Below are 258808 nucleotides of genomic sequence, written 5' to 3'. Positions count from 1 at the left end.
ATTTATTTAGCTTTAATGCAATGATTCTGAAGACCGGAGAATGATTAATTGTTCCGAAACTCTTGAATGCATTTATTTAAGGTCATTCTAAATACCTTTATTATAAGAAGCCTATCGCCTATTATGTTGTGTAAAATGTAATAATTATAGATACGCATCTGAATAATGATTTTGCATTATATTTTACATTAATTATTTCTATCATATGTTAATAGAAACCTAACATTTGTCCTAACAGTTGTGTCTTAAACATTTTGTTGATGCAGAATTTCTATTTTTTTTATCACTTTAATGTATGGAAATTTAATTAAACAAAGGGAATATATCTAGAAGCATGAATGCGTAATAAGAAAAAAAAAGTTTTATTTTAGGTCTCATATTTATTTTATTAGGTCTCTTACCCATTTATTTAAGTCTTGTATATACATGAAAACTGGTTGAAGCTGTTGCGCGAATGCTTAGCTTCATAGTTTATATAAGCATATAGCATAGTACTTAATTAATTGTTGCACATTGCGTAAAAAAAAACGGACTACCCTGAATAATCTTTTTATCGGATCAACACATTCTAGAACTCAATATTAATGGTTCAAGGGGGTGTTCACAAATATGCTAATTAATAAGTGCAAATAGTAATGTAAGTTACACAAAAACGCACTTTCTCTGAATAAACATGCCTTTTTTGGTGGATTCCGTTTTCTGACCCACAAAATAGCAGCAAACTGGAAATATGATTCCAATAGTTTGATCAGGAAAGTGGTCCAAAGTTGGGACTCCTTCATGCTAATTTTACTTTTCACGTATTAAAATATTTTAAGGAATGTAATTGTACATGGCAAAACACTAAACTTCAGCGAAATTGGGTAGAATAATTCCGGCGAAATCGAATTTTAAAAAAGTCGTAGTTCTGGTGCTACGCAGAAAGTAAAATTAACATTAAAGGATCAGAACTTTGGAGCGCTCACTTGACTAAAGTATTGCAATCATAGTGTCCAGATTGAGGCTACCCCCTGTACTTTGAGGGGTCAGGAAAAAGGTGTGTTTATTCAGACAAAATGCATTTTTATGTCTCATTTCGTGACTTAAAATAACTTCTGCACTAATTAATTAGCGTATTTGAGGTTACCCGCTTGAATAATTAAGATTGAGTACTAGAACGTGAATATCCTCTCATTAGAACGAAAAGAGAGTCCGTATTCAGAGTAGTCCGTTTTTTTTTTTTTTTTTTTTTTCTCGTTCTCTTTTCTTTCTTTTTTTTCTTTTCGTGTGTGTGTGTGTGTGCTCAGCACAAGTGGTATTTTAAAGAGATGTCAGTAATAAATGGAACCGCATAGCAGTAACTGCAAATGAAACTTTATTTACTGAATCAAAACAGATTTTATTTTAATTTGTTTAGAGGAGCGTTTAATTTAATTTTTACCCGAAATTTGCTTGTACTAAAAATATTTTTTGACTTTATTTTAAAAATTAGTTTTTAAAAAGGAGCACTACATTTTACATTCTTAAGACTAAAAACTTTATACAATAATTTTTCATTATATTTCAAAACATCTATAATAACCAACTTCATCTCATCTCCATTGATTGAATTTCTTATTAAACTGTAACTGTAAAAAAATAAATATTTGGTTGCTGTAGTTTCTATTTTCTAATTGGAATGAATTTTTAACAGATGGTGCGTTTCTTGTTCATGAGTGGCCATATATAGCCAAGAATGTGATTTCAGCCCCACACGCGCGTCACAGCCCATTTTACAGGGTGGACCCATCCATACATCCATTCATTTATCCACAGATCGTAACTTTCACCTAAACCCAAGAATGCTCTAATTCAGTACTCTCAAAGGTATTTATTTTTGGGGGGAATTTGAAAGACTTAGTGAGCATGACAGATTTAACGTGCACCAGTCACCCTTTAATTCACATGATCTTTTCGGCAGGCAGGATTCGAACTCCCGTTCGCAAGAAAACGAGTACAACATCCTACCAACAAGACTATCCCGACCCAAAAAGCATTTTACACAACAAAGTAAGCAAATACAGGATACCCTGGTTGGTAGGGCGTTGGACTCTTGTTCGAGAGAACGAGAGCTTGAAAACAACCGACCGAAGATGATGGGTGCACGTTAAATATATCGGGGTTACAAAGTTTTCCCATGACAAATCCCTGGGGTAGTGATCCAGGAGTGCCCTTGTCTTCGGGATTGGGTTCAGAATTACAAGGCTACTAAGTTAAAAATTGGTAGCCGTAAACTCAAACTTGGGTCGGCTGTTCAACTAAGGTTATAAACTAAAATAAAAAAAGGTAAGCGAATAAGTTTTATTAATTTTACAGGGGTTTCAAAAAGTATAAAACTAATTATAGTACAGCAGAATTGGCTGATTATAGCTATATAATTCTACCATATTTCCACTAATTTATAATAGAAAAAAAAATTAACATGAATCATTTCAAACATCAGAATTTTAATAAAAATTGCCTTTAACTCGGAAATTTAATACTTTGTCTGCAATTTTTAGAGCTAATAAATAAAACAAACATAACAAAAAGGAAGAAAAAAAAACAGTACTGAAAATTTCTAATAAAATTTCATTGAAGAATACAAGCTCGAATAAATTCTAATATTGTATGTGAAAAATAGAAAGATATTTTTACATGTATTTTGTTTAATTCATAAAATGTATTTAAAATACACCAATACTTAAAAAGTTTTAAAAGCTATAATTTTTTCTTAGAAATTCCTTTCGAGTTACATTTATTTTTTCAATAATAAACTTTCGTAATTTAAACTGAAAGAAATAATTCAATATTCATTAATAACATAAAACAAACAAATATACGATTTTTCTCATTTCAATTTTTTTCTAAGAAAATATTTCTTTAATTCCATTCCAAACAACTTAGATGCATAATCTTTGATTATATTGCTAATTAAGAATCATTTTTCGAAATATTTAATGCGTAAACTATTAAATAAATGCTGTAAAAAAAGTTTGAAATGAAAAAAAGAAACATTCGTAAGCACGAGTGAATAAAAAACTGTTGAGTAAATTCACTATAATGTTTTAAAAAAAAGATCTCTAACAAGTAATTACGCTAAACAAAATTATTTTTTCTCCTTTCTTCTCATTATTCTAATTGAAAAAGAAAAAAAGAAAAAACCGATAAACAAAACTTGAAATACGTTAGACACGATTTGCTTTTAAAAAATAGTTGATGTCGTAACAACTAATTAAGTTTAATTATTTCCTGAATCAAGCGGGAAAAAAATTTGCTGTGTTCAGTTTGTTGGTAAAATCTTCTATTTTGATTTTACTTTTTAAAAAGTGATTTAATTTTTATTATCATACAGTCAAAAACGTATTTAATCTCATTTAACTTTAAAAAATTCTTAGCTATTGATATAAGTAAATTTTTAAGCCTTTATTGTTTTCACAGTGTATAATTTTGCATCCATGAATTCTCAGAAAAAACGATTAAATGTTTAACGATTATATTGTTATCCTAAACCATAACATTTTGCAATAAACTTCATTTTTCAATTCCTACTATTAGTTCCCACTCTCCCTATATCTTGTTCAAATTTCCAATCGTTAATAAAATACTTTTTAATTATCCACTCAAGTTTAAGTACATTTTTTTAATCTTGAAGTGGATGGCACTTGATATTAATACAGTTTTTTCAGCTATTAATTCCTTAATTAAATAAGAATGAGAGGAAAACAAAACGGAATTTTCTGATTGGTTAAGAATTAGTCATTGTTTAACATTTTACTCTAAGCGATTCAGTTTTTCATGTATTTTAAAGATAACATCAATGATAATTTTCAACTTGTAGCTCTATTGAACAAAAAAAACTAGTTAATTGCGTACATTTAGTTCACACTGCCTCTATCTTGTGTTTATGTATCTTGTTCAAATTTTCAATCCTTAATAAAATACTTTTTATTCATCCACTTAAGCTTAAATACAATTTTTTAAAGTTGTAATGGATGACACTTGATGTTAATACAGTTTTATCAAATAATAATTCATTAATAAAATTTAATTAATTAATTTTAGTTTTATGTGGGAGAAAAATTTAAATTATTTAATAAAAAGTAACTAAAATAAAAATTTTCTTTATTGACTTAAGTAGGGATTGACTTTGAAAAAAAATTATATTACTTGTTTTTAGGAAATGTAAACTAAACAATATTCTCTGCCCAGGGGCTTGATGTGGTGCTTTGCGACAACTGTTTTTTAATTGAATCACAACAAAGAGCAGCACATTAAACTCCCACACGTGATTATTTCAATAAATTTCACCTTCTTTGCTTAAAAGTTCTATCATTTTGAGTATTTTTCTGCTCATTTAGTGTTTGATTTGAATTTCAGCTCTGGAGTTTTCAAATAATAAAATCAAATTATATGAGAAGTCTTAATTAATACTTTCCTATTTCAAATATTATTAATTAATTTATTAATTAAAAATAATCTGACTTATTTCATATTTTAAAAAGTATTCATGAGCTAGAACTGTAAAAAGCTAATTATATATGCAGGGTTATTCATAATTCCCTCCGCTTGTAAACGCCATTTTTCTTTACTACAACTGGCTTCAGTGGTACATGTTACTGTCATCTACCGGCAACCCCTTAAATTAAAACTTAAATACTTTCGGAATAATTTCATATGTTCTTTTTTGCGATATTCGTCTTCGTTTTTTTACTATAACGCTTCGAAACCCCGGAGGGAATAACGAATAATCCTGTATATATAGTTAAGTTCTTAGTAAATAGAGAGAAAGTTTATGTTAGTGCATATTGCTAAAATATATATCAAAAAAATAATCGTTTTTTTTTCTTCTTTTTTCCTCTTAGAATTTCACAACTGTTTTCAGTTTTAAGAATACTTTTGAAGTACTTATTATGTCTTTTACAAATTTTGAATATAAGAAAAATGTAGTTTTGAGAAATCCCATTTAGAGTTTGCTAAAGCTTACTTCATCTGCACGAACGTTAACGCAAGAACCGCGGCAAATTTTCCATTTATTTCAACTTAAACCTTCAATTCAATTTTTAAATCAATGCATGCAAGCGTGCATACGAAATATTTAAAATGTGAAAATAAAATGTAAAAATGAACTGTAAAAATGTTAATTTACTTTGCCTGTATGAATGTTATAACGCGAAAAGCGCGGTACCTCTCTCATTTGCGATAGATGAAAACTTCAATTTGAACGCTTAGGACAATGCATTCAAATGGACTTCACTGTGTATAAAATATTTAAAATATGTATTGTGTAACAAAAACAAAATGTAAAAATGACTTGTTAAAATTTTGACTGGAAACGCAAATGAGATATTAGTTAATTTTGTTTTTAAATTCCTCAAGAGTGTTTTCTCCAAATAAGTTTTAAAATCATCATGCGAATTTTAAAGCCATCAAGAAAAGACGGTACATCAAACACCATTTCAATTCGGTTATTATTAACAAATATTTACTCAACCATTATTTTAAAAAAGCAAGTTTTCAATTATTCTTTCAGCAAAAATATCGCACGAAAATAGTTATTCCAATAAACAAAACAATTACGAATTACAAATTACAAGCTGACATTTATATACAAATATTATTTCTTTCACGTGTGAAACATGCGGCTCATCACCAGAAAAACAATCAAATAAATACATTTCAGAACAACCTGGATAAATTAGAGAAAAAACATCTGCTCAAAAGAGATTGGCACTTATAGATCATATTCCCTGTTTCTTTCTTTTTTCGTGAATATGTTAGCCAAGAAAGTAAACAACATGATAGAAGCGGAATCTCTACGATTTTGTTTTTGTCTGACTTTATTTACCGGATACTGTCATAAATTTCACTATGCATCTAAACTTAGCAAAAATGTGTCTTCGTTTATTGCTTTCAACTCCAATGACCTTCAATTTGTTTTTATACTTCTTTCATTCGAAGTTCTGACAATATACGAAAAAAGCAATTTTTCATCCCGAAATCAGGCTTTATGTTGTTAAGCCCCTGATGCAGCCTTAACCTAAAAAGCACTAAAAAAATTCTATCAGTTATTCGACCTTTGATCAAATGCAGAAGATTTAGATTTACATTTTATACTCAAGGTGCAAAGTTATAAGATGTTAAAAAGATCTATCAATGCTGAATAATTTTTGTTATCTTGAACTTGTCAATGTTATTTTACTTAATGCGTACATTTTGACTGCAATTTCGGTTAATATCATTGCCGGAAAAAAGTTTATATTTTTAAAACCTTCATAAAAAATAACGTATAACAGCTTCTAAGTTTTACACAAATGCTAATACATTAAATGCCTCACAATTTCTTGAAATTTATATTTCTTTTTAAGAACCAATTTTTCATTTGCATTGCTAGAAAATTAATAGCAATCATATCTAGCAATTTGTAAATTTTAAGAAATTATAAGAAATTTACATTAAAATAATTCTAAAAAAAATATTATACTAAAAAAGGAAAAATTACTTTTCTGTTATGAACTCAAATGAAATTTGAAACCTTTATACAACTTTATTATTCTTTAAAAGCAATGTTAACTCAATTCGGATTAGGAAGATTAAAAATTTTAAACAGTTGAAAGAGTTTTGTTAAATTCTTGTGAATATTTATAATTTGATAACTGCCCACTATATTTATTGGTAAAAAAATAAATAAATAAAAGTGAATAAAACAGTTTTATTCAAAGGTAAGTTATTTTGGAAACGATTAAAAATGTTTTACTTACCCAGAAAACACTCAGTGGGGTGCATACTGGTTAAAAAGTATTACAAGTTATTAAACATTAAACAATTTTCGAAGTATATTCAATTTGAAAATAACGATCAAAATTCTCTTATAATAAATAACTAAAAAGGAACTCTTGCTAAATAAGTGAGAGAAAAAAAATGATTTTTCGTCAATATATTGAATTTTAATAATACTTTTACAAACAGTAATAATATTTTATTGAATATTAAATTATGGGTGGGTAAAATATATTTTTGAAAGAATATAAAATACAGTTTATTCAAACAGAATTTTATTTTTAGACGTATACTTTTCATTTTAGTGTAAATAAATTATTTTTTTATCAAAAATATATCCAGACAAAACCTTTTAACTGTAAATACTTTCGAAAAATTGAAATCAAACATATTTTCACAAAAAAGAATTGAATGAAATTCTGCATTGTGATAAAAAGAATTGTCTGGCAAATAATGTCTTTTCGGGGAATAATATTTTATGCTACAGCTCAAACAAAAATATTCCTCTCCTTTTCTATTGATGAATATTCTATAAATGCGTTTTTCATCATCTTCCATTAAATTAATATGCCTCCAAAAAAAACTCGATATATCTCTATGGTAACTTGTTATTGAAAAGATATACAACAATCACAAATGTCTATACAGTTGAATTCATTTCAATGAACTATGTTTAAAACATTAAAAAAAGTGTCTGAATAGAACTTTTCTTCACTGATAGAATGTTTATTCTAAAATTATGGTAAAATAACCGGCGGCAGCCAGTGCATCCAATTAACCATAACGTTTACGGTAAAAAATAATCTTTATCTTTATGGGTTTGAAACCGTCTTCCTCTAGTGTGGTTAAAAAACCATGAATGCTAAATTACACCGAAAAGCCATTACATTATGACCACCCTGCTAATAACATGTAGGACCACCTTTAGCCCTCGAAACTGCTAGCACCCGCCGTGGCGTTCATTCCACAAGGTGCTGGTAGGTAGTCTGAGGTATCTGGTACCAAGCGCTCACCAACTGGTCCTGCAATTCCCTCACATTGCTAGGGGGTAGCATGTCAGCACAAATTTGGTTTTCCAAGTAGGTCCACAAATGCTCTATTGGATTAAGGTCAAGTGAATTTGGGGGCCAAGACATGACTTGAAAGTCACTGAAATGTTCCTCGAACCAATCCATGACGATTCGACTTTTATGACATGGTGCATTATCCTGTTGGTAAACACCATCCCCAGCAGGAAAAACTGTTGCCATGAATGAGTGAACCTGGTCTGCAACTATGTTCAAGTAGCTTACAGACGTCAGGGATTGTTCAATGAGGATTATGGGTCCTAATGTGCCCCATGAAAACATTGTTGAAACCATGAAAACCTGGGCGAGCCCATTGTTATAGATGGAGGGTGGTCATAATGTAATGGCTCTTCGGTGTATATGGCTTTTTAATACTTACAACTGGGTTTTAAAACGAGAAAACCAACCTGATTTCAAAACCAGAAAAAAAAGAAATTTAACTGGGCGTTGGAACTAGGCTTTTCGTACGGCTGTGCATTTTAAATAGGTTGAGTTGTATTTTATCAAATTAATTGTGGAAAGTGGTTGAATTAATTTTTGAATTAAGCAGCTTTATGGTGCTGTCATTTATGCGTGAAAGAGAGCATCATATTCTGTTAGTCCAGGGTCACAGATTGAGGTGTGCGGGACCTTGGAAACTCTTCATACTTTGAAGGGAGTAAAGGAAATATTGAAATGTCAACGCTGTGACTCGAACTCACATTCATGAGATTGACAGATTTTGCCCTCTCGGCTACAATAGATACTCAGTTGCAAGGAGCTAAGTTGATAAAATTCTGGTTGTTTAACCATATTGGGTGAAAGCAGTTAATAAATGGTTTTTCTCACAGTAAACAGTTTGAATACCATCTTATTTATGGTTTTTTTACTGCTTTGCTTAAATATCGTAAAATGACAATATATATAACAATACATTTAACAATATATACAATAAATTATTATTAAACTATTTTTGCGAGAAATTCCTAACTTTGAATTATTTAACTTACGGAACTGGTTAATATTTTAATCATTGTTCTATATTAAGTTTAAAATATTTTTAAATAAACTATTAAAAAATTTTGAGCGTGGCAAACGGTTATATTTTTCCAAATTTACTGCAACCTTAATGTAGTGCTAATTGAACCATAATAATGTACTTTTTAAACTTTTTAACACGATGCTATGGTTAAACTTGACAATATAGTTCAATTTAATATCTAAAGCCGAAGCAAATTTCAACGTTCTGATTTTATGGTTCTTCATTGAATCGATTCTTCTGAGATGACCTATAATTCTTTTCAAATTTCGTATTTAAATTAAATTTAAGAAAAAAAACTCAAGATCTTGTCTTTGTTTTCATACTTGATTTTTTTACAGGAAAAAATTATTAAAAATAACTCAAAATTTTTTTTTAATTTCTATTCCATTGTTTTAACGATCAACATCATCCAATTATTCCAACAATATTTTACAATCAATTTATTTTTTCTTTAAATAATAGAATTCCATTTTTCGTTGCGAAAATTTTTAATTGTTTTATCATAAATAAACTTCGTAAGAATGTAAGCAGAAATAAATATATAATAATTTAAAATATAAATATAATAATTTAAAATAAATATAATAATTTATTATAAATATAATAATTTAAAATAAATATAATAATTTATTATAAATATAATAGTTTAAAATAAATATAATAATTTGAAAAGAATATATAAAATCATTAGCCATCTTCTTACTGCCCATTCCTAAAAATAAAAATAAAATATTTGTTCATCGACAAGAAATTTAAAATTCACAATGAAAAAACTAGAGCTGCCGAAAAAATAGTGTCCCCTCAAAACAAAAGACGCTATTTTTTTGGAAAGGGAGGATGTAGGAAATACACAAAAGAAAGAGGGAATGTAGGAGAATAGACTAACATTTTATTGTTGATTTGCAATTCTAAATGTGAAAGTAAAAAATATTGCATTCGGATATTCTAAACAATTGGATTCAAAAAGGTTACTTTTACCAATGATTTTCAGTCTTTTCATGCCTTAAGGCCACTATCTCTCACCAAATTAATGGCAGACTGCCCATATTTAAATAAATAAGGATCCATCTGGGCCTAGGTCTAATCAAATGAGGAGAATGTTACATGTTGGTTTACTTAAATCTTTATGAAAACATCAAAAAATAATAAGCGAAACTAAATATGGATTATAAAATATTGTTGAATACATAATCGCAAAAATTTTTGTTGCAATTTCTGAAAAGGAATCTATTGAGAGGCAATCTATTGATTATATTATTTATTAAAGAATATTTATATTTAATTAATTACAAAGCATATCTTTGAAATTTATAATGCTCATTGAATTGATCTAGCTTAAATAAAATAAATTCGAATTATTATTTCACTATTATTAGAAACTATTATTATCTGGTCAATATTTCTCAAGCCATGTGAAACCGTCATATCGGCACAGATTGAAACTCACTGATTTACAGCAATCAACGAACAAGACACTAGGCTACATTTAGCTGGTAATTACCTATACGAAATTACTTTCATGGCCCTGATAAATTTCACGGATTTCTTCTCTTCGCAATGTAGTTACGGGTTACTTTCTCTTTCTTGTCTTCTGAGTTATATGAGATTATGAAATTGAAAACTACACTTTTACCATATGCATTACTTTAAACTCAGTGGCGCGACAGCCCATAGAGGGCCAAGGCCTACTATGCCCATCTCAGTTTTCTTGACTTTGGGCTCTGGGGTGCAGGAGCAGATGATCCGGTTAGGTGGTCAGCCGAAAGCGGAACCCCCAGTGTTTAGTTCCCAAGCAAGCTTGGTACTCATTTATCGGCCCACTGAAGGGATGAAAGGCTGAGTCAACCTAACCCGGTCCGAGGATCGAACCAGGGACCTGTGGCACGACAGCGCGAAGAGCTGCCGCTCAGCCACTGGGCGTCACCATATAAATTAGGTGAACAAAATAAATATCTATGTAATAATTCCTACAGTCCTTAAATATTTTCTGGTTTAGGCGATAACATTTAATACAAAACCCTAATTATTGAAATATTTTTTGAAACAGATCAGCTTTTTAAATGTAGAAATGATATTATTTGGCATTAAAAATTTAAGATTTAATAGCCCATTTTAAAATGTTAAAATACTCGTGACCCTCACTGCAAATCATCAGCTTAAACTTTAATCCTTTTCTAAAACCTTTTATAAATCTATCTATACAAAATAAAATATAGTTTACGGAAAATAATGTCAACAATGAGTTAAATCAAATCCGCTTAACGGAACATAAAATCATGGTAAATGAAAAATAACAAAGGGCATTTAAAACGAGTTGTTTAGAATAGTCACGTTGTCACATATTGCAACACGGATTACACATGGTCATAAAATTTTTATTTGTTTCGAATATTGAGACTTTTAATTAGATATCACGAATTTTGCCTTAAGTTTAAATAATAAAATAGAGGAATTGAGCATTTCTTTAAGTGTATTCTATCTTTAGAGGTAAAAACAGTGATACACGTGATTTGTATTCGAATCGTAATTTAACTTATTGTGGGTAATAAAAAGTTAGACGTGATGAATCTTAATGATACAAAGAGATTAAAAAAAATTAAATAAGATTAGTTTCGTTGTCAAAATTTATAGTATTTGTTGACTATTTTTTTAAACAAATAAAAATATGCAATAAGGAAATGTTTTTTATATTTATGTTATCATAGAGCAAAGTATATAATGAACGATAAAATAATTAGCTATGGATGCTCATAAACAATATTAAAAAAATGTTCCATTCTGATCTCGTGGGCGCTATTGCATAGTTTGAATGTGATGCACTTGATACACGTGATTTGATACAATGATACATATGATTTGTATTCGAATCATAATTTTACTTATTGAGGGTAGTAAACTAATAGTTAATTGTTAATGATACAAGGAAATTTTAAAAAAATTAAATAAAATAAGTTTCGTGGTTAAAATTTAGAGTATTTGTTGACTATTTTTTTAAACAAATAAAAGTATGCAATAAGGAAATGCTTTTTATACTTATGTTATCATAGATCAAGGCATATAATGTACGATAAAATAATTAGGATGTTCATAAACAATATAAAAAGAATGTTTCATTCTGATCACATGGGGCTATAACACAGTTTGTAAAAATAATCATGTTCGGTAGACGCAATATAAATTTCTAAATATACATAACTCACATTAAAGTACAGAGCAATGAACGCTTTCAATAAGTTTTGATCCAATGATCGGATTTTCATGTACTGGATTTCACTATTAACGGCTCTAGAGCTTTTATGTAAGCTAATTAATTTGTGCATACGATAGTTTTAGTCACAAAATCAGTCGCAAAAACGTACATAATCGTCTAAGTAAACATCCTCTTTTTACAACAGATTTTGATTTTTAACTCTCAAAGTATGAAGAACTATTCAAGGATATATTGTGACTGCAATGTAGGAAGTATGGTTCCAATAGTCTAGACAAAAAAAATTATTAAATGTTAGGGCCCAAACGTCAATTTAACTTTTAGAGTATTTTCCCATATCTTTGGAACAAATAAAATGAACCAAAAAAATATTTGCACACAATTATAAAACATGTTTATCTAAAGATAATTACATCTTAAAAGTAATTTTTATTATTAAATTTAATAACAGTCAAAATATTTTTGAATTGTCAGGCATATAAATTTTTACACTAATTTATTCTAAGGAATTTGAAATGCTTAAATGCTAAATTTGATGAGAAGTGGTCGAATAGTCTTTGAAAAATGAAAGTTTAGAAATCTTTTAGTCTCTTTGAGATGGCAAAATATGCATTTGAGAAATACGCAAAAATTAAATTTAACAATTAGCTGCCCAAACTTTCAACGGCTCTTCTTCCTAAATTATTGAGATCATATTTTCTAAACTGCAGCACCTGTGTCCCATATTTTAAGTATCCCCAAATGTTTCAACAAAAAAAAACGTATGATCGTTCAGAGGAAGTGCCTGTTTTGCAACATAAAATATCGTCTACAATAATTAATTTACCTATGTCAGGTTGGCCTTCGAACCATTAAGATTGAGTGCTTGTATGTGAAAATCTAATAATTAGATCAAAATTAATTCCGGATATTTTCTTCCTTTTGAGCTCTATACATCAATAAACTCAAAACACGCTCTTTTTGTGTTTTTCCACTCATTCAATATACAGCGACAAGCTGTTCCACAATTCTGCTAACAATGGTCTGATTACCGCAGGAGTAGAAGAGATATACTTAACTTACCCAGAACCCAAAAGTATTAATTTTTAAAAGATTTCCATTTAAGTCTTTAAGATTTTAATTTATTTTACAATTAATTCAAGGTTGTGTCTTGCTGATACATTAAACTTTTCCAATAGTTATAATTTTTACCTGAAATGACCTAATAAATTAAGGTCACGTGAGAGTCAGTGATTGCTATTGCTATTTTAAAAATGCTGCTACGATTTATTTCTATTTAATCAAATACCTAAAACTGCATTTTGATCGGAGTGCAAAATAAGTTTTGATACACGCATCATGGGTCATATCTTCATTAGAGTTAGTTTTATCATTAATTTAAATTTAAACCAATTAATTTTGTTCAGCTTGATTTCGTTTAATTTCCTTTAAAACCTATGTCGAATCGGATTGTCGCAGCATTGAAGCGTAAAGTACAAACCATACTGTGTACACTAATATAGATGGGCGTAACTTTTGGTAAAATAAATGCAATAAAAATTTCCATGTCAGTGAAATTGCTATGGCCCTAAATCGGTATTTTTTCCAAAGATTTCAACTTCCTTTAATCCGGTCCTGCTGCTAACCACTTTAAATACTTTTTTAGCATATTTTTCGGATTTAATAGCTATACATGAAATTCTTTTCATAAACGTGCCGACAGACCACGATTCTAATTTATAAAATTATTTTTTTCTAATTAAAAGGATTAAAGTGAAAACGCATATTTTCAATTATTTCTTACAAACACGAAATGATGCTACCAACGTTTTGAGAAAGAGGCCATTTGATTTGTCAGTTTAGTTTAATATGAATATTCCTATTGGACAATTTATTACTAAAGTAATAGGGGTGATATAAAGGAAGAGTGCGGAGTTTTTTTAAGAACTTTAAAAGTAATGCGCAACTATGAAATTTAAATTATGCGTATCAAGGTTACTGTGATACATATTTTGCAAATTAAAATAAAATCTAAGCTGTATCTATTTTTTATTAGAACAAACTTCAATGGTAAATTTCTTCTCCATATAGTCTATCATTTTGCATCCTTTTATCATTCCAATTATTTCATTTTTCTTTGAAGAAAAACAATCATATCTTAATAGTTAACAATCTGTTGCTATTAAAATACATTCTTAGTTTCAAAAAATTTAAAAAACTTTAACCATAGTTTAAGTAATCAACAGGTTTTGACATATTTTTTTCAAAAACTTCACATTTTGTGTTTCGTACTCAAGATTCCTTAAAATATAAATTTAAAGTAAAGTTTAAAAATTTATAAGATATATTTCAAAATAAGGGGAAGTTTCAGTTTAAAAATTACAAATTTTTCATATCGCGCTAACAGCTCTACAACAAATTGTAATGCATAAATTTCAAAATATTTTTTTCCAGATCAATAATGTGATTAATTGTGTTTTGAACTTAAATCCTAAAAATATTTTAAAAGAAAACAATGAAATAAATCTAAATACATAGTTTAATACTGAAAATTTTTTTTAAAAAAAAGTCTAAGTATTTTTACTTAAAGTCTGAAAAAAATGACGAATTAACACTTAAATCTTAGCTTTCAGTTCAAAACATCGCCAACATTACACAAACTCTAAACGCAAAATTTCAAAGAATTCTATAATAAACTTTTTTTCTAATGTGTGTTAGTAAATAATTTTGTTAGTATATAATTCTAATATGAGTAAGAAAAATTCTCAAAATCAAATCAACGAAAATGCATTTAAAATGCGAGAAAATTCTGAAATATAAGAAAATTCTGACAACAAAAAATTAATGATTCAAAAATTAATTTCTGAAAATGAATTTTATTCGTCTTACAAATATAGTTTATTCAAATAAATAAGAATCAAAATACTCAAAGCTAACCAAAGAACATTTAGTTTTGTTTTCGGGAGTTTAATTTTGATTTCCTCTGTCAGCATACGAAAAAACAACTGTAACTTCATTTACAAAAATTGGTGATCAACTTTTACCGAGTTTTGGAAAGAAAATGAACTACAGTTCAAAGGATAATAAAAAAAATCCAGTTTGCCAATTTTCACCTATCAGATACCTTAAACGTGCGTCTTTTATCCGTCAATTTAATGAATAATAGCATTGTCAAGTCTTGATCACGTCTTCATTCTAAAAATACAAAAATTGGCGACTATTCCAAATCATTTCCCTCAGTGAATATCTGAATTTTCAAGTATATGTATATGAAGTCTAATTAGAAACTATAACCGTGTCGCAGTAAAGCAATTTTCGTATCTTGTCAAAGATGTATAATTAAGTAATATATCTAAAATTCTCAAATGAGTTACTGAGTTCTAATTAGCTTTAAACTGCTTGTCAAACACTATAAGAAACTCCATAATTACGAACGCTTCACGCGTTCAACTATTTCCCCAAAAAAAGCTAAATGTTTTGAAAACAAACTACAAATTAAAAGGATTACCAGACCATTCAAGTTTCAAAATCTCCCACAAAAAGTATTATCGTAAGCAGCCAACTCTGAAGGGCAGTTTTAGAACTAGAAAAGTTTCACAGAGCGGTTTGTTAACAATTCACACGACATCTAATTTCAAGGATAAAATAATGGTTCGTAGTTCAGTGCTCCAATGAATAATATGGAATAAGTGATGCGTGAATAAGTAATCAGCCTATAAGTCAGAAAAAGTCCGAGCTTTTTTTCTCAGCACACAACAAGCGAACTACCTATAATTAGTTTGGGACACAACACACAAGTTGGTATTTGAAGGATAAAAAACATTACACTCGCCTTTGAATTGGAAAATTGAAGAATAAGTGGTTTCATTGATAAATATTCAATTATTTGGATAAAAATGATACATTTTTAGTTATAAATGAAAGAATAACCATGCTTTTCCTGAAAGACGCTTATAATAAAATTTGATTGGACTCTTACATATCTGCTTTATAAGTGGTTATAATGATAAAGTGGATGAAAGCGCTGCAATTTGTATTTATAAATATAATAATATCTGTACATAAACGTAACGATACTTATAAAAAGATTCAAGAGGGCTTTTGCTTATCTATCAAATCTTAATTACTGTTTACTTAAATACCAGCATTTAAGCAATTATTTTCCTGAATGCGACTGTCTAAAATAGCTACTTGACTCAGCACGCAATCAATTATTTGGCAGAATAAAAATTAAATAATGTAATGAACTTGCATTTGAATTTTATTATTAAAAAAAAACATTTTATTTATAAATAAAACAAGCCACCAATAATTTAGGAATTTTGAAAATATTCTAGTACTTGTTATTAGTTGTTCAGGGCACTGATTTTGCCCAGAATAATTTCTGTCTTACTGATCGAAATTTTACTTACTAGGATTTCATTTTCATGATAAGGAACTCCATCTACGATGCGCTAACCGATGTATAGAACCAATAAGTTAGAAAATTACACACAAAAAATTACTTTTTCTGGATAAACGTACCTTGTTCGACGGATTTGAATAATTGCATGGTCTTCGAGATAGGAAAGTCAGTTGCTGCAATCTGGAAAATATCTGAGAGCTACAGTAATAAGTAGTAATGACTGGAATGAAAATTTAATTTAATTTAATTTAATTTAATTTAATTTAATTTAATTTAATTTAATTTAATTTAATTTAATTTAATTTAATTTAATTTAATTTAATTTAATTTAATTTAATTTAATTTAATTTAATTTAATTTAGTTATGCTGTTATTTCAAGAAGAAAAGAAAAAAGGTGTTTTTATGCTACCAATGTTAATATTATGCATCGTCATTAAATAAAACTTATTAGGGACTTCTGACCTTGTTTTTAAAAAATCGTGTCAATCGCAGCAGATAAAATTTCAGCCATCTTAAAAAATGGGTTACATCAGAAACAAAAAAAATGAAAGGCAAATAACTAGAAATTGTTATTTAAAAGCGCACTTTAAAAATCCGACATTATTCTTTCTTACATTTTTTGAATCAATGAAAAAATAAGGGTGATATTCATAGAAATAAATGTATAATGCTTTTGTCAGATCGTAATTAATTATTTTAACAAAAAATAGCTTTTACATATTTGAACTGCGATTTTTAAATTTTGAAGTGTTATAGCTTGCATTTTATACAGTTCTCATGAGTTCTATGAGTAGATAATAGACTCGTATTTTTATTTTTATATTAAATAATTATGTAAGAAAGAAAATTTCTGATATAATAATTCCGCATAATCTGGAAATAAAAATGGCAAATACTATGTTATTGCAAGGTATGATAAGGATCTGCTACATTGAGAGAAAAAAATCTGGTAAAATTACCGAAGTGTATGATTACGACAATTCGGGTAAAAAAAAAAAATTTAAGAATAAATAAAAAAAAAATTAATTCCTGTTAGTAAATCCGAAACATACGATATTTAAATCATTCATTTGCTAATTTTTCCATTCATATGGTAACGATTTTCCTGAAATTTTGATTTCAGTCCATGTTACCATATATTTAGCGAAAAATACAAAACTGAAAAGTAAATTTAACCGAACAAATGGTTTTCATGCGATGTTCTAAGGTAGCATGATTAAATTCTCAAATTTTATCATCTATTATTAAACTATATTTCATTGCTAATTTTACCAAAATCATTACCAATGCGCTTCGATAAAAATTACCGAGCATTTTGATATTCCCATACATGGTAAATTTTACCATATTCTGATAGTTTTAACCATACTTTTCTTCTCAGTGTAGGAGCACTTTTACAAATTTATAGACTTACACAAATAGTTTAAAAGTAGTAAAAACTTTTTAATACTTTTTTATAAATAATTCAATGAAAGGTAACAGAGTGCCGGGGAATGGAGAAGCAACAAAAGGTCATGTATTCTAACCCTACTAAGTCATGTATTCTAATCGATTAATGCTATCTTAATTAAATTTCGATATTAAAAACTCAAACGTGCATTCTCGGAATAAGCGTACCTATTTTTCATGTATAAATGAATAATTAACTAAGAAACTTGTAGAAGATTTAAGCCTTGAATGTTATTTTTACTAAAATATAAAAATGGCTGGTTGCCAGAAAAGAATTTGTTTTAATACAATGTGTAGTTTTGTGTCAAAAGCTAACAAGTCCCTTGAGTGACCATTTTTGCTGTTGACTCTTAACATTTAAGCAAGTTTACATAGTTTTAATAAAATGATTTAAAATAGTGCTTCAAAATGCATTTAATTTTTTCTTCGTATACATAAAAAATGTGCTAGAAATGTTGCACTTTTTTAAATTTATTATTTATTAAAATATTTAAAAAAATTTATGATTATTATATTTGAAATAATATACAAGCTGTCTAAACCTTGCTATACCTGCGTAACAAAGTTTTTCCTTATCTGCTTTTGGTTATACATAAACCAAAAGAAATAAGATAAACGAAAATAAAAAGAACAATAATTCTGAATTTTTAATAAAAATATTAAAAAATTTTACAATATTTTTGCAATGCAATGAAAATAAAAAAAATACTGTTAAATTTTAGAAATACTGCCAAAAAAAGAGGACAGAAAAGACTAAGCTTCAGATAATAAAATATGGATGAACAACCAAAACAAAATTCATTTTAACATTCTAATTTACCCTTTAACCATTTAATAATTTTTAACATTTTAATAATTAACATGTTAATTTGCATCTTAAATTGACATGTTAAATTAATTGAATGAAGATTTTTTTTACCTTCATCTAATTTTTAAAAATTTAATTTAGTTTTGCATGAAAACTGTATAGCCTGAAATGATTAGAAAATAATAACTCAAGTCGCGTTTGGCTGCCAGCTTAATTTGCCCTATGAACTCATCACTACGTGGCTCCTCCCTGCGTTCTAATTAATTTATTATCATGACCTTACTGTAATTGATTAAAACAAATTATACCTTATTTTTACCTCGAACTAATGTTATTAAGTAATCCTTCAGGAATAGTGAAAAGTTCAAAATTCAAAATTCTCTGACGAAAGCCATTTTTTAATGTACATTTGGCAGAGAAAAATCTTTCAGAATTCCAAACACTCCCAAAATCTAAGTTAAATTAATAAAAAAAATCTCTTTTTGTAATTTAAAAAAAATCAAGTTAAAAAACCTTTTATTTGAAAAGACTTTCAAAATAAATGTCAACTCAAACTAACAAAATTAACTTTGTTATTAAATTTTGACTAGAATTGCACAAAAAATAGCTATCGATGTTTATGCAAATCTATTTAATACTTTGCAACAGAGGCCTATTTAATAATTTTCAAATCTATATAAATTTATCATCGCAAGTCCGAAGTCGTTGTAGTGTTGTTCACATCCAAAATCTGGTGCTGACGTCTTAATTTTTATTTTAACCATTTCACTTTAAAAATACCTTTTGACAAAAATAATTCTTAACTATAAATATAATTCCAAGTGATAGATAAATTGAAGAAAAACTTAATTTATAGGTGTATGTAAGATTGTAATTAAAAATCAGTAGTTTTTTTTTAATATGTAATAAAAAAATATAAAAATAATGAGCTAATTATGAGAACGGTCAAAATATTCAAAATTTACCATTAATTTTACTTTTTGCGTATTTCGCTATAAGTCAAGAACATTTTAAGCTAATAAAAAGATTTTTACATATTTGGAAACATTTTTTAGAAAGGATAATTACATTCAAAAAATAATTTTGACAAGTATTTGTTATTTTTTAGTACTTTAATTAAAAATAGTCGAAACAAATTTGTATGCAGATTTTCGCATCTATTTAAAAAATGTAATTTAATACTACGAAATATCAAATTGAAACGAAATTAGTCAAATAAATCTGGAGAAATCGAATTTTAAATATACTTCTTTTTTTTCATAATTCTGTTTCTCAGGAAGTATTCAACCGATTTCATTCAAATTTTATAAAATTACATTAATATCGACAGAATTATTATTTAGCTTATTTGATGCCCCATCCTTTTAAAACATTAAAATTGAGTCTTAATACTGCAAAATTCTATCATTAAATAAAAATTATTCAGTGTTCCGTTTTTTCCACACTGTATCTTAGAAACACCATATAAAGGACGAATTTATTGTCAGTGAAAAAAAGGGTAGGAAATTTTATTTTAAATCTCGACTCGAAAGCAATTATTTTGGACATAGAGGTCACTATGTCCAGAAGAGGAGTAATAAGTCTATTTAGTAATTTCTGTTCAAAAAATATTTTAGTAAATAAAATTCTGCACGCATCTTTTTTTCTTAAAGCCTCACAGATTGTGATGGGGGGAGGGGAATATTTCTGCTGATGCTTCATTTCCGTCATTTGCAATTAGCAATTCATCCTCATTTTATTTGTTACTAGCCGCCTAAGGCGGCCATCTGTCCGCCACGCTAAAGGTTTCCACAAATAAAGTTTTTTAAAACATAGCAGGAAATCTGAAGATTAGTGGACAATTAAAGTGTTTCTGTCCTGCAATTTTGTCTTCATATCCAGTTCTGCTGCAGATGTGTTATAGCTCTTGAGGATGTTTGAAGATGTAACTTTGCTATGGTAACCTAACCTATAATATAACTATCAGGTGGAGACTTGTTTTTTTTTTTTTTTAAAAAGGCCTCAGAAATTGTAAAAGCATACAAAAGTTGCTTTAAATACATGAAAAGAACACGAAAACAAAATAATTTTTTATGGTATCAATTTCTATTTCTATATCGCTACAAAAATTAACGTCGGGTAGACTATATTTGAGGGTGCCCCTTGATTCTCGCCAAGTTGTGATCGCAGTTGATCGCCAAGCTGGGCGATGTTGAGACCCAATCGTGATTCTCAACGGTTTAGATTTTAGCGTTATTAATGTTCAACGGTATGCGTAATTTCAGAGGTCCATTAGTTCTTCGTTAGATACCGGCTGGTAAGGTTACTTTTACTTCTGGTCAATAAGATCGAAGGTATGTGGGCAGTCATAAAAAGGGACTTTATAAAAAAATGTCATCACCAGATCGGTACCACAAACGCCATTTTCGATTCATATTTCGCCGAATTTATGTGACGATGGAGGTACACAGATTCTATTCACGATAAATTTAGACAGTATCTAACTGTTATTAGATAATTCTGTGCACCTAAATCTGAGTATATTCAAGCTTAATGAAGAAGTGAGTTGTTTTTTTTTTTCCTTTTCTTTCTGCACCTACTCCATTAATCTTTGCTTCGATTCAAAATCCTTTTTATTGGATTTATTAATTTTGCTTATATTGGGTTCATTGCAAGCTTTATCCGATGTTTTGTTGAAATTTCCAATGTTTTTTGAAATATCATTATGTTTTGGCCGTTATTTCTGTTACCACGGTGTTCCGCGCATGCAGGAATAGCGCCAAACATAAGTCACCAATTTCGCCAAGGGGCATCCTCAAGTATAATTTTACCTTATCGTCTTCGCTTAAGAAAAAAAAAAGAGCATGGAAAGAAGAAGAAAAACTTATTATAACAATTATGAACAGCGATAAATATATCAAAGCGTAGCGTTCTATTTACGTATCTAATATGTTGCCACATTTTTAATACAAAAGTTAAACTTTTCTCCACTTTGATAAATGTAAACTAATGCGAATCTTACAATTAAATTACTAATTCCTTCGTATATCATTGGTTTAAGTTGTCGAAAATTAATATTTCAATTGTAAGGTTCGCATTAGCATACATTTATAAGAGTGGAGAAAAGTATATGCATTTTTTAATAGTTTCTTGAATATGGCTCTTTGAAGACGAAAAAGCATAGATTTTCTTACAAAATGACTGATAACTAAGAAACTAATCCAAATTTTTGAAAAAGAAAAAAAATACTTCTTCATTATGTCAAAACACAATTATGTGCCGAGTTTCGTGCCTGGGCGAGGCTTCTGGGGCGATATATTGTGATTACAGACACACACACACACACACACAGCCGCGTTTATTAGTATGTATAGATTAAGATATTAACTTTCAAGAATTAAAATCAGCTTGTTTTAGTTTTAAAAAAATATGGATTGCTGTTATTATTTAGTTATTTATTCATTTGTTTATGCTGTAAAATTTTAAACCCGTTGCTCTTAAATTTATTTTAAATCAGCCAAATAATAATTAGTTATAAATGTAAAACCTGTACTGAATAAAAAAAATCATTTAGTTTTATAATAAAATGTTATCCCATCAGAATGTTTTCTACTACTTTTTATTGGTGTGGTACAAAAATTTTTAGAAATTAGTATCATCATCATATCTGGCTAGACAGCCCAGGGTGGGCCAGTGCCTTCCTTTGAATTCGAATCCACTTCTCTCTACTTTTGACATTTGTTCGCCAGTTTTTCTCCTTTAGAGTAAGGAAATCAGTCTCAACTAAATCCAGCCATCTCAGCCTGGGTCTACATCTTTTCCTGTTCGTTAGGGGTTTGTGTAACAGGATTTTTTTTTAATTTGAGTCATCATTCCTTCTGAAAATGTGAGCTGCCCAGTTCATTCGATGTATTTTAATGAATTTCACAATATCTGGCTCTCTATAGATTTTATACAGTTCAGTATTATATCGTCTTCTCCAAGAATTATTTATTTTTATCCCACCAAGGAGGGCCCTCAAAAATGGCAATTTTATTTTCACCAGCTTGAGTTAGGTTCCAGGTTTCAGAGCCATAGGTAAGTATTGGCCTAATTAATGTTTTATAGAGTAAAAGTTTTGTATTTTTGATAAAAGAGAGGATTTGAAAAAACGTTTTAAACCATAAAAAGCTTTATTTGAACAAATTAGACGACTCCGAATCTCATTGTATATGTTATTGTCAGCAGTAACTATTGAACCAAGGTAAATAAAATTCTGAACAGTCTGAAACCTGTGGGAACCAATCTCCAGATAGGATTCAGTGAAATTTAATTTAGCAAGTACAGGCATGTATTTGGTCTAATCGGTATTGATGATTAGTCCCATATCCCTAGCAGCAAGCTCCAAAGAAAGGAAAGCTTCATTTAATGCAGGAACAGTTCTTGCAATGATGTCTAAATCATCCGCATACGCCAATATTTGAATAGATTTTGAAAATATGTTGCCCCTGATATTGATTTCAGCATCTCTTATAACTTTCTCTAGAGCAACATTAAAAAGAAGACAGGATAAGGAGTCTCCCTGTCTGACTCCATTATTTACTTTAATTTCGTCAGATAAAGATCCCAAAAGTTTGACTCTGCATACGGTGTTTGACATGCTTGCTTCTAAGTCTAATTAGTTTTGGTGGTACTTGAAACTCAACCAGGGCTTCATACAAGCGATTTCTATTAATACTGTCAAAGGCTTCTTTGAAATCAATAAAGAGATGATGTGTGGTAATACCAAATTCCATGGTCTTCTCTAAAATTTGTCTAAGTGCAAATATTTGATCTTTAGTAGATTTTCCCTTGCGAAAACCACATTGGTAGTTTCCAATTTGAGGGATCAGAATGTTTTCTACTACTTTTTATTGGTGTGGTACAAAAAGTTTTAGAAATTAGTATCATTTAACATAAATATGACTTGGATTGCCTAGATATAATATATAAAACTTTTTGAATTATCTGTCATTTTTTTGTTGAATTGTTAAAATCCTCTCCTTAGAACAGTTGTTGCCAAAATAGAAAGCGGAATACCCACTATTTTCAAAGACATGCTTTTATAGATTAAAGCAATAACAAGACTTGAATTCGTTACATTCAAAAAATGTCACTAATTGATGAAATAAACAAACATTAATCTTTTAAGAATTTAATATTTCATCACAAGCATGAATGTAACAAACATCATTTTTGTAGTACTTTTATTTGAAAAGCATTATATGCGACAAACAATAATTAAACACCGAATTTTGAAAAATCTTAATCTAGTAAATGCAATTATAGAAACTTGTAGAAAACTTTTCTTGACTTGATTTAGTAGTTTTGAAGTACGTACCTATAAAACTATTATTTATGTTTAACGACGTCACATATATTTATTTTGAAACCAACTTGAAATTAATTAATGTCAATAATAAAAGGTATAATTATGCGTTACGCGTAGAAAGAGAAAAGCTAAATATAGCCATGAAATTTTTATGGGCTGTGCTAAATTAACTTCCTACGAGATTACTTCTTCTAAGATGGCATTAATTCTACAAAAACCAATCTGGCATATCATTTACTTAATATTTTAAAATATTCATATTTGTGTTCAGTCATTAATCTGCCGGTAGGTTATTTTTACGATTTTCTTCTGAACTAATGAAAGTAATCTTTAATAATTGTAAGTGAGCTATCTGTCAGCTTTAAGATTTGCAATTAAAATAATATTTTTCACACCGGTAATTTCTAAAAGAATATCAAGTTATTATTATACTCTTAAATTGTATTCAGTATGAGAATATTTTTATTCGAATTTCATCTTCACTGTAAAAACCTCAGTATTAAATTATGGTAAAAAACACCTGCACCTGAGTGCCTGAGTGCTTTCATTTTTGCACTTTTTGCAATGTACTTTCATTTTTGCCAGAACATGTTACGGAACAAAAAAACAGATTTACCGTAATTTTTACTGCGACATATATTTAATGACAGTGATTCAATGAATCTATGGTAATGATTACTGTAAAACTTACAGCTTAATATTTTACGGTAAAAATGGATTTTACAGTCAATTGGATTTTACGGATAAGGCATCTAAAATTCCAATGCTTTTATCATATTTTAATTCGGAATTTTTTACAGTATAGTAATGCTGCACCTATAAAATAAATCTATTTAAATTTAAAAAAATAATCCTATGTATGAAAAGCATCTTACATTTTAAAGCAAGATATTCGAATCATTTAAAAGTTTAAATCACGTAAAATACCTTTTTTACATTTAAACCAAATTAAGTGGAAAAGGATGGTTGTTTTAACAATTATTTAAATGTAGAAATTTCGCCATTTTTGGAGGATTTCGAAAAATATTTTTTTTGCCCCTAATGATTGTTTTATTTGATTGATTTATTGAAATTTAGCTAAAATTAATTTGCTTATTTTATGAAATTCTCCATAAAATAGGATGCAACCTTCATTAAATACACCTTCACCCCAATTTTACTCTAAGTAATAATGTATAGTGAGTAGGTTGTTGGAAATTTTAGCGAGTGTTCAACCACTGTATTATTCAAATATAATGCAACCTTAATATGGTGCTAAACTGAGCCATATTATCATAATTCTTAAATGTGATTACACGATATTATGATTCAAATTAAACGGAAATATGGTACAAATTAACACCTTGTCGTAGTTACTGCAAATTTGCACCGTATCATGCCATAAAGTTGAACCGATTTTTACAGATAGTGTTTTAATTAACCTTTGGAAAAAAGCATGTCAACTCAGTTTTGAAAATGTTTTAACACTCTCAATTTTTTAATAAAATATCTTTCAAAAGTAATTTAATAAATTTTTCCGTTGTTCCTTTTTAATAATAATAGATATTATTATTTTGGTGATAAGTGCTATTTTTATAAAGACAGAAAAAGTCACTATATCCCGGTGTTTTTAAAAAAAACATGAATCAACTTAAAAGTACAAATTCAGACATTGACTTACAGTTGTTACGACTTACAGATTGTATCTCAACTATTTTTATTTGTGCTTAACACAGGGATTTCAATTTTTGTTTATTTTCTTAAAGGTTACTTTGTAAAAAAATCTATTGTTTGTTAATTTAGTGACTGTATGTAGCATGTTTAACATATTTTCTGAGAGTTTAAAAATCTGAAATTTATTTCAAGACATCATCTGAATTCGAATAATGTCACGGATAAGATAAATTATACATATTCAACAAATATTTCCCATTGTTTGCTATTTTCGAAAACTATTTACTCAACCTTCATCTGAAAAAGGCCGTATTAACTAAGATAGATGCATCACTGTTTGAATCAAAGCAACGCATTTTTTTTTAACCTTTCAAGGTTCTAATCAGTTTCTCTCTTCTGAAATGACAATATCGCATAACTTTTTTTTTCTTATGCCTCTCGCGTTAAAATAACAAGAAATCCTCGAGAAAAGGTATAAAAGAAACAAAGGAAAAGAATATATCGCCGCGAACCATAAGAGGAAAAGGAAAGTGAATTCCGAAAGGTATTCCGAAAAAAGTGAAAGGAAAATGGAACTTTTTTGTACGTCCTGAAGAGCTAAGAGAGTGAATTTTAAATCCAGAAGCGACGGATTATGTCGTACAACAAATATTGTAAATTAGCGTTTGTTTCGCTTGAATCTGTGCGACCATTTAACACGTCATTTGGCCTGTCGTTACGCTAGAGGTGAATAATCACCCGCATGGAACAACAGAAACACACTCTTATGTTGTTCCATTTGGAAGACTTTTTCCTGCCTTTTCAACCATTCGAATGTGGGTGTTACAACAGAAAAGAACTGATAGTGTTTGGGTAAAAACTTTTACCTTTTGGAAGATAGTTTTTCACCGTTATGGCTACTTTTTGGTTATATCTTGGCCATTATTATGTGACGACAGCTTCCAAACGATAATTGGTTGAGTTTATGCCGACAAAATAGTCATTAATTTCATAAACTGCTAAACAAATGGAAGTTAAGCTATAATAGCTTGGTTCTAAAACCTTATTTTGTTCCCTATCTTATTTTCATTATAAAATCAATACCATCTATTGATTTTACCAACTTTGTTTTGACAGTTTTCTGTTGTTATCTCAGCAAATAAAAGATGCTTTTTAAATATTTTCTATGCAATGGGATAAGGTATTAATACTCCTGGAAATCAATTGGAATACTTTTATTTAATTTATGGATCATTTTTGTCTACTTATAGAAATTTTTGGATAATTAAATAATATTTTCTATATTTAAAGTCATAAATATTCTAGTATGAATCATAGAAAAAATCTGCTGGATCCTTTACAGTTCCTTGCTAAATCCTTTGAAGCTGAAATAAAAACTCACAGAAATATGGGATGAATTTTGAACTCAATTCTTACATTTTAGCATATCATACTGCATGAGAGTTACACAGCTGAAACCTTGAAATTTAGCTTTTACATTTGATTTATGCATCGCTATTAAAATCTGTGACTCAAGTTTGCGAAAACATGTTTTTCAAAAACTAAAACTTTATTATTATACAAATGGATACAACAGCACTAAGAATGACAAGTTTTGCAAAAGCAATTGTTATTTGTGCAATCCTTCATATGCTGTTAACAATGAGAATTACTGATTCGAAAAGTAAGTAAACTTTCTATTTTAATTTGTCACATTATGTTTTTCGTAACATTTTTGTCTTTTTACTTTTCTTTTTTCAAGGGAGGGGATAATACAAACTCCACTGCATTAATTTTCCATCGTGAATCGTACAGTAATTAATAAAATGTTCATTTTCCTGAAATTATTATAGATTTGAAACGAAACTTTAAAGATGTTCAAATCTTGCTACATAAAGCTCATACGCTATCATTTTCTCTTTACGAAGCAAATTCTTCTTTATCCATTTTAAACGTCTTAAATATTTTAAACGAATAAGTCATTTTAAACGAAATAAACTGTGGGTGTTCAAGTTTAAAATATTGCAGTTTTTGCTTCATATTACTACTTCAAATCAACTCCTATTACTCATTTGAAAACTGAATAGTTTTTTTAGTGTTAATGTGAAAAAATGAAAAGGAACCCGAAAAGTGATTTCAATCCGAGTTATGATTCATCCGAAAAGTTTGTATTTTCCCTAGATATCAGCTTACTATTCAAAACATCGTATTTACTATATAAAAATCATGGTGTTTTTTTTCCAAAAACACTCTTAAAAGAAATTTTTAAGTATTTCTGATAATTTTATTGCTCCAAGTCTTTAAATTTCAAAAATAATTATTTTAAATTCTCTAAATAATCGCTTAAACTGTTTTAAAAATAAGCTTAAAGATGCAAATTACATTCACCATGACTAATTTTCTTTGCTAAATGTGTGAAGGAATAATTGTATTTAGTTATATTAAACTAAGTGTTTCAAAAGGGTTAATCAAATTCATTAACTAACCGTAAAATGATTTTAAACTCGATTCACCTTTGATAAGGCTTAAGTTGTGTTTTACTTATTTCGTTTGAGTTTGCGATCAATAATTGGTCTATTTTGTCTCAAATTGGTGTTGCTAATGTTGTTGTAGTGCGCAATGTAAAAAACGTAACACTTTAATAACTGTTGATGTAATGATCGGATTTTCAGGTACTAACATGCAATCTTAATAGTTTGACTGGTTGACTTTAAATATGCTAATTAATTTACGCAGATGATATTTTAAGTTAAGAATCCAGGAACAAAACATACTTCCCCTCGACAAACTTACCTATTTTTCAATAGATGTCACGTGTTTCTATAAAATGGATATCATTCAAAAACCACTTTAATTAAATTGAAAATTAAAATAATGCCATCATACCAAGTGATACTGAATATAATTAATATTTATTTTGATGCGCTAAAAGGGAAAACAATGGAAGAAAAGGTACTTATTCATTTCGGGAAACCATAAAAAATCACCGTGCTATTATTGGTATCAATAAAGCTTGATTAATTTTGATAATAGGTATTGCTCATATTGTGGTAATAGATGCTCTTTGAATCGGCAAGAAATATTTCAATAAAAATTTTTAATATAGGTACTAAGGTACCTAACATATGTACTGTAGCAATTAGTTTTTTTAAAGATCCCCTGAAGGAGATAAATGCCGGAAAAATTTCTTGATTGTGTTTAATTTCGACTGTTACGAATTGGCTTCGAGCAATAGCATTATACCAAATAATACTCGGTATAGTTAATATTTATTTTGATAGAACGAACCTTTTAAAACGTGATTTTCTTAATCTCACAACATAAAACCACTGGGAAATGCAACAAAGAAAGTTTGGCAATCAAGAAAATTCGAACATGATTTATGATTTTTTTTTAATTACCAATCATTAATAATATTAATCTACACTCTCTGGAACATTATAAAACATACTTCAGCGTGAACCTAACATACATTCTATGAAGTAATTAATCAATGGGTTAATTTGGGCAGAGAAAAATATCCCTGTTGCCTTCCTGTGGTATTTTATTATTATTATATTTGACGGATAAACTCCTTCAAAATAAATTTTATTTGATAAATTTATCCTCCATTAGTCAGTTTAATAATAGTTATACTAAAGAATAATAATGACAACTAGAATATGAGATTAAAATTCTTATGATAAATTGAGCATATATATTACGGCTAATGGAAAATTGATTATATTTTCAGAGTAACTTTAGTATATAGTTATAAAAATATTCAGAATTACTCGTATACATTTTCTGTGCTTTTTGTTTATGTTTAAAACTTACTTTGAATGCTCCCCAGTAAAGTTTAGGGACATAGAACAGAATAGACATTTCTTCATTGAGCTGTAAGTTCAATAATAATATTTACAAAATGAAATTATTGCTTTTAAAATGTGTAATTGTAAGGCTTTAATAGTTTTTTCAAAGGAAAATAAGTATAAAAGAAATAAATTGATTAAAAGCACATAATGTCACACTTTTTAGAAAATGACACAAGTACGGTTTTTTATTTTTTCACTCCATTATTTTCTTATTACGAGGAAAGCAAATATTATTCTTTTTAATCAAAACACAAAAAACTGAGTGGATTCTTGCGTAAAAACCTTTTTTTTCCCTTTTTTGCGAAAAGTAACTGTTGACCACTAAACTATGACACTTGTTTTTTTTCCTAAAAAATACCAATTATCTTGTTTTTGTAAGTTTGCAAAGCTTAATTAGTTTTGCATTAAAACAGATTAAATCTGACAACTTTTCTATAGAAAAAAATGAAAAAAAGACAAAGCTTGCGCATTTAGAAAAACATTGATTATGGCACAATTTAGGTTATTTTTCATTTAAATAAAAATTTAGACGTTCTAGAAGTATTTCAAGTTATCTTCCTACCAAATAAAATAATAATCTATAATAATTATGCATTTAAATTAATTGTGAATATAACAACAAAGATAAAAATTATGAATTATGAGAGGTAAAAGTTGTTAAATATTTTTTGCATCGAGCATTTGACCCAATACATAAAAGTGTCATACCGCTTATGTAGCGGCATTGGTTCATTTAAGTTTCAAAAAAAAATAATTATATAATACAAATGCAATATACATCTTCCAGCTTTTGTAGTTTTCTTCAATAAAATGAGTGTTTTTGTTCGAAGAATGTGCGCATATATTTAAAATTCATGAAATTCGTTTCTTAATATTTTCAAAACACTATATATTTTTATAACTACTTGAGAAATGATTTACCTCTCCAAAAAAATTTTATAATCTTTCTTCAAGCAAGTATAGAGATTAAATTAATTGGAAAAATACACTTTATACATTCCTTAAGACTTTCAGTTGTTTATTTTTAAACTTTTATTTCCATAAGTTTAAAATAAAGGTAAAAATTAGTCAAAATGCTATATCATAAAAATTAATTGTCAACTTACCCTTTCATACGTTCTCATTCGACACTTATTTAATTATATTTCCCTGAAAGTTATCAATTTTTCTCTCTCATTTTACCACATTTACGTTAATAGTTATTTATGAACCGTTCTTAATATTATCATCTGTTATTATTATGGTTTGAAATTTTGTAATATTCCAACTTTTAGGCTTAAAGCTAAAGGTAAAGTTCCTTCAATGTATTATGAAGTAAAAATATGCAGTTATCTCATTACGCTACATTTTGTTATAAACAAACTAATCAAAATCAAAAGTTATTTTGTTTTTTATTAACATATTTAATAATTCACTTATGTTTTACAATTTTTAAACGGTAAGAAAGTTATATAGGATTTTGTAATAAATGCTGTGTAAAACTGTAACCAGTCAACGCATGCAAATAAAATGATGAATGCAAATTATCAACTTAAAATTGAAAAGTAATATAAGAAATTAACTTTTCGTCCTATTGCTAAATAGTTGCTTTGGTGGAAAAAAATTTATGAGTTTTTATAGTAACCGAAAACTAATTACGAATTCAAAAAAAACAAATTTGTGAATTAAAAAGCATTGCAGTGGTAAGCGAGCAAATTGATTAGGCTTAAATTTTATTCCAATAAAATCGAACTTTTAATCAGTGAAACATAATTTAAGTCATTGCAATAAACTATTTGGTACCTTTTTATTGAATAATTTTTAATTTTGATGTAGCAATCTTTACATCGGCAGTAAATAAAAATTATTGCGTTGAAATCGAGTTGGGAGTCACTATAAGTATAAGAACGAAAACTGAAAACTGTTGTTTTCACCACAGTATTTCTAAACTTCGAAAATGCTAGAAAGCTACGCATTAAATTCGTGATAAAATTCTCAGCCTTGTTTTCAAAAATATTTTCCATAATATTTGCTAGAAACGCTCGAGACTGTTAAAAATAAAATTATTCAGCTTCAACTGCTTTTTAAACAAGTGAAATCTTCCAGTTTATTTATCTTCCTTGGCAGCAAATTTTGGCTATTTCTGAATTAAAATTCTATCGTAATACTGGTAACGATTTACATCACTGCCCAAAATGCTTATTTGGCGCTTATTCAAAACATTTGGCAACTGTAAAGCTGTCACCTTTACGATTTATGCTTCCAGTCGCAGCTTTTTGAGTGGTACGGATTGAACTCAAACATTGCGGAGCTTTATTTAGCCAAAATAATAAAAAAAATAGTCACGTGATTTTACCACAAAGATTGGTCAGGTGAAATAGATTTAAGAGGAAAACTACTTTTTCCTGGGAATACGCTTTTCTTTTTAAAATATGCTATTGCATTGCTTGAAAATTGTCCTTCAAATAAAATTTAGGTTGCAAAGAGAAAAAATTGAATAAAAAAACACACTTAGTTAGAGAATGCGCGTTTTTGTTTATTCCTTAAATATGTTTCCGTTAATTAATTAAATTTAGCGACTAAATTATTTTTAAAAATACATTATTTAGAAAAAAAATGGCATTTTTTGTCCTTCCTCAGAACAAATTCACTGATTGAATCATTACAGAATTGGGGAGCTTTAGCTTCTACAATGATAAGTCACATTTTGAAATTGTTGGAGAGAACTATTTTTTTCCAAGATTTTTTGAAAGACAATAAGATATTCATGAGCATTGTGAAGTTATCTAGTGAAAATTCTGGTACCTTTTAAATTACCAATGTGGAAACAATGCCAAAGAATAGTTTGAGGTAAAAATATATTCTTTGGAAAAGTGTGAGTTACACTATATTACCTCAAACTTTGAAATTCTTAAAAGCTGTACTTTGTACGAAATTATTTTTGAGCAAACAAGCTTTATTGTTCCGAGTAAAATGTTTATATTTCTCAGATATGGAAAATAAGCAAAAAAGTGAGAATTACACTAAATTTTTAACCCATCACTTCGCAAAACTATTAAAATCATATTTTCGAGAATGAGGCTAACCACCCTGCCTTGAAGATTAATAATCTGAGTCAAACGAAAAGAGTATATTTATTCGATGAAAGGTCGTTTCATGTGTTATTAATAGTTAATAATTAATCCTAGAAATATCAAGATTCAAATTAACACTGTGTACAAATTTAGGTGGATATTGTCATATTATACACTTTTCAGGAGATTTCCTCCTTTTCTACACTGTAATTCCTGATCAAATTACGGTATAAAGTGCTGACATTTTGGGTACATCATCCGTAAATCCATTTTAATGAAAAATTTGTTTTTAACCGTTAAATAATATTCCGTAATTTTTGAAATAATATTTCTTTAATGAGAGTGATTTAGTGATTTTGTGTTAATTATTGCTGCAAAAAATTACGGTTTAGCAGATTTTTTTGTTCCCTGAATGCCTGTACTTTTTGTTGTAATTTGCTCCGGAATTTTTTACAGTGTAGCCAAATGGTAAGAATTGATAAATGGTATTTGATAATTATTCGGAATGCAGGGTTCGCGTACACCTTAACTGATTTAAAAAGTGGAGCAAAATTAATAAAATATATTTTAAGAAGTTTGTATTTCCCAGTATACTTAATATTTTCAAATTAATATGCCTATTCGTTAAAGCTGTAAAATAGAATTTATAATTTTTAAGTAAAAACTAATAACAATAAATTTGTAACTTTTTTATTAGATAATTAAGAGCACTTTTTAAATTTTCTAAGGACCATACGAATCTTGAAAGGATTTCGATATCCATAAACCTTGTTCCTTTAGCAATTTCCTTTTGATTGGGGGGCTGGTTTTGGAGATGAAGCATTTCACCAGAACTTACTTTCCTAACCTTAAAAACTTAATAAAGAAACATGGTTTAAGGAACTTAATGAAATTAAGTTCGACAAAACTGAAGAGCACTCCGAAAAATTCACTTTAAAAATTGTTTTTGAAACTTTTTAAGCAGAATTCAGAAATGCATTATATCAGCTCTCCGTATAACGCAAATGCGGGTTAATTCCATCAAAAAGTCCTCCACGAAGGTTGGTTTGTTCTAATGCTTGATCCTGGAGCTCCCTTATGCTTGATCCTGGAGTTGTCGTCTGGGTTGAATTCAAAATTACAAGGCTATGGAGTTGAAGATTGATAGTCGTAAACGCGGAATGGGGTGGCTGCTTAACTCCGGTAATGAAATAAAGTTATATAAAATTGGTTTGTAAATCACATGCTATATTCTGGAATCATTAGATCAAGTCTGGAAATGAATGGCCGCTCCTAGCATTATTACCGCTACTACATATCATTTTCAATTCCGACTGTGCTGGTATATTTACCTATCAGAAATTTTATATTGATCAAATAGTTCTTGATCTTGCCGGATTAAAAATGATCTCATGAAAATCAGTCGAGCCATTCTGTTCATCATTAATCTCACCAAAAAAAGTTATTTAAAAGACATTAAAAGGAAATAAAAACAAATTAACACTTAAGTTTATCAAGTTTATACTCTCACGCTAAATGTTGTGAAAGTGTTTTCTCACAGTAGTGCGTGAAATGAAATCAAGAGGCATGACTACTTGAGCTTTTCCTTGGATGTTGTCCAAGCGTGTGTGACCGTTGATTCCTAACCGCACCAATGACCACGAATAAACTTGAAATTTGATGTTTGACTTAGTTGTAATTTAGAAAAAGTGGGAAATTGAAAACACCATAAGCTGTGGCACGCGCTGCTAGTTTCTAGATTGTTCGTGATTATACTAAACGGTGATTTGTCTTAATTGATTTCTCTCAAAGAAAAACCCAAGTAAACGTTTAAAAATTTTCAATTGCTTAAGAACGAGGTTTGTTTAAAAGCGTTTAAGTCATGCACCAAAGATTGCTTTCTTCTTTGCTTTGGTTTTTAAGAACTTTTTGGCACTTAGAGAATATTACAGAATGTACGAAACATGCCCTTTGCCAAGATGGGTTTTCCTTCAAAATGTTTTCAAATATAGTTTACTTTGACCACGTTTTATCGTACATGCTCAAATCTTCTATAAGCTCTGTATCAGGGAATCAATAAATCAAAAAACTACAAGTTCTATAAATTAATAAATCAATGAGTGAACAATTATGTATTAATTATATGGTGAATGATTGCATCTTTAAAACCATAATTCACTCATTAATTGAATAACATATTCTTTTATTGGCTCTTACTCTGAGAAAAAAAGTATGGTCTAACTACCAGAATATGGTAAAATGAATCATGCTTCTGGCTCAATAGGAACACCGAAAAGCTCTGTAATTTTTAGGAAGTGCCTTTGGTTACGACGATTGTAAAATAAACATTAAAATATGATTTAACAGCATATGATAAAATTTGGCAAATATGGTAAAATTTAGTAATTTTTTCGTGATTTGGTGATTTTTTTTCATTAGCATGGTATAAAAACCATTTATTCTGTTAAATTTATTTTTCAGTTTCTGTATTTTTTACTAAATGTGTGGTAGTAAAACCTATTATTGTGAAAAACAGAATGGACGGTAAACCATTACCATTTAAAGGGAAAATTTATCAAATTGATTGTTAAATAACCTTATATTATTTCTATAACCGTCGTTGAATAGTCGACCCAATTTCGAGTACCAATGTTCAACTCCGTAGCTTTGTAGTTTTGATCCTGATGCAGAAGACAAGGGAACTCCTGGATCAAGTATTGGGAGAAATTTCCCTTCGTGGAGGACTTTTTGATGGAACTAACCCGAATTTGCGTTTTATGGTTAAGAAAATCGCGGCAACTTCCCTCTGTTAGCCTGACGGCAAAGAGACTGTACCCGATGGACCGTCTACCACTGTGGATATTTGACGTCAGAACTGTGGTCAGGGCGGGCCGTGTGAGAGATTCTTATCGAACAACCATTGCTGGGATTCTAACCAGGGTCAACTCATTAAGAGGCAAGCATTCTATCCCCTGAGTCACCGCTATTCAACCGAATATTTTTATTTTATTAACCAAAATAATGGGTTTTTGTTTTAACTAAAATATCATTTTCATAAGTTACAGTAATTTTTCCACCGTGTAATCGCTAATCTTTATTTTTTTTTGTCTCAACTATTTATCTGCTGATTCACTGCTTTGCTCATTTGTTAACTTGCACATTTGCAAACGAACTTATTGAACCTTATATAATACCACTCATTCAATGATTTGATTACTTGTAATCGTTAGATCATATTGATCTCTAACAAGATTTCCTTCATATTTATGTTTATAGTTTTGTTTTCACATACTAGTGTAATCTTTTTTAATTTAAAGCTTTATGTTAATATAATATTCCACTGTTTCTAAATAATTTATACAAGCTAAATTTTTTCAATCTGTTGTTCTATTAGTCATATAATGTATCACTCCTCTTGTAAAATGTTTAAAAATACTTGGTGTAAATTGCTATATAGTATTAAATTTGCATATAATGTAAATATAAAACAATGATATATATGTATATAAATACATCCAATAATGTTCATATCTAATACCTTTCTCTATTACTACATTCCAACAATAATTGGAAAATAGTCATAAGAAATTATACACATTTTCACGAGTAATTTTAGTAGAAGCTACCCTTTAAATTGTTTCATATTGCAATAAGAGAATTGCCCATCCCCTAGCTCTGTAGAAGTATTTTAAACTTATTACTTGGCTGTTACTTTTACTCGATTATACTCTAATGTTCAGGCGATTTTTCACTTAGCAATAAAGTTTAAAGCTTTCAGAAGTTTAAGAGATCGACAAAAAATTACGAAAGAAAATATGTATTTTTGAACACCCTACACCAGAAAATCAAGCAAAAAAGCTTGCAACTTGAATTGATTACTTTGGTTGCTATTTGCAATGACTGCATAAAATTTCGATAATCTAGCTTAAATATTTATGCAAATATGAACATTTTTATTAAAAACTAATTTTTTTTGTCTAATGTTTTTTTTGCTATAATTTTAAAAATATTCTGTAAAATTAGACAAAATTTTTGAAAAATGTAAAGTAAATTACAAAATTATCGTTTTAAAATTTAAAAAAAGATTGTGAAAAGAATGCGCAAGATATGAGTATTTACAGAAGTATTTTTGTACTGCGCATGTGCGGAAAAAAATTTGAAATAATTTTTTTCATATTTTTATAGTAAATCGTATTTGGCAACTAATAGAAAGAAAAATCTGATTTTCTTAAGAAATTTAAAAGTTTCAAGCAATTTTCTAAGTAGTTTCTGTACTTTTTAAAGGAAAGCTCAAAATAATCAGCGTTTTTTCACAAATTTTATCAAATGCAAATTGCAAATTACACTACCCTATAATGACTGGACAGCAAGAACAAGACTAAATATACTAAAAACCTCTTATTGTTTTAAACTTTCTCTTAAAAAGTATAAAAACTACTTAGAAAATTGCGTAAAACTCTTTAAGTTTTTAAATCAAATTTTTTCCATTCGTTGCCAACTACGATTCACTACAAAATTATGAAAAAATAATTTTAAATTTTTTCCGCGCATGCACAGTACAAAAGAACTACTTTAAATACTGATATCTTGCGCATTTTTTAACATTCAAATTTTAAAACAACAATTTTGTAATGAATTTTAAATTGCCCCAAAAATTATTCTGAATATTTTTAATTTACTGAATATTTTTAAAGTTATAGCAAAAAATGAGACAAAAAGAATAGTTTTTTTTATAAAAATGTTCGTACCTCTACAAATATTTAAGCTAGATTTACAAAATTTTGTGCAGTCATTGCAAATAACAACCACAGTAATCGATACAAGTTACAAGCTTATTCCTTGATTTTTTGCCATAGGGTGTTCAAAAATACCTGTTTTCTTTTGTAATTTATTGTCGGTCCCTAAAACCCTGAAAGTTTTAAACTTTATCGCAAAGTATGAAAAATGGCATGAACCAAACACTTCTAAGATAACAAAATAGTCCTCTAAGTATTTTTGAGAAATTCAAGAAAATATCAAAAACTGAAAGTGTCTCTTCTATTATTGTAATGAAACAAAATAGTCCTCTAAGTATTTCTTGAGAAATTCAAAAGAAATATCAAAAACCGAAAGTGTCTCTTATATTATTGTAATAAAACAAAATAGTCCACTAAGTATTTCTTGAGAAATTCAAAAAGAAAATCAAAACCCGAAAGTGTCTCTTCTATTATGGTAATAAAACAAAATAGTCCACTAAGTATTTCTTGAGAAATTAAAAAAAAAAATATCAAAAACCGAAAGTGCCTCTTCTATTATTGTAATAAAACAAAATAGTCTACTATTATTACTTGAGAAATTCAAAAAAAAAAAATCAAAACCCGAAAGTGCCTCTTCTATTATTGTAGGGTAGTAATATCATATACGGTGGGCGAACTGTAGAGAACAATAGACGAAAACTTTTGATTTTCTTCCTGAAAAGAGATTTGTAACTTTTTAAATATTAAATTGAAGAATTACACTCATGGACAAAAAAATTTGCGCACCAAGGAGTCGTCAAAATTAAACGAAATTTTACATACGTAATGACTACTTTGATGTAAGTAAATGATTAGAAAATCAAAGAAAAACGATAATCTTTGATGATAATGTCCATGAGTGTATTTTTAATATATTATTTTGAAACTGAGATTCTTTATTCCAAAATGAAGCACTGTCACTTATATTTGATTAGAGAGTTTATTACTTATTACTGAATCTAACTGTCCAAGTTGCACCGTCATGAAATCCTTTATTTCGTTCGGCAACAAAGCAAATATGTTATCGCATACCTTACATCAGCATGACACATTACTTTCAAAAGATAACATCTTAACAAACGCCTAAAAAGCTATTACGGGCGTTGACTCGCAGTGTTGGCTCAGAAAACTTATTTGATGTCAATCTAAAAGGTAGCGGTTATGATTAATTTGCATGATGTTTTAAATATTTCTTAATAGATATTGCCATTTAAGAGTACCTTATCTATTTCTCAGGAACTCGCCATTTTATGGCTCCACATTGATCTATCTGTCAAACCGTGGATTGAAGACGGAAATAAAAACGAGATTATGCGTTTCATTTAGGGCAGTTTTTAGAAGGCTCAGTTGTAATATAAAATGATGCTTTTTTACGAATAATATGCTATTTTTTTAACTGTTGTGCGTTTACAACTGTTACTCATAACTGTTAGGTCAAGTTTAGCCAATCTAGAGCCAGCGCTGTTTACGCATATTTGGAAAATGACGCAAAACGTCAATATAGTAAAAAGTAACAGTTTTGTGAGAGTAAAAAGCGTTTGTGGTCTAATTTTTTAATATTTAAAAACTTTCTCCGATGCTGCATTACCTGGGCTCATAAAAATTTGCAAAAACTGAGAATACGGCAGTGATTTTGATAATTTCCATCTAGGTGGTAAAAGGTCACCAAATTAGAGATGTTTTTAAAAAGTTAAATAACTTAAAATATTTAAGTAATTTGTCTGTTCTAAAATCCAGATAATTCTTCACGGCAAGATGGCATATATAGTCATCATCAGTAATAAAATCATCACATTGTTTTAAGTGTAAGGCACTTAAACTATGGCATTTTTTTTCCTTAGTGACAGAACTTTGAAAAATCAAGTTAAAATAATCATAAAAAGAATAGAATAAAAAAGCAACAAAAAATAGTACAAATAAAAGAAAAAAAGAGTACAATGGATAAAATGTGAAGCAATATTTTAGCAATTTTTTTAAAATCAATTCTAGAATGCATAATAAGATCAGGAAGATTTTTATTATTTATTATTATTTTATTATTATTTTAAGTATTATTATTTCATGTATTATTATTTTTAATAGCCTATAAATAATCGCCTTATTTAAGGACTTGACGGAATAAATTAATGTTCTTACAACTGATAGAGATACGTTCCTAAACTCGAAAATGAGCCTTTGCAAATTGTTAAATAATCTATTTTTCCTTACACAATAAACTCTTACGTTGTAAATCGAAAAATCTTTGTTTTCTTTAAGTTCATTTCTATATATAAATAAAGCAGAACATAGAATGTCACGGACGAATCAATTAATAAGCTTAATGTAGCATACACTTTCCGAAGAAATGTTATAAAATAATTACATATCTGAATTTAAACTCAAACATGCACATTAGTCCACGAGGAAAAGTTCATTCAATATCATAGCTATCAGATTCATTCTAGTGGATATCATTATTTTTTCTTTTAATTCTTTGCCCAAATTTAATGAGACGTATCTTAAATTCGCTACATTTTAATTCATGGATCACTAGAAACAACTATCATTACTTAATATGATTGATGATGAAATCATCTATTCTTTCTGCATGGCACTCAAAGGTAATCTTGAAATTAAATTTTGATTTATGAGTTTATGCGTTGTTAATTTTAAATGGTCCGTTCTAGATATAAACTTATAAAATTATACATAGTTTATATCTATATATAATCTTATAATATTGAATATAGTTTATATCTATATATAAACTTATAATATTGTATATAGTTTATACCCATATCCATATCCATTATATCCAGATTTATAATATTGTTTAGCTCCATCCAGTAAAAGGAAAATACTTTTTTTATAAAAATGCATTTAGGTTTTATTTTATATCGCTAGGTTTGTCAAAAAGTATTTTGTTTTCGCTACCTTTAGTCAGATTTTTAAATTATTCTACATTTAAACTGCAGCCTGAATTCAGTAAGAATTTCGGTACATAAAAAAAATTGAAAGAAAAGAAACTATAATTAATCATTTAGTTCTAAACAAAACGAAATTTTATTTTAAAAAATGATTTGTTTAAAATGCGTGTTAAAGGTTTTTAAAATATGCGATTTTACATCTTTATTTTTGTTTCTCTGTTAAATTATTATTAGTTGATGCAACTATATAAATTTTCGTGTAGGAGGGCTTCTTACTCAAATGAAATTTGCAGGGGATCATTAGAATCAAACAGATATAATTGTCCTAAAACTGAAACATCCGTCTCACAATATTAAGATAAAAATTCTGCTTTTAATTCCATTACAGATTCTAGTAAACTCTTTTTAAGTAATTTATATTCTAAAAAAATCATTTTTTTAACCGAAATTATTTTTTACCAACTCCTTAGTAAATATTAATAGGGTTTGCCATTTATCTTTAAAAAAACATTCGTCAGTTCTGATTATTTAATTGAAAAAATGTATTTTTTTCGTTGAAATAATCCGATGTTTTTATAAAATGAGAAAATATAAACTAAAATAAAAAATAAATGTAGACTACTAATAAACATCATTCAGTGGAATTGAATTCAATTGAAAACTAAGTCGTAAATAAATGTGCATTACGTGTCAAATGACACCCTTTAAAATCAAACTACTTTTTGAAATATTTCATTCATTCAGTAAAATATTTCGCATTTGGATTTAAAAAAATCATTTCGCATCCGCTTCCAGCTAAAACTTGCTTTATAATTGAATATGCATTGTACCGTAGATAACGATTATCTGCATCAATTTCTCTTTAGAAACAGCAGATAGTCAATTAAATACGTTAATTTGATTAATGAAATTAAAAAGGTATCCCAATTGTGGTAGAGAAATTCGAAAACAAATTTAATTATTTTTTGTTCTTATCCTAGTGTTTTTGTTCCAATCAGTTTTACAAAATTCTTTTTTGAATTTTTTTAACACAAATTACACTGTTTAAAAATTTAAAAAAATTTCGGCATCTCAAGAACTATCAATTTCGATTATCTCAAGAACTATTTGACAGATGCTAATAAAAATTAGTATAAACATCGATTGATATAATACAAATAAAATAACCTTTCAACATTTGTAATACACACTCATGATCTCGCGTAACACTCATAAGAATCAGATGGTTGCAGAATTGAACAAAAAAGAAAAATTAATTGGTGACCCCTTACACAAGGAAATGTTGAATACGGAAAATTATTCAGATTGATCCTGGTGGTTTTCGGTAAGGGCGTGAGGGTATCTCAGACATGCTCATGTGATTGACGTCTACCAACCGGACCAACCATCAAAATTCGCCACTCAAAAAATGAGCTCTATGTTAGCCACGCATTGTCGTCAAAATGCAATCAGGCACAACTGCACCCTTGACATAGGTCTTCAAAACTTTTTCTCTATATCTCAAACCAGGTAACGTATCTTTCTCAAAAAGTTAGACGAGTGTGCAGCAATTCAAAAGAAACCTGCACAGACAATCCACTACTTCACTGTCGGAAGGGTCAATTTCTTGGACATTGGAAAGAAGAGGGTTCCTTAGTTCTCTCTTTATATGAAAATACGGACTATTTAAACGAAGGACCCACTATATGCTCTGAAACATCCAAGAAATCAACCAGTATGACAGAGTAATTTGCTGGTGCTAGCTGCTTTCTTGTTGAACAATTGCACATTCATCCGTGTTTATGAGAGTGGCAAGTTGTCTGGTTTGAGGTAAAGTTGTAAGCCTTGTGTTTTGTGCTCGGGCGTGCAGTTACCTCATTTAAATGGGGGACAACGTGTGGCCTTTCCGACAATTTCCTGGAAAGTATAAGGCAGGCGCTCAAGATACACTCGTATAAAGCATGTCTAAGATGCTTTGGAAAGGTCAATTTGAATTCGCAATGTCTGTCTGAGAATTACCAAAAAAAAAAAAAAAAAAAAAAAAACATTGCAACCTTTCAATCAGAAGTTCGAATTTTTTGAGAATTCACAAAGATTAAAACAGAAATGCATAGCATGCAATCAGTACGGATCATCAAGCTTCAGTCACGCTTTTTAAATATATTTTCAATCTTGTTCCTTCGAAACCTCAGAAATTAATAATTTGATTTATATAGTCTTACAATATTATGGAACATCAAATTTTCTGCAACGTAGCATATATTTTCACAATTTTTGCTTTGAGCTTAGTCCGTGTACTCCTAAACAACTCCCTTCTCCGTGTTTAATGTCTGAAAAAAATCCTTCAAATGTTCAACACTCGGAAATTGTTTTAATAAAATATTTTACAGAATATAAGCTTACGTAAAATGTTAAAGAAAAAAATATTATTATTTTATTTGGTAAAATTCAGAGTGGTAAATCATTAACAAAGCTTGAGAGCTTTTCTAACCTATCAATGAGCATGAGGAAATTTTAAAAAGTGGAATATTATTAGAAAATTGCAATAAGTAACTAGTTAAATTTTGATAATTGTTGAAAAAAATTATAAATTTTATCGAAAACTAAACTTTTATCTGTAACAAATATTTTTAATCAGATATGGCTGAAAGCCAAATAACTATAGTTCTGGTTAAAAATTACATAATCCGCTAGCAATGAAAAGTAAATGTGATCGTAAGCAAAACGTTAAAGGAAAGCAAAAGTCTCAAAAGATGAATAAAGGTTTTACTGATGATTAATTTTTAAAACGTTTCTTTGAAATTGCAAATATATTTTTGCTGACACATTTCTCTAATTGATTCAAAAAGACTAAAATAACATTAAGATATAGCAAAGCAAAGAATGATTAACAAAGCAAAAGGAATCTTCAAGATAACCAAAATACACAAGGCTTTGAACTATCACAAAATGACTCGAGGCTTTAAGTCTTTTTGCAGTAATAACCATGACTCCTAACAGAATATAATGCAATAATAAAACAAGGCGTATAAAGCTACCTGAAATCTGCACTTCATAAATACGTTCTTAGTAGTATAAGCAATTGAGGTAAGGACTAGAAATGGAAAACGACCTAAGTCCAAAAGAGAAAATTTTTCAGGAAAGTTGAAAAATTAAAAACACTCGCATTTAGAATTTGGGGCGTTCTCCATTGCAATCCTTTGTGTTCGTAATTAACTACACCTTGCATTGACTTGCTTACGCTTAGTTTTTAAAAACCTTCTAAAAATTAATTATTATTATCGTGAATTATTTTATTTTATAACCGTCATTGAACAATCGACCTAATTTTTTGGGTTTACGACAACCAATGTTCAACTGCGTAGACTTGTAATTTTGAAATAAATCCAGAAAACAATGAAACTTCTGGATTAAGCATTAGGAGAAAATTGCCTTCGTAGAGGAATTTTTGACGGAACTTACCCGCATTTGCACTACATGGAGCGGAAACCCACAAAAATCACCCACGGTTATCCAGAAGGGAAGGGGACTCTAACCCATGATCCTTCTACCAATGAGGCTATTTTACGTCAGCACTGTGGTCAGTGCTAGCCGGATGCGGAATTCGTATTGATCTGCCATTGCTGGGATTCGAACCTGGTTCACCTCATTGGAAAGCAAACGCTCAACCCGCTGAGCCTCATCGTGAATTATTTGTTATTTTTATCTTTATTTTTGTTCGTTTTATCGTATTATTTTTATCAAACGTGAAATGCCAGGTGACTTATCACAGAGCTCTGATGACATTTAGGACATTTTCTACTTACTGCGCATGCCACAATCAACCAGCGTGATCTTTTTAAATTATTACTACTGGAGTTCTCCTTTTTGCGTTCTTAACTTTGTTTAACTTGGTCTTAAACACATTTCTCTGCAACAAAAAAAATTATATTTACGCTGTTTTTTATTTCTAGCCTTTAATATCCTCTGTATTTCAACTTTCTTATATAACTTTCACACTTGCAACCTTTAATGTTTGATATTTTCTCTTTATTTGCAGGGACATTTTCGTCAGAATCAAAACTTAAGTCTCAAAAGGGTGAATCCAAAGAAACACTTACAACTAACATTTACTATGAAGAGCTTCAACCGGCAGCGGAGCAAAAATACGGTACGAGAACTTTGCCACCGTCTAAACCATATTGCAGTACCAACTGCGATTCCAATAAAACTAATAAAGATACGGAAAACCAAACATCGCCGTCGAGAACGAAATACGACGCCACTAATTACAGCAAAGAACAAAGAGCTACAACTACCGATAAACTCAAAATCACAAATCCAACAAAAATAAATGAGAAGATCAAATTTTCAAAACAGTTTAATCCAACTACAGGAGCAAACGAATCTGGATTTGTACCCATACCCTCACCATTCAAAGCCCAGTCCACCAAGGCAACGACAGCACGCAGACGAGCTAAACTCAGAAGTGTGGACGAACTAGCGGTAAAAGAAAGCAGACAGAATCCGAACTTACTGGGCAATGGTCATTTTGAGATTTTAAGAGGAGGAATATTTTCTGATCATGAAACAAATGAAATTCCTGGGGGTGGTCGTAGAGTGGGCAACACTTATGATCCTTTTGCTTTGCCGCAATTTAGACAGGTGCCTTTCGATGTTGTTCAGTTCCCATCAATTTATCAAAGATCGCAACTACAATTACCAACACATCCTATGTTTTTCCCGAGAGGTGCATTTTCACACAAATCAGAGTTAAAAATCAGACAGTGAACCACCTCCTGTATCATTCTTCTCTGCATATAATGGGGAGGGTATTAGTGCTTCTTTCATACACTGGGAACCATTTCAAACCAAATAAAAAAAAACAACCACGGATTCTTAATCTTCATTTGTGATTTGAAGTTTGAAAAAACTCAAAGAGAAAGTGATGAGAGATCTACAAAAGTTTACCATTTCTTGGAGCCAGGTCAAATTTTAGGGAGCGAGCATGTTTGGAATGGAAAGTAGAGTAACAGCTTTTTGCTTTTATGTAACTGCATTAAGACAATTACTACTTTTATTTTAATATAACTGGATAATTAAGATAAAAAAATTACCAGAGCGAAGAATTAAAACTTATATATTTAAAGACGAAACTTAAGATAAGTGGATGAGGCCATCATAAATGTGATAGTTGAATAATACGTTTAAAGATTTTTTTTTCTTCTTTTTTAATCGGAAAAGAATCACGATTTTCAAGTTTTTAAATTTAACGAAAAGATTGAGTGTCAACTGTAATTTTTCAGACACAGTTGCGAATCCAACGTTTTCAGCACCTGCACGATGTAGTAGAAATAGACGCATATTTTTCTAGAAAGCAGTCGATATAAATAAAGTGTTTACATTTGTATCATAAACATGTTCCCATCTGATGAAGATGAAATTTTATACATATCAGACTCAGAGTTAAAACTGACACGGTAAAACACTTAACATATCATTCTCTATTAGCGCTTTAATTAAGCACACAGAGGGAACCAATTTAAATCAAGCAAAAGTAATAATGGGTTGTAAGGTTCTATTTTTAGTAACCATGGGTTCTATTTCTGAACTATTATTTTAAATATTTGATTTAAAAAAATTATATCATATGATACAAAATTAAATGCATTATAAAATTGATGTGAAATTATACAAAACTAAATCAGTATTTAGATTTTTAGCAAACACAAAAAAAAAAAATATTTTATTAACATTAAAAAAATTTCACATACTTTTTACAATTAAACAACTTGACTTAGTATTATAACCTAACTAAATATATTATGATAACATAAAACCTAATTAAATGTTTTTTCTCCTGACAGACCAGTAAAAATAGTTTTATTATCATCAGATGCAGGTGTTACAAAGAGTTCTGAAAAAAGAAGTATTTTTGAATTTATCTTTGAATTTTTTTAAAAACAATCAATTAATTTTAAAAAAATTTACTAACTTAATTGAAAAAGTGATTAAAAAAATTCATTTATAGGTGCCAATAGAATGATGACACACAGACATAAAATCCTTTTTGTGACATAATCAATGACTGAAATTTATATATTTGTAACATTTACGATTCAACTATAGTAGCAAATAAAATGCAATAATTTCAAATTGCAAAACAAATTGAATTCAATGATGGTTTTATTAGTGATGGTCATCATAAGATAATCTGCAAAATAGGTAAGCATAGCTTAAGAACTGTGCTAACTCACCACTTTTATTCCAGAAAAAATAAAATACGAAGTTTTGAGAATTATTTAAATAAAGTACTAAATGTATAATTTTATAAATAATTGTTAATTGATTTTTTTTTTACTAATTTGTTCATTATAATTGTATTTACCCCTCTAGTTTAAAAATTTAATAGTATCTGTTTATTCTCAAGTTTTTGGCTTAAAATTCTGTAACAATCTTGTGTTGTTTATAATACCTGCTTGTTGCCAGAAAATAGCATCTGATCTGATTTTGTAGTACATTTGACTCTGAGTCAAATGTTCTACAATAAAGAAACAATTTTTAATAATATCCTAAGAATCAAATACAATAAAGTAAAATTTTTAATAGTTATCTATTTATTTTCAACTTGACTCATGGGGCAAAAAAACAGAATTATTTCAGCTTAGCATGGTTTCTAAATTTATATTCCAATGTTAGCGAGATAATTATTTTAAAATGCACTAGAATCTTTACTTCTTTATTTGAGAAACGGTTAAAGATAAGTTATGTGTGTAATCAAACGTAAGCTTAAAAATGAAAAGCATATTAAATTTTAAAAAATTTAAAATGTGTTCAGAACATAATTAAAAAAATTATTTTGTGGCATTAAATCTATTACTAACAACATTTTTATTTAAACGCTGCTTCATCTAATGTAAAGTTTCAATTTTAATTATAAATTTTAAAAAAAATCACAGTAAAAAAAATATTCACAGTAAGTTTTAAAACTTTTAAACAAAGGATTGACTTATTACTAACAGACAAACTGGTTAAACAGATTTTAAAAGTAATTAAGACGGCTAATTTGCAATAAATATATTGATAGTAATATTTTGCTTTATACCACGCTAAATTTTAATACTGCTATTTAATTGCAATTCACAGCAAGTTTTTCAAATTTTTAACAAAAGCATTGATTTGTTTCTAATAGACAAACTGGATAGAAAATATAATCTAAAACTGCTTGGAATTAGGAAATGATAGTAATATAAAGTTTTATTTAAATAAGATTAAATTAATAAGAGATTAAGGTATAAGACTAAAACTATTATATAAATGAGAAAATGCCAAAACTAATATAAATTTTCAAAAATTGGTGAATGATCACTTAAAAAATCACAATGAAAAGTCGAATTCTATCTTGACCAATCTATGAAATTTAAGTTGATTTAGATTAAGTTTATTTAGTTTTAATAGATTTTGTAAAGAGCATGATAGAATATTTTTGGCAATTTGGTTATTTTTTCAACGTCATCAAAAAAATCAAAAATTGGAAATTAATTAAAAAGGAAATTGCTTAAAAAATCACAAGTACAAGGAAGAATCTCATGGTCGAATAATTTGACAATTTAATTGGAAATTCAGTATCTGAATTTAGCTGTTGCATTTGAGACTTAGGATTCACAACGGAAAAACAAGTGAAATAATAAACCAGGATACAACTTATCAAAATATTATTGCTCAGTTTTATTCATAAAAAATTTTGAAATACATTTTGAAATAGTTATTGATCATTGCAATAAGATCAATGACTCAATTTTCTTGTAAAAACATGAAATTTGCATATTTTGTAAACAATTTACAGAAATATTTGCATCCAAAATGTTCTCTCTTATTGAAGGCAGTCATGATTTTATTAAACTGTTTGATATAAAAATATATCTACTTCTTATATATGATTAAAAACATATGAAAGAAATTCCTCATAAATAAAAATAAATCAGGAATAATTAGTTCATAAAGACTAGGTAAAATTAGAAAGAATATTGAAACATCAATATACTTTTTAGTTTAAAGGATGTATTGAAATTTGAATAAGTTAATTACGTTAAATATTTTTTTAAACCATAAGCTTTCTTATTCACAAATATACAACAAAAAAAATACTGTCATGTTCACAACTCCTGAGAAAAGCAAAAGTTTGGAATGTATTTAAAGTTTCAAATAAAACATTCATTTTTAACATTCATAAAAATTAAAATAATACAACTTTTTGTCAAATATATAAAATCATTGAATAAAGCTCTAGCACAAACAAAAACCAGAAAATATTGATAAAATTGCAACATCTGCAAAAATCATCTTCATCAATGCATTTTGTTTAAAGAACTAAAATCATTATAAGTAAATTTAAGTCATTTTTTAATTGAAAAAAGTATAAATAAAATCTATATCATGCATTTCATTTATGTATACAAAGTGATTAGCTATGCATAAATTACAAAGTGATCAGCTATGCATAAACTGTTATTTTGATGAAAACAGAGGCCTTGATCTCAATTTAGCTGACCTCCACATTTTATTAGAAGTTAAATAATAAACTAATATTTTTAATAACTTAGTAGAAAGCAAATAATTTTCAAGTCATATGTACTATGACTAACAATCTCATAGGTGATTTTTTATTAAAATATTTAGCATACAAGATGAAATAAATATTAAAATATATAACAAATAAGAATGAATATTGAAAACATAGATGGAATATGGGTCTTAAAAGCAATTTAAATTATCTTTTCTTTTCTTTATAAATATAGATGAAATTTCTGAACATTGTGCATAATTACAAAAACCATGTTTAAGCTCATAAAAAGAATTTACGAATACCTAAGTTTTAATTCATTCTGCAATTACTAAGTAGGTAAGAAATTTTCTCATTGTACATAACAACATACTTAAATTAGCGTCAAATAAAACAGTTCATTAGATGAGTGAAAATCAAATGAAGGAGAAAAACTTAAATGTAAATTTTTTACAACACCATTTAACTTATAAATAGATCTCTAAATCTAACAATGTATATAGAATTTTCAATTGTAACAACTCGTATAAAGTTTCCAAAATTCTAAAAATATGAAATATTTTAATATGCAGATAAAAGTGTTCAGTGCCTTCTTAGTAAAAATATATTTCACTTTAATTAACTTGTACATGAATAATAATCGCAATGAAATCCAATAAATTTATATAGGTTTTGTAAAAAATAGGAATTTTTCTCACTTTATTAAAATTCTTACCGTAACATAGTGAGGCAACATTCAACATTTAGAGACTAATTCTGGAATTCACAAAAAATATAAATAAATGCATTCAATAATAAAATAAACATCAACAGCTTATGTTTTCTCTGGATATTTACATAATTTGGTTTTTCCTGCTGGTTCGCCACGATTCTTAAGTAAAATTGGTTCATTTTGATGGTAAACAATTAATTCTGCTACTGTAGAAAAAGTCTGAAAGAGAAATACAAACTTTATAGTTATAAAAATATTAAGTTTTCAAAGCTTTAAATAATATTTTAAGAGAAACAGCTATATAAAAGCTATATCTATAAAAGAGAAACAGCTATATAAAAGCTATATCTATAAAAGAGAAACAGCTATATAAAAGCTATATCTATATAAAAGAACAGCTAAATATTTTATCTATCATTATCACTATCACTAGATGGATGCACTGATATATATAGTTAGAAATTTCTAGAAAACATGAAAAATAATTTAATAAAGATTAATGAAAAAAGAAAATATTATAAAAATAAAAATGAAATAAAAAATATTTAAAAGACTTTTTATTTAAAAAAAATTATTAAAGAGCCGGAAAACAAAATAATTAAAAGATATAATCTCATCATCAGCTAACGCAAAAAAGAGTGCATTCTAATATTGTATTAACCTAGCTAAAGCAAAATACATCAATACAATAGTGTGAGGAGCACTCAAAAAAATTTTAACGAAAACAGAACAAATTAAGAAAAAAAATATGCAAAATAAAACAAAAAACAAAATGTAAGAAAAATACAGTACAGAACACAAACCGTTATCTATAAAGCTAGTAGCGAATTTAAATGAACTTACACATACCGTAATCTTTCAAGAATGATTTAAAATATTTCCGTAATAAGTCTGCCAGATCACAAAATATGAAAACAGAAGCGCAATTAGAGGGATCTTACTGCAGTATTGAAGTGTGCTTGAATATATGCACATATATAAATATTAAATTATATTATATAACATTATATTATTATACTAACAAAAAGTTCTCAAATAAATAACATAAAAGAAACAAGTCAATTTTTTATCAATCATTATCAAAAATCTAGATCAATACACAAATAAATACTTGAAGATAACAAGATTAGAACAACATGATATAAACTACAAGAATATGAAACAAGATTATCTTTGAATATTAAGCTATATTGTCACTAAAAAATTAAAAATATATTTAAAAATATAATATTGAAATTTAACACCAATTATAGAATTACAATTATACAAAAAAACTATTGTCTTACATAATTACACTTAATTTTGAAGACTTCAATAAATTATCAAATAGATAGTATAAAAGAAACAGCTAAGTATGTTATTAATCTCCAGCCTGATGCTCCAAAAAAAACTACTTGAAGATAACAAGGTGGGAATAAATGATATAAAATACAAGGGAATAAGCGATATGAAACAAGATTATCTTTGAATTTGAAACTGTATTGGTACGAAGATATGTTTATTAATATATTGGAATTTAACACCAATCATAGATTTAAACTATACAAAAAAAATATTGCCTTATATTATACATACTTTTAGATTCATAAATATCTAGTTAAATTAATATTTAGAAAAAAAGACACAATTTTATCAATTGAAGATAAGGAAATAATATATAACATTTTTTTTTAATTTTTCAAAACATTTTTTAACAGCTTTATAAAAAAACTTATGTATTCTAGAAATGAGATTAAAAAAAATAGTACCTTCTCTTTTTCTTTCTCTTTACCTAGTGCATAAGTATTGTCAGATCTTTGCCGAACATTGAGGTGGAAAAGTTTACCTTCATGTAAGACTGTTAGACTGTATGGGTTCTCCTTTCCAGCTCGTTTACTGGGTCTTACGACAAAAGAACCAGGCTCATTTAGTTTTTTGACAGCTGTTTCTGCATATTCACGTTCAATTTCATGAAACCATGGATATTTTTGAATATCTTGCTAAAAGGTGTAAATAGAAGAGACTTAAAAAACATTGTTAATTGATAATTTCAGTATATATTTTTTAAAAATAAAACTATAAGACCCTATGGAATTAGTCCATAACATGAGTTGTGCGTTTTTTATGTAATATGGTATAAAGCCATTTTAGAGCATTAAAATATCAATGACAGGAAAAAATGGCATAAAAACATTCTTCAACCTTGATTTTAATATTTGAAACTGGCACAAAATTTAAAAACTGAACAAGTCAAAAGTTTAAATTCTCTCCCATAATGTGTTTTGCATAAAATTACTTTACCAAGTTTTTAAACATAGTTTGATCAACAATTTTAATTCAGGAATTTTTTTTAAAGAATAAAGAGTAATTGCCATACTCAAACTTGCTAAAATTCATCATGGAACATTTAAATGACACTCAAAAACAAATCATAAACACTAATTAATTTCTAATTAATTTCAAAATATGGAATTATTTTGTCAATTTTCCCCAGAAACATACAGATTAAATAACCGAATAAACATAATCTCTCATTCCAGCAAAGACACGTTATTTCCTGACATAATTTAGCATACATAACTAAATTTTGGCTTAAAACTTCCCTTAATTGAAATAGTTCCCTTTAAAATTGATCACGGTTCAACAAACTTGGGGCCAAAATTTTTAATCCAATGTAACTAGAATTGCATTAAATCACCTTCTTCAAATGATTTTTACATATAATATTTTTATCTTCGACATGCTTGTCTCTATTATTCCCTTGACATGTTTATATATAAATAAATGTATATATTGAAAAAGGGTTAATAAAGATATTTTTATCATTTTTTACAACCAATATTTGATACAGAAATGAACAGAAACAGTTTTACAAACAACAGCTACATAAATATTTCTTTGAAGTAGCAAGTTTTGCATTTATTTGATGAAATTTTTTTAAAAAATGGTGCATTTATATGAATAAATGTTAGTGTATGTCTCATATTGAACTTGTGATTTTTTTTATCATAATAACCTGATCTGACAGACGCATTTATTTGATAGTATATGAAAAAACTATAAAACTATATTATGCTAAACTATATTACTTGCATAAAACAAGATATATTATGCTAAATAGCTTTAAAAAAGAAAAAGAATTTGAAGAATTCAATTGCCTATATTGATAATCTTAATAAAATTCAACCTGATATTTTTAGTTCAAATAATTTAGAATTTAAAAAATAATTTTTTTTAATGATAATCAAATAATTAGGTAAAAATATGCTTTAATATGAAATGAAATAGTAATAGCAAATATTGTGATCCTTCAATTTAAGTATCAATTTTTTTAAAAATTTCGTATAACACAAAATTATTTACCTCTAAAATTTCATTAAGTTTATCATCTGATTTAGATGTAGGCACAGGAGGTAATGGTCTTGTTGCCATATTTTGAGCTACAATAAAGAAATACAAAGTATAAATGTTTTATGAATAAAAATTGCCAAAATGAAAAATTTTAATAGCTTAGCTTTCTTATAAAATTTTGCAAAACAAACTTATTTTCCAAACATAAATAGGCAAGGCATCTTGAGAATAAATATAGAATAGTATCACTCCAATTTCTCACAAAATCAAATCAGTATTGCCAAGTGTTAGCATATAGAATTATATTTTATTATGCAACTGGAATGAGCAACCTGATTTCTAATAAACTATAGTCATGAAAGAAAAAATGCATTTTCCGTAGATGCATAAGAGTCTATTTAGTTATCAAATTTTGTAAAAAACTCATAGTTTATATCAGAGCAATAAGTGTATTTTTAGTTTAATGATTATAAATAATGGAAACAATGAAAAATTATAACGTTTCATAATTTAAATGCTAAAAAAAATATCTAAAATAAGCAAAAATAGATTTATTAACCATTAAGACAAATGAAATTATTTCATATCATAGAGTAGAGAAAATTTCAAAATAACAAACAAAATTAATAATCTATAATGCCATTCATTTATTGTTTAATTTTTTAAAAAAAAATTATGATTTAACACATGATGGTATTTAAATACTGTAGCAACAATTCCAAAAAAAAAATTATTCTTTATCTTATAATATTAAGAGTAATATGCAATTCAGAATAAAAACGGAGTAATAATTCGATTCAAATAAGCACCTAATGAGAAAAAAATATTAAGTACTATTTATTGCTATATGAAACATAACCAAAATATTAAGACTTGTTAAAATAATTTTTTAGTAAAATCAAAATAAATTGTGAAATATCTTTAATTTAAAAAAAAAATAAAGGATAGTAAGTACATTTCAAAACTTAAGTTAATTAAATTAATAAACAAGTATATGTAATAATTAAGAATTCAAACATTAAAAAAATTATACATTCATATCAGCATTATATACAAATTTAAAAAAATTCTATAATTTTTTCTCATATTAATGACTAAAACTGATGTTACTTTATTAATGCACAAAAAAATATTAATTTAATAAAATATTTTAGTTTGATTAACAGTAAATTTTGAGGAAAGCAAAGTAAATAAGTTGCAATAAAACTTCTGCTTTCATTTATTCTTGCTCCTCTAAGATAAATTATGCAATAGCTACAAAGCAAATTTGTAGTTATTTATTTATAACGCTTCCAAAAAAAATTTATTATTAAACATAAGAAAATAATTTGGCTTTAATTCATGATTTCAATAACGATAAAAGTAACTTGGCTAAAATCATTAAGCAAGTACGTAGTACACAATAATTAAATTAGTACACTAGTATTTCAAACCTCTACAATGCAAATGACAACAAAATAAATCATCATTTCAAAATGTCAACAAAGAGTTATAACCTGTCTCTTCTAAGGCATTCAAAACAGACCGTGGTGGTAGAGGTGGTAAAGGCATAGTCTTCTTTACATCTCCTAAACACAAAAACAATTTATAATTTACATATTTTATGCTTTGTCTGATACAAAAGTTACCAACAATTTACAGAGTTAAAAGAACACATACTTCAATAATACTAACTCAAATCCCAATGTACTGTCGCAAGAATAAATCAAGAGTTTTGGGGAGGAAATTCCTTATTAGAAAAAAAATAATGTAATTTGAAATTAAATGTAAAATATTCGTTAGAAACTCCAAATGAACTTAAGGTTCAATTAAAGAATTCATAGTTCAAAGTAAAAGAATTTAGTTTTGAACGTTCTATAAAACTGTGTGATAATAGAGTTGAATTTTCAAAAATGAATGGTAACCGAATAAAGTAAAGAACACAGACTATAGAGAACAAGAGAACAAGACAATATGAAATCAGGAATAGAAAATGGCAAAGCAAATTGCGGGAAATGATGGGATTTAATTTTTTATCAAGTAACCAACTGATAGTGTGTCCTATTGTATATGTGATCGAATCAGGGCTAATAACTCATTTTTATTTGTTATCTTTAATATGCGACTGAAGAAATATGTTGCCAATTCTATTTTTACTAATGTGTGTATTCAAATGCCTGTCTTTTTGTTATTGTTTGCAACGTTTACAAAATTCCCCATTAATTCCAAGTAAGTAGGAAAACACAAGATTAATCCCTTTTTTCGTTCAAAGGTGTGTACATGTATCAATTCAATAAATATATTTTTATTAAGACTGTGACGAATGTTTTCCACTTATTTTATTTTTCTGTTATTTTCAAGGGTTCTAAAGACATCTATAAAATATTAGTGATTCAATTAGAGTAAACACTTTCTGATAGGAAATTTTTAAACTAATTTTTAAAGTTCTTAACTTGAAATGGATATTGACAAATATGACTTTTTAAAAATTTATAATTATCCCATTTGAGATCAATCATGTTTTTATAATGATTTAAAGTTGCAAGTTCTGTAAAAAAAATTCATAAAAAAACAGTGTTCAACTTAATGGTTAGTCTATTAATTTGACCAATGACACATATACACATTATTTTATTTCCTAAATAAAATATTATTTTTCATACATGAAACATTTTTTGTGTCTTAATGAATGTAATTTGAGAATATTTCACTGAAAATAATGCATTATAAAATTTCTATGCTTGGCCTAAAATAGGTTAATGAGAACTTTGTGACCTACTTTAACACCCAATAACACCTTAAAGTAATCAGATAAGTGAAACTGCTCATTCATGTAACAGAAAAATATAAAATTTCATTCAACCACAGTTTCTTTTTCTTAATTTTTATTCATTACTTAGTTTACTTTTGCAGGTTTTTATGTAATACTATATTTTTTGTGGCTAATGTGAATATGATTATATATTTTTTTATTAGATTTCATCTTGATATGACAAAAATTCAAATGTTACTGTAACAAGTACAAACAACTTAACTATTTTACTTATTTAGCCCACCAAGCATTAAGCTCACAAGCTGAACTGTACTAAAAATATGCTTTCTTCTCGTTGGATAAAATTGGAACAATCAGGGTTTTAATATGCAGGAAAACTTACAGTTAAAAATTGGAGAAAATCAGAATAATGCTCTGAGGGTTAAAAAGTCAAAAAAGTTTAAATATAGTCACATCCCATTTACTCTATGTTAAACTTTAGGCATGATAATTAAGCACAAGACTAACACAAAGACAAGACAAAATTAAATTTAAAAATTTAATTTTAAATGAATTCAAATTTAAATTAAAAAATTATTAAATAAAGATATTAGAATTTACATGAAGATAAAGACTAAAAATTATAAGTTTTCTAAATCTACTAACCATCTTTATCAGACGATGAAGACAATGAAGAATGACTTCCACTCAAAAATTTCATATTAGATGGACTAGTGGAAAAATTATCAACATTTCCTTTGTGTTGAGTCTTAGGAGAAGATGTAGGAGTGCTTGACCTTCTTCCCATCAAAGAGCTTATAAAGCCTATATTAGGGGACGTTGTGGGAGGACTTGATTCAGCAGGATAATCATTATTTGGTTTGATTGGAAGTTTAGGACGGCAAAATGTTTTTACACCATCTATTCTTTCATTACCAAGTAAGTTCTCTTTCAGTTTTAAGGGTTTTTGGGGCAGTGGAGGAGGTGAAACACTACCAGGACATTTTATATGCCTTGGTGGTAAAAGTGGTTTCTCTGACATAATTGATGAATTCATAGGAGCTGAAAAATAGTATTCATTAAAAAATATTTACATAAATAGCAAATACAAAACAATCGAACAATTTAAACTTTAATAAAAAAAAATAATGGGATATAAATATAAACAATTATTAGAAATGTATAAATATCAAACTAAAGACTTATAGAACATTTCAATTATGCCTGAATTATGATAAATAACAATGATGATGCCATTGAAAATAGAAATGGCAATTAGTATTTGTGGAAAACTAGTCTAATTTTTATCACTTAGTTTCTAATCTGCTTTTGAAATAGTCAAGTTCTTTATTTCATTTATTTTTTAGCTTTATTAGTTGCAGTAGTCATAAATGTGTTGATGTTCTCTACAACTAGCCCTTTCATGGATAATTAAGGCATTACTTAGAATGGCTATTTAATATTTTTAAAATGGTAGTTAAAATTTTTATGCATGCAAGCTGTAGGTTGTAAGCAGTCGCATAATTTTGCAGTCCAAAAATAACAGTCCAAACAGTCCAAAAATAAATAAATAAAATTTCACTCACAGAACTGTAAAATAAATTTAAATTAATAAATTTATGATATTGACTTTTCAGCTTAATAACATGTATTTCAAAGTTATAAGTCAAATTAAAAACTAGAGACTGTTTTTACTTTAAAAAATTTCAATTAATAATTAACATTAAAAGTTATAATGATCATAAATAGCTTAATCAAATTAATTAAATATGAAAAAAAGCAACTTACGATCAACAATTTCATAGTTTTCTTCAGGCTAAATATAAAAAATATGCTCTTTTAGTTTAAAACAGTCAAAATAAATAATTACTGTAACACTATGTTTCATATAAAATAATGAAATACATAAAGATAATTATAACCAAAATAAGTGACATGAAATATACTTACCGCTTCAACAATTTCATAAGTTTCTGAAATGTAAAAAAAAAAATTGCCTTTTAAAATGCTTATGAAAAATAAAAATTTATTCACAATAAATTATAATTAAGCTAAGTATAAGTAATTAAAACAAATTAGTTCAATGATATCTAGTTCTAACGACAAGTTTTGTTTTTAGTTAGTAACTAGATAAAACATAAATAATAAACTGTTTCATACTGTGAAATAGTAGCGCTCAAGAGCAGATTTTGATGTCATTATCATTTAAAATAAATTAACTTACCAATCACAGTCGTTTGATTTACAGTATTTTGCTGAAGAGATAAACTAGAAACGTTGACAGAAGCTGAAGATGAAACAATTGGAATTTCATAATCTTCTTGAGGTTCTTCTTGACTAAGTACCTATAATAACACAAAATCATTATACAATGAGTAAACACTAAACATATCAGCATTCATAAAAAATATATATATAGAAAAAATTAATAAATTAAACCGTCTATGTTATCTTCAAATGGTATGCAAAATTCCATGAAAAGCACTACTATTAATTTAGCGGATATCATGTTAGAGATTTTATTTTTGTTTCTAGTGTAACCATTACTAAAATCCGAAATATGTATTTCATTTTAAAATAAATAATAAATCTTAATACTAAAGAATGCTATTAATGTTAAACAAATGCAAATATTACCTGAAAAGAGATCAGAAAAAAATTTTATGAATAAAAACTGGAATTTATAATAATTTATATTACCCCAATTGAATTCACCGATTTATCTCATTATGAAATTAATGCTGAATATAAACTTTAATAGGTATACAAGCAACAAAATATGTGCAAGCAAATAGCCAAAACATATTATTAGATTAATTTTTCAACTAAAGAAAATACAAACAAGAAAGCAGAATGAGATTCTCAAAGATAGATGATTATCAAGTCTTGATATTGTTATTAAATATCATTGTTTTGCACATCCATTAGCTAAATGGTAAATTCATATTAATTTTAAAATTTATTCCTCTCATATCAAGACCTCAAACAAATATAACTGGCTACAATAGTAAGTAAAGTTCAAAAAGAGCTTTAGAAGAAATAAATGGAAAATATCTTATTGAAAAAAAAAATTCAAAAAACAATTCTTTCTATCAAAGAAAACATCAAAAAATTTTATTTCTTATGAGAAGAATAAATTGGATTTTATGAGCAGAAAACTTTCTTTCTGAATAAGAAAAAAATTTAACTTAACTTTTTTTTAAATGACAAAGAATAGTTTTAAAAGCAGGGAAATAATTTTCAACCCTTCAACCCTCTGTGGAAAATGATTCAGAATTTTCTTCGATTTGCTTGACTTTCTCAAAGAATTACATTGGAGAAACCAGTTTTTAATAATAAGAAACAATTAATTAAAATTTCCAAAAAGCTAAGACGAATGATCAAATGGTTAAATATATAATATATATGAAATCAAAACACAACAATTATAGAAAAACCTATCAGTAAAATTAGAATTTGTACTTATTGTGATACAACTGGAATTATAACATCAACTATAAAAGTTTTCATTGGAATTAACAGATTTTAGCAGCAACTGTTTTTTCTCTTCTTTCAAAATCAAAACAATTTTATAATTAGAGAATATAAAATTCATAAATCAAACTACAAGGAAAAGTTACTTTGTTATTAAATTTAAATTTGAAACAGACAATGATAAAATTACTGATGTTTATACAACTATATTTGATGTTTAAAAACTAATATCTATACTACATCAATCTCTACTTAAATCTAAAATAATTGTGGTGTTCTTAATGTTAACCAAACTAGTGCTGCCACCACGTTTTTTATTTTATTTATTCGACTTCAAAATGACGAAAAAAAGTTATTAATAAATATATAACTATGCTGGGAAAAATATAAGAAAACTTATTTTCCAGGTTTCTGTAACTTGCTAATTAATTGTTTCAGTGTATGACACATTTCCTTTTTGTAAGTAGCTAAGTATTTATGTCGAACTCAGGTTTTGCCAACTTAAAGGTATACATATTTTATTATGAATAAGAGTTTGGTGCCATGTTGAACAAATATTTATAAAAATTAATGACAATAATTTAACTCTAAGATAACATTAATTTAAATAATTAAATAAAGACATTATATTTTTTCTTTATTTATCAAACCAATAAAAATTTCACTAATTTTCAAAATTTTACTTTTTTATTTTAAATATACTATTTAGTTGAGGAGAAGAACAAAACTGAAAGCACCATATTAGAAAATATAAGAGTGTTGCTTAAGAAGGGTATAAATAATGGATGACATAGAAAAAAGTAAAATGCAGCCAAAAAGTATGAAAATTTATTAGATAAACATTAAATACTATACTAAATTATGGATAAATTAAATCCTGGAATGAAGTGACTTAACAGAAATGTGAAGAAAAAAACTATGAAAATGCACATAATTTATTACATGATCATGATACAAAAATTAAAAGTTATGAATTATTTAGCATAAAATTAAAAGAATTATAAAGTAAAACAGACTTCAAATAAGGAAAACAGATAAAAATAAGAAAAGCAAATAAAAATAAATAAAGATTTTAACTTAATAAATCATTTGTATTGATTACATACTTCATCAGATAAAGATTAACAAAAAATTTTAAAAATAAATGGTAACTAAAAAAAGAATTTTAAGATGAGGAGTTTAAAATATAAATTGGTATGATCTCAAAATATTCTTTAAAAAAAATTTAGTGTAAAAAATTCATGACAGGCAAAAAATATTGAGGCAAAAAATTCCATATGGGAACAGAAAAAATATTAACAAGAAACAAATTAATAATTAAAATTAATAATTTATATAAATACTGGGAATATATTCATTCATTGTTTATTCTCCACAGTGAATTGTAACCCTAGAATTTCATCATATAATTAGAATGTAAGCATATAAGGTATGAAAAGAGCAAAGCTTAAATATTTACATATTCATGATATTTCATAATGGTATTTCACTCTTAATACACATATATTTTTACAAACTTTGTGAAAGGTAAAAAATGTATGCACTTCAGAGCACTCAAATTAATATTCATGGGAGAGAAAAAAACGTCCCCAAATTCTGACTACTCATTTTAGACGTCAATAAGCACAGGGAGGAATAACAACTTGAACTAAGTTTATTTGTCTCAAAGGAAATTAATGGATCGGTTTCCTGAAAATGTAGAATCATCTTTAAACTTGCTCTTCAAAAAAACTGTTTTTAGAAGATTTGATCCCCAATTTGTTTTTATTGACCCGATAGAGAATTTCCAGAGTTTAGAATTTTAATGATTGGTCACTTTCTCCTTTTTCACATTAGTATTAATGAGTGGCTTTTAATACACATTTTTTTTACTTAAATTGTTTTGCAAAGATTTTACAAATATAAACTATGGCAGCACATTACAGAACATCTTACATATTAACTTTTTAACAAACAAACCTGAGAGACTGGTGGTGGTGGAGGTTGGCTGGGTGGTCTTTTAAGAGGTGGTCTAGAAACACAAGTTGTTTGATTTGAATTCCTTGTGCTGTAGTAAAATGAAAAGCAATTAATAAATCAGACAAATTAATAAAAAAAGAAAACTTCTGAAATTTTATTTATAAATAATGTCTCAAAGATAGAAAAACTGTAATATGATGCAGACAAAACATAACTATAATTTTAAAAAATATTTTTTTTTTGTATTATACATAATAAACATGTAAAATAACACATAATACATATTATCTTTAGAATATAATATTATTACATTACAATACTATATAATAATACAATATTATAATAATGCAACAATTATTATATGCATTATAATTAAGAAACTGTTTTTGAATTTAGTGTTATTTTCATGATTTAAAAAAATTCGAACTAATTTCATAGTAAGATGGGGGGAAAAGTATAATAAATAAAAAGAAAACTTTGAAAAAATTTAATTTAAACTGACATAAATAAAATCTATGTATGTAGTTACTAACAGTAGCAGATTCAGATGGAGGCTAACGTGGCAATCACCATCTCTGTGCAACTTTCAGTTGATCATGATCACCATTGCAGTGTCACAACTAACAGAAAATACGACATGAGTTCAGAAAATTTATTTCAGAACTTTATACACAAATACTAAAGCGAAAAAAAACATCACTTCAGAAGATAGAAAAAAATCAGAAGACAGAAAGGAAAAAAAATTATCACTTTAAAAAAAATCAGAAGATAGGGAGAGAAAAAACTATCACTATAAAAAAATCAGAAGAGAGAATAAAACTATTACTTTAAAAACATCAGTAGAGAGTTAAAAACAATCTAACTGTCCCTTTAAAAAAAATCAGGAGAGGGAAAAAAACTAACTATCACTTTTAAAAAATCAGAAGAGAAGAAAAAAATAATCATAGATCATGATTAACTCGATCAAGTTATCTCACCACAGCTCAAGACAATTTTTAATAAATTCTGCTCTAAGCTCTGTTTTGTTAAAATACGCTTGTTACATTACACCACCATTAGAATTAGTGAACACTAGATCTAATAGTGAAATATTTTCAAAAAGTTATAAAATATAGCATTAGTAAATAAATATAAAAATAATAAATTATACAAAAAAGTGACATCGATCATATAAAAATAAAAATCAATAATTATTAAATCACCTCTGTTGCAATTATATTTGAAACTATTTAAGGCTTTACAAGTAATACATAACACATAAAATACATAAATATTTAAAAAGTTGACCACGTTTTCTTATTTATTAGTTTGAATAGTAGTAATAATTTAAACTAAAATATAAACTAGTAATAATAGCCACTTTTCTCACATTATTGATTCAGCAACAGATTTAGGAACAATTGAAATATCTGGAGGTTTTGGAATGGTTTTTTCTCTCGGAATTTCATGAATAGGAGAGCTTCCACTAGATTTGCTTTCACACTCTGAAAGACAGAATTAGAGGTAATATATGAAAAATTACTAGTAGTGAAAAATAAATTAATAAAATAGACTTAAAAAATATCGAAAAGAACATTTCAAACTGAGTCAAGATCACCTTGAGGGTTACTTTCATTAAGAAGAATTAATCAATAAATCTAACTATTATTAAAAAAATATTGCTTAGTACATTATATTTAAAAAAAAAATTATCTTCTTCTTGAGTTAATATTCTTAATCTTCTTATTGGAGGATACAATGAATCTAGTTGTTGTTGTCATTCTATGCCATTAAAGCAAAAGGAGTGCGCTTCTTGCTTCCCAGTGGCTCCATCTATGGCTAAGAATTCGACTACTGCCACACAGATACGTCACAAACCGTTTATGGATTGGACCCATTCATTCATCCACAGATCGTAATTTTGACCTGAACTAGAGAACGATACCTATAGAAGTATGATTTGATATGGGAACATGGTGGACTTTGTGACCTTACAGATTTAACGTGCACCAGTCACCACAACATGGGAAGTTTTCCTGTGGCGGAAATTGAAAGCACGACCTCAGACACGAGTCCAACGCCCTACCAACCAAGCTATCCCGGCCCTGAATTAATTTAGTTTTTGTATGAATTGATAATAACTTATATCTCCAATAAATAAACAATATATGAATTTGTCTTAAAAATTTAAAACTCCCAACTTAATACTTAAAAAACATCATTATTTAATATACAATAAATACTAAGTTCTTCGCCTAATAACTATTAATAAGTAATTATTTGTCATTGAAAAAATTTGATTATTTTTTTTAAAAAAAAGAAAAGTTTAAAATATGTATTATAGAAAACCAAATAAGAATTAGAGAAAACGTATTTCATCAAAACCAATGAACCAATATAAAACATTAAAAGTAAAATAATATTAAAAGTAAGATAAAAGATAAGTTAAAAACTTTCAAGAAAAAGAATGAGGAAATGTTTGTATAGAGTTTTTGATTCGGTTTGATTATATATCTTATAAGACAATATAGAGTTAGCTATTAAAGATGTTAGTGAAGATACTAATATTAAAAAAATTAACAAAAACACTACAATTAATATATTTTGAGCTATTTCAGCAAAGAGCATTTGGAATCATTTTTTAACATTTCAGATGTTAATAATCGTTTAGTCCAGTTTTACGGAAAAAAATGTACACCTAATTACTCAAAACAATTACCTGGTGATGGTGGAATAATACTATTATTGTTAACTTCAAGAGATTCTTCACTAACTACCTAAAAGAGAAAGTATAAATTTTAAATTAAAAGTTACAGTGTATTGATACAATTGCTTAGCCTACTTTTTCTTTCTTATTTTCACTAAATCAGGAACAACTAATTGCTTTTAATAATATTTAGTCTCTGCCTAATTAACAACGCTTTGCTTAAACAAAGTGAATAATTTTTACACGTATATGTACCCCAAAATAATTAATAGTTAAACTAATGAAATAAATGTCTCGGACATTAAATATTTTATTACTTATAACAAATTTGAATTTTTCAGAAATTTCTAAACATAAAACAAAATCTTCACATAAAAATAATTATTTTTTCCATTTTAAATAAATAAATTACACTTGACTGTCATATTGCTATAAAAATAATAGATTTAAAAATGACTAAGAAATAACAGATGAAGACTTTAGAGAAATATTGTGATAAACAGCATTTCTTTAAAAGTGACATTGTTAACCCTTTAATGCAGAATTTTTATGAAACATATTTTTCATACTTTTTTCTATAATACATTTAGAATTTTAATAATTTATAGTTACGAAATACAACATGAAATGCCTGTGTCCATTTCTGCTTTAAAGGAAAAATCTTCCAAACACTGCTGACTTCCAAACAAAATTTTTCAAATTTGCAGTTATTTAAATCTAAAAGAACAGTTATTCATCAATGAAATTTCTTTAATTAGCAAAGTCAATTATTGAAAAAATTTTGAATATGATTGAAAAAAAATTTTCTAACTACTTTTTTTGGATTATATATTTTAATACATATATAATTCTCATAATCTGACAGTTTTTTTTAACTATTAGTTTTTTTTTATAATTAAAAAATTATCAAAATATATTTTTGCTTTAATTTGAGTGTCAGAAAAAATATACATAAAAGGGACACCGGTATGCCATCTGCGTGAAAGGGTTAAACCAAACTGTTCCATAGTATTTTTCACAGACAAGTACTTTTTAAGTTTCAAGAACTTCCACTAAATAACAGCACAAAACACACAAAATTCTTTCAGAAACGTGGAAATCTTGATGTTCTATAAATTTTGTCAAAAAATCTTTCTGTGATCATATTGCTCCAAGTCCCTAATTTTTCAGATATGAATAAATGTTTAATCATTTTATTGCTTAAACCTTATGAAAGCATAAAATTTCACTAGAATACAAAGCATTTTTATAAAAACCGAAAACATTTATCATATAAAGAAGTAGGAAACTCTATTCTGATCTTAATAAATTGAAGGTACCCATGGGGGTACTCTGGAAGTACTTTGGGGGAATAAAAAACTATTACCACAGTACCTAGATTAATGCATGAGGTACCTATCGCCACGATTAATTAATTTTCTCTGGCGACATTAATATTTCAATTCATTAATAATTATATTAAAAATTATAATATAATAATTAATAATTATAATAAATTAATTAATAATTATAATATAATAATTAATAATTATAATATAATAATTAATAATTATAATATAATAATTAATAATTATAATATAATAATTAATTATAATATTAGTAATTTAAAAAATTTTTACTACCCTTAGAAATAGAGTGGGGCTAAATAGAGCACTTATTAACAACATGCAATTTTTAGTATAGTATCATGAAATTTTTTTAACTAAATAATGAAATTGTGGAATAAAAATGTCAAATATATAATAAATGATATAAAGAGGATTAACACAGTATTATTGATAAGAAATTTTTCAAAATTTTAGCACAAAATGTTGCTTTGAAATAATCGTTATAAATTTTTTACTTCATCATCACTGTCTTCAAAATCACTACCCCAATCATCAAAGTCATCTTCGCTGTCATAATTCCCTGTAAAACAAATAAAATAATAATGATTACTAAATAAAATCGAAAAAAAGTTAATGTATTAAAAAAATTATATAAAATCACAAAATCAGTGTGATTTTGAATGCCAATCTGCACGGAAGGAGTCGCATACACATATAAATTTCACGTATTTAAAATACAGCCGTAGTCGACTATACGTCAAACATAAACGGTATAACATAATCTAGATATATTGATCCAAATGTGCTATGAGCTAAATCTATAAAAATGGAAAGATTATTAGGACACCTTAGTATCATGTGACCCGATTTTATGTGAGGAAGGCAAAAAACACAAAAATAATATGATAAAATCAAACGCAAGCAGATTTTTTCGATGTTCTACGAAGAATATAGTTGTTCTTTAGTATTGCAATGTATTTATTATGTTTACATGTCAAACAAAGAATCAAAGAAAGAATAAAAATAATCAACAAAGAATAAAAATATACTTTAAGAATCCATTAAAAAAAATGGTGAAAAAATATACGTACCGTTTGTTTCAGATGAATGGGAATGAGAGCTTCCTTGTCCATGCTTTAAATTTTTTGCAATTCTGTTTTAAAACCAAAAAAAAAAAATTCATAAGCAAATTAAATACTGAAAAAAAACAATAAAGTATAAAGAATAACCCTAAATATATTTACTTCAAATATAAAAAAGATATTCTTTATTTATTGGTATGTTATTGTTATGCCATCAACTAAACATACATAAAAAAAAAATTATAAATAGTTAAGAAATTACGAAAAAAAAAGAAGGAAATGTAATTCATCAAAATAAAATTTACTTAAGAATTATTTGAAATTCAAAAATTTTATTTATCTGAAAATTAAATTGATTTAATCAGAAAAAAAAACTGAATACGATGAAAGACAAAAATTGAAGTTTCTAAGGGGAAGAATAGTTTATATCCATTTTTGACAATAATTACGACTGAATCGCCATCTATGAAGATTGCTAAGTTTTGACTAATCATTAAGGTGAAAATAGGTTCTCCCTGCGAGTTATTACACAGTTAAATTGGGCTGTTCTGTAGAAAAACGTTTTCTGTCCGTTTTTGAGATTCGTTTTTTCTCAAAATTAACTTTCATGGACATAAACCATTCTTTCTCCTTGATCTTTAGCTACTTTAATAGCCCACAACTTCCAATAACTTTTAAGCTAAAAGAATTAACGAAAAAACGACCAATAAAAAGTTTAACTGATATAAAATCAAATAGTATAAAAATAGGAAATAATCAGGCTACAACAAAATATTACCTTTTTGCATTTGAAGCTTGTGATTTACATTCTTGAACACATTTCGCTATTTGTCTGTAACAAAGAAAGTATAATTTAGTTCCTTATCAAAATATAAACAACTATTTATCATTCATTATCTTAACTTAGGATACATGGACACAATTATCTTAATGTTATTTACAACTTCACAGTTCACAGAATCTTTTAAATAAATAAATTTAAAAAGAGATGAACTCTGCCCACTATATTTATATTTAACATAAGATAAAGCAACCGTAAATGTTTGAAATTATCACGATAGTTTTCGAATTAAATTTTTAATATCTGTACTTTTATAAATTTATAATATCATAACAGTTAAAATTATTAAAATTATAACATTGGTCACAGAGTAGTTGAAATATTTGTAAATTATAATGTGTGTCACACACGCCGACACAAAGAGATCGAGACTTTTTACACAAATAAATTTATGTAATGCTATAAAATCAAAATTTATAATTCCACATCAGTTACGGCACAACGTTCGGTATATTTATAAACTGGACTTCGTTGTGAATTTCTATGCCCAAAATTTTAAAGGATACTGATTTGATAGTGTCATAAAGTTAGGTATAGTCTGTCAACGGTAAGAACTCCCCCCGCCACAAAGTATGAGGCCGTCTGCTGCTATGGAAACAAGAATAGTGCATTTCAGGGAGGGTAGCATCTCTTCACTCTAGGGCTAGCCCAGTAGACCGAAGGAAAATATTCTGTTTCTCTCGCCGACCCGAGACAAAACCTGTCCTAAACAATGACCCCACATCCCTACTTGAAATAGTTATACCTAGTTACCATAGTCACCGCCACGGGTACAGACGAATGTCTAGAGGAGTTCTTACATTAGACAAACTATAAAGCTTCATTTTTTACATTAAAGTCTTATCAATAAAGCACATTGGAAACAATAAAGACTCAGATAATGCATGGGGTCACTTAGTTAAAGCTGCAACTGTTATTTACGACTAGAAAAAAAGCTGAAAAAATATGATACAGGATGTTTAAAAAAAAAATATATAAAACAAAATTAGTTGCACTTAAGTTTTTACATTTTTTTAATTAAAAAGAATCCAAACTAATTTGCAACACTTGGTAATGCTACGTATTTAAATAATATCAATCGAAAAAAAATTTTTTTTGTTCTATTCTATTTGAAAAATATTATATGCGTTTATCAAAATATCAATAAAAATTTTCTGAAATTGTTGATTTCTGACCTTAATGTCGCATGACACACTATGAAAACGAATAAGCAATAACATTACTCTCTTTTAATTATATAGATAGTTATTTCAAAAATTATAAATTTTTTCAAGTCTTTTAATATATTTTTTTCTCAACTTTTTTTTGTTCTTTGCTTCAATTAGTCTGTAACATATCTTTGTTTTCAAAAGTAGATTCATTCTAGAAGTTCCTAAAAAAGGAGGGGAAAGTTAGCAATTAGCCCCAGGGCTTTCAAATCGGGGGAGGGCTAGGTATCTCGCTTGCAAACTGTTTTATCCTTACGTAAGCCAGTTTATACATTTGTGCTCCCTTTCACCACCTGCTTGTCTTGCATAAAATAATAGACTTTTAAACGTGACAGCTGTTTCTAAAACATCTGCAAAAATTTCGCAGGTGTCTTTTTTATCGAATGCATTGCTATGATTACCTTCAATGTATTGAAAATACAGGTAATGAGCTTTTTTTTAATAATAATAATAATTGGATCATAGACAATGTGGTTTTTTATTTTAAAAAAACTGTAGCCAGAACATTTTATTTGGAAAATTTAACATGTTTTGAAAACTAAAATTTTGCATAGGTGCTTTTAGGAACTGGGGTTTTATTTTTTAAAAATTAGCACAGTATTTCTGAAATTCTATCCAGATCATACACACTTTGAAACGGAGGTCTAGATTTTTAAAGTACTACTAAACGATCTTTAGCAAATCGAATATTTGGGGTTGGCGAGTAAGTTTTGTCTTACAAAAGGTTTTGTTTCAAATCAAAAATCGCGAGTTTTTAGTTGACAAATATTAAAAACGGGATGCAATAGTTTCAGAATTTAAGAGGCAGAATAACTAAACATGCAAATATGTACATCACAGAAAGACTTTAATTTATGTCATCAGATGTGTTAAAATCCCTGCATGTTTTTTGATGCCTTGGATGGGCCTTCCAAAGAAAAATAATTCTTGATGAATTCGGAATAGAGGAGATAAAGAATCTCTTCCCGTATTTAAACCCAAATCTTTTTAATGAACAATTGGATATTTTTTTTAGCAGAGTGGGCAAAATATGTCTATGTTCGCTTCAAAAACAGATACAACTCGAATGCTGGGTAAATTTAACAGTGAAGAAACTTTAGCGAAATTCCGGAAGAAGGCAAATGTTATGCAGATCATAACATTTGTGTGCTGTTCTATCAGTAGTCACAGTTTCCTGTAAGAGAGGCTCCAGTTGTCACGATAGACTGAAGACAGATTGAAATAGAAACTCTTTGATGAAATAGGACACTTGATGATTTGCTCAGAATTTCTATAAGCTTACACTCCCTCCCACAATAGAATTTGATGCTAGGTCTGAATTTGACAAATGGAATTTTAGTAGCAAAAGGCAGTGGTATACAAATATGAAGTGTTAAAAGTATGTCCTAACTCTTAATGGACCAATGCTGCCATATAAGCTGCATTTATTGGGTCAAATACTGAGCATATGATGGCTAAAATCATTTATTATTGTTATCACCCTTATTGTTATCATATTTGCAATGAAGGGCGCCGGCAGCGGGGTGTAAGAGGGTGCACTTGCACCCCTTGGCTTTTTTTTAAAAACAATTAAAGAGATACAGAAAAACAAATTTGTTATAAAATTTTTTCATTAAAAATATTTTTATTCAAAAAGAAATAATTAAGTAATTATTGATACATAACAATTAAAAAAATTTTTAATCAAACAAGAATTGTAATCGTCTGATTTGCTGTCCAAATCTGTTTATAACTTTTTCAATGAATTCTGAGTCATCTTTGATTCTTTTCTTATGCACACTGAGAATGCACAAACTTGGCAGATATCTAAGCTATATTTTTAAATTTTATTTAATAAAATATAAATAATATTATATATTCTATTAGTTATTTAGTTTAAAAAAGGTGTGTAACACAAACTGACTTCTCACAACTGTAAAACTTCATCAACACAATAAATACCAATGTTAAGCGTGCACAAACATGTTAGTATACGAAACTACTGTTTGTAGTTATTTGTGTTTCAAAGTTACTAGCTATGCCATCGCCATCAATACAGTTTCCCGAGGCAAAATTTGCTAGTACAAGAAATTCGTACTTTTTTTAAAATATCTTGTTAACAATGAAGAAATGTATCTTGAAAAAAATTAACAGATGAAAGTATATGTAATAACAAAACAAAATGTAATAACAGAATATTTTAATTTTTTTTAGGGGGGGGGGGGTTGTTTGTTAGAGGGCTGCACTCCCTTTTATATTATTCTGCCGGAGCCCTTGTTTGCAATCAATTTAATTATAATCAATATTATAATTAATCAGGGAAGTAAGCTTGAAATACATCGCTAAGGGATAATGAGATAATATTTCTTTTTATATTTTAATGATATATATGGATAACACTGGAACTATTGAAACTTTTTAAAACTAATATCAATATTTTTTAGCAATAAACATGTTCCAATTTTTCATTTCTAACCTTTATGGTCAAGGTCACCAAACCGTTCTTTATACTACATCTGTTAACATTTTGAAACTTAATTATATTTTTCATTGGCGAGCAAAAATTCAGTTTGGCTAAAACCTTAGAACTAAAATTTCATGGCCTGGTTTACTGTGAAGTTGCTTCATTAACATATTTTCCGTTATTTTGAACTGCATACATAATCAACATCATTATGCAATAAAGATATAGTAAAAAATATTTAGTTTTAAACAAATGTGATAAAATATTTATTTATTTGTTTTTGCTTATTACGTTTCTTGTTTTATTTATTTATTATTAATATTTCAAATTGTAATGTGTATCAGCTCTTGTTTGCAACTTTTGGTATGCTTAAAAAAATTTTTACAAATTCAAAAATTTTGAAGTTATGCAAAGTGATATATGCACCGAATGTGATTTTATTTAACTAGTTACAGTTTAATTTCTTGTTATATTTTACGTTAGATAGAAAGTTTGTGCAAAAAATAATAAATTTTTATTTATATATCATTAAAAAAATTACTTCACTTGATTTTCTAAACATACCGTTATTATGATGATTTTACAAGATTTTTTTTTTCATGTAAAACTTTTTTTAATAGTACCAAAAGCTATAAAATTATTTAATAAAAGTCAAAAAATATTACATTTTAAAATATTTATAAACAAATGAGTATCTAAATATTTAAAGAAACAATATTTTTATTGAAAAACATCAGCATGTACTTTTTACAAATACAATATTGTAAACAGCGAAATATATTTACTAAAAAAATATAACAGCTCATAATGAAAAAAAATATTCTTTTTACTTTCATAGACGTCTTACTTTCCTTAAGAAAAGAAAAAAAAGTCCTTAAGTAGCAAAATTAAACATAATATTAATAACAAAATTAAACATTAACAATAAAGGTATAATTTAAATATATAATATAGCTTAGAATTAATATGTTTTAATTTTTTAATAGTAAATAAACTTCAGAAAGTTTTTAAAATTAAGTACAAGGACCTTAAAAAGTTATACCTACTTTGAACACGCAAAAAAATAATTAATTACAACAGTGAAACACGATTTTAATCTTCAAAATATTCACACTTTACACAAAATAATCAATTGTGGAAGAACATATTTATGTTGGACACTTAAATACCATGACGCTAATGATGCCGAAAGTAAACAAAAATTAAAAATGACTCTTTAAAATTTAATGCTCAATGACAAATTTTGTGAGTATGGCTTAAAAAGCCATTCGGTTATCGAATCAAGCTTTTTAGTACTCAAAATGTGGACTTCATTAGCACCGAAATGTAATGAGCAAGATTTTATAATATATCACAGTATAAAGCAACTAAACAAAGAAAAATGAAATTCCCAGCCAAATAAACAGAAACAACGTGTTTGAACAGCTGCCAAAAGCGAGGCCTTCTCACTTTAAATAATAGTGCAATAAACAAAACCCACCCCTGCAGGTTGTTTTGTATGCCATGAAGGACAAACGATAAGCGATGATTTTGATAAGCATACGGATTCAGCATAATACTATTCGGAAATAAACAAAAAAAAATGGTATGAATGAAAAGCTTTCGAAATGTGAAAAAATAATCCGCGTTGTTCTGCAAACTAATGAATAAACTATAGAATTCTACTGCGCTGTAACTTTTTAATTGCTACTAGGTTATAAATAAGGGCATAATAAGTTAGAAAAATCTTTTTTTCGCGATGCTTTTATAAATAAAAACTTCTTTTCCTTTATAAAAAAATTTTTTTTTCTTTTTTATTTTGTATACTTACAGTTAGTAAATGGACATTTTTTATTTGCATTAAAAGTGACATTTTTGAATTTGAAAAAATAAACTTTAGAAACATCAGAAAAAAATGAAAAGTGTCCAAAAGAAGCTGGTTATCTTGGTGATATAGTACAATAGAGTATGAACGAAAATTATGTATGGTATAAAACGTATTACTGGATATAAAAATTGTCCGAAAATCTAAAAGATTAATTGAAGAAAAACGGAAGAAGATCGAAATGCTAAGGCTTGCTGCAATCGTGTTAAGAACCATTTATATCAACAAACGGTGAAATTAAAAACACAGTTCATAAAAAGATAGCGCTTCTGACTACAAAAACTATAAAACAAAATTTTTTCTGCATGTCAGACACTTCTTTGTATGGGTGATTATTAATTAATTCGGCCTCGCCTTGCACCACATCGTTGTTGTGAATAGAGATTTTTTGGAAAACACTGCTTTATAATTTTCAAAGTTTGCAACGTCAATTGTAGACGAAACTAATTTTCCAACTTATGAAACACAGTGAACCGCATATTTTTCAGACAACCTTCAAGGAATTTTAGTATTGGCTCTGATGGCGATTGTACTTATTTAATAGTTTGTTTGAATTTTAACTGTACCGAAATCGCTACTTTCTTCCTTTATTTATTTCAATTATGTTTAACACGTTGTTCCCTACTTTAAGAAAATGTTTAATAAAACGTGTCCGATTCAAAGTTACTTAATTTAAAACATTGCAGAAGAAATTAATATTCAATAATTGCAGGAGACCATAGCGCAATGTTTACACGCCACTTAAAATGTTTTACATCCAAATTCTCCAATTATAAAATAGTAATTGTTCTTATTCTAATCTACACCCATAGCTGAAAAGTATTATCTCTTACGCCAGACAGAGCATATTATTAGCGAAACGCAAGTTTAAAACACAATCAAGTGCATTTATTTATAAGAGAAATAACAGACAAGCTGTATTATTATTACATTAGCTTATCTATCAAATTTATCATTAGCACGAGATGATTAGTGTGCCATGGAATGGTACCAATTTCACAATAACGAATTCTTCTAGTTCAATTTAAGTACGTTGAGCTTGATTTAGATTAGTAGTCTTATTTTGTTTTTCTTATGATAGCGCTGTTTATTTTGTCATCCCCTTAAATTCGATGAGAATACACGATTATATTTTCGAAAAAGATATAAATGTTCGATCACCTTCTCACTTATTCTATTCCATTTATAATAGTTATAAAACAGGAAATAGAACTTAGAAAGCTTTATATATTTCTAAATATTTGTCTTAAGTGAAAGTGCAACTTAAAAATTGCTTTTTGCAGGCAAGAGAAAAAGCATCCACTCACATTTTTAAACTTTTGTTTGTTTTACATTTTGCTATGTTTGTTTTATTATATAACAATATCTGTTATTTTTGCCTGGTTTATTCATAAAAAATAAAAACTTTAAGAAAAAAAACATCAGTATGTAAACATCAACAATCTGGTAGGAAAGGAAACAAATCACAGATCTCCCCTTTCCTAAATCTCTAAAGTTACTTACGGCCACGTCTCGTTTTTTTCATTCTCTCAAATTATGGTTATTATTTTATCATAAGATATATTTAAATATTTTAACGAAATAAAAACATTTTTAAAACATTCATCATTTGTATATTTATCGCCATAAAACATTATTTTAATGGAATGAATTCTAGTTATTTTCGTCGAAAGTAACTACTTATTTTCATTTTTTCTAGTTATTTTCATTTATTTTCGCTGAAGTTAAAAAAATTAAAGTGAGTAAATGAAAGCGATGAAGGAGATATCAAAACCCTATCTCTCTCATCCATATCGCTACCGTAATAAAGTGTAATATGATAATAATACAAGTGAGGAGTTCAGAAGTGAGGATAGGTAAGAAATATATTATACAGGGTTATTCATAATTCCCTCCGGGGTTTCGAAGCGTTATAGTAAAAAAACGAAGACGAATATGGCAAAAAAGAACATATGAAAGAAATTATTCCGAAAGTATTCAAGTTTTAATTTAAGCAGTTGCCGGTAGATGGCAGTAACATGTAGCACTGAAGTCAGTTGTAGTAAACATAAGGTTGTAGTAAGCAGAGGGAATTATGAATAACCCTGTATGTATATATATATATATATATATATATATATATATATATATATATATATATATATATATATATATATATATATATATATATATATATATATATATATATATATATATATATATATATATTCTATATATATATATATATATATATATATAAATATATATATATATATAAATTAGTACCAAAACATTACCACGACATAAAACTGTTAACTGTCATTCATCAATCACAGAAAAATATAGAAATGCAATTATTATTATTAAAATATTTTTTAAAGCACCTTAACAAATTATAATAAATTTTTAATTTGGTTTAAATCGCAAGACTGCTGCATTGCCATGGTTCTTGAACGGAAATTACAGATTTCTCAGAATGAAAAAAAAAAAAAAAGCTTCGAAACAGATCATTAAATAGAAAACAATTCCATATAAAATACCAGTTAACTTATTTGGCGTAAGCTTTTATTTATTAAAATTATGAACAAGGTATTAAGTAACTTAAAGTTATAACGAAATGAAGAAAAAAAATTAACCTAAAAAAATTAGTTGCAACACGATCATAAATACAACTCACGTTTTGCGATGTGGAGCGAAAGCACTGAATGGACTGGTTCACTTTCCTTTTCTCGCAAGTTATAAAGCCATGAAAAGATATCGTTAAAAAAGCCAATTAGCAAGCCTACGGTTTAAGTTTGAGCTCATTAAGAAAACCAATAAAGATATCTCTGAAGTTCAAACGCAAAGATAAAGGAGACTCTCACCCCGGGATATTTTAAGGTTCGCCAAGAATGCTTGACTTTGTCGGCGGAAAACACTTTAACACAGAAAAACTAGAGGAAACCGTCGGACACAAGTTTTTTATTTAACATTTTTAAAAACAAAACAAAAAATTTGTCTGGTTTCAAAATAATTTAATGTAACATTTCTTCGTGTGTGAATTACAGAATAAAAAAAAATCGAATAATTATTAGTTTAAAAATACTATACTTTATAAAATTTATACAATAAGTATTACGGGAAAAACAAGATTTTCAAAATTATTGTTCTTATTACGACATAGTTAATGAAAAATACAAAATTAAAAAATAAATTTAACCGAATAAATGGTTTTTATGCCATGCTCTAAGGTAACATGATAAAATTAACCAAATTTTACCACATTTACCAAATTTTTTAGCATATTATGAAATCAAATTTTATTTTCAATTTTACCAAAATCATTACTAAATCGCTTGAATAAATATTACCGAGTTTTTTTTTCTTTTTTTGGTGTTCCCATAGAACCATAAATACGGTAAACTTTACCATATTCTGGTAGTTTTGATTATACATTTTTTTATCAGTGTAGTGCAATCAGAAAATTCTATTCAATGTTAAATCATGAATAAGCGAAAATTATAATTTTTTCTTTTAAAATTATTGCAAAAAATCAATTTTAAATCTCCTTTAAAATATAACTTGAATAGAAACGAAAGTCTAAATAGAAAAAAATATCAAGCAAGTGATATTCTAAATGTCATGTTTAAAAACATAATATGATCACCTATGTGCATAGACGGTTTTTCACCAATCAAGCAAGTGATATTCTGAATGTCATGTTTAAAAACATAATATGATCACCTATGCGTAGACGGTTTTTTCCAGCCAAGACAATTTATAAGACGGTTTTTAAAGATAAACAGTTTTCTTCAGCATTTTCTTTATATTTCATTTCCAGCATTGAACAGCCGACCCAAATCTGAACTACAACTGTCAATGATCAACTCCGTATCCTTGAACTTTTGAACTCAACCCAGAAGACAAGGAACTCCTGGAACAAGCACTGGGACAAACTAGCCTTTGTGGGGGAGTTTTTGATTGAACTAAACCCGTATTTGCATTTACATGGTAAGGAAAACCATGGAAACATCGAACGGTCGTCCGACGTCAAGGAGATTTGTATCTGGGCCACCTTATCACCGCAACTCACCTGTCGTCAATTTTATTTAATTTTATACCCGTCGCTAAACAGTGGATCCAATTTACGGTTTACGAAAATCATTGTTCAACTCCGCAGCCTTGCAATTTTTAAAAAAAAATCCAGAAGACAAGGGAACTCCTGGATCAAGTATTGGAAGAAATTTGATTTGATGGAACTAACCTGCATTTGCCTTGCATGGAGAAAAAAACTGCGAAAACCTCTAACGATTAGCCTGACTGCGATGTGACTCTAACCCATGATCCGTCTACCACTGAGGATATTTTACGTCAGCATTGTGGTCGGTCCGAGCAGGGTGCGAAATTCGTATCGACCAGTCATCGCTGGTATTCGAACCCAGTTCACCTCAATGGTAGGCAACCGCACTATCCCCTAAGCCACCACGCTTCCCTGTTCTTAATTAAAGGGGAAAAAATTCTCAATTTAATGTTCCTAAATTGGTGAAACTTAAAGATATCTTTGATTAAGTTCTTCAAATAAAATTGCTAATTCTTAAGGGGTAAAAATGAATGGCATTAGTCGAATAAAACGAATAAAGAAATTTAGTTAAAAAAAGTCTTCAATTTAATGTTCCTAAATTCACAAGCATGACACTTAAATACATCTTCGATTAAGTTCATCAAATAAAATTGCTAATTCTTAAGGGGGGGGGGATAAATGGCATTAGTTGAGCAAAACGAATAAAGAAATTTGGTTAAAAAAAAGTTTTCAATTTAATGTTCCTAAATTCACTAGCATGACACTTACATACATCTTTGATTAAGTTCTTCAAATAAAATTGCTAATTCTTAAGGGGAAAAAATAATTGGCATAAGATGAGTAAAACAGATAAAGAAATTAGGCTTATCAATTATATTATTACAGATAACGCTTATTATTGTTCTAATGATTATATTTGATTGACAACTCCTCCGTTAGTCACTAGTTTATCTTATTTCGATAACGCAAACTTTTGTAGCAATTCAAAGTAATAACGAATACTAAATAATCAATTATCCTTTCGAAAAGAATTTTTTCGTTAATGAAGTCATTCTTGTCTTCTGATATTATGCAGCGACTAAGTAAATGTTAGGAATCTTAACTCCAGACTCAAGTTAAAGAAACATTAATAGTGTGATTTTGCACCTCATGAAGATTGTAGCAAATTTGTACTATTTTGTGGTTCAATATGCTATAAATACTTCTTACAATTATTTTACAGTATGAAGTAGTGAAACTAGTTGGAAGGAAGATATTATTACGTTGACAATTATTATTCAAGAATATTTTTGATCGCTTAGTTAAAAATAAAAAAATACCAAACTAAGACATAGTTACTAAATGCATTGATGAATACAATTTTTTTAAAAATCGGGGAACGATAAGGGTTCACTTAAAACAACAGGCTGGCTTGTTTAAAGAAACACAGTTTAAAGACGCAGTTTTTAAAAACACAGTTTAAAGAAACATAAATCATTTAAAAGAAGTAATCCTTTAATAGCATTTTAAGAAAAAATTTCGAACATTTTGAAAAACTCATACTGTAAAAAAAGTACTGTTCTTGCTTTTTTTTAGTTAATGAAGCGAAAAATATAATTTCTTTAAGTTTATGTAATGCTAATTAAGTTTATGTTATTATTTTTACTTTACTTTATAACTGGCGTTGAACAGCCGACCCAATTCTGAATTTACAACTATCAATGTTCGACTGCGTAGCCTTGTAATTTTGAACTCAACCCAGAAGACAAGGGAACTGCTAAATCAAGCATTTAACCAAACTAGCCTTCGTGGAGAACTTTTTGATTTTAACTTACCCGCATTCGCGTTACATGGAGAGGAAACTCACGAAAACCTTCCACAGTTTTCCCGGTCGACAAGGGACTTCTAACCCACGACTACCACTGTATTTTAAGCCAACAATGTGGTCGATATAAGAAATCGATTACAAAAAACCAGTAATAAGCACTTTCCAAATATTCACACAACCCATATGAAAATTAGGGGATTTGGGCCCTTTGTCTGCTACGCTCGCCAACACACGGAACTGCTTACGCTGTTTCAATCGGATTGCTTTGCAATTCGAACTGGCTTTGATCGCACATAAATCTATTTGTGTCAAACTTTATATAAATGTAAGTGCTTTTTAATAAAACTCTAAAAATATGCAACGTACAATTCCCTATTTTAAGAAAACGCATCAGTTTTAAGTCCTCAATTCTTACATAAACTCTAAAAATTTATAATAACCAAAGAAACTAATAAAAAAAATATTAAAAAAAAGTATAATAGTCCTAAAGTACGTAAAAATGAAGGTAGTATATTGGGATAAAAACAAAATTTTGATTTGAATCGATGAGCAATGTCATTCAATATAAGTAAAATAAAAGTAGGTTAACCTGAAAATTATATACACCATTGTAAATTTGGGGGTTTGGAGACAAGAGTGACAAAATTTAAGGTTCACATCCTAAATATATTTACACACATCCTGAATTTTTCCTGTTCTTTGCAGTTTCTTTAAATTGCTTCTTTCTCTTCCGTAATTTATTAAATGCCATTTAAAAAAATGCTCAAAATTGTGTTACCCGCGAAAATTACAAAGCATTACTAGAACACAAGCATAACACGACAGTTCATTTGTTTGGATAAACAGTCAGTTTTTTTTTCTGTTTATAATTTATTTATTTTTGACAACATTATGCTCAATTTTTTCAGCTCTTTATTACCAACGTGAGAAAGAAATTTCATCAATTTTATGACCATGGGCGTTTTATAAAGAAATTAAAACAGGAAAACTTATTTTTTCAAATGCATAGGGATAAAACTATCACATGATTAAAAGCTTTCAATTTTATTGTTTGATTATAACGTAAAGTAACTCATTTAAAAACCAAGCTTTTTCATTAAGATTTTTCTGAATACCAACCGTATTAGTTTTCTCCCAAATAGTTCAATGAGGTTTTATTCAGATATAGGTCATTTTTAAAGAAAATCTTAAATTCTAAGAGAAATCATTTAAATATTTTTTTTCTACAAACACATTCTTGAAATATGATTTAACTTAACCTTCTGACCCTTTTCAACGGCAAAAAAAAGATCGCATATGAATACATACAGTTTAGCAGCTCTTTTCTAGCAAATGGTGCAACCCTTTGCGATTACAAATAATAACGAAACTTGTGAATGTTCAGGTAAAAAGGAACTTACTATATACTTCAATTCAGTAGGGAATTTTCATAAAAAGTGGGAAAGTATTAGTTCATGGTATAAATTAACATTCACTTTAACTTGTATTTATCCTGTTACGTCAACACGTTTTAAGGCCAAATAAACCGTTAAGTCCTGTCTTGCTAAAGACAAACTTAAAGTGAGGCGAAAAAGTAGTAATTCTATTAAATAGAAACTATAGACACAAAAATATATATTATTATTAATTTTATAATACTATAATTCATTTAAACAGAAGCGCGTTTAAAAATCAAAATTAGCTTTCTTACAATTAACTTTATTTTTAAACATCAAATTTAATTTTAATGATTTCAGTTTTCATAAGTCGACAACAAAACTAAAAATATTTATGAAATAATAAATAAAGTTAAATAAAAAATAAGAGAGAATAGAAATTAAAAAAAACTGCATTAAGAAGTAAACACCAATCGATAGATTTTGTAACAAAACAAATTAATAATGTCATTTATTTAATGTCATACATATTGTTCGATAATATAACAATGTCACACGTAACGTCATATAACATATTTAATAATGTCTAATGTAGTTAAAACATTTTGATTAATATTTCCTACAAATTTTTATTTTAATTTTTTGTAAAACACTTAGACATGTAGCAACTAATTAAACAATTAAGTTTTAAAAAATACTAAAGTTCAATGTGTACTACATAACTGTGTTTAAAAGCGAAATAAAATAAAAATCAAACAATGGTTAAATTTACTGAAAAGTTATTTTATTTCACCTAACGTAAATCATATTTTTAAATTGAAACAGTAATAAAATATTGAAAGAGAAAGTACAATTGTTGAACAACTTAAATCGTGAATAAATACAAAATTATGCCTAAACACTGTAAAATTATAGGGAAAAAATAGAGATTAAAAAACGATATAGTACTCAATATTTACAAAAATTCATAACAATTAATATTACCCTAAATTTAAGTTAGAAATAAACATTCAAAAAAAAATTATTGAAGTGATAAAAAGACTACTTCCTTAATAAAAAGTCGACATTCTACTTCTTACAGGATCTTAAAACAAATAACACTACAAAAAGATGAATGCAAAGTTATCAATAAATCAAAACGAAAATTTATGAATATATAATAGTTAAATAAGCTCAGAGGAAAATGATTAACAAATTCAGATAAGGATCTAAATAAGTTACCCACTTTTAAGCAATATATTCACCTTACATTTATTTTATTCAACTAAAAAACGTCTTAAAAATAGATATCACTCAGTTATATCTAATAACAACAATGAGTAACTGTTAATACTCAAAATACAGCGAACAACATTTGTATTATAACTGCAAGCGTTGATGTATAATTAACTTATTACAAATCCAATCACAGATCTGCTTCATTAACTACTATTGTAGTTCTTAGAAAACAAGTGTATTCTTCTCAAGTAGAAAGAGAATGATACTTTGAAAAACAAGCATTGATAAAATGACTATAGAAAGGTGAAGTGGTTTATGTGTACTAATTATCAATGTTATCTACAATCTTTGAATCAGGTACTGAATCAAGGCATTAAACTGTGATGTCATCAATCGAATATGCCATGATTTTCAAGAGAGAAGTGCATTTTTACGAAGGACACTAGGTTATCGGTTCATTGACGTTGCGAAAAAAAGACGCCAACGAAAAGAAAAAATTCTCAGCAATTTTCATAATAGGTGTGGTCACTTGAAATGACAGTGTTGATGGAATATATACAGAGGTGTAGTACAGTTGCGTGAAGAGAGGGGGCGACGAAGCTACCTGAGTTCTATCCAAAAGGAGTATTGAATGGACCAAGGACACTGAAAATTTCACTACATCAATTCGAATTATGAAATGAATTTTTTAACAATAAATATTGGACTCAAGCTAAATAATTTATGAGGAATAAAATAAGAGTAACAAGGAATTTTACAGTAAGGTTAATTATACTTGCTATTTAAGAAAAGAAAAATAAATATAGATTATAATTTTCTTTTCAACCTTTTTTTTTCAGTTAAATTTTATGTCTTTTTTCTGCCTGAAGTAATTACAATCTGCTTTTCCAGGATATTTAATCAAGAGTTTGACCCAGGATTCCGGCCATTCTGATACCCTTACACGCTGTTAGTATAGTAGAGAGGAAACAAAAGAGTAGGGGAGAGTGGGGTCAATTGTAACATTTTTTACTTAACTATTTTTAACTAACAAAAAATCCAATATATTATTAGTATTAATTGACAGACGAGTAAAGTAGACTATCCTCTACTAGAAAAAAAAATAAATACCTAATTTTAAATGTTATTATATTAGTTATTAACAATTTTTGACAGTCGAGAACTTGTTACAATTGTCCCCACTTACGGGGTCAATTGTAACAGTTCATAAATTCAACTAAAACATAGTTAATTATACATAGTATCATAGTTGTGATATATTTCTTTATTGATCAAAATAGTAGTGATATTTTTGGAGTAAAAATAATAATGAGCAGAGACCTAAAGGGTTAAGCTTTTAACTTTAAGGGGTTAAAAATTTTAATTTATGCTGTGAAAGGTGACAAATAAAATAATGCACATGCAACATAATATAAATGATATAGGAAACTATTGGTGGTTCTTAAAGACTTAAGTAATGGTTTGTAAACATAAGATTATTTATTTTCAGCTGTTACAATCGTCCCTTTACTTATTGTTACAATTGTCCCCAAGACGCCATTTCAGCTTCATTTGTTAAGAACAATGCTAGTTAATTAGCAAAACTAATATTTTTTTTATTGAAATGTTAATTAAGGTGTCCACTTACATATTCGGTTACTAATTTTTATTTGTTTAAACAAAATTACTTTGTTACAATATAATATTCTAATACCAAAAAAAGTACTTGCGTGGCGTGAAAATATCTTTTGTGATCTAACTCTTTCAAAAGTACATAAAATTGATTGCCATCAGGGGTGTACATGTAGATTTATTAAATACACCTTGTGCGCCACCTAGGAACCAAATCTAGAACCCGACACTCGAAATTTTTGCTCTGTTACAATCGCACCCTGTTACAATTGACCCCACTCTCCCCTACTGCCTTCACCCCCAATTACTATTTTTTTTAAAATTTAATGAAACTACAATTATTTTTTTCAAACAATTCATTGTAAAACCTTTTTCGATTTATTAATTGACACTTTCTAGTTAATAACAGGATTCACATTATATCGTGTACTAATTACAGAATATGATATTATATCTATAAATTTGTAATACTAGATGTAATAATAGCAGTTTTTTTATCGCAAATTAGAAAAAATTATACATTCTAAAAAAATATCATGTAACAATCTAAAAGAGAACTAGATATCATACCATAATTTTAAATTACCTAATAAAAATAATTTTAGATTTAAAATTTTACAAAATTTCCTAAAAAACACAAACAATTGAACAAAATAAAAATTTTAAAAAAACTAAGCTTTATTAAAGTAGCTAATGTCAAAAATTTTACTACTATTTTGCAAGTTTACAGATTGAAGAAAACCTAATCAGTGAAAACTTTCTTCATAGAAAAACAGATATTTCAAAATACCATCTATATTAAAAGCTGGTAAAGAAATTTTTTCTGTTCCTTTGCGTTTTATTGTTACAGCGCAAATTATTTGCATTATTTAAATAATAACATTAAAGTTCTGATAAAAGTTGACATACACATTTGTTCTTGAAGAGGTTTAAAAAATAATAAAAAAAAATTTCAAAGATCGATGGAAAAAATGATTTGTTTTAAATCTAATTTATATATTTAAATGAAATAAATCTATACTAGTCGCCTTTGGCGACCAGCTTGATAACCTTTCAAAATTATCTTGTACAGCTTATGAACTTTAATGGTAACCAAGCCGAATGCACAACACAACTGTGTTTAAATATTCTAATTCTTTATTCCCTCTTCAAATCCTAACACCTCAATTAGTTTTAAACAATATGCTAACCTATTTTTTTTTCACCGTCTAGCTTTTGTCCGTGAGAAAGTACAAATATGATTTTAATTTTAACCATTTTCAGGAGATTTAATTTAATTTAAAATCTGTCTGACATTTTTAAATACCACAAACCACCATAAGTATGAGTTTGGGTCATTTAAGCATAGTAAGCAGCAGGAACTTTGAAATTGTTTCCATGTCTAGAAAATATCACAATGCTCCATTACGTGTTATACTACTTCCTCACGCACCTCTCGAGCCATAACTTGAGTATTGTATAATATATATGCTATTGCTCAAATAATAATTGGTATGATAATATGTATAAAATTTCTATGGCCATTTTAGAAAAGACTAAAAACAAATCTAAACAATTACATCATAACTAAGTTTTTATTTCTGAAAAAATACAAAAAATATTCTAAATAAATACTTAACGTATAACTCATTTTTTAAAACTATTTAAACTATTACTTAGACATTTTGACAAAATGAAAAATAATTTTAGTGTTGTCAATAGATAGATAAAAACCTGAGTTCATGATGCCACATAAGAGCAATATATATGTAAATTATGTAATTAAATATTTTAAAATCTTTCAACTGAATTTTTAATTTAAATGTAACAATTTGTTAAAAATCACTAACAAAAATTGGCAACAATCGTTGGGGTAGGTGAGCAAAGTAAGCAAGGTTCAGAACCACCTGGACTTATTATATTCGCTGCAGTTATACTTCATATTTTCCACGTGAATACTGTGTTTGTAAGCCAAAGTGACATTAAATAACTTAACGTTGACTGTAAGGATACGGAGTATGAAATGTGATTTTTCACTTGTAACAATTTAGGACTTCATCTTTATCATAAAAAAAAAAATCGAATGCTGAAAAAAAAAAGTGTTTAGAAAAAGTAAAGACATTGAATTATAGATAAGTGGAGCAAATTAAAAAAGAAAGTCAGAAATAGGAATCATGTTATAGATTGAAGACATTTACGAAATACAAGGAGGAAAAAATTATCAATTGGCCTTAGAAAACTTGAAAGATGAGTCCGAACTTTCTGTTTTAAGCAAGATAGCAATGGGTTAAACACGAGGCTCTCATAAGTTAACGACCCTAAGATGCATTTAAAGGGGAAAAAAGCAGGTTAACCCAATGAACTTCAAAAATTTTTTGCTTGTTTCGGAGTCACGTAATGGTGAATGATGTTTAAATAATTATACAGTATACAGTTCTAATATTAAAAATTGATGGACATTACCTGAAACTAAATCCATAGTTTTAACAAAGATTTCACAAGTAAGATACAGTTCGAAAAGTTTTTAGCTTCATCTTCAATGTCGTTTAGAGGGGATCGACCTTTTTTATGTATAACTTAAGTTCAAAAGTTTATATTTGTGACGTTATTAAAAACAATAATATTGTTAGGAAAAGACACAAAAATAGTTTCATCGAAGTCATTCGTCATGGAAACATTAAAGAAAAATTGATATAAATAATGGATTAAGGAAGAAAATCACAATAAATATAAAATTAGTGGGGTTAAAAATATACTTATCGGTAAGAGCGAAAAATCATTTCTATTATTTTATAAATTTTTATTTCCAAATTATTTATTTTAATATTTTGATATTGCATACATAAAATTATTAACTCTAATAGATTTCTAGCAATTCAATTTTTCAATTTAATACTGACCGCAAGTTGCACCAACCACAACGCGGATATAGAAATATCTTAACCCTGAAAATACCCGAGTATTATAGATGTTGAGTCATTATCACCGAGCAATTTTGAGATGCTTTAAGAAATTCTTTTTCTTTGTTTCATAAATGCAGATCAGACATGTGGATATTTATCTCAATTTTTAAGTCAACTTATTTTCTGAGTTGGAATGTAAACTAAAATAATTGACTAGTTTGTTGAATACATTTTAAAACGAAGATCGTTTTATCAAAAGAATAAAGAATTCAAATTTAATATATTTAAGCCTAAACAGATGCATTTGGTTAATTCTTATGGTGATATGCCATTTGACATCGAATCAATTGTAATCAAATACTCTGCTGGTTTCTTATTATCCGAACGATGTTCAAATTTTTGAGCAAATATTCTTTTAGGAGAATTAACAATCAAACTTTTAAATAACTATAAAAACTTCAAATTTAAATTTTTATGCCAGTTGAAATGCAACTGAAGAATCTTTTAAATAATCTTAAGTAATCAAGAAGAATCTTTTTAAGTAACCAAACAATGCTACATCGAATTTTTTTTTTTTGCTTCAAAAATATCGATAAGTATGTTTCATACCAATTGAAAACGCTTAAGCACTATCAATAAACCAGGAAGCTGTAATAAGTTCTGGACTTGATCCAAATAGCACCAGACAGCAAAAGATCGTTGCCTTATTATCACATAAGTAAGTCTTCGTCACAAAGTTATGCCAACAATGTTCGATAGAAAAAAAACTGAAATATCAATAGTCTCACAACAATGTTGCTATTTTTATAGCAACAACTTTTTCATCATGATAAATTAAAATAAACAACAGGGTCCAGAATGCAAACAGTTTATAGGAAACGAAGATATCGCGTTTTTAAAGATGGCTAATTTATCAAACAATATATTTACTCATTCATTTATTTAATTTTTGAGTTGTATGTTTGTCTTAATATATATTAAATGAAATTAGTATACATTTATGAATAATAATCACTAAATAAAGGAAATAAAAAATATGAAAAGTACTCTAATTAAAAGATTTTATAAGAAACATTATATCAATATTTTAAGGGGGAAAAATTTTTATTTTAAAAAAATTTTTACGAATGATTTGAAAAAATATTTAAAATTATATTATAATATCAGAAGTAAATGCTATTCTAGAAAAACATCGATAAAAAATTTTTAAAAAATTTATAGAATAAGCAATTATTAATAGAATAAATAAGGAGATAGAATGTCTATTCATATGACAAGGTCTTCAAGTGTTAAAAGATTAATACAACGTAAAAAAAAAATGTAATTCGAAATCAATGCATTTTTAACTTACTTCAACGAAAGAAAAACATAAGCTTCATTTCATGCCGAATGAGAAAATGAATCGTAAAATATTGTTTTTATATCGTATAATAAGATTATGATGACCTATTTTTATCCTTTTTGATAAATATACCGAAACACAAATCAATCCTTTCATACATTCCTTTAACTTAACACAAAAAAAAAAGAAATCTCGACTTTTTTTCTTTTTTTGGATCAGCTTAATCCGAATATAATGACACAAAAGAATTATATTAAAATATTTCTGGTTGTGGTACGTTACTACTTCAAGCATGAATAAAGATAAAAGCTAACAATTTTTCAAAAGCAATAAAAAAATGATAAAACTATTTTTTTAAATGCTAAAGTAATCTGTAACAAAATGTGAGCAGTTAACAGTTTTTGAGATACTGTATCTACTTAATTAAATATTATATTAAAGTAAACATTTAAGAAAATCGAAAGCAGTAAAGGTGGATGTATAAAAATTCATATTTTTAGGTGCTGTATCAGACCAAAGTGATTACTATTGGCATTTGTCAAAGAAAATGGACGGCCTAGGGCGTTTCAGTGCATATTAAAATGCAACGCTTCACAAGCTAAAAAAAGCAATGACCGCTTGAATACAACCATAAAACCATACACTATCTGTCCATTATATTAGGTAATTTTAAAAGATAAGTAAAATTACTTACCTGCAGCTATAATAATAAAAACTTTGTTTTACACAGTTTTATCTTAAAAATAACATTTTTCCTCAATAAATATTTCTTTAAAAAATTTTAATTAAAAAAAGATGTTTGATTTATTAAAAAAATTTCACTCTACAAATTTAACTAAACAAAGCAAGATGCACTATAATAAATGGTTTCAGAGCATATAAGTATCTGCTATGATAATATGGTTATTAACATTTCATAATTACCTCAAAATTAAAAACACAACATGTAAATTATTCTACTCACTTTTAAAATTAAAAACAATGACTGCTAGCAACGAATCAACTAACTCCTAACTCTGCAACTTAACTCCAGAGCTTATAAAGGTAACAAATTAATATTTTTTTAAATCGAAAAAAATTACATTGTCTCGCTTTCCTTTTTATAAAAATTTCCTTTTTAATCAAAAACACATAAATGCGCTAAAATATAAAATATTTTTAATAAAATAAAGATTATTAAATACTAAAAAGTATTAAATATAAAAAAATTAAATAATAAAAATTAGTAAATAATAAAATCCTTCTTTGAAAAAAAATAAACATCGCAAAAAAAATTAATTTATGATGGGTAAAAAAAAAAGTTTGACAAAAATTATAACAATTTTCGGGTTCTAAAATGTGACCAATTATTATTAATTCTACATAAATTTTTTTCCATAAAATATTGATAGTTTTCACATTACTCATTATCCTATGTTAGCATTTTATTGAAAATATAAAAAAATTCTGCAACAAATTATACTTTAATCTCTACTCATTAAACTAATTGAAACTTCTTTTTTCAATTCCTACGAGGGTTGCTATTTATATTTCTGGCCTTGGCAACAGTAAGTGTTGCTAGGCGACCGCAGACGATTTTAATCGAAAGTTTGATATTTTTAAACATAAATTCAGCAGAAAATTTTCCATTATAGCTTCATTTGTGTTGTTGACAGTAAATTGAAAAGTTCTTCTCTTTCAAAAAATGGAATTGAATCGTGAACATTTTCGTGCCATTATTTTTCATAACTTTCGACGTGGATTGCCAAGACAAGAGTGCTTCGATGAACTTAATTCTTTATTCAGCGATAAAGCGCCATCCTACAGCACTGTAAAAAATCGGTATAACGAATTTAATCGTGGTCGATGCTCGATCCAGGACAAATCCCGTGCAGGTCGTCCAAAATCCGCTGTTGTGCGTGAACTGATAAAGCAAGATCGTCATGTGACATACCATGAGATAGAGGCGTCTTTGGACATTAGTATGACTAGCATCAATAAAATATTGCATGAGCATTTGAGCGTAAAAAAAAATTGTTCGCGTTGGATCCCGCATAATCTGACAAACACTCAAAAAAGGCTCGTGTCGATTGGTGCAAGGAAATGTTGGAAAAATACGTTCAAGGTACATCAAAGGCTGTGGATAACATCTACACAGGTGACGAATCATGGATCTATGCATATGAGCCGGAAACAAAACAGCAATCAACTGTATGGGTCTTCCAAGACGAAGCAAAACCAACAAAAGTTGTTCGAGGAAGAAGCACATCGAAACAAATGATTGCCTATTTCTTCGGCATTAACGGTCATGTGGCAACAGTGGCGTTAGAGCAACGCAGGACGGTCAATTCTGAATGGTACACGACCATTTGTTTGCCAGAAGTCATCGGAGAAATTCGAAAAAAGCAGAAGAACAGGCGAGTCATTCTTCATCATGACAATGCGAGCTCTCACACATCGACTCAAACAAAGGCATTTCTGACGGAGCGAAAGATCTAACTGATGGGTCATCCGCCGTACAGCCCTGATTTGGCTCAAAATGACTTCTTATTCCCACACATCAAAAATAAATTACGTGGACAACGATTTTCGACCCCCGAAGATGCATTCAAAACGCATGTTTTGGAGTTACCTCAATCGGACTGGAAAAAGTGCTTTGAAAATTGGTTCAAACGCATGCAAAAGTGTATTGATCATCATGGAGAATATTTTGAAAAACAATAAAACCAATTTCGATCCTACATATTTGTTTTTTCATTATTAGGCCAGAAATATAAATAGCAACCCTCGTACTATTAGTTCACACTCTCCCTATATATATTTATATATCTTGATCAAATTTGCAATCGTTAATGAAATACTTTTTATTCATCCACTCAAGTTCAAATACAATTTTTTTAAACTTGTAGTGGATGACACATGATGTTAATACAAATTTTTCAAATATTAATTCATTAATTAAATATAATTAATTAATTTTCTAATTCCTACTATTAGTTCACACTCGTTATATTTTGCATTTTATTTATATTATAACAAATGAAGCAAAATTTTTCTTTGTTGACCTAAGCAGAATTGACTTTAAAAAAAAAAAATTATATTACTTGTTTATGTGTTACACATGTAAAGTATAGAAATTACGGTAATAGGATAAACGTTTATAACGAAAGTTTATAACGAACGTTTATAACGAATAAACGCTAATAACGAACATTTTTCTATACCTAATGAAAAACTCAAAAGCTTTCACGGAAAGTTTTCACATACATACCTTGCAATGTAGCACACGCAAACAAAGCTTAATATATGGCGCGATTTGTTTTAATTTATGAGCTTTTCGAGTACGTTATGTCGAAATGCACAAAAACAAAAACAAAACAAAAAGCGATGAAACCTATTTTTACCCAAGTGGATACTTTTTTTTTTTTTTTTTTTTTGGATTTTTACCCAAGTGGATACTTGTTTTTTTTTTTTTTTTTTTTTTTTTGGAAGTTTCTTAGTTGGACGCTAAAAAGGAAAATATTAAGCGTAAGCAAGGCATTTGATTTTCTCTAAATAGCTATTATTCTTAAGAAAGAGGTCAACTAAACCCTGTCTGTTATTTACAAGCTTTTAATTAGAGCATTTAGTCATTATCGCTTAACTAGTTTTTGTTTAAAAAATAGTTGCAAGAAAATTATTAGACTACTTAACTACAGATTTGACACAAAAAATATCTAAAGCTTAAAGTATAACATTTTAGAGGTAGAAAAATTGATATAAAATTATAAGAAAAATATTTATTTAGAAATTAAAGCAAATAATTTTTTTTAATCTATCTATCCAAATACAAAATATTTTATAGATTTAAGAAGAAGCTTATTGCTATCAATGGGTCGCTTAACCCTTTGACGAGGATGGGACAACGGTGTTCCTTTAAAATATATTTTAATACTATATCTAATTACAAGCAAAAATATATTTTGGTATTTCTTTAATTATAAAAAACAGTCTAATAGTTGCTGAAAAAATTTATCAGATTACCAGAATTATATTTGTACTAAAATATGAAATGCTAAAAAAGTAGTTTTTTGAAGTAAAAATAATTCATTGATATATTCTAAAAATTCATCCATAATTGATTTTGCAAATGAAAGAAATTTCAATGATGATATCTTTTTCTCTTAGATCTAAATAAGTGCAAATTTAAAAAAACTATTGTTTGAAAGTGTGCCGCGTTTGGAAGATTTTACCTTTAACGCAGAAAGAGACACAGGTGTTTCATGCTGTATTTCATAACCATAAATTATTAAAATGCTAAATAAAATATTTTTCACTCATTTTGATCTAAATTAAAACAAAATAATGAAAAATTGTGAAAAATATAAAATAAAAATTTTGCGTCATATAGTTAAACTAAATGACCATTGAAAGAACTAAATTGAGATTTTTAAAGTGACGTACTAGTAGTAATTAATGATCACTTTCCATACTACGCATAACTGAACGTAGTCAATATTCAAAAAAGAAAAATCAAAAATAAAGGCCAGTGGCTTAATGAAAGAAACCGGTCGCCTTCATTGAGTCAGAAAGTTTTTTATGAATAGGCAGTCTGGAAGCTATTTTATTTATCAATCGAGTATCGCAATTATACGAGTAAAACGTTTTTAACTATAACAAGCCTAATTCGTAAGCAACACAGCTCGCAGTAAATACATTAAAACATACTATGATATACAATGGAAGACAGTACCTATAAGGAATAAATTAAATCATTACCTAATCATAGACTTAATTATCTCATGATTTGCATATGATTTATCTTATTATTATTCTACACTTATTAATCCAATCTTATTTTATCTCATGATTTGCTATGTTCAACTCCGTAGCCTTGTAATTTTGTAACCAATCCAGAAAACAAAAGAACTTCTCGATCAAGGAGAAATTTGTCTCCGTGGGGGACTTTTTGATGGAACTAACCCACATTTCTGTTACATGGAGGGGAAAACCACGAAAATCTCCCACGGTTTGCCTAACGACAAGAGGACTCTAACCCATGACCCGTCTACCACTGAGGATATTTCACGCCAGCACTGTGGTCAATGCGTGCCGGGTGCGGAATTCGTATCGACCAGCTATTGCCGGGAATCGAACCCAGTTCACCTCATTGAAACGCTCTATCCCCTGACACACCACTCCTTATGATTTGCTTAATAAATAAGATATAACGACATTTTATTCCAGTTTGAAAAAGTAGCAAAATATTATTCCAGATATAAATTCCATATTAAGTTCACAGCCAAATCAGGTTGGCTTATTGAAAACAAATAGAAGTAGGCAAATTATGAAGCCATTGTTAATATAGCGAAATAATAATGATTGAACACACTTTTAAATGTTATCTGTAACAACTAATACAGTATTAACATCTCTCAGATACCTAAATTAGCACCTTGCAAATAAGCTTTCTTTGTATGCAAATTAATGCACAGTCATGGTGATTTTCAACCTACATTAAATAGACTAAGCAATCAATAGGCATCTCCTGTAGTCGATAACTATAAAATAATGGATATGGACAGATAAAGAAACCGGCCCATAGATAACAACTTTCCTCTATACATTTTTAAATACATTTTCAAAGATTTCCATTTTGAAAACCGGCAGGCGTATCATCAGGAAAAGCATCATAATTCCAAATTGAAAATTTCAAATTCAACTTATTGTGTGAAATAAATTCTGCATATTGTAACAGTTCAATTAAATATATTAAAATAAACAGGATGTACATGGAGCAGACTGTTTTCGAAAATTTTTAAATAAAACTAGTAAAATGTGCAACCATCCTTTTCACGGTAATAGTTACAAACGGGAAGAAAAAACCATAACTACTGCTCTTTTCTTTTTTCTTATAATTGAACTGACTTTAAAATAAAAATGAATGGTACTTTGACATCAAACAGATAATTTCTATTCAGATCAGTTCCTTAAATAAAATAGTTTGCGATTTTTGTGATTAAAATATGACGTAAAACGTACATCACGTAAGTTTTAGGAAATGCCCATTTCAGATTTAAAATTGAAATGATTGTTTGGATATTTGGAACTCGATGGGAGAGGGGGCTACGTGAAGTGACGTAAGTCTAAACGCTTTTGTTTTACAGACAAAAAGCTTGAAATCTGCCATACTTTAAAACGATTAAAACAAAAGGAGAAAATTTTCAAACTTTTTTTTAATTCTAAAATGAAATACATAGACTAGACAGTTTGATTTATTTTTCTCATTGTTCTTAATTCAAATAAGCAAATTATTATTATTGATATAAAAATAAGTTCACCTCAAAAACCTGATTTTTTTTTCTGCTGTCATTTTTCGAAAAAGGTTGTGCACCCTTATAAGAAGTTAACTACATGAATAACAAGTACCGTGGTGGCTCAAGCGATAGAGCGTTCGTCTTCCAATGAGGTGAGCCGGGTTCGAATCCCAGCGATGGCTGGTCGATACGAATTTCGCACCCGGCTCGCACCGACCACAGTGCTGACACAAAATATTCTCATTGGTAGACAGATCATGGGTTAGCGTCCCCTTGCCGTACGTGGGAGGGTTTCGTGGTGTTCCTCTCCATGCAAAGCAAATGAGAGTTAGTTCCATCAAAAAAAGTCCTCCACGAAGACAAATTTCTCTCAATGCTTGATCCAGGAGTTCCCTTGTCTTCTGCATTGGGTTCAAAATAACAAGGCTACGGAGTTGAACATTAGTAGTCGTAAACCCAAAATTGGATCGGTTAACGACGGTTATTAAAAAAAAAGTACTAATTTTTTTTTTAAATATTTCGCAATTGTTTAACAGAAATAATTATACATAAGCTTTAACTATCAAAATTATCAGAATTTGACCGACATTTCTACCGCACAAGTCACTTATTAAAAAACTAATTTGGAGTAAAATAACTTCAAAAAGTGAAAAATTGACACAAATAACTAAAATTAAACCAACCGTATGAACAATAATAATCACTTTCTCTTAACATACTCCGTTGATCAAGCGTTTGTGGTCTAAGAAATTATCCGACTAATACATGTTAGCAGCTACTTCACTCTTTATTGTGATACAGTTTATTACCCTTTCTTTTATTGCATCCTCGGGTTCATCTGCATTTCCGTCTTTACTTATGCCATACGAAGAAGATTATAATGTTATTTCAGCTGGAAATGGACGCATGGTGGAAATGAATTTTAAACTCTCATCAATTTAAGACAGCAGTTAAAAACTGTAACTAGCCGAATGAACAGTAATAATGTGAAAAAACAGAAGCAGTCTTAAATCCTTAAGTTTTAAATTTAATTTTCATAAAATTTATGTTTATTAAAAAAAGGTATGTCCTGCCTTATAAGTTTTGAAATAGTATAAATTTATCTCTTAAATTGCAGGTTTTCGTGACTTTTTTAAAAACTATATAAAATTAAGTCATACGAGGATTAGTTATCGAAAGCATATCCTTTATTTTAAATCAAAGCCTTCATTTCAGATCCTTATGCAGTATTACCCTTTTACTCCCCATGTCTTAGGCCTTGTAAATGTATAAATTAATGTATCGATTATGTATCAATTACAACAATTATGTTATTGTTATACACAACATAATATAATACATATTATCAGAGCCCGCTCTCAGCATTCGCTACCTCTCCAAATGCGATAAAATCGTAAATTTAGATAATAAAATTGTTTTAGCGAAAGTATTGACGAATGATTTTTTCCACTGGAAAGAAACTAAAATTACGTCAAAATGAATTTTTCTAAACAAATCAGTATTTTTTATTCGATTACAGAAATTTTCGGTAGATGCGCCGCTTAACCAATTAGAATTGGGTCTTAATAATATAAGCCTGAAACAAACTACCGTAAAATAGTTTTCGATGGGAAAAACATAAATCATAAAAAAAATTTAAGATTTGCATTTGGCAAAGACTTTCGAAAATTAGAGAATACTTTTGATATTTGGCTAATTTACTGGCTAATAATTTGAAAACCTTAGAGAGGGCCATGATGATGTTATGTATAACAATACATTTTGTTAAACAGTTATGTATCAATTGATGTGTATCAATTAACGTGGTCTTGTAATTGTACACAATACAATAATCACATATAGCTAGTTTTTTGTGTCCGCAACTCTAGAAGTTTCGGACACAGCAAATAAAATAAAACACATCTCCATTTCTTATTAGATATTTTCGTATAATTTGTAATGGTTAATTTTTTAAATCTATCTCTATAAGTTTCTCGTTAGAAAAAAAAGCTTGCATGGTTTAAATTCTTACGCTATGAGCATTTTTTTACACCTTACTTTTTTTTTTAAATAAAAAAGCTCTTCCGTATCTATGATCATCGACTTCAACAGTAGCGGCCGACTATAGCACAAATGACATAACAAAAGAAAAAAAAATACCCAGTAAACTTACATAGTGATTAAATATATTTGTTTAATAATTGATTCTGTGTCAATATGCAATAAAAAACTGCTTGGAAAAATATTTATTTTTAACTAACTAAAGTTAAACTTTAAATGCAGCTGTAATTGTTCACAATAAACTACGTTTGATATAATCCTGAAATCTGGGAACTGCGAGGTTATTAAACAGAAGTTAAGCAAATTTATAAAAAGAAATAGCACATCTGAATTATAAGTACAAATGAGATGCGTAACCCGCTTGTAATTGTAAAATTTAAATAAAAACAAGGGTGTTTCTTTCACTTACTACATATAGCATCGGTTTTATGCTAACAAATAACCATTACAAAATAAACTACATTTTACCTATTTATCAAAACAGTTTACCTTCAACGAAATTTAATTGAATATTTTTTCTATCTAAACAAGAACAATTTATTCCAGAAAAGATAATTTCTATAATGTTAGGAAAACGCGTTTTTACAAGGACGTTCTCTTACCATCATTAAGTGATCATTGCACTGTTCAAATTACAATAAATAAATAAAAATAGACGAAAAGAATGATTGTAGGAGGTAAAAGTATTTATGCAGCATATTGTGGGTCACCTAAATTTGCATTTCTTAGATACACCTTACGGATCTTACTTACTGATTTATTGAAACCCACTATAATAAAGCCTTGAACTGGATGGAATACTTTTAAAAGTCACTAACCGCAAATTTAATTTCAAAAGAAATTTAGATGAATATCCATTCTTCCTAAGAGTTTTTTTAAAAAAATGGAAATAATCAATGCATCAGTCTTACTTAACATGCACTAAACTCAAAAAAATATACCACATTATTAAAAAAAATAGTTCCTTCAATTACGTTTTCATATTTCAATAGTAATTTCGTCATGCATACCTGTTCTCAAGTAGTTTAAATCCCGTTACTGTCTTTTACCTTAAGATTCATGTAAATTAAGGTTAATAAAAATTATGAAATATTCAAAACATTATTATTTATAATTCAAGAACTTAAATCATGATTGTACGCTAATTTTTAACTGAATTTTTTCTTGATTTATTATTCTAAATAACTAAGTTATTTTAATTTTTTACTCTTATAATCTTGAATTTAATAGTTACGTAGCTAAGCATAGATGTAATGTTTCAATTAGAAAATTTAAGGGAAATTGCGCAATACAGATGACTTTTTAATTCATTTTTGTTTACTATCATCCAAAATTATGCAATATAATTTATGTGTAGGGATTTTAAATTATTTAAAAATATCAAACAAGTAATAAAAACAATATATATTATTTATTTCAAGAGAATAAAAACTGTTATTAATAAAACTGTAACAAATAAACAAAAAAAAAGAAGAAACAAAATTAAATTAATTTCGTAAAGATAAAAGAATTTAGACTAGACTACAATTTTATTACATAAAAATTTTTAAAAATATGTAATTTCTTTGTTTTTTATATAACGAATTAATTTTTGTTCATTCTTATAAAAGCTGTTCCACCAGAACACCTGAAAAGGTCAGTTAATACAATTCCACATAATGAAACTGAGAAAATAATTACATTACAGAAAGTGGACAATAAACACAATGCGCCAACGAGGTACACAATCCTATCTTGCGAAATAATCGAGGTCTTCATAATTATTATGAAATTATGTCGCCCTTATAGCAAGGACAATGTATCATATTCACGCAATAAAAAACAGCTTAATATATTTTCACGGTTTTATTAAAGGAAGAAGCTAATTACTTAAACGAGAATCGCAATCCTATTTCTTACTCCATGCACTTTTCTACTAAATTGACCTATCCTGAATTATAATTACGATAAACCAAGTCCCACGCAAGTGGATTTTCATTAACTTAGCTCATAATTTTTTGTTATTATTCTACACCTTTAAAACAAATTTCAATAATAAAGAAGTGTATTTCAGAGGTGATCGAATGGGCGTTTCGTACACATTGTTTTGACATTGAAATATTACAAGGTGGTTCTAAAAATATATCACAAAAAACTCACAATATTTTATTTATTGCTTTTTTACATACATTATTTAAAAACTATATATTTCTTAATTTATTTGTTTATTTTTTCCGAATAAAATAATATTCGATAAGATTTTTGTTTTATGTAATTTTCCAGATAATTTCATATTTAACACTAACATACAAAATATTATTGAAAAATGAAGTAAAAATGATGTAATGAAGTGGGGAAGAAATAGAGAAAATTGACCGGACCTGCAGGCTATTTAAGGCCCAATTGAAATTCTTTCCATAAAGTGTAGTCTCATTAATTAAAACAAAAAGAAGACAATTCCTTTAAATAATATAAAATAAATAATAATAGAAAGCGTTTAGTTTAAAGAAGACATAAGCACTAATAATAAAAAAAGAAGTTAATATTTTAGTATGTCTTCATAAATATACGAAATATTAACATTATAGAATCAGGATAAACAAAGTTTTTAAAAAAAACTTTTTCAAAAATCTTACAATATATGAAAATAAAATTTCCATGTTTAAAAGAAACCCAAAACTTTGACCTTAGTGTTTGTAAAATCAAACTTTTAATATTAACATTTAGACCTTTCGAAAAATATTTTCCTTTTTTAATATTATTAACTAAAAACTCTTCTAGTAAGGTATTATAAATAAATTATAATAAGATTTTTTTTTAATTACACAATTATAGGGAAAAAATTATTTAAATCACTAAACTTAAGATTTCGCAATAGAACATTTTCCTAAAAATATAAAATCCATCATATCAAACAATTTTTAAAACAAATGACTTTCTAACTCATATATTTTTTTATAAAAAGTTGGTTTTCAAAACTATTATTTTAACAATAAACAGAATAACAAGCATTATACTTGAAAAATTATTTTTTTAAAACCTTACAATTGCAATCGACCGTGCTTTAAAACAAATATGCTTGTAAAGTATTGCCCCATTCCTAGCGTGTGAAGGATTTTTAAAAATGCATGTGATGAATTTCAGGAATATATTGTGAATTGCATTTTTTAAAAATATAATTTATTATTATTTATTGATATTATTTTTTTTCTTATTAATTTTAGGGAAATTTAAAAGTAAGATAAGCAGGTTTAACAATTCTTTTTCTTTTGCAAAATCACTATTGAGATTTCAAGGAGAAATAAAATGCTACAAATTCGCCAAATAAGTTAAGTTATCCAGTAAAAAATAGAATATAGTATCCAGTAAAAATATGAAAATAGTTATGTCTTAACAAAGTAATGGTGGAAAAAAATAAGAGATAATTAAAACAGGAGATAAGAGAACAATAGGAAAATTCTGAAGGCTTTTTTTCCCCCGCTAAACTACGTTAACAAAGCATTTGATTCAGCAGTAGGATATGCATTGTAAACGTACAGAAATTGCTCAAAAAATGAAATTAACTATTTCATTGATTTGTTTCTATTTCCTTATTACACATCTGCTATTCTTATTTATGTCCTATATTGTAGAAACAAGAATTCTTTTAACAACGTCATGTTTGCAAATGCAAAAAACTCAGAACGGAAATTATTTTTTGTTGTTGTTGTTGTTGTCAATTTACGTCGCACTAGAGCTGCACAATGGGCTAAGAACGGAAATTATAATGAGCAGTTAGAAAAAAGTGCCAATTTATGGTGATGCACACAAGAAAAAGTTTTTTTCAACAAGAATTTACTTTTTAAAAGAAAAACTCTTTCAAGCAAATTGCTTTCAAAACTCGTACTTAGCAAGACTCTGAATAAAAAGATAAAACATTTATATAAACATCATTTTTTTTTAAAACACAGATTTTCAACTTCGAATTGAGACAATTTTCAATTCAACGATAATGGAAAAAAATTAAAATTAGGGGTTTAGGTCCAACTTGAATTTTAATTGCCCTACGTCTACATAAAAAACACTGCATACTGCAATTTCTTTAAACAACTGTATAGTTCTTTTCATTAAAATATTTAATATTTAGCAGTCTACTCAAGCGTGGCGCCACTTCAATAAGCTTTTTGGGCAAAAAATTAAAAAAAAATTTGGTAATATTAGTAATTTTTAAATAAATATATCACATCTTTTATTTAAGAGATAATACTATAATTAATGTTGATACTATATTAAATCATCTTAAAATTCATATTTTTAAAGTAAATAAACGATTTGAATTGTTTAAACTTACCGCCTTAAGTACCATTTGACAGATGTCCAATCCACATCTAAGTACTCCTGTACAGCTAATTGCAATTCTTCTGTTTTACGTTGCATAGTCAAACCAAGTATTCAAATTGAATAATAAAAATGAAGATTTGTTTATGCACTGAGTAAAAGGATTAAATGATCGCAGAGGACAACAACACGAGAACGATTTTAAGTCGTAGATATTTTCCATTCATCTTAAAACCGTCCTTGGATGAAAACAATGGGAAGTGTCAGACAACGAAACCGCGTTATTCTCCGATATCCTGCTATAAAATTCTTATAGTTCCCTGAATGGACTTAAGACTCTTAGAATATCAGTGAAAATTAATTTGTTTATAGAGAAATATATTACTCTCGTTAATTAAATAATTAATTACTAAGCGAAAAGTTACAGATGAAATCATCAATTAAAAAAAAAAACAATTTAAGACTTACGATTTACGTCTCTCATTCAACAATGAAAATTATTTCAACTTATGATCTTGAACTAATATTTTGATATCAGTTATTTTAATTAAACTTATAATCCAAAAGATTTTCATCATTTCTAATTTTTTAAATGAATAAGGGGAAATTTTTGTAATGAAGCGTTTTCAAAATATCGTTTGCAAAATATTTTAAGGTTAATTTTTAAAAATCGTTTGAATTTTCTTTTTTTTTTTATTTAATTGGTAAAAAAATCGTCAACGAGATAAAAACTTATTGTCTTCTAATTTAGAATAAAAAAATTATGTAAAGAAAAAAAAACTATTCACAATGCGTAAGGACAGTAGGTAGAGTAATTAGCGAATAATTAACTTAAAAATGAATTGTTAAGATCATTAGAAAATAACTAAGAAAAAAATCGGAATGAAAACAAAAAAGAAAAATTGTCGAAAAACCTTCACAACTGCGAGCAAGAAGTTCGGTGTCTCGACCGCGAATGAGTCAAGAACTGCTCGCTACCTTGGGGTGTGTTTCACCGATCAGAGGTACCGGAACGATAAATCGAGGCGAAGGTGACTTCTCTTGAGGAGGCGGTAGAAAAAAAAATCGTAAGAAAAGGAAACAGGTTTCTCTGCTTCCCGATTTTTTTACGGATGTGTTTTCTCGGTCAAAGACTAATTAAAATGGAAATTTCTCTTGTGAAATGTAATCGAGAGTAAGCGAAAAAGTGAATTTGTTATCTTGACCGGAGGTATGCGTGTATGCGTCATATGTGCTTATTATAACTATAACTTCTTCAAAAACCTTGCAAAAATAAATAAACTTGACGAAGGAAAATTAAAAATATTTTAAATTATCTACACGCTTTGGTCTATGCTTCTGTAACTTGGTTTAAAAATAATTAAAAGCTTGACTCGGAAATAGCAATTTTAATTAGTGCCCCCACTTAGAAATCAGTGTTATTAAAAACAAAAAATGGAATTTAATTGTTAAATCTTTCTATATTTATTAATACAATAAAAATGAAGAATGTATAAAGATTAAACTTTTGGAAATATTTAGCACTGATATAGACAAGACAACACATAAAGATAAAAAAAATACTGAAATGTACGATAATGTAAAAGCAACACGGTTGCCACGATCTGAGTAAAATTGTGAAAAATATAGATATTTTAAATCATTCACATCTACCAAATTAATTTTTTCAATTTAAAAGAATTAAATAAGGGTATCTTATTAATTATCTCTCTTATTATCTTCGGCTTAGGGTTTAGGTCATTCAAGTCTTAGGAAGAATTTTGTAACTGTGAAGAGGAAGTTAAATTTAAACCTTTTTGCAGTGGCTTTGAGAAAACGAAGCTGTAACTTCTTTGATTTCGCTCAATTCGTGGCAAACGAGTATATTATTTTAACTTTTCATCACCGATCTTGTCTAATAACGTTTAAAAAATTTGAACTGTAAGATGTGCACATTTTTACGTCATTTAATACTAAGTATTTTTAATTGATGAATTACGAAATATGAACGAAATCAAAATTTTCATTTCTCAAAAATTATTCAACCGATTTTCAACTTCAACCGATGACAATTGGGCTTTTCATAAAATTTTGGCTTTTTTAATGCTCCCTCCCCAAACAACAGCAACATAATTGAATAGTCTTTATACTGAAAACAGCACTTATGTTGACTGATGGAAGTTTTTATGATATTTATAATATAAAATAAAATTACGATTATTAATCATTTTAAAAAAAAGACATATTTTATAGTTTCATTTTTCTATTCAATGCAATAAATATAATATAAAAATAACAGACGATTCTCATTAATTACATAACACAATGTTTTTGAACCTATGCCACACTAACTTTGAAACTAGGGTTAGATTTCAGTATTTAAAATAGGTATACAACGATTATTACATTATATTTTATACATATCTCAAGGAAATGTACGCATTTTTCTAGTTTGCAATGCAAAGTTATCGAATCAAAGTTATCAAAGTTAATGAATACAGAGGCATTTATAAATTAGTGATTCAATTAAAATTGCACTTACATTGTTGCACTTACATTTTTTAATTTGTTTTTTATTTCGATTATTACTATTAAAATAAAATGGATTTCCCCGGCTCACCATAGCCACCGACCTCTCACCCGGTAAGATTACAAAAAACATTTGAAAATAATACTCTAATATAGAATATGTTTAATTTAGCTGCAAATTTACTTAAAATAAATATTCAGATATTTTGATTATTCTATATTAGAATTAACATTTTCATATGTTTTTTTATGAGCGAACGAAAAACTTTATCGTGAAAAAAATAATAGATGTCTTTAAAATGGAAAGGAAAGTACAATGAATGAATCGTTTTTTCTCCAATTAAAAAACGGATTTCCTTTCAGGAATATATTGCCTTGTTCTAAATCAGATTGTCATTTGTTTCAAAACTTACGCAACTCACTTTTCAACATAAAAAATGCGTTCGTAATATTTAAGGCGTATTATTTGATACAGTTTAACATCTTTTCAATAAAATTATTTTGGAATTTTTAATCTACTAACCCAATTTGAAAATCCTGTTAAACTTATTAAACGGTCCGAAGGGCTTGGGTCCTTCGGACCTCCGGAAGTGCAGGGGATGATGTTTTAAGCAGTGGCCATGAAAAGTGGCTAGCCACCTGCTGTGACCAAACTTCTTATTAAATTAATGTTTGCAATCTCATTAAATCTGTTTTTTTTTTTTAAACAACATGTGTAAAAATAAGGTAAAACAATATTAATATAGCAATGCATTCAGCCAGTGTTAAACAATTAAAACATAGGGGAAAATTAAGTAATACCTACTTTCTATGCTTGATTTTCATATCCTGATATGTAAATAACTTTTGTTCAGTTAATTCCTGGAAGACGAAATAAACTTATTTAATTCTTAACAAATAAATAAAAAGATACAGATCATAGAAACATTTAAATACTTTTTTTTTAAAAATTGAATTGTAACTAATTAAAATAATTTTCTGGAAGACAGAAATGATAATAATGCTTTTTCTTCAGAGATATTTGCTTTTTATTGCGTTTAGAAATATATTCGTGAAAGCTTTTTCCTCCAACATATATCAATAATGAAACTTTATTTTAATTTTACAAATTAGTTTCAATTTTAATTCTTCAATTCACAATTGTCTAATGAAAACGCTTTAATTGGATGTCTGCAAGTGACATCATTGAAGATAAATCATAGCATTCGTCGATTCAGAAGCCAATCAGGTTCGACCCACACGCGTGACGTCACTTGCAGATACCCAATTAAATCTGATTTAAATCACATGGTTAGACATAATCACTTCATTTCTTCGCGAGTTCCCAATTATGTAATACGTTATTTGATTTAAATTTTAGCTAATAAGGATATATTTTTTTTCTCCCCAATGCCTGTCTGTGTTAACATCCGTCAATTCAGGCATCTACAGGGCGATTTTGCTGACCTCTCTTCAGGGGCACCATATTAGGTGGGCCAATGTCGCTCCCACAGAAAGGACAGATAGTACAGAGAAGGAAAGAACATTTCAAATTCCGGGATTCAAACCCAGAACCTTTCTGATGCAAGGACAGTTCCCTGTCCCCTACACAGGCCGGTCGGCACTTATAAGGATATAACTCTCAAATAAAAAGAATAATTAAATTCACAAAAATGTAGACATTAATAAAAAAATTTCAGTGATGAAAAAAAAAATTAATAAATTATGTTAATATTTCTATCTTCAATTTATCCAACTTCTTTAAATGCGTGTAAACGTGCAAAACAGCGTAAAGGTAAAATAACTTCTTATAATGAGATTTCCATTTAAAAAAATGCTGTATCAATAAATAATCATGTAATTTCATAATTATCAAACATTTCAGATACTAACAAATTGACACAAGAAAAACATATCCTGAATGAATAGTAAAAAAAGAGCAACTTAGTATTACACTTTTTTTTTACATCGCTGAACTCAGAAAATAACATGCATTTGAATGAGAAAAATAAAACCTGATACTTAAAGGTACAATAAAAAGTTTTAAAAAAAATCGTGAAGTTAGTTTACAGATCCTTTCCTTTAATTTTCACAAAACGCGGAATTAAAAGGAAACGCCATAGGTACTTTCTCAGAATAGAAAAAAATTTAAGAAAAGCATAGAATATAACACATCTTCCTCGAAAACGTAAGTTGTATCTAAACAGCTTTTCCTTTCATAGCTATTAACAGAACTTGGAACACTTTTCCGTAATAAGGATATGATACATATCTCATACAAAACAAAATAATTTAAAAATAAATACTGTTAGCGATGTGCTAATTCAAAAATTAAGAAGAAAAAATAATAGCTCTCAGTGAAGACTTCGTCTGAATGCTGATGAAACAAAAGAAAACAAAAACTTAAAAATGAAAATAAAAAGCTTAATTTTAATGTTGTACAAATGAAATTAATATAATGATCTCAAAATAAGTGCTTAAAAGTGCTTTCTGTAGAAAAACAAAAAAAAATTTGCAAGTTTGTAACTCCAACTTCATCTTAAAATCAATTTCAAAAAATAAATTGTTGCACAATTTCATTTTCGTAAATATATAATCGATTTAAGACTTTGTTATTAATAAAGTAAATAATTCAATAACTGATTAGATAGTTTGTACAGTTTTGATTAACTCTTTCAGAATTAAACAAAGTTATTTAATTAACTGACATTTTTCATTTGTCCAAAAAATATGCTTCATAGAATTGCGTAATATCTTATTTTAGATGTATGTTAAGATAGAAAAATTAGATGGATATGCTAATGAAGGAAGCCTGATAAAGTATTTTAAACCAAATTTCGTCCCTGGTTGGTATAGAGCCCCTGTATCTAAAGTTATGACAAAAGTTACAAAATTGTCTGAAATGAAGGTTGCGAAAGAGAAAGAGGAGAGGTTAGTACATTCGACAAAATCTCTTTGACTTCGTGACGATCTTAGTGAAATGCCTAAGCTTTATCTCTTCAATTGATTGATTTTCTATTGTTATTTTACTTCTGTATTTAATTTTATTTTATTTAAACAATGACAAATTGGTACAATTAATTTAAATTAGAAAGTGACATTCTCTGATGAAGTTTTTTTTTTTTTTTTTTTTTTGCTAAGGTAGCAGTATATAGTAGTTAGTTCCCTCTCTCCCCCCCCCCCCTCATGTTTAGCTATGAAACACGAAAATTATTACAAAGACTAAATTATTAATAAGCTGATTTGGTTTCGTTTCCGTTTGAAATATTATTTTCTTTTCAGTCCGTTTGTAAAAATTTCGGCTATAGCTAATTTTTTAAAGGAAAAAAATATATTTTGTCAAAAAATTTACTGTTTATTTGGCATATAATAACTTACATAACTTCATAAAAGTACCGAATAGAGCTATCGTAATTTTTTAAATCTAATTATAATGTTAAACAATTATTTAGTGCGTAATAGATAATTTGAACAGATGAGATAAATTTTAAAAGCAAGAAAAATGAATATCTGCTTATAATTTTTTAGATCCTGCTGGATAAAAATACCTTGTCGATGACTCCATGTTAAATCTATGGAGAAAGGGTTTTGCTTCATTTCACAACTTTTCGACATTCCACCAATCAGCGAATATTACCCATATGTCTTAGCTCTCTAACTATTGTAGGAACTCCAGTCTAGGAAATGTGACATCGGTAAAATTGTCGTACGTCATTTATTTATTTATTTTTTTTTTTTGCTTATATTATAATTATTTCATTAAATTCATAATTATCGACTTTATCATTATTACCATCGATTTAAACTCCGATAACTAAAATGGTAAAATCAAGAAATAAATTAATCGGTTCGCAAATGTTTAGCAAGTCAAAGAAATATTCTTTTGTTTTGTCTGAAATATTTTACAAATAGTTTTAAAATAAATAAAAATTACTTATGCATAGATTACTAATGCAAAAATTTATTTATTGAAGCATAGAACAAAAAATATATACACTTAGTAGTTTGCAGCTATTATAGTTCTTTAATTAGCTTCTTAACTGCAAAAAATTCAATTTAGACTTACTAAAAGTTTAGCTCCATCAATATGTCGAATTTCAAAAGACGGAATGCATTCATCCAAGTTTACCTAAAACAAAAAACTTAACAATGAATCTATAAAAATTAATAAATAAATGAAACAAAATTTAGAAAATCATTTGAGAGAAGTATCAAGCGAACACACAAAGATGCCTAATTGTTATTTCTACCATTGACTCTTTTTTAGTCTTCTTTGATTGTACTAACACTGAAGCTAAAGGGAGTATTTTTATTTTAAATTATATTATTATACATAGAGATTACGCTGAAAAGTTGCATTTAAAAATAATACATTTTGTAAATATTGGTTATAATTCACTAGATTTCTTTTATTTAACTAGGAGGATAATTGGTTCTCATTCATCATTGTTTATTTCTTCTAAAACGTCAATAATTTCCACAAAAACACAAAACATTTTGGTTTCGAAATATACGATTATTTTAGTTTATGTAAAAACATTTTGTTAGTCATAACGAACTAAGACAATTACCTATATTTGAAGAGTAATCATCAGTATTTAGAAGGGGGGGGGAATAACCAAGGGAATATGGGTTGTGAGATTCAATAAGAAGAAATAAATGAAAAGTAATTTCCCTCGTGAAGAGACTTATAACAATTCAAATTGAGGACGGTTTTTATCGCTATTTATTAAGTTTGTTTTATTTTCAAAAATACTTTGAATATTAAAATGCATAGTTGAAAACATGTTTTTTTTTCTCTCTCTCCCTCTCTCTTTCTCTCTAACAACATTTGATTGACATCTACTTGAGAGAGAGTATTTAAAATAAAGATCTCGAGAGAGAAAAACAAATTTTCCTCAACAAAGGATAAATAGTCAATATTTAAAGCAAAAAAGCTCTTAGAACAAATAGGAATTTTGAAAGAAAAAAAAACTCTCATTAAAATTAAAATACAAAATAGTCAACACGCAAAAGCAATTTCAAGTTTCTAACTCTTATATCTTTTGCACAGAAAAACAAAATATAGCATAACTTGAACACCCAAAACAACGATGGTGCTTACGATTTTGTCAATATAGAGAGGGAATTCATAATTTTATATGCTAAGAAAATTTGTTCAACAATAATCAATAATAAACTGTTTGGAAAGCATCATACTGTTACAATATTGCCGCATGTTGATATGTACTAATATATATATATTAATTATTTTTGAACTTGATGTCACGATTGTATATTAATACAATGGTTCAAATTATAAATACTGATTAGGATAATAGGAAACTTGAATGATCTTGTTCATCTAAGTACCAATGTAGCATCCACAATAAAATAATAAATTTTTTGAGAGCTCTCAAGAAATTAATATGGTGTTAATTGAAACAATTAATAAGTAAATTATTATTTAAAAACATATTTGGTATTAAATAATTTAAAAAAGTATTATAATAAAAAATTATTATAAATGAATCATTAGTATTAACTAGTGCTCCTGCTACGGAACTCTAGTATTGACTATTCTACTATCTAAAACTATTTTGGCAAAATCATAATCTGTCTATACTACAGCTAACTCTTCTTAATTTGAACTCAATATAAAAAAAAATTTAAATAAATAAAATCATGATTTTATTCTTTGTGTTTACAGCTAGGTGAAAAAGTATTAAGCAATATCCCATATTCTTTATCTACATCACTTTTCTCTTGCACATCACTAGTCCCAGTTACTTTTCTAAGGTGAAATCCTATTCTCTATTTTAAATTTCGCATTTTGAAATAAATTGTAATGCAGGTTTAAAAATTTATTTTATAATTATTAAATTTATGATTATTCAGAGCATATTACTTTTTCGAAAAAGTTTCAATCTAGCCGTAATAGAAATCCAAGGCTAAGAACAGAAAGGTTTGAAAAAACATTTTCTAACTATAACTAAAGTATCAAGTTTACTATAGTTTTATACATGCTGGTACAGCTAACACGTTTCGGAGTTAGAAGCAGAGCTAGCATCTGAAAGCACTTTTCTATTACTTTACAGAAAATAACAAGACAATGTCCCATAAAAGAAGAAAAAACAATTATTGCAACTATACTGGTTGACTTGTCTAGATAGTAAAGGCAGTTGGTGCACAATGCTGATCACATTACTATCCTCAGATAAATACTCTTTACAAAATTGGCTCCCAATGGGCTGTTGTGGGAATGTTTTACTTTTTCTGCTGTTTGGAGGAATGCTGTATGGTATAATAACTATGTTTAGATTGATCACTAATAATAAGTCTGAATTAAATACAGAAAATTAAAGACTCTAAATAAAGCAAAAAAAATTTTAGGCTATTAAGCCATTAAGAGTAAATACCATCCATACTAATTAAAATTTGCTTCATCTTTTTATTTATTGTCTTCCTTTAAACTACTTTTCTTTCATATGTTTCTTTAAAAAAAATTTTACTTTAGATATCAAGAAAATTTTCTGATTGTCACAACACTAGATTCTGAATCAACTAAAAAAGTATGAAAAAAAATTTCACATTATTAAAGAAACTTTAACAGTGTGGGTGATAAGAAAAATCGAAAGAAAGGGAATTATCATTAGTTAAAATAATCAATTATGAATTATTAAAAAGAAACTATTATATTAAAAAGAATCCCCTACTTAGTTAATTGTTGCTAGTTATTTATTTTAGTTTGATATATTCCAGGCATGCACTCGGTTAGTTCCAGACATACATAAGTATAATTAGGTAAACGCCAAAATGAGTCTGGTTCTCTCTAAAATTTTGTTTGATATTCCTAGAGATTTTCATTTACAATTATTTCAGATATAAATAACAAACAGGAAGAAAAAATGATGGGTATGTAAATAATACATTTGTGACTGACTGAGATGGCATTGCCCACCATATAAAAAAAATTTCAGTTATGCTAATGCCAAGCAATTGTGCATAAAATCCTATTACAGGATTCCCACTTCTTTTATCAAATCAAAAATAATTAAGAACTTTTAAGGATTTAATTTGAAAAAATTAAGGATCTTATAAGTAGTATAACAATTGCTTATTATATCTCCTAGAAATTATCATTTACAATTATTTCAGAAATAAATAACTAACAGAAAAAAAAAATGATGGATGTGTAAATAATATATTTGTGACCGACTGAGATGCCATTGACCACCCTATAAAATTTTATAGTTATGCTAATGTCATGTTATGTAATATTATGCAATTGTGCATAAAATCCTATAACAGGATTCCCACTTTTTTTATCAAATCAAATATTAAGAACTTCTAAGGATTTAATTTGAAAAAATTAAGGACTTTAAAAGTAGTATAACAATTATTTATCATACTATTCCATTTGTTTGACCTTCCTAGAAGTTATCATTTACAATTATTTCAGAAATAAATAACTAACAGAAAAAAAAATGATGGATGTGTAAATAATATATTTGTGACCGACTGAGATGCCATTGACCACCCTATAAAATTTTATAGTTATGCTAATGTCATGTTATGTAATATTATGCAATTGTGCATAAAATCCTATTACAGGATTCCCACTTTTTTTATCAAATCAAATATTAAGAACTTCTAAGGATTTAATTTGAAAAAATTAAGGACTTTAAAAGTAGTATAACAATTATTTATCATACTATTCCATTTGTTTGACCTTCCTAGAAGTTATCATTTACAATTATTTCAGATATAACAGAAAAAAAATTATGGATATGTAAGTAGTATATTTGTGACTGACAAAGACGCCATTGCCTAGCCTATAAAATTTTTATAGCTACGCTAATGTCAAGCAATTGTGCATAAAATTCTGTAACAATATTCTGACTTTTTTATCAAATCAAAAATTAATAACTTTTAAGGATTGAAAAAAAATTATAACTTTTAAGGATTGAAAAAAAATTATAACTTTTAAGGATTGAAAAAATTAAGGATCTTAAAAGTAGTATAGCAATTGTTTATATACTATTTCATATGTTTTCATACATGTACCATAGTGATAGCACCAATTATTATTTACCTTTAAAAAGAAAATCACTATGTTGCAAGTATTGACATAATTGTATTTATTACAGAATTGTTTACTTTTTAGTAGATTTAGGAATTTTAAAAAATGTTATGGCTTTTAAAAATTTACAATTATTTATTATACATAATATGATACACATTTATTTAATTCTTCATGTTATGGACCAGAGTTTTAAAAAAAATTTCTGTTTTGACTTCAAAATGTGAAAAAGATGAAAAAATGTTCATATTGCTTAAAATGTTCTATCCTCAATGCAGGGTCTCATTCTAGGCAAAAGATAAGATACACAGACTTTTTATTTTAAATGTTTTTATAAGAATAAAAAATGTTCCAATCAACTAGTGACTCTGGTAATTAAAGACTTTCAAAAACCTTAAACTAAAATTAAGTATTTTTAAGGGCCCTTAATTTTCAAAATAAAAATTAAGTAGTTTTTAAGGACAGTGAGAACCCTATGTAAACTATACACTCTTCTATAAAATTAATGCAGACACATTTGCTCAGAAATTTCCTTTACTCATAAAAAAAAGTTATATTTTTTGGTCTCTTGATTGAGATTGGGCTCCTTAAAGTATGATGCGCTATAATGTTGTAGGCTTTTTTATTGTCTAAGTACTAAAACAGTTTTAAGTGCGCCGAGTCTGTATATTCAATATTAATCATGATGTGTAACTTATATTTGCGCAAAATCAAAAACATAATGTTATAATTAACAATTACATGTAAAATGTTGAATTTCATGAGTTTCTTTAAATTTTGAAACAAGCTAAGTGTTAAAAGAATGCAGTGTCCCCCCGAAGTTACTGAGTATTGCCTTAAAATGTCTTCAACCATTCATTTTTTAACAAACAAACAAAAAACACTTAAAAATTCATTATTTATCTTCTAACAGATTTAATAAAATTTAAAATACATTAGCTCTTAATGAATCCTATGCTACAACTCATAAGCAACAGTTAACATAACAATGTAATTATAGAAAAACCATGTACACAAATTATGCTATGTTTGTACTTCGAAAGCCAATGGAAAGTTTCAGAACTTATTTTATATATCTATTAGAAAAAAATAATATAAGCATATTTCAACAGCTTCTAATATCTCTATGTTGGATGATAATTAGCAGAAAATTATTTAAAAAAATACTGAAAGTAGTAACCCCATAACTTGATACATACTTCCAAATTTTATATATAGGTATAGTTATTCAGTTGGTTAAAATCTGCTTTTCAATAGATTAAAAAACTTGAAATTTTCATAAGAACAATTAAAAATAATGATACATAATCAATTAAATTATAAATACATAATTAATTGGTATTTTTTATAGATGTCAGTCAATATTAATATGGCAATCAACACATTTAATAAATTATATAGCACGCATTTGAGATGCTTTTAAATCTTACTTTTTTAAGCCATTTTATAACTTTTTCTTCCTTCCAAGAAGCCACAAATGAATGGTGAGGGAGGCTTATTTTCGAAGACATTGTAATATAACAAATCACTTACGTGACATTAAAAATACTGTCACCAAATTCATTAAAGGTGATATCAGGAAACAAGAAAATAAAACAATATCACAAGGAAAGAGAAAATATCGTCATGAAAGATGTTTGAAAATTCAATAAGGATGAAAAGATTAAAAAGCTAAAAATTAATGCTGTCAAAACCATAAGTTAAAAAAGTCATGCTTTTCTGTTGATCCTTTGATCAGTTTTGACGGGGAAAATTAAAAACAAATGGGAGTGTCCGATTACGCACACTTCCGCCACATGTACCGATACTTCCGGAAAAACAGACCTGGCAAAACTGGTCGATAAATTGAAATTTTTAACAAATTTAGTAAATATTCAAAAACATATCAAAATATTGTTTTATAACGTTTTTAAAAATTAACATCTTATGTTAAGTAAATATAAGCAAGTGATTTTCAACTGTATAAATATTAATAGCATAATAATAATTTAAAACAGCAATTCGAATGTCCTATTTTATTTTTAAAGATTTAAGAGTAAATTAATAAAGAACATTAAGGCAATAAATTAATTTATTAGAAGTGAAAAAAAATTCGAATCATGGAGATTTTTAAATTTGAATGATCCATTAGTTTCTCCAGGTAACCAAACAACATGGAGTCGCTGAAGAACGAAAATTTATCAACATTAGATGTTCCATGTGTTTCAGAAAGTAAACAGACAGTAATGACTGACGATGAAAGATTAGCCCGTGTAGCTGAAGCTTTAGCAGACTCAACAAATTTAGAACCAAAATCTAATAAAATCCAGATGTCAATAAGTGATGAAGTATTCGTCTCGTCCAGCAAAATAGAACCAGAAATTCCTAAACGTTTGTAATATTTCATCAAACCTATATACTATATTAATCTCTGTATATCGGTGTACCATTATTCTGTTTTTAGTGAGAAATATTAGTTTGCTGTTGAACAATATTTAACGAAATAAATGAGTAACGAAGGATTTTAAGTTTTCCTTATCGTTGTCTATTTCTTAGATATCTTCATAGCGTGTTAAACTCTTGTTGTGATAGTGATATGATCCGAATTTTAATACTCATACAATTTCATCAAAATGGTATGAATAAAATCGGGAATGTGCAACCTGTGACTGTCGAGTTGAAAATGGCCCCTGAAGACCTAAACAAGGCATTGGAACTGTCCTAATTATTAATAAAAATTTGAATGATAGAAAAGTAACAGAATTTCTTTAACACCAACCAATTCCAATCATAACCATCACAATTGCTAGATACGTAACAAATGATGTTTTTGGAATAATGATAAAAGTTAACTTTTCCATGAATGAAAATTTTAAATTTCCCCCTTTCCTTCTATATGCTTAAAAATTCATTGTAATTTTGGAGGCTACTATTACTTATCTTATAATTAGATACAAATAAAAAACGTTTATTTACGTTTTTTACTCTATTTATTATAATTTCAATAATGTCCCACAATGGACTGATCATACGACACGGTTCCTCGTAAATCACCAAAGTCGAGCAACACTGTCTGGGGAGATTTCCGTATCGTGATCTGTGGCAGCACAAGACTTGGCAAATTCCGGGCAGCAGCCGAGAAACTAAAGAAAACATCACAAAATGGGATCAACTGAAATGGAATAATTCATAGCCATCTATAACTCGTAAACATCTATATGTTTTTGTTTTTTTTAAAAATTTGCAAGTTTAATATCTATTAGGCAGTTGTAGTTGGCGCAACAGATCACAATACGGAAATATCCCCAACGGTTAGTAAGCGTATGAGCAACCACTTTGATCAGCCTGTGAAGGGACCAAGGGTATGCATTATCAGTTCGTTTTTAGAAAATTATAGTTAAATGCTAAACTTCGCAGATCACTCAGTGGCCTACATAGACTTAAATGTTCTCTCCTGTAAATTTTAAAAATCCATCCTATGATAGACTCTCCCCAAGGAAAAATTTATTAAAAACGCTATGATGTTAGAGACATTGGGATCACCATAATCATTACTTTTATTTTAATTTCAGATAATGAAAATGATAACCGTTATGAAAAGGTACTTAATTGTATCCACTAACTATATTGAAATTAAAATAACTAATTATCTTACATTAATTATATTCAAAGTTTAGTTAAGGGTTAATACTATGTATAAAATGAATTGTGTTGTTGTTCATTTACCTCGCACTAGAGCTACACAATGGGCTATTGTCGACGGTCTGGGAAACATCCCTGAGGATGATCCGAAGACATGCCATCACAATTTTGATTCTCTGCAGAGGATGAATTGGAAGTAAATAAAGTATATTTTATGAGTTATAAAAAAAAAACATTTTAACTGTAGCTGTTAGTGTTGTTTTTCTAAACTTTGCACCTTCAAAGGTTATATGTCCCCTTCACAACGGAGATTGCAGAGGTGTTGTTTACGCCACTGCAGTCAGGTCGTCAGGCAATTGTTATGGCTTAACTTTGGATCATCCTTAAGGATGTTTCCCAGCCCATCGCCAATTGTGCAGCTCTAGTGTAACGCAAATAAACTGCTACTGTTAATAATAATTCTTATAAAATGTAAATCCATAACTGATAGAATTTTAACCATTTTGAATAAGCTTCTACAATATATTACTATAAAAAGATTCTAATATCTTTTAACTTTTTTTTTTGTTTGTGTTTTAACTGGTAATATAATTGCAATTTGATATTCTGCAAAACATACTGATTGTAAATGTTATCAAACTTAGATGTCAAAATATCAGAGGAAAAGAAGTTTATTGAAAAAAGCTCTCTAACAAATTTGGTTACAAAATCATCTGGTGTAGAAGAAATTAATTCTGGTCCTGAAAAGAAGAAAGAAAAGGAAAAAGCAAGTAAGTTAAGTTTTAAAATAGGAAGTTAATATTTTATTTTTAAAAAATTTTATTGTTGTGTTTTAATTTTTAATGTTAATTTTTCTCTTTTGAACTCGAAATAAACTTAAGGAGTAGTGTTGATGAAAGTGCTTAAAAATGATAATGGCAGTTCCTAATTGATGCTCATTTCAAGATAAACTTAAGTTGAGAAACATGGTTATCCTTGCCTCTGAGGATGGTGTGCATTTGTTGTCCTCTTCAATAATTGGAAATTTCAAATCTTTTCCCTAAAATATTTCAGATAAATAAAGAAAAGAAAGAAAGAATCATCATCAATTTAAATTTTTTTACTTTAATAACAAGTTTGAAAAATTAAAAGAAATTAATCTTTTTTAAGAAACTTAAAAGCTGTGAAGAAAAAGAAAAAAACATTATTTTTTTTTAGGAGGGAGTTGAAATGTGAAAATTTAAGAATAATTATAACTATATTTTAAATTTACCCAATTGAAAATTGAACATCTGACATTAATTCATTATGGAATTATACATAAATTTTAAAAATGGAAAATAGAAGAATTTTGATGAATAATGCCTACATTTCCTAACTAATAATTGGTTTTGCTATTTTTGAATGCATTCTTGGATAATAAATTAATAAAATTAGTTTTAGGAAAGTAATAAAAGTTTTTTGAAAATTGTTCTTTGCTTTCAATCAGTTGAATTAGTTTTTCTAACTCTTTTAAATAAATGATGAGAACACGATTTCAAGTTGTTGGATCTTAAAATTATATGAATACAAATCTTGGTGTTTGATTTTTAAATTGCATGAATGGAAATGGCTATATGTTATTTAAAAAATGTGTGAATATGAATTCTAATATTTGATTTCTAAACATGTGATTAGAAATCCCATTGTTTTATTTTTAATCTATGAATTTGAATCACAGTGTATAACTTTCAAATTGTGATATTTGATATTTTAAATCTTGTGCACACCCTGATTAATTTTTAAAAAAGTATCTGCAAAATGTAAGAATTTCTGTATGTGCATTTATATTATTTAATTCTGCAAAATAGAAATAAAATATTCAGTACATTCCTAATTTGTGTTTATAAATTTTTTCAGTAACTTTTTTATTCCTTTTTTTTCTTTTTCAGATTCATCAGTTTTTGATTATGTGTTTGGAGAATTGCGAAGAGGTTATCAATTAGAAAACGATGAGCAGCGGTTTACAGAAAGACGGGAAAAATTTTATGTATTTTTAAAAATACCAAAAGAAATTGAAAAGGTATCTTTTTTTTTAAATAACTTATGCTAATTATCTTTTATTTTTAAAAAATTTTATGTGTCTTAACTATGATTAATATTTCAGTTTATATTGTATGGATTCTTCCAATGTATAGATGCTTTTTTGTTCATATTTACTTTTCTGCCTCTTCGATCGCTGTTATCAGTTTGGTTTATTTTCTCTAGAACTTTGAAGTCCATAATAAGGTATTAAGATTATCTACTATATCAAATTTTGAAATAATCTTTAAAAAGTTTCTTTTTTTTTTATCTGTAAGCAAGTATTGTATACTTGTTTAAGGATAAATAGTTATGCGATCTTGATCATAAAATTTTATGTGTTTTGTTCATATTAACTGACAATTAAACTTTAAATTAATAATACTTTTAAATGTTTGGTTTTATTCTCTTGAATTTCAAAGTGATATTGTGACCCAAATATGAGAGGTCTGGAATACATGAAGTATTAACTAAAGAAAAAGAGAAACATTTTAAACAGTTAAACTAATAAAGATAATTGTCAAACAGCTCTGTTAATAGTTCTGTTATAGATTTGATAAATTTCATTTTATTGTTACAATGGACCTTTCTCATTGCATATTATATTAAATTGTAATTATTAGTTCATACCCCAAAATCATAGGTTTGATGCATGTGCTTCACCTGAGTCTTAATATGAAACTTCTGTGTGGGTGTAGCATTTTAACTAGATAATAGTTTTATAGAATAAAAAATGGAAAAAATTATGTCATAATTTGTGCTAATTTTTGTTTTAAATACACAATCCATTGTATTTAAAATATTTTATTATTCCCAAGCTTTAGTGTTAAGTAATATAAATGTCTATCTCTATTTTTTCTCTTTCAGCTTCCTTTTTGGGACTCATTACAGATATCAAAGTTTGCAACCAGCTGAAATTTGTGATCTGTTGAAGGTGATCATCTTAGGTTGTGTGAGCTTTGCCATGATGTATGTTGATACATCAATGTTGTATCATATTGTGAAAAGTCAATCTGTGATCAAATTATACATTATGTTTAATATGTTGGAGGTAAGCTTTATTATGAAAATTTTTCATTCTTAACTTTGTTTTTAAATTATAATTATACAATATAGCACCTAGTTTTAAATATGCTTGTTGGAGTAGACAAAAATTTCGTAAATAATGTGATGTGGCTATATCAGGAACATGAAAATTTCCACTAAAATTTAAATGCTTATTAATTTAATTATATTTTGTTAAATGCCTAAATATAATCTGAAACTTAAATTTAATTTATTTAGTAAAGAAAAGAAAACTTACATGGGCACATGATTTTTCCGCTAATTTCTAGGTGGTTAATTCATGGACTTCTACGAATAAAAAAATCAGGTTCCTACAAAAGTTAATTGTAATCAATAAAAGATAGTATAGCACCAGTTATGAGTGTGGATTTTGTTACACTTTCATTCCGATTTATAACAGAAGAATTATTGTATAAGTGTACTTTTATTTACCTCTTTTTTTATTTGACTATGATAAATTCGAATGAATCAAATAAAATTCCGATAATTTTATTATGATATTACAACTTTTGAATTTTGAGTTGCGCCTTTGATTATTTACTTTTTGACATGATTTCAATGTTTTTGATAGTTCTTGCTGATGGTATCCACATAGTTTTTGAAATTCTGATGTTTTTACAATAATGTTAATAGCTGCAACACACAAACTCAAATTGCACATTTCAGTAATCACTTTTTTCTTAATGGAATTATAAACCACAGAATGCAAAAAAAGAGAGAAGGAAAAAATATTTATTGGAGAATATTGCTCATAATGTTAATATATATTTATATATGATAAGGAAAAAATATTTTTATGTATGAAACATTGTGTCTTTCTCCTTTTAAATTAGATGTTTCTTTTTTGTGTATAAAATAGTCAGTTATTTAATATTTAGTTGAACAAAAATAATCTTTTATGTATAAATTGAGAAAAATTGTTTTATTTCAAAACAAAACTATGTAACCATAAAGGTTCTAAAAATTGTCAGAATTTCTTGTTCCGGCAATCACATGTCTGCTTACATTATTTAAATGGGAGGGGGGAATCTGACGCGATTTTATGTGTGCCACTGCTTCAAATTACATAGAAATTATCGACTAACATTAGGTGAAAAATGACTCCAATCGTCAGTATTTCAGGGAAATAGAATTGGAGAATACTCAAAATACCAAGATTTTCACACATGATTGATTTAGAAAAGGAGAAGTATCCAAGATGAAAATACACTTAAAGCAGGAAATCGTTATCAATCAGTGGGTGAAGTTAAATTTAAGTTCTACTGTATTTTTAATTTGAATAAACGTAATTATTTGTTTTAATTTGTGGTAGAAATCAATTTTTGCATTTGTATGAAGGTTAGTATTGAGGTTAGGAATTAATTTATTTAAAAAAGGTTTTAAAAAATTAAATCTTTTTTTGAAAAAGAAATCTTGGGTTTTTCTTTCAACAATTTTCTTTGTATGCTAAAATATAAATTTGCTTGCTAAAATATAAATTGCATCATTTATGTATTGTAATATAAGTGTTTTATTTTATAACCGGCGTTGAACAGCCAACCCATTTCTGAGCTTACAACTATCAATGTTCAATTCCATAGCCTTCTAATTTTGAACCTAACCCAGAAGACATGAATTCCTGGATCAAGCATTGGGAATAACTAGTCTTTGTGGAAGGCATTTTAATGGAATTCACCCACATTTGCATTGCAGGGAGAGAAAAATCATGCAAACCTCCCATGGTAAGCCCGACAGCAAGGGAATTCTGACCCATGGTCCGTGTACCACTGGGGACATTTTAGATGAGCATTGTGGTCGGTGCAAGCCAGGTGCAGAATTCATACCAACCAGCCATCGCTGGGATTTGAACCTGGATCACCTCATTGGAAGGGGAGAGCTCTATCCCCTGAGACACCAGGGCTCATGATTTGTTTTAAATAAACTAGATAAAACAGCATTTTATTCCAGTTTGAAAAAGTAGCAAAATATTATTGTTGATATAAATTCCATATTAGGTTCACAGCCCATTCAACACATTTGTTGTTAAAATTTATTTTTACCCTTTTTTTCTGAAAAAAAATGGGTTTCAAATTCAGATATTTTTCTAAAGTGCTATTCTTTAAACTTGTTATTAGGTAGCAGATAAGTTATTTTCTTCCTTTGGTCAAGATATTTTGGATGCTTTATACTGGACTGCAACAGAACCAAGAGGAAGAAAAAGAGAGCATATAGGTCTTTTACCACATTTATGTTTGAGTCTTATTTATGTCTGTATCCTTTTTGTTTATGCTTTTTCTTTTATTATTATTATTTAAAATGAAATGCTTAGCTTTTTCAAAAGAAAATTTGAAATTTTGTCCTTTTATTGTCAATTAATGTTTAATTATAATTCAAAGGAATTATAAAACTATATTGCATTATAAAAGGAATGATACTGAGTCCATTATCAAGAGAGAATTTTTCTTGCAATACATTTAAATTTGAAAGTGGCATATATGGGTTGTGTTCATAAATACAGTTCCATTTTTAAGTTGTCGGTCTAAAAAGTATTTTTTCTTCCCCATAAAGTGTTAGCTATTTCACATGATTTTTCCTTTTTAGTAAACACTTTCTTCAACAAAAAATAAAATTACTAGCCCTTTTTTAGAAAAAATAATATTTTAAAGTCTGTAAAATATATTAATAAAATATTAAAATTATTATTTTAATAATTTTCTAATTAAAGATCTTTTATGTATTTAAATTATTATTTTAAAAACAAGTATGTAGAAAGAAATGCTTCGGAAAAAATTCCTTATAAAAATCTCAAATATTTATTAAGTTCTTGATTTATTAAGAATTAAGGTACATGAGTCAAAGAAAATAGATATTTTTCAAATATGTTTACAAACTTATCATTTTTTAAAAGAACTCATTATATTTTATAAATTTTTACTTCCTGTTGCACTAAATTATTAATTTTTTATTACTTATTGTAAAAAACTTGATTAACAAAGTTTTATCAAATTAATTTCAAGACTGCTTGCTCAGTGTTACAATGTATTCAATAAGGAATTTTCTTAACTTGTGAATAGTTATTCATTCAATTATTGTCCTAATACAAGCTACAACTTTAAACGTTGCCATCAACTCACAAAACAAAGCTCTTTTAACTATCATGTTATCAAATAATGTAAGTATTTTATTAGATGCCTGTTTCTTTACTCAAGTGTTGATTATTTACTTTATTTGAAAAACAAAAAGCAGTTGAATTTATTTATTGTTATTTATATTTCAGTTTGTTGAGCTGAAAAGCATGGTTTTCAAAAAGTTTGAGAAAAACAATCTTTTCCAAATGTCTTGTAGTGATGTTAGAGAGAGATTTCATTATTTAGTTTTGTTATTTATTGTCATTATACAAACTATGAAAGAGTATAATTGGAATTATGGTAAGTTTCGGTCTATTCTTTGGTGAGAAACGATATGTTTTGTATTAATAATTAAGTCTTGCATCTTATGTTATGTAAATATGAATTGATATTGAGAACATTAAGTGAAGGAGCAAAATTGTATACTTTAATAGTATTCATATTGAATAAACCACTCTCAAATGCTTTATATTAGATAAATATACTTGCCTTGTGACTTCTCTCTTTTTTTTTTCTTGTGGAATATTTAATTGTTACTTTAAGTGCAAAATTAAATTATACTTCTAATGCAATATAGCTGATTTTATGATTAGTGTTTCTATTTAGCTACATTTCATTCAATTAAGCAGTAGAGGTGTTAAAGTAGCAAGTTAAGTAGTAGAGTAGACAAATTTAATTTTTACACCCCTTCGTAATATTATGTCTAACTAAAGAGCCCCTTTTTTTCTTTCTTTTTTTTAATAATTTTTAATTATTGACTAAGTAGAAACTGAATTCTCAAGTAAGTTTTTAGGTTTAGATAAAATAAGATGCTTTTTAATAAAACAAGTAATTAAGGTAATGATACTTAGGTATATTTTATAAGGGGGGGGAAAACATGTTTAAGAAATTAGAATGCATATTAAAATGATTTTGTAAGAAATGTGAATTATAATTCTAAAAATATATTATTAGTGATTCAAAATTCAAAGAAAGTGCTCTATGATACCTTGTAGACCAAAAAACCAATTTATATAGATTTTCTAGACTATTGATTAAAGAGTATTCTTCCCCTCTTATTAATGAAATATATTAAAATAATAGTTAGTATGTTTCCATTAAAAAAATGGAGTTTTAAATTAATGTAAAGTATGAGATGAAAAAAATACATTATATTCTGAAATTCATTAATAGTTAAGTAAAATGAATTTGGTGCAAATTTGCACTCAGGAATAAATGTTCCCTCTTGCCCAGGTCTAGTTAAGTCACACTATCTTGAATTCTTCTTAAATAACCTGTTTTTTACTGCGCAAGACAGTTTGTTTAATATTTGAAAATGTTTAAAATGTCATATTTATTAAGTACTAATTAGTTAATACATACCTTTTAAAATAATCCTAGTGAAAATATTTTTATTAGGCTGTGGTACTATTAATAACTATGAAGCAAATTTTTACATTCATTTAATGATATTTAAAGGGCTAAACTACAAATATTTTTAAAATCTTAAACATTACTTTGAAATCTGTAAAATAAATTTATAAATATAATCTAAAAATCCTTGTGCTATCTCTATTCGGCATGATTAAAGAAGTGTTCAAACATTACATGTGCTTTTTATGCTAAGCATTAGATTAATGATGAGGCTAGAAAAAATTTATTGTAAATTCGTGAAATAGATATTTAGTTTTTATGTTTAATTGATAAAATAATAGTTTTTAATTGAACAATAAGAGCTTAGAAACAATACAAAAAATATAATAGTCAGGGATGAAATTAATTGTGTTCCTTTGAAATAGGACCACTAAAATTTAACTCAGATCAACATAAAATAATTATTGTTAGTCTCCTAAACAAGCAACTGTTATAAAGGAATGATAGGCTGTTTTTGATCTGTGTTTTTATCCAAAATTGCATGCTTCAACTAAATTTTCTACCACTGCTTAAAGTAATAAAGCAGATAATTTTTTAAATCTTTACAGCAGAAAACAGTATTAGACTACATTAATTAAATACAGATTTTGTTTATTTAAGTAATTAAAGAATCTGATTGTACCACTTAATATTAAAAAATTTTATTTCAGTTTTTTTTCAATTATTATACCTAAAAATTCAAAGTTGTTTGATTAGTTAATCTGCTAATTGGGCATAATAAAAAATTTTCTTACATGAACATGATTTCAAAATAAACGCTTTTCTTTTACAGACCAATTTATGGTTCTTTTACCTTATTGTTTTGGTGTTGTTATTGCTGAAATGTTTGTTGATTGGACAAAGCATGCCTTTATCACCAGGTTTAATGAAATTACATTTGAAGTTAGTTATTTTTTTAATCTTATATATTCTCCTCTGAATAAATATTTTATGTTTGAACTATTTCCTCTCTCTTTTTCTGATGTAACTTTTTTTTTGAAGGTTTATCGTGATTATACTGTTAGCCTGGCTTATGATTTAGCTAGCTGCAAGTTAAAAAATGTAAGTTTTAATCTTTAATCTGTAATCTTTTAATCCGTAAGTTTTTTAATCTTTTAAGTTTATAAAAATATTTAACATTTGTTTAGTACATTTGGTGTGCTTTTTTTATAGTTTATTTTTATTGTTGTTGTTATTATTATTATATAAATAAAAATACCTTTAACTTTCTTCAAAAATATCTTTAACTTAAAACTCAAAGAATTTGAAAAGATATGAATTTAAGAAGAAGAAGATATATATACAGTCAAACCCCGCTATAGTGAACACAGTTTATAGTGAATTCCCGGATATAGTGAACGAAATGTTCGGTCCCGTGCCTTGCTATACACATAGAATGTTATTTTTTGGGGATATAGTGAACCAAAAAAGTGAGGAAGTTGGATGTAATGAACTTTTTTCTGTCTTCAACTGATTTTTTTCTTCATTTTTTTTGGAATAATTATGAAATTTCTACTTCAAAATAAATACATATACCAATGTTTAAAACCATCTATAGAGTGGAATGTAGCGATAAGCATTTTTTTCTTGTTTGCTTCTTTTATTTCACTTTCCAATCCCTAAACAAACCCTGGCAGATGATGCACCTGTAAGGTGTCAGTGGGATCAATATGCATTTTCTGTCAGAGGGAATGAGTAATTACTCATTATTGGTCAAAGGGTTGGACACTAATATGTGTTGATAAGGACCTCATTTCAACTCCTTTTTGCTATCAGTTCAGTTAAAAAAAAGCCTGCAAACAAGTGTCTCAAATTTGACTATGGCAACCAGTAAACGTAAAACGTTCTCCATTGATGATAAAATGGGCATAATCTGAAAAATTGAAAATGGATGCAATCAAGTTGATATTTGCAGGGAATATAAACTATCCAAATCTGCAGTTTGTAACATATGGAAAAATAGGTAATTAATAATTTCTGCCCATGAAAAAAATTTCGATAGCAGAAAAAAGTTGAGAAAAGCAGATCACAAGGACGTTAAAGAAGCATTACTGAAGTGGTTCACCATTCGAAGAAGCTGCAATATTCCAATATCTGGACAAATGTCGATGAACTTGCTAAGCGATTTTATGAAACTACTTTTATGTTCTCGAATGGCTGTTTAGACTGGCTTAAAAAGCGGAATAACATAAATTCAGGAAAAATTATCTGAGACTCGGGAAGTGTTTCCATATCTGATGTTGAGGATTGCTCATCAGCTAAATATTACTAATTTTTTTTGCACGCAAGACGAAGAGTAATGAAAAATAACATATTTTTTGCTACTACATAATATTTTTTCAGTCATTTATTTGAATAATGTGCAATAATAGGGAGGAGTTAGGGAACCATTGATTAAATTGCCTGCTTAATGGATATAGTGAACTCCCGGTTATAGTGAACCAAAATTTCAGTTCGTTGAAGGTTCACTATAGCGGGGGGGTTTGACTGTATATATTTCTTTTTTTTTTTTTTTTAATATTTCCGATGGCAAATTTATTGAACAGTAGTTAGAGCACAATAAGAAAAGTGAAATACAATAAAAGATGGTAAACATAATGCAGTAACTCGAGTCCATTAATTCAAGCGGTCTCGGGCTTCCCAATATCGCTCGGCTAAGGAAGGCTTTCGCAAAGCAGGACAATGCCTAAAATGGGTGGCATACATTTCCTCCCCAAGGTTACAAAGTGTGCAGATGGGAGAAGGAGCAATGTTAATTCTGCTGGGGTGTTTAAGAAGACAGTCGTGTCCAGCGGCCGTACGGAATTCAGCCACAGTGTACCCCTTGGTCCAATGTAGGATTAAGAAAAAATATTATTCATTAAAAACGTTTCCAACTATAAAACTTTAAAAATTTAATATAGTAAACCTAAATCAAAAGTGTCTTAATATTTCTTAAAATTTTGTATTAAATAATATTTTTGCCCTGCTTTATTATAAAAAATTAATCTTAAAGCAAAGCTTTTCTTAATCAAAATTATTGAATTAATCTAAATCCAAATTATTGAAAAATAAATATTTTATTATAAAGTAGTATCAAAAATAATACAACATATTGATTTGCATTCAATTGATATCTAATTCACGGTTGTTTAATAAATTGTTTTAATTCTCTAATATCAAGATAGAGTAAAAGTGAATTTTGGATGGCATAACTAAAACCCTTCCTTGTATTTTAGTATTTCAGAATATAACACAATAGTAAATGATGTCTGTAATTGATTTCTAATTCACAGTTGTTTAATAAATTGTTTTAATTCTCTAATATCAAGATAGAGTAAAAGTGAATTTTGGATGGGATAACTGAAACCCTTCCTTGTATTTTAGTATTTCAGAATATAACACAATAGTAGGGGAAACAAGGGAGGTTTGACCCACCCTACCTTTTTTCATATTTAAACATGTATTTGACTGATGAGCACTAGATGGCAACACAACATCAAGTAGAATAACCTGTTATTTCTGTCTGTTAGCCATTTGCAACTAGAATCTAGGAGTAATCACCAGTGATATTTTTTTCAGCCCAAAATTTTTTTCTGTTGTTGCAAGTTCATCTCTCCTGTGCCATTTGTCAGTAACATGTATAGAAAAAAGTTGAATTGTTTGTATACTTAAATTAACATGCTAAAAGACAGTGTAGTTACTTTTTACTTTAACTTGTGACTGTAATGTGTTTTTTAATCTTTTTTTTTTTTCAAAATGGTTGTTAAGGGATGTTTGACCCACATCAATTCTGGGAGGTTTGGCCCAGGTCAAACCCCCCTATTTAGTTTCATGTGATAGTGTTTTATTTTTTAAATGTACAATATTTAATTAGTTTTAAATATAAATGTTGCTTTCAATTCAGATTAAAGATTTTTTTAACTTGCAATCAAAGTCACTTAAAGCAATGAAAATAATATTCATTTGGAACACTGTGTTTCTGCTAATACTAAACACAACTAAAATTTGATTTTCTGTTTTGTTGGCAAACTAACAAATTTTAACCCATTTTTCAAATTCATCACTTACTGTTGATTTCAATATAACTTAAGTATTTAATATTTTATGATATGAAAATTAACAAATTAAGTTAGAAATAATGATTTTCCCCCAAAATTAGTTTATAAAATTAATATAGTCTAATCCATTATTACTTTTAATCAATCCTTGAATTATATCAAATGTTTTACTTTTACACACTACACATAAATATTTTATTACACATTGTGAGTGAGATTAATTTATGGAATTATAGAATAAGAGAGAGTCTACTCCGGTATATTAATAGAATTAACAAAGTTGGAAATACTCTATTTCTAACTATAATACTTTTTTTATGGTTGTTAAAATATTAGTTAACTTTTTAAGATGCCTTTTTTGTGGAAGTCAAATAATAAAAGATGCAAGGTATCTTCAACCAAAATGAAATCTGCTGTTTTGTTAGTAACTGAAAAGAGTAAAAGTATAAGAGCTGTAGCTACTGAGTATGGAATCGACAGAAAAACTTTAGGCAGATATGTAGATAAATATAAAAAATCAGAGGATGGCAAAATAGAATTTAAGGCAAACCATGTTTCTTGCCAGGTGTTTTCCAATGAAGAAGAGCATGTGCTTAAAGCCTATTTACTGCATGCTTCAAAGTTAAATTATGGTTTAACTTCAAAAGCAACGCGAAACTTAGCCTACCAATATGCTGTTGCAAATAATAAAGTAATTCCTGAAAATTGGACTTTAAACAAAACTGCAAGTTATGATTGGTTGAAGGGTTTTTTTCACAGGCATGCAAATTTATCATTACGTCAGCCTGAATCAACTAGTTTGTCCAGAGCCACTGCTTTCAATAAAACAACAGTCAGAGAGTTTTTCAATAATTTGCACTGCATCTTAGAAAAAAAGAAATTTGGCCCGGATTGATGAGTCTGGAATCACGACAGTACACAAATCAAGAAAAATTATTGCAATGAAAGGGGAGAAGCAAGTGTCTCAAGTCACCTCTGCAGAATGTGGAACTTTAGTCACAATGTGCTGTGGTATCTCTTCAATTGGAACATCGATTCCACCATTTTTAGTATTTCCACGAGTTCATGTAAAAGAAATAATGACAAGGGGTGGGCCTCTAGGAATGCAAGCTGCAGCTCATCCGAGTGGATGGATGACAGCAGAGAACTTTCAATTATACCTTCATCATTTCATGAAATTTAGTAAATGCAGCAAAGATAACGAGGTATTGATTATACTTGGCAATCATGAATCACATATATCTGTTGAGGGTTTGCAACTGTGTAAAGATCACGGGATAACTCTGTTAACTCTCCACCACACACGAGTCACAAATTACAACCACTTGATAAAACTGTTTTCAGTCCCTTTAAGATGTTTTACAATTCTGCTGCCAGTGATATTATGATCATGCATCCAGGTAAACCTATAACAATATATGATATTCCACATTTGGTTGGCAGATCATTTTCAAAAGCTTTTACACCAAAAAATATACAAAGTGGATTTGCTTGTACAGGAATATGGCCATTAAACTCCAATATTTTTTCTGAATCTGATTTTCTTCCATCTAATGTCACAGATAGATCAGATCCAGATGTTATGAATTCAGCTGCATCTTCAAAACCATAGACTATCATAAACAATCTGCCACCAGCATCTCCATATCCCTCAACATCTGCGAGTTTTACCAATTTACCTGATTCATCAGAATCTACTCCAATTCTAGTAGCACTGGAGCAGCTACGTCGGTTTCCCAAAGCAGGACCTAGAAAAGGCAGGGGTGGAAAAAAACTTATCAAGTCAAGAATTTTAACAGACACCCCGGTCAAAACTGAAATTGAAGAGCGGCACAATAGTAAAAATATTAAGTTAACTACACAAAATATTAAGATAAGTGCCAAGAAACAAGAAGAAAAAAACGAAAGATTGCTCTGTCTTCAGATAGTGAAAATGTATCCCAAAATTTTCACGTCTCAAGTAATGAAGATGGAGATGATTTCAAAGACTCCACAACTAGTATTGAAGCTGGAGATTTTGTTCTAGCAAAATTCACAACCAAATCCAGTTTTGTGCATTATATTGGTCGTGTCACAAAAGAAAATGGAGATGATCTCGCATTAAATTTTCTTAGAAGATCTAATCCATGCAGCTTTAGTTTTATTTATCCCCAGATAGAAGATGTTGCAACAGTGTCCCAAGGAGATATTATTAAGCTCCCTCTTCCAAATATCAGTGGAGGCACCGAAAGAGTTGCATTAAAAATAAAATTTGACTGTGAAATTTCTAAGTATCAGAATCTATACTGATTGAAATTCAATTCATTGAACATTTTGGTCCTGATTATTTGTTATTTTAAATAAAAAGTTATTGTATTCTTTTAGTTATTATTGTCTATAGCTTGTAATAACTTTTTTAAAGACATTTCATTATTGCATCGTGACTTTAAATATCCTTTATTTATGTGGGTTAAACCTCCCTTGGGTATGGTCAAACCTCTCTCAAGTGGGGAGGTTTGATCCAGTTTGGATGCTCTTGAAAAATCAAAAATTAAAAAAAATTTAAATAATTTTAGAGAAAAAAAATGATGGGAAAAGATGGCAAACATTATAAGCTAACAAATAAAATCAACTTTGCAATTTTATTGCGTACCAAAAAAATAATAAAAGTACCTTTATAAAAAGCGGGTCAAATGATGTCTGTAATTGATTTCTAATTCACCAGGGTGCGTAGCGTTTGTAAAAAGTACTTAAAGGTGCTTTTTTGGGGATTTCGTTTTTAAAAGCTTTTAAAGGTGCTTTTTTCAGCTGGCGTTTTTAAAAAGTGCTTTTTTTTTCGAAATTTTTTTTCTCCCTTCAGTGATATCTGGTGGATCCCATGCATTTCACGAAAAATGGGGAGTTTGCTACGTAATAATTCATGCGTACACACGTTATGACTTGCGCATGCGCGCACACTTTAAACCGAAACCCGAGTGCTCCAATTCGGGTAGAGAATATCAGATCCTTATGAAATGTTTTTCTTTTTAATTTATTTTAATTTTGTTCTTGTTTATTTTATTTTACTTCTAACACTTTTTTTGACGTAGGGGGTAAGGGTACTTTTGTTCTGAGTTCAGGGTCAAGTTGAATTCACTCGGTGATGTGGGAAAGTACTGATTGTTTCGATTTATGCCCGTTTCTTTTTGCTTGTTTTTTAAAGCTAAAACTGTTTATAAAAAGTTTTAGTTTTTCAATAATATTATTGATTGAATATGAATTTTTTGAGTGCTTGAAAATTTTTGTAAAGTGCTTGAAAAGTTTTTAAAAAGTGCTTATTTTTGATTCAAAGATTTGGCTACGCACCCTGTTCACGGTTGTTTAATAAATTGTTTTAATTCTCTAAAATCAAGGTAGAGTAAAAGTGAATTTTGGATAGCATAACTAAAACCCTTCCTTATATTTTAGTATTTCAGAATATAACACAATAGTGAATGATGTCTGTAGTTGTGATCATTGAAGGTTTTATCATTTTCATATTTGGTAGAAAAAAATTGTTCTAATTTGTTTAGTATATTGTGTATTAATAATTGTACCCACTTATGTTGTATATTGCTATGCAACAATGTGCTCACTGTATCATAAAGAGTCATGTTTAAGGTTTTACAAGACTTTTTTTCCTTGCCGTATAAAATTTGAAACTGTTTTCCTTTTATAGGCATTTGCTGATCACTCTGATTTAATTTCTCGAAGAATGGGATTTATACCACTACCTCTTGGTGCATTAGTCTTACGGGTTGTAATTGGATCAATACCAATTGTTAGCATTTGGGGATTTTTCAATTCCTGCCTTGTATTTTTATGGTCAGTATTTTTTTGACATTATTCGAATTATCAATATAGGAAAACTTATGTTGCAGAAATGTGTTTAGCAAATTTAGAAAAATGTTTTTTTTTTTTTTTTTTTTTTTAATTTCAAAATATTTGATATCTTTTGTTAGCTTAATTAATTATTCTTTTTTTTTTTGGTGCATAGTGTAGTTAATTTAAATTTTTTTAACCTATAAAAATATTAAACACCCCATTTATATATGTATATATTTATCAACTTTTATAAGTTATGAGTGTTAATCATCAGGCATGAGATTCTACCAACTTTTGGCAGACTTTCTGACTTCCTAAACTTTAGAAGAAAATAAAGGAGGAAAAGGCTATGTTAAAAGTCTATTTTTTCTCAATATTTATACATTATTTTGTTGTTTTACTTTATTATTATTTCATTCTCTTTATTCAGCATTTATTTATAAAGCTTAACAGTTTTTAGAAACTGTGAATGTTAGTAAAAAGAAAGCTTTAAATAAGTATTTAAATAATTTAATGTTTTCTATTTTGGGCAAAATAGCCAAGTTTGAATTTTTATTGTTTGTAAAGTATTGGATATTTTTTCTTTATTTGAAGAAACACCTAGAAAATGCAGGGGTTTCAAAATTAATGTAAAAAGAAAAAAAAAACTCTAGAAATACTCATGAAAAATTAAAAGCTCTGCTAAAAACCTTGAAAAATTGACATTTTGGGACTTTTTTTTTTTGGAAGAAATTTTCTTTAATTAAGTAATTATTGTTTAGTTAAACCTCTTTAAAAAAAATTTTTTTTCATCTGAAGTTATTTTCGTTGATACAGCAATTATAAGTCTATACAGGGATGAGATTTTTCCGCTTTTTTCACTTTTATCTCTTGAATTTCAGCTTTTTTATCAAAAATTCAGATTTTCTAAAAATTTTAATTTTTTTTAATAAGTATTCCGCTTTTTCAGAAAATTCACCGATTTTCAAAGAGAAACAGAAAATTCAAACTACATAGCTACCAATCCTTTTTCATTTTTACTTATTTTACCTATTTTCTCCCCTTTTACACGCAGCAGATAAGATTTTCCGAATTTTTTACCCGCCCTCCAGATATATCCGATTTTCATAGTTCAAACAACGCTACTTCTGACAAGCCTTTTAGAGGTCCCAAGCCTAGAATCTGTCAATATCTCGATTCTTATTCACACGATTCTAATATTAAGCATAGATTTTCATATTTGCGTGTTGCGATTCTTATTCACGCGATTTGAATATTGTACGTTGCGATTCTTATTTGCGAGATTTAAAATCCCGATATTGTGATTTGTATTTACGCCTTTTTAAAAACCTATGTAGCGATTGGTATTCACGCAAGTTTAAAATTCAATGTCTTGATTTGCTCATTCGGTTTATAATATCAAACATTGATTTTCGTATTTATGTGTGATTTTAAAATAAGGCATTGGGATTCACATTCACGCATTCTAAAAATTATGCATCATAATTCTTATTTATGCAATCTAAAAATTACGCATCATGATTCGTATTTACGCGATCTGAAAATTATGAATTGTGATTTGTATTTACGTGCTTTAAAAATTCTATATCCCAGTTTGTATTTTCTCATTTTCAAAATCGTATATCTATTTTCATATTCATGTGATTTCAAAATCATAATTGTTATTCATATTCACGCAATTTTAAGATCAACTATCGCGATTCTTGTAAGAAGTAAATTTTTTTAAAATTAGTTACTATAAAGGTGACTGTTTTTCTAACGACGATTACTAGTATATGTAAGTGTTACAGCATCAGAGAAACTGGAAGAAAATATATTCAAAACTTACATTCTGTGCTTGCAAAGAAGAAAAAATGGGATTTGTCACAAGATGTTTGAAGATAGACTAACGACTAAATATAGCTAACATAAAAGATATAGCAAACAAAAGCAATCACATCAATTTTGGAAAAAGAATTAATTGACTCATCATCAAAATTTTATTTATAATTGCTGTTATGCTATAAAATGCAAAATTCTTATCAAATAAAAAACAGTTATCTAAACAGTTGCTGATTGTCATGTAATTTTTCAAACTAAAATAGCAATTTTTGTATGTTAAGGAGTTACTATATATTTCTACTTCACTGTTATTGATATGTTTCAGAGGGCTCTAGTTAGATTAGACTATAATATGAACATAATGATTCAGTTTTTTTCTCCAATATAATTTAAAAAGTAATATTACTGATATATTTGCTATAAATCACATAACAGTATTTATTAAAATAAATGAAATATTAATGTATATTCTCAGTAGTTTTAATTTGCTAAACCAGGTAGTTTTTCAAGTAATAATTGTCTCTTATGTGAACTGAGGAAAAATATAATTTCCAGCTTTATTTTTTCAATTGGTAATTTTTATTTTCTCTAAATGTTAAGTATCAATGTAATCATTTATATAATAATAGATTAGTACACAATTGTATGTCAACACATTATTTATTACCTTAAACTGTCTGAAATTTATTATTAAAGGGTTGCGCTTGCGTAAAATTTACTATCGTGGAAATTCATCTTTTTTGCCTTTTGTTTAATCTCATCCCTGTCTACAAAAAAAAGCTTGTATTGATACTTAGTAAAAATTTATTTACCTCAATGTTTGGGTAATATTTTGAGTTGCAATTATTATTTTCATGAAGATTTTTATATATACTTTGAATAAATGTAAAGGATTTTATTTTTTTCACAGTTTTTAAAGATAAATAGAATTTTATTTCAATTTTTTTTAACGTTTTAAATTATTTAAACTCTAGAGTTTTATTTATAGGTATATTAATTTATGGATAAATTTGTGTTTAAAATAAAAAATATTTAATTTTAACTTATTTCTTACAGCTTAATAAGTGTGAAAATAGCCATTAGTATTACTTTATTAGGAAAAGCATGTGATGAAATTGAAATGCATCGAAATGCGCAAAAAGAAAAACTTCCTCAGCCTCGACAATGTAACAGTTTGCCATCTAGTCGCCACCACAGGTACTAACTGCACCAATTTATTAGAAATTTAATCTTTTACTGTTCAACATAAACTTTATCTGCATCTTTTTTTATTAACCATGTCATTTTTATAAGATTAATTTTGATATTGATTCAAAATTTTATCTGATTTTAGATTTCATTCTGTGTAACCCAGTATGTTTATTATTTCTAAAATTAACTTGTGTTTCTTGGAGTAGATTATTTTCTATTTTTCACTCAATTAAGTTCATTAATGTTATGAAATTTAAGTTTATTATCACTTTACTTTTTTTGTGTGCGCATATACAAATGTTTCCTAATTTTTTTAGTTTCTATAAATAGTTTTTTTTATTAAGAAAATATATTTTTTTTCTAACAGAAAAATTATTTATGTAGCATTCATGCGTTTAGTTTTTCTTGCTACTTGAAGTTTTATCCACAATTGGAATGGCACAATGATTTAGCACATTTTATATGCTAACACTTGTTAATAAATATTAATTAAACTTATGAACAGAACTGAATTTTCAAAAGATATATAAGACCTTACTTTATTTGCATACACAATTTTGTGCTTGCTGCTCCACAATGAGCACTTTAATTTTTTTTATCAATATTACAGTCATGCTCAATTATAAATGTAAAATACAGACTATTTATTTCATAAAGTTTGTATTTTGATCCCTAAAATTGCCTATATGTAAAATATTTAGTATATTCTACAACAGCTATCATGAAATTAATATCATCTTATATAGTCTATTGGATTTTTTCCTATTGATGTTTTGCAGCTGTGATATTTATTCTTTGAGAGCTTTATATGCTATACCTAGGACTTTAATTGCAACTTGGTCTGCACATATACCCTATTTATCAAAAATATTCCAAATTTAATCTTAGCATATATCTATCCTATATTATTTTCACAGTCATTGACCAAATGACTGTCAATGACAGTGTACCAAATGACTGTTAATGACAATGACTGTCCTATATTATTTGCACTGACCATTGACCATTTTTTGATAATTGATTGCTACAATATTATCAAATGTCAAGTTTTCGTCATTTGGCTAATGATGATTGACTGTGAAATGATAAATTTTTGCCGTATAGATGAATATGTATTAATGTTTACAGCTACATACTTGGGTGTATATTGCTATCTAATTTATTGTCTTTCATTTCTATGATAATATGGAGTTTACTCTGCAAGAGGCTACTGTATTTAACTTAGTGTTATCAATATTACTGAAAGTCCTTACCACCTTTGATTACCAAGTCTAAGTATAGCTGTGTTCTGTTATCCTGTTATCTAAGAATTACTCAAAAATGCCAAAGGAGAATTAAAAACGCCACAGTAAATTACACTTTATAATTTGTTTCATAACTGTCAATTAATATGTGTCCACTTTCTTACAGCACTGAAGACTTGACAAAGATCTTGTCCCAAACAAAAAGTATGCCACAAAGTCAATGTGCTAGTGCCTCATCTAGTATTGCTGACATTACAGCTAGAGCTGAAATATTGCAAGAAAATCTGGAACCAAATATGTTATTTTCTAATAGTACTGTAAGTTTAAATAGTTTAGGAATGAATGATAGTATGTTTGATGCTGAGCAGTTTTCCGAAAATAAAACGGGAACCAGCACACCAAAATGGAAGGCAACTGCGACATTTGGAGATGTTTTAAGGACTAATAATGAAGTGGAACCTTTAAAAAGAAGAATATCTTTGCAAGAGAAAGTGGAATTTTCTGAGGAATCCAAGTCTTGACAGAAAGTTCTTAAATGTTTCTGTAAATGTATGTGAATGAATTATAATTCTTATTTCCAAAATTTAGTTTGTTTTCAAATATATTGGTGATAATGCAAAGTAAAATGAAATATCACCTAAAGATAATTAGCTTTTATTGAATTTTTTTTAATCATTAAATATTCATTAAAATTTTTGTTTGAGCATTCTTTATAAAATGCTCAATATGTGGATTGTTAACTGAATATAATAGTGATTAGTAATTTTGTTATCATATAACTATATTATATGTTCTAACATTTGTTATTTGATTTTTTCTGTGATATGTAATATTTGTATTTATTTTATATCATATTTGTCTGTATATTCAAATACTCGTAAGTATTTTTAAAAAAAATTAATTTCACTTCTTATTCAAACAGATTTTTATTGTTATAAAACTATTTTGCAATGATGTGAAAAGTTCTTTCCAATGGCTGCCAACTTGAAAAACAAAATTCAAAGACAAACCTTCTGGTTATTATTATTTAGTTTATATTCTTGACGAAAATGTAAGTGCAGTTTTAAAAGTTCTGAAATACCATTCAGATTTAATGACTTATTAAAATTATGTATTTTTACAAAAAACAAATATCAGATTAATTTGTGTCATGCATTTTATTCACTAAAATAAATGTTTTCTGTATTTAATGTATGCGATTGAAATATTAAATTTTACTTCAAATCTTTACCTTTAGGGATTTTAATTATTAATTTCAGTATTAGTCATTATTGACTTAAGATTGTGAAATAAAAATTCTCCATAATACATTATAGCTAAATGACTGCAATTTATAAACATTAATAATTTCTACCTATGCATCAAACTGAATTACTTATACTGATTTCTTAAGGTTTATCAAGCTTCCTAATTTCATTAAATTTTGGTTTCCCATTTACTGTCAACTTATGCCTACAGTATACTTCATTAAAAGAGTAAGTCCTTTGTTATTGACTTTGGAGTTTACATAAATAATTTAAATCGTTATTTATTGAGTGAAAAAGTTTTAATAACTGCAGTGATAAAAATAAATTGTACATCTATAAATAAAAATTATTGATTGATTTTTAAATTAAATAACTCTTAATTTTAATTGCTTTTTTGTATGCTTGTTTAAATTTCACATTTCTGTTAACTTATAAGTTTATTTTACTTTTTTTCCCAAGCAACACATTACAATTTTACAAAAAGTGTCTATTGGATTTAGTTAATATATTATTTCTGAAAGCAGAGCGTTCAGTTAGGATACCAAAGATCCTATGGTAATATATTAGAAACTTCATTATAAAAGCCTGATTATCTGATGCCCACTCATACATTATTTCAATTATCTGACATATTCAACTTTTGTAAGTTCACCTATACATGTTTCATTATTATTGCAGTACTTTTGTCTAGGGCTCTTAATTGAAAGTGTTTAAAGGTTACAGTGAATAGCTTTTATTTGGAACTTGTTATCATTAAAAACAAATCAAGTGTTGTAAAATTTTGGAAGAGTCACATGATAAAAGATGCAATTTTCAATGTAGCTAATGATTGGAGTATGTAATAAAAAAAGTTTTGCCAAAAACTTTTATCAAAGTGAAAAAAAGGGGACTGTTGTTGAGGAAACTAGATATGATATGTCAGATTTATTTCATTCATTTCTCACTACTTGTTTTTAGTAATTTTACTCACTCAAAGTTTAATATTTCTTACATTTAAAAAATCAACTCAACTTGAAAAAATCATCAAATTATCCAATAACTTCAATTTTCCAACAAACTCCTGGTTATAAAGTTTTTGGATAATTGGGATTCTACTGTTGTATTACTATGATTCTACTGTTACAAATTACAATTGAACCTTGTTTTTAAATAGATCTGTAGAAACTGATGTCTAAATAAATTTTCCTTTTTGTGTATATTTTTCTAAGTAAAAATGTATGTAGAAATAGCAGATTTAACATTGCCATAAAACTAAAGCACAATTAAATTTTGCATTTTTAAAGTATTGAAGCAGCATGCATTAAGGAATTAATTGTAATTATTTATTTTACAAATTAGTAAAAAGTGTTTTCAACATAAAATTCAAAAATATCAGTTGTTATGAATATTTTGTCTAGTTTTTGCATTTCTAAAAAAATAGTTTATTATAAGGCACTTTTTTGCAAAATAATAATAATCTTATAGGTATGTTTTAAATTTTGTATCTGTATTTAGCTTATTAATACAGTGGTTTGCTTGATTTCATCTGGTTGTGTAACATTTTGTACTCACATTTTGTTATGAAAGTTTAACAACTGATTCTAATTTATTTTCCTAGTCATGTATTTTAACTTAGGTTAAAAACAATCTAATTACAAATGTATAATCAAGATTTTTCTTATAGAAGTTAAATTCTTAATTACTGTGGAAATCAAATTAATTATTTAAAGTTGTTATAACAAAAAAAATTGCAAAACAAATATATAAATTTGTTGTATCTTACTTATTGGTACATTACATAGACAACTCAAATTCTTTAAATAGAATAGACTTGTTAAAATCATTCAGTACCTGGGCCTCCTAAATTTTAAAGGCTCCTATCATATATATTTTTTTTTCCAGTTATGTTTAACTCATAATCGAGTTAACTCTATTGAAAGATATAAAATATTTAGATTATAGTACCTGTTTTAGTTTTATCAAACAATTTGAAGTTTAAGATTTTCATTGAGATTATTTTATGCTTTACTTTTATTAAAAAAGTTTATTATATTTCTATTTACAAACTGTTATTCACTTTAATTATATTTAAAATCTACATCTTATTTATAATCAATATTATTTTTTTAAATTTATATTTTTTTTTTATAAATGAGTTATGACAGTACATAATTTGTAATTATGATTACCATAATTGTATATAAAAATGTATATAGCTAAAAAATATGCTTGAAATATTTTTTATGTCTAAAGCCTAAATAAAACATTATTTTTCCCTTGAACTATTGAAAATTTTCATTGCTTAACAAAGGAAATTTTAGTGTTGAAACACAGTTTCATAACAAAAGCTTATTCTTTATTGAAAAATGTTTCTATTTAAATTTTATCTTGTAAATTTAGCATATTAAGTTAAACTTACATACTTGAGTTTCATTTGTAGAATTTCGAGATCAAGTCATTGCATTGATATATTTGCTCCAGAAAATCATTATTTTATTCGCTTTTAATTGAACAAAAAAATCTTGATTTTAAAATTTAAAGCAGCTCTCCCCTATTTTTCTTTCTTTAAAGATCTTGTTTAAACTTTAAAACTCTTATTAATCTTACTTTAAAAATCTTATTAAGCTTTGAAAAAAAAATTATAAAAACCTGTAACATTTTGCATTATTGCTCTAAAAATTTGAGTTCAAAAGCTTGTATAGTTTTTATACTGGATTTGTCATATCCTTTTTTTACAATATGTTGTAACTCCAATGTTGAGCTCTTAAAATACTATGTCTTATAAATATTTCTAAGGATGAGTAAAATGCGCTTCGTAAGTTTTTTCTATTTAATAGTTTAATGACAAATAGATGTTCAAAAGGAAATATTTATTTTATTCTTAGTTATTCTGTAATAATTGATTTTGAAATACACTGCTTATTTTATGACCTGCATCTGAATATGTGCACAGCCACAAGCTGACCTATTTTACCCTATAGGATGGGGCAAAATGGTACACAAACACAGTTAACACACACAAATTATAGCCACCTTTCATTCACAGCTCTTAATCTACCATTCTCTTCCAAATATATATTGCTACAATTCAAGCCTTTATTATTAACATAAAATATTGTTGTAAGTCAGTGTGACCACTACAAATGTGGTTGCCATGTTATGCTGCTTCATTTAATTCCATGCCCTCAATAGCTAATTATCATCAAATGCATAATTTTTAGCTATTTTATTTCATAATTTTTACATTTCTGTCACATATAAATTAGAATATGATCACCAAAATAAAGACAAAATTTGATACAACTCCATTTTTTCTTACCTCAAGACCTACTGTTCTGCCTAAATAATAAATCATGCAATTATTGATAAAATATCCTTTTTATAGTTATTTGTGACTTTACTATTTCCACTTAACACAAAACAAATAAATTATACAAACATTACACTTAATCAGGGTAATAAAAAAAAAGTAATAAATCTTAGGAACAAACGTGTCTGTGACTCATCCATCTGGAAATGAGCACCAGACACAATCTGCGCAACTTAGAACAGTAACCTACACATAATAGCGCTCTATGACCAGAATTATTAAAACTCCAAATGATACAGGTGATCCTCTGGATTTAAAATTTCAATTGTAACAATACTGATTCCTGGACAAAACTGTGTCACAAAGAACAAGCCCAACTGTTTTTCTCGATGTATTCACTTCAATGTCTGCTCCCTTAATAGTCTATTAAGTTGCAATTCTTAATACAGGGTGCGTAGCGTTTTTAAAAAGTGCTTAAAGGTGCTTATTTTCGTTTTTTGAAAGCCCTTAAAGGTGCTTTTTTCAATGGATGTTTTTAAAAAGAGCTTAATTTTCCCTTTTCCAAAATGAGATTTTTTCTTTGCCATGTTTATTTTCGCCCCGAATTATGCAAAAATACATTGTCCTATTCAACGTTTTCACAATTAATTCAACCCCAGTCTACTTCAGCGTACCGTTGGTTCTTAGTGTATGAAAACACCATTCGTTTTACATGTTTCATAAAATACTTGCGGGTCCGCATTTTGAGTATACTGAGCTGGATTCAGTGGAAAGGATTTTTGTCTCTCATGTGCAACTCTGCTGCATTTTGCAAGAGATTCTGAATTTCAGTTTCCAACTTCTGGAATCGAACCGAAAAATCTCTTGAATTTTTGCTGATAACGGGTACCAACTAAATATTGTCATAAAAAATTTTTCTCTTATAGCAATAGAAAATTTTAGTTCTCTTGTTATTTCATTGTTGGTTGAAGCGTCATCGCCTTCATCACTGGCGAGCGAATAAAACCAGATAAGAACATCAATTGTCAAAAGCTTGCCAACCCTGTTTAATTATGATATTTTTTTAAAGTGCTTGAAAAATTTGACTACGCACCCGTAATACTTCCAGTGAAAATTTTAAATTAAAACGATTTTATATACCAGTATTGCTTTTTATTTCACATGACATGATCCTGCAAAAATTAATTTAAAAAAAAATTCTTTTTATGAGTAATTTTTCAGCTTTAGAGATTCTAGAGTCTTTAAGGAGACTAAAGATGATGGAAGGTTATAATTTTAAAATCTTCACTGTTTAATCACTTTAATACAATTCAAACTTTTATAAATTTATTTCTAGGACAGTGGGATTGTTGATATCTGTTACTAATTTAATGTGATGAATCTCTGAGTCACTGTACTAGTGTAATGTCATAAGATATATGACATCCATACAAAATCGAAAGTTTTACTATAGATTTTTTAATATAATTGTTATCTGATATGAATAATTGATATCTGAAGGAAAAAAAAGACTCAATATGAATTTTTGTTTGTGTTAAATGGAGAAGTGATAAGTTTTAAAGATATAGTCTCTTGCAACAAAATTTTTAATACGTTTAATTCAAACATTATTTTAATCATCAAAACTTTATAAAATATTTTATTAATGAACATGTAATCATATATATATACATATCTTAGCATATATCTAAATTATTATGAAAGAGCTCTATAAATAATGCTCTTAGAGTTTCAAAATTCTCAAATATGTTTTTTATGATATTGAAATTATAATGTGATATTTCAAATAAAAATGGATTTGTTTTATGTGTTTCATTTATTAAAAAATTATAAAGGAGATGTATTGTTTTATTTATTTTAATGTGTAGCATAAAAGCACTTTAAAATCATTGTTTTTCATTTGAAAATTGTCATTTTATTGTTTTTGGTCTTTGTATATAAACCATACTGCTTTATACAAGTTATGAAAAAGTACATCCTCTTACTTATTTACTTATTCTCTTCTTGCCGAACTGGCACAAAAATATTTTTTTAAGAAACCTTTGCTCAGTTACAGTGGCGTTTCTAGGGTATGGCGAACGGCATGGGCGCATTATTTCAAAAAGGCGCAAAATTGATCAACATCAACGATTTTTTTTACTTAAGAATTTTATTAAATATTATATATGTATATATAATATATGGGCTCGAAAAGAAGACATCAAGGTCTTTTGGGGGGATTCTTTTTGTAACTGGGGGAGTGAAGTATAAAAGGGAACTGCTAATCATAAAAGCAAAGCAGGTAACGTGCGTTAAACATTTTTATTTGTTTTTCCCACTGTTTTTCATAACTTCGTTTGCAAACTCTTAGACAACCGTAGTTAGGGATAATAGAAGGACCAAAGTTTCCCGCGTTTTTGCATAACTTGAAAAGCGCCGAGAAACTCCTAAGGTTTAAGGTAACATTAGATGCAGCATTTAAAAAAAAAGGGGGGGGGGATAAGGGAAAAAACATTCCACATACAAACCCTTTTTAGTCTTTTTAAACGACCTGCCTGTTCTGGGTGATAAAAATTTATACACGTTTCTGCATCATTCACGAGATACTTTTTCTTTCTTGGTGTTTTCTATTTAAGCAACACAGAATCAATAAATAAAACAAACGAGTCATATAAAATAGCCTTTCCTTTTCTGGCTGTTATTTTACGACGATTTCGGCAAAAACCAAATTTTAATTATAAAATCATAATTCAAAGAATAATGCATAGCTTTTAATAAATATAATTATTGCTCTCTTTACTGACTTTTTGATACATTTCAGTAAAAATATTTTTTATTCTGAAAAATTTCCTATACAATTCACATTTAATTTTCATCAAAATCCTTTTACAAAAAATCTTTTAACGACATATTTAATTTTAAAGGAATTTAAAATTTTCTAAAATGTAGCTTGTCATTGCTTCCCAATAAGTCAAACCTGTAATAGAAAGAATTTAAATTATCGCTGATACAAGAAACGAAATGTAAGTCTTTACGTGATATTTGTTTTTACCAAAACATGATATTTTCACTGTCCTTATTAAAGAGGCAACACAGCGGACAATTTTTGTTTTTTTGGAAAAGAGTGAATCTCTTAGAACTTGCTTCATGTTAAAATATGTGCGTCAAATTTTTGGAAAATGACCATATCTGTCCAAAATTGCTCAAATAATGTCCTTACGTGAGATTCGTTTTATCAAAGCATATTTTTACTGTCCATATAAAAGAAACAATAGAGAGGACACTTTGAAAATTTTTTGAGAACAGCGATTCTCTTAAAACTGGTTTCATGTTAAAATATGTGCGTAAAATTTTCTGAACACATGCCCACATTTGTCCAAAAGGGCTCAAAGAATGTCTTTACGTGCGATTTGTTCTTACCAAAACATGATATTTTCACTGTCCTTATTAAAGAAGCAACAGAGCAGACACTTTGTGAATTTTTTGAAAAGAGTGAATCTCTTAAAACTGGTTTCATGTTGAAATAGGCGCGTCAAATTTTCTGAACATGCCCACATTTGTCCAAAAGGGCTCAAAGAATGTCTTTACGTGCAATTTGTTTTTACCAAAACATGATATTTTCACTGTCCTTATTAAAGAAGCAACAGAGCAGACACTTTGTGAATTTTTTGAAAAGAGTGAATCTCTTAAAACTGGTTTCATGTTGAAATAGGTGCGTCAAATTTTCTGAACATGCCCACATTTGTCCAAAAGTGCTCAAAGAATGTCATTACGTGAGATTTTTTTTTACTAAACATGATATTTTAACTGTCCTTATTAAAGAAGCAATAGAGCATACACTTTGTGAATTCTTTTATATTTTTCAAAAGAGCGATTCTCTTAAAACTTGCTTCGTGTTAAAATATGTCCGTCAAATTTTCTTTTAAATTGTCCTATTAACATAAATATTCTATTCTGAATAGCTCTATTATTAAAAATTACAAAATGCCCTAACCGTTTTAATCATACAAAATTTTATAAAACTTCTCCTTTGAAAAAAAATTTTCTATAATGGACAGGATCGTAAAATATGAAAATATTCCTAATTTCAATGTTCATTGTATTTTACGTCTCAAGAATATAATGGAAAAGGTGTATGTTGGTAATTACAGTTTTGAGTTTAAAGAATTGTTTACACTAATTGACCAATGTAATGGGATCAACCCTACATCTATACCCCACGAAAGGCTTATATCGGAAATATAGTTAAAAAATGTTTCCTGCGTGTTATGTTCCTAAAAAAATGCTGTTTCTAAAAAAATGCTTGTGCCGAGAAAAATGTTTTTCGTTTTCTCGTGAAAGATGAGTGGGGAAAAGAATGTTACCGGGCACGACCATATTTCCACTCATCCCAGCCATTAACTCTAACACTAACTAGACCTTGGATGTACAGTGCGCCAAAAAAAAAAAAAGGACCATCCTGGATAACTTTTGATCGGAATTGTCCTCACATTTGATAATTGATTAGTGCAGACGATATTTGTAGTAGTTCATTTATGTCGCACTAGGGCTGCATAATCGGCTATTGGCGACGGTCTGGGAAACATCCCGGATGATGATCCGAAGACATGCCATCACTATTTTGATCCTCAGCAAAGGGGATGGCACCCCTGCTTCGGTAGCCCAACGACCTGCACGCGAAGTCGAGCACTTTACGGTAGCACAGTTTAACGAGGACCAATACCGCACATCCTCGGTCCCTACGCTAACTGATCCAAGTGGTCACCCACCCGCACACTGACAGCAACCAGTGATGCTTGACTTCGGTGATCTGCTGGGAACCGTATCTAAAGATCCGTTCACTGCGGGACCAGAGAATATTTTAAGTTACGAAATCAGATACGAAAAAGTACTCTCTCTCTGAATAAACGACCCTTTTTTTCCCAACACATTCGGATTTTTGACCCATGAAATGTAAGAAGTAGCCGCAATATGGTCCTCTAGTTTAATCAAAGAAGAAGGAAAAAAAAAAAAAAAAAAACGAGAGAGAGAGACGACGCCCTTTGAAGAAAAATAATTTTTAAGAAATATAGTGCTTCATTTCTATCTGTCTTCGTTTCCTCAAAACTTTTTTTCTTTCTTTTTTTTTTTTTTGTAATTCATAATATTTGATATCCCCCTCTTTCTTTTTTAATTTTTTTTTCTATTAAATTGTATTACGAAGAACTTATTTACGAAATTTTTGTAATGACGAGAAAAATCCTTCATGATAAAATTGAAATTGATTAAAAACACCGTTTAAAAACCATAAAAAGTAAAATAACAGTAACATTTATGTCACTGTAATCTACAAAAAAAAAACTTATTCCAACTTGGAATCTACATAAATAACTGGATTACAAATAGGAAATTTCCGCATTCGTTTTCGGGATAAGGATTCTACGGGACAAAACTAAGCAACACATTTTATTATAATTTTTTTTTTCTATTACTTTAAATTCTTTACTTTACATTTTTGACCAAAAAATTTTTAATGTCAGGTTTCAAAAATATCTAAATATTTTTAAATTTGTCAGAAAAAAAAATTTTGTTTGTTTGTTTTGTATTAAATCTGTTACTGTAATGACAACTTTTCATCGATATTTCAAAAAAAAAAAAATATATATATATATATTATTCTTAATTAATTTAAAAATTAAAAAAAAAATTCATTATGCCCCTTGTTTGTATATAATTCTTGAATATAATCATTTGTCTTGAATATAAATCACGAATATGGGTTAGAAAGAGTTTGAATATAAACGGTGGGAGAGGGATTAATAAAAAAAATGAATTCTTGCATAAGCACGATTTATTCTGTTTGAGTATATTTAAAGATTCATTGATAAATATTAATCTCAAAAATAAGTTTTCGCCGTATTTAAATGCCCTTTAAAAACGACGCATGCGTTGCATGCGTCCTAAATTTTATAAATGACTAATCTACATAAAAGCTTGTATTTCAATTAGTTGGCGTTATGAAATTCCTGACAAAGCTTGTTCTCTTAAATTTATGCGTGACGATTGCAAATTTTACTGTAAAATTATACGATCATCATATTCCCAAGTTTCCAGTGACGAAGAATTTTGTAAGTGAATCATTTTCTCAAATGATGTAGTCATTTTAATATATTTAGTCATTTTTATAGTCGAATAGTCATTTTTGATCAGCAAAACTGTATAAAATGTCTCTACCCTATGTTATTTTATTTTCTTAATTGTGGTCGCAACTTGACACGGAATTAAAATACCATTCGGTTAGAGATCACCAAAAATGTTGGTTTATATTATTAAATGTATATAAGAAGGGCGAAATATATAATATTATTTTCAATGATTTGATATTTTTTTTTTCAATTAAAAACATTAGAAAAATTAAGCTCTTGAACAAAATGGTAGTCATAACGTAAATATTAAAATTAGCTTTAAAATGCATTTTAAAATTTTCCAGTCATTTCTGTAATTAGCTGCCATTTGAGTTGTTCTCAATTACGTTACTGTCCTATAGTAGATTAGTTAGACTTTAAAATATTGTTTTCAAAATTGTTATTGAAAAAAAAAACTTTAACAATATATGTATGCCTAATTTCTAGTTTTAACAGCGATAAATACCAACAAAATACCCACTGTATAGTATATCACTATATAGTTTTCTATGTTAAAACTAGTTTGTTTAAGGGGTCTTTTTTCGCCAAGTTTTGGGAACGTGGCCCTGAAAATATTAATCGTAAATTCTCATTTCCTGGATTGCTTACTGTTGCATTTTATAGAAAATTTTAACAGTTTTGATGTTTTTGAATTATCGTAAAAATGAAAATAGCGGTTGGAAACAAACTTCAACACAATACTTTAAAACAGCCAATCCGAAGTGATAAAGTCAATAGCAGATTAAATCAATTAGCAGATACTATGGCACCTTAGTCTCCAGACAGTGAAAATACGATTTAGTCTCAAAGCGTCGTCAGTGGTCGTCAGCCTTACCAGTAAAAAAAAAAAAAAAAAGAAAGAAAAAAAACGCTTTTACTAACGAATTTTTTTCTGAAAGGGAGACAGGTTCTTTTCAACAATTTCATTATACTATGCAGAGAAGGTAATATATTCGTTCAACCGTTCATCAAACCGACATGACAGTAACTCTGATAATCGCATAGTTTACAGTAAAGGTCAAGAACACTGTCTCGTACTTTTAAGAATAGATTATTGTATACTTTGACTCTTTCCAGCCATTTGTCATACATTAACCTTTAGAAAAGTTTTATCTCCTATCGGGATCAACTAAAAAGGATACATTATATTTTATTGTGTTGTTTCGTTTTATGGCGTTTGTGGGATTATAAAAGTCAATAAGTCTGGCAAAATGTACGGTTTTTAATTTTTTCAAGTTAGTACTGTTATTTTCATTAATTTTTTTTATTTCTCTGTGTTTTTAATTGTAATTATAAACACTCATAAATTACTAATTTACACAGAAATAAAACAGGTGATGCTAATTAAGATGACATCGTAATAGTTGAAAAGACAGCCGTCAAAACTGTGAACTCTGGGTATTTTTATAAATGTTTGTATATTTCGCCATATTAATTTAAGAAATTTTAAAAAATATTTTACCTCGCAATTAAAAATTCAATTTAAGCAAATATATTTCCATTCAAAAAGAATTTTTTTTATTATTATTATTTAATTTAATGATGATAGAAAAATTGTTGAATTGTAAGTAGAAATTTCTACATTATTTTAAAACTATGAACTCTTAATTTACAAAATTAGAAATTTGCTCGAAATTGTTTGAATAGCTCTCGAGCAAATAAACTTTAAAAAATATGACTAATTTAAAGTCAAAATTTAAATTTTGTTTTGATACTATTCCTCAACTTTTTGAATTTCAACGTTATAAATTTTAAAAAAATGTGCTGCAATCCCAATGCATGACAGCATATTTTATCCATTCCATTTAAGAAAATATATTCTAAAAATCAGTATTTTATTTATTTTTTATTGAAGTTATACTTCTTATGCGACATCCAACAAGGTTGCGTTAAACGTTTAACGCTACATTTTTATTGGCCGGGAAATCACGTGGTAGGATCCAGTTTTCCCTCATTCATTTCCATATTGTTTTGGTTCTCACTAGCATAAAAGTCATAAAAGTATTGTTTTCCTATAAATATTTTTTTGGTTTGCTTTGATACACATATAATTTAATAGGGTAGTATTTTTTATTTTCAAATTTAGTGGATAACAATTGTAAAAAATGAGTGAAAACAATCCCACGGACAATGCGACAGATTTAAGGTTATGTCAAGGTACGTATCTTGTGAATATCAATTGATTGTTAGGTTTTCTCTTCTGAAATTATATTATGACGCATTCACATACATTATTAATACAAATACATTTTCCAGGGCGAGACGATGAGGCAACCGCAAGCACTTCCACTGGTTCAAGAGGTCCACGAGGGAAAAATGCACAATATTACCGTGATTACAGAGCACGGAAGCGAGCGGAGCAGGAAAAAGAGTCGTTGAATAGAACTAGTGATTCTTCTACGACTGCTGATTCTTCTACAATTAACGTCGCAGGTTGCGAAGTTTAACTTCTTCCGCGCGGAGGGACTCCACGCACTATTTTTTTAATTTATTTTTTCTTTTTGCAGTAGGTTGTTGAATAATTTCCGATTTTAGGATTTTGTCTACTTGATTGCTATATTCATAGTCTGAGTATCATCTTAATATGGAGGAGGAACCTTTGTCGAAAATGAAATTTTAAAAAAAAGTATAGACCTTAGGGACAGCATAATAACATTTAAGTAAGGAAAAGCGATGATTAGGTACAAAGTAATCAAATTGGTTTTCGTATTTTTCAATTCTGCCTTCTGCGCTAATGATTCTATAGATTCGAATCGATTATTAGATTTCAATAACTTTTTTTTCTCTTAAGGCTTTATTTCCTATCCGTAATTGATAGTGGAATCTATATTTCTTTTCCAAAGCTGGGCTATACTTTTTTTTAATTAAATTTTGGAGAAGAATTTTAAAAATATCTGTGAATGATTTAATTAATGGGCGGCCATTAATAAATACTGACTGTTAGATAAATTACGAAATCGGATGCAAAAAATACTTTATCAAATTACGCATAACTATTTTTCCACGGATTCCGATAGTTGACACTCACTTTGAAGAGAGGGGAAATGAAAAATGTTGTACCAATCGCTAATATTTTGGTCAAAATACTGGCTTTTTGATATACTATATATATATACAATTTGAAGTTATAAATTTAGTATGCTTATGAAAATTGATCCAACATGGAGAGAATTACTCTGAGCTCCGTAGGAGGTCGAAGTTTCTTGTTAATTTATGTTTTTTTTTCTTTTTTTTCTTTTTTTTTAACCATTAAATGCCTTAATTTTTGATCACAAAGGTTGTTCACTTTTGATTCTACATAACCAAAAAAAGTCCCCTACACCCGAAAAAAAAAGAAAATTATAAATTTACAAAAGCAGTATGGTTGAAATGCACGCTAATAATAAATAAAAATGTGAAACACCCTTTTAACGCTACATTATCCAATTTGAACAAAACAGGTTCTAAACTCACGATCCTACATAATTTACTCATTGACTTTGTTAAGCATCCCAAAAGGAAGTTCTTTTTATAGGAATGTCGTAATACATTCTGTTACTCTTCAATATTGGATGAAAGATGCTCAGCAAGCAGTTCTGAAACTTTCTTAAGCTCAGTTAATCGTCTTTCTAGTATACAAAGCCCTGTTCGTGGCTAAAAATATTTTTAGTGTTTTCATGATCACGTTGTAGAATTTAGAAAAATGAATAATAATGCATTTTCAGAATATTAGTTTTTCTATTGTTTGAGACTTTTGTCATAGCTGTGCAGGAATGCTAATGATGCCATGTCAAAGGGGACGGTAGAGAGGGTATTTAAATTTCTAATTTATTGATTCACTAATTGATGACTTTAAATTTTGTAATGATCCCTGCTTTTTTCGTTATATTTATACCTGCATGCGTTATACTCATTTATTATGTGTAGTAATAAGAAATACTTGATGCTAATCAATGCTACATAAAGTGACTTATTTGCTCTGATTAGTAAATAAATAAAAGTAATAAATTATTGTGGGGGAAAAATTAGTTTCGGTTAAAATTAATTAGCTCGTAGTTTAAAGTTTTAGTACATTTTATTTTAATTTGTCGTATTTCTTATAAAATGGTTTTTGTATGCTTGTAAAAAGCTTTCTTCGTCCCATATGTATCATATGACAGTAAAAAAAAAAAAGAGATTTTAAATTTTTTTGAACATTACAAACACCAAACTTCTTTTGTGCTTGTATTTAAAAAATTGTTCATTTTTAAAAAAATAAGTTTCTTTAAAAAGTCGTTTTAATTTTTTTTCTTTTTCCAATGTGAAAAAATTATACTTGATTAAGTTAAAAAGCTTAAGAGTTTTACCCTTTTTTGTTGCTGGTATTTATGTATTTTTAAATAAATCATGCTTTTCATTGACGTTTCGCATGAATCGACTATATATTGGAAATGATTATGTGGCGATGGTTATATTGTAATTCTCCAATTAGTACTAATGTGAAATACGTAATACGGGGCTATATGCTTGCATTTTATTACTTTCTAAAACTGTAAGTAAAAAAAAGAAAAGAAAAAAAAAAGAAGAAAGATATCAAGCGAAAATAAAAATACCCTATTTTATTAAAACTTTTTTAAATAAATAGTTTTACATTTATATTCCACTTTTACTATTATAGTTATTTTATTTATATTCTACTATTTACAACGTCATTTATACATTTATTTTTATTTGGCGCAAATACATAAATGTTTCAAATCATGCACAAAACTCTGAAAGACACACTAACAAATTAATAAAACTTAAATCATTCTATTTTTCCTCGTTTTTCGTGCGTTCTTCCTTGTGTCTTTATGCTATTAGCTTGAGAAAAACACATTTATTAGTAATTCCTCCCATCGAAATAAAGATTAGATAACTCTATTCAGTATCATTTGGCAACAAGCTATTGGTCGAGGCCAACTTAATTACCACAGTCAAGAGATTTTCTCCGAAATTTATCACTCTCGAAGGGCCGTAAGAAATCTATTTCCACAGTATCTATCCTAAAACTACACAGAGACAGTATTCATGTAACTTTAATCTGTTCTAAATATACTAACATGGGTATCTTTGCACCTATATTAGCATATTTGCTGTCTTTTAAAACTACACCTATTACCATAACATCTGCAGTACCTATTACTAAATTTTTATGTTTCTCTCAAACGAAGTACTACCATTTCTCAGTTAATTTTGCTTTTTAGTACACAACTTTTAAAAAAAAAAATTCGTTTAGTACCTAGTACCAAAATTAATTAAGCATCATTGGCGTTAATTATAGTATGGCGATCTCTTACGTTTCTCTTAAGCAAATTAATGCCATCACCACGTTGATTTTCATTTCTTTTCAGTTATTTAATTTCGAATACTGTTTCTTTTAAATTATTTAGTTTTATAGAAACGCATTTTAATTTAAAATCATATCTAAATGAAATTTTTAAAAAAAAACTTGGCTACAGATAACTTCAGGAATACTAACTTGGTGACGTAGTCCACGAATGCTACCTCGTTAATTATTCATTGAATTTATCTGACATAGCAAATAAAAGATTAATAGAGATTAAAGTACGTCCAATAATTTTTTTTATCAAATGGAGCTATAATTAAGCTAGCAAATATCACTGATGTTATCATTAAAACATTTGAAAAATTGAATCTTCTGTAGTTAAATTTAGAACAATGACTAACGCTTAACCAATCAGAAAATTCTATTTCGTTTTTCCCTCATCCCGCTCGAGCTGTTCGTTGTCGAATGTTCTAACGTCAACAGTTATCTAGTTACCTTCCTCGTGTTTCGAACTATGAAAAATTTCATTGCTTTCGGTCAGTCTATAAAGGACACACAGAAAGACAGACAGGCATTCATTTATATGTATATATATAGAAGATAGACAAGTTTTCAACTCCTATTTAACCCCCCTTAGAGTTGGAATATCGAAAAAAATAAAAAGGTAAATAATCAATAACTCACTACTGAACAACACAACAGAATGATGCCCTTAACTGAAAGAAATGTACCACAACATTAAATAAAGCTAAGATATTTTGCGTTCATTTATAAATACTTTTTACCCTTCTCGGTGGCTTTACGTTATTAGATGAAATAAAACGCGTTTTTAATAATTTATCCCATTAAAATAAAGATTAACTGTATTTAATATCATTTGGCATGATGCTCATGCTTGAGGCCAACTCACGATAGTGAAAATTTACCAAAATGCCGCTATTTTCTTCTGTTTTTATCCATTTCAAAGGGGCCGTATGATGCAGTTGTAATAGGTACCAAATAAACTAAACTAATATCTTGTGCCTATATTAGTATATTTAGTACCTATTAAAACTGGATCAATTACTATAATACCAGTGGTGCCTGTAACCAAAATTAGTTAAGCATAATTGGCGTCAAAAATATTATAGCGATTTTTTACGTTTGTCTTAAATGGATCAGTAAAATTTTTCCATGAATTTTTATTTTATACTTCATAGCTAAACTTTTTTTTCAATTAATACCAATTATCAAAATTAATTCAGCATCATTTGTGAGAAAAAATAGTATGTTTTTTTTATTTTCTTATTTTTCTCCTAAACAAATCAGTACAAGTGATGGTGATTAACGAGAGCAGCTGCAGAGCTTCCTTAGTTGTATTAGTTGAAAAAATGTTCCATGAAAATAAGAATTAACTAATTTTTTTGGCGGTCTTAAAAACATAAAAGGAATTTTGAAGTGACATGTGATAAGATCAATGATGAAAGGATAGCGAAATGTACAGTGTGCGAAACTTTTTGATGAAATGATTCGATTTTACTTACAAAAATACATTCTTAATTATTCATGGGCATAATCTCAAATATTTGTGCAGACGATATTTAAAATTAAGAACTCAGACACAAAAACGTACTTTTTCTGAATTAACACTCCTTTTTTTCTACAAATATCTATTTTTGATCCTCAAAATATGGGGGAGGGACTAGCTGCAATCAGAAAAATCTAGTCTCAAATGTTTATGTAGGAGAAGGCTTGTACCCGTTATTGATGTTAATTTCACTTATTGGGTATTTCATCTTATTTCTGGAATTAATGATGTGAATCAACAATTTTTGCACATAATTTTATAACTCCTTTAGCTAATGATAATTCTATGAAAACAGAAGTTTTCTTATTTTTAATTAATTATTTTTACAAGTGGCAAAAAAGTTTTTGAATTATTAAGGTTTGTAAAATTTTACATTATTCTTAACTATTTAATTTTAATTGACAAAATACAATTTTAAATGACAATCCAATTCTAAATTTAATTTTAAACGAAAAGTTATAACTGAGTCATTAAATAGTTCCTAAAAAAATAAAATTAAAAAAAAAAAGACTTTTTTTAATCCCCAAATTTAAAGTTCAAAGTTATGACAAAATCTAAAGTAATATCTGAATCAATTGAAATTAAAAAGGAAAAAAGAAAAAAACACTATTTAGCGTAAAAAAAAGAAATTGACTTTATCGGGATCAAACTTTTAATTGCTCTCTTGCCTAAACAACTTGGACCATGTAATCCAGATTGCAGCATTCCCGAGAGTCCCATATCCGTCCAAAACAAAAAGAGGGGAAAAACGGTATGTTTATTCAGAGAAAGCGTGTTTTTGCGTCTGATTTCAAAGTCTATCCGTCTGCGTATAATAATTAGTAAATTTAAGTTAGCACCTGAAACCTTTAAAATTGACAATCCGACAACTAGATCAAAATTAATTAACTTCCGTTTTTCATTTTGTGCACTGTATATTTCCATTTGGTATAATTTTTTGTATAAGGAAAACGTTCAAGGCCTAGTAAGCCTGTAGATAATTAGGTCCTGTTATAGCGCAAAATTAACGATTGCTACTTACCACAGGACTATTAAATGCAACAAAAATGTTTAAAAAAGTATCTCATCTGACGAATGGATCATTCCTTGACATTTAAGATCTTCACTTACAAACCAATGTGAGCTAGAGTTATAGAGGTAGGCCTAAGATCAGATAGCATGACTGTGTTGAAGAAAATTTTAAAATCCTGAGAATTACTAACTGAAGAACAATCGCAAAGAAAACAATAGAATGGAGGAAAGTTCTAGGGAAGGCTTTGGCCTACAAAGAGCTGTGTCACGCCAACAGAAGAAGATTGAAAAAATTGCTTGCATATCGCCCCTTTTTTCGTTGAAATCACCCCATGTACATTTTATTATAATTTTTTTTAATAAATATGAAATTAATATGAATATTTTACAATATTAGAAAACTATTTCACACTTATTTCTTAAAATGATTCTTCATTTTATAAATAAATTTTGTAATGTTAACCAAATTTTGAGAAATGCCTCAAAATAAAAATAAATATTAGTAGTTTCTTCAATCGCTTAAAATGTTCACTTTTTTTTGCAAAAGTAGACAAAATTTTAAAAAATTAGCCATTGTCAAAGCACTGTCCAGAAGCAAAATTGTATAATTTTGCTCTATAAGTCCAGATTGTACCAGCCTATGACTGACTAGAGATCACTTATGGACCTATTGATACTCAAACATTTATCTTTGTCTTTCATTGAAATACTTGCACCCTCATGTTATTTATTTATTTATTTTTTCCCTTCACCTTTTCTCATTCGGGTCATTTCTCAAGATATCACCTGTGACTAACTATCAGATAAATTGGCCGAGAAGTTACTGGACTAGATAGATGATACTGTTATCTCCCCGCTCATAGTCGATAACAGAAAATATTTTGTGGAGAAATCCTGGCTATTGTTAATGTTAGTTGACCTCAACCTCTCGAAAAGAAACATTCCACACAGGTTTGTAAATGTTTGAATAAGTATTATTTTAGATTGCAGTTACTTACTATTATTCTATTGACTCAAATATGAAGCTGAAAAAACTTTTTCAATCAAATAACAGTTCGTGAAAAGCAATTGTGATATATATTTTATCAATGTAGTCTTTCGGCCTAAAATTTTGTAATTAATACGGCCCGTTTGATGGTGCGTAAAGAGTTAAAACGCATATATTTATAAATTATTTTAAAAAATGGCAATCTAAATACAAATTAAAAATACTTACTTATGTTTTTATTCAAAATGTGTTCTACCAATTTGGAAGTTGACTAAAATATCTATTAAATTGGTGGAGTAGTTTTTAATTAATTGCTTTAATTAATTTAATTAATTTTCGAACACTTTTTAATTTGCACTCGCCCTTAAAATAGTTTACAAGCATTTGCTGTTTTGTTTAAAAGAGTTTGACTAAAAATGAGATTATTTAAGAGCAATAGAAAGTTTAATTTTAAACTGTTATTTATCAGACAAGTAAAATGGCAAAATATTAAAGAGAAAAATTTTAAATTCAAGGAGCGATATAATTTTTTAATACATTTTTCAAAGTAAAGTCTTAAACAACACATTAAAAGTCATAATTTTAAGCACGTATACATAAAGTAAATAAAAGAGAAAGATTTTTAAAACTGAGAACAATATGTAGATTTTTATTTGATTCCATTAATTGGAATAAAATTTAAAACAATGGAAATGCTTAAAATTTTGTATTTTACAAAAAATCCTCAAATATTACCAATGATTTTTTATCGATGTTAGTGATGTTACCATATAAATATTTTGTACAAAAAAAGTAATGCTACTGTGCACTAATTAATTCTACCCTTCATAAATTTCCATACAACACGATATGCTCATATTTATTCGACTAAGTTGTAAATATCTAGCCTTTTTTGAATAATTCATAATCTAATCTTGCAATATGGTAATAATTAAATTACTTTAACCAGCGTATAAATAATTATTCTATTCATAATTTTTCCCCATCATGTTATGGTGTTTACAATTAGTTTTTTTTTTAAAAAAAAAAACTATTTAAGATATTTTTCAATGAAAACTTCTATGTCTTTTTTTTTTGATTTTTTGCGATTGCAAATTGTGTGATAAAAGATTTTTTACTATGAAAATAATCACTTGTTTGAAGGGGAGTGAAAACGATTTAAATTTTGCAAATTTTGAGGTTAGTGTTCTATAGCTATTTTAATTGAGGAGGAAAAAAGTTATTTAGACTATCCAGACGTCAAAAAAAAAAAAAAAAAAGCTTTATATAATGAATTAAAGGGAAAATGGTTAAGATAAAAACTTGTCATCATAATAATAGTTTCCCAAATAAAATATTTAAGCGTTTAACATTCAAATCAGGCAACAAGGAATTGAAAAACATTATTAATTAAAAGTTAAAAAAGTGAATTATCATTTAAGGACTTTTTCTCAAAAAAAAAAAAGTAATTAAACTTTCATAATAAACTAAGTAAGGAGTGGTGAATTAATGTTAACGGTGATCGTACACTGTGAAAAAAAAATATACATACGAATTTTTTAAAAATCACTTTCTCAGTAAATGTTCGACCGATGCCCTCAAACTTTGAATTTTACCCTGTAAAATTGCATTATTTAAAATTATGTAAGAAATTTTTTACCTAACAATTAAAAATTTTTTCAACTGTAATTAAATAAAATAATAAAAAATGATAAATATTTACTAAAAGTTTTTTTTTTGCTTTGTTTTTCTTTTTTGCATGGAATTATCTTTAATAAACGAATTTTGAAATCGTGAGCAAAATTTTATTAAATTCACTTAAAAAATAATCGAGACATAGCCAAATACGCTAAAAATAAAATTAACATTAAGGGGTTCAAACGTTGAATGGACCGCTCTCCTGACCAAACTATTAGGACTATAATGAAGCTACCCATTATATTTCGGAGGTCAGAAATCCGAAATCATCAAAGAAAAGGTATGTTTATTCAGAGGAAGTACGTTTTTGTGTTTGATTTCGTATCTTAAAATATCGTCTTAATTAGCATATTTGAGGTAACCCCCTCAAACCATTACGATTGAGTCCCAGTATTTGAAAATCTGACCATTATATCAAAATTATTTAGGGTGTTTCGCTTATTTTTTTGGGCACTGTACAGTTGAAACAAAATCGTTTTTTTTCCATCTTTTTCCTTTAAAAAAACAATGCATCGTTACAATCCTGATGAAATAATAAGCAATATATTGAATAGTTTCTGCCAGTTAAAATGAATTACTTTGTTTTTTGTTACAATTTTTGAACCTGCTAATTATTTCGTTCTTTTATGTCTCCATTGATGACGTGATTGGGGATGCCCACTCTGAAAGATCGTGGTAGTAAAATAAATAAACAAATAACCGGTTTCTTATTATGTTAAGTAGATCTGGCATCGCCTCGTTAAGCTGCGCATAGAAGTTGCCCATCGTCGCAGAGCAAATGAACAGCGGCACATGTGTTTTAAAAATCTCAAGACGTGACAGCTAAAACCCTACGCCGTGCGTATTATAAATTATTTTGTTTATAAATGTGTGTGGAATATTTTAAATTTTTTAAACTTTAATAGTTTTTTCATCAAAGTTATTGATTATAACTAAAGCATTTTATTTTGACTCACCTGTTTCTGTGTCTGAAAGATTTTCAACCACATAATTTTCTATTAAATTTTAATTAAATACGTAGAAAGTACCGAAAAATTAAAAAAAATATTAAATAAGTTAATATCTAACTCTAATGGATTTCGGTATGCATTTATATGCATTCTGAATCACTTGTAAATATTTTTTATATTTATATTAATTAGACTAAAAATTTCCCAGTCTGAATTTCCTCCAAACCTCATTTGTGTGATCGAACATATTTTGAACCCCTGATAAAAAGTATATTTCGATTTATTTTCAAATTTTACTCAACTTAGGAATTGCTTTAATCTGCATTCCATAATAAAAATTTAATAAGTTTTGTTTCTTTAAAACTTCACATCAATTTTGTTGTTGTTGTTGTTGAAAGTTTGACTTTATTTTTTATTATTTTACTAAAAATATACTTTAAATAAAATTATTTTTTTAACAAAAATATAGATATTTCTTGAAAGTATAAACATTGAGATAAGATTAGCAGATTGGTAACTACTTGTATGTTAAAATGCCAGACTGAGAGAAGTGATGTAAGGTTTAATGTAAGTTTATTTTAATTTATAATATTTTTAAAAGATATATATTTTAAGGATCATCTTTTTATTTTAGCTTTAGAATACCTCAGACATGCAAGGCTCTTTAGTTTTAGATGATGGAACTGTTTATAAAGGGACCATATTTGGTGCTGAAAAGCCTGTTTCTGGAGAAATTGGTAAATGCAAAAAATTATATACCTATATCATGTTGAGTTTGTTTTTATGAAATTAGCTTGTTAATTATTTGTTATACCAAATTATAGAAATGCTTACGATAGTAAATTATGTTAGGCTTTGCTCTAAAATAATTAATGCTATGTACGTAACTGTGATAACATAGTAAAATATGTAGCAGTGTTCTCCCTAAGGGCTGTTTTTGCCCTTTCATCCCAATAAACGCACCCTCTTTGTCCTTTTTGTAAAAGTAAGCCACTATCCCTTAAAAACACTGCCTTTTTTTATTCATATTCCATTTTGAAAAAATTTCTTCATTGTTTTTAAATAATAATTGCACATTGGTAAAATTATCTGTGTTTATAGGTTGGATTCTGATTACTATTACAAGTATTTACTTAGATAGGATTATTCTCAACTGGTTAAACTTTTATAAGTATCTTTTTTTGGGGAGGGAGGGGAGATATTAATAATTTTTTAAGTGATTTTAAAACTAATTTATTTAAATACCTTTTTTTTTTTAAATGCATCTTTAAATGTTTAATTTTCTGTTTAAACTATAGAAAAAATCTTAAGTTGTTTATAATTTTTTTTTTGCTAGTTTACTTTTTTGAAGGAAAAAAAAATATGTATGCTGAGAGATTGTCCTTTCGCATGCATTTAATTATTTTCATAAATTAAAAATGTTTATCTTATTTTGACAATGAAAGAGAATTACCATTTGAAATATAGTCATTAACTAGTATGAGAGGATGATTTAAAAATTGTTGAGCATAAAATTCGGTTGGTACATAATATTCAGTTATTACACATTTTGATAAATATTTGCAATGTTAAGTGAGTACCCTTTTGAAACTCAAAGTGCCCTTTTCAGAGAGTTAAGCGCCCTGCCCTTTTTTTATTCCTACTCTGTGTATAGTTGATAACGTCACATGTTCATTCGTAATTAAAGACTAATGACAGGAAAATAAGGAATATAATATTTTTCTAAATGAAAATTTTGGAGCTTTATGAATGCAGTAAATAATGTATGTTTTATGAATTTAATAAATTATGTCTTCAATAAAATTAAACTATTGCTAGTTTTAAACTCATTTCTTTGCGATAATTGTACTTTTTTTTATTGTAAACTAGTTATCTTGCATTTTAAATTCTTACATAAATCTTTGAACTACATATGTTTAAACATGTTTTGTCTAAAATTAAAAAAAAGGATTTCTTTCCAAAAAAATATCCAAAAGGCAAAAGATTTGAACTTTTATAATTTTATTTTTATAATTACTAAATTTTGCAATTTTATTACTTTAATTTCTATATTTTTTTCTTTTGCTCAAATAATTGAATAAGATAATCAAATGAAGAAAAGTGGATAAATAAGTTAACAAGTATGGTGAGAGTTAAGTGATAACTTCAGTTGTGCAAGATGTTGGGGGGTGGGAGGAAATAGATTTCCTAACATTTGGTAGGAATGATAAGAGAAAGGTCATTAGTTATAAATTTTTAGATGTTGGAATTAAATGATGAACTGATTTCTTTTTTCAAACTATAAATTGATTCATAGAAATTAAGATTAGTGGCTGAAGTTAAAATGGCAATTTTGAACAAATTTGTTTATGAATTTTTGTATTTCTAAGAAATTACTTCACCAACTTACAATTTTCTGCATTTTTTGTGGAAAAACGAAATTTGATTATTATTAAAGGTCTAAAATATTTAAATTTAAGTTATTTCTTTTTAATAACTTGTAATTAAAAAGATATATATAAATATTGAGTATTTCACTTCTCTTAAAGTATATTTTTTTGGTTTATTTAATGCTTAATTATAATTGTAGTTTTGTTAAAGTTAGCAACAGTAAATTATTTTGGAGATGATTAAAAAAAATTTTTTTTTTGGTTACCTTCAATTTTGTGAAGTTTATTAAGAAAGTTTTTTTTTTTTTTAAATCCTAATAAGCCTGAACTTAAATGAATAAATAAAATTCTTTTGAGTAAATGTTCTTTTTTTTTTGATAAAGAATTAGTAAAGATCTAGAATGGAAATGGGAGATTTATAATATCAAAAAAACATGATGTATAGAAATCAAGCTTTTATTTATGTATGTACATGTATATATCGCAATAAATAAATACAGAACGGAATAAAAGTAAAAAGAGAAAAATGCAGAAAATTGAGAAAATTAATCCTTTTTGCCAGGGTTCGTTGATTTAAATCACGATTTAAATCATGATTTAAATCAAATGATTTTTTTAAAAAAATCATTGATTTAAATCAACTAATTTTTTTTATTTATGTATATTGATTTTAAAAGTTCAAAAACAGTGTTTTAAATTTTTGATACTTTTATTATTTTCTTTTCTTAGTATTAAAATTTAATTTAAATAAATTGCTGCATTAATTAATTTTAATTAACGAAATTACTTTCTTGGTGAGTGTTAAATTCCAACACATTTGAAATTACATTTTTAAAAATCTTTTGATTCTTGAGATTGAAAGTACAGATTAAAGTAAACATTTAATGCTGTCTTAATATAGACTTGCATAGCTGTCAAAAGTAATTAATAAGCATGAATTTTTTTCAAAAAATAATACAAATAATGTTAATTAAAATTCTACCTTTTGAATGAAAAAGCGTGAATTAAAATCTACATCATATTTTATTGGTGGAAAATGTATATTTCTGAAGCTTGAGGTTATATTAAAAAGAAATTACCCTAATATGCCAAAAACAGAAAAAGAAAAAAAAAGGGCTGATGAATTCAGATGTTTTTTTCTTCTTAATATAGTGTCATTCTTCCCTTTCAAACTCTTTCGAAGTCTATTTGATGCAGTAGGGTTATTAACTGGTACTTTTTTCTCATAATATGTTTACAGTATCTTTGACTTTATCTGATTTTCTATAAAGAAATTTCGTGAAAAAAAAATTCCAATGAATACATAGATTTTCTAATTTTTTTTTTAGCTTAACTTATCTATTTTGATATAGAATTAAAAAGGAATATTTTAGTATAAAAATATATAGATTAAATATTTATTTATTTTTTGATGAATGACGACATTTATAAACACAGTCTGCTACATTTATTTTGTCATTTTAAAAATCAAGAGAAAAAAAAAGAAATCAGAATTTTAAATTAAAGTTATGGTTTGCTAACTGAAACTTTGTTTTAGTAGTTAAAGCACAGGGGTCTGTCCAAGCCGGTACCTTTACAAATTCAACTTTAGGAAAAATGATAGAATAATCACACAAAATAATTTTTCTTGAAATTTTATTTTTGTGTCTCGTAAGAAACAATAAATCCATATTTTTACTATATTTGTGTTGATTTTTTTAATATAATTTTTAATTTTCACAAAATAGGTACCTCTCAGAAAAACTCAAACAGACCCCTGAAGTATTCTTTAAATTCTCTATTTCATCTAGTCTTTAAATTTTAATCATGCATTTGTTTCAAAATGGTTGCTATGCATTCAAAGCCATGTATTATAATGAAAAATTATTTTAGTTAGAGCTTCTAAAATATTGTTACAATATAGTTTTAATATTAAGTTAATTTGATTAAACATTTATAATTTTTTTTAATCATAAATTAAAGTTCATACAGTGTATTTGAATAAAAATCAAAAAAATCTGATTTAAATCAAAAAAATCTGATTCTTATGATTTTTTTAAAAAAATCAAAAAAATCACGAACCCTGCTTTTTGCCGATATAAACGTGTGAACTGATGAAAAGATTATATCCCCCCCCCCAAATTTTTTTTAAATTTATATATTTTTTTAATGTTTTATTTTATTTTCGTAATTTTTCTTCTTATCTTTTCATTTTTCTGTAATTTTTTCCATGATTTCTTTATATATGAACTTTTATATTTTGAACTATATTTCAGTATTCCAGACTGGAATGGTTGGATACCCAGAATCTTTGACAGATCCTTCCTATCATGCACAAATTTTAGTCTTGACTTATCCTTTGATTGGAAATTATGGTATTGGACCAGAAGAAAGAGATGAACATGGTATATTGAAATGGTTTGAATCAGAGAAAGTTTGGGCTGCTGGATTAGTTGTTGGAGAATTGAGTGAAAAACACAGTCACTGGAGTGCTTCAGAATCTTTAAATGATTGGTTGAAAAGAAATGGTGTACCAGGAATTCAAGGTATTAGTTTATTACATTGATGATTTAAACTATTATTTTTCATTTTGAAATCATAAAAGTCTATATTTTCACTAATGATGTTGCCAAAACATAAAATTTTCTGTTTATGACATCTGCACTGCAATGCAAGATTGTTAATCTGTTGATAGTTTTTGAAGATTAAAGAATGCATATCTCTAAACAACTAAACTGATAAAGAAAAAAAAAATTTTTTGTTGATTCATACTGATGCAATCTATTATATTGGTTTTTAATTGTGTAGGGTCTAACCTACCATAACAAAGTATCCATAGGACAAGTAAAGGAAATAGTTCATAAAAATAACAAGTTTTTTGTTTAAACGAAAAATAATAACGAAATACAATAAGCACGAGAGCTTATGGAAAATTAATACGAAGTGAGCTGGGGGAACGGAGCTGCCGCTACTGGCGAAACTCAAACTCGCCAACAAATTGCAATATGAAAGAGAAATAAATTTTTAGTTTTAATTTTCATTACACATGAATACCTACTGTGAATCTTCTTATTTTGTCTATTTAGTTTATAACTTAATATCAATTTTTGAAAATGAATAATTTTTGAAAATGAATAATTTTGAAGGCTATTCTAATATTTTTTTTTTTTATATATTTCATTAAAAAGTATATCCCCACAAAATGAAACATAATAAGTTTTCAAAGAATTTCAACTAGTAAGGAATTACTATTTTTAAAAGAATAGATCAATAATTTATTATTCTTAGAATATATTCTTAAAGGAATGTAGAATATATTCTTAATATATATTCTTAGACTATATTCTTAAAGGAATGTAGAATATATTCTTAATATATATTCTTAGACTATATTCTTAAAAGTATTATTAAAGATCAACTTGAAAATAATTTAACTATAATAAAATAGCATCCAATATTATAAATCGTTACAAAAGCAGGGCTGCTTCCATACCATAAACAATGTTCTTCATGTATCAGCCTGTTAATAATTCTGGTTCTATCTAGTTTGTGATACATCACATTAAAAAATAAGAAAAGGGCACTCTAAAACAGAAAACAGCAGTTAATATTTTTTTAAAAAAAAAAGAAAGAAAACAATGCTTGGAAAGCACAGTGTTATAAACTAGTGGTGAAACATGGCTGAGATAATTTAAATACAATACTTAGTTTAGTTATTATGCTCAGGAGGTAGGTCTGGCAACTTTAGCATCAGAATTTTTTCTGTCAATTCCACATCTTGACTAGAAATTTAGGTGGTCAGGGACTTATCTGTCTATTTTCAGAAATTCTGAATAAAAATTTCTTATATTTTTAAATTACATTTTGTTCATTATTTTTACAAATTTTTATTTTATTATATTTAGTATTTATATTTTTTAATATTTATATTGTAAGTTGTGCCATCTTGTCAGCTGCGTTCTAAAATAATGATTGAAAAATTTTAGGTATTGATACACGTGACTTAACTAAGAGAATACGCAGTAAGAAAAATGGATGCTTAGGGAAGGTATTTGTTATTTGGTTATTTAAAATTACTCTTGTTAATTCTATTTAAATAAAATTTTTATTGTTATTGGTTTTTACTTTTGCACGAAAAAAGTATGGATTTTCTTTTAATAACTAAGCAATAAAATGGCGAAGAAATTTATACTTTGTTAAGAAATGACTAATTTAATGTGATTTAAAATATGATTTCTGAGTCATAAATAATATTAATTAGTAATATTTTATTTCATTCATTATTTGAGTAATGAATTAAAGCAACATTGACAAGATCTTATTTTGTATTAAAAAAAAACTTTATATTTTTTAACAGTCAAATTTTGGTTATTGCATTTAAATAACTAGTTTAGTGTAGGCATTTTAATAGGAATTAGAATTAAAATAGTATTCTCTATAAAATAGCAAACCGCGCTTTATGTATTGGTTATTATAATAAGGAGTCACATTCCCCCTAAAATTCCTAAAACTTTTCAGAATCTTTAAAATTTTTAAAAATGCTCTAAAATTTTGCTGGTGTTCTTAAAAAACAGAAATTTTACATAAAATAACTTAAATCTCCCTATCTTTTAATGAACTTTATTATTGTTTTTTAAAATACACTGAGAATAAATACCTAACATAAATACCTGCATTCTGTTTCCAAGAAACGGAATTGAGTATTTTTTTCTTTCTTTCTTTTTTCGTTTTACTTTAATTGATTTTTCAAATCGTTGATAGTTTTTAGGATGCTTGATAATTGTAAGTAAAGTTACAATTTTACTAACAGAAATATAATTTTTATGGATGTGTAAAAAAATTTTATAGTTTGACTAAATTTAATTTAGATAACATTTTTTAAAATTTTTTTATTTCAGATTATTTTAGATGATAAGCCATTTGATTTCGTTGATCCAAATACCAGAAATCTGGTTGCAGAAGTATCAATTAAGGTTAGTTTAAAAGTTTTTTTTTTAATTATATGTTTTTCAAAGATAACAATTTTTTTAACAACATATTAAAATATTGAAATATTTCAGCAACCAAAAATATATAACCCTGGTGGATCACCAAAAGTACTCTTTGTTGACTGTGGGATGAAAAATAATCAGTTGCGATGTTTATTACAAAGGGGTGCTGCTGTTCAAGTTGTACCATGGGATCATCCTCTGCAACTTGACAGTGAGTATTTTAACATAATACTAATTATAATTGGACAATATCATAATTTTAATTAAATAATTGTGCCAATTTAATGGAACTTAATTTTATGAAGAGCTTATAAATATTTTTTCTTTTATTAAAATACTATTTTGCTAGTTTTTATCGCTAACAATTAAATGTTATTTTTATTAGCTATTAAGAAAATATTTTCATTGAAAAATTTTTAAAAAAATTTGTTCTTTTTTACAAGCAATATTGACTGTATATATATTATTCTTAACTTATTTTAGATTATTATTAATGTATATATTATTGCAATATTTTTAATATAACTGTTCTAGTTTTTATTGCATTTGTTATTCTTTAGATTGTAGTTAGAATTTTTTTCTTACTCTGCTAAATATATTTAAAATTCTAATTTAATGCCATGTTAGTGCTAACTATACCAATGTTATGTTTTTTCTTTATGTTTAAAGTAGTTTTTTTTTCCTTCGTTAAAGAAAATTACTGTAAGTTGTTTTTGTTTTTCCAGAGAATTAGTTTTATTTGAGGATTTTTTTAATTATCACTAACTTAGAATTTTTTTTACTTGTGGCTTGTAGAATTACTTATATAACTGACTTAAGCATACTAAACGTAAACCAAGTGTTAGTATTTTTATTAATAAAGTTAATTAAAAAAGATGCGCAAATATCTTATTTGAAATAGCTGCCTTAGCTATTCAATATATAGAGAATTTAGTCTTACATATTTCCTAGTTTCAAAATATTCCCTGTAGAATCTTTTTGTTATAAGATATTTATCTTTTAACAAATTCATTGTTATTGCAAATTAATTTCAATGAATAATTTTTTGTTCATGGAAGATATATTTTAAGTATATTTTATCATTTAAGATTTTGATGGTTTGTTTCTGAGCAACGGTCCTGGAGATCCTAGTATGTGCAACTCAACTGTCCAGAACATCAAGAAATTGCTTATTCCTGGGAGTAAACCAATATTTGGCATTTGCTTAGGACATCAACTTTTATCCATTGCAGCTGGTGCCAAAACTTATAAGCTGGAGTATGTTATTATTATTATTTTTAATCTATAGTAGTAGTGGTTCCTAAAAGGTGTTCCACAGAATCCCAGGGTTCTGTGGAAGGATGACAAGGGTTCCGAAAATTTTTATTTTTCATTTCATGTCTTGGTTATTTTTTTAATGAAGATTTTTAATTAAGTAACAGTAAAAAAAAATTAAAATTTAAAAAAAAAAAACATTTTTCTAATAACGAAAAAATTATGAGACATACCTTTATAAGAAATTATATTAGTGTTTTCCATTGAATTTTTTAATTTAAAACAAATTGACAAAATATAATAATATAATAAAAATTATTTTACCCAGGCAATTATATTCTCAATGTTTATTACAGTTCAATTTCATTTTAACAAAAACCATGAGTCAGCTTTATTCGTTTTTAGCTTATGCATAGACTAGATGCCGCTCCTGGCCTGCAACATCAACTGTCTGATATAAAACTCACTTTCAAGTCAGATATTAATTTCTCTCTTCACATTAAATGTTTCTTAAAATATGTAATATGTATTGTTCAGATGCTGACAGCAAGGAATTTTATTTATTTAGTTACAGTTGTTACTGAAGAAGGTTAGTCCTTTAGGGTTTCATGGTAAAAAAAATGGGAACTAATGATCTATAGTGTCAAAATACAGAATGGAAAATGGAAATTCTTTTGATTCTGAGTTTCTGCACTTTACAAGGTGTTTTATGGTACCAAAAATGTGTGTCTGTTTATTTAAAATTATTTATGTTTGTTTTTTCAAATTTGTTTAGTTTTATTCACAGTTAAATTTGTCTACCATTTAAAATTTTGTTATGTGATTTAATATTAATCTGTTTATTACTTGCAGGTATGGTAATAGAGGCCATAATCAACCTTGTATTTTGCTGGACACTAAACGTTGTTGCATAACTTCTCAAAATCATGGATTTGCAGTTGATGCTAGTTCATTGACACAAGATTGGCTTCCTTTATTTACAAATGCAAATGATAAAACAAATGAAGGAGTTTATCATAAAAAATTACCATTTTTTAGGTTTGTATTTACAGGTGCAAATTTTAGTTATTGAATTATGATTACTGATATTGACTTCATTTTATTTTATTCACCATTTAGTTTTACTAGTATGAATTTTATTTATTTAATGTCAGCATATCTTTCAAATTGTTTCTTTGTTATTAATGTTATTTGTTATTATAAAGTCATTTAAATTGACTATTGAATTATTTGACTTGCTCTAAATCAGAAATGACTTTTTTTTATTAGAAGCAGATTTTTACATCCAAATATTAGAATTTATTAATCAAAATATCTGCTCTCAACATTAAGCAAATTTTCTCTTAATTTGCAATTTAGTTTGGGTTCTCTCACAGCCAATCATCACACTTACTTACATCTTAAGAAAAGGTCAGTCTCACCTATGACATGAAGTTCTATAGTTCAGGGACACTAACTTTCTGCCCTGCATCCTGGAAAATGATTTAATGGTGTGCCTAAAATTGTACTTGTCCCTGAATCTGCCTTTGACCGTTTCTGGTGTTAAAAAATGTCTTCAGTGAATGTAATTGAATGAAAGTAATTTAAATTGAACTCTTGCATGCTGCCTAGTGGCATGCATGCTATAGGTTCACAATCTCTACTTTAAATAATTCAGCAGTACACATTTGTTTTGCCATAACATTTGTCAACCAGCCATGATGAAATAAAGTACATATTAATGGAGCAATTCAGCAAGCCAAGCTTTGAGGAATCGAATACATTTGAACACAACTTTGAAACAATTGTTCAATGTTTAATAATTGTTTTTAAAATTTCTATTATTATTTGTATGTATGCATGCTGTGAAAAAAGCAATCAAATTATGGTTATTAAGTATGCTAGTGCCTATAAATACTATTATTTAATGACTATGTTTGTTACTTTATTACTTTCCAACCATATTTATTAACCCATTCAGCTTTGCATCCTCTTTTAGAAATCCAACTATACGTTTTATTTTTCTAAAAGCCATACTTACGTTTTGGAATAACCTTCCAAACTAAAAGTGGCTGATACTTGTTTAAAAGAGCTGCGGAAATGTTCATTGCTATTACTAAGGGTTAAAAATCAGTGATCAAACTATGCCTATTCATAATACATTTTGGTCTAGTTTACAGGAAAGGAGATTTCCAATCAAGGTGCTATTACACTGATTTAGGCAACTAGTCATGCTCTGTAACTCCGAACCAGTTAAAAAAATGATATCTTTTATTTCTTAGAAAGGCACACATTTGGGTTTAAAAATTTTCTCTTGTTTTATAATTTTTCTAGTTGACATTAATTATTAAAATTTTTTTTGTAGTGTGCAATTTCATCCGGAGCATTGTGCTGGTCCTCAAGATTTAGAGTTTTTATTTGACCTCTTTGTTGATCTTATGCTAGATCATAAAAGAAATGTGAAAGGGTTGGTATTTTTTGTGTTTTCCATTTATATATATGTAAGATTGCATGATCATAATTTGTATAATTGTTATAGTTTATGCTGTTAATTTTTTAGTTCAAATAAAAAAATTGTAAAATTGTAAATTCATTGTTTTTTTGTTGTTGTGGAATTTATCTCATTGATTAAATTTAATTCCAGACTAAGAATAGACGACAGAATTAAAATGTTCTATCAGAATCAGACCATGCTGATGGAAGAATATGATCCCTTTATATGTGAAGCAAAGCAGGGTGATTTTAAAAGTCCTGGTAAAAGGAAGAAAGTGATTATTCTTGGATCAGGTGGTCTCTCAATTGGGCAAGCTGGAGAATTCGATTATTCAGGCTCACAGGTTTGTTTTTCTTCTTTTGTTAAATTCACTATTCATATTAAAGAACCATATCTGTTTCTTTAATATGAAGTTCTGTGATTGTTTTGAATTGATTGGTTATACTAAACCACATTTGTGCTATTGTCTCTTGTTCAATTTAACATAAGAAAGCTAAGTATCTCCTGAGTAAAATAATGATAGAAATTAGTTGACTTAGACTTTTTTTTTTTTTTTAAACATTTATAAATAATTGTTACTCTGAAAATCTGCAGAATAGAACATTCTATTATAATGAGCTAGAAGTTAAAGAAAAATATTTAAATTAATTAAAAAGTGAAATAAGTTTGTTTTCCGCCTTATGGATATGGTTAACAAATTTATAATAATATTTGTAATAAATTATATGTTTAAATTGATGATTTCTCGGATGTATTCATCTATTCATTCAGAGTAATTGAAGTTGTAAAATTATATTTTCAACAAAGGTTAGTTAAATGTTTTCAAAAATAATGAATGCATTTTAGAAGTAAATTAATTAAAATTATTAAGCTTAAAACATTGTATAAGATTATAACAGTTTTGAAATACTATTTAATTTAAAATTTTGAATAATTGATAAAACTTTAAAGAAAAATTATAGTTATTTATTATAACGTTTGGTTTAACATAACTTAATTTTTAATGGAATGGAACTTTAAATTATTTGTATTAAAATTTTTTATTAACTTTCATTATCAATTAAATCAGAATCGAAAATAAATTGCGATCTTTAGAATATGTATTAAATGTAATATCTATGTATTATCATATATCACCCTTTTTTAAATACATATACTGTTTAAAAATAATTCCAACTAAACTCAATTTTTTTTTTCCTTATGGAATGAATCATGTGATTTAAATGATGCCTGTTAGTATGGAATCAGTATAATTTTGGAGATAAAATATGACTTAATACTTTATCTATGTTATAGAGATTTTCAGAATATAGTAATGCTTTCTAATTTTCTTTAAAAAATTTACAATTAGGCTTAAAAATACTCGTATGCTAAGGACAAGCAAGAAAAAATTCCTAGTAACACAAGCCAAATAACTTGAGGAGCCAATAAAAAAATCTCTTGAATAAATTCAACAAAGCTGCTTTGTACATTCAATCTTTTGATGAATGACCTGTGGGTTATCTTGATGATCCTTAAGTCACTTTCCCGTCCTCTTAACTTAATTATATTAAAAATAAAGGGCTTATATAAAAAGAAGGGTTGAAAATAAAGGGCTAATATTGCCTCACAAACCAGATATATGTCGCTCAAGACAACTAATAAGAGCTAGGAAAAAGGTGCCTGTTCAAATTATTCAATTGATTAATTATTATTCATAAATAATACTGCATATAATGTATGCTGAATTATGTTACCAATTTAATTTATATCTTACAGTTTAAATAAATATATCGTTAAATTGTTTTATTATAAAAGGTTTCAAAGTGATAATTATAGTTTTTTGTTATATTGTGTGATTGAAATAATGTGGTTTAAAACATTCTTTTTACTGAATTATTTTTCAGGCTATAAAAGCTTTAAAAGAAGAAAATATCTTAAGTGTCCTTATTAATCCAAATATTGCTACTGTTCAAACTTCTCCTGGGTTAGCGGATAAAGTCTATTTCCTACCAATTACTAGTCATTATGTTACTGAAGTAAGTGATAGATTATTATTTATTTTTAAAGATTAAATTTTTAATTGAAAAAAATCTAATTTTATTTGCAAAAAAAAAAAAAAAAATAATGCTGTTTAGAATGTAGCCAGAGATGCCAACTGCTCCGGACACGCCAAAATACTTTAAAAAACGGTTAATAACTACAACTAAATTTTGCAAATATTTGACTAATTTTGCTTGCTTTTTAGAGTTTAGCGTGACATAACTATAATAAAGTGGTGATTTATATAAACCTACGAATTATTTAGAAATAGTGGTAGATAAAAATCTAATAAATTGAATTTATTCAACCAAGAATCACAATTAATAAACTACCACTTGAAAATATTTATTCGCTGTTCGGGGCAAGTTGGCATCTCTGTATAGCTAAATATTATAATTTAAAAGCTAAATTGCTTGCTTTTACATGCATACATATTTCTTTTCACTCCGAATTGGAGCATAGGGCTTCCGTCATAGCTTTCCATCTCACTTTATTTGTGGCCAGATATTTTGCCTATCACCATGTCTTTCCTATTTTTTTCAATTCGTTTACAATCGTCTTGCTCCAAGTATTTTTAGATCTTCCTCTTTTTCTATTGCCCTGAGGGTTCCAATCAGAAACTTAAATTACTTTAAATTTTTCAGATTTGCATGGAACATGACTAATCCATTTACATTTATGTTTTTTAATTTCCTGATCAATCAGTTCTGTTTTGCTTTTTTAAAGATTTCTGCGATACAAATTTTAAGGAACCACTTCATAGGCAGGATTCTTCTTAAACAGTTGTTCATAAAGACATGGAGTTTTTTCTTGTTATTTTCATCGCAGTGCCATGTCTCGAATCCATATAGGACAGATTTAGAAATTTACTTCGTCTGACCACTCCCAACATAGATAACAGAAGGCTTGATTATTGCAGGGAAAACTAAAACTTGGAAAACTACTGCTTGAAAAGAAGTCATTTTTAAGCAAAGCGTTTTACACTTTACACATGGCATTATACCACAAAATTAGATGAAAATTTTTTAATGGAATTAGGAAATAAAATCTGCAAACTTGATAAGCATGTATTGACATCAATTTAAATAAGGGAAAATACATTAATGTTCAGAGGAAATTTACTTTGTAATATTTTTGCTGATATGTTGAAAATTTTTTTTCTTGTTAATTCTCTTGTACTAGAACTTTAAGTTGCAATGCAAGCAATGAAAAAGCACAAATATTATGAATGTGGGAAGATAGAAACTGGAATTTTATAAAAAGAAGTACACGTTGTTTTATGGCTAAATTGGCTGAATTAAAAAAAAAATATTTCTCAAATTTTCATCTCTAAACTTTCATTTTTAAGAGAAAACAGTTTTGACTCATGTCAGTCTTTTAAATGGTATTATATACTTTGTGTTGAGCTGTATATTCTAATCTAAAATGGCAGACCAAAAATGGCTTTTATTTTGCTGAAAAAAAAATTATCTTAATTGCGTTGACAGGATTGGAAGCTTTATTTATTTCTGAAATTTGCCTTACAGAACCCTCTTTTCTTATTTTCAAGACAGTTAATTTCTATTTAAGAATCTTTAAAATGAAAACAGAAACTTTAGTTGCACATTTTTCTAGTATTCTCAGTCTAGTATTATTGAAATAGTTTAATATTATTGAGGTGAAAAAATATCTGTATTTGAAATGATCCAATGAAAGTTTTAAGAATTTATTTTACTATTTTGCATCACCGAAGCTTGGGTTTTATTCATATTTTTATTTGTCTATATTTTGTTATTACAATATTTCTAATTCTAAAGAGTATGTATAGTTTTGAAGAAAAGACCTGTTTCTTTCCTATATAATTTCATAGTTTTTATTTATGGAATTCAACGGAGGAAAGATCTATGTTCAGGATGAACATTTTTGACACTCATATATCTAAAAAGTTTAACAATTTCAAGTTTATAATACAGTTATGTTTTTACTTTGTTAACATTTCTTAATGTCTGAATTTTGAATATTTTTGATTTATTTACTATTTTTTTTATTTATCTAAAACAGTGTGGAATTAAGTACTTGTTTAAAACCAATTTCATCTTTTTAATACTTTTAAACTATTTTAGGTTATAAAATCAGAACGACCAGATGGAATTTTGTTGACATTTGGTGGTCAAACGGCTTTAAACTGTGGCATAGAGCTTCAAAGGCTTGGCATTCTAAAAAAGTATAATGTCAAAGTTTTAGGCACTCCTATTTCATCAATTGTCAACACAGAAGATCGAAAATTGTTTAATGAACAGCTTGTTTCTATTGGAGAGAAAGTTATACCTAATGCAGCTTGTACTAATGTTGAAGAGGTATGCTGTCAAAAAAGTTTAATTTTGTATTTTTGTTAAAAAAAAACAAAACATTTTATTGATTTTTATTTACTTTTGATAACGTTCAATATAAATTGCCAGCTATTGTCACTTGACGAAACCTTTTTTTGTATAGGCTGTTAAGTCTGCCAAAGAGATCGGCTATCCAGTTCTAATACGGACAGCTTATGCACTTGGAGGTCTTGGCTCTGGCTTTGCACACACAGAAGATAAATTAAGGCAATTAGTGACTCAAGCTCTTGCACGATCTCCTCAAGTTTTGATTGATAAATCTCTTAAAGGTTGGAAAGAAGTAGAGTATGAAGTAGTAAGAGATATGTATGATAACTGTATAACAGTAAGTATCTTTCTTTGCTGTAAAGACAAATCTAAGTAAATAAATAAATATTTATAAATAAAAATATGAAATGTGTAATCGGTTTTGAAAAGAATAGTTCATTCATTTTCCAATGACTATTTATGATTAATGATTTTTTTCTTCATCCTACGCATTACTGCATACTTATACCACACAGTATATGATGTGCATTTTACAAACACAAAAAAGGTCTGAATTATTTTTTTATGGATTTTATAACTGTCGTTGAACAGCCGACACAATTTCTGGGCTTACGACTACTAATGTTACGCTCTGTAGCCTTGTAACTTTTAATACAATTCTGAAGACAAGGAAACTCCAGGATTAAGTATTGGGAGAAATTTGCCTTTGTGGAGGACTTTTTGATAGAACTAACCCTCATTTGCGTTACATTGAGAGGAAAACCTCCCATGGTGAGCCTGACAGTAAGGGGACCCTAACCAATGATCCGTCTACCACTGAGGATATTTTACGTCAGCACTGTGGTCAGTGCAAGCCGGGTGCAGAATTCCAATCGACCAGCTATCTCTGGGATGGAATCCGGTTCACCTCAGTGGAAGTCGAATGCTCTATCCCCTGAGCCATGGATTTAGATGCCAGGAAAAAAACAAGTATTTTAATGGTGTCTGCAGATGCCCTAACATTACATAAGTTGAATTTAGAAATCTGCTGCGCCAAATTTGTGCGGGCATTTTTGAGGTAGTCATGTTCAATTTTAATTCTAAGGTAGAGAGGGATAATATTTTCCAATACCAACTCTGAATCATTCTCTTTCCTGAGTTCCTATTCTATTTTTTTCGAAGATAAAGTCTTAATCTAGCACTAATGATTCTCTCGGCAGTGATTCATTTAGAGATTTACTATATTTTACTTTTACAGTATTTTAGATATTCAGTAATAAAGAAAAGAATAATTCCACAAATCTAAATATATGAAATTTTTCTTTAAATATTAAGTATTACAAAAGGGTAATTTGCACAGCTTTTCCATGTTACTCTGCCATCAGATTCTTAAAAACTCCAATTTTTTTTAAAATTCATAATGTTTTAAGGCTCTTAGAAAGTTTTTTAAAAAGTTTTTTTTTCATTTTTGGTTTTAATTTTCTTCTTAAAATATTCTGTTTTGTTTTTTAAATGTTAAAAAAGTTTAAGATTTTTATACAGTTTTTAATTTTGGTAACCTGAATTTTTTTTTTATCTTTTCTTGATCTAATGGTCAATATCAAATTAAAATATACATGTACACGTTGCATTTTTTTTTTCATTAATGGGTAAAACTGATACACAATGAAAGAAAATATAAATGGTATAATGAAACTAACGAATTAATTTATAATGTTCAATAAATGAAGTTATACAAATAACATGTTGGGTTCTGAATAAAATATTTTAAAATCTAAAAATTTGTCTGTTCTTAAATTACGTAACTACATGCTTATAGACAAGGTAAATAATGAAATAAAAGAATTAATTTTCGTACACGTGAAATATTGGATTACATCCTGTCACAAGTTAAAGATGATTTGTTTACTGATGATTTGCTAGATGATTTGATAGATGATTTGCTTTTGTGCTTAAAGTAGATATGTAGTAACTTGTTTCAATTTTTCCTCTCTGTTATTTTTAGGTTTGTAACATGGAGAATGTTGATCCTCTTGGTATTCACACTGGTGAATCTATTGTTGTTGCTCCTAGCCAAACATTGACCAATGATGAATACAACAAATTGAGAACTACTGCCATCAAAGTAGTTAGACATTTTGGTATTGTTGGTGAATGCAACATTCAGTACGCTCTCAATCCACACCTTCAGCAGGTAATGTAATTCATTTGGTTTTTTATTTATTATTATTGTTTTTTTTTGTTGCTGATAGCTGAAACTAGTAGTGAACTAGTTCACTACTCTACATCATAAATGTGCTAGTTTTTAAGAAACAATTTTAGGAATGCAAGATTTATACTTATAGAAATAGTCTCTCTTTCTACTGTATATTGCTGAATTTTTTAGTTAACTGCAGGGATAAAGTAATTACTGCTCTTTTTTGAACAGAAATAATAAAAATAAATTAAATTGGAAAATTTTTAAAATTGAAAAGAACTTTTACTTAAAAATTAAATTAACTATTTTATTTGTGAGATTTTTATTAATTATTAAATTGATATAGTGCAATTGTAAAGTTAAAAAAACCTCCATGCTTTTTTTAAAATTTTTTATTTGTGTTTTTTTTATGTTATGTGTAAATATGATATCTAAATTTACAGATGCCTTCAATAAAAGAATAATTGCAAGTCTTAAATTTTTTTCTTCTGTTTAGTATTACATTGTTGAAGTTAATGCTCGTTTGTCACGAAGTTCTGCCTTAGCAAGTAAAGCTACTGGATATCCATTAGCCTTCTTTGCAGCCAAGCTGGCACTTGGAAAATCTTTGCTTGATCTGAAGAATTCTGTAACTTTGACGACTGCTTGCTTTGAGCCAAGTTTGGATTACTGTGTTGTTAAAATTCCTCGCTGGGATTTAGGAAAATTTCCTCATGTTAGCACTAAAGTAAGTATAACGTATTCAAAGTTCACTTTTATAGCTTTTATTGAAATTGTAACTTAGTATTATTCATAATTTTAATATAAATCGAAATTTACTAGTATTCTTATCCTGGTACATTTACTGTCTAGGCTTTACTTATTCCAATATTTTTTTTAGAATTGATAAAACTATCTCAAATTAAATTTACATATAATTAATTTATAAAAATTATACATTTTGTTTAACATTAAACAAATCTATATGCTATCTGTGTGAGGTTTATATTATGCTTTTTTTATTCATACTTAGGAAATATGTTCTCTTTCATCTGAATATTGCTCCTTGTTTTGAAAATGTCAGTAATGAAATTCTTTCAGAAAGGCTAATGATAAACATTTTATACAATATAAAACTTTTATGTGTAGTGTAAATTGTATTATCTGCATCCAAAAATGGTATGGTTTTATATAAATAACTATTTGTATCTATGTTTAAGCAAGAATTTGTTTATTTAAACTTAACAAGATAATTGTATTTATTCTTACAGTTACAATAAAACTTCAGTATTTTGGAAAATAATTTTTTGTTACTTCAGTCAATAGAAAGAAGTATCCTCTAGATATCAGCTTAATCTTGTTTATTTAAGCATGCCTTACCTTGTTGTAAAATTAATAATTTATTTTCCATTGCATGTTGAGCACATAAATTATATTCTCAGCATTAAGTTGGAACTAATAATCTTAGTAGTGTGCTTGTCTGGTCTTTATTGTTATAAATAAATTGTCTTTAACATCTTTTTAATTATTATTTTATAGATTGGTAGTTCAATGAAAAGTGTTGGAGAAGTTATGGCTATTGGTCGTAAATTTGAAGAAGCTTTCCAAAAAGCGTTAAGAATGGTTGATGAGAACTTTATTGGCTTTGATCCATACTTTAGAAAAGTCAACGAAGAGGTGAGTTGTTGTAAGATGTCAGAAACATTACAAATTCTGCCATTAATAGTTTAATCATATGATATAATTGCTTTTAATAATAAAAGGAATGTAAAACTTTTTTTAACTTGTAAGGATACCTATAAAATCACTTTCTAAATGATTCTGTAAATTTTTTTTTTATATTTTTGAAGTTAAATTGATAGTGATAGCTTAATTTCTTTACCTTTCTTTTTTAGGAATTAGAATATCCTACTGACAAACGTATATTCGTTGTTGCTGCCGCTCTAAAGAATAATTATTCTGTGGAGAGACTTCATGAATTAACTAATATAGATTCTTGGTTTTTATATAAAATGAAAAACATTATTGAATACCAAGTTTATTTGGAAACTCTTGGTGAACAAGTAAGTTTCTTGGATTAAGATTTTTTTCTAGCAATTTTTCATTTATATTTAACACAAATTTCTTCTGAGTAAAGTCATTAGCCTTAATTGAATTATTTCAAACTCTTTCAAAATATTAAAACCCTTTTATTGTTATTATTTATTTGGTATAACTCATTGTTATTAGTGTTTATTTCTTAATACATTTTTATTATCATTTATATATAAAAAATACTTAATTTAATGTTAATTTATTATTATTATAAATTTTTTTTTTTTAGGTTCAAGCAAAAGGTGTGACAGTTGTCACTAGTGATGTGATGTTGAAAGCTAAACAACTAGGCTTTTCTGATAAACATATTGCCATGTGTGTAAAAAGGTATGTGAGGGAAATAATATTTATGTTGCTGCTCATACAACTAATAATTTTAATGCTATATCATATTTAGAAATAGAGAAATAATTCATATTCTAACAACCATTTATTTTAAAAAATTTGTTTTGAGATTTATAGTTTAATTAAACATTTGTATTCTTATTTTTCAAAGAGCTACTAGCAATATAATCAATTCAGTAAATCTTAATTTGTTTTAGAATAATGTGAACTTAAGAAATTTTTTTTCATATTAAAAAAAAAATTAAGAATGTGTAGATAAATATTTTAAATTTGTAGATTTTATTTTTCAACAATATATTGTAAGAATCGTTTTCATGTGAAACCCATCAATGTCAAACAATTTTATTTATCATTAAAAAAAAATTCTGATTTTTTTTTTTTTGTTGACAAACCGTAACCAAAAAGCATTTTGTTGGCTATATTTCGAAAAAGTAAATTTTAGAAATGTGTGGTAAATCTAGATTATGTAAAATCTAAAAAGAAAAGATATTATTCAATTAAGTTGACATTACTGGAGTGCAGGTTATTTACATGAATGACAACTGCAGTTTGAAACAGTTTTTTATGCCAAAACAATTTGTGACTCAAAATAGAAGACCTTGATGTTGAAAATTACTTCCTTAATTAACTTAATTAGAAAAAGGAGCACCATCTGGAGTTACCCAGATTGTTCTCATAAAAAAGACATCGGCTCACAATGGGCTGTTGAGCCGTAAATGATGATGAAAAAAAAATTTTTTTCTTTATTTTTTTTTATATGGTTGAAACTACTTATATAATTTTTTCTATATACATAAACAGTTACATTAGATTTAGAGTTTATGTTTAACTGACTAAGCATTGCAAAAAAAAAAGGGAGAGGAATTTTTTTTTTTGCTATTCAAAAAAGAATGTTGTGCATGGAGTTGAAATTTCTGTACAAACTTGCCTAATGCTAAGCACTCAATCAGTTGAACTTAAATTCTATTTCTTTTAGTATTATGATAATAAACGTTTTAGTCTATAGTTTTTATTATTTGTATACTTATCTGCATTTGTTTTATTTTTTTTAGTTCAGAATATAATATCAGAAAGCACAGAGAGAATGCTTTGAGCATCAAACCTTTTGTGAAACAGATTGATACAGTAGCTGCTGAATGGCCTGCCACTATGAACTATTTATATTTAACGTATAATGGTGAATCTCATGATATTGATTTTCCTGGTGAAAGTATTATGGTTTTGGGATCTGGTGTTTATAGAATCGGTAGTTCTGTAGAGTTTGATTGGTGTGCAGTCAATTGTGTTGAAGAACTGAGAAAGGTAACTCAAAGCATTGTAAAAAATATGTATATATTAAAGTTATACACATAGCATTAGTTTCCATGCATACAGATGTATATGTACACATAGTAATGGTATATTCATCATTAGTGTTTACACCAGCGATTAAAATTTATCGATCCAATAGGGCCATCTAGGTATTCATTTAGTGATCCAAAAAAACATAATATGGTAGACAAATTTGGAGGGAGAAAAATTTAACTTTACATTTACATAATTATTGTTACGGTTTATATCAAAAATTATTAATTGCCATTTATAACACCTAAAAACTAATTAGGTTCATTACCCTATAATGATTGAAAATTTATATTTATTAAAATTAAGTGAAAAAATTAGCTGAAATAATATTAGTAAATAGATTCAACACAGATATTGACATGCTGAGTTATTTGCAATTATATTTTCAGTATAGTTCAGTTTTTTTAATATAGTTATAATGCCATATCAAAATATTAATTTTACATCAGCAAGCAGAATATTATTTTAAAAAAATGAAATTCGATATTCCATAATAAAAGAACAAAAGCTTACATGTATTCTGAAGTGCAACTGAAAAAGCGATAGATTTCGAGAAAAGAATCTTGGCAACTATTTTATTTCTCTTGCTAATACAAACAGCACTAAAATAAAATCTCAGAATACTGATTTAAAAAAAAAATTGATTTTTGAAAATTTGTTTATGCAATGTGTAGCTTATCATACAAAATGCTATATATATATATATCGATTTCAAATTTTTTGTCTCTTACATTGAGTTTTCTATCGCAAGACAGTATTAGAGTAAACCATTTTAATCAAACATGTTTTTTTCCCCCTCTAATCTGTATTTTTTTTATCAAATAGATGAATAAGAAAACAATTATGGTAAACTACAATCCTGAAACTGTGAGTACAGATTATGACAAATGTGATAGACTGTATTTTGATGAAATTTCATTTGAGGTTTGTAAAATTTCTTTGTCTCTAAATAGATTTTTCTTAATAACTATATGTTCATAAAAATTCCAACTATACTCATATGTCTTTATTATATAACTATAATTTCTCTATATTTAAAAAAAATTAGTCCAGTTATTGTGAACTGTTTCATAAAATTTTTGCAGAGTGTGCTTTTCACTTTCATAATCTAAAAACTTTTATTTGTAACAGTATAAGAGTGTGCACATTTTTAAGGATAATTTAATGATTTATATTTTCTGTTTCTAAGAATTTTCAAAATTAATAAAAGAAAACCTCACCAGAGTAAAATTATAATTTTTTGTAGCTAAATATACTTATGATTTAAGATTAAAAAAAAGTACCCCAGTTTCATTAAAAAACAATATTTCAAGACATCTTCAATTATTATTTGTAGAAAAAAAGGAAGCATAATTATCTAAGAAACTAATGTATAAATATAATTAAGAAGTCAGCGTGCCATTGAATCAGATATTTTCATTAATCAAATCAACTAAACTGCCATAGAATTTTGATGAGTGAGTCTCTAATATATTTTTTATTAAATTAATTATGATTGTATTTTAAGAATGTCTAATTGATCTATACACAAACAATCTGGGAAGGGCCAGACCAACCCCTTCAGACTTTCTAGGTATATAGCAATGTTTAGTCTTTCAGCATTAATGCTCATTTTTTTAAAACAACCAGTATCTCGCATCAAACCTTTCTTTAAAATTAAATTAACATTATTTAATTTTTTAAAACTATTTTTCACATTCATAATATTTGAATACATTTATTTCAATTTTATTAGGTTGTCATGGATATATATAACTTAGAAAATCCAGAAGGTATAATATTAAGCATGGGTGGACAGTCTCCAAACAACATATCTATGGACTTATCACGTCATAATGTAAGTTGTTACACATATTTTTTTATATAGCTAGCCAAATGTCTTATTACATTTGTATAGGTTGTAATATCTGTCTGTGAATAATTTTTACAGGCTAAAATATTGGGTACGTCTCCAGAGTCCATTGATAATGCTGAAAATCGCTTCAAATTTTCAAGAATGTTAGATCAAATTGGTATATCACAGCCCCAGTGGAGAGAATTGACTACCTTGGAGGTAAAATAAAGCATGAGGAATTATTAAATTTTCATATGTTATTTACAGTGTCTTATATTGGGCATCTTATATATATTTCAGGCTTCCAAGGAATTTTGTGATCAAGTTGGATATCCTTGTCTAGTACGGCCTTCATACGTTTTGAGTGGTGCTGCGATGAATGTTGCTTATAGTCATGAAGATTTAGAAACATATCTACATGAGGCTTCTGCTATTGGAACAGCTGTTGTAATATCAAAGTTTGTTACTGATGCCAAAGTAAGATATTTGATGATATTTTTAGGCTTAAATTACATTCATTAAGAGACAAAGAAAATTCTGTGCATGAAAAGTAACACTTTTTATAAGAAATAAAATCGTGCATATATGCACCAATAACCAAATCAATGGACAAACCATTTAGTTGAACACTAGTTTCTTATGACATTTATTTTATTTACAGAACTTGCACCTTTAATCCATCATAAAAATATATGATTAATCTCAAGTGTAATATTTGTGAATTTTTAAAAAGTTTAATTTATTAATTAATAACCCTTTCAACTTAATAACCAAGCAAAGTTTAAACATTTTTTTAACCGAATTCTGAACATTTATTTTAATTGAATTACTAATATTTTATAGATTTCTTCAAAACCTTTAAGAACAGCAGAAAAATAAAATTCGTGAAAAATATACATCACAGTGCTAATAAAAAAGTATTTACTGAAATTGTACATTTACACACCTTTGACCAAAAAAGGGTTAAAATATACACATATCAAACAGAAATTCTCCATTATCTTATTTAAAAAATTGTCCACCAGTGCTTCTTTTCTTTGATGATATTTTCCTTGGGATTGTCCTGGTATTATCTTATTTTTGTTTCAAGTGTAGGAATGATAAATCACCAACCGTAATATTTAAAAAATCATGAAATAAAAAAATAGAAAACTGATTAAAATAAGATTTTTCAAATTTTATATATTTTTTAAAGAATGTTTTTTTAAGTTCTATTAATGAATAGCGACTAATACTGAACTTTTTAAGGCCACTAAATTTTTATGATACTTTCCTAAAGCTCTGGTTACTTAAGCTTTTTGGCTTTCCTGTTATGGAAATTTATAGATTACTTAAGGAAGCTTATTGATTATTATTAATTGTAGCAAAAAGCATAAAATTTATTCACTGTTTTTATACCTTTTCACCTCAATTCATGTATGTTATATAAATTACAAATATGTAATTATATAATATTAATAAATAACATCCTATTAATATCTGCATTTGGTGTGACTGAGTAAAAAACTGTATTAAAGACCTTTTTGAAGCTCTAAAATATGACATTTTTAGATATAATCAATTCATTAACTATTTAAAATAAATCAAATTGCAAAAAAACTTTTACTTATGTATGTCCAATCTGGAGATGCCTGGGTAGGTACTGTTTTTAGTTATTTGATTTCCTGACAACTTGACAAAAACTAGTAGAAAATGGGTCTCAAAAACCTTTTCCTTTTAAGATTATGAGCTTTATAAAATAAACACAACTAATAAATGCCTTAAACCAGAATAATATTTGTTTATATTGATAAAAAAGTTGTTAAATATTATAATAAAAACAATCACATAATCATTAGCAAGGCTTTTAAACATGCAATTGAGAATATTAGGGCAAGTTTAAAAGGTTAAAACTCGACGAGAAATGATCAAATCAGCAAATGTATAGCGTGCAAGAGAAAATAACTATCAGGAGTTGGCCTCTTTTCTTCACCTTTACTGTTAACCTCATTTACTTTAACTCAATCCTTTACTGTTAACCACATTTATGTAAACAAAGCTGCTTTGTTTTTTTCCAGTAGTTTATAATAGTAGATACATTGTAAGTGGGAAAGTAGCTTTCGATCGACATTTAAAAATTAATATAGCTGATGGTGAGTCTACTTCTCATGGCCTTATAAAGGGTTATTAGGGCTTATAAATCATGTGAATTTAATCTCTTAAATTGAAAAAATAATAATTTTGAAGTTTTAGCTCTAAATATATTTAATTTTGTGGTTTAAAAAATGATTTGTTTTAATGATGAGGTATTAATTTTTAAAGACTAAGGTCTAATCATGCATTTAATAAAACTATGTTTGAAAACAGGAAATTGATGTTGATGCTGTTGCTGACAATGGGCAGTTAATTTGCATGGCTGTTTCTGAACATGTAGAAAATGCTGGTGTCCATTCTGGAGATGCGACTTTAGTTTGTCCACCTCAGGATCTTAATGAAGAGACATTAGAAAAGATTAGGGACATCTGTTTTTCTATTGGAAGGGCATTAGAAGCTAATGGCCCATACAATATACAATTAATTGCTAAGGTAATACAACCAATTTGATTTCTATATCTATGATAAATTTGTAAAACTATTTGAAATCTATTCTATAACTTTTTATATGAGTAATTTTTCTTTCAAGTCGGCATTTAACCATCTTTTAAATTTCATTAGCTTACTGGATGTATCATTTGCTTACTAGAATTAAATTTAACATTATTTTATATTATGTGAATTCAACATTCATTATTTTAACCATACCTTTTCTTTTAATTTTCATCAATTGATCAAAAACTTCAGCTATTGTAACTTTTTTATTTTCAAGTCTGACTTGAAATTAGTTTTTACAGATTTCCTTGGAATCCACTTATTGATATAATTTTTAATTATTTTCCAAAAGTTTTCAATTCTTTCAAATAAAACAAAAACATTTTGAGTAAGATTGTTTTTGTAATTTTTCAGTTTTTCCCAACATTCAATATTTAATGCAAAATATTATTAAATTATTGCAACTTTGATAATAATGGGTTAAAAAAAGAAAACTTCTTTGAAATGAAATTGCTGTAAATTAATATAAGCTGAAAATAGTTTATAGCTGAAAAAATTTTTATTAAAATAATTTGTTCAGAATTGCCTGATACGACTTCTCTGATAAGTATTCATTTAAATCTTAAATAATCTACGATATACTGTAATAACATTTTTCTGGTAAATCTACACATAAAACAACGTTGTATCTCCCATTTTTACTATCAATAAATTTAATATTTTCATTGTCTAATCTCAACTTTTTAATAGTAAGTACTTCATGTAACTGTTAAAATAATTTTCTTGTCCTAACAATCTAATTAAAAATTATTGGTCTGATTACAATGTTTCATTTAAAAATATTTCATTTTCTTTTGTTCTAAGGCATTGAAATGGTTGAAGTGTGAAATGGTTTTTAGTACTATTTTGTTTCAGAGGGGCATTAAAAATTGTCAAACAATTATTGATAACTATGCTTAAATAATTATGGCATGGTAATTGAAGTCTCTACTGTTTTTCTGCTTAATGCGTTTTTAAGTCCCCTGAAACAGAATTATCTGTCTTTTTTTGTCTGACCTGCACTTCATATTTTTTTAAAAACTTTTGTTTAAATTCCAAATTAAGTTATATTTTTATTTTAGGATAATCAACTAAAAGTTATTGAATGTAACCTTCGAGTGTCACGGTCATTTCCATTTGTATCAAAGACTTTGAATTGTGATTTCATTGCAAAAGCCACTCAAGTAATTATGGGATTAAAACCAGAACCTTTTATTGGTCTTGGTTGTGATCGTGTGGGTGTTAAAGTAAGTTAGTATTATCAGGCAAATTTCAGCTTTGCATGGTGTAAAAATTTTTGATAATTTAGCAGTATATGTATACAAAAAATAAATATTAATAATTCTTTGCGACAGGTGCCACAGTTTTCATTTTCACGTCTGGATGGAGCTGATGTAACTTTAGGTGTTGAGATGGCTAGTACTGGAGAAGTAGCATGTTTTGGAAACAATGTCTATGAAGCTTATTTGAAATCTCTTATTAGTACTGGTTTCCACATTCCACGACGATCTGTTTTACTTTCTATTGGCAGTTACAGTGTAATTATAAATTATCCTTTTCATATCTATGACTTAATTAGATTACCTTTATGCTATCAGTTTGATTCAAGTTATTTTATTTTAAAAATTGTTCATTCTAATACCGCTGTATAAATCTATTTTTCAAACCCCAAAATTTTACGAAAATTTAGGGGGTTTGGCCGGTTGACTTATACACTAGTTATAAAGTCGACATTCGTAGGTCCTGCAATACTGACACATTATAAACATTGATGCAGGAATAACTCTGTATCAATTAAACCCTTTCAAAAACTATTTTTAATGTGTTATATTTTATTACTTTTGCATTTTTTCTCATCATATTTTCTTAAGTTATAAATTTTTTTTTATTTGTTTATTTTTTTTTTAAGCAATACTTTAAATTATATTAAAAAAAGATTTAAGTATAAGAAAATTTAAGATAATTTATTTAAGAGTTGAGTTTAACAGAATTTTTTTCTTGAAAAAATTTTAAATTCTTAGGCTTCAAAATCAAAATTATGGTCTTAATATTCTCATCAGTAGAGTGGTCGTGGTCAAATATTTAGTCCCTTAATATGATTTTACTTCATTCATATTCTGTTATAGCTCCAGATCTATGTATACAAATTAAATTTTGTACCTAATTTCAAATTTTGACATCTCTATACAGAATATAACTTTTTAAAATGATTTATTTTTTAAAAAATTTAATAATGGCAATAAGTTTTTAAATTTCAAGATACACAATTTTTTTTAAAATAATTTTAAACGAAAACTCAAAAATTTATTCAGAATCTTTAAAATAATTTTCGAGAGATAAAAATTAGAAAATAAGACTTGTTTTAAATTTCATTACTCAAACTCTATAGAAGATTTCAAGTTTTGGATTTAGTCATTTTAAAGTTTATTAAAAAATTTGTGTACCTTATATTTAAGAAAATTTATTTTACCATTATATTAAATAATAAAATTGAACAAAAATTATATTTTACATGAAATTACTTGCAAAGAAAAAAGTTTTACTATTGAGGGCAAAATTGTTTTGATTTGCATTTTTAGTTCAGGAGATATAGAAATATATGCAAAAACTTGAATTAAAATTAGTTGGTCCAGATTTTAAACCACTCTTCTGACTTAAATATTGAGACCAATAAACAAGGTGATTCTAATAAACCATTAAGAATACTTATCTACGTCTATTCTATCTGTTGTATTATTATATTGCTGATATTAAAACTATGTAAATTCTGTTAAATAAATATACTTTACCTTTATATTTTTCTTTAAATAAAACCTTTGATTTATACTAAAACATTAGTAATCATTTTATTAACTAAAATTTCAGTTTATCTGTCAATTTTATTAAACCTTTTGTATGTTCTAGCATAAAGAAGAATTACTACCATATGTAAAAATACTTCAGAGTATGTCTCTAAAACTTTATGCTAGCACTGGAACTGCAGACTATTATTCAACTAAAGGAATTTCTGTAAGTTTAACTATTTTTTAATGCTATTATTAATTATGATATATTACAATTTTATAAACAATCGAAGGATATTTTCATGTCAGTTTATTTATTATAGATGCATTGCTATTTTGTTTTATCAATTTTAATCATGGACCTACAAAGTTCTGGTATTTACTGAAAAAATTTTTTTTTTCTCATTTCATTTTTGCTTAGACTTATCTTAAAAACATAAATTTTATTAATCAGTCTTTAAGAATTTTTTTTTAAGTGTTAAAAAAAATATATTAGAAACATTTATTAAGGGCTGGGCTGTAAAAGTTTTTTTTATTTTGTAGAATAATTTTAAAAGTACTTGCCCAACAGGTGGAGTAATTTATAATTTTGAGTCAAATTCCAAAAAGTGTGCTTAAGGTTGCTTAACATATATTACTTGATATTTAATATTGATATTTTAAATTAAAACAAATAAATACCTAACTGTTTTAAATAACATATACTGTTTTAACGGTTATTTATGTACAAAGGAGTATTTTTTAATTTTTGAACAAATACAAGACTTAGAATTATTTTTTTCATGACTAATAATTTACTAAAACTGATGAGTCCATATAAATGTTTCTAAATTTTCTTTCTTGTCAAAGATTGATATATTTATTAAAAAACTGTTTAATGATACAGTTTAGCTTTGAGCTAACTTTATTTTTAAAAAATTTTTCATTTCTCCTAGAAATAAGTTAAAAAACTTCTGATTTTAAGTATATATTTTTTTCTTTTATAGATTGAAGCAGTTGATTGGCCATATGATAACAAAAGAGATTGCAGGAGCAACTCTAAGTGTATCATCGATTATCTTGCTCAAAAGGAATTTGATTTTGTTATCAATCTTCCCATGCACAGTGGTGGATATACTCGTGCATCTCATGGATATCAGACCAGAAGGATGGCCGTGAATTATGCTATTCCGTTAATTACAGATATAAAGTGTGCCAAACTCCTTATTACAGTAAGCAATATTGTATTTAAAGATCTGTATATGTATGATAATTGCTATTTTTTTAACAAAAGAAATAGAATACAATGAGTGATTAATTGCTTTTTAAACCTTGTTTACATATATTTATGCTAGCCGATTACAATTTATTAGAAATACTTATTTTAACATAGTTTTTTTTCCTAGTAAATCCTAATACTTACCATTTTTTCGAAATTGTTTGTCATTTTAAATCCAACTCATATAGTTAAAGAAAAACAAGGTAACATTTTAAAATCCCCCCCCCCAAAAAAAAAGCATTTTCTCATGTTTTAACACCATGACTGACTTTGTTTGTAGACGTATCAATTTAAAACGTTAAAATCGAGCAAAAATTAGTTTCTTCTTTCTTAATCCATAAATTGATAAAATTGCTTAATAGATCTGTGTAATTTGTAACATACTGATTCAGTGGTTCCCAATTTTTTTCAGCCGTGGAATCCTAAATAATCAATCTTTTGGCAGAACCTTAGCTTCTTAAAAAAAGATAATTGTGAATGGTTAATTAACCAATAAAAACATTGTGAAATATTTCATCTGAGAAACGCAATTTTTTTAATCATTAAATTAGGTTAAATTATCTGTCGTTTAAATCCACAATCTTGGATCTGTATCTGGACTAGTTATGTTTTTTTTTTTTTTCTTGTATAAGATGAAAATTGATAGAACAAGCCGAATTGCGGTTTTCTTTCAAATGAAAACTAAAAGTAACTGCCATAAATGTTGAAAATGGTTATTAGGGAAACATATTTCTTAATCAACAAATTGAGTTCCTTTTTATTTGAAAAGTGCAAGAGAAATACTAATGCAATTTCTTACAACTGCATGTCCATTTTATAGTTAATTCAATAAAATATTATTTAAAAAATTCATTTTTTAAAATAATTGCCTTTTCTCTTTTGTCAGTATTTTAATTTCATAAAGGTAACTGAAATATCAAATAAATGAATTAATATCCAAAAAAATGAAAGGTTTCAAAAATCATTACTGGTTTAAAAAAAAGTCCCTTTTGGAACTTACTTTTGTATTCCAAAAGTACTCGTGGAACCCTTTTAGCTCTTCCATGGAACTCTAGATTTCGGAGGAACACCATTTGGGAACCACTGGACTAATTTAACATGTCACTAAAGGTCTTCAATGATTCAACTTTATTTTTCAATAACAAATAATTTTTTTTTGCTTTCCTTCAGTCTTTACATAGGATTAAAGGGCAACCTCCTGTGAAACCATACATAGATTGTCTAACAGCTAGTCGAATGATTACATTACCTGGACTTATTGATGTTCATGTTCATCTGAGAGATCCTGGTGCTACTCATAAAGAGGACTTTGCAACTGGAACAGCAGCTGCTCTTGCTGGAGGTGTTACTTTAGTGTGTGTGATGCCTAATACTAATCCTCCTGTTACTGATAAAGAAAGTTTAAGCCTAGCTCTTCAGGTGAGAATTTATTCATGAAAGAATTCATTTAAGACTTTGTTGACTGTATGGTTGTGACTAATACATTATTAAAAAAACAATTGTAATTATTTTGTTTAAATTATTTGCTAGTCACCATTCTTTTCTCCCTGTGCTTCTACCATATTTTTTGGTTTGTATATTTTACTTTGGGTTACCAAGGGTTCACTTTTAATCAGAAATCTTTTTTTTAAATATTTAATCCTTTAAAATGAAAGTAATAAGAACAACAATTTTTAGTTAAAAATAATTGTCAAATTAATTACTTTATCTAATTTTATTTTATTTTTTTGTTTTTGAGATTTTTTTGTACTGGAGATTAAAAGAGTAAAATGGCATATAAATCTCTATTTTCATATTATAGGCTTTATTCTCCACACTTGGTATTGTATGCTAAAAAGGATATTGTATACTTAGTTGTACTATGTAGAATAAAGCAAAACAGCGTGAATAAAGCACACAAATAAAAGTACAGAAATAGATATGCTATAGTTTTGGTTAAAAAGGAACCTTCCTCAGTGTCTAAACACCAAAAAGGTTTTCTGGTGTTTAGAGAAAACGTTTTGTTTAAGGAGCCAAATGTTTGTTTAAGGAGTATGTCTATTTCTGTACTTCTATTTGTGCTTTATTAATGTTTTAATGATGTTAAATTAACCCACATGCACTTCATATTTAAGTGTGTATTTTTTAATTGTCTTTGTTTTGAAATTTTTGGTATATTTATTTATGTCTTCAGAATATTTGTCAGAAATATATATATATATCATGCAGTTTTTGCATAGCAGTATAGTAATCATTATTAATAATTTAATTTCTTTTATTATGATAGAGAGCTAAAGCTGGTGCAAAGTGTGATTATGCATTATTTGCTGGTGCTACATCTGACAATGCCGATATGTTACAAAGTATGTCATCTACAGTTGTTGGTCTTAAAATGTATTTAAATTCTACTTATGGGCCTTTGAGACTACCTTCTGTTATAGACATTAGAAAGGTAAAATGCTGTATTAATTTTTCTTATTGATTTTTAATTAATCTTTTTTTTCTTTAACATACTCTAAACTAGAACTTTAACTGAGAGGAAATTGTAATACATTAACAGCAATAAATATTTTGTCGAATTATAAGTTAAAGTTGAAATTTAGCATGAATCATATGTTTTATAAAAAATATCTAATTTTTCTGAAGAACTTTTTTAAAGTATGTTTAATAAGAAATCTCAGTTTCTGCCATAATTTATTTAATTAATTTTAAATTATTTTGAGACATCAAATGAAAAGTCATGATTTTTTTTTTTTTAGCACTTTGAACGTTGTCCTCGAGAATTGCCAATCTGTGCACATGCTGAAGGTGCTACAGTTTCTACAGCAATATTCTATGCTTCAGTCACTGGCAGGCATATTCATATTTGTCATGTATCCACAAAAGAAGAGGTAAGAATATAAAATATTTTTGATTAATATGATGCATGATGAAATAACTTTAATTAAAACAAGTTTTTATTTATGTGTGTTGCAAAATTATGTTTAATTTTTTCCAAAAATTTAAAACTTATTACTTTTATGCTATCAATATGATACCAAAAAATATAATTTTCCTTTCATAAATATTTTTCTGTAGATCCTCATTATTAAAGATGCAAAAGAAAGTGGCATAAATGTTACTTGTGAAGTTTGTCCTCATCATTTGTTCTTAAGCATAGACGATTATAATACTATCGGTGAATTACAGTGCCGTGTTAGACCTCCATTGGCAACAGTTGAAGATCAAGCTGCATTATGGGAAAATCTGAACATTATTGATTGTTTTGCAACAGATCATGGTAAATGTTTTAAAACTATGTATTAATTCTAAACTTTATTACTTTAAATAAATATTAATTAATTTCAAATAACTTAACTTAAATTAATGTTACTCTAGCTAAACATTTGACTTATAGAATATGAATTAAGAAACATGCTTGTCTGTGTGCTTCCTTTATTTATGTAAAAAGAAAAAAAAGTCAGTTTAAGGAAAGTACTATTAAATTTTTATTGAAATATGCGAATAATGTAAAGTGTAAAAATGTAAGGTTAGGAATTTTGAAGAGATTAAAGTGTTTGATGTTAGTGGTAAAATTCAGGAGTCGATAGAATGAAGGTTTAGTTTAATACAGTGGTAAAAAAGTTCAAACCATGTCTAATTATTTAAAAAATAATGAAGATTGTGTTCATTAAAAAATAAAGTGGTATTTAAGACAGATTTGAAAAAATATGCCCTTTTTATAATAATTTCATTTTAACAATATTAAGTTTGAGATTCTCTTAATGCCTTAATGATTTTTAATTTTTTCTTGTTTTTTGTCGCTAGTTTTTGCATTAAACATAGATGGATTTTTCTACATTCATTAAACATCAAGTTACTTTAAGTTTGGTACAACTTAACCACAAATGAACCATGCTCCCAATCATGGAATTATACATTCAATCTAATTTATGAATCATGCTTGCAATGATTGAATCATACATTCAATCTAATTTATGATTGTAACTCTAAACCAATCTGAAAATGTTTAAAGATTAGTTAAGACTTTAAACTTGTGCTTAAATATTTTTTGAACTAAATAAGTTTTTTTTTATTTATTATTATTAAAATATTGTGCTAAGCTGAGGATTTTTCTGTTTTACAAAATTTGTTCTAGCTATTAATTCAAGAATTTTATTTTACACTAATAGAATTAGGATTAATTCATGAATTAAATATTTTATAATTACTTTTCATACCTGATAAATATAAACACTGATTATATTACCATTACACCATTATCATAACTCTAACAAGTTAGTGTTCTTGTATGTTATAAGATGTGGTCTCACTAATTTGTGTAGTGTGAAATATTTTTTATTTATTTTTTCGTGCATTTTAGCCCCTCATACACCTGAAGAAAAATCAAAACCTGATGCGTCTCCAGGTTTCCCAGGCCTTGAAACAATGTTGCCATTGCTATTGACTGCTGTTAATGATGGAAAACTGACATTACAGGTGTTTATTTTATCTAAAATATATAATTTTTTATTTAATTTTTGGGTCAAATATTCCAGTGAAAATTAATAACTTTTTTATACTTTTTCATAATTAAATACTGTTTTATAGAAATTATTGATTAAAATTATTTATAAAAATTGTTGTAATTTTAGCTATGCATTCATTCACAGTAGGAGTCCTTTTCTGTGTTTATTACCACTACACAATAAAAAATAAATATAATCTCTAATCTTTCAAATTAATAATAAAATGTAATACTGTGAGTATATCAGTATCATATTAACTTTCAAATATTGAGTAATGATAAAAGGATTTTATAATAAACATGATTTGCTCTAGTAATTTCCATTAACCTTTTATAGCGACTTAAATTAATTAAACCAAAGTACAATATCAATAAAACCTCTCTTAATTGTTGGTAAGATTTTTACTTATGCTTACAGAGATGGTTGTTATTCTGCTGAACTTCAACTCAATATTTTATTTCTAGAAGTTTATAAGCACAGAAACAATTTTCTATAGTATTGTTAAATTCCTTAAATTAAATTGTAGAGAATTTAAATAAATGTTGCCCACAATACATTGAATATTAACATCTGATTTGATTCAACCAATAGACTAACATATGGTTAAATTTTTTTCTAGTGCAGTTAGCTGAACAACCTTTTCTTCATTTAACTGGTTTCATGTTTCTTTAAAACATTCTAATGAATATATATTTTGAGAGTGAAAAGGAAATTTTTAAATGCTTGCATAGCACAAATATCTAGCGCCTAGGTAGCCAATTAATTTTTTTATATGTATATACTTCTAAAATATTCCATTACTTTAAAATTTTCAAGATTAGTTTCTTATTTTTGTTTCATTTTTCTTGCAATAGTTTTTGTACTTTCTGTGATACATTCCATTTTTAATTTGTTCAGCATAGTTTAATTTTCTAATTTTACCTTATTACATCATTCCAACCTTGTTTATCATTACAGTTGCTCAATAAGTGTCGTTTCAGCCTTAATTTAAATAAAAAATGGGAATAAAATAAGAAATGAAAATAAGAAATATATTTTTTAATGTTTGTTAGAACTTGAACATTAGTCTTTAATGATTATTGCTTTCTTACAGGATTTGGAAAATAAATTGTACCATAATCCACGAAGAATATTTAACCTTCCTGAGCAAAAGGATACATACATCGAAATAAATCTTGATGAAGAATGGATAATTCCTAATGAAACTACATTCTGTAAATCTCGTTGGACACCTTTTGCCGGTCGTAAAGTAAAAGGTCAAGTACGACGAGTGGTATTAAGAGGAGATGTTGCTTTTGTTGATGGACAAGTACAAAAATTTTTTTTTTTTGTCTTTTTCTATTATTTATATATTTAAAAAGATTTCATTTTGTTAATTGTTGTACTTTTTAGGTATTAGTCGAACCTGGTTTTGGTCAAAACATTATAAATTTTAGATCTGATTCCGATGCCAAATTTAAGTCACCAGCTCAGTTCAGAAGTGTGTCACCTGCAGTTCCCCATACTCCCCCATTGGTAAGTGTAACTACATTTTCTATAAAAGTTTCCAGAATTATTTCTAGTTGAATAAGATTTGTTAACTAAGTTTTACATCATGATTAATTAATAACTTATTATGTAATTAGACCAATTTTAAATAAATATAATGAAGTACAGGTAATTTAAAATATTATAATTGTAGCTATTTTAATTTTTTTTTTGTACTTTTAATTATTAGATTACATACCTGCAAACTTTTACTCATTTGGTGTAAAATTTTATTTCTATATTTAAAGTGGTAGTAAAATCTATGCTCTCTATATATTCCTTGCATTTATAAACTTAATTCATAATCTTTTTGACCACCACTATTTTCAAAACAATTAAGCAGATATATTAATATGTAATACTGATGTGGTAGTCTGCATAAACTTCTTCAAAATAAAGCGTATGTTCTGTCAAAAACTGTAATTATTCCATTTTATTACCACTGGGGAAAATCATCCTCGAAGGGATTAAAAGTTGGCAGGTATGAGATTAATCAAATGACTTCATATTTTTTTATAATCTGTGGTTAGTTTCTATGCATGAATTCATATTTTAAACTCATTATTATACATTATTGTTATATATTGAATTGTTTGAACAGTAAATGATTTTAAAGGCATCCATATTTATTTACAATTCAGGTATGAGATTTTTCCGCTTTTTAGCGGATTTCCGCTTTTTCACTTTTATTTCTTAAATTTCAGCTTTTTTATCAAAAATTCAGATTTTCTAAAAATTTCATTTTTTTTTTATAAGTATTCCGCTTTTTCAGAAAATTCACCGATTTTCAAAGAGAAACAGAAAATTCAAATTACATAGCTACCAATCCTTTCTCATTTTTACTTATTTGACCTATTTTCTCCCCTTTTACACGCAGCACATAAGATTTTCCGAATTTTTTACCCGCCCTCCAGATAGATCCGATTTTCGTAGTTCAAACAAGGCTGCTTCTGACAAGCCTTTTAGAGGTCCCAAGCCTGGAATCTGCTAATATCTCGATTCTTATTCACGTGATTTTAATATCAAACATAGCTTTACGAGATTTAAAAATCCGATATTGTGATTCGTATTTACGTCTTTTTAAAAACCTATGTAGTGATTCTTATTTACGTCTTTTTAAAAACCTATGTAGTGATTCTTATTCACGCAAGTTTAAAATTCAATGTGTTGATTTGCTCATGCGGTTTGTAATATCAAACATTGATTTTCGTATTTACACAAGATTTTAAAATAAGACATTGGAATTCGCATTCACGCATTCTTAAAGTTATGCATCATAATTCTTATTTATGAAATCTAAAAATTACGCATCATGATTCGTATTTAAGCTATCTAAAAATTATGAATCGTGATTTGTATTTACGCGTTTTAAAAATTCTATATCCCAGTTTGTATTTTCTCATTTTTAAAATCGTATATCTAGTTTCATATTCATGTGATTTCAAAATCCATAATTGTTATTCATATTCACGCAATTTTAAGATCAACTATCGCGATTCTTGTAAGAAGTAAATTTTTTTTTAATTAGTTACTATAAAGGTGACTGTTTTTCTAACGACGATTATTAGTATATGTAAGTGTTACAACATCAGAGAAACTGGAAGGGAATATATTCAAAACTTACATTCTGTGCTTGCAAAGAAGAAAAAATAGGATTTGTCACAAGATGTTTGAAGATGGACTAACGACTAAATATAGCAAACATAAAAGATGTAGCAAACAAAAGCAATCACATAAAAAGGGATTTAATTTTAAAAAAATTGGGGGAAAAAGAGTTAATTCATCATCAAAATTTTATTTATAATTGCTGTTATTTATGCTATAAAATGCAAAATTCTTATCAAATAAGAAACAATTATCTAAACAGTTGCTGATTGTCATGTAATTTTTCAAACTAAAATAGCAATTTTTGTATGTTAAGGAGTTACTATATATTTCTACTTCACTGTTATTGATATGTTTCAGAGGGCTGTAGTTAGATTAGACTATAATATGAACATAATGATTCGGTCTATTGTTAAAGTTTTTTTTTTCCAATATAATTTAAAAAGTAATATTACTGATATATTTGCTATAAATCACATAACAGTATTTATTAAAAGAAATGAAATATTAATATATATTCTCAGTAGTTTTCATTTGCTAAACCCGGTAGTTTTTCAAGTAGTAATTGTCTCATATGTGAACTGAGGAAAAATATAATTTCCAGCTTTATTTTTTCAATTGGTAATTATTTTTCACTAAATGTTAAGTATCAATGTAATCGTTTTTATAATAATAGATTAGTACACAATTGTATGTCAACACATTATTTTTTACCTTAAACTGTCTGGAATTTATTGTTAAAGGGTTGCGCTTGCGTAAAATTTACTATCGTGGAAATTCAGCTTTTTTGCGTTTTGGCTAATCTCATCCCTGACAATTCTATGTTTCGAAGTAGTATATAAAATAAATTTTGATAAGTATTAGCTATAAATAAATCTGTTGAAAAGCAAGGTATATGTTTTTATTTTATTTTCTACTACTAATTCTTTTCTCTATTTAATGTTCAAAGATTTTAATTTGTGCTGGTAGCAATTATCTATTGCTAAAGTTTTAGTAATTTTGTATTCTTGTTTTATATGAGTAATAAACTAAAACGAGCTTTTAAACTTACTGTTGTAAAAAAAGTTTCTTAACATGTCATTATTTCATCCAATTTTTTTTTTTAAAAAAATTCTGAAAATTACTATTTACTGAATAATTTTATCAAAAGATAGAACCTTTTTTCCTCACTGGAAAAGAATTTTTAATGGTTAATACTTTTAATTATTAATGATTCTATGGCAATGAATTCTTCTTTAATACAATTCCATTTCGCCATATCCAGTTTTGTAAGTTTTAAATCCAATTATTACACAATGTTTGAAATACTCTAAAAAGTTAGTAAAATTAACTATGTAATTTCTTATCATTATATGTAATTCCTTATAATTATTAGGCTTCACCTGCTGGTGGAAGAATTACTCCTGCCCTTCTTGTTTCCGATCAGCATCAAATTCCACCTTCAAACTTTGATGCTGTGTCACCAATAGCTCCCACAGGTAAACTTGTTTTTTGTTTTAATGAATTTTTTCCATTCTAATTTTTAATTTTTCGTGAAGTAAAAACTGAATTTTTAACTTTTAAATAAAAATTTAAACTTTCATAGTAAAAAAGTTATCAAAAAATTAAACATTTTAATTATTTAATTTTTTTTTAATATTATTCAAATTAATATTTTGTTTCCTTTTATTATTTGTACATGCTTAGATATTTTACAGGTAATAAATGCGTCTGAACTAACTTTATATGGTATCATTTACAGTCCAAGAAATCTATCTATGAAAGTTAAGCAGGAATTAAATTTTACTCTGAAAAATAGTTTTCACAACTCAAGCTGATAAAGATCTTGCGATTCAAATATTTTATCTCTTCACTGTTTCAGCTTTATGATGGTTTTCAGAAACTGAACTTTAAGTGTTCCAAAGAAGCAACTTTGATTAAGTTCACAGGTAGCAAAAATCTCTGGCCACGGTGCTTTTGCTCTAAATTATCTGACTAAACATACTCTGTAACACTGTATCAGTTTTTGAACTGTTTTGGCTTTAGCCAGTGGAAGAAATTTTATTACTTACATAAATTGATTGATTTGTTTATATATCAATGTATATATCGAACACCGACCCAATTCTGAGTTTACGGTTATTAATATTCAACTCGGTTGCCTTGTAATTTTAAACCCACTCCAAAATGCAAAAGAACTTCTGAATCAAGCATTGGGCCAAACTAATGAGCGGGGAGAAGTTTTTGATGGAACTAATTTTGTCCGAGAGTCGTGGGTTCGAACCCACCGACCGAAGACTCCCCATGTAGTAAAGTGACTGATGCACGTTAAATCTGTCGAGTCGCAAAAGTCCTCCATGTTCCCATAACAAATCAATACCTCTGGGGTACTAGATTGGAGATCGATCGTTCTCTGATTCAGGTCAAAATTACGATCTTTGGATGAATGAATGGATGTATGAATGGGTCCGCCCTATAAAACGGGTGTGACGTTTGGTATGGCAGAAGTCGTATTCTTGGCCATAGATGGTGCCACTGAAAAACAAGAAACGCACACTCTGCCTTAAATTTGCTCGGTTTCACCCAGCAGGCTTGCCCGTTGGCAAGTGGCATTAGAACCAACCAACCAACAACAGGCAAGCACTATCCTCTGAGCCACTGCAGCTTAGAATTATTAAAGAAATTATTGTAAATCATTGTCATTATTAAATTTATGTGTTTTTTCTTCTAGAGTAACTTTTTTCAAAACTATTTTAACTTTGCTATTTTACAACCTAAAATAATCTTAGGCAAAAGATGATATCTCCTGAAATTGTCAATTTATGGATATTGCAGGAATAAAAAAAAATATTTAGCAAACTAAAAAAAAGCATCGATTGCATGAAGATGCAAGTCAATTACTTAATGAACATTTTCTGCTTTTTCTCCCCATATGCATCTTTAATTTAATCCTAATTCCCATTTTTTTTTTTAAATAATTGTTTTATAATTTTACAAAATTTTATCAAAATTATGTTTTAATGTGTAATATTTCTTAGTGTATTATTCGTATTGAATAAAATCTTTAAAAACCTAGATAGAAAGTTTTATGTTTTTTAAGTATAAATAGTAAGTCTATTTACTAGTTTGATCTATTTTACCTATAAAGATCATTTTGAAAATGTGTATACATTACATAACTCATTTTAATACAGTCAAACCCCACTATAGTGAACCTTCAAGGTACCGAAATTTTGGTTCACTATAACCGGGAGTTCACTATATCCGTTCCGCAGGCAATTTAACGAATGGTTCCCAAACTCCTCCCTTTTATTACACATTATTTAAATAAATGACTGAAAAATATTATTTAGTAGCGAAAAATGTGTTATTTTTCATTACTCTTCGTCTTGCTTACAAAAAAAAACAAAAACAAAAAAAAAAAATTTTGTAATCTTTAGCTGATGAGCAATCCTGACAGAAAATTCATATTGATCCCACTGACACCTTACAGGTGCACTATCTGCTTGGTTTGTTTAGGGATGGGAAAGTGAGATAAAAGAAGCTTATCGCTAAATTCCCCTCTATAGATGGTTTTAAAAATCGGTATATGTATTTATTTTAAAGTAAAAATTTCAAAATTATTACAAAAAAATGAAGAAAAAATCAGTTGAAGACAGAAAAAAGTTCATTATATCCAACTTCCTCACTTTTTTGGTTCACTATATCCACAAAAAATAACATTATGCGTGCATAGCAAGGCACGGGACCTAACATTTCGTTCACTATATCCGGGAGTTCACTATAAACCGTGTTCACTATAGCGGGGTTTGACTGTACAATATTCTACTGATTATAAAATATCATAAAGTTTAAAAGTTCTTTTAGAGCTTAAATATATTAATTATAGTTTGATTTAATCTTTGTTTCTTCTTGTTAAGTGATAAATAAAATTATGTGAACCTTTAATAGTCAGTTCTCAGATTTGGTTTAAAAGAAGTAAGTAATATAGAAGGAAGTTAATACATATACTAATATCTTATTTTAATAACTCTTTTATCTCTATCACTTTTCTCTTGTCTTTTAATTTATCACCTTTTACTCTATAAGCTGGACTTTTTTGGTCTCCAAAAAAAGTAGTTCATAGTTCTAATAAAGTAACTGGATTAGCTAAATCTTATCAAGGAAGCATGGATTCTTCTAAAGTGCCTAACCAAGTCTTGTATGGTGGTGGTTTTCAAAATGTTGGAAACAGTAAGTTTCTTCCCTCGATTTTGTTTTATTACCAGTGGTTTCCAATAAATTTTTCTGTTGAACAAATGATTGAAACCTAATTACTAGAAGGTTATTGCTAGGTCTATTTACATGAAATATTGCAGAGCAAGACTCTGTCATTAAATATACTAAATATTTTAAAAATATTTTTTATAAAAATAATCAAGTAATATTTAACTTAAAGCAAATAAATGTTGATTAGTTTAGAAAAACTTGTTAATATTTTTTTAATATATCAGTACATGTTTGATCTATCTGATGATTATCCATCTGAACTTTATTTATAAGAATTGTTTAAGTTTAGAATTCATATTCACTGTATTTTCTTACATTTTTTTCAGTTATTATTTTTTTTTTGCCATTTAAAACCTAAAATTCATCGCAAAATTTCAATTATTTTAAAATAATTATAAAAATCAGTAAAAACATAGTGAAATTCAATAGTGCCATTAAGATGTTGCTGCACATGAAGCAATTTAAAATTGGTTTATGCTATATGGACATTTTTTTTTCATGCAACTCTTTTTAATAATATTATTTATCAATCATCTTAATGATCTATTTAATTGCATAGTTCTCCTAAATTATGCAATGATTAAAATAATAATTATCTTTATTTGCATTATTTATATAAAGATTTGAACTTTAAAAAAATATAAATTTGAAAAGTAGTTAAAAGACTGCAGATCGTTTCAGTTTTCTAAAAAAAATTAGATCAATTTTTAATTTTCTTAAGTTTTGGGAACCACTGTTCTTGTCTATTACATGCCTTATAATATATGCACCATATATTTTAAAATATTTTTAATACAGTAGTCTCCTTTAAATTAGCTTTAATTAAAAACTAAATTGTTATTTTATATAAATTGAAGGTACAAAGAACAAATGGTTAAAGTCATTTTTTTACTTCCATATAGAACTGAATAATTTAATAGTATTCACAAACAATTTTTATAGTTTGTAATAACATATTCAGTGTCTTGCATGCTGTTTCTTTCTTCTTTTTTTTTTTTTTTTTTGCTGCTATCTCTTCTACTATCCCTCTTATCTTTGTTCCTTGTTATAACAAAATTGCATGCTTAAAAATGTATTTTCACTAACAGGTAACATGTTGCTTAATTGTGGTAATTGTGAAATGCATCTGTATTTTGTGGCTAAAAGTATAGTTTAATGTAGATGTTGCAGAGTAGAAAATGAATTTAAACTGTTTTTAAATCATCTGAGCAAAATGTATTTTCTGTTGGTAAGATTTTTTCCAAACTACTAATTGAGTGTAAAATATCTGCAGATATTACGTCTTAAAAATTTAAGGTGCATTGAAAAGGCTAATGCAATACAATTTGATGATTCTTTCCAGATAAATGAATTATTTTTTCTTTTTATTAACTTCAATATATCTATATAACATAATTGAATGACAAATACATTTTCTAATTTTCTTTGTTATGAGAGGCATGTGATCTATTTTAATGATAATCTACTTGTTATGAAATATTGAAGCATGTAAATTTTATGAAATTCTTTTAGAAATTGTGTTTTTAATGTACAAGTTTCTATAAAGGCTTTACTTTAGTGTTGTGTTTTTTGTTTTTATTCATGTAAGTGATTTCTGAATGTTTTCAAATTTGTTTATTATTTACAAATTTCTGAAAATTGAAAAAAATTAATTTTAATAATGGTGATATTTTAAAAAAGATATGGTTAGTTTCTTTTTTGTTGTTTGTGCTTTATTGCAATACCAGAAAATTTCAGAATTCAAAAGTTTAGTAAAAGTATCAAGTTATTTTCTATCTATTTTAAGTAATTTTTCTTTGTATTAAGCTTTTTTTAATTGATTGTGCATAAGGTGTATTATTTTCATAAAATTTGAATGCAAGATGTTGAGTTATTAAAAAGAAATATATGAATCAATAATCAATTCTTTTTCAAATTGTAATTCTATTTTATTATTTCATGTGCAGTAATTTTAATCTCTGTATTTAACTGCAAAATCTGTAATAGAAATAATAGTTGTGTTTTAATGATAAAGATAATTGAATAATTAAAAAAATCTCTATAATAAAGGTATAATTTTAAAAAAAATTTAAGATACACATGTACTAATTTTTCATTTTTGCTGGTCACTAAAGGGCAAACTCTGAACTGTTTTCAAATGACCACCTTTTTATGCGAATTTTCAAATTCCTTGTTCGGAATGAAGTTGAGAAAGTTGAAACATTTGGAGATTTCAAAAGTATATTTGAGCTTGAAGAAAACAAAAACGCTTTTCAATTATGATAAATTACTTTTGCATGATTGAAAATATTAAAGCCTGTTTATTTGCAGGCGTCACTGATGGGTGTTGATAGACGATTATTAAAAAAATTACCAAGTTTCAGATGGTGATTGAACTTTTAATAATTTCAGTTATGCCTTCCTCAGTATTGATTCTTCAGATTTTAATGTCATAAGGATTCCTAAAATATATATTAAGGATAATATTTTCAGAACTACCTTTATATGAAAATATTATGTTTTAGAGTTAAATGTTACCAATGCAATGAATTTAATAAGATATTTTTTAGTTTTACTTTAAAGATGAATCTACAACATATTTCTTCGTGCAAAATTTATATAATCTTAAATTTATTTCTGAAAAGGCATAAAATGGTGATTTCCATTTTTAAAATAGTAGCTTCTTGAATACATAATTATTTAAAATTTAGACTTTAATCAGTATAAATTATGTTCTTTAGAATAATCTGATGCAGATTCGAAACTTCCACTGATATTTTTGTTTAATAATTCGAGTTTTAAAAAAATTATGGTCTGATTATAAAAAAAATTATGATTTATTTATTACTTATAATTTTTTTACCTTGTCCTAGCCTTTTTGTCTTTTATTTGTATTTGTTAAGTTGATTGTTTTTCTTAGAATTCCCGATTCTATTCTTAATCATTTTGTTGTATTAACGTTCTTAACATCTAAATTTTCTGTTGTTATTAATATTATTGTAATTTTAATAAGCTGATTCTTTTCCTTAAACTAGCTTAATATTTTATTTGAGCATTTTCTTTTTCTTTTTATTATTTTATGTTTTTGCTATTGCTATACATATATGGTAAAAAATTTGAGTAATAGTGCACAAATTTAATATTTATGAAATTGTTTTATTAATTTACAAATGTAGGCAGCATTTTGTAAAAGCTAATTGATTTTTTGTTCGCATTTATACATGATTAAACTATTTAGGCACAGTTTTGAACTAGCTTCGATTTTTAAAAAAAGGAATTTGGCGTTCACCTTTTTTCTTTATAAACATGGAAAAAGATGTTACTCTTAACTACTGTTACCAATGTCTTCAAAAATCTTTTTAATCATATTTAATGAAAAATGCATATTTAATTCAAATGGAAAAGAGCTTATGACTGTTTCTTTTAACTGCAGTTATGTTTTTTTCTATATAGGGTAGTTACTTACTAGTTTAAAATTTAATTGTTTAAAACAAAATAGAAATTAAAGTTGATTTAGTAATTTATAAGTTTTAAATCTATGTAATTACCAGCTGAATTTTAGTAAAAGAATGTTCCTATTTTTATTTTTCAATAATTTGATAAACTTGCACAGAAAAACATTTTCTGCATTTTATGAAATTGACTACAATATCACGTCTTTCACAATTAATACTTGACAAAGTTTTAAACATGGGTAAGAATTTCTAATTGGAATTTTTTTCTTTTTATATATCTTTTCATATAATATGATTTATAAAGAAAACTGCATTACATTTCATTTGCAGACAAATACATTTGAATCTATGTAACATTTTATTAAAAAATAATAACTTTTTATTTAATAGAATTGCAATCCCAATCTATGCAAGATATGTTATCAGACATATCAAAGCAACTAGTGAAAGATATTGATGAACCAATTATTATTCCAAAACAAAAACTTGTTGATCCTCATATTGATTCAAAGGGACCATTGATATATACACCAGGTGGAGCAATGGATCAAAATAAACCCTTTGTCTATGAATTGCGAGGGAAAAGCATTCTAAAAGTAGATAAATTTTCACGCTACCAGGTGAGAAATGTTCCATTATAGCTGCAATTTTTATCATGATATCATAATATTAATTTTTTGTTAAATATTTTTGAGTTACATTCAGATCTGAAACAATTCACAAACCCAGCAATAAGCTAACTCTAATCTATATCCAAAATCTTTGAAAAAATATTCAATAGTTATTGTTGGAAATAATGATAGAAATTATTAACTGATTTAATAGGTTCAATAGTCTCTCTGCAACATATTCCTATACTAAAATGGCTGTAACCTATAACAAGTTTTCTAGATGTTTATCTTTTCAATTAATTTTTGTCGTTTTTGGAATTATTTAGATGTTTATTGTTTTAATTTTTATTATTTTCTATGCAAGTTTGAATTTCTGTGGAGCAAAATAGCTAGTTTTTCGAACCACCTGTATAATTCGTTCCAGTAAAGTGACTCATTTTAAACGCACCTTTATAATGTGTATTACTTTGTTTTTAATTGAAAGTCTAGTCATAATTTATCACAGCCTAAAAATTTTACATCATTATTTAAATAATTTCAAAAATTTGAACCATTATAAATGAACCATCAATTTCTCAGCTGTACTTTATAAGCATATCAAACAACAATTTGAATGAGACTACTAAAGAAATTTACTACAACTGCATGATCATAACATTCTGTATTTGATTTAGCTGGGTTGAACTATATTTTTAATAATAGTTATAAAAATTTCTGTAATTTAAAGGTTAAAACAATGCATATAGGTTTTTTCTACGTTTGTTTCTGTACTTGATAATTTTTGTTTTTATTGCAGCTCCATAAATTGTTTGAAGTTGCAAAACAATATAAAAATCTTTTGAAAAAAGGTCCACTAGATATCTTAAAAGTAAGTTGCAATAACATTTCATTCATATTTATTCTTATCTATATTAACTTATTTCATAAACAAGATCTAAAACAGGTTATGTTGAACTCGAAAAAGAATTCTTTTGATAAAAATGTTTTTAATTTCATTTATTTTTTAAGGGTAAAGTGATGGTAAATGTGTTTTATGAAGTGAGCACTCGTACTAGAGTTTCATTTGCTGCTGCAATGCAAAGGCTTGGAGGCACCGTTATTGATGTAAATGAGAGCTTTTCTTCTGTTAAAAAGGGAGAAAGTTTAGAAGGTAAATTCTTTTTTTTTCTTCTTATAAATTTATTCTGAGTCACCTTTCTTTTCTTTTTTTTTTTTTTTTTTTGCTCTGTAAGAGGAGAAATTCCTTTCTATCATGATACTTTTAATAATATCACTTATATTATACAGAATATCATTTGAATTAATTATTATAAGCAGGAGTCTATAAAAATTCATAAGTTCTAGGAATTAGTTATTTATGTAAAGAAGAAAAGCATAGCATAATTGCTTTTGTAACTCCTTTGCTTAAAGACAATTATTATCATTAATATTAGCTAATATTATGTAAAGTGGTCCGATTAGAAGTATGATACACAATTTTATACATAGACAAATAAACAAGTTAAAATAGCATCCCATACCATATCGCATAATTTTCCTTTATGCCTTTTACTGCCAAAACTAAACAGATTTTCTCTTTCAAAGTTAGGTATTGAAAAGAAGGCAGATTTTAAAAAAAAATAATACGCATGGGTGAATTGTCCTACAACTATGTATTTTATGGTAACCAAGATTTATTGACCCATGATTATAAGTACTAATTCTATAGCTTAATAATTTTATAATTAATTGTGCTAGTTTGACTTTTTTTTAAGTTTATTGTTGATAATAATGCTGAAATATGCAGGAATCCAAATATTTTAATTAAATCCCTGATACATAGAAATTTCCCCTGAAATTATAAAATCTTAAAACATTAATTTTAAACTGGACACATTAAAACAGAAAGATTTTAAACTGAACACATTAAAACAGTGTTGAAGGAGATGTCATAGATCTTTACACTGAAAAGTGTTTAAGTTCTTTTAATTAGTTAATTTTTTTATTAGCTGTTGAGATTACAAACAGAATTATTTATGTTGAAATTATATAGGTAATTTTTGCCAATTTGTTAATTCTTTATTTTTTATTTTCAACTTTTCCTCTTGATTCTGTTGTCCTCCCCCTATGCACATGAGCATCATGGCACTAGATTGTTTCTTTGTGTTCACAATAAAAATGTTTTTAGTGAAACTTTAAATTCCAACCATAAATTCACCTTTAAAGAGAATGATCCAATACATTTATAAGAAATAATTTATCTATGAGGCAATAGTTCAAAAAATATAAATATTTCAATTATGTACCAACTCTTTAAAATATCCAAATATAACAAAAAAATCATCTCACTTTTTTTTACTACGTCATTTCAGTTTTTAACTAAATTTAAAAATTATTTTTCATTGAGCAGATTTTGATATGTATAAATTTCATAAAATAAAGAATTCTTGATTCATTTTAAAGTTAGCTCTTTGACATTATTAAAACAATTATTTTATTACTTAAGCATAAAAAAAAAATCTAAATCTACATAAAAAAATTCTGAAGTTCAGTCATTTCATATAATCAAACATAATTTTTTTATTTTTTTATTATTTACAAATTGAATTTAGTTTAAAAAAGTTTTATAAACTGTAGATAAAAGCTTTAAGTACATAGAATCTTTAATGTTAGATAATCACATATAGAAAAACAATATGTGTTTAATTCAGTATTCTAATAATTTGTTACAATATGTAAAAATAAAAAATTACTAAAAATGTTTTTCCCTTTTTTTTATAGATACTATTGCAGTGTTATCCAGCTACAGTGATGTTGTAGTTTTAAGACATCCAGAAGTAGGAGCAGCCCAAGTATGCTATTTTTTTTTCTTTCAAATGTATCAAGATTTTTTAAGTACAAACTTAATATTTAAACAACATTTTCATTATAAAAAAAAGTTAAAAGTTATGTAGTTAATAGTTATGTAGTTAAGTTATGTAGTTAAATTAATTTTAATGGCAATAAAATGTTATAATATTAAATTAATTATATATTTTTTGTTTTGATTAGCTTTTTAAGCTGACCTTGATTTAAAATTTTTAATTCTCGTTTCGTTTGCTTTTAGCGAGCTGCAACTGCATCTTCTCGTCCTATTATTAACGGTGGGGATGGAACTGGTGAACATCCAACTCAAGCACTTTTAGATGTCTTCACCATCAGGGAAGAACTTGGATCTGTCAACAGATTGACAGTAAGTAGTAGTTTATTTTTTAAAACTACTTGTCTATAACGGATTCTAGCACTTCTGATTATTTTTATTTTCCCGTCTTGATACATTTTTAAGTTTGTGAGCTTACATAAAAGTAGTCAATGTGACTCCATAAGCTGGTAACAATGCTGATTATCTGATTGAGAAATTACTATTTTGCTGTAGGAATTTGTATGTAATGTTGATTTTACTGTACTTCATGCAATTTTAAGCCAACAGTTTTATACTTGCGACTTAACAGCGGTCTGGGTCATGCATTGACATCAGAAGTCTTATTTGTAAAGTAGTTTTAAAATTCAATTGTAGGAATTTATATGTAATGATATTTATTTTTTATTCTGCAAAATCCTTACATGAAGACAAGAAAATTACAGATGTCTATGCCAAATTTAAAATTCTCAAATGTAACATATTTTATTCTGCCAAGACCTGTATTGAAGCCTGGTAATTGGCAAATACAGCAAATTTCACCATTATAATCAAGTAGGAGTAAAAATGAGCTAGCAAAGTTTTTTTTTAGCAAGTATTCTGCAGTAAACATAGTTCATGTCTCTCTGGATTATGTAAAAGCTAATCAACTTGTATGTTTTAGCTTTTAAACCTTGCCACTTAATCCATGGGCTTACAATATTCTTGCATTATTAAAATATCATTAAATGTTACATGTTTTTATGCAGAAATTGTGGAATATTTTCATCATTTGTATAACAAAAATATTGTGTTCATAATATCTTAATTTTCTTTAGATTACATTTGTTGGAGATCTCAAACATGGTCGAACTGCTCACTCTCTGGCTTGCTTGTTGACAAACTATGATGTACGCTTGCGTTATGTATCACCTCCTGATTTGGGAATGCCAAAGTCTGTCTTAGAGTTTATTCAATCTAAAAATATTAACCAGGTTTGCTTTCAAAATGTATTCTTCTCCTCTATTTTCTGCTAACTGTTGAGACTTTTATTTAGATATTTATTTATATTTTTAAAGAAAAGTTTCTTAATTTTTTAATACTGATATAAAAAAAGACTGGTATTGGTTTCGGGGCTTTAAAAAAACTATTACTACAGTACCTATGTTGCCTATTAATTAATAACTGTAATTAATTATGTATCACTGGAAATTAATACTAATCCCCCCCCCCCTAAAATAGATATGTATCATTTTATTTTTTGGTTATGATCTTCCTCTTACCTTCATTTCAATTCAAGAATTCGAACCTTTGCATTTGAAATTAGATCATATTTACTATGCATACGATTTTTTTCGAAAATTTAATTGTCTTGTAATTTGTTTTACTTTTATGTTTGTCTTTATATCATAAAAGTGGGTATTTTATAGCTTTAATAATATTTAGCATCAAATTGAAAATTTAATGACAAATATTTGTACTTTGCAATATTGGTAATGAATCAAAAATAATTATTTTTAAACCATTAGATAAAATACTGCTTAAAAATTCTTGTTTTCACCAAATAAAATTATTTTTATTTATTCCTTTGCATAATATAGGAAGAATACACTAGCTTAGAAGACATTTTACCTCAAACTGATGTTTTATATGTGACAAGAATCCAGAAAGAGCGATTTGCATCAGAGGATGAATATAAAAAGGTATATTAAAATTCTTTTTAGTCATTCAATGCTATAAATTTTGGTATTATACTAAAAGTAACAATTTGCTTTGAATGTTAAATGATGTTAGTTTAGCATTTTGGATTAACTTTTAACTTAAATTTTGATGATATGCAAGAAACATTCTGAAATTTTAAAAAATGTTTCTGGACTCTTATCATAAACTAAATAGAGCCTCTACCGTGAATTTCTCCCCTTGCAATTTCTATTAGGAATGCTAGTTAAATAATATTCAAAATATTCTCCACTTAACAAAGTTGTTGTCTCCCTATAATAAGTTTTTAGGAAATTTACCTTTTTTGTCATTTTTGAAGAAAGTTGTAACTAAATGTTGAAACTTCAGTAGTTGAAATATAAGTAGGGAACAGGCATGTGATTCTTCTGCTAATTCACTGTATTCTGTGACTCTCAAGACTGTTGATTTGCAGACTTCTGTGATGATTAATTTAGGTTACGACAAAATTTTCTCGGAGTTCCGCTAATCTAAAATTTAAATTTAATTACTTAGCCAAAGTTTCACTACAGAGACATTTATTCTGCTTTTAAATGCACTCTTTTTCTTTTCTTCCTAGATTCTCATTCACAAGCCATTATTTTTTTTTACTCAGATTTATTAGAGAAAAACGTAATTTGGAATAAACTTGGAGAACACAAAATTGAATAAAATAATCCGTAGAAACTTTGTCTAAAATTAATGAACTACTGAGGCAAAAACAAAAATATACAAGTGATAATGTAAAAAGTAACTCCGAAATGACAAACATTTAAAAGACCATTCGATAGAAAAATTACTGAAAAAAAAATTGCATATTAGGAGAAAAAAAAATAACGATAATTTCTTCCAGCAATCACATGTCTAATACGGAATGTTAGAGTAACATATACTGTAACTCTACTTGAATATTCAGCAGTAGACAAATAAATGTTAACTGCTTTTTGTTCAACAGATAAACACATTTAAAACACTGTAATCATCAATGATAAAGGCCAGGAAAGTGAGAGTGATACCAAAAATTAGGATGTGATACAGAAAAAACTTTGGACTAATGCTAATGTTTTGAACTATTATGAGATTTTTAAATGGAAAATAAATGTGTTAAATGTAAAATTACATAATTTTTGAAGTGAAGTACCCTTAAGTACATTTTTTTTTAATTCTTTAAATTAATGAAAAGTGTTGACTTTTGTGCATTTTTTATACATTAAATAATTTTCATGGTGCGTAGCTTTTTTATAAAGTGCTTATTTTTAATTTTCATTTTTAAAAGCCCTTAAAATTAAAGTTTAGGCCCTAAAAGCCCTATGTTTTGTTGATTTCATTACATCAGACTTTCTCTAACAGTTCACAGACTGTAGGGGCATGACTACTGTATCGGGCACCTTATTGCAAACTATTGGATACAATCAATCTAAATGATTTTTATGAAGAAAATTAACAGTCCCAAATATCTTAATTATATTTACCTATATATTGTTTACCTATACTAGCTACCGTTGGCAACTAGCTGACCGGATTTGAAAAACAGTAGAAACCCAAAAATAGGAATTAAAAAATTTTTTGTTAGTCATGCTACATTAAACCGGTATTAAGCAAGCAATTTTTTACTGTTTTAAAAAATTGTTTGCTTAATACCGGCTTTAGAGAACTAAAGGACAGCATACCTAAAATAAGTATTTGTATTGAAATGAAATTATGATCTGAAATTAATATTTAATTGTTATAAAGAATATAAATGCAATGTGTGTAAATTATTGGTTTTGTTATTAATATTTGTAAATTATTTCAGGCTTGTGGACATTTTGTAATTACTCCTGTTTTAATGACAAAAGCTAAAAAGCGAATGATAGTTATGCACCCTCTACCTCGCGTGGATGAGATAAGGTGAGATTATGTTCTTGTACTGTTTAAATAGATAATGGGTGCATTATGTAATATCTTATTTTATTATATTCAATGTAAATTTGCTTATTTTAAATGATAAATTTCAATTTTTAAGTTAAATATTTGTTATTTTTAAAAATATTAGGAAATTGACACTTAAATTGATGTATGTGTTTAACAAGAGCTTATACAGAAAAGACCCACAAATGCGAAAGTTGAGAAACTGATTGTTTTTGCTAATTATATATTTCCTACTTAGACATTCTTTTGTAGATCCCTAATCTATGATGAAAGGTTTGCAATCCAATTTTAAATTGTTTTAATACATTATACATGTGAAATTTAATTTTTATATTTGTTTTGAAATAAAATGCATAAATTTTAAAACATTTTGAAATAAATTGACATAGTGATAAAACTCAAAAACTTAAACTAGTCAAATATTTATTCTATCAGTACAGTTCTGTCACATTTGTCTTTTCTGCAATTTTTTACTCTGAAGGAGTATAAAATAGTCATTTAACGTAAAAGTCTTTGTTTTTTATTTCTATTTTTCTTTCATAAATTTGTTTTGTGTATATGTTACTGTAAAAAAATTTTTAAAAATCATAAGCAAGCGTTGTTTAATATCTGTCAACATTAAAATAACCACTAAGACAAGCCTCTGTTAAGTATCATTGTTTTTCACGCATGTAAATATAGATATTCTGTCGAATAAAAATTTTTTTGTTAAATATTTATCACTTATTATAAAAGTCAATATTAAGTTTATATTGTTTGTAGGCTTGTAAATAAAATTTATTCATGAAATATAGTTTTAATTTAACATTAACCATTAGTGCAGGCTAAATGGTAACATTAGCCAATGATACTATCCAGCATTATAGGTATAAAATGGTATTTGACCAGTTTTTCATACATTTGCCGAAACGAATATGAGGATGTTAACATGCGTTTCTTTTAGGACTTTCATGGCCACACATATAATTTTTCCTGGACCTCTAAATTTGTCAATATTGTATGATCTGTAGTGTATATTTTATGTAATAATCCTGAGGAGTATTAAAGTTCTTACAGATGACAAAAAATTTTCTCTTGTCTTCTAAATTCAAGGCTAAGAAATAAAAAAAGTTGCTTATCCACTGAGAGGATTGATTGTTCAATGCAGAAAATTTGTAAAGTGGTAACCTAAATTATGAAAAACGAGAATTTTTTGATTATGAGTGTGTTGTTTATCACAGTAGAAAAAATATCAGTTTTATAAATATTTTTATAAAAATCTCATGTTAGCTTAAAACTGCCAATTTTTGCAGAAAAATATGAGTTTCAATAGCTATAGTTATTTATTGTATTGAACCTTGTAAAAATACTTTTATTCAGTCTTAAATATACCTTTAGATGTGATGAAATGACCATACTTTAACACAATTAGTGCTATTTAAAAGAATTCTTTTCAATAATTACCAAAATCTTACCCAATTTTTAGTTTTTCAAACAAAATTTATATTCATTGAAAAACATCAACAGTACTCCATGAAAACAAGCGGATGCTATGCTCAAAAATCATTTAAAATCCTCTAAAAATTAGTTTGAGTTTATTTATCAAATGAAGGTACTCCCAAAAGTTTTATGGGTAATGTCTTCTCAAATATACCATTGAGCAAAGTAACAGAAACGAGATGTAAAATTTATTCACTAAAGTGTCACTTACCTTGTTCTTTCTCTAAGCTCTTCATTTGTGAGTAAGTCAAATTAGATGTGTGTATAAATGTAAAGAGAATCAAATCCATAATCTTTTGCTTACATTGAACTTGCAAAACAAAACCTACTTACTAAACGAAACACTAAAAAATAAGATATTTGTTTATGACTTGCAAATCACCTTGATTCTAGTTTTAAAAGTTAATAAATTTTCTACTTTTACTAATATTAAAAATATATTGAAATTTAGATGTATGTTTCTTTTTCAGAAGCAATTACATAATGTTTTTTTAATTATTATATAAAACATCACAGCACATTATTAAAGAATGGACTAAATTTCTATCCTTAATGTCTGTTTTTAAAATATACTATATCATAGTTCTATTTATTATTTTTATACTTTTCACAATAATTGTAATAAACTTAAGATATATATGTTTATAGATGACTTGTAATAACTTGTTTGTTTATTTATAGCTCTGATTTCGACTCTGACCCTCGGGCCGTATATTTCCGACAAGCTCAATATGGCATGTATGTTCGCATGGCTCTTCTTGCATCTGTGATTGGCCAGTAAAATGCTTTATTAATCATTCAAAATGTTCATGTGCCTTCGTAATGGATTTATGATTACTCTTATATTAGTTTTCATTTAAGGTGAAGGGATATATATTTGAAGTTTTTGGATTTTAATTAAACAAATATATTCTCTAAGCTTCAAATTATGAATCAAAATGTAAATCTATGAACACTTGTTCTTGATGAATCTCATCATAATATAGGAATCGAATTCAATAGAAATATGAATAGTCTTCCATCACAAAATTTTATCATTTAAAATTTTGAGTCAAGCTGATATTTTAAATGAGTCTAAACTAATTTAAAAACTGTATTTAATACTGACATTTATGTGCATATTTTTTTTGGTATTGTTTTATTCATTAAATATTTTAATAAATCGACAGCTGTTCAACACATTTTTTAAATTGTATTAAACTAAATCATTATTTTACTCAATCATAAAATATTTATGCTGAAGTATGCTTTGTGCAATTTTTTATTAATTTTTTTTAAAAGTTGTGCCAATATTATTTGCAATATATGTTATTTTTATTGCATTGAATATTTTTTATTATTAATTTTAAAATCCATTTGCTTCTTGTGATATAAAATAAATGAAATTATTTGTTATAATTTTCAATTGTTTGTTATTAATTATGGTGCTTATTATTATGCCGACTTTTGCTAAGTTGTTAAATAGTATCAACTGAGCTTGTCCTTTTTTAATTTTTCTTATTTTGATAGATGTGTGTTTGCATAAATGCAATTTAATGAATGTGAAAGATTTTAATGTTACAAGTCTGTGATATTAGATTGATATGGTTAGTATATTTTCTGCAACAAATGTTACTAACAGTAATTAAAATCTTTTATATTTAGTATTCAATCATGAGCATTAATTTGAGATCAATTGCAAAAGAATATTTATGTTTTTAGAGTTTAATATTCGTTTCTAAATGTCATGACAGTCAGATTCAAGCTGTAAATCTGCAACCATTTTATGTTCCTTCTTTAATCACCAGTTTTTAATAATATTACTTTGTATATTTGTTGATTGAAAAATGCTCTATTTTGTCACAGCTGGTAAAATAAAATTCTGAATTTTTCAATTGTTCAGTTTATTTTTTCCATGTTCTCTATTTCTTTTTTTTTTTCTTTTCTCCCATCACTTTTCATCTTCCTACAAATTAAAAAAAAAAGTATCGAATATATTTTCAACTTTTTTTAAAAATATTTTCAAAGTAATTCTTGATTTTGTTGGTCTTAGGTATCAAATTCATCTTTCTTATTATTCAAAGAAAGCCTTCTAATACTTAGTGATTATTTACTTACTAAATATTTTAGAAAATCTAATATTTCTATAATTTCATCTAAATATTATTACTTTTATAACTTTCTGGAAATATTCACAAATAAAACTCTGATTAAAAGTATTCACTAATCACTTCATTCCATTAACTTATTGCAACAAAATTAAACATCAAATATTCAGTTTTTTTTATTTTATTATTATTATAAGAAAAAAATTACCTGCCATTACTATTATCAATCATCTGATTAATGAATACATTATCATTAAAGTATGTCTCAAACGCAGAAGTTCTCAGACTATGCTCTGCTGCATAATTACTTGCTAAAAAGTGATATGTGTTTAAAATGAAAACAATTTCGACATACTTTATCGTTTAATATTAAAAAACTAAATTATTTTTCATTACTCAGACAATACTTTGACCGTATAAATTGAAAGTCTGAATTTAATGTGTTAGCTTTTTGTATAAAAAAAAAGAAATCAAAGAACTGGACAAGGGCAGGAGTCACTGTCTCATCACTTGCAGTAACAATCAAAAGTGTTGACATCTTTTTCAGGATTACCAGAATATTTTTATTGCATATGAGACTGATTATTTACTGATTTTTCAAATCAGTTGCATTTCAGACAACATTTAGAGTACCAACAAATTATAACGCTCATTAAAATCATTTTTCTGTAGCTTCTTAAAATTTTTACACTATAACAAGATTTCTTTTGCACATTTTTATTACGCTATCGGTACCCTTGCCAAACTAAATTTTAGCAACAATTGATGAGTAATACGTGATAAACTTTTGGGGGGGGGGGAGCAGAAAAAGAAACATTGTTGAATGGGGCAATCTAGGAAGGTACCATGCTAGGGTATAGAAGATGGTTAGGGACAATTTAGGAAAATGGGCCTGTATAGTATATGAATTTATATATATAAAAAGAGCTACATTTAATTAAGGGCTTTTGAAAAATATCTAAAAATAATCACTGCACAAGCAAATGGCTCATCTCTGAGCTAAAGCTTATCAATTATTATTTCAAAATTCATAGTGTTTAGTATATATTTTTCGCTTTGCATAATGATTAAGCCTTCGAGATATTCCCTTGTTAATTTCGACCTGGGTCGAGTTTTAATCAATCGTAAATTCGTGACTACTCTTTCAGAACTTGTGTTAAGGATATTGTCAGCAGTATAGATTTCTATGTTCTGGCTAGAATACAATGTTAAAATCAAAATTTTAAATGCACATTTCACACAAGATCTGCACTGTTTCAAGTTTAAATAATTAGAATATTCAGATTTGTATGCATCGGAATCTAGATAATTTCCTGACCTTTATAATGAATTTTTCTTATCCTTATTTTGACGGAAATTCTAAATATTTATCAGCGATTGATTGATGTTTGGAAATTACAGGTCAAGCATTTATAAAGGATATGAGATCTTCTCATATTCATCCTAAACAAGTTCATTAGTTATATTAAAAATTTCGTCCAGTGCAGAAGATGGTATAGTTTCTTTAACGCGAAACTCATTTCCAGAAAGAGTGAAACCACACTTATTTCTTATTTAGAAACTTGCTTCTATTGATTATAAATAGCGAATCTCATTTAACTAATTCTTTTCCCCATGTTAAAAGTGGTAAGAGTTTAAAAAGAAAAGAAAAGGATTTTTAACTCATTTTTTTAAATTAAATTTCATTATTTAAATGTAATTAATACTATTGGTCGAGGTCGTCATTTGCGATGGGCGTGCTGAGAGTCGTCTCGTGGGGCCGTGGTGGCTCAAGAGATACTCTCTACCCTCGTCCAATGACCCGGGTTTGAATCCTAGCGATGGCTGGTTAACACGAATTCTGCACCCGGCTCTCGCCGACTACAGTAATGACGTAAAATATCTTCAGATGTAGACGGATCATGAATTAGAGTCCTCTTGCACCGTCAGACTGATCCTATTAGTTCCGTCAAAAAAGTCATACACGAAGTCAAATTTCGTTTAAAAATTGATCCAGTACTTTCACCCAATACTTGAATTGGGTTAGCTGTTCAACGACGATTATAAATAAACAAAGAAAATGTGACCCCCGAGGAAACTGGCTGGTTGCTATACTAGGAATAAATTTCAAAAAAGTGTTTATAGGGGATGACTGTGAGTACAAACATATGTACAAGTTGAATTCGTCGTGTTGGTCTCCCTCTATGATGTTTTATTCCCTTCTAAACCTCTCTCATGCCACTCCCCAGTTATCGCAGAAATTTGGTGACTCTTTTGGTGTAGGTAACGATACAAAAACCGTCTACCTCCCTCTTTTTTCTGTTTCCTATGTGCCACTGATCCATAAATTTAGCAATTATTCGATAAAGGTACTGATATGAAAATCTTTATGTTACCAATTTCAGACAAGCCTCTATAGGAACATTTTTACTTCATGTAAAAAATTCCCAAATGTAAATGAGTAGCAGTAGTTCATTTGCGTCGCACTAGAGCTGCACAAAGGGCTATTGGCGACGGTTTGGGAAACATCCCTGAAGATGATCCGAAGACATGCCATCACAATTTTGATCCTCTGTGGAGGGGATGGCACCCCTGCTTCGGTAGCCCGATGACCTGCATGCGAAGTCGAGCACTTTACGGTAGAACAGTTTAACGAGGACCAATACCGCACACCTTCGGTCCCTACGCAAACTGATCCAAGTGGTCACCCACCCGCATGCTGACCGCAGCCAGTGATGCTTGACTTTGGTGATCTGCCGGGAGCCGTGTCTTAACGATCAGTCCACTGCGGGACGAATGTAAATGAGAACTTAATGGGAGAATTAGACCTTCGAAAATTTAGCTAATCGGGTTCTCGCTGGAATCCCCAACTTATTTGTGTGCAGTGAAAATGGTCCTTACATAATATAAGTTGAAATTTTTTCTTCTTTTGATGGTAAATATACTAAACAAAAATAAGCTGTTATAAGCGCTTGAAGCGTGAACTACTAACATCTAAACTTCACAAGTTACCATGGCAACCCACCACCGTAATGTTTTCGAATCTAATGTTTTGAGTTTTGAATGCTTGCTACATTTGTAAGTAGGTCTTGGGTCTTTAGTTTTGTATTTTGACATATAAAAGTATTTCGCACTATCAAAGATTTCTTTGTTTTTTTCGAATTTTTTTTATACAGGAAAAGGATGAGTTCAGATAATTCGGAATTACCTTTTTATATTCGCACAATGGATCATAAACGATGTTCTCAAATAATCAAAGAAACAAAAGCCGAAATTAAAAAGATGGAATCATTACGACCTTCTACTCCATTCGGTAAAAGGCTGTAAGTGCTATTTTTTGTATCCGTTTTTTTATTGTACTTTCAAACATACATTTTATATGAAAGTATTATATTTTTGTTATTAGTATTAATTTTTATTAGTTTTTTTATTTGCCAAAATTTTATTTTTATAAACATTTGAAAAAAAAAAATTCTGTTTATTATTATTTTTTGTATTCTTTTTGGTAAAAGCTTACAATAAGGAGACACCTCTTATTTAGGGAGATTTTTTAATAATACGAAATCACAATAATATAATAGGATAATGGAAGATTTCATGTGTAGTAAAAGAAGTAAGTTACAGTGCCTAATCAAAGGGACATCAAATTTTACACTCCAACCATATTTTATCTGACTTAAATTTTTTATAAATTTTATTTCATTAGATTCTCTTTAGTTTCACAATTTATTTAATTATTTTTTCTGTAAAATTTAAAAATGAAGTATATGAATTAACAGATTATTATTTGTACGTTATTATACATACGTTTTTAATTTTTTTATCAATAATGCCTTACTAAATATTTGATATGATTTATCATTATTATTGTTATTATTATTATTTTTTTTCAGTTTTCAAAATCATGAACAATTTGGTCTGCAAAGTACTTCAAGACCTTCCAGCTCTACAAGGTAAGAAACTTTGTTTTATATGCAAGAAATGTGTGAGTTTTCTATTGAATAAAATAAATTTTTTTTATTAATTTTAAATTTGATAATTATCTTAATAAATGTTTATGTATCTATTAGGTATCAGATTCACAACATTTTAAAAATATTTATATAATTCTTGTGAAAATTGAAGGCGAAAAGCTCATATATTAAGTGTTACGAATTAGTATTTAAGTGCGAAAAATGTTATTATCTCATAAAGGATTTTTGTAGGCAAAGAGAGTTTATCTGGATTAAAGAAAACCAAAAGCGATTTTATTTGTAGATAAAATTTAAAGGCATTTTTGATAATTGCCTTTAACTTTATTTTGTTATCATTCAATAAAAATCCTTTTTTCAATCAAACTAATTTTGATGTTTATCCCGATTTCTCAGTGTTAAACTTTATCATCAATTTGTTAGATTTTTATAACATTATCTTCTTCCATTTAAATATAAATTTTCCATCCCTAATGTGTTAGTTTTTTTTTTCTTTCAAATCTTCGCTACAGAACACCCTGTTTGTTACAGCATTAATCAGTTTTTAATAATATAATTTTATAAATATGACACCTAAAATCCCTTATGCTGACATGAAGTTTATTTAGCATTAGATCAATGGGTTTCAGGTTGTTGTAGCAGTGTGTTTTACTTTTTAGAATCTAAAACGATATAAATTTATTTTTGAATTATTCCATTTGGCGAGTCCTATGAAATAGAGCCAGTAAAATCTAAAACACTGTTTGATTGCTGACTTTCCAAAGAATTCTATTTCATAGTTTCCATTTAACATGATAATTTTTTATTTTATAATAATTATTTTACTAATATTTCAAATGATTCAGAACAAATTATTAAATATTAAAATCTCATCCCATAATAATATTCTATGAAACAATTTCGGGAATTTAAGGAAAATTCTTATGCGATCTGTTTGAAGTCACCAATCAGATTCTCAGTTTCCCAATGCATAGTTTATATAAATACAAGGTAAAAAAGTTCAGACTTCTCAACTCTAGGAAAAATTTTCTATCAGAAATTAAAATTTGTTATTAAAATACTTTATTTAATGCATCATATGTTAATAAGAATAAAAGAGAAAATCGGAATATCTCAATTCTCATTTTATAATGTTTAAATCAATTGATCTTTTTATACTCTTTATTTATGTCAGTAATTTAACTGGATGACACCTGCTTCAACCAAACAGATTTTTATCCACTTGTTCCGTATTATACATCTTGCCCATTTATTCCTTAATTTTTTTCGTAGATAATAATATTGGAAAAAAATATAATTTTGCTTTTATATTTTTAAATAATTTTGAAACTCAAAATATTAAAAATAAATTTAAGTTCAAGTTTTCTATTTTTTGTTAAATTGTTATTTTTATTATTTTTGTTTTATGATTTTTTATTGAAATGATTTTATGATACTTAAAAATCTTTTATCTTCACGTATTATTTACATTAAAATATTTTTAGCATTAAATCTTTGAGATATGAGCAAGAAGAGAAACATAAAATACCAAATCCAATTTCATCATTTGAAAAATCCAAAAAGGTAAATTTTTATTGTTTAACCTCTTTTAACATTTTTATGCTTTTAATCTAGTTGCTTTCTTGTATAACAAATACATTTCTTACCATGTTTTTCATTAGAAACATAATGTATAAAAGAAAATATTTTACATAATGTTTTCAATTGTTTACTGTTTTGAGAGTTAATATTTAATTTAGCAAAGTTTATGATCAATATTGGCATTTTTAAATTTTTTGTATGATTTCTTTTCAAGTATTTTTTGCATCAGCAAATTAGTGTGTTTTAAATAATTACAAAAAGTTAATCTTCATTATGATCCATTTTGCACAGAAAATTAGTTAATAAAACACAGTTTATCTCCAAATTTTTATATGAATAAGAAAATCATATGGCTTGAATTCTTTGTGTATCATTAGTTAATTATAATTCATTTAAAATTTTATGCAATAGATTATTCATTTTTTATTGAGTTACATATAAAATGTGTAAATAAAATAAATTAGATGCTTAATTAATTAATTTTTTTATGCGATTAAAAAATTATTAGTTAGTCAAGAATTGTCAGAAATTTTTTTAAGAGAATTATTTTTTATAAAGACATTACTAAGATATAGTATTCTTTGAATTAGTAAATGATTATGCACTTCTTTATAAATTTCAACCATACATTTAAGGCGTAGAAATGTTTGCAATTTCAGAAAGAAAAACCCCCAGTGAAGTAAGATTAAAAACTGCAATAAAATGTTCTATGATTAAATAATCAATCACAGGAAAAGGTCATGAAAAGTTACTTTTTTGAAATATGTTAATATAACCAAACTTTATAAAGGCTCTTTAACAAAGTAAAAAACTATTAATATGATTGATAAATATTTTAAGGCCAATCAAATTCTTAATAGTTTAAAAATTACATTTTTAGTATTTTTAAGCATTTAAATTTTTTTTAAACATTTAAATAAAAAGTACTCATGGAAGATTTTAAGTATTTCTTTTTATGAATATAGAGTCTCACAAAACAGGATGTAAAACTTGAACCTATCATTACGAAACCTGTTCTTTGTTTTCGGAGGTCTTCAAGCTCTTCTTTGAAGAACAAAAATGACATAGAGTTTTCCAGATTTCCCCCTTTAAGTAGTGAGTATAGTTTGTATTTCTTAAATTGTATAATATGTATCAATTGTATAATATGTACTTTTTTGCATTTGAAATAAGTTATTTTAATGTAAAATTTAATTTAAATTTATGTTGAAACTAAATGTACCAAGCTTATTTATATTTATTGATGTTTTGGATTGTCCTTTAGGATTTTAAAATATATTATATTTTTTGATTAATTATTATTAACTTGTTTGTTGTTTACAAATTAAATTAAAAATGCTTAATAAATGAGTGTTTTTTTGTAGCTCATAAGTGATTTATTGTAAAATTATTAAATGTATAAGATTTTTATGTGCTGTTTTTAATGTGGTAAAAAAAATTTATTTTACATCTGCTGTTAAAAATCTTGAGTAATATTTAACTGCAAAAGGCAACTAATTTTTGCAGTTATAAACTATAACTAATTGTACGTAAGTAGCTAAAAAGGAGCGCTAAAGTTCTTTTATTGAACTGAAACTTCTTAAGTGTGAAAACTTTCCATTGCTGATTTGAATTTTTTAAATATTTTTCCTAAATTTGAACATTGAAATACATTACAAATGATTATATACTTTGGTTATTCAATAGCCATTAATTTTGTATTAAGGGTCGGTTGAATGCTTGGAAAGATGATATCAAAAAGTTTTTATCTCTAAACTGTTATTGTAAGAAAATAAATCAATATAAGTTTATGGTACACTAAATAATTGAATTGAAAAGATCTTCTGATTATTTGATGATTTAAAGTTTCTAACATGAGGCTAGTGTCGAGGGTGTCGGATAATCAGGGTTCTACTCTACTGTCAAAAATAATAAAACGTCATAAAAATTGGAAAATTTGTGAAACAGTATTATACTTCATAAATATATGACTATGTGAAGTTTAGATATTTACAATAAATGAAATATTGTAGAAATTTTTTTTCCATCAATAATAGTCTGTGTAAGATTTAGTGGACCATTTCAAAAAAAGCATAGATAAGAAATGTTAAGAAATAGTTGATCATGATTTACTTCCCTCTACTATTGTACATTATATTTAAAAATTTTTATTAATAAAAATTATGTTTTTTCTTTCAAAATTTAAAAGTATCTATAGTTTTTTTTAGCTTAATGTTAGTAATTTATTTAATAAATGTTGTTACCTAACTTTGTATTGATTGTTTTTTTGTAAAACTAAAACTGGTAAAATTGTCTTGACCTTTTGTCAATTTATCTATGAATATCTATTACAATTATATAAAGTTTTTTTTTTAGCTTAATGTTAGTAATATATTTAATAAATATTGTTACCTAACTTTGTATTTATTGTTTTTGTTAAACCAAAATTGGTTCAATTCTCATGACCATTTGTCAATTTATTTTTAGGTATTCTATTGATCTTGATAAGTATATTTTTTAGAATATTCAATATATTATTTTCATTGTCAATATCATAAATTTTTTGCTACTAATTGGGTTTCTTTTCAACTCAACTTTTCAATTTGATTTTTTGACTCAACTTGTTTTTTCTAGAAAGAAATATTTTTATTAGTGAATGTTTTTCAACAATCTTAGTCATTAGAATTTTCTACAAATTGTTCAAAGTAATTGAAAATTTTGATACATATATTATTTTTTTACTCTTTATAAGCAGCAATGATTTTAAGAATTTTGAACGCCTTTCACTGTATCCAGTTTTTGGATACCACCCAAGAATTAAATTGAAAACATACGACTTTTATAAAAATGTCAATTATTTATGATCCATTCAAAATTTGTATCTAATTTCTATTTCTATTTTCATACTGCACTTTGGATGATTATTAAAGTACTTAAAATCCTTTTGCTTCTATAATACCTTTTACAAACAAAAATTATGTATGCATTTTTATTTCATTTTATACAGCTTTAATATCCCCTAGATTTAATATTCCCTCGTACATGTCTTTGTTTTGTTTAAATTAGGTAGATATGATGAAAATTTATATGGTCTTAAATTACTACGCAAAATTAAATTTTACCCTACAGGTATTTTTTTTTAAATACATTTAAGAAACTTTTCAATATTTAAATATAATGTTTAGGGTAATTGAGATATGTTGTACTCTGTGCAAATAAAATAATTGCTTAAAAAGAAAAAAAAAAAACTTTTTATTTTGTACCAGGATGCCAAGTATTAGTTTTTTTTGTGGTTTTACCTGGCTCATATAAAATTTGCCGTGTTTTATATCAATGTGATTATAATTTAACTCAAAGTTTTGAATAAATGTTTTGTCTGAATTTTAGCCCAAGAACAGAATAATAAAGTTTCTTCCAAAGATTCTACTGAAGAATCTAGAAGGCATTCAAAAGATTCTCCTTCTAGTGAAGAGAAGTTAATTCCAGTCAACCAAAATCTAAACTATTCCAGCGAGAGCTTAGATCATTCTTCTTTAAATGAGCCATATTTTTCAGAGCTTGTGAGGTTAGTCAAACTGAAATTTTGTTTCAAAAGTTTCATTGTTGGGAAACTTAAGTTTTATTTTAAACTTGAAGCAGTTGTATAAACTACTGAAAATGAATATAAATTTTGTTTATATTTGTGATACTTTTATTATTTATTCAACTTTGATTATGAAATAACTATTTTTGATATGTTTGAAGCTATTTCTTTAAATTAATAAAATCAGTAAACTGAAATAAAGTTCACAGATGGTTTCACCTGCCTCTGATAAGATTTTTCAACTCTTATTTCCATATGAAATATGATTTATTCATTTTCCAAGTTTTTATTTATGATTTTTTTGAGAAACAAGGAATAAAATTTTGTCTAACTTGAATGCGAAATTTAAAATGCATCCAAAAGATTCTGAATCAGGTTAAATGAAATTTAATCTAGTGTTAATATTAAGTTGAGAATCAGCTCAGAAGTTAATTCTGTGTTTTGATATTAGAAGTAGGTGCTTTATTATAGTATCTAAGTAATTACACACTTGTTTAAGTAATTTTGTAATTTTTTCATTTTTTTAAAACTTTATTTATAAAAAGTGTCTTAGTTACGTAGTCACTACAAAATTTGTATTTAAATTTTATGATTTTTTATCATTTAAGTGTTTTCTTTTAACTATTTGATTTAGCCATCATTTTAGGGGGAATTTATTGTAGACAACTGGAGTGTTGCAAGTAAACGATGGCGAAAGAAGTTTTATAACTTGGAATCTTTGGGGTTAATGTAATGTGAGGGTCTAAAATTCCCTTCATTATCATCAATGACTTAAATTTAGAGGTGGGTATTTAATATGGTTACCTAAAGAATTAACGAATATGAGGGTGACCAAGATTTCTTGAAGACACTGAAGTGAAATTGAGAAATGGTTTTTAAAGATTTAAGTTGTTGCGATAACACTTAAAAAAGTGAAATATATTTTTTGTGAACTATTTATAATGTTCTGAAATATGTGGAATGTTGATATATGTGTGATATTTAAAAGAAGACCCTTAACAACAAATGACAATACTTTTGATGTATGTACTGAAGAGAATCTGTACCTCAAATACCTCTCCTAAAACTCAAAATTCTTCAGTTGAAGTTCATAAGCCTTCATCTGAAAATTCAAGGAGGAAACAGAGAAAATAGCTATTACTAAAGATCTGAACTTTGCCAATCAAAATCAGCAAGACTTCTTGAATAATAAAAAATTATTACTTCTGCAAATAATAGATCTGTAGCATTTAGTGAAAAAAAGTAAGCTTATACCAATATACATCGTAAAAGAATTGTACAATCTAAAAATTTTGCTGGTGTCATTGTCAATAACCATTTTGTTCTTTTTAATAGTATCCCTACAGTTTAATATTTTGGTTTGTCCTCTGTACCTAAATTACTATAAGAAATTTTTCATAAGTGTTTTTTAACTTATGAAAATATGTCAAATTGTGTGAAATATATGAAATATGTCAAGAATTATCTACTTCAACAAGAATATAATTCTCAAGATGTAATTTTTCTAAACTTGAATAACACTTTTTATTTATTTATTTTTTTTTTTAAATTGCATTTTTTATTGAACCTTATTTACATCACTTAAATACATCATCGAAAACAACCTGGGTTATCATTTATAATGTGGTAAATGCTTAGCATTTTAATTTAATGTTGCTAACAGCGTGTTTGAGATTTGTAATAGCCAAGGCACTATACCTGAAAATTTAAATTTTCAGTACATAGCCAGTGGCTGGTAGACTCTAATTACTTAGTTACCACTTTTTTCTCAAACCTAATGACTGATATTGATAGGCCCTTTTTATTTAATAGCCACTTTTTGCATTTTTTTCCTTTATTAAATTATATATTTAAAAAAAAAATCATATTACAAATAATTTAAGGGTATGAAAAGTTAATTCAACAATAAAAATAATATAAATAATTGAGAAATTATTCATTTATTTTATCCTAGAAATATAATATTAAATGAGAAATGTAATGTTATTTTACATAATTAATGATTGTATCCTTAATTTTGATCGCTAAATTTTACATTTAGCTCTTCTGGGGAATTGTCTAAAGATAATGAAAATGAAGAATTCGAAGAACTTTCGCAGAATCTTTCCCTTCTTTTCCCATCATTGGAAAAGTGCATTAAACAAGGTAAAATTTATTTTATAAAATGTATTAAATCAATTAAATATTCTTTGACTGAAATTTTGGTATCTTGGGCTTCTATACTTTCTATTTCTATGTTATTTCATGCAAAATTGTAATGTTTACACCATTTGTATCTATCATATTCTTAACATTATTTGTTTTTGTAAATAATAATAAATTTTTAGCTATTGTGGATGTTATTTTAAATCATTTTCATTCTATCATTAAAATTTATAAAAATACAAATTTTTTAAAAGACTTTTTATACTTAAATCTAAGAGAAAGTGTAACACAGTTATTCTATTTAAATGGAAAATTTACCATCAAAAATGTGCAATTTTATTTTGTTTCGTATTTTGTTCTTTGTTAGTATTGTAGTAATTGTTGTTTCCAGCCTAAAAATTTTGTATACTTATGCAGAAGGAGAACATTTTGGAGAATTTGATTGTTTTCTGATATATAACATATTAAATTCAAAACTATTTTATTAATGTTACTCTTCCATTGCCTTATAAATTTGGATCGCCTAATCAAATGCCCTTGAAATCTAAAACAATAAATTAAAAAATTTTTTGAATCGATTATCCTTTACAGAAATTAACTGTTAACTGTTATTTTTGGCCAAGAAGGTAATTTGTTTCTCTAAAGAATTATTAAGATTTAAGTCTTAAAAAGTTCTAAAGTGAACTGAAATATTTTATGTATATGCTAAATAGCAAACCACTGTATCCCACCCTACCTTACTTTATTATTACAATAAATTTAGCTGTTAAGTTACATTTTTTAGTAATTGCTTTTCCTTTTTTATCCAATTAACCTGTTTAATTTTCTGGAAGACTATTTTAAGTTTTTTTTATGATTGAAACTAAACTAATAACTCTGTAACACCAGCCTAATTGTTTAATTACTAACTATAATTACTATAATAATAACTATAATTACTCAACAATTAATTTATTTTATGTTATATAATAACAACATTAAACAATTAAACATACTATAAAACCTAATTCTAATTGCATCCTAAATAATAAAACAGTAAATGGAAATTTATTCGAACAGTGGCTCCTAATTCTCAGCTTGGCTTCTTTTTCATCGCCTGACTTTCTCCTCCCGTCTTCCAAATGAGCAAGGTTGTCGCCAGCACTCCATGTTGCAGCCAATCTTATTGCATGACGGTTCTAGAGCTGAGAAGTAGAGCTATGAGTTACTCTTGGGGATACATTGATTGCATTGGAACAGTTCATGTGAAACTAAAGTTGACAAATATTTTTGGAATATCTATTGGTTTTTCACTTTAATTAAAAAACCACTTTTTAATCTGTATTATTTTCTGTATAGACACTTTAAATCAGTTTCTACCATTTTTATAAGTTGATATATGGTGCAAAGGGACAAAAACATTCAAACAAAAGGAACTTTCTTGAAACTTTTATCAGTTAAATGTTGGAAAGAAATTGTTTACTTGTAGGAATAACGATACGTTTCTCGATATTGATTGCAATAAAAGATTCCTACATACTGTGTGCTTGGCTTTCCAAGCATTGACTCAGGTAAAAAAAAATATCTTGTGCATATTTTATTTGTGAGAAAAATTTTCTTGCATATTGAAATAATCTGTTCACATTTTATATTATGTATTTTTTTTAATTATATGAAAATGGTGCGTTATATTTTGTAATTTATATTTAATGTATTTTTTGTTGAATTGTACTAATAATACAAAAGTAAAAAAGTCAAAGTGAATGAAAAAAATTTTGACCAAAGGCAATATTTAAACTTTAGGTGCTGGGATTTAGAGAGTAAAAGTATTGCTGATCCACACTTTGTCATAAATGAAATAATTTTTTTTCAATATAAAAGAAGAAAGCGCGCAAAAAGAGCGCGAGAGGAAAGTTTAACAAATATAGATTTTCTTATTATTATGCCTGTTTTTTATTTAACTAAAAATTAGTTTTGTTTAAATCTTCTTAAAAAATATTGAATTTCATATATTTTTTTTCATAGTTTCATATTTTTTATTCTTAGGCAATACGAAGCAAATAGAAGAAAAGATAATGGTTATCAAAGAAATATACATGCACTTGAAAAGAAATAATGCTTTCATAAAAGAATTTAGCAGCAGAACACATTTATTAAAACTGTTATTTAAACTCTTAAATTCTAATGTCCCTGATTTAAGTATAAAAATTATTGGCATTTTATTAAAGGTGAGTTCTTATATTTGCTATTTTGATGATGTTTTTGTCTTAATTATTTCAGTGTAAAATTATAATTACTGTAAAATTTTTATAGATGTTATTTGTTTTTGAAATTACTTTACCTGTAGTTCAAATAGTTTGTGAACATAAGTTTAAAGCAATGATTTATTTCAAAAAGCAATTCATTTGTTTGCAAAAGCATTATTTATAAGTGCTAAATACATTTATGTTTTATGTCAAGTCACACTCTTGAATCACACTATAAAATGTCAAGTCACAATAGAAAATGTTTTATGTTATTTTGAAAAAATTACTTTTGATGTTTTTAAAATTTATTTATTTTTGCTTAAGATAATTTAGAATTTGAATTCTTAATGCTATTCTTAGCTTAAAAATCTACAAATTTTATAATTTATAAGATGTTTAAACGTTTGAGAACAAAAGTCTTTTTTAAAAAGTACTTGGGTTCTTGGGAAAAAAACTATTGTTATCACAAGTTCTGCTATGTCAATTTATATAGCTTTTAGCAGCTTTAGTTTATTTTTGACTCTAAACTTTTTTTGTTATTGTCATTACAATTTTAGTTAAATAAAACTCTTATAATTAACTCTATATGGTAGCTAAACTTACAAGACAGCAAAATCACAAAATTTCGAGTTCATCTTTATTCAATGTGTAAGTTCTTGAAGCAAACTTTTTCTATTGACTGAGTATACTTATTTTATTTTCGGATTCAAGATAGGTTTTTATTGTTTAATTTATTGTTTATATCTTATGGCGTAATAAAGTGTCAAAAACTAGTAGTTAGAATTGTGTGTACGATTTCTATGGCGAAATATTAATTTTTAGGTTAAAGCTGTTATGCAATTGCTCCATTATGCAAGCAAATAGATAATAGTATTTTTGAGTTATTTTATCTAGATTAACTTTTCTGTTTTCATACGCTTTTTTAATTTATAATAAAATTTTAGATACTTAATTTCATTATTTCCAAAAACCACAAAATTATTTTCTGAAATTTTTTTTCTTCACAGTTATTATTAATTGCAAAAATATATTCAGAGAATGCTTGAATATTATTTAAGCATCTAAAGGAAGAAGGGTTATATGATTTGCTTAATTTTTCTGACAAGGAAAGAGAGGCATGATCAATGTTCCTTTAAGACACCAAAATCTTCTTGTTTTCAGATTTTTTTTTAAAATATTAAAAAATGAAATGATAATGTTTGAAAAAAATTAAGCTGGGTAAAATCTAAAATAAATTAGGGAAAAAAAAAGTTGTCGAAAAATTTTGCCAAAATTTTATGAAACAAAATGCGCATTTTTTAATGCAAAGTTTCATCTTTTATTTGAGTATAATTCTGAAACTCTTAAAATTAGATTTCTACACTAAAAGTCAAAGTTGAAGCAAAAAAGGGGGTGTTGCAGCAACTTTTTCACACATGCATGTACTTTTTATTTTTGCTTTGAGTTCAAAACTGCCAAAAACATGCATACCTAATCTTTTAAAAAATCTTTATGATTTCTTAAGTAATCAATATCTATTCTTTCCCTTTGAAAACCTTATAATTTTAATAAGGGTACCTCTTTTCTTATTTACTAACATCAAAGTTTTCACTGCAAACGTTTTTCCTTCTTTTAAAAATAAATAAATTTTCTTAAAAAGTGTATCATTTTATATTGTATGCTTTTAAAATTTTTTTTCTTAAATTATGAAAATTTAATTACTTTACTTTTATCGATCTATCTAAGATATGCATATATATATTTATTCCACTCTTTTTTCATGATTTCAGAAGTGTAATATTATTAACAATCCGTATAATAGTACTATTTGCCTCTATGTATTTGGATACTTCTTTTTATGTTCAACTTTTGTTTTGTAAATTTGCTTTAACACTTTTTTTGATGATATTTTAGTTATTTAAAGTATTATTTAAAGTAGTTTTTTAAAGTATTTTAAGTGTGTTCTTAATAATAAATCGCTGCTTTTTAATTAAGAAAAAACTAGTAAAATCCAAAACTAAGTTATATATTTACTTTCAAATTATTTTTTTTTATAAAACACTCATAAATGTGCATATTTAAACAAAACAATAAGTTTTTGCTATAAACAGTCTCAATAAATATATAATTAATAAGTTGAAAATTAAATACTCCGATAAAAATTTAAATTTGTGTGCACAATTTTCTTTCATAGTTGTTTCCTTGTTATTATTAAATATCAAGAAAAAAACAAATTTTCTCACCTTTTAGAAAAGATGTTAATAAGTATTTTTTGTTGAGAGATTTTTAGAAATTTGCTATATATCTAAATGCATAATACAAAGAGATATTACTATATCCTCTTTTATAAAGCAAAAGTGTCTATATACTACTGTTATATAATAATATATATGTGTTTTTTTCCTTTTCGTTATAGATGAAAGTGAAAGATAACAATTTGACAAATATCTTTAGATTAGCTTTTAAACTAATGAAAGAAGATTGTTGGTCAAAATATGATGATGACCAAGTAATTGGTAAGAATTTTAATCTAAGAAAAATTTTTATATTTTGATAAAGATACCCATCTAATTATAAAGATATATATAATATATGTATTTAAATTCATTTGGCTCAATTCAAATATTTTAAATGGCGATTAAGGAAAAGTTTAGCTTATTTGAGGTTAAATGTTAATGAAAATCTGCATTTGTTGTAATGTTTTGAAAATATTTTTAGTTTATTTTTAAATTTTTCCTCTAAGTTTTTAGTATTGTATGAGTTTTTTAGTACTTTATTTTGAACATGTTTGTATTATAATTGCAAGTTTAATGTAAGCAAATATGTATATTATATTCATTTTTTAGACATAATCCTTGAAAGTATGAATGATATATCCATCGCAACTAACAAAGGAGCAACTATATATTGTTTAAAAATTTTGAAACAAATAATATGTTCAGAGGACTTGAACTGTGGACTGGTTGAAAAGTGCATAATTGTTATATGCCATCATTTAAAAGAAATAAATCATTATGTGAGTATTTTTATAAATTTATAATTTATTTGCTTATACTTTCTGTACTGTTTGAATTATCCCTCTATATATAAAAATCTGTCTGTATGGATGTTTGATAATAACTCTGGAGCAGAAGCGCCAATTTGGATCGTGTTTTATTTTTCTGTAGTTTGCAAATTTTTATGGGGTGGTTTGTAAACAATTCTCACTTTCTGGAGAAGTGAAATTCATGCAAAATATGACATTTTATTGTTTAAATCCACCACCACACCAGTTTTCTAATATCTTTCTAATGGCTTTGCTAATTGGCTCAGCGTTTTTTTTTTTACAGATTGCGATTTTTTCGATAATTTTAAGATATTTTCTATCTTACTACATTTTGGTTTTGATGAAAATAGTTGATAAGATTTTACACCAGTACCTAAATGTCTCAAAAAATCAATCGCCTACATATTTTTCCTTTATTTTCCGGTAAGTACCAAAATATTTGTATTCTGAAAGGCAAGAGGTTAAACACCTGAATGCATGAAATGTACATAAATTATATATTCGAGTACTCACATTTAAGACTTTGATTAGTTGAACATAACTCTTGGGTCTCAATGTTAAGAAAAAGAAACCTTTTATCAGTAAAAAATCTTTCGTTTAAGCTTTAAAAGAATTAAAAAAAATAGTTAGCAAACAAAAGTGTCATTTTGACTATCAATTAAACGTGTAACTTAAACCTTAAAAAAGTAGAGTCTAACCAATTATAAAAAAAGGATTTATCAAAAAATGTATACAGTTTTGATAATTTAGGTAAGAAGATGCATGCTATACTGTCTCAAATTTTCAATGTACGCTTTTAACAATTCACATAGTGAAAGAATATAGACACATATAGAATTTGTGGCTTAAAACTTATATTGACAAGATTTGTTATATTTTAGATGTATCAATTTTTTTTCTTAACTTCTTGTCTTATCTTTTTCAGTTTTGTATGGCAAATGAATGGGATTATAACAGTAATCAAATCATCATCCAGGTATAACAGATTTTTTCATATGTTTAAATTCGAGTTTTATAACAGATTTTGTGATATATTTTTGGTATAAACAATGATAGATACAAACAGTTATATTTTTCATAGTTCTTGATGCTTCTACATTGTTCAGCTGGAAATGAGAAAACTAGAGGAATCTTAATTAAGTGTGACTCTCTGCATCAGGTATTGAAAACACTTCACAGTTTTTATGAACATGCTGACATAGTTCAAATAGCTGTAAGATTTATCAGGTATGTTAACGGCTTTTCATGTGAAAATTTTTTCACTCATGTTTTTATTAATATTTTTAAGAGGATTACGTTCTAACCTTGCTATTTCAATAACCTTTTTTTAGAATTTTTCAACGATGCATTATCTAGATCACTGATTCTTACCCTTTTCATACCTAAGGACTTTTAGATGCCTCTTTGAATATTTCGAAATGAAATTGTTAAAATAATCATAAAATTATTTGAAACTGATCACAAAAAAATTAAATCATAATTGTTTTTATTCAAGGTCAGCACTTTCACTAATTTGTTAAGACAAAGACCCTATTTGTCAGTTAGATATAAGTGAAGATTAAATAAATGTAGATCATAATGCGTACAAAAAAATCAATAATTTAAAATGTTTTTTTGTCATAATGATTTTCATTTATTATTTATATGCACAACTACTTGTTTAATATGTGTTAAAAGCATTTGAATTTACGTGAACATAAAACTGTAAAACTAAATATAAACTTAACATAAACTAGACATCTTATTGAAATGTTTTAAATTACTAGCAAATATTTTTTATACATAGTGGAAAGTTATAATTTAAAAGTTTCATGTAATTTTTATCTTATATATGGTCTTCATTTACGTCAATTTTGAATATTAAGTAATACATTATTTGCTCATTATTTTTTCAATTAAAACCTTCAATTTCAATGAATCAGTCAATTAGACTTAAATATATTCTTCAGATAATAATTTTTTTTAAGTCAAGGCAGACTTAAAAAGTATAATTACTCATCGTTCCTAATTAACAAAAAATTTAATTTAATTTTGATTTGTTTCTTTGATATCTTATTTTTGAAATAGTTTTCTAGCAGTTAAATTTTTCCTTGGTTAGCATTCTGAAATATCATCTATATATATGAAATTTTTTAACTACTTATTTTAAATATTCATCACGCCACGTAATGCTAAATAGAGTTAATCTCAATTCTGATTGAATGAACTACAAGAAACGTGTTTGCTTAAAATAATTACGTAAAGTCACCCGGAAGGAAAGCAAATAATAATAATAAAAAATAAATTATTTTAGCTTTGTTAATTGAAAAGCTTTGTGGAAAAACCAGGTAAGTGACATTTTCAAAGGAGCTATAATCGTTGTAAGAAGAAAGTGGTCACCCAGCAGTTTTATTATCGATTTATTGGAGACGGTAGACAAATAATTCCTCAATTTATTTTATTTACCAATGCCTAATTTAAAAAAAATAATAATATTGATGGAACCTGCCATTTTTACTGATTCATATAAATAAACCTAAGAATGTCACTTACCTGGTTTTTTACTAAACTTTTTGACTGTTTTGGCATATGCCTTTTAGTTTTCTGCTTGATTTATGAGTGTTGTTTAGTACAGGTTAATTGATTTTTTTTATTCACCACTTAAGAAAAACAGGTATTCAGCTAGTTCTCAAACAAAAATGGACAATGTTTTTCATATTTAATTTAATAAAATAATTCAATAAATTTTCTAGAAATAAACTGTTATAGTAATTTCTCATGTTCTTTTAATTAAGTAAAAAACAATGATATGATATTAAAACTATGATGAAATGATATTAAAACTAGCTTATTATCGTAGCAAATTTCTAGATACTGAAGGTAGCAAAGTTTTAAAACTAATTATTATATTATTTTTTGCAGCAAATTTCTAGATACTGAAGGTTGCAAAGTTTTAACAGATTTAAGTGATGCAGATTTATTACTCAATTTTTTATATGTTCTTGAACTTCACAAGTATTACATTGTGAGTAAAAATTTACAAATAATTTTTATTACTTCATTACAATATTTAACTTGTAAATTTTAGAGAAATTTAAAATTTGGGGCACTTATTGTACCTTCAGAAATTTAATTATTAAAAATAAATTTAATTTATAATTCAGAATATACTACTAATTATTGTGAAAAATATGTTGAAATTTGGTAAAAAAGAGGCATGTTTCATGTATTATTTTATATTAAATTTCTCTTCTATCTTTTAATTACAGTTAGAGATAAAATTGATGCTATGAGCATTTATTTTTGTTCATTTTATGGAATTAAATTTTAAAAGAGAGTAATTATTCTATGTCGAACCTTTTGATTGACATTATATAATGTTTATTTTCTATATAAAAAGTAAAGAATAAATAATTGGATGTTTTATGAATGTTAAACTTCATAGAAATTTTTTTTTGCAGGCTCTTCAGTTTTTTTTTCTTCAAAGAAGCTTATTTACTGAAAATATTCAATAATTTTTTTAATGCGTTATTTGAATAAAAAGTTTTTCCAAATGATTGTTTTTTGAATTAAAAAATTAAGGTGCTAAATCTAGTTATTTTGAAAACATTATTTTTTGAAGTATGAATCTTTTAGCATTTTATTTTAAATTATTTTTTCTTTAAGTACTATTAACTTATAAAGTCTATGGAAAGCAACTATGATATTGTTTGTTTGCTTAAAAGTGCTCTCTCTCTCTCCTGTATTTTCAATAAATAGTATTTATGTGTAGAAAATATTAAAAAAAAGAATATTTTGGAAAAGTTAATTCTATTACACAAAGGTGATTTCTATTATACAATCAATTAAAGAGATACATACTTTTTAGAATGCTAAGTTTCTCATTTATAAAAAAAGATATTTAAGTATTCATTTTATTTCTAAAATGGTTTTAATAAATTCCTGCAGGACATTGCATTGCAAGTGACTTTTATTATTGGGAATTTGGTATCTGCAAATGATAAAACAGCATTTATCTTCCTAAAGTCACCTAATTTTATAAACATCATGGTTGAAGTTTTAGATGTCTATGTTAATGAGCATATTCAAGTATGATTATATTTATTTTTACTTTTAATACTGTTTTTTATATTTGTGGTACTTATTTTATTTTTGAATGTTTCATTCACTGGTATTAAATTTATTTATAATAGTATGAAATGTTCAGCAAAAATTGTTTGGTTTTTGAATTAAAATTTTCAATTTATTTTTACATCACTTTGCTTGAGTTCAGAAAATAACTAAAGCATTTAAAACTAAACAAAGCTATATATTGTTGTTTATATGTATTTAATCTTAAACCATGCTACTAAAAAACTTGATTGCTGAGACTGAAAAAATGTGCTTGATAATTCAAACTCATTAATAAATTACTTTATAAAAGTTTAACATTGTGATGCTGAAAATTTCAACAAATTTTATTTCTTTAATTTTATACTTTCTTTTTTTTTGCAGTTCAAAGAAAATGTATCTGAATGTTTTAGAAATTCTAATTCTACTGGCGACAGTAACTGGACAAATGAAATATTTGAAGTTATTTTAAAGGTATGCTTTTTAATTATTCTATTGTAACTTCAGTAACTGAATGGCATTTTTATTTTGTCTCAATGACCATAAATTAATGAGTAAATAGTGTTTTTTTTGTATTTTATTTAGGTGTTATGTGTTTGGGCTAATATTTGCCTGAGTCTAGAAGTTGGTACTTACTTGGCTTCTGAAGAACTTTTAATTTCACATTTACTGTCAGTTATTGGTAATGTATATTTCAATGTGTATGTAATAGTATGCAATTTTATTTTTTAATCAATATTTGAATATTAACCCCTGAACAATTGGTCAATTTTCAAGAAAACGGTCATAAAAGTGCCCATTTTTTTGGCTTTTGTATTTGTAATACGTATTTGATTAGTGCTGCAACTAGTTTAAAATAAACTAACTATATACAATTACCTTAAAAATATCCTGGTACTATCATCAGGTGTGTAAAATGAGAAATAAAATGTTTTCCGGGCAAAAGAAATGAATTAGTTTTATTCTTATTGGCGCATTACTACTGAACACTGCAGCCCGGCAATATCACGGGAGCGAGAAGAAAGGGGTTAACCAGTTACAAAGTAGTCGATTTGCGAATTAATTAGGGGAAAGCTAGAAATTGATTTAAAAGTCCTGCTTTGTGATTAATATGGATACTTGAATTTTGCCCTCTCTCCCTAAAAAAGATTTTTAATCTTAAATTTTTTAAGAAAATAAACAAGGTATTGTTTCCTACTTATTTTTAATGCTAAAATTAAGTTGATAGGACTAATAGTTCAGATATTGTAAGGGATATAGTAAATATAAAGTGTAAAGAAACCCAGTTTTTTATTATGCCTATTTTGTGATATAAAATACCAATCTAAGTAGATGAGACATTATTTTTAGTGTATTTTATTAATGCTGAATTTAATCAAACCAAAAGTTGATAAGACTAATAGTTCAAATGTTATTTAAGTTTTTATGTATAAAAAGTACAGTTTTGTACTTATACTTATTGATACTTCTGGCTGTCATAGAGACAAGCAAAGTATCGAATCCTATGTATAGTTTAAGTATAAGTGCAAAGATTGTTCTTCTTAAACATAAAGTTTTAATAACTTTTGATTTGATTTTTTAATATTCCCCCATTTTGCCTATCCTTAGTGTAAATTCAATTAAATTTCAGGTAACCGTTTTTCTGTTAGGAATTATTGTAGTCAAGTGAACATATAAATGAACAGTATATGTGTTAGTATTAAGATAAACCATTTTTTTGGAATCTAGTAAAAATTTAAATTCTTCTGTGTGCATTAAGTTTAAAGGAAGAAACACGTAAAAAAATGAATCTTGTAATTTTTTAGTTTATAGTTTAAAAATTGCGCTTTTTATATATATTTTTTTATCTCACCCACAATGCCAGATTAGGAATAATAAATCTAGAATTCATTGTCCCTGTGGACTTGTCAGATAGTTTTGTCGCTTACTTGGCAACATCCATATGTTTAGGTCCTGAAAAAAACATTTACTTAAGAAAAAATATGTTATATCATTAAATGAAAATATTACAAGTTTTTATTTAACAAATTCCTTATTTTTATAAACTGTGTTATTGTAATTAGTTTTAGGTTCGATGTAAAATTTGTAACATTAATTATTCAAGAAATTTTTGTTTCACATTTTCATTAATTTCTCTGTGTTAGCCTATGAACATACTTTTCTCATTTGTTAATTGACTAATTAATGTTTTGATTATTTTTTTTGTTTTATTTTATGTATTGAAATGTTTCTTGTTTAACAAAGTTTTTAAATTTTACTGTAATCTTTTTAAAAAAATTTATGAAATTATTATAATTTCTTTTTTGTCTGTAAAGGATCCTAGAAGTATAATTTCATTATTAAGTAGGAACATTTTTATTTACATAAAATAATTTTTTACTTTAACTGTAACTTAGTTTATAATATTTCAGGAGCCTACGCAGAAAAAGCCTCTGTATATGACACAAATTTTGCTTTATATTCATTCCTTGTTGTAATTGGCAACATTGCTTATTACTTACCTAGTTCATCAGATATCTGCACTTCAATTGCTGAGTGTAAGTTTTTTCTTGAATTCTTAACAAATTGATACATTAAATAGAATATCATAACCAAAAATTGGTCATGTGTTATTTTGATAAAAGTTTATTTGATTTGTTTTCAAAAGCTTTGAACTATTGCTTTCATACATTAGCAATATTATGAAAAAATATAGAAATCAATTTAATCTAACCTTGGTAATTCAGATAATTAATAATATTGAGTTGAACTTTCGCTTATTTTTTTTCTTTTCAACTAGCTTTTGTTCTTGTTTCATGTTATATGAATGATGAGTTTTTCTAAACATAGTCCTGTCTTTACACATCGGTATACTCATGCAGGGGGCCCTTTAAAATTTTATATTCTGCAAATTGTGAACTATCTCATATGTTAATTTTAAATAAAAATCTTATAATTTTATTTAAATAAATATATTCCACAAGTAAAGGCTATTAAATTTTTCCTTTCCATAAACAGTTGAATTTAAACTGCACCACATTGGAGTAATCTCCTACAGAATTTAAAAGATGCTTAAAGTCATAGAACTAAAAATATTTTTTTAAGTTGTTTTTGGTACAAGGAGAAGGGGGCTGATACAGGGGTGTTTTTTCTTGCATTCTATTTGCACAAAATAATACAGAAAGAAAAAAAAATTCTAAAATATATTGGATTTTGTTGATGTTTTATTTGAAAACAAGCAAGATGGCATAGATATTCTTACACACGTGAACACTAGGGTCACAATTGTGGTCATTGTGAGTTATTAGTAGAGTTCTCCAGGATCAAACTTGTATTACTTCAAGAGGAAGGAAGCTCTCTGAAATTCTTTAGGATTTAATGGGAAACATTGCAAAGTACATAACTATAAATTTGCAAGATTTCTATCTTTACATTTGATGACTGACTGTCCCTTACAAATCACTTGTCATACTTAGATTCTAGTAATATGTTGTACTTTAAATATGAAGAATCTACTGCAGTTTAAAATTTTAAACTAATATTTTTATTTGGATAATATAATAATATTTTGTAAAACTCCTTTTGTACTACATTTTATAATTTTTTGTTTTTATATTTTTAATTTTTATATTTTTAATTTTATTCTTAACTTTTATTTTAAAATAATTAATAAAAACTTATGTTACTGATTTGGTTTTCTACTTAAATTTTTTATGTGTTAATTTTTTTATAGGTGTGATAACACTTCTCGATTCTTCTTTCTCCCATGAAGTTCAATTAGAATCTGCCAACATCATTCGAAATTTAACAAGACACCAAGAAGTACGCAAGTTTATTCAAGACAATTCACGTGAGCATTAGTTATAGTTTTTTACTAGTATTAAAATTGTTTTTGCTCATTATTTACTGATTATTTAAATAAATGTATCTTAAAAATAGGTCACATTCATCAAAAACCTATTTTTAACGATCTGTATTTATCAATTCATTTATATGTATATTTATTTAAAAGGTATTGTTTTGTTACTATGAAAGTATTTATTGCATCTGTACTTCAAGTATTACTTTAATTTATTTGTTTTTATAAGAATAGAAGAAAAGAGTTTCATCAAAATATTTTATATAATTTATTTTTAACACAATTGATAAACAGATTTCTTTCTAAAGAGTAATTCTTAAGTGACAAAATGAATTTTGAGAAAAGGAAAGTGAAATTGCCTATTGTTATTTCAAGCTCTACAATTTTAAATTATTGTAATCTTTTCATTAAAAGTAGTTAAATTTCATTAAATAATATTGTTTGTTTAAAAATATTTGAATTAGATTTTATGCCTAAGGAACTAATTTTGAGAATTGAATTTTGATTTTACAATGAAACTAAAAATCAGAATGTTTAAATTTTTGAAGATTTTTGTAACAAAGTGTTCCAAAATAATTTAATATAAAAAACTAAGTTTTATGAAAAGCATTTGTTTGAGTAACAAATGTTCTATGTTAGAAAGTAATAAAAATATAGATAATTCATCTACTTCTGAATTATTTAATTATTTTAGTCTTTTAAAATACTGTTTTTAAATATACTATGGCTTGAACATATTATACCTGAGAAAATGATAGTTTGAAGAATAGTTAAACTAAAAATTGTTAATATATTTTTAAAAATTGTTAACTTTTGACCCTTAAAAGTATTAAAAGTACTTAAAATTATGCTGCTATATTTAGCAGCCATTTTGGTTTTTTGGAACAAAAAACTAAATTGTTTTTTTTCTCCATAATAGATGTATACAATATTTGATTGTATACATCCTTTTTGAAAAATTTATTCATTCTCAGCCTGAAACATATAATAATTTTACTATTGTAAAATGTTTAAATTTTATTATTGAAATACATTTTAGTAAAATATATTTAATTAAGTATATTTAATTTAAAGTATTAATAATTTAAAGTATACTAAAATGAGATACATTTTAATTGTATTAATAACATTTTTACTTATTATATATGCTAATTTTTTAATGACCTTCAGTAAATAAAGTATGTATAAAAACAGGTTTTTATGTCTATACGTTTTATGATATTTTAATATATAAATGCCTAGTTTTAATATCAACACTCTTTTTCATGTAAAGTACTGAAATATAATATTTCTTCTAGTATTTCCTGAATTCATGAAACTACTCAATGCAAGTGATAAAGAATTTAAAACAGCTGCATATGGAATTATTATGAACCTTTTAATTGATCAAAGTACACATCAAATGTTTTATCAAGAACAAGGTATAACCAGGTACAGCATTTTTTTCATTGATTCTTGAATTAAGATAAAAAGTATTATGTATTCCATTCAAGCTTTGGTTCAATGTTTCCTAAAATGCAGGCTCTATCGTAAAGGTCCATTTTTCCGTTTTTGTATTAAGAATTGTCACAATTATATTTCTGTTGAAATATTTTTCTTTTATTTACTAATTTTTTTTAAAATTAAGAGTTTCTTGTTTAACCGATTCAACGTTGCACCCTCTTTCAAAAAATGAACTAAAAGTGTTCCTTTTTCCAACAAAGATACTAACACTTTTAGCACCAGCTATTCTTCTTTCTAGACTGTGAGTGTATCAGTCATAATGCTTTCGGTCAAGTTTACTGGTAAAGAGATCTAAATCTTATTCTAGTTTATGTGACATACTTTGTTCATAACACTTTTTGTCTAGTTTATGGGTTAAAAGATGTTCTTCATGGCATTTCTGCACTAAATCTAGCGCAGAAACGCCATAAGACCACCATAATGTGACCAGATATACTTTTTATAACGTTTTTCGGTAAATTTTTAAACTATGTCATAACAATGTAAGAAAACTCTCAGGCAAAGATACACAGAAATTCTATTACATAAGAACTTTGGTGTCCTTTGAAGCTAATCACATCTGGGAGTTTTAGTTAAAAAACGACAAAAATAAAATGATAAAATTATAATAAAGGATGATTTAGGAAAAATGAATACTTGTAAGTCCTTTTACTTTTAGGTCAGTTTTCAAATGTTTTTTTAAAATTTTATTTTAAGGGTTCTATGCTTTTGCAACTTATGCATAATTTGCAAAACTTAATCTTAAATTCTTGCATTTTTTTGAAATGTTCTCTTTCCTTTTTGTATCCTTCTCTCTCTTTATATATATATACGAAGAATAATAAAAAAATAAAATAAAATAGAGAAACTTTTAATGGGAAAACGTAAAGGTTCTTTATCAGGACGCATCCTTTATGATAAATGTGATATTTCTAAATACCAGCGGGTGACCGAGCTCCGCTCGGAGAAAACAGGTATCGAAGCTAACTCGAAGATTTAAATTTTCAATTGTGATTTATCAAAACAATACATGCAGTAAGAAAATTTGTGAAACCATTGGTGAAAAGATAACCGGTTAAAGTGCACCATTGTAAACTATCTAAACAAAGTTAGAGTTTGGAAAGGGAACTATTCTATACAAAGGTAAAGTTTGAAAAGTCATAGGAAACAAAATGTAATTGATAACAAAAAATTATACAATTAGAGACACTGTTCACAACGAATTCGTAAATTTGCTTCCGTTCATCCGCTTCTTGAAAATTCTTGTCCAGGAAAAGGCGTCGAGGAGAGAGGTATTGTCGAGCATAAAAGACGATGTAAACTCCGCAGGAAGACGCGTCATCTTGGTGGTTGTAAGCGTTGCGAGGTTTCACGATGCATCCTTTTAGCTTTTCATTCGTAACAACGGTATTCAAAACGTGTCGCAGTATTTTTCTCAAAACAGCATCGATGGGAAGCGGGTTGTCGACTGGATCGCAGACTAATAGTTGACGTTCTCCATAGCTTGCTTCGTAAATTCCTAGCATCCAGTGCTCGCCTCTATCCATTTGAGCTCTCTTGTGAATGGGAATGAGTAGCACGTCGAATCCTTGTTGAACGCCGTATAGATAGTTGGAAGCCTTGTTCTGGTCACTGATATCGTTGAGAAGAGCCATTCCTTCATAAGCGCCATCCGCTGTTGTAACGTAGAACCGTGCGACAAATTCAGGGTGAAGTACGGCAACTTTGACGGTCGGGTAAGCTTGTTCGGCGTAATGGAGAAGCATTCTGACAATGACGGTATCTTCTAGTTGTAGAATTGAGTTGATCGCTTGTTGTTCCAAAATTCCGGCTCTTTGAAGAATTTCATGTAGAGGTGCGTTCTGCATGTTGAAAATGTAGCTTGAAATCTGACGAATGTTGAAATGTCGGACTTTGTTGACGGTGATTTTAACACAAAAGTTAAACTTTTCTCCACTTTGATAAATGTAAACTAATGCGAACCTTACAATTAAATTATTAATTCCTTCGTATGTTATTGGTTTAAGTTGTCGAAAATTAATATTTCAATTGTAAGGTTCGCATTAGCATAAATTTATAAGAGTGGAGAAAAGTATCTATAGCCATTATGGCGAACTAATAAAGTTTGAAAATATCCTATCTGTAACTCCGAACTGCTCGACCGTAGCGCTTCAAAACCAGCGCCAATCGATTCCTCGTGGCCAAAAACCCCAGACCCCCAAGTTTACCGGAGTTTATTAATTCTGGGGCGATTTTCGACTTGGCAACCATTCCTCGTATTATAGTATAAGATATATAAATATAAACAATAATAATAGAACAGGTAATTTTAACCTTTAAATTAAGGAAACAAAAATATTTTTAGGAAAACAATAACTTTAGGACATATGTCAATTTTATGCTTATTATTATAACTAAACCAATATGAAAATTAATGTAGGAAAACTGGATCCTACCATGTGATTTTCCAGGCAATAAAAATGTATTCACAACAATGGAAAACTGCGATACACTCATATGTATATATGCACTATACTAGTTTAATAAAATGTTAATAGTCTTGTTATGGAAAACATTTAATAAAATTTTTAATTTAGAGTCTTGCATAAATTGCATTTGTGCACAGAACGTGATTGGAAAACTTCATCTTTGATGTGCCAAATACTCTGGAACTATTGCAATGGATGTAATTCTGTTGGACAATATATTTCTAAATTGGAGGTGCAACATTTAATTAAGTTCCTGTCATATTCAATTTGTAAGTATAAAAGAAATATATAGCAGAAAATAAATACTTAAAAATAAATTTTTTTTTTTCAATGTTATGAAAATTTAAAAATAAATGTATCTAAAATTTATTTATATGGAATAAATTTTGATATTTTTAAATTTTTTTTTAATATTTGGTATTTGAAAGGAAAGAAGTTAAAGTAAGAGGAGTTTTCAATGTTGAAAACTAGATAAATTTAATATTATAATTTGAGTATCATAAATTCATTTATTAAAATTAATTATTTACTATTAATTAGGAGTTAATTCAAAGCTTTTTAAATATATTTTGAAATATTTAAATTATAAAAAATAAAATTTAATTCATCAGCATTAATTAAGAATCAGTGAATCAAAAAATTTTTTTGAAATATTATTTATAAAAAAGAGGAAAATTTTTTCCAGCAATCCTTTTATTTGTTACAAGTGAGATTTCTGGAAAAATAACCCGAATGAAATTTGTATTTAAAATAATTCTTGTGCTTAAGAAAAATTACAATAAAAATAAATGTATATATTTTCAAAATTATTAATTTTTAACGATAACGATATAGAAATCATTTTTACAAAACTACTTCTACCAATAAAATATATTTAAAATGTTCATTTTATCAGCTTTTTTCCCTAATTGCTTTTTTCTAGTTTTTTTCATCTAATTTTAAATTTTTAAATGTGATATTAAATGTATGAACTTAGTTCTGTAAAATTATATCATTAGAAGAAAAATGAATACTAATTGATGTTAAAATGTGTATTTTATAGATAAGGTGAGTGAAACTATAGAAAAAGAGGGAACCAGTTATTCAGACTGGAAAGATGAGTTTTGCCCAGTTGCACAAAAGCTGTTACATCTTTTAGAAACTCGATTTATAATTTGATTTTTTTTTCTTTGTAAAATTTCTACTTTTTATAACCTAGTCATTTTGTACTAACAGAAATGTGATGCATTTTAAAAAAAGTTTGTTTATATGATTTTAAATGGAGGATTTAACCATGAGCATTTGTAAATATTTAATGCTATGCTGATATTTATACTTTTTAATAAATTTTTTTATAGTGATCTTGTGTGAATCCGTATCAATTAAAGTAGCATGAATACAGGGCATTTTGTAATAAGACATATTTATGTTTTTTGAATCCTATTCAGAAAAGTTTTATTGTAGAAAAAATTCAAATTAGTAACATCTTTTAAAATATAACGAGTCACTACTGTGAGAGTCGCGGTGTGTCAGAGTATAGAAGAGCATTCATCTCCCAATGAGATCATCCAGGTTCGAATCCCAGCAGTGACTGGTTGATATAAATTCTTCTTGCACTGATCATAGTGTTGAGGCAAAATATTGGTTGACAGATCATGGGTTAGAATCCCCTTGCTGTCGGGCAAACCGTGGGGAATTTTCGTGGTTTTCCTCTCCTCCGCAAACGTGGGTTAGTTTAATCAAAAAGTCCACTACAAAGCTTGATCCAGGAGTTCCTTTGTCTTCTGAGTTGGACTCTAAATTTTTGGCCTGCGGTGTTGAACATTGATAGTCATAAACTCAAAATTTGATCTACTGTACAACGCGAGTCTTAAAATATATTAAAAAATTACTACTGAGGAAGGTGGGAGGGAAAGATCAGAGCATGTTTTACTGCAGAGAAAAAAATTACCTGTAAATAAAGCATTAATATGATTTATGTTAATGAACCTAATGATTGTAGAAGAAAATTTATATAATTAAATATACTTTTTCTGAGTAAACGTACTTTGTTTTCGATGGTTCCAAATTCTTACCTTCAAAGTATGTTAGTACAATCTGAAAAATATAATCTCGATAGTTTTAAGGGTTTTGCGTGTTGAACAATGTACCTTGGAACTATACGTAAATTTAAAAAAAAAAAACTTAACATAAAGAAGAGTCTTCCTACAGCGAAGTCTCCCTGCTAGCGAACTTTTCTCTGTAACGAAATTTGTAATAGAAATTTTAGAAGGCTCAAGGAATTGAGGGCTCACCTCCCAACGAAATGACTCTGCTCAGAGTTTGAATAGCAGTGATAGCTGATCTATAGGAATTCTGCTTCCGGCTTACATTGATTACAGTGCTGACGTAAAATATCCTCAGTGATAGACGGATCGTTTGTTAAAATTCCCTTTCTGTTTCCCACTATAATCTTGGAGTTTTTCGTGGTTTTTCACTCCATGCAACGCAAATGTGGGTTAGTTCCACCAAAAAATTCTCCACGAAGGCTAATTTATCATAATTCCCTTATCTTCTGCTATGTGATCAAAATAGCAAGCATACGGAGTTTAACATTGATTGTCGTAAACTCATAAGTGGGTCGGCTGTTCATCGTTAATTATAAAATAAAAAAATAATGTTAAATAATATTTTATTCAAAACATTGTCCATATAAAAAAGTGATTAGGTATCACGAATTTTCCTGTCGTTTATCTTTGCGATTTTCACATATTTTGGAAATTTTCAGTCAGTATTGTTTCCGTTTTCCTCATTTTCGAAGAACATTGCAATTAAAAGTTATAATTTTGGAATTTGTCAGAATGTTAAAAAGGGATGGAGGAATATGAAGTGATGTAATTCTCTCTGGCGTTTTAGAAGTGGATGAAGAACAACTGATTCATAGCGTACTGAGAAAAAGATTTTGGACAGTGCAATTGAAAATTGTATAGGAAAGAGAGGGACAGTGATTTTTAAAACAAAAACGTAATGCAGCCAATAACATATTGATTTGAAATGATATGATCATTTGAAATCATTTATAGAGGTTTCCGAATTAAAAAAAATTACCAGACTCTATATTTATATCACTCTTAAAATGTGAATAGTTTTATAAAAATTTAACATCACAAATTTTTTAAAGTAAAACAAACGTACAGCACGCAAATTAAAGAACGGTCAACCTGAATAACTTTTGACATAATGCTTAGATCTTCACGTTCTAGGATTCAATCTTTGGTTCAAGGGGGTGACCTCAAATATGCTAGTTAACTCGTAAAGAAAATTTAAGTTACGAAATCAGACGCAAAAACATACTTTCTCTAAATAAATATGCTTTTTCTCTGATGGATTCGGATTTCTGATCCTCAAAATATGGTCCGGATAGTTTGATCTGGAGAGCGGTTCGAAGTTTGGACCTCTTAATTTTACTTTTTGCGTAGTTCACCACATTTGGAGAACTTTTTAAGCCATTGGAATTTTTTTTGCACTCAATTATAAAATTACTTTATCCAAAGATTATTTCATGTAAAATCTAACTTTTAATAAATAATTAGTATTTTTATTATTTTATTTATTAAAAGTTGAAAAAATTTTGAGTTGTAAGGCATAAAAATTTTTACATCAATTTAAAGAATGAAATTTTGAATGATAGAATACAAAATCTGAGCGATATCGGTCGAATAGTTCCTGATAAATTGAATTTTGAAAAAATTGTATTTATGAAATTCGATTTCTCTGGAACTATTCGACCGAGTTTGCTGAAATTTTGTATTTTGCCATTCAAAGCTATATGCTTTTTAAAATTATGTAAAAAATTTTATACCTTACAATTCAAATTTTTTCTGACTATTATTAAATAAATTAATAAATAATAATAATATTTACTAAAAGTTATATTTTGCCCGGAATTATCTTTGGATAAACGAATTTTATAAGTGTGTGCAAAATTTTTTCAATTTGAGTAAAAAGTTCTTGAGATATGGTGAAATACGTAAAAAGCAAAGTTAACATCAAGGGGTCCAATTTTCGGAGCATTCTCCTCACCAAACTATAGGGACCATATTTCCCAGATTACGGCTACCCCCTATGACTTCAAGAGGTCAAAAATTGGAATTCGTCGAAAAAATTGCATGTTTATGCAGATAAAGTATCTATTTTATGTCTGATTTCTTAACTTAAAATATCGTCTGCACTAATTAATCAAAATTTTTGATGTCACCCCTTCGAACCGTTAAGATTGAGTCATAGAACCTGAAGATCCGATTATTAGATCAAAAACTATTCAGAGTGAACTGCTTATTTTTTTGCGCACTGTATATATTATTTTCTGAATTGATAAATTGTCTTCACTTTTATACATTTTATTTATATAACAAATATTAAGGATTTTTAATACATTTATTAGGATGTATTTGCTTAGGATACGGATTATTTTTAATAAAAAATAATAATTTTATATTTTTGAACTCCTCACACTGATTAAAATTTTTTTTAAACATTTTCTTAAATAACTACAAAAGTATCTAACCTTCTCGAAGCAGATTTTTTTTCTTTTGAGAATTTTTGATCTGAAACCCAAAGATATCTTCCTAAAGTATATAAGTCTTTTATCCACTGTAGTCATGAAAATTGCTTGCCCCAAAACTAATATCACGCAAAAAGTGTTTTAAAACAATATGTTATCACTTAAATTAATTATATTCTAAAAATAAAGAAAATTTTTCCATTTCTTTTAATACAAAATGATAGAAATTAATTGAATAATTTAAAGTTTTAATTTTTAAGAAGCGATAATTTTTTCTCAATCATATTACCAAGGTTAAAGAAAAATATTTTTGGTAGAAACTGGAAAAAAGTTCCCTCTCCTCCTAAAAAAAAGTTCTAGGTTTATTTTATCTATTTTTAAACCATTTTGTTTTTAATTTAGGCCTGATATTTTGTTTTAATTTAACCTACTTAAATTATTATTTAACTTCCTTCATATCTTTCGAGTAGCTATATTGTAAACTGTAACTAACTGTAAATTATTTGATCGTAAGTTATTATAAACTGCTAATAAATTTATTTTCTTTTGTTTAACTGGTCTTTCCATTTTCTTGTGATAAATTTTACAATTGTTTTGATTTGTCTTTACAATTTAACGCTGCATTTCGGAATTTAAATTTCTTTGCAAAATCTGCTTACTTAGGTCCCCTCTATCTGCTGTTACATTTTTGATACATCTTGTATATTGGTCGATGTTTGAAAATTTCAAATATAGAAAAAGCTCGATATAATGAGTACATTATAGTGCGGCAAATTCATTATTACGATATGTTTTCAAATAACCTTCAAAATATTTTTTCTAAAAATGCGAAAATTGTGTACTTAACGAGTTAAAAATTCCTAGTCATGCGCTATTGCGATATATTTTTTTAAGGGTAATATATTTTTCTGCTGTTTAAGTAAGCAATATTGTGCGTATATAAACCAACAGTCAATGTTATCAAAAGCTATTACTAGCTTTTATGCTTCGGTGTTTATTATTGCAATCTTAATTTTAAATATGCGCATTTACTTATAATGACAAGCACGCCATAATGATGATTCTAATAATTACTGTGAATTGTCGTTATAACGGGCTTTTTACGGTGTATGAATTTACTAATTTTATGCGAGTTGTTGTACGATGTTTGGAAGCAAATGAGAGTATTTTCAATCATTATCATTATTAAATTTACTGTCTCGAACAATTTGTTCCTTTGGCTGGGATCTGTAGCTTTTATCTTAGGGAAAAGGAAAAAAAAAATGATCGTAAGTGCTGCCGCGCCCATTCATTGATTTAATCAAACGGATCACTTAGTGAGATTTGTCCGTGTTTGTAATCATTCTGAGAATATTGTTATGAGTTTTGAATTGACTTTTTAAATGCAATAAACTCTTTGCGTGGAATCGGTTTGTGTATCTTTATTTTAGATTTTTTTTTTGTCTTACACAAACAATATTGTGCTAGTTGGAAAAAGTTTTAGTAAATAATGCATGTTATTTTTCTATGATAAAAAACCTTCCGAACACTTCTATAAATTTAAAAAAAGAATTAAAAAAATGTTTTGTTATGATTAATAATAAATTTCGTTTTGTATGGTTTATAAGCGTTAAATATTGCCATAAAAGAAGTTTTCTGTTGTGAAATAATTGCCTTATTTATACCATAAGAGGTAAAATGCTATTTATGAGTCTGGTTCATTTAATCGACAATCACTTCATTGACATTTCTTCGACACCAGCTCATCGACAGACCATTTCATCGATTAGGACATTTCATCAACAAGTTATTTCGTCGACAAGGTCATTTCAACGACAGGGTCATTGCGTCGATAGCGTCATTTCATCGACAAATTCATTTCGTCGACAAGGTCGTTTTACCGACGGAGTCATTTCGTCGATATGACCATTTCGTCGATATGACCATTTCGTCCATATGACCATTTTGTTGACTTGGTCCAGCATAATTTATTTTTAGGGATTGTTTGTTTTTTGTTGTAATTTAGGGAACTTTTATGCTGAATAGTCTTATTTAATTAGAAAAATACTAATATATAATTTTTATACGAAAGCAAATTTTTTTTTTATTATGTTGCAATCGCCATAAAGGAAGCATTTTTTCCTCTTGCCAAATCCTTTTGCTGTACACCCAGTTATAAAACAAAACTTTTTCTAGTTGCATTTTTCAAGTATTTATTTTTCTGACGAACTGTTTAATTTTTAAAGTGCATTATTAAGGGTTAGCACCATAAAGGTAATCGCTATAACAACCGTAAATGATTCTTGATATAGCAAGTGAATGAAGGGAGAAAAGAACAAGGAAAGACAAGACAATGAGTTAATGAATTTAGTTATGAAGAACTTATTTTCTATACCTAAATTATAATAGAGCAACAACTTTTCTCAGGATAAGTTAGGATTGTCTTTAGATCATAATTTAGCATGATATCCTGGCCATTGTCACCATCCCATTGTGTGTTGTTAACAGTCAAATTATTTTTAAAATCACATCAATACAATATGATATCGTGAGAATTAAAAGTAATAAAAATATATTAAAATGAAAATTTAGAGAATATTTTTTTGGGGGAGCGGGAATTTTCGGGATTATTTTTCGATTTTTTTGGGGGATTTTGGTATCTATTTTGGTGAAAAAACTTTCTACATTTTTTAATACACTTCAGCAAAACCATGGACTTCAGTGTAATTTCCACAGCATTGAAAATAATCACAGGCCTTAAATAATTGTATATGCATAAGTAAACTGAATGACATGGTATCTTACGAGTAAATTTCAAAAATGTAATTTTGAAACATATGGGGGATTGTTTACATGGGGTTAGAGTAGACAAATGCAATATTTCTTATATTTTAGCAATGAAAAATTCTATTTTGGCTGGTAGGAAAAATTATATCTCGTTATTATACGTAGTTACAAAACACTAAATTGTTAAATAGCAAAATAAAAAATAAATAAATAAAAAATAGCAATTTTTATGATGAAAAAATAAATTCTTAATTTTTACTTCAATTGCAATTTTAAACTTTTTATATCAGCGTCTTTAACAATAGGACAGGATAATTATGAATGAATATGCTTATTACATACTTTAATAGTCACATTTGAATTGTCGTTTTTAAATTAACCACTAATGAATTGATAAGAATTAATGAGTACACAAGGCTAGTGTGTACACGTAGACGAAAGTTTCTGTGGAAACGTTGATATCAAAATGGCATTTTAGCGGTAGTAAATTTACAATAACTCTAAGAAGAATTTTCTTTTTTTAAAATACGATTATAATGCTTAAAGAGGTCTGTTAGTGCACTATTCTCAAACAAATATATTTTTTTAACGTAAAAGTGAACGTGAAAATAACGCAAAATGGTTGTCACAAATTTAATAAATAATCGAACCTTCTCTTAGTTTCGTTGCTACTATTAGAGTTTTCTAAGAACTATGGGAACACAACTACACTTAACACAAATACAATGTGTACGTAATTATCGAGACGGAAGTTGTAAGCTCCTACAATATTGAAAGTTTTAGTCACCGGACCAGAAATGTTGAGAAACATTGCCATAAAGTCATTGAAACGTCGCAAGCGTATTTGTCCTTGCTCTTCAGAAAAGTATTTTTTTCCATGGGTAGTGAATTTTCAATTTCGATAATAATAATAACAAATAAATAAATAATGAATTAATTCCTTTTAATTTTCAGGATTTATATTAGGCTCATCTTACTTAACAGAAAATCAAACCTGAAATTTAAACGCATGAATTTGAATCTAATCAAACCTGAAATTGGAACTATTACTCTACAAAAAGGAAAATAAATAACAAATATAAATAAAAAGATAAATAAATAAATGATGAATTAATTCCTTTTAATTTTCAGGATTTATATGAGGCGCATCTTACTTAACAGAAAATCAAACCAGAAATTTAAACGTATGATTTTGAATCCAATCAAACCTGGAATTTAAACGTATGAATTTGAATCCAATCAAACTTGAAATTGGAACTATTACTCTACAAAAAGGAAAACAAATTAAAATTTATTTTCCTTCTACTTTTCTGGCTAGTTTAAGTGCTCAAACTTTGATTGGTTCTTTGTACAGGATTATAGCACAATTCGCTTTCTGATCACTATAAGCAGAATTTATCATCAATCAAAATTTTCATTATTTTCCGGCCTAAACAAGCCTGGAGAGACTAAACTAAATTCAGAAAATATGAAAATAAAAATGCATATATATTTTAAAAACCACGTTTGTTCACTAGACTAAAAAAAGAGAAAATAAATTAAAAATTTTTTCCACACAAAACAAAAACCACTAGAGCAAAATATCACAATCAGCTTCTATGACCCTTTAAAATTACTATTTTTTCGTTTTGGTGGCAAAAATAGGATTTTATTTTTTTCTAAGCATACTTTTAAAATATGATTTTTAAAATTCATTTTAATGTTCGATTACACGTTTAAAAAGGAACTATCAGTTTACTTAAGAAACTTTACCTTTTTTTAAAGTAAATATAGCAGCCATTTAAATAAAATACTTGGATCATCTTCTTCTTCAGCACCACAGCTTGTCACAGGTCAAGGTTGTCTCCATGAGCCTTCTTTGGAGTTAGCTAACACAATCATTATACACTGACTTCAATAACTTTTGTACTTTTTGGAAGAAAAGATGGGAAAATATATAGGATAAAAATCATTTCTGTTTATTATAAAATAAATAGAAGCTAAAGCGATTGAATATAAATTTGTAGATCCTAATAAATTTGGGTCAAAAAATTTTCTTTCAATCAAGTCTTTAGCAAATTTTTCAATATACGTGAAACCTTGGCATTGAACCAAGCGTGAAATATTTATCAATTTAAGAAATCCGTCCTTTCAATACCTAGAACTTAACAAATACAATTTTGCATTTTTATTGATAATTTAAAAAAAAAAAGAATTTTGATTTTAGTGAACATAGTGCTGAAAATAATCTTTATCGTCTCATTTCATTTGATAGAAAAGCTTCTTGCATAATATTTAAGCAGCATTCCAAGTCTAGTCTCGTTATTGTTATAACAGATGATTGCAACCATCAAATCACAGAATTGCGTGAGGACGAAGCGTGGTAAATCCCGTCTTATCGTGTTTTTTTCTTCTTTTTTTGGTTTATTTCTAAATTTAGAACCTCTTTACTGAGTCATGTTTTATTCCAACGAAATACCTATCTAATATTATAAAAATTAATTTCTTTAAAAGGCTCAATAATTAATTATTTATTTACATTTGACGTACTATCTGTTGTGATCAATGTTGAGGATATATATCTGAATGAATAACTAGAATCTGAATTGCAAGCATAAATAAACTTTGCTTTTTTTATTTGTAATTTCTCTAGTCTTTAGAGTGGTAATTCCTTCGAAAGTAAAATTTTTAATAAGATTCTTCAATTTATAGCTTTGCTTATTGAAGCCCACTTTCGATTTTTTTTAAATATTAAGATCAACTATAAAGTTTTTCATATTATAATGTATTAGGATTAATGTTATATTGATAATTTAATAGATAATGTATTTATTTGTAATGGAATGGACAATATTTAATAATGCATAGTGATACACAATTTTTTATTATTCATTTAATTAATAATGGAGTTTGATCTTGTAAAACGGTAATTTCTGAAAATTTACTAGATGATTACTAGAAAAGATACTAGAAGTATATCCATCATTGATTCTTTCTCTACGTATTTTGGAAAAAGAGAGTACTTTTTTTGGAACAATATGAATAACTCTTGATCTAATGATCTTGTCTTCTCGTTCAACGATGCTGTCTTAAGGTTTGGTTGGTAAGCACTAATAGATAGTGTAGATCATATTTTAAAATGCATAATTACCGTGAATATATCTTTATATCGAATATCAATATATCTTTTCCACTGCGGTTTCAGTTGCTTGACCCTCAAGTAGCCGCACATTGGAAAATACGATTTCCGTTGTTTAGTAGGACGAAAATTAAAGTCTCTAAATGTTAATTTATTTCTTGTATTAATTCTCCATATTTCTGGAACCAATCGAAAGTATTTTGTACATATTTGTTAAATATTGATAGTGGGAAAATATAGATTGTACTGTGTAAAATTCTTTTTCTTTATAATTCGTTTTTTAATTTTATGTTACTCAATTTATAATTGATCAAAAATCTTAGAGTATTCAAATTTTAACTAATTTTAGATAATAAAATTTGATCGTAATTGATTTTATTTACGCCATTTCAACATTTCAAAGCAAAATTTTTAAATTACTATTTCACATTTTTATTTCTTGTGAACTATTTGACCAATTCAGCACGAATTTCGGATTTTGCTATTTAAAAGAAAGTTTATGATGGTGAAAATTTGGGTCATCTTACAATTTAAAAATTATTTCGATTATTATTAGATTAAATAATAAAAGTAATAAATGATTAAAAAAAATAATATAAAAGTGCTGCATGTATGCAATTATGTTCGGAAAAACGAGTGTTAAATGTATGTTAATAGTTTTTTGATCTGTCCAAACAGCTCCAGAAAAAATGCATGTTTATTTTGAGAAAATACGTTTTCGTGTTTGATCATACTGCATTTAAGAGAACGTTTTTGCGGTGACTCCGTAAAATATTTTCTTTTCACTATGATCATTTCCCGTTTTCGCAGCGTTGATCTCTCTCTCTGTATATATATATATATATATATATATATATATATATATATATATATATATATATATATATATATATATATATATATATATATATATATATATATATATATATATATATATATATATATATATATATATATATATATATATATATATATATATATATATATATATATTTCTAGTTTCTGCAAAATTTGATTTCTTAGGACAGGACGCCGTCAGCTGGAAATCAGCGCTAACCTCTGATTGGTCCATTTGTGAGTTTGATAATGTACGTCATCAAACGCTCATCTTGAACTCGATGACGTATACTATCAAACTCACAAATGGACCAATCAGAGGTTAGCGCTGATTTCCTGCTGACGGCGTCCTGTCCTAAGAAACCAGGCCTTTAGTTCCAAACTTGAAGTCCTTGTTTTACGATTGGGTACTTGCAACTCGAGAAGAAGTGAAGTGATTATGCCTAACCATGTGATTGGAATCAGGTTTAATTAAATCCCTGTAAGTGATATCACGCGTGCGTGTCGAACCTGATTGGCTTCTGAATCGACAAATGCTACGATTTATATCCTCTAAATTAGAGAGACCGACTCATCGGCCATTATGGAGCAAAATCCTTTGCGATGAGGCAAAGATCTACAAGATTAGGCAACTAATCGCTGTAAACGGCGTTAACCTTAAACAGCATAATCCGTAAAGAGAAGCATGTTCGCGTACCTCGATTTAAATTGTTTTTCGTAAACTCTTTTTAACACTTGTACGAATTCATTACAAAATTTAGTATCACTGTTATTTAAAATAAAAAAATGTTATTCATTACTAGACCAAAACATTTTATACACATTTTAGGATCTTTGATAATAAAATATAAAAAAACAAGAAAATGGAGAATAATCAGTAAATTTAAAATTGCATTAGATTAAAGCTTATCTAAATTTGATTCTGGTTTTAGACAACTTATTCCTTTTAATTTCTTGAACAGAACAGAACAAAACAGAAAGAACAACAGACACTAATTATTTCAACAATTTAACCCAAGGATTTAAAAAAAAAACATTGATAAACCCAAAAAAAGCGTGAAAGATCGAATATTAAATTGATTTCTTATCATAAAAGGTAAACAAACCGTTTGTACGTTAAGCAATATATTAGCATAAGTAACTAAAAAAATTAAATGAGACTGGATTAAAAAACCAGTTATCTGACATATTAGCGAAGGAAAATGGAATACAATTAGAAACAGGTAAATATTCATTTTTAAGAAAACAAAAGGAAACATTTACAAGTAAATACAAAACTTGGCGATTCTAGGATAAGTTTGACGAAAAATTATTCAGTCAATCTCTTGCATTTATTTACTGATTTTACATCACACAAACACTCAAAATCGTTAAATAAATCAGTAAATGTTGTTTAAAGGCCATATTTAAAATAAATATTTACTTAATAGATGCATTTTTCAATGAAAATTTTTATGTATGATACACAGTTAGAACTGTATAATTCAAGTAACTCTGAAAAATTATTCGCTTTATTCATTAAAAAAAAAACAGGCAGAAACAAGCATTCAGAAACAAATTCTGACAACTTAAGATTGTTTTTATATTACATAAGTAAATAAATTATAAATAAATGAGTATTTACCTTACATAAGTGAGATCCACTTCTAGCCTACTAGTTATTATAACCAATTTCTTCTTTCTTTCTTATGGATATCTAAATATTAAAAAGCCCTTTTATTGAATTGTTTGACCAATTTCTAGCTGCACAAACGCCCATATCAATAATTTTAATCATCTAAATGGGCTTCAAGCTCTCACGCTAATGTTAACACTATTTAACTACTGAACTTGTTTGCTCCATAATGGCGGACAGTTCAGCTCACCTAATAGAGGAGCCTTACCACGATTTACCTAAGACTCCTCTATAAGTCTTATTCAGTCCTCTAATTTTTGGGCTCTAGATTTACCTATGATGACGTTATTTTCAGGTACCCAATTAAAGAAATTGAATTCTTGTTGTTTTTTCCTAGAGGTTCATATTAATATGGTTACCTTAAGAATGTTAACACATTAACGATATCTTGAAATAGCAAACGGTTTTCAAAACAATTTTGTCAGCAGCTGAATTCATTCTCAAATTCCAATTAAAATAGAAGCTATAAATAAAAATGCCTTTTTATATGTTTGATAACATTTTGGGTTCAAACAAGGAAGAGAAGAAAACTTCAAAAGAAGATTCAAAAACAGACCAAGATGGAGACGAAAATTTGGTAAACGAAGAAAAGTATAAGAATGATAAAATTGATTATGAATGTGTTAAATCTCCCGAATGTGCGATGAATAAAATAAAGTTGATGGAATGTCATGCAAAACAAGACAAGCAAGTGGTTCCAACTGGAGCAGATTGTGATAAAGAACTGCTTCAATTTATATACTGCTTTTGTGATTGCCGTTCTAAGAGTCAGGGTTCTTAAATCTTTGATATTGTCCGGTATGAAAAAAGTTGCAAGAATATATAGGAGTTGGATTTGTCGATATTTACGTTTATTTCATACGAAATTTGACGTTTTCGCAGTATGAGATTTAATTTTGTACTAAAACAGAAGCAGTTCTAGAGGAAATAAAATTAAAAAATTTGCTTTCTGGTCTGTTTTTGTCAACTAAAATGTATATAGCTGTTACATATAAACTGTTACAGATAAATTTGTTGACTGTTTATTATTTTTTTTCTAATTAGATAACTTAAAGTAACTTTTAGCATTCAATACCTTCTGTAATAACTGGGAGTATGAAAATAAGTGATGATGATTTCATATAAATAACGGAATCATAGAAGTAGTTTTTCGAAGGCCCTGGCGCAATAACTCTTAGAAGAGAAGTTTAACTTAACTTCAACTAGCGCCCTCTACACTTATTCTGAAAATGGCGCAAAACGAAGTAATTTAATATTTAAAAACTTACTGCAAAGCTGCATTAGCTGGATTCATTAAACTTTGCAAATGATAAAAATAAGATACTGATTTTGAAAATTTTAATCTAGATGGAAAAATATCGGTGATTTCTAAAAAAAAGCTAATAACTTTTAAAATACTTAAGTTATTTGCCTTTTCTAAAGTGCAGATAATTCTTCAAGACAAGATGGCATATATAGTATAAAATTACGACTTTGCTTCAAGTATAATGCATTTAAACTGCGGCTTTTTCGTTTTCCACGACGAAAGAGCTTCCAAATACCATGTTATGGGGTAAAATCAGAGGCTTACTGGTTTGGCGATAATTTTCGTGCAGTTTTTCTGAAACCCAGTTTCTGGTTATCATGATATTTGCTGTTTTTGGTTTTAATGATATCACCTTCGGGTCATTGTAACTTTTTTTGCTTCCGTTATGTGATTTGTCCTTGGTTTAATTTCATATATATTGGCTTATTTTCAAACCACCAAATAAAGGGATATCTTTGTGCTGCATCACAATAAAAAAAAAAAACACAACGCATAAAAGCACACATAATGTAGCAGACAAAGACAGACGTTTGTTATTAGGAGAATATTAAGATATTGATATTGTTGATATTAGGAGAACTACCATCAGGATCAAGACATAAATTCTTATTTTGCAAAAAAATTAAATATTTTATTCAAAATTTAGCCATCCTCATCATCGGCATGACAGACCTGGGTGGGTCCTGGACCTCTCGATTTTTTTCCATCCTGACCTTGCAAATAATTAAGTTAATAGGAAATTTGATAATATGGATACTTAAAATGAAGTACATAAATTTATGAAGTAAATGCTGTAAATAATTTCTGACTAGCTAAGGTAACCAAATAGCGGTTTATCTTGTCCATAAATTTTTGTTACTGACATTGCAGTTTTATTAAACTTGTGAGATGTATTAGTTAATTTCTTGAATTGATGCCACATTATAATTTTTATATGTTACATTGCAAAACAACTATTTAAATTTTTATTAAATTTATCAATTAATTTAACCATACGTGCTTATATTTAACCCACATTAATTTTGAAACAATTTAAAATTATCTGAATTTTGCCAACTTTTCTGAGAAGAGAAAAACGAACGTTCAATCCCTTCTTTTAGAAGTAAACAAAACTATTAAAACATTTTACAGTTTTCTACAATGCTTTTTCCAAGCGCAGCTCTTTTTTTTTAGCTAACTTTCCCCCTTTTCACGGTTATCTAAAGAATGTCAGTATCTAAACGGTACCATGTATTAGCAAACGGTTTTCTTAGGAAAATTATCAGCAGCTTAAATTACTATCGAATTGAAATTAAAGTAGAAGCTATAAATAAAAATGCCAGATAAAAATTTAGAATCAAATAGCGATGCGGATAAAACTTCAAAAGACGATTTACAAACAAACAGAAAGGAAGACGCAAATTTGACTGATGTGGAAACGTATAAAATCGAGAGGCTTGATTATGAATGTCTTCAATCAACTGGATGTGCAATGCTCAAAATGGATTTGATTGATTGTCATGCCAAGCAAGTTGCAAACGGAGAAGATTGCGATAAAGAGCTACTTCAGTATATACACTGCTTTTCTGAATGCCGTAATAAGATTCACCATATGAAGAGTTTTAAGATGGAGCATTACTCAGACAAGATATAAAATGGTGCAAAAATATTCAGAAGTTCGTTTTTGGCAGTACTTTCGTATGAAGTTTCGCATTTTTTACTACTAAGTTTTAATTTTAAGCCTAAACAAAAGAAGTTCAGATTGAAATAAAATTAGAATGGTAGTTTTTTTAACTGTCTTTTTTTAATTGTCTAAAATTCTCTGATATCTTGCATATAAATGTGCTTGCTGTTTGTTATTTCACCTCAAATAGCCAGCTTATGCTAGATTTCCTCATTAAGTACCTTCTGCGCTGCTGGGTAAATAAAAAACCATGATGATCATAATGTTTAAATAATAATAATAATAATAAAAGAACTTGCGTAAAGAACGAATTGTGCTATAGCACAAAAATGTAGTAACTAAAGACAGATGATTGTTTCGATGCTATGAGAAAAACCATGGAAATATTTTCGTATCGTAATGTATGATTTCGTCCAAATAAATTTTATACTTGTAAATTTTCGAAAAAAAAAACGAAAAAAAAACGAAAGAAACATGTCGAGGTTTGATCGGGGATGGCTACGAGTTATACTTTTGGAGTTGTTTCCCTTATGTGATGTTTTTTAAATATCTCTCGGACTGTAGGAACATCATATGTCACATGACTATTCATATTACTTTTATGAGAGTTGCGAATGGCAACAGATCAAAAAATAATAATAAAAAATGAGTGTTCTAAAAAATGTCTGCTGATCATTTTTTATCCTGTAACTCTGTTGCGTACAACTGGTGACCCGGACGTGATAAGAAATTGTCAATATTGATGGATGAATCCACATTAAACAGTTGATATGCTTAAAAAAAAAAAATCCGGTGAAGTAAATAAAGTCTCCCGGTTAATAAATAATAATGAGCGAAATGCTAGAAAAAACAGTGAAAAGATCGAAGCAACGATCGTCATGGACGCCGAAGCTAATAAAGTAAGCATTAAAATTCCACCTTTTTGGAGAGAGAAACCCGACATTTGGTTTTACCAAGTAGAAGCACAGTTTCAAATAAATAAGATCACAACTGAAGAAACCAAATTTAATTATTTGATATCCCAACTGGAACCGAAGTATGTAGAAAATATTTGGGACATTATTAAAGACACTAAGCCTAACAAATATACCTTGGCGAAAGAAAGACTTTTAAATACGTTTAAGGAAAGCGAAAACAAGAGAATTCAGCGCTTAGTTACAGGATTAGAACTTGGAGATTACAAGCCAAGCCAACTTTTGCAAAAAATGAAAAATTTAGGAGCGGACGATTTTTCAGAAAAAGTGTTAAAATCTTTATGGCTTGATAAAATGCCGAATTTTATACGAAATATTCTGCTTGTCAGTGAAGAAAGTTTAGATAAACTGTCTACGATGGCGGATAAAATTCACGAAATGAAAACTGGGGAAGAAATATGTGCTGTTTCACCAAATGTTACCAACAATGATGCTTTAATTGCACGAATAGCAGCATTAGAACAGAAAATTGATTCACTGCAAATAAATGACCGTAGTAGATCTAAATTTAGAAATAATTACCGAAATACATCTCGAAGTCGCAGTCATTCAATAAAAGCATTCAATAGGAAAGGTAAATATTGTTACTATCATTTTAAATTTGGTAATCGTTGCCGACCTGAGAAATGTTATTCACCATGTGCTTGGCGAGAAAAGTCGGAAAACTCCATGATGCAACAGGATTAGCGGCTACAACTGTTGCTGATGTTAATGAAAGCCGCAAGTTCAGATTATTTGTAAAGGATAAAAATTCAGGATTACGATTTTTAGTTGATTCAGGAGCTGATGTTAGTCTAATACCTGCAACTCATCGAAATAAAACAGTAGAAGATTTTAAACTATATGCAGCAAATGGATCCGAGATTACAACCTATGGAATCAAAATATTAACTAGGAAAGGGGAGTAATGTGGCGTAATTACCACTACAAATATTAAATACCAAATCAATAGTATATAAGACATGTTAACTTGAATCTAGCACGAGGTACCTTTTGATAGATGAAGGTTGACATAGTCGATAATTAATTCCCCCACATTGGTGACCTACGGACGTGATAAGAAATTGTCAATATTGATGGATGAATCCACATTAAACAGTTGATATGCTTAAAAAAAAAAAAAAAATCCGGTGAAGTAAATAAAGTCTCCCGGTTAATAAATAATAACGAGCGAAATGCTAGAAAAAAATAATAATAGCGAAAAGCTAGAAAAAATGATGGGAAAAAAAAAATAGCGAAAAAGCTATAAAAAAAAAAAAAAAATAACGAGCGAAATGCTTGGAAGAAAAAATAAAATATAATGAGCAAAAATTGAAGTTAATAAATAAAACAGCATTAATCAACTAGTGGTAATTGTTCATCGAATTCTATCACAGATAAAATTCTGAAAGGGGAGTAATGTGGCGTAATTACCACTACAAATATTAAATACCAAATCAATAGTATATAAGACATGTTAACTTGAATCTAGCACGAGGTACCTTTTGATAGATGAAGGTTGACATAGTCGATAATTAATTCCCCCACAGGACCGCTGCCCGGAAGTTGCCAAGACTTGGCGACTATTCTGCGATAGATCATCAGTGTAGTAACACAAAAACTTATTTTGCAAGAAATTATACATTTTATTTCATGTTTAATAATTAAGCTATGATAGGTTCTCGTAGTGAAATATTTAAAGTAATAAATAATGTTAAGTGTCTTTGGCAAACTAATTGTTCATTCCATATTGGCTTATATTAGAATAAGTACGTTAAAGCTAGAAATCTCAATGTCTCTTAATTAATAGAACTGACATAAATGTTTTGTTTTATTTGTGAGATGTATTTAATTTTTAGGAAATGTCACCACTTTGCAATAATTTCCACGCATTTTACAATAAAACAAGCATCTTTTTTATTATTTATTATTTTTTTTTGACGTTTGAAACATGAACAAGCGATTTTTTATTGTTTTCTCGTGGCATATCTCTTGGCGATTTTTATTGTTTCTGTTTTCAATTTGTTACAATGCAATATTCTAGTTGTATAATACTGCAGGCTTCTTGTTAAAAGAAAAGCATTCAAACTAAAACAAAACTACTTGTGCTTTAACAC

At 27.3% G+C, this 258808-nt stretch overlaps 5 protein-coding genes across 16 annotated transcripts; 4 read left to right on the top strand and 1 right to left on the bottom strand.

Moving 5' to 3' along the window:
* The first annotated feature begins 26494 nt into the window (after positions 1–26494).
* Positions 26495–46254, top strand: LOC107453697 (uncharacterized). Of its 2 annotated transcripts, none has more exons than XM_016070615.4 (2): positions 26495–27360; positions 44262–46254. In XM_016070615.4, the coding sequence occupies exons 1-2, from the start codon at positions 27261–27263 to the stop codon at positions 44990–44992; spliced, it is 831 nt and encodes a 276-aa protein (XP_015926101.3). In that variant the 5' UTR covers positions 26495–27260; the 3' UTR covers positions 44993–46254. The 2 variants fall into 2 exon arrangements, with proteins under 2 accessions (XP_015926101.3, XP_071033626.2); XM_071177525.2 differs by lacking the exon at positions 26495–27360 and adding an exon at positions 39816–39937 and having other exon boundaries at positions 44262–45104.
* Positions 46255–47905: 1651 nt separating this feature from the next.
* On the bottom strand, positions 47906–111651 carry LOC107453700 (uncharacterized). Of its 2 annotated transcripts, XM_016070619.5 has the most exons (17): positions 111288–111651; positions 105862–105924; positions 102622–102677; positions 66845–66898; positions 66076–66137; positions 65500–65564; positions 63669–63726; positions 62340–62454; positions 60971–61058; positions 57762–57882; positions 57488–57510; positions 57326–57353; positions 56204–56599; positions 54303–54374; positions 52819–52895; positions 51225–51455; positions 47906–49695 (listed from the first exon to the last, which is right to left on the bottom strand). In XM_016070619.5, exons 1-17 carry the CDS (start codon positions 111366–111368, stop codon positions 49579–49581), a joined length of 1707 nt encoding a protein of 568 aa, XP_015926105.3. In that variant the 5' UTR covers positions 111369–111651; the 3' UTR covers positions 47906–49578. The 2 variants fall into 2 exon arrangements, with proteins under 2 accessions (XP_015926105.3, XP_015926106.3); XM_016070620.5 differs by lacking the exons at positions 102622–102677; positions 105862–105924; positions 111288–111651 and adding an exon at positions 99322–100328.
* A 299-nt stretch (positions 111652–111950) lies between these two features.
* Positions 111951–135643, top strand: LOC107453692 (transmembrane anterior posterior transformation protein 1). The gene is made up of 13 exons (XM_043042639.3): positions 111951–112227; positions 114123–114248; positions 115389–115519; positions 115604–115725; positions 116386–116569; positions 118698–118833; positions 119637–119734; positions 119840–119990; positions 121876–121985; positions 122085–122144; positions 128799–128944; positions 131822–131962; positions 133367–135643. Exons 1-13 carry the CDS (start codon positions 112011–112013, stop codon positions 133719–133721), a joined length of 1977 nt encoding a protein of 658 aa, XP_042898573.2. The 5' UTR covers positions 111951–112010; the 3' UTR covers positions 133722–135643.
* Positions 135644–152523: 16880 nt separating this feature from the next.
* Positions 152524–211252, top strand: r (carbamoyl-phosphate synthetase 2, aspartate transcarbamylase, and dihydroorotase rudimentary). 7 transcript variants are annotated; one of them, XM_087157319.1, is made up of 46 exons: positions 152524–152695; positions 155994–156096; positions 159984–160253; positions 161694–161755; positions 162606–162680; positions 162768–162909; positions 163787–163955; positions 164805–164990; positions 166297–166398; positions 166576–166768; positions 168312–168443; positions 170550–170783; positions 170920–171141; positions 172789–172977; positions 173477–173707; positions 174499–174636; positions 174855–175022; positions 175283–175380; positions 176451–176700; positions 177568–177666; positions 178478–178579; positions 178673–178795; positions 178877–179053; positions 180923–181141; positions 182266–182430; positions 182539–182721; positions 184088–184192; positions 184953–185177; positions 186395–186643; positions 187491–187655; positions 187963–188094; positions 188282–188483; positions 189567–189682; positions 190805–191020; positions 191104–191226; positions 194219–194321; positions 196912–197055; positions 200916–201145; positions 201933–202004; positions 202145–202286; positions 203897–203967; positions 204222–204347; positions 205112–205267; positions 205874–205975; positions 207784–207878; positions 210060–211252. In XM_087157319.1, the coding sequence occupies exons 2-46, from the start codon at positions 156012–156014 to the stop codon at positions 210157–210159; spliced, it is 6888 nt and encodes a 2295-aa protein (XP_087013445.1). In that variant the 5' UTR covers positions 152524–152695; positions 155994–156011; the 3' UTR covers positions 210160–211252. The 7 variants fall into 7 exon arrangements, with proteins under 7 accessions (XP_087013445.1, XP_042898577.2, XP_087013449.1 ...); XM_043042643.3 differs by lacking the exon at positions 152524–152695 and adding an exon at positions 155111–155246; XM_087157321.1 differs by lacking the exon at positions 152524–152695 and adding an exon at positions 155181–155277.
* A 3096-nt stretch (positions 211253–214348) lies between these two features.
* Positions 214349–241191, top strand: LOC107452737 (armadillo repeat-containing protein 2). 4 transcript variants are annotated; one of them, XM_087157315.1, is made up of 21 exons: positions 214349–214522; positions 214621–214767; positions 215338–215397; positions 216900–216978; positions 217962–218091; positions 220363–220540; positions 222600–222703; positions 224729–224910; positions 227324–227423; positions 227754–227923; positions 228879–228929; positions 229035–229180; positions 230855–230957; positions 231881–232021; positions 232427–232516; positions 232628–232724; positions 234454–234579; positions 235755–235871; positions 237179–237311; positions 239960–240120; positions 240894–241191. In XM_087157315.1, exons 1-21 carry the CDS (start codon positions 214458–214460, stop codon positions 241007–241009), a joined length of 2496 nt encoding a protein of 831 aa, XP_087013441.1. In that variant the 5' UTR covers positions 214349–214457; the 3' UTR covers positions 241010–241191. The 4 variants fall into 4 exon arrangements, with proteins under 4 accessions (XP_087013441.1, XP_087013443.1, XP_087013444.1 ...); XM_087157317.1 differs by having other exon boundaries at positions 239960–240083; positions 240894–241011; XM_087157316.1 differs by having other exon boundaries at positions 214428–214526.
* Positions 241192–258808: the final 17617 nt, after the last annotated feature.

This window comes from Parasteatoda tepidariorum, chromosome 2, assembly GCF_982258835.1.
Source record: "Parasteatoda tepidariorum strain Cologne lab strain chromosome 2, Ptep-v5.0, whole genome shotgun sequence".
NCBI lineage: Eukaryota > Metazoa > Arthropoda > Arachnida > Araneae > Theridiidae > Parasteatoda > Parasteatoda tepidariorum.
The sequence above is the reverse complement of the archived record's forward strand: the minus strand, read 5'-3'. Positions and strand labels throughout refer to the sequence as shown.

Excerpts from the sequence above, each read along its gene's own strand:
- LOC107452737 (XM_087157315.1), top strand. The coding sequence starts at position 214,458 with ATGGCAACCCACCACCGTAATGTTTTCGAATCTAATGTTTTGAGTTTT. Across the intron at positions 234,580-235,754 it reads CTGCACTTCAATTGCTGAGT|GTGTGATAACACTTCTCGAT; the intron begins GTAAGTTTTTTC and ends ATTTTTTTATAG. Across the intron at positions 237,312-239,959 it reads CAAGAACAAGGTATAACCAG|AGTCTTGCATAAATTGCATT; the intron begins GTACAGCATTTT and ends TTTTTAATTTAG.
- r (XM_087157319.1), top strand. The coding sequence starts at position 156,012 with ATGCAAGGCTCTTTAGTTTTAGATGATGGAACTGTTTATAAAGGGACC. Across the intron at positions 176,701-177,567 it reads GTGTTGAAGAACTGAGAAAG|ATGAATAAGAAAACAATTAT; the intron begins GTAACTCAAAGC and ends TTTATCAAATAG. Across the intron at positions 186,644-187,490 it reads GTTTAAGCCTAGCTCTTCAG|AGAGCTAAAGCTGGTGCAAA; the intron begins GTGAGAATTTAT and ends TTATTATGATAG.
- LOC107453697 (XM_016070615.4), top strand. The coding sequence starts at position 27,261 with ATGGATACAACAGCACTAAGAATGACAAGTTTTGCAAAAGCAATTGTT. Across the intron at positions 27,361-44,261 it reads GAGAATTACTGATTCGAAAA|GGACATTTTCGTCAGAATCA; the intron begins GTAAGTAAACTT and ends CTTTATTTGCAG.
- LOC107453692 (XM_043042639.3), top strand. The coding sequence starts at position 112,011 with ATGGAGTCGCTGAAGAACGAAAATTTATCAACATTAGATGTTCCATGT. Across the intron at positions 118,834-119,636 it reads TTTGAGTCTTATTTATGTCT|TTATTCATTCAATTATTGTC; the intron begins GTATCCTTTTTG and ends ACTTGTGAATAG. Across the intron at positions 122,145-128,798 it reads CTAGCTGCAAGTTAAAAAAT|GCATTTGCTGATCACTCTGA; the intron begins GTAAGTTTTAAT and ends TTCCTTTTATAG.
- LOC107453700 (XM_016070619.5), bottom strand. The coding sequence starts at position 111,368 with ATGTCTTCGAAAATAAGCCTCCCTCACCATTCATTTGTGGCTTCTTGG. Across the intron at positions 102,678-105,861 it reads TTGATGGAGCTAAACTTTTA|GAATTAACTGAACAAAAGTT; the intron begins GTAAGTCTAAAT and ends TTCGTCTTCCAG. Across the intron at positions 63,727-65,499 it reads TTGAAGACAGTGATGATGAA|GTAGTTAGTGAAGAATCTCT; the intron begins GTAAAAAATTTA and ends TTTCTCTTTTAG.